Below are 245,289 nucleotides of genomic sequence, written 5' to 3' on the forward strand. Positions count from 1 at the left end.
TTGGAAACCCTATTGACTCTTCATGACACTGGTGACCCAGACACTTGTTCATGTTTTGATACTTATCAAAGATTTGGAGAGGAAAATTCCATATCTGCTTGCTGAGTTTTTTTGAGGAGGCGTCATCAGCTTGCCTTTCTTATGATGCCCTGTGTGTTTCTTTGGGTGTTGACTTGTTCTAGCAATGAGTGCTGCTCTTGGTTCTTAGTACACATAACGGCCAAGGCAGTTTACAGTTCTCCACCTCACCCATAAGTATGTCTTGGCACATGTGACAATATATATCATCAGTGTTTAACCCTTTGATTGTAAGCATGATAGGGTGTTTAATATGTGTTCTTTTGTATCCAGCATTGCGGTCAAATCAGTTTACATCAGCAGGCATATGAGAAGTAATTATTAGTACAGAAATTGGTGATAGGAGATTACTAAAATGCTAACCCATTTAAGGGATCTTTAATGTATGCATCTTAGGGTCAATTAAAAAATAATTGTGCCCCCACATGATATTTGGAGTTGTCACTTTGCTTTGCCTGATTACTGTGGCTTGAAAAAGTGCTGTTGCCACTGTGGAAGTCTTGGAGGCAGTGCATATGGCACTCAAATGGATGAGTCTGTTCACATAAACAAATGGCCTCAGTAGCCACCCCACACATCACAAAATGGGGGGTACTCATAAAGATTGGTTATGGTATTTATAATTATTGTAAATAGAGCATTGATTTACCTTTTTTTCTACACATATTCTTTCATCTTAAGGCTCCAAACCCTTGTTATCTACAAACCCTTCTCTCTGCAGTATGGCCTGCCCAGTTGCCATATGTGTGATACAATAAACTTATTTGTTTACATGAAACTGCCTTATACTGAATGATACCCTTGGTGCATCAATGTCAATACTGTTTACTCAGACTGGCAGAGGCACCTCTCCAGGTTCTTAGGCAGTCTTTCACATCAACTACTGCCAGATCCTTTTAACTGGAGATGCTGGGGATTGAACTTGGGACCTTCTGTATGCCAAGCAGATGTTCTACCAGTGAGCAACAGCTCCATTTTATTTACCTCGTTTTATTTACTTTATTAATACCCCACCATTCCCCCCAGTGGGGAACTCAAGCAGCGTACATCACTCTCCTAAATAATTTGGTGTCATCTGCAAACTTGGCCACCCCCAACTCCAGGTCATTGATGAACAGATTGAAAAGCACCGGTCCCAACACAGATCCCTGAGGGAGCCCACTATTCACATCCCTCCATTGGGAGAACTGACCATTGATTCCTACTCTCTGCTTCCTATTTTTCAGCCAGCTCTCAATCCATAAGAGGACTTTCCTCTTATCCCATGACTATGAAGTTTGCTTAGTAGTCTTTGGTGGAGGACTTTGTCAAAAGCCTTTTGGAAATCCAAATACACAATGTCCACAGGCTCATTCCTGTCCACATGCTTATTGATACTTTCAAAAAGCTCTAATAGTTTAGTGAGACAAGATCTACCTTTACAGAAACCATGTTGGGTTTTGCTCAGAGGCCTTGCCCTTCTATATGCTTGACAATTCTATCTTTAATAATGCTTTCTATCAATTTACTTGGAATAGACATTAAGCTAACTGGCCTGTAATTTCCTGGGTCCCCCAGATCTTAGTTCAGCTCTCTAACCACTATATGTCTTTTAGGTGCCACAGGATACTTTGCTGTTGTAACTGTATAAATTATATATTATTATGTAATGTCTAAAAGGCATAATTTATATAGAAGTGCCCTATGGGTTGTAAAATGAGCTGGCTTAGGAGTATTGCTTCTGAATTTTGTTACTGCATCTGATGTTAATATCAGTTGTTATGATAAAGTGTGAGTGTATTCTGTACTTGCTTTGGGCTGTTTTGAGACAAGGAAGAAAGGGGGAGAAATTTACAGAATTACTGCAACTCATTTACTGGTTTTACATCAATTTAACAAAATCAAATTGCCTGAAAATGAACTGCCCGAGAACTGGTTTTCAGAGGATGAATAACCCCATCTATTTAAACTCTAACTAGATCTGGCTTTATAACATCCATACTTTGATAGTAGATGGTAATTACTATGAAAACTGATCTAATTGTAGATAGGAAACTCTATTCATGTACAATTTATTTATTTAGAATATTTCTCTGCCAGTTGTTCAGAGTGCTGCTTGAGGTAGCTTATAATTAAAAACCGTAGTATAAAACACACACACAAAAATCAATAAAATAGAGCCTATATAAAAGCTGATATGATAAACCTGTAATTAAAAGCCTGGGTGAAACAAGTTGTAGCCATGGCAGCACAGAGAGGCCAGCATGAGTGGCCGAACACCAGCGTCCGTGCCACTCTGCGTGCCTCCTGAGGACTTCCACCCTTCCAGCTCAGGAGTGGGCTGTAAGTGTTGTATCCTGCTGCCATTTTGCATGCAGAAGTGGATATTTCCCTATCTTTTCCTTCCCCAGCAGCCTCCTGTAAACCCCACCCCCCCCAAAAAAAGGAAGGGAAAATTTTACAGATTAAAAAATCACACAAGTTACGGATCTACAGTGCAGAGTGAAATCAAATGAGACTGAGAGAATGGTTGTAGGATAAAGACCCTAGTATTAATATTATTTTTGTTGTTCATAACTGCCATCTCAGTTATTTTCTGATTAGAATTGTGTATGAAGCTAGGGTTCACCAGGCAAACATGCTGTGTTTGACAGTTGTGATTGTCCATGAGCGGATCTTCAAATCTGTTTGTCTGTCCACCATAGGTTTCAAACAACTGCTGAACATCTCTGTGACTGTGTAGTAGTTGTGGAGATTGAGTTTCATTTCATTCTGCCTCAACAAAATTCTGGGGTAGCTTTGTCCCAAACAGAATGCACAGGGCTGTTATGCACTGTTCTGGCTGGAATAAGTAGAACACTCAGTTTTCCCATGCTGGTTCTATGCTACAGTAATGGCTCCATTCTAGGTCATGTTATTTGAGAGAAAGCTTGGACCACATGCTCTCTCCCCTTCTCTGGCAATGCAGTGTGGTCTGTCAATACACTGCATACTTTGAACATGCAACAGATAGAAAACGGCATATTGGAACTAATGAGCAGCTGCTTTAAAATACAAACATCTGGCCTCCTCACTGTTGATCTTCAGGAGGCAGTTGAAGACAGTTTTATTTAGGACTGTGTTTGACTAATGTAGTTTTTATTTATTGGTAGTCCTGATTGGAGTTTTTAAATTGTGATATTTTATGTGTTTTTATCATTGTTATTTTATTCATCGTGTTTTATTGTGTTTTTATAGTTGTTTTATTTTCTATTGTAAGTCATGTTGAGTTCCACAAGGGAGAAATACAGATAATAAATATTTTAAATAAATAAATAAAATCTGTTTATTCTCCTGACACTTTTTATTGGTCTCAAGTTGCAGCTGACTTATGGTGACCCTGCAGAATTTTCAAGACAAGACACATTCAGAGGTGGTTTGCCATTGCCTGCATCTGCTCAGTGACCCTAGTATTCCTCAATGTTCTTCCATTAAAATACTGACCAGGGCTGACCCTGCTTAGCTTCTGAGATCTGTCAAGATTGGGCTAGCCTGCGCTATCCTGATCAAGTTCTCCTGAGTTAGTCCAATTTAAATAATTAGTATTAGTTTTTATTTGGACTCATGACAAAATTAACCACTAAACAGATTTTGATGGATAAGGCATGGAGGTATTCAGAGCATGAAAGGTTGCATTGTGCTTGAGTGTAAATCTTGCTGAAACATTTGTATGGGTTTTAATAGTGGTTTTGGCTACCTGTTTAATAAGAGGATAGAAAAAGAATATAGTACTGGTTTGATGATAATGTAGAAACAGTAAGCTCACTAATTGTATATAATTCTTAAATTTACTGGATGAAGAATAAATAATATGATTCGTTTCACAAATTGATGATGTTCTGCTTTCTATTATATGGTGATTTTTTAAAACCCCCACAACATCTAGATATTTGCATATTTGTTTTTGAATAAGAAGCATTTTTTCTTTGCTATGAGAAGCCTCCAATTCAGAATGTGAATGGATTTTAAGCTATTAAGATGTAATGATATACCTGGAGTATTTAACTATAAATTTGAAAAATCTCCATGAGCAATCTCAAAAGAATACTTAGAATGCACTGCTTGTAAACTGACTCATTTTCTTGTAATTTGCCAGAAGTGCTGATAGGAGTGCAGCCATAATGTGGAAAGTACATTAATCCCTGGAGTTACATTGTATGTATTAAATTATTGCTCTTGGGATATAAAATACGTGAAGTCATTTTGCTTTCAAATCGTGCCTGTTATTCGTATCATTACAATTATCATTGCCATTTTGAGGCAAGAAATTAGACATGATCTATTTTGTTTCCTGAAAATGAGATAAGCAATAGTATTTTTAAATTCTGCATAATATTTCTGACATCTTGGTAGGATTGCTAGTAGTAGAACAGTGTTGATATGTTGTAGTGTGCAGGCTTCTTTGCCCAAAATCCAGAAATCTGTTCCTCTAGATTGGTTCCCTAGTTGTTATATAGATTAGTTTTCATTTTAAATTTTCTTTCCAGTATTCACTCTACAACAGTGTGCCTGCTTGGAACTTAGTAGATGAATGACAAATCCCAGAGCTGATCTTTGAGTATTTATTATTGAAAAGTTGCTTCCATGTGGTCTGCTTTGAGCCCTTGTTTAAATTGGCACCTGACTGTTGATGGCATTCTTCTTTACAGGGTCAGAGATGAGTGAGACAGTTCAGCTTGCTATAAGAAAATCCATTGTTATACGGAGCAGCTCTATATGACAGCTGGGAAGCTTATCCTATTGGCTGTTATTGGCAAGAGAATATAAAAAATAACGAAGACTTAACAGAAGAAAAAAATAAGAGGTTGCGTGGACAATTAACATACAAATATGGAGCTAGACTTCACCAAAGATGATCTGCCCTTGATGGCCAATACTAGCCACATGCTTGTAAGGCATTATGTGTTAGACGTGGATGTGGACTTTAGAAGCCGGGTTATTGGGGGCACCATAGTTCTGTTCTTTGAAACTGGCGGGAGATGCAGGAAAGGAAGCAATGAACAGTTGGAAGGAGTCTGTCATTCTCAGCTGGATGAAACCTGTCATAATCAGGTAGATCAAACCTGCTGCCTTCCTGTGCCAAATGCAAGTGCCTGCTCAACTAAAAGTGGATGTAATGATTTTCCTGTCTGTGGTAAAGGTGAAAATGATACTTCTGATAAAAACGGTAGCCATGGTAACAGGGAACAGGCTTCTGGGATTTCTAGTTCAAAGAACTGCTGTGACATTGAGATTCATGGGAGTGAAGATTTTTTGCTGGTCCTGGACTGCTGTGATTTATCCGTGTTAAAGGTTGAGGAGGTAGATGTTGCTGTGGTTCCAGGCATTGATAAATTTATAACCTCTGAAAAGTTAATGGATGCTTCTGAGGATCCAGGAGATCTTAGGAATCAAATTGTGCATGAACTTGTGACATTACCTGCAGATCACTGGAGGGAACAGCTCTACTACTACAGATGTTGCAGCCAAGCACCTGCTTGTGGAGAGCTTCTATTTGTTACTGGCCCCTGGAGCTTGGAGATCAGGAAAGCAGGTGTTCAACTGCCAAAGGACTTTCCTCAAGCCATAAGGATTTGTTACAAAACAAAGCCAGAAGGAAGATCTCTTAGCTGGACTGCAGACCAAAGTGACAGGTATGCAACAGTTCTAGCCATTCTGCTGTCAGTGTTATGTGCCAGATAGGGCAGAGTCAAATTGTCAATAATGATCTCCTTTTGAGTTTGAATTTAGATGCATTGGTAGCAAGCAGGCAAAGTTCAGGAGCTCATAATAGCTTATGTTTATATCACTGTAAGTCTGGATCAAACGAATGCATTTTATAAGCCTCTGTACTGAAGATGGAACAAGTGATAGCTGTGTACATTGAAAGGCTTCAAGGCAGGCATCTTTTAAGGGGGAGAGGGATTTGGGACTTGCTATTTTTATCTTTGGTTTTAGCTGGGGATGTTTAAACTATTATTGTAACCTGCCTTGAACCAAGAGGAAAGGTGGGATATAAATGTTTTCATAAATAAACAAATTGAAAGTAATGGGAAGCAAAAATACTCTGCAAAACACTTCCACTGTAAAGCAGCTCCATCTTTTTATTTATATTTATATTTTCCTCTGTTTTCTTGTTTACAAAATGTTTTGTAATGACTGAAAAAACAGGTATTTGTGGTACTATGATAAAATGGTTGTTCTGTTGAATAAGTTGTTACATGCTTTAAAAAAAAATCAGCTAATATCTGAAGATAGCTTGACGTTATCCAACAGATAAGCATGTAGTGCATATGCTATATATAATTTACTACCATGATATTAAACAAACACAAAAAACACTTGAAATCTTTAAGGTATTGTAATTGTTTCCAGAATCATGCCTCCTCTACGATCATCCTGGTTACTCATTTGTCTAGCTGGACCATTTTCACATTGTTGTCTTGTCATCTGGTATAAATCACAAGATGCCTGGTCAGGAACAAATTTATTTATTCTCTTGAGCAGCTAACTCCTGGGCATGTAAATAAATGTTTAATACCATTGCACTACCATGCCTGTTGATTGTAACTCCATACCTGGCTCCTTTCATGTCAGCAGGAGTCAAAACCTTTGTACTTGTCCCAACAGCCAGACCACCACTGAGACAACTTTATTCCCTTCTCACTTTCCCTCTCACTGTTGAGGGAAAAGACAACATACCCAGTGCAGAAATGTCATCTCCTGCCCCAGTGCTACTGTGTGTGTGTAAAGTGCCTTCAAGTCGCAGCCGACTTATGGCGACCCCTTTTGGAGTTTTCATGGCAAGAGACTAACAGAGGTGGTTTGCCAGTGCCTTCCTCTGCACAGCAACCCTGGTATTCCTTGGTGGTCTCCCATCCAAATACTAACCAGGGCTGACCCTGCTTAGCTTCTGAGATTTGACGAGATCAGGCAAGTCAGGGCTAGTAGTACCAGTGCTACTAGTACATTCTTTTGCCCTCTTACCAGCAGTGAGTTGCTGTTGCAGATGCAGCAGGATGTGTATAAGAGATGTGTTTAGAGATGGGAATACATAGACTCAATAACTCTTTGCTGTTTGTGAACAGTGGGATTGTTTTTCGGCCTCTGCATGTTTATAGCTTAAGGTTTAATATCCTTTGTTCAAGAAACTGTTCTGTGATGAATTAAAAATATGTATGGTACTAGAAAATTAAGATGAAAGTGGGATATTAGACAACAGTTCTCTCATATACATGGCTGTAGCATTTGACAATAAAGCTTTCACTAGAGTTCCACTACAGTAACCAAGTTATTCATTCTGTAGAAATTCATTGACTGAAATGAATAATTTAAAATATGATGTAGGTATATTTGTCAAGCTGCATGTAAACAAAAGGCAAAGTAGCTGTGTACAATCTATCACTCCCCCCACCCCAGTGGTAGCCATAGAATTAATCTGGGAAGACCTACTGTTAGTTTGGTACTTTTAGGACTTTATAATCTTAGGCTAGGAAAAATGGAAAGTAGAGTTGTACTGTATGTACAGTGAGGTGAATCCAACCATTCTCCAAGGAACTTTCCTCCAGCTTAAAAGAGTCTTCCTCCAACGGAAGCATCACTTAATTGGACGAAGGCTCTTTAGGCTGGAAGAAGGCTTCAGACTTTGCTCAGTGGAGTGCTAGGATAGGCTCCACCTTAGTATTACTTTATATATCTAACTTTAAAAAAAAATCCTGAAATTAAGACTTGTCTGTGATATAGTAAATGTGTAGGCAGTGCCATTTCAAACTGGTGTTGGGGGCTTATAGAATGCTCCTCCAGACAATTACACACAAAACAGACATATCAGAGAAGAATGGCTTTTTCAGATTATTTTAAAATATGGAATAGCATTTATTCATATGAACTTTTTCCACCTTCAGTTTGAAGTGGCACAACCCAAAATACAAATTTACCACTTTTATTTATTTACATTATTTATTTACATTATTTACATTTATTTATTTTATTTATTTACTTTATTGTGTCTCACTGAGACACAAGGTCGATTACACAGTTATTTATACTGGCCAGGATCCACCACATGCCATGTCCAAACAACATTTGAAACTTCCCTCGGTTTAAAACAACACATTGTTATTTAGCACAAGATGCTACAATTTGAGCCCAAAGCCCCCCTGAGCACATGGAATTGTTGCTATAGCATTTTTATTTGGAATATACTTTAAACTTGTAGTTAAACGTCCCAACCACCTTATGAGGTATCTCATAAATACTGATTCTCTTTTTTGTTGTCTAGGTTTGGGGGAGATCAGGAAGATGTGTGGCAAAGTCATAAAGTGTCCAAACAGTGTACATGTTAGTATGAGAGCTTGCCTTGAAGTCTAGGCTAGCAAGTGTTTATTCGTTGGCTGTGTGGCTTGTATAGCATGAAAGGAATGGAAAGAACTATCATCTCATTTTTTGTAGAAGGCTAATACTTGAGCAGGCCTGCAGGTGGCTAAAAGCTGGTTCTTTGTTTGTCATTGCTGCATTATTATTTTTCCATATAGCTATTTCAGGTTTGCCTGTGATCTATTTGAACTTGAAAGAAATACAACAGTGCATAGGGTTGGAGGGATTTTGGAAGCTGCAGGAAGTCTAAAAATGGCGCCAATTACAATCACAGCAGTCCCATTTCACAAAAAGCAGCATTTCTTCCTTGAGATCATGTGCCTGTGAGAGCCCTAGGATGAGCATTAGAGAGTTTGATATAATAATGTAAGAGGTTTTACCATATTGAATATAGACCTATCCTATATGTTAAATAATGACAGTGGCTGAAATCCAGCAATTCTCTATGCATGTGTCAAGAGTCTCTCTATGCATGTGTTAAGAGTCTCTTTATGAGCAACTGGGATTATTCTCCTTTGTTTTGCTCCAGCATCTCCCCATACCGAACAGAGAAGCCTGTGGGGAAGCTTGGAATGTATCTTGTCTCTCTGGTGGTGTAGAAGGCTGTGGTCTGCTGAAGTAAAGTTGAGAAGAATTTTGATATTTTAATATCTGATAATGAATTAGCAGTTCATTCAGTACAGCCTAATTCAGTGTGTTGTGATAGATGGTCTCCCCCACCCCCATTTGTGAGAGAAGGGATTAGAGAAGAAGAAGGTGATTGTCAGTTTCATTTCCGATATTCTTAAGGATATTTTTAGCCTTAGTATTAAACTTTCTGTGTGGGAGGATAACAGCATATGTCAGGTAACAGGTAGTCTGGTTGTACTTCCTGTTCCCTCAGTAAATATCATGATAAAAGAATAGGATTACTGATGGATAGGTTACAAGGTTACCACAGTAAAAATCTACCTGGCTTTGTGGCTTTCTAATAAATGCTTAATATTTTGTTTTGAATGTGCAAAACTAGTAATCAAGGATTTGATAATATAATAATCTGCATTTCTGAAAACTAATGTGATCAGTTAAGACAGTCAGTGGTTGTATAAAAAAACAAAACTCATACACCTACACACACAAGAACCACTTCTTGGGCCTCAATTATGGCCAGAATTAAGCATGATGCAGACAAAGCAAAAGAACTTTCCCATGTGACTTTGTATCTTGTTTAAGTTGTGCTGTTACCCATGCAAAACTCACAATTTGTTTGCAAACTAGAGATCTCTACCAGTGTAGATATTTTGCTGGCATGCTAATGTAACAAACATAAGTACTTTGCATGTACTTTGCAGTGCAGTTTAAATAAGATGTTGAGCTTTATTTAATTATTTAACTTTATCTTGCATTTCTCCCCAACAAGGACCCAAAGTGGCTTATAATACAATACCCTCCCAAGATCTAGTGTTGTGTAGTGGTTAGTGCTTCAGACTAGTATCTGGGAGAACCAGGTTTGAATCCCAGCTCTACTTTTGAAGTTTGCTGAGTGACCTTGGCTTAACCTACCTCACAGGGTTGCTGTGAAGATAAAATGGTGGCTAGAACAATGTAATTGCTTTGGGTCCCCATTGGCATATAAATGAAGTAAACAAAACAGAAATCAACAGTAAGAGTGGGGAAGGACTCTCAAATACAGAGTAGATTTAAAAAAAAAGATATTTTATTAACATTTTCAAAAAAATATAACAAACAAACATATACATACACTTCCATCCACACAGTTTACACTTACTTCTGGGGTCAACATATATCAGTGATGGCGAACCTTTTAGAGACCGAGTGCCCAAACTGCAACCGAAAACCCACTTATTTATTGCCGAGTGCCAATGCGGCAATTTAACCTGAATACCACCCCCAGAGGGGACCCAGAGGGAGAGGCTAGGGTTGCCAAGTTCCTCTTCGCCATGAGTGGGAGGGTTTTGGGGTGGCACCTGAGGAGGGCGGGGTTTGGGGAAGGACTTCAGTGCCACAGTGGCAATTTTTTCCACGGGAACTGATCTCTATTGGTTGGAGATCACTTGTAATAGCAGGAGATCTCCAGCTAGTACCTCGAGATTGGCAACTAGTGTTTTCTCTCTACATATCAAGACAAATGGAAAGTTGTTTGGAGGATGGCTTGTGGGCCCTTCAAAGGTGGAACAGGACTGCATGCCCCTCCGCCCGCATAGACCCAGAGGGCGCCGGAGAAGCCGCTGGAGGGAAAGAAGGAAGGAAGGAAGGAAGGAAAGAAGGGAAGGGAGGGGAAAAGGAAAGGAAGAGAGGGAGAGAAAGAAAGAAAGAAAAAGAGAGAGAAAGAAATGGAGCGAGGGAGAGAAAGAAAAGTAGGGAAAGAAAAGGACAGAGGGAGACAGAGAAAGAAAGAGGCCATTTATGCATGGGAGGTTTTGCCTTGGATTTGCCACTTTCCAGATGCACATTTTCCCCATCCGGATTCTCAAAACTCTGCATGGGGGCTTATTGTTGAGTTCTGAGAATTTGCATTAGGAAAAATGTGCATCCAAGGCAAAACCTCCCATGCATGAATGGCCAGAGACAGGAAAGCCTTCCCGCTTCTCTCTCTCTCTCTCTCACACACACACACACACGCCCCCCTCCTCCCTCAGCCCGCAGTAGAGAAGGGGCGCGCGCGCGCGGAACAGCCTGCAGCGCACGGGCGCCGGGAGACCCTTCCCTTCCCTCGGAGGCTCGGCATCCTGCCCTGCTGACAGCTGCCCCCGCCCAGTCGGGCCCGCCGCCAGCAAGGGAGGGGAAGGAGGCCCCCAGAGCCTCCACCTGACCTCCCGCCCCACGGCTCGCCAGCCACCAGCCCTGCCACCATGCCCTTCGCCTGTGCACGTGGCTGGGCCCCCCCGACCGCCTCCCACGTGCCCGGGGTGAGCAGCAGCAGGAGGAGGATCCTCCGCCCGGCCGGTCCTCGCCGCCACTGCCTCCACCCACCCCTTTCAGAGTGGAGCTCCGGCGGAAAGGAGGCCCGTCTGGCGCAGAGGGAAGGAAGGAGGGAGGGAGCCCAGCCTAGCTCAGCGCCCCTCTCTGCCTGCCTGCCTTGCCCAGGCCCCTAAGCCCCCCGCCCAGAGGGGATCTCCCGGCCGGCCTGCCGCAAGGGGGGGATGCGGCGAGAGGCGAGCAAAGTAGGGCAGAGGGCGCCTCCTTCGCGCCCACCGGCCAGCCTCGCCCCTCCGCCCGCACAGGCCCAGAGGGCGCCGGAGAAGCTGCCGGCCATGCCGAGTGTGGGCGCCCGGCTTGTTTCCCGCTCTCCCACCCGCCTGGCCGGCCGCGCACGCTCCCTCCAGCGGCGGCTTCTGTGGGAGAGTCCGGGGGCCACCGCCAGTGACGTTGGAGTTTCCCCACCCCTGGGCTACAGCCTCCCCCATCCGGGGAGGGGCAGAGCCGGAAAGGCCAGCGGCTTGGAGGAACCGCGCGTGCCGGCAGAGAGGGCTACGCGTGCCAGAAGTGGCACGTGTGCCAACACGGACATATATCTTAAACATTACTCCATTATTATTATTATGTTCCCTTAATACTCTCAATCTATAATAATTAACCAATATTCTACTTCAAATTAATAGTTGTTGCTTTTATCTATGTTTATATTCTAAGTTTCTTAATCTATATCTTATTCCAAGCATCATATTCTATCTCTGTTATAAATCAATCTAAATTTTCCAGTTAGCATATTCAAAGTAATTTTCCCACTTCTTCTGTATATCTTCCATCAGTCTTCCTTTCAACATATTAGTCTGTCCATCACCGCAAATTCCTCCATTTTTTGTTGCCACTTTTCTAATTCTGGAATAGTATCTTGCTTCCATGATGTTGCCAACACTATTCTTGCTGCGGTTGTCAAATAACCGAATAGTTCTCTGAGAGTAGATTTTTGTCTTTGTGATGTGTGTGTGTGTGTGTGTGTGTAAAGTGCCGTTAAGTCGCAGCCGACTTATGGCGATGTCAGATAGGATTTCTGGCAACACGGGCTAGACAATATGATCCTTCCGTGCACTCCCCCCCTCCCTCCTGTTTTGCACACGAACCACTAGCTCTGGTCAGAGATCTACACTTGTATGGAGACCCGCCCGTGTAAATCTTCCATCAGATACCGGGTCTCGCTCACAATGCCAGGAACTCCACCAGCCTCACCTCTGATTGCCCTTAAGTACCCGGTACTTGACCCACTGAAGTCGTTACCAGGAGAAAGAAATCTATTGTTTCCCTTATATTGCTGTAACCATTGTGTCCGTTCTATAAATGTAGCAAATTCCCAATGATCTGCATTCTAACCTTCTTCGTCTTGCTGAAACCACTGACTTCCAGAATAAAATCTTTGAATCACTGCTCTGTCTGGATTCAAGCTTCTATTGCCTCTGACGCCGTGGGTTTACTGAAACCCTGACAGGCGACCCCTTTTGGGGTTTTCATGGTAAGAGACTAACAGAGGTGGCTTGCCAGTGCCTTCCTCTGCATAACAACTCTGGTATTCCTTGGTGGTCTCCCATCAAAATACTAACCAGAGCCAAGGACTCTCAACTTATTTAGTTGACGCACAACTATCCAAACTTTCATCAGATGAACAAGAGATAGTTAATCAGAAGATAACAACCCAAGAAATTGTAGATGCCATCAACAATTTAAAATTAGACAAGGCACCTGGACCGGATGGTCTAACACCTCAATACTACAAACTGCTAGAACATCAACTAACCCCGGTTTTACTCTCTCTTTACAATGACGTATTAGAACACGGTAAGATTCCTCTGTCATGGCAAGAAGCACATATCTCACTAATCCCAAAAGAAGCTGCAGACCAATGCCTTCCTCAAGCCTATAGGCCAATATCATTATTGAATATTGACTATAAGATTTTTGTCTCTATAATTACTAAAAGATTTCAAAAACACATCGGAAACTTGGTACACCCAGACCAAACAGGTTTCATTCCTAAAAGACTCATGAGAGATAATGTGAGACTGGTTCTTAGTGCAATAAAATATGCAAAGTCAAAATCATTAAAAACAGCAATGATATTTTTGGATGCAGAAAAAGCTTTTGATAATGTTTCCTGGCACTTTATTAGTAAAACACTACAACAAATGGACTGTGGAGAAACTTTACTTAAAGTTTTCAATACGATATATTCGGTACAAAAAGCTCGTCTTCTGATTAACGGTCAGTTGTCCACAGAATTGAACATCACAAAAGGTACCAGACAAGGCTGTCCTCTTTCTCCATTCTTATTCGACTTATCAATGGAGGTCCTTTCAAACTACATAAGAAATGACCCAAAAATCAAAGGTCTAACAATAGGAAACGAAGAACACAAAATCAAAAGTTATGCAGATGACGTCGTCTTAATTTGTCAAAACCCCGAGCAAACACTACCATATGTTTACAATCATCTTATCGAATATGCGAAATACTCTGGATATAAACTTAACAAAACAAAGACGAAAATAATGACTTTTAATTTAACAGCAGATGAAGACAAGCTCATTGAAGATATTACAGGTTGCCGAATTGCCAAAGAATCAGTGAAATATCTGGGTGTCAACATATTCTCCCAAAACAATACACTTCTAAGATCAAACTACCTGAAAACCTGGGGAAAAATAGAAAAAGATCTGAGCTTATGGTCAAAGATGAATATTTCATGGCTAGGAAGGATATCGACGATAAAGATGAACGTTCTTCCTCGACTAAATTTTTTATTTCAATTTTTGCCGATTGACATCCCTGAAAGGACATTAGATAATTGGCAAAAACAAATCAACCGATTTGTCTGGAACGGAAAAAAACCGAGAGTAAGATTCAAAGTCCTTCAAGATGAAAAGAAAAGAGGAGGGCTGGCAATGCCCAATATCAAACTATACTATCACGCAGCCTGCCTATCTTGGACAACCGAATGGATAAAACAACCCAAAAGTCGGCAAGTTATTTTAGAACGGGCGGATTTGGGACAGGGTTTTCATAAAGTTTTGTGGGACCCCAAATCAAAAGTTCCAAAAGATAAAGTACAAGAAGACTGTGATGTTAAAACAGCGTTATTGAAAGTCTGGAAAAGATACAAAAAGAGAATAAGTCCTTCTCCACCATCTATAATGTCACCAACTGAAGCTTATCATGATAATGTAAAATTAAAACCGGGTGTTCATTTTACCTACAATGATATGATAGAGCCTACGGGAGAAATTAAGGATATGACTAAACTTCAAGAAAAATTTCAAAAGTTGAACTGGCTAACTTTTTTACAACTGAGATCCAATTTACAAAAAGACTGCTTATATCCACAACCATTTCGTGAACTAACCGAATTCGAGCAGTTAATATCTAAAAATGATTCACACATATTAGGAAAAATATATAAACTTCTCTTGAAATACGACACAGAAGAAGAACAAGTGAAAATAAACATGATAAAGTGGATGCAAAATTTCGGAGAAATGATCAATATGGACTCATGGGAAAAACTTTGCTCCTCCGAATTGAAATACACAGTTTCCCAAGAAGTGAAAGAAAATTGGTACAAGACTTTCTACAGATGGTACCTGACTCCCAATATGCTTTCCCAAATGACAACCCCAGGGAAAAAAGGTGCATGTTGGAAATGTCAAGAAACAGACGGTTCTTATTTTCATGTTTGGTGGACGTGTCCAAAACTACAACTATACTGGAAAAGAGTTCATCGTGAACTACAATTGATGTTAGATATGAAGTTTACATTCGATCCAAAATTTTATTTACTCAGTATAGTACCGTCAAATTTACCTCAAAAACTGTATGACGTCTTTAAATATGCCACAACAGCTGCCAGAACAATCCTAGCAAGAACATGGAAACAAACCCACACACCTGAAATTGATGATTGGAAAGAAAAACTTCTGGAATATGCAGCAAGGGCTAAAATGACTGATGAATTAAATCCCAATTTTAGTGACTCCACTGAGCAATTTCAGGAAAAGTGGGCATCTTTTTATACATATATGAAATGCAACTAACATAAACAATCCATGCTAAGATATTATAATATTTTGTTTACTTTTTATGTCAAATAACTGTCAGACAAGAATAAGAATTTTTAGAATATAAAAGATTATTATGATGTAAGAATAACAAACCAAAGACATTTTGTAATTTTATTTTATTTAGAAATCATATTACAATACCGTATTGTTTTTATAATGTTAACATTCACCCCTTTCCCTTTTTCCTTTCCTGTACCCCTCAAAGATAAAAAGAAAAAAAAAATACTAACCAGAGCCAACCCTGCTTAACTTCTGAGCTTTGCCACTTATCGCATGCAAAAAAGCCAGATCCTGCATGTGGTTGTGCTTACATACAACTACCTTGCCACAATGTTATTGGCATATTCACAACAATAATGTGAGGTAATTTAAGCTGAGCAAGTGTGGCTGGCCTAAAGCCCCCCTGTGAGCTTCTACTGCAGAATGGAGATTCAAATTTGGGTCTTCTACATCCTACACTGACTTCTGTCGGATGCCTGCTAGTTAAAGTAGCAAGCAGCCAGGCTTGAGTGAAACATGCAAGTCACATGGTAGCAAGTTTCCCTGTGATTACCACTGAGTCTGATCCCAAGGAGTTCTCTCTCAAAGGCCAGAACAGCTCTGGAAAGAGCCCTGACTCCTCCGTCTTCCTTTTACTAACAGAAACCAAGGCTTGAATGCTGGCAATACTGTTGTGTTTGCCTAGCAATGGCAACTGGGGACATTTGTTTCTTAAAGCTACAGGTGCAGATTCTGTTATTTTGGGAGTTTTAACCACCTAGTGTATTTTCAGATTTCAGATTTTGTACATACTTTGTGCTTTTCTTAGGTTTGTAGAAAGATCTGTCTTTTCTACGCATGGCTCTAGTCTCTGGATTTAAGTATCCACAGATTTGGCCATGCTGATTATTAGAAATATTGATGATGATAGGTGGTCAATTTATGGATGTTTCCACCATGACATGATTCCTTGTAATGAAGGAGTGATACTGCTTTTCAGATAAGTGTGAAGACAGGTAGAAATATATGTTGTTGTTTTTCTGCTTTGCCTCTTGATTGTGAAGAAATAGAAGAGCAACTCAGAAATGATGTGTTTTGCATTTATGGATTCATCTCCAACACTCTCAAGTTAGATGAAGAACATATGAACTAGGGTACTGATAACTGGAATTTTTGTTTCTATTAAGAACTTGGTATTTCCTGTAATAACTTGTACAATGCACATTACTTCATTTGTATCTTTCTTTCTCTCTATAGGCCATGTGTTTATACAATAGGATCTCCAATAAACAACAGGGCCCTTTTTCCATGCCAAGAACCGCCTGTTGCCATGTCAACATGGCAAGCTACAGTCCAAGCAGATGCATGCTTTGTTGTTTTAATGAGTGGTGAAAATGCTGCAGAACCAACTGAATCTGAGAAAGGTACAGTGTGTATCTTAATATACGGCTCAAAATGTCATCTGAAAGAAGTGTTAACACTGGGATAGTACATCTGATAAATCGCTAACACTCCAAGCTCTTCTTCTACCTTTTTTGATTTCACCTTTCTCTGCTCTCATTCCAGTTTTCTGACTTTCATGTTTTTCATTCCTCAAGTAGTCACCACTTAATTCCTCATCAACCCCTTGTGTCTCCTTGCAAAGTCTAGGATTTTCTGATTAATAATTTGTAAATTGCATGAAAATGCAAGTAACATGAAGTTTTCCTGCATTCTTCTCCATTTCTGGAGACCCTTCTGATGTGGAACCTCCTTGGAGAAATAGCCACATGATCTGGAGGGAGGGGAGCTGGACTGAGGAGGGATGGGGGTGAAATTACTGCTCTCCCTTCTTCCGCAGGCACAGCTCTTCTGAGGGAAAGGAACAGTTTCACCCACATTCCACTTCACTCCAGTCCCCTGAATAATGTGGGTCTGAAGCCTCTGAAATGATTTTTGGGGATTGGAAAGAGTTGCAGTAATGGAGAGCAGTGCAGGAAAATGCTATGTGCTCTCCATGCACAGGTGTTTGACCCAAGCCATTGTTTTAGAGTTGCCCATAACAATGGGATCCTGTCTGTAATAGCTCTTAATAGACTGATCTCCTGAGTTTTGCAGATGTAGCTAAATATGCTAAATGATGTATGATGTTCATATAGCATGTGTGCAGTATGTGATGCTATTTTAATACAGAAATCACTGTGGCCTACAATGTGTTAAGGCATTTATTTGTTGGTTCACTGTCTTGTGATTGATTTGTAAAGCATCTTGGAGGAAACTTTCTTCTAGTGATTTTGATGCAGAGATCTGTGAAGCATACTCCGTCTGTTTTAAGCACTTTGCTTGATTTCATCTTAACCGCAGTGAACAAATTAACTAGATTCTGGGAGCCCTGATCTTCCTAGATAGTCACACATAATGTTGCTAGGGTAGTAGCATCATATCTGTTGTAGTCAAGCATTGTGTGTGTGTGTGTGTGTGTGTGTGTGTGTGTGTGTGTGTAAGTAATGCCAGGGGGGCCAGAGGGAATCTTCCTCTGGGAGCTCATGGTGGCTCTTGGAAAGACAGGCTGAGAGGCCAATGGAGTTAACAAAAGCTAGTTTCTATTTCAGTCTCATGAAGTGCCATCTTATATACACATTTACTTGGAAATGAGTCCAATGTGTCCAGTTCAGCTGACTCCCAGGTAAGTGTGCGGCACACCTCTGTAGCCTTAGTCATACTTTAGAGCAGGGCTGAACTCAGAGCAGGGCTGTACAGACAAAGAATAATTTGTCTCTCAGTATTTTGTATTCAGGTGTATCTACCAAAGTACAAATAGTTGTGTGAGAAGCTTCTGTGAGGAGGTAGGGAGTGTGTTAATTACCATGGGCTTATGACTTGTAAGTGGCTTATGACTTGGGGGTGGGTGGGGAAGAATTGTTTCAGAAACAAGGGCAAAAAAACCCTTTTAGATTTCAGTTGGGGAGGGTAGAAGGTATATTAGTGTTGATGAGAACATAGTTAAATACATTTTGAAACTGCAGTCTCATCTGTTTTCCGTCTGCAGTATTTGGGTCCTTAAGCATCTTATTGTTTACAATAAAGCATATAGCGCTTTACAGTTCTTGTGTACAGTCTGATTATATGCCTGTGTGTACTTGGGGCATAGTCCCAAGTGAGTGTGCACCTGAAAACTCTCCTCAAGTTCTTTAATAAGGAAATGAGGAGACAATATTTGCAGAAGATTTCTGCGATTGGAATTCTATATATGGAGTTCTTAGCAGTTCAACAAATTCTGGCATTCTTACTAATAATTTCTTATTATAGTTTTGATGACATGAGATTTTAAATAAACAATTTTGAGTTTAATTTTGTTCAGTATATGCAGTCATTTTTGAGTGTGAAAAAGAATGCTTTGTAACTTGAGAAGTTTAATGATGGAAATTTTTTTAAACATGCTGTTCATTAGTGTGTTCCGACTGATGTCAGTATTTCACAGGGTTTTTTTTTACTGATTACACTCTGAGTTAGCAGTCCAAAGTTGTGTCCTCTAATGCTGTAGAGCAGAAAAGACACTTGTTTTATTTCCCCCCCAGTATTTTCAGAGTCATTTTTTCCTTTGGTAAATGTAAGCCAGTTTATGCATCTTTCTCAAAGATGTAATGCAATGTTTTTTTCCTTATTTAAAATTAAAGGGATTGTAAAACGGACCAATTATTAGAATTAACTTAAGTGTGGGTATGTGTTCATTTGTTTTGACTGTGGGAAACTATTGTGACTGCTTTGTTGCAAGGGATAGAGATGGCTTCTCACTACAAGTCTCTATTGTGAAGAACTCACCACTGTGTTCATATTTAACCATTGCTGCTCCCCCATCATGCAGTTAATGCTTTCAGTTCATTGTAGTCACTATAAGTATGGAATCAATTAAACAAAACACAAAGTCACACGCATCTTTCCTCCAACGTATTTTTTTAAATGTGAAGAAGCTTTAGCAAGCTATGACTTCAAGCATAGGCAAGATGGGTGCTGAAAAGAATTGAGTAACCCTTTGCCTTCTTCCTAGTGGTATTCTTTTCTGGGAGGGGAAAAATGCTTTGAGGGGTGATCTCGAAGAAAGAAATGGCTACATGACTTCTTCCGCCACTATATTGCCTCTTGTATCTGATTTTGGTTTAAAAAAACTGGAGTAGGGTAAGGCCACTTGTAACTTTGTTATATTTTGTGGACAAGTGTAGAAGTGTATACAAAGCCTCTCGCTTCACCCCCAGTTTTGTCAGCAAGACCATGGAATTTTCTTTGTTCTCATGTACACTGGTACTTTAATCCATTTGGGGTTCACATTGTGTTTGCTACTGTCCAGGATCCCAACCTAGGCTATTATTTCTCATAAGTGTTCATAAGTTCCTGTTCCTGGCTGTTTCTGAAATCAGATTGTCAGCTGCAGACTAGTTGGTGAGTCACCCAAGAAATTCTTTGTGTTTGATTCTTCAGCAGTGCTGCGTATACTAGAAAATGCTGCCTCTTCCCTTCCAGTTGCAATGGAGTATTTGGCCTAACCTGGCTACAAGGCTTTAGTGCCTGAGCTGGTGACTCAAGCAGCTTCTTGGATGCCAAGCCAGCAGCACTGGAAGAGGAGCTCTCTCAGCCCCACCTACCTCACAGGGTGTCTGTGGTGGGGAGGGGAAGGGAAGGTGATTGTAAGCTGGTTTGATTCTTAAGTGGTAGAGAAAGTTGGCATACAAAAACCAACTCTTCTTCTCCTCCTCCTCCTCTTCCTGTCTTGCAAATTGTGCTGCAAAGGAAGACATTTTTTGTGCAGCCTGGCTTGGATGCTTCTGGGGCAGCATCAGTATAGCCACCACTTCAGATCCATCCTAACCAGGCTGCATAGGATCTTGCTGGGTGCACGGGGGGAGGGGGGGAGCTGGCTGTATTTTTTTAGAGTGATTGTTTGTATGCCCCACCCCGTGGGCAGTTTGCTTTGCCGGAAATTACTGTGGATATGTAGAGGTGTAATGAAATTCCATAGCTCAAGTTTTCCCAAGAGCATTGTTTAATCTCTAAACTTGAATTTTACTGGTGAGTGGAATTGGTTCTCCTGGTTGTTGTCTCTTGTCTACCCACACACAAAGGCTCAGATTCTGAACACTTTCCTGGGCTTTGTATGAGTTGCACTCTTGTGTTTGGTGTGTTTTACTGTCCAGGAGTACAGGGAACATCTTTTCCCTTGCTAAAAGATACTTAAATGGGTTTTTGTCAGTTGCTGCAGATTGTTAGCTTGTCTGTTCTATTTAAGCGATCTGATTTCATCACATAATGTCCTGGTAGAACCATCCGTTTGATTATGTTCAACAGATTTTTAATTAAAATAGAGGTTTGACTCTCTACAAGAATATGTTGGCATTGCAGCATTATGTTCCAAACTGATGTTTTACATAGTGTTTTCATGGCTGAATTTTAAAAACAAATTCCTGTTTAAAACATGCACACAGTTGTGACATTATAATAACAACAATATTCATTGGCCAATTTTTTAAAAAAGCAACAACCAAAATAACTCCTTGGTGGCAAGGGAAAAATGGCTGTCACAGGTTTTTGACCTCCCATACTTCAGCCATCCAGGCTCTGATTTTTCTCAAAACTTTCAGAAAAGCAGGTTTGGGATAGATTGGAGAAAAGCCAGGAAACCCCCTAATGCACCACAATGCTGTGGGGAAGCAGGAAAAAAATCACTTCCCAAAAGCATTGATCCCAGGGTATATAGCTCATGTAGAAAAGGTCTTAGAGAACAGATCTGGGTTAAAATCTTTCTTCTTCTGAGAATTCCTAAGGCTGATTGAGAAAGTAACATCTTGCCTCCATTTCTCTTCAGCTTTTTGGCTTGTGTACTAAGTGAACTGCAATACAATTGCTGGGTTTCCTTTTTTCCCATTTAACAGTGCAGTCCTAAACAGAGTTACACCCTTTTAAGCCTATTGACTTCAATGAACTTAGAAGAATGTGGCTCTGCTTCGGATGGCATTGTAAATTTCATAGCTGGATAAATTAATAATATTGTCTGTATTTTAGTCCACCTTTCAATATACCAATTATTAACAGAATTTATTTTTGTAGAGAACAAAAGTTAAAACCCAATTACAATTGAAATATCGACAGCACTGTTTCATGGAGACCCTCCAATATAGCTACCAATAAATAGACAACATCTATATTTTCAGTCAGAATATATGATTAAAATATTTTCTAAGATCACTGAAAATGGAATAATTAACATCAGACACCATTATCACATCTAGCACTATTGTTTGAGATATAGAAATAAAAATTGTTTCAGAGGGTAGCCATGTTGGTCTATAGTACAAGAGCTTGATTCAAGTCCAGCAGCTCCTTAGAGACCAACAAGATTTTTGGGGTATAAGCTTTCGAGAGTCCAAGCTTTGACTCTTGAAAGCTTATATCCTGAAAATCTTTTAGGTCTGTAAGGTGTTACTGGACTCAAATCTAGAAATAAAAATGTTTCTAGGTTTGTTGGTTGGTTTTGTAGTCAATATGTTGCTGCAATCGTTGTTGTAATCAATATGTTGAAATCTTGCCAGTTTCTCACACATTTTAATGTAATACTGGATAAGGAAGTTGATTATAATAAGAGTTACTGGTACAGAGTATGAAAGGGAAGGAGTTAACTTTTGTATTTTCTACAGGAAACACTAATTACAATCTAAGCCTCGCTGCTGTTTTTGCCTGTCTGTTGGACCATTTCAGTACCATGAGGAAATGTGAATTATGTCCATGATTTTGTTTGTTTCCACTCTAGGTGGTGCTGTGTCCAAGGGAGCCACACAAGGGCAGACTATTGACTATAGACAGCAACACAAATGCAAGAGGAAGATGAGGATATAATCATGTGGGTAGAAAGGCACAGAGCAAACAGACAAGTCATAAGGCAATCACATTCTTGGAAATATTAAGCAGAAGGAACAATAAATGCCCCAAATGACTAGATATTGATGAGAATACAGAGAAAAATAGGTGAATAATTTTATCTGTTGGAGTTTCTGGAAATGTCTTTTACAATGGCATAACCACTCAGGTTTGTGCATATAGTTTGGAAGTTTTTAGTAATGGTGGAGAATACAGTGTAGTCACTTACCTGCCTCTGTACAGAACCTTCGTAAAAGGTTGTTGACTCCTAATTTATGTGGAGCCTTAGAGTATTCAAACTACTTCACATGGATTATTGTGGTAATTATGACAGTTCTGTAAAATATGTGATTATTACAGTGCAATCCTAAACATTGTAACATCCTTCTAAGTCCATTGATTTGAACGAACGTACAAGGGTAAACTCTGCTTAGGATGGCACTGCTATTAACCCATAATTGCAGATGAATAGATGTGTCTGGGAGATAGGCCTAAAAACTAAATTAGGCTGGACAAGGGTGGTCATGTTTGTTTTGTCATGCTCTGCCTTATTAGGGGTGTACTTTTTATAAGGGAAGGCGTGCATGAGTGACAGGACCTTAATCTTTTCCTGCCTTCTGTACTTCCCCTCATCCAGGCTCACTTCTCATATTAAATTTGGTTTCGGAATAGAAGTGTAACATTTCCAGTGTTTTTTGAAGCCAGGGGGGAAATATTTCTAGAAAATTTCCAGAAATAAATATCGTTCTTACTTTCTTATCAAACCTAAATTATTTTTAACAACATATACAATTGTATTGTCAAAACTTTGCTGTAATCTATGAAATACAAGCTGATTTTGTTCTAAAATTTTCTCGTGTGCTCCAGTAACCAACGTAAATTTGCAATATGATCTCTAGCACCTCTTCCTTTTCTGAATCCCACTTGAATATCTGGCATTTCTTGTTCAGTATGGTAATAGTCTTTGTTATAAAAATTTGAACTTTACTCACATGATAAATTAATGTGATGGTCTGATAGCTGCTGCAGACTTTGACGTCTAGTTTTTTGGGAATTGGAATGTAAATTTATTGTTTCCAGTCTGTGGGCCATTGTTTTGTTTTCCATATTTGTTGGCATATTCTTGTCAAAATTTTGATGGACTCTGTTTCTGTGGCCTGAAATAGCTCTATTGATATCCCATCTGCTCCTGGTGATTTGTTTCTCCCGGTTGCTCTCTGTTCACTTCACCTTCTTAAACAGTAGGTTCTTCATCAAAAGCTTTTTCTTGGAAGCAATGTCATCCTTTCATCTCTTTTGTATTGTTTCCACCTTTTCTTTATTTTGTTCTGTATTTCCATGTTGATCTTTCAGCATGCCTAACTATACTTTACATTTCTCCTTGATTTCTTGGATCTTGTGGCACAGATCTCGTGTTCTTTCTTTTTTGTTCTTTATTTCTTTACACTGGTTATTATAATAGTTCTCTTGATCTGTATGTACGAGTTTGTGGAACCCTGCATTTAGGCTTTTTATTCTGTTTCTGTCACCGTTTACTTTTGCTTCTCGTCTGTCTTCATCTTCCAGCACTATATGTCTCAACATAGGATTTTCAAGGTAAGGGTTGGTAAGAAGTGGTTTACCATTGCCGCCTTCTACATAGTACTAACCAGTGGCACTGCCATTGTCTACGAAAGAATCTCTGCCAGTGTCACCTTCCACTACTGCTGCTGCTCAGTAGCTAGCCTTCAAGGATTCCTCCCCTACCACCATTGGAACTGCCTGTTCTCTTCTGCTCGTGTGGACTTTGACCCCTGAAGGGGGTGGATGCATCTTAGTCTGGTGTCACAGCTGAGACCATTCCACCTTGAGTGACTCTGCTAGGAGTTTAGCCTCTTGATAGAGACTAGGCCCTTTATGGTATTACCCTCAGCTGTGTTGACACACACACAAACCCCCTCACCACGGGCAGGTGTGCATGCAAAAGGGGGAGAACCATGATACCTCTAATATTTTCATAAAATCAGAATTCTTAGCACTTCCTTGTTGCTATATTGGTTTGTGGTTTAGTCATAAAGTATGATAATATAAAATCAATATGGCAGAATTTGAAGGGGAAAAAACCCTCAGGCTTCTTGGGCAGCTGACAGGGAAGCACTTGCTAGGTTTAGCAGGACAAGTGGGTATGCAGTAGATAACTGATGCTTTTTTTTCATAGGCATATTCAGTTGGTTTTATTATGTGACCATGCCGATGCCAGCATCTACCTTCACTATTGCTGTTGGATGCTGGTCAGAAGTTAAACAGGAAACTTGTGGAACTGATGCTCAAAGGAATGAGGAACGCTTTCCACTGCACTCAAAGGCGGATGTCAGGTTGGTGATTACAGCTTAAAAATATGTACTTTACAGAGTATTCCATTTCTTGTGTTATATAAGAAAATGAGTCATCAAAGTCAAGGAACAATAGCAGAACATGTTTAATCAAAGCAGAGGGAAACCATGTAAGAAAAATTAGTTCAGTGGGCAAGGATGGGCAAGGGTGTGTTGCGTTTTTAGAAAACAAATCTGTTTGTTGAGTAATGGTTTCTACATGGATTCACTTTAACTGAAGTGTGTGGAGAATGAACATCTTAGCTATGCAAGGCTTTCCCCCTCAGTTATTATTGTATTTGCTTTTTAAGTCACTGCAACTGTTTTTGTTCCTGACACTGTAATTATCTTCTGGATGTTTGCAGATCTACATCTTTGGTTACATTGCTGGGACAGAATATAGGGGTTTTCAAGTTCAAACTCTTGTTTTGTTTTTGTTTTTAAATTTCAGTTATGAACCCTAGTTGAAGTTTTTTAAGGACCACTTTAATAAGAATAGTGAGAGATAATGCTTTGTTTTAATTTACAAAGAGCTTACGCTTTTAAATTTTAGAAAGTGTTTGACTTATTCTCTTCCCACTTTCATATGTCTATGATAGTCTACTTTTTTAGACTCCAAACTTGAAAACATTCTCCTTAGTACTATGATCTAATCATGTTTCTATATTTTTTTACTTTTTCCAATCCAGCGATATTTGAAACACCTTGCATTTGATAGTTTCCTTTTGTTCATATTTTTGCAATCTAATAGTTCCACAGTAAAGCATGTTATAGTTGTGATATGGTTTGCATTTAAAGTTTTCGGGTCTGCAACAGGTCATCAATTGTTTTTTGGTAAGGATCATGTTCAAAGGAATTTGATATACGATGTTGTTAATACATTCTTATCTCAAGACTGTAAACATCCTTCAGAATATCCCCATGTATTAAGAATTTATTGGCCTGATTCTACAGATGATAAACAGATCTGTGCTTGGTGCAGATGTAAATGCTGATCTCTTAACCATTGTTAGCCATAGTTAAGAGATTAGGAGCTAACTACACACTCCATTGTCCTCCCCTTCTACCGTGGCACCCTCTTTCTACCCTCGTTGGCTTTAACTATGCCTTAGTACTGACCAATTTTAACCAGGCTTTATTGCAGTAATCAGTGCTGTTGTCTCTTAATGAGGATTTGAAGCAGGGTTATAAATCCTAGTTAAGAGAAAGCCTAGTTAATATTAACTTGCTTATTATTTCAGGGAGTAGCTGTGTTGGTCTGCAGTAGAATTGCTAGATTTGAGTCCAGTAGCACCTTAGAGACCTTACGAAGGGAGCTTTGATTCTCAAAAAGCTTATACCCCCCAAATTGTGGTACTTATTATTGGTGCAGATGCAATACTAAACTGTGATGTTAACAAGGGATGAGAGGGAGCAATCGATGGAGGAGAGGAGGAAGGGGAGCTTGTGAGTTTCCAGCGTGTTATTAGCATTGTTACATTCATATTGGATTATAGTTGAAACAACAGGAGGAGGTCTTGGCCTCCTTCCCTATTCTAGGCATTCCAGAGGCATCTTGGTTGGCTGCTGGTCTAGATGGACTGTTGGTTTGATCCAGCATGTCATCTCTTATGTTCTTAACTCCAGAGCCATGGACCATCTCTGCTGGAATCTTTTTAAAAGCTTCAGAGAATGGAGGAAATAATCAAAGGCAGTATCTTCCAACAAGTGCTTTTATATTGATTTGGGTGCTAGTAAAGATATAAATCTAGGAGGGGAAAATACACAAATTGGTTTCTGTTGTCCTAGGCAGAAGAAGTCATATTTGCAGAATTTCTTCCTTTACTGCTGGTCACAAAAAGACAGAGATAATCTGTCAGTTTAAAGATCGCCTTCCAAAGGCAATAGGTACAGCAGCAATAAATCTGGATTACCCTTCAGTAGAAACTTTTTGAGTGGAAATGGGAATAGGACATTAACCTGAGATAAACCATGAATGAACTAGCATGGTAGACAAAGCTCAGTTAGAACATCAGATCACATAATTGTCAGTTTCACTATCAGGATCTTATACTCAGTTGGATAAAATACATTTCAAATATTTTTCTTGTGATTTCTTTTTCTTTTCTTGTTTTCCACACAAATCCAACATTTTTACTTGTAAAATTATTTTTCCTTGTTCATGCTTAACTGTGAGAATGAATGGGGCCATAAGATAGTACATTAATTTAATGACTTCATGATGGTTTAGCCATGAATTCCTTAAATGCCAATTTCACCTTTCAGTGTTTTATTGTTCATCCCAGCAAGGAATATTGTCAATGCTCCCCTTGTCTAAAACATGTTCTGAGACTCAAAAAAGCTCAGGCTTTTTCTGTTTATGGAACAGCTTCCAACAAAAGGTCAGGGGCTTTTCTGAGACTGTAAAACATTATTATTCTGGAAAGCTTTAGGGGCATTCTGAGCCTGGGCAAAGGGTTGTCTATGTAAGTGCTGTCAAGTTGCTTCTGATTTATGGCAACCCTATGAATTAATGACCTCCAAAACGTCCTATCATTAACAGCCTTGCTCACGACTTGCAAACTGAGGTCCATGGATTCCTTGATTGAGTCAATCTATCTCATGTTGAGTCTTCCTTCCTCTTTTCCTAGCTTTATTGTCTTTTCCAATTACTCTTGTCTTCTCATGTGACCAAAATACAATAACCTCAGTTTGGTCATTTTAGCTTCTAGGGAGAGTTCAGGCTTGATTTGGTCTAGAACCCACTTATTTGCCTTTTTGGCAGTCCACGTTATCTGTAAATCTCTCCTCTAACACTGCCTGTCAGCTTTATTCATTTTCCAGCTATCACACCCATACATAGGAATGGGGAATACTATGGCATGAATTATCTTGAGCTTGGTCTCTAGTGACACATCCTTATATTTAAGAATCTTTTCTTACTCCTTTATGGCTGCCCTTCGTAATCTTAATCTCCTGATTTCTTGGTTGCATTCTCCCTTTTGGTTGATATTGGAGCCCAGAAATAGAAAATCTTGAACAATGTCAAATTCTTCATCATCAACTTTATAATTGTGTAATTTCCCAGTAGTAATTAGCATAAAGTTTTATTAGACTGCATTAATGTAGGTTTAATATATTGTGTATTTTTTGTTTTAATATTTAATTGTTTTTATCTTTGTGATTGTACACAATTTTATGTCTTTTATATTATTGTTACCCACCTTGGGTCCTGGATTGCTCATAAGAAAGGCAGGTATATAAATATTTTGAGTAAATAAATAAACTGTTCCCCTGCCTAAATTTTGAATCTGTTTTCTTTTAAGTAATTATGTTAAAAATTTCAAGTGGCAGGGATGCAAATTGTGGCCATCAGAAAGATGTCTGCAAGTTAATAGACTTGATACTCAAGCAAGTCAGCCAAGCCATATGTCAGTAAACCAGTGTACTGACGGAAAATACAGCCCCAGATGAAATATGTCAATTAGAACCTGAATGTCAGCATACTTCAGTGTCACTACATGTCAGCATATATATTGAATCTTCCAAATAAAAAAGTACCTATATGAAGGGGTGAAGGTAACTTAAATTTCTTGCCAATTCTGTCCCCAGCCCTGCCACTTGCTTGGGCTTTACTTTCCAGGATGTATCCTATGGCTGCTCCTGACCATGTCCTCCACTGCTGCGCTATGAGGTGCCTTTGAACAAGCTGCTCATATGCTATCTGAACTTCCAACCATCCCTTACACCCTCCCTCCTCATCCTGGTCAGCAAAGCCTGGCATAGGAGTGGGATCTGGGCTGCTCACTGAGGGACAAGAGAGGAAGCAGAATGGGGAAGCACTTGTTGAAGCAACGATGGCAGTAGCAGCACTTTGTCCCTCAGATTCTAAAGATTATGCTGCAATGTGTATCTATAGAAATGAACAGGGTGGCCCTCCTGGGCTTCTCAGAGGCAGCTGTTTCCCATCTGGCTATACGCTCTTCCACCTCTGCTCCCAGGAGGGCTTTGAGTCAGCATCTCCCCCTCCCCTGTGAACCCCCCTTTGTTTTGCTTCCAAGTAGGGCTGTTGGAAAAAAAAACGGTAAAATTCGGATTTGGCAAAATTCGGCCCGTTTTTATTCAGGAAATGCCGAAGTCCGAACTCCCCCGCTTCGGGTCCGTGCAATTCAGCATGAGATCCGGAGTTTGGGGAAAAATTCGGCCGAATAAAGCCATTAAAAACACAATCGCGCCTTTCTGTGGCTCTGGGGAGGCATTTTTTGGGGTAGAGGTCCCAAACTTTCACCGTAGCTTGAGGGGACCCTTCTTGCAAGAACCCCCAAGTTTTGTAAAGATTGGGTCAGGAGGGGCTGAGATATGGGCCCTAAAAGGGGTCCCCCCTCCTTAATGTGCATCTCTGACAACGGGGGTTTGCAATTAGCAGAGCTTGCCGCCCACGCCCAAAGCTCCCAGCCCCGACAAACAGCTGAGCTGTGGGGAGCAAGGGCGGGGCAGGTGCGAAGAAGTTTGCAAACCATGCAAAGCAACACATTTGCAGCCATGCAAACCATGCAAAGCAACACCTGACACCTGGGAGTTTGCAAACCATGCAAAGGGACAGAGGCAGCTAGCTATGCATAAGGAGCAGGAGGGGGTGGAATTTCCCCTTTTGCATCGGACTCAGGACCAGGCAAATGCATTCTTTAAGTCACAATTTGAAAACCAATTTTGTGCAAGCATCAAAATAGACCTAACCGATCTTATGAATGAGGGAAAACCTGAGGACACACAGGTCCTCAACCCCCCCTCAAACCAGGGAGAGAGAGACTCAGGGGGCATCCCCCCGCAGAACAGGCGAAAGCCCCCTTTGGCTTCCCCCCCACAGAAAATGCTCCCTCCCCCCCACACACAGACTCTGCTTCCCCCCCACACACACATACACGGGAGAAAAATTATAGAGAAAAGCCCCAAAATGGGTCTTACTGTGGATGTCTTCTGTTCCATCTTCTTTGCACCTGCCCCGCCCTTGCTCCCCGCAGCTCAGCTGTTTGTCGGGGCTGGGAGCTTTGGGTGTGGGCGGCAATCTCTGCTAATTGCAAACCCCCATTGTCAGTGATGCACATTAAGGGTGGGGAAGAAGACCCAGCTTGGCCACAGGAGAATGCTGCTTACTAACTGACGGTTATGCAGCTGCGCCGAACCCCGAATTTGCCTAATTTATTTGACGAACACCCTGAACTCGCTGAATTCGGCTCTGCGTTTTCCCGCTTTTTTTTAGTTCGGTTCCATCCGAACGAAAAACCGCCGAATCAGGGGAAATTCGGCTGTTTTTCGGTTTGGGACGAACTGAATCGACAGCCCTACTTCCAAGCAGTGGGAGAAGTAGCCTTGCCAAACTATGGACCCCTCCTATAGCAGCTTCCAGACAGGAACAAGGAAATGCCCACTCCCAGATATCAAGCCTCCTCATGGCTGGTGTTTTGGCCACTTTTTTAACAGCTACCCTATACTAGCCAGTACTGGCTTACTTTCACTTCTGATCCATGCCACTCAATATATTTATTTTAGTTATTTATTATTTATTTACTTTGTGTGTACATCATCTCTCCCCAATGGAAACCTAAAGTCACTGTCCTCCATTTTACCCACACAATAACCCTTTCAGGTAGCTTAGGCTGATTGTGTGTGACTTGCCCAAGGTCATCCAGAGATTCAAACCTAGGTCTCCCAGTCCCTCATCTGACACTCTGACCACTACACCACTTTGGCTGTCTTGTCTGACAGAGATTGTCACTATGACAGTCAATCTCTTATACCACAAATGAAAGGGGAGACATAGTCTTTCTGATCGAAAGGGTTTGTTGCTGAAGTGCCTTACTAAAACCCCATGGCACTTCACAGCTGCATTGTCTTAGTTTGCTTGGAAGTTGTTATTTAACTGTGCTTATTAGAAATGCCAAATTAAACCATTCTATTATTTGTTATTCTCAGGATGTTTGAACAGGCTTGTGGTCACTCACCCTATCCTTGCCGTTTTCAAGATCCTGTGGCTGCTGCTCAGGTGGTCATTCCTCATCGGCTCTTTGCTCCTGGGTGTCTTAAGGAATCTTGTGAGAAAGTTCTCCTACAGCTGATTCCTCAGTGCCTCTCAGCAGCTTATGCTCTGCTTGGTACCCATCCCTTTTCCAGACTTGATGTCTTGATTGTCCCATCCAACTTTTCCAGTCTTGGAATGGCAAGGTAAGGCTGTTTTCTAGGTTTATTTTTCCCCTTGCCAGTTTACTTCTCTGTTGAACTACTTTTAATGGGTCTGAGCAGGTGGTGATGTCTCAGCTCTAGGATTTTTGGAGGAAATTCATTCTCTGGATCCTTTTCAGTTTGGCTTCCGCCCTGGTTTTGATATAAAAATTGACTTGATCAACTAAATAGATGACCTCTGCCAGGAGATAGACAGGCAGGTGCTTCCATGTTAATTCTCCTAGGTTCAAATTTTGAGATCTGGCTTTGGCCAACTTTATGTTTCTATGAAAAATTTCTTTAGTCTATGCTCATTTAATTCAGTGGACTCAGACTGGAGTCTCTGGGTGGGATGGAACAGTAAGTCTAAAGTATAATGATGTTACTGTTTTCTGCTTGATTGTGCCAGATATTCCTGTTGATCCAACTGTAACAATTGAATGGCTTTAGTTCAACTACAGCCCTGTGTTCCAGAACTGCTTTACTACTTCATGTATTACCCTGATGCAGAAAGGGTGCTGTGCTATGTATTTATTTAATCATTTGGCTTATCTGCAGTAGTATAAACATAACACAGCATGCTGGCACAAAAGGGTTGCTGTTCTGGGAATTCTAATTGTACTCCCGTCTGCCTGGGAAGGAAATAGCCATAAATTTTCAGTCGTCATCTTTAGAATTGGGATATTGTGTGTGTGTATTTGTGTGGCCATGTATACTGGGAAGTCTGTTTCTCATTAGCTTTCTAGCTACTTCATTTTTAATACACCAGTGTACCATCTCTTATTTGAAAGGGATGGCTATTCCGCATTTCAGAATAGGAAGAAATGATGCTGCTTCTTTTGCAGAACAGCATAATTAGAGGCTTGAGGTTATTTTTTTCCAGCAGTCACTGCTGCAGATTCAGCAGCATATTCTTTCAAGATCTACCGACTCACTTTTAGGAAAACTCTTCCTTTGAAATATTACTTATATGTCTTGTATGTATCATCCCTTATGGTTTAAATTTATCATGAACTTGTTTATGGAAAAAGAATCCTGATTACTTATTAAAAAGTAATCAAAGGCAAGCACTCCTGTTTCCCGATCTTCAGTAAAAAGTCAAAGGCTTTGATTGTGACTATACTTAGGTTAGTGTTGGCGTCATCTAATGACTTCATTGGTTCTACTCCAGTAAGTAGAGTGGTGGGTTATAACTCTGCAGTTGTGGTTTCTATCAATGGTTCTGTTTTCCTGCTCTACTTCAGACTTCTTATTTTCAAAGACTTGCCAAAAATTGGAAGCAGGAATAGTTCTGTGTTTATTTGTTGGGAATGGGGGATACTGAACTATAGACCAATTTAACATTTGTAAGTTGGACCCCCTGCAATCTAGTTAAAAACATTGCTTGTGACAGAAACAGATATAGTTTTAAAACTAAGTTAACAACTCAAAATTCTGTGTAAGGCACAAAATTACCATTGTTTGAATTGTTTATTTTTTGCGCAAGTGTCCTTTATTAAGAAGGTGTTATAGCATAGTGGGACATAACATTTCTGGCTCTCAGAAACAAGCTAGAAACAATGATTAACTCTTGCTATGCACAGTTAGCTTTTGACATCTTATAATAGATATATAGCTGCCTACGTTATCCAGTGTGTGGACTAATTTATGTAACATTTCTTTTCACTATCTTGAATAGCAAAGTATGGATATCTGTGAACATCACCAAATCTGTCCAGTGGGGCAAGCCACTGCTGTGGTGTAGTGTTCTGAAAATCTGGAGGAGCTTCCAGGTTTGCAGAAAAATCTAAAATTATTCTCCCCAAAATTGGCAGCTGCCCCCACAACCCATACCTATGACATCTGTGCATGAACAGATATTGCAAAAGGCAAGTAACTGGTGGTCTAATGGCAATTTTGGTTGTTGAAGGAGGAAGTTGGAGAAAGCCAGAGCTATGAAATTTCCCCTTCCTTGCAGCTTCTCCTCTTGCATAATTTATTTGTAAACATAGCATTTGACTTGGATATTGTAACAAAAAAAACATACAAAACAAGGGTGGTAAAAACCAACCGTCAACAGGGAAAAGTTCATACTTAATGCTGCTTGTTTCTTTCCTTATCTCATAATATGTATATTTTTTGAACAGGAAAAAGTACTGCTAATATCCCTGCTTTCCCTCTTCTATCTTAATTCTTTTTCTTACTTTGGAAATGATACTATTTATTTCATTTCCAAGAAGCTATATGAACTTCTGAGACATAATAGTATCTCAAATAACAAAGATTCAGTAGCTCACTGGAATGTTAACCCATTTGTATCAGATATATTGTCATCTTTGTGCTCCGTGAAAGTCTGTGTGTCCTATTGTTCCTAAGCCCAGATAATCCTTTTATATATTTACCTCCTATATATGGGGTTGTGCTAGTGCAGCTGGAAATTTTAACTATAATTTCAGAACTACAACACTCCTTCTCTCCTCTGCTTCCTGTTGTGAGAAGATTTCTAAATGCCTGGAATATTAAACGGTTTTTAGAATAAGGACTGCAGTTCAGAAATGATAGTTCTAAAGCATCCTTTTGTGCTTTTTGGGCCCAGGCTGTAATGTTTAATTTTTGTATTGCTGTACAAACATGGCAATATTGTTTTTATCTCTAGGTTATCGCCATTTGGCTGATGTCTTGAACAGTAACCATTGGCCAAAGTAGACTGCTCAGGTTGCCCCTACCCTATTGCCCATGTTGCTTTCTCCAAATCGAAAACAGTAGTGCAGCACCAGGGCAGTGATGTGTGCACTATTATCGTATTAAGGAATACTGTTCCTTGAAAAAGGGAGTGGGGGGAGAGAGAAAATGAGAAATGTGCTTCAGTTCACCAGAGTTTTGTTATCTGAAAAGAACAACACAGGGCTATGTAGTTGTGAGCCTCCTATTTTCAAGGGACATCAACAGTACTTTGGTGGTAGAAGGATGGGTTGATAACAGAAGGAGGAGAAGGAGGAGAAGCAGTGTTTGCAAGAGGAGAACATGCTAAGGTTTGCACAGCCTTGCATTTATAGGACTGGATCCCTAAACCGTTGCATGCCAAAATGGAGCTAGCAGGGATCTTTGCTGCTTTCACCATTGGTTCTGCAGTCCCCAGTGCCCTTCCCCTTCTTCTGTAGGTTATAGGAAGGGCCTTAAGAACTGTTTGGGATGCAGCAAGGAGGGCTGCAGTGAGAAGAGGGAAATCACTTCCCCTCTCTTGCATAAATTTGTGTTCAACCTGTGCAAGAACAGGATGTGTGTATTTGTGTATTATTTCTGCTGATCTCTTCTTCCTGCTGCACCCTCCCTCCCCCCTCCAGTGCTAAATCCCATTCCATTCCTGAGGGTCCCTGACACTAAGGAGTGGCTTTGTGGTGTGTATACACAGCAGCAGCCTAATATAGGGATAGGCAATAAATACTTTTCCATAAGCATTCATTATGAATATAGAACAAAACATAGGTCCTTTGTTGTATTAATCATATAGAAAATCCAGCCAGTAACTAGTTAGGACTTATTAGCTCCAGTACAATCCAGATGCCGGCTGAGATTTTCAAAAGGCATGCCTAGAGGCAGGCTTTAAAAATCTTATTTTGGCTCTGTAATATGTGGTTGTTCTTCAAACACACAACACCCGGTAACTTCTATTAAAACCGGTGGGCTATTGCTGAGTGAACTATTTAATACTCAGCACATTCTTCACTATTCATTCAACTGAGGGTAGTTTTGGATGTTACAGAAAAGTGATGATAGTGGGATACATGGATGACTCATGAACCAACTTTTCTTGCTTTCTGGGTGAGATACAAATTGGGACTGTGTACATGGACCACCTGATGAAATGTGTGAGTAGCGTCTGCATGAAGAGTAGAGGGTATTTGACAGGAGGATTAAGGTTTTTCAAGAGGGGAGATATACTTTCATGTGAGAGAGATGATGAAAAGGTGACATGTTTGGGGTGGAGCTTTAGAGTACATTTAGTATTGGGAATTTGGGGTGGAATTTTGGGGATGGGGAAAAATTTCACTAGGGCAGTACCACAGTGAGAGTGGGGAAACATGAGCTTCAGTGGAAGCTGGGTGGGGTGTGAGGAGAAATCTCTGGATGGGAAGTGCATGGATAGAAGATGTAATTTTTTTTTCCAAATGAGCTCTCTACCTCGGAGGCTCAGGGCAGGTAACAAAAGCATCCTTCCTCAGCAAAATGGAATCAGATTCTGTCATGTTAAAGTTATCATTAGAGTCCCTCTGGGTCTAGGTTCACACTGTGCACACTTAGATGTCAAAAAGTAGGTTTGCAATGCTTTTGAAGAGGCTCAGATTTGAAGGAAGTAAATTTACTACATTTTTACTTCGCCTTTCTCCCTGAGTGGGAACCCAAAGTGACAACATTCTACCCTTCTCCATTTTATTCTCACAAGAACCCTGTGAGGTAAGTTAGGCTGAGAGGATGTGACTGGCTCAAGGTCACCCAGAGAGCTTCAGTGGCAGAATAAGGATTCAAACTTGGGTCTCCCAGATCCTAGTCCAGCATTCTAACCACTACATCACACATTTCATAATTCGCAGGAGTACAGGCAGCCACTGAAAGTGCATCTAGACTCTTTTGCATTGAAGAGAACCTAATGCACAGATAATTTGATTGATTGATTACCCTTGGTTGATTTGAGGGACTATAATAGAAGAAGTGTGTGTGTTTGTGTGTGTGTGGTGGGGGGCAATCTTTGTATCAGACCTAAGCAATTTTATGTTAAAGCTAACAACTTGAATTGTGCCTGGAAGAGAAGAGATTGTGACTGGGCAGGCAACATCAGGGGAAAGCCTTGATGTTTTTGTCCTGATTGTTGCTACTTCCAGGACACCTGGTTAGCTGCTGGGTAAAACAGAATGATGGACCACTGGTCTGATCCAGCAGGGTTCTTCTTAAGTTCTTATGCAAATGTTAGAGCACTGGTGAATTATGCTCCACCAGCTTGCCCTATGAGAGGTGAGCAGTTGTATTCTTATACTGTACCCTGCGATCAACATTCAGCATTGGATACAATCAACATGGATCACAGAAGTGTTTTCTTCTCTTTTTTTATTCTGTTTTTTTATATATATATAGTACCTCTAACATCTGCTTAAGCAACCTCTCTCCAGTGAAGTGATTGGCCTGGGTCTTCAGTTGTCTTACATTTCCCATCTGCACCCTGCCAGCCTAACTTATTATCTTTCTCTGCTTACTTCAGGTTCTGTTCCTGAAAGTTTTTCTGCCTTAGGAATTTCAATTCCTTTTCCAGCAGTTTAGGACTTAGTGATTTTTTAAAAATATGAGACTTTTGGAGGCTAGTTTAAATTATAAAGACCTGCGCACTATTTTTTTTTCTGGTTGCATAGTTGTCTACTTTTATTTTAGGTTTGTATACTATATAATTGACACTTTGCTGGTCCAGTTTAGGATTTATGGGGCCAATTTTTATAGTGTGTGAATCAATTTAGAATGGGATCAAGATGGCATTTGGGTATAAAGTAGCTGGTTGGTTGCTCCTACTACCCAGTCACTAGCGCAACTTAGCTTTAAAATGCAAGAAGTCCAGAAACTCTGTTTTTGGGTTGGCCAAAACAGTGTGGAAATGCACTTTGAGTTTCATAGACCAATGCGACAACATGATTTAAGGGCATTCAATATTTATAGTGTGAACGGTGATGAATAATGATAATTTGAGGGATGCCTATTCATGCAATCTTTAGGGACATAGCAGTTCTTTGAGGAAAGCCTGAAGTCAAATTTGCTACCTCTGTTGTAATGGCCCTCCACTCAGTTGTCAATTGGGGATCAAAACAATATTTGGAGTACATCAAACACACAATATTTCCTTACTAGCATACTGAACCACTTAGTCCATAAATGCTTAACAGATGTGTTTGAACCTGTCTATCATAGGGTGGAACACACAGTAATTACCTTCTGGTAAAACTAAAAGGAAGATGTAATAAAATTGAGACTGCAGTGATTGAATTCAATCGTGAGATCATAGCAGTGATGCTTCTACATGGATTTAAATTTATCGAAATATTTCCAATGCATCATACTTTTTTAATTTAAAAAAGGGCAGCAAAGTATATGTTCAGAAACACATTTTTACTCAAACTCCATAATGGATGGAACAGGCAGAATTTCCCAAAATGTTCTTGTTTCCTAGCTGACTATAAAGTCAGGAACTGTGTTTAAATGTAACCTCTTTTGAGCACATCCACTTTATCTGTGAACTACTGAAACCTGTGCAAATAATTAATTATTATCTTCTGGACGATAGAGAATAAGGCCATAATACTTTTAAACAAAATGACAAAATGGAAAAGGTCAGTTATTTTGTGAGTGATTTGTGATGGCTCCCAAATAATGGCTGAAGCAAATTTTTTAATTGGTAAAAATTGTGTGTGCTGGATAGTCATTGCTTACAATGTTACAGTGGATAGTGAAGTAAAATGCCTGCTAAATGTGGGATGCATTCATTTTCACATTCCTTTGATATTCATTGGCCTTTAATGCATGACTGTTTCCCATCGCTGGTCACTCCCCCCCCCCCCGCTACTTTGGGGCTTTGCTTTGATTACGCATGCATTTTCTGACCATAAGAGGTCACCTTGCTCTCCCCATGCATTTCGGCAGCATTTTCTGGATGCTGGCTAAACAAATTACAGTTGGAATGAGAGGAGTAAAAATGCACAAACCATAGATTCCTTTTAGGTACACTGAGGGTCTTACTTTTGTCCCGTGGGACTTCTGACTCCCCCCCCCCCTTGAAATAGCAGACTCTCATACCATATTAGGAATTGCTTTTGAGAGTCGCTTGAGTAAGGGATTGGTGCTGGAAAAATGCAAACCTAAAGCCCTGCTGGGTCTGTAGAGCTACTTGCTTAGATCTCTGGATTTTTTTGTGCAGTTTGGATTAAGACTGCTATTTTGTGCATGCTTTTTTGGGAGGAAGCACACTTCTGCATAAATGTGTTCAGGACTAGGTTGTAAGGATATGGTACTGTCATCAAGCAATCTGTATGTTATTACTCACAGTGTAGATTATATTCGTCCTAAGCTGTTTCTTTCCCATGTTTTCCTTGTCCTTATCCCTTTTTTCAAGAGTTGGTTTGCTACAATTTATTTGGTATCAAGTGCCCTGACCTGGATGGCCCAGGCTAGCCCGATCTTGTCAGATCTTGGAAGGTAAGCAGGGTCAGCTCTGGTTAGTACATGGATGGAAGACCACGAAGGAAGTCCGTAGAGGCAGGCAATGGTCATTGTATTGGCCTGTTTGTTTCATTTGGCACTTCCTTGCTGATTCTCCTTCCTGTTCAGGCTTGTGATTGTTTAATATATATGTATTATTTTTAAAGATTATTTTAATCTCTGGGAGACCCAAGTTTGAATCCTTATTCTGTCACTGAAGCTCTCTGGGTGATCTTGAGCCAGTCACATCCTCTCAGCCTAATTTACCTCACAGGGTTCCATTCTGTTTGACTGTTTGCCAAATGAAAGGGAAAGGTGAGATTTAAAAGTGCGATAAAAATGTTTTAAATAAATTCCAAAGGTGAAAAGTTAACATTATAGCTTCATGGTGGGCTTCTATACCTTGACACTCTGAAGTTCTCATTTGGAACATTCGTTAGAGCACAGATTCTCATGGGTCTATACTAGCCCATCAGAAGCTATATTCCCAGCACTTTCTCAGTTGTGTAAAAATCTGGATGCCTTGCCTGGAATTCTGTCCCTCTGTCTGGCAGCCTCGTCTGGAAAACCACTTACCTGTGGCAGGTTCTTCCATTAAGAATTTAATTGATGTTTTCAGAATATACCATGATGTTTTCAGAGATATATCGCACAGAATAGTTCTTCACTCATACTTTGTCTTTTTTCCCCTGTGAGTGATGCTGTTTTTAGCCTGTTTCATTTGGCAGTTACCACTGCAGTTAAGCTATGTAAGCATAGTGCTGCTGCTTTTCTTTAACTGCTGTTCTTGTCCCAGTCAAAAAGGAGGGCAAATTTAAAATGAGTAGAACACTATTGGAGCACAGGAATTTTGTGGGCATGAATAAAGCATAGTGCTGCCACATCCTGTTATTCCCCACAAGATATGCTTTGGAAGAATGGGGGAAATTATGCACATGTACCGTACGTTGGTGTGTCAAAAATTGTGAGATTTAAAACATTTTCTGTAATGAAATGGTCTTTATTGTTGCAGTAGCTGAATTAAGATATTAATTGAACCACTTTCAAAATTGCCTGTATAACTACAGCAAAGAAAATACCTGTCCTGTCCTTTTCTTCATGGTTCCCAGTACAGTTTAGTTCTAAACAGAATTAAACCCTTCTGAGTCCATTGAAATCAGTGGGCTTAGAGATGTGTAACTCTGCTGAGAATTGCAGTGATAGGTGCATAGCTAACAAGCCTGGCCCTTTTGTGAGAAAGCCTTTGACATCGGTGTAAAGTTCTGGGGACTGAGCTGGTAGCACTCCAGAGTAATGGAGGCTATCTGTATGTTGACATACCTATTGAAGGATTTCCTACCAAATAGCCAACCTGCCTAGCTACCTATGTATGATTGTGTGGTTCTACAGAGTTATAGCTAAGCAACTATGTTGCTTCTGTGCTAAAGTCCTCTTTCTGTTTAACAATTTGATTTGGGTAAGGCTAATATCCATGTGTGTGTGTTTGATGTGAATTGTGCCAACAACATCCAGAGTAGTAGTCACGCTGGTTTATTGCTATAAAATCAGCAAAAGGTTGGTTCAGGAGTAACACCAAACTGCAGTTTTATATGCTACTGAATGCTCCTTCTCCCCCTCCACTCATGCATTTACAGTGCATTCCTGATCTTTAAGGGCGAAAGCCCTTAGGTGGCCAAGAAGTCGCTGTGCTGGCATTGGGGCCCTCCATGCCGGCATCTGGGCTTCTTACACCACCGTAAGTGGCCCTAACACCGGCGGGGAGGGCTGGATGCCGGACTCCGTTGCGGCAACACCGCCCCAGGATGCCGGCGGGGCCTTCCATGTCCCACCAGTGTAAAGGCCCATGCCGGTGTCCTGGGGGCATTCCAGTGTCCTGGGAGGCGCTCCTGGAGCATTCTGGGGGGGGGGGAGGAGCTGCCGTTAGGCAGCCTCCTGTCCCCATTCGCCCCGGGTACACCGGCGGTGAGAGAAGCGAGACCGCACCAGCTTTTTGCTGGCACAGCCTCGCTTTTCTCAATGGGGCGAAAAAGGCCGTTTGACCAAAAAAAAAAAAAAAAAAAGCCCCTAAAAGGCTTTTTTAAATCTTTCGGCAGCTGTGGAACGGCTTAGGAGGCGGTGGTGCAACACCTCCTCCCCACCATCTCTGGCTGCCGCCAGCTCAGGAATGGGCTGTTAGTCAATTAGTTCTAATTTATCACAAACCATAGATATTATTACATCGAAAGCGGAAGCCAGTTTGTGTACACATTACTTTGCATCCTGCAATCTATGTCATGTCAGACTCGAAATGGGGATAAACTAGCTCTAAAAGGCCTAAATTTTTGTGCATGTACAGAAATATATAGAGAGACTCTGCTAGATCATACTAACTTGGTCCTGGTTTGGGTTAAGTTACACTGGTGAAGATATAGGTCAAGTCAGTGGAATTGCTCTTGATTTATATCTCTAGGAAATGGAAATGGTCTGCAGCCAAAAATTTCTTTGCTGAATTGTTTAGATTGGATGATTTTAAGTTTCAAAAATGTTTACATATTGATGTATGTTTATATTGATTAAACTCATTTGGTCCTATCTAGGCTTCAGTGTGTACAATGTTAATGCATATTTTCAGGAGTAAGTAAACATTTGACATCCATTAAAATGATGCTAACAGTTGTAACAGTATGTCTTTATCAAGAAACAATTTATAAAACACACAGGAAATGGAGATGTGTTAACTTTGTATGGTAGATATATCTCTGTGCATGAGTGTTTCTGTTAATATAAATACATTCTGCTTGGTTAAGTTTTATTTCTTTCACAGTGGTATTATTTATTGTAGAACATTTTACTTTTTCCCCTTTCCTACTACTGCTGTTGGCAGATGCCCAGTTCACTCCTAACAAGTTACAGCCTTCTATTGAAGTCAATGGGCTAAAAAGAGCGTAACTCTGCTTAGGATTGCACTAGAAATGTATATATGCTCAGTAAAATAAAAATAAATTCTCTTTTACCATACTAGCCCTATAGCACCTTGATTAGCAGTCAGCAACCAGTTCTTTATTATCTTACTTTCTCTGGTACCAACGTAAAAGGAAAAGCTGGGCTATTTTTGACCTCTCTCTTTGCTTCCAAGGCTCTTGAAATACCTTGGGAAATGGGTCAAGGGGGACCTTGTTTAAAAAGCTAGGAAAGGAAGAGACATGATAAGGATGCCTTCCCCCCCCCTGTTTTCCACACTTCAGACAGTTGCATCTCCTCGTTGATATACACGCTGTGCAACTGTGTTCTTTGACTTGAGCCATTGCTCTCCACTTCCTCCTCAGACCGGCCTTCTGGCAAAATGTATTTCCAACCAGGGTCATTTAGCTTAGGTTGGATGTAAAGTCTGCTCATTTGCAGGGGTACTAGTTTTCACTGGCTAAAAGGAAATAGGAGAAACAGCGACAGGTATTTAATAACTCTTGTACATGCGTGTTTATCTTAAGAACGTCAGATAATTTAGTGTTTCACAAAAGCGGGGTATTTTAGTTAAGGAACCTGTAAAAAGCTTTCGTTAGAAATTGGTTCAAAGACATTTCTGGCTGTTGAATTTGACAGTTAACTTCTCTATGTGTTTTCTGAAATACAAATGGAAATTTCTTTTCAGAGATATGGGGGGGGAACCCCTTTTAACGTGAGACAGCTGCATTTGTTTATAGGCTTCTGTCTGTAAAGTCTTGATGTAATTTGACCCAGAATGGACAGCTGTTTGAACTCCCATATAAAACTATGCTCCACACAGTTTGTCTACTACTTGTCAAGAATGCCAAACATGTCAGAGCAAACTTTTTTCCTCAGCTATCATTGCCTTGATAGCAGAAAGTAGGCTTGTTGTTGCTGTAGGGGATGTTTTAGATGTTGTTGTTTCTTGTTTGTTAAATTTAAATTATGTCACATTAACTCTCAGATAACTTTTTATTTTTGCAGAGGAGGGGGACTTTCCTCTACCTTAAGGAGTCTCAAAGCAGCTTACAATCGCCTTCCCCTCCTCACAACAGGCACCTCGTGAGTTAGGTGGGGCTTGGCAAGTTCAAAGAAATGTGACTGGCCCAAGGTCTCCCAGCAGGCTTCATATGGAGGAGTGGGAAAACAAACCCAGTTCACCAGATTAGAGTCTGCCACTCATGTGGAGGAGTGGGGAATCAAACCCAGTCCTCCAGATTAGAGTCTGCCGCTTTTAACCAATACACCATGCTGGTAAAAGGAATGCAATAATTAAAATAACAAATACGATTTATCAATATTAAAACAAGCCATAAAAATTGCTCCCAGGCTAGAAGCAAACCATGAAAACCTTAAAAAAGATGGAACACTTCAATTAAAAGCCTAGGTAAATGTAAGCAAGAAAATGAACGGTATTTATTTAAAAAGGCATCCTGTTAAGCCAAGCTTCTGCCTGAAATGTTAAAGAGTTGGTATTATACAAGTGGCCCTGACCTGGATGGCCCAGGCTAGCCTGATCTCGTCAGATCTCAGAAGCTAAGCAGGGTCAGCCCTGGTTAGTATTTGGATGGGAGACCACCAAGGAATACCAGGGTTGCTGTGCAGAGGAAGGCACTGGCAAATCACCTCTGTTAGTCTCTTTCCTTGAAAACCCCATAAGGGGTCGCCATAAGTCGGCTGCGACTTGACGGCACTTTACACACACACATTATACAAGTGAGGAACTCATCTCTGTCATCTGCACAGCAGTTGTAATTTTGGGTGATCTCCAGCCCCCACCTGGCAATTGGCAGCCCTAGTTCTTCTGGAGGAAGTGGCTGCTTTGAAGGGTAAAGTATATGATTTTATACCCTTCTGAGGTCCCTTCCCTCCTCAAATCCCACTCTCCTCAGGCTCCATCCCCAAAATCTCTAGGAATTTCCTAACCTGGAGTTGGCAACCCTATCTCCTTCCCACCCAATAGCCCATTTAACTATCCTCTACCTAGGAAAACTATGGTTCAGTTGTATGGTGCCTGCCACTGGGCCAGACCTCCTTCCATGATAGGGAACCCATAAGGACTTGTGGGGTGGGGCATCTCCATTTCCTCTGTATTTCACTCTCCACACTATGTCCTCTTTCCCTCCTCCTGGCAACCCCCATATCCTCTCTCTTTTCCCTGCATCATTCCCAATTGTTTATTTCCTCGCTCATTAAAAGGATATTCTTCTTATTCAATAGATGCTAAAAAAAAGAACAGGTTCCAATGGCCAGCATAGTGGGGGTTTGATTAGTCTGTTTGTTGAAAATACTCTATTAAAATCCGTCCACTGATTACAAATGATGTGGTGGCTCAAGCAGGTTAACTTTCAATACATTCGCTGAAATTAACAGGTATAAATGTTTACTTATGCTCCAGCCCCTCTAATTTAGAAACAGCTTCCCAATGGCAGAAATTGACTGAGCTATGTCTACAAATACAGTCGATTTGCCCAGATATTCCCTGGATAGTCTGTGGTGATATGAATACTTCTATAGGCAACTCCACTGAATGTTTGATAAAACCTTCCTTTTGGCATTGGGATCCCTCAATTATCAATGTAATACTTGGCCAACTCAAAGCTAAAGATTATTAAGTTAATTTTGGTGGCCAATGTTTGATACATTTTGCTGTGCAGTTCGGACTTACGGTTATTAACAGGAACCAAAATTTTGATAGCAAAGGAGATTTCACTTATATTTCAGATAGATGTTGCAGTATTATTGATTTTATTTTAGTATCTTCTAATTTCCTTTTCTAATTTTCTTGTAGTATCCTGATTTCCTCACCCACCCCACACATGTGTTCCTTTAGACCCACAGCTTCTCTTTTCAATTTACATGGCATTTTGTGTTAAGGCAAGAGTTTAACATAGTTTCCATGTTTTTTTGAGCATAAATAATTTTTCTAACTCATATCTTAAACTGTGTTTTGATCCTAGAATATTACTACTGGTTTGAAAAAGTTATATGCAACATTCATATCCAGATATTATTTAGATTCATTATTTATATATAGCAAAGCTTCATGCCTTTCTGGATCTTGAAATAATGCATAAAGAGGTTGGATAACTTGTCCTTATTCCTGTATCTATGTGAATATATGTCTCACTGATTATCCAACTCCAAATGGAATATTGTTGTGCTGTAATCTTGTTGTAAAGTTAATGATGTAATATCACATTAGAAGAATGGTCATTAGATTATGGGGCTTTTTTTAGTCTGCTAGTAGGTTTCTCTTTCTTATAATTAGGTTTTGCATCAGACATTCAGATATGAAGTAATAAATCCATTCTGTTCTTTAAAATATATTTAGATGTTCTTCGATATTTAATTGGTAAAAAGATCATATGCTTTAAAAATCACATTGAACTATGTTCTCAAAGTGTATTAACTTTTTGATAATTTCTGTCTTGTGCCATACAGACTTAAAATTTACAGCTTTCCCCTTAAAAGTGAGAAAGATCAGATGGTAGGTTCATAATGTTTGAATGAAGTATTATTTTATGTCTCATAGTGTTGGTGAATTGATGGTTAATCCTGAAATGTAAACACTTGATACTCCTGTAAGTGTCTCCTCCTGTACAATATATCATGACAAAAAGCAGGTAGGCATAGTAATAAAAGAACTACTAGCCACAGTTTTGAGGAGTTGCAGTGGTGGATGGGAAACCCAGTGTGGACTGCCCACAATGTATGGGGGAAATTAGGAGTGATGCTAGTAGGCCTAAATCCTGTTCAGCCCAACATTCTTGGGAGAGACAGAACATCAGTGGGAAAAGTTATCTTTTGCTAATCACATTAATTGCTTTAATGGTGAAGAATTTGGAATCTGTATTATAGGCCACCCCACTAGTAACTTTTGACTAATGCAGTCTGTAAGCCACGTATTTCCATTCATAATGATTTAACCAATTTGTGGATTATGATGTGATGATTCTGGGTTGTTTGACATAGCTATTACCATAAAATCCTCAAACTCCATTTTGGATTCATAAAACTAGCGTGCCTGCTTAGATTGTTCCCTGAGTCTGCCATATAGGCAACATCTGGAGGGAACTTCAGGACTTCCCTGAAGAGGTGTGAGGCAGAAATCTTCCCTTTTTAATTAATTGTTCCTGCTAAAGAGTACCAGATTTACATCAGCCATCAGATAAGCAGGAAGGATGTAAGCCTCACCTTAAAATTAGTTTATCTGATTAGATTTTCACAAGCGCTCCTTGTTTCCGTCACAAGGTTTTCTTTGGTTCACATCACAAGGTTTTCTTTGATGACCGTACATCTGGAGCCATACTGGGCACTTTTGCATCACATATTGACAGACATGGTTTGTTGCTACAGGGATAAGGAGCAGACCCTGGGATTGATGGTCCATTAATCAAAGACTTGCAGATTTTGTGACAAACTATAGTTTGTAAGTACATCTGAATTGTACTCTTTCCTACAAAGTAAGATTCTGAACTTTCTTTGAGTCCTGGTTTGTAGGAGAGATCACGAACCAATAGTCTATGATTTAGCTGTAATAACAACCCATTCTGTAATTCTTCTCTGATGGTCCATATGATGGCCATTGCTTTTCATGTAACCTCATCCCCACCCCAAACATACACCTCTATTCTTTTTCAGCTAGGACTCTGAGTCTTTGTCTCCCCTTGCCCTGCTCAGTTAGCCCCAAATGCCACATGATTTTCTTTGAGGGAAAATTTGCTTTTACTGCTTCACCCTGCAATACATGTTAGGACTGATCTGTGAGAGACCATTGGGAGGGGATAGAAAGGAGTAGACAGAAAGGGGACAGGGTGCTCTTGGCCTTTTGCGCAGCTTTCAAAGGGCTTGCTCAGTGGCTTCATCCCCTTAATACCAGAAAGGTAAGTCAGGATGTCAGGGCAGGCTGTTGGACATGCATGTGATTAAGTATGGCCCATAGAAGGGGCCATACACCAGGCTGGGAAGAGGCTCCAGGTCTTCTCCAGGCTGCTGAACAGAGGAGGAGAAACAAGGTAATGTTAACCTCCTCCCCTCTCTGCATATAACTAATTCAGACATAGTTTTCGGGGCATATCTGCCATAAACTACTCTGAATGTACACTTTTAGTTACCTTCAACAAGACTTGACAAGATATATACCTAGTCAATTATTCCTGGTAACATAACCTTTTATAAGCAGGTACTTTTGATTGTTGTTATAACTTTGAGGACAATTGTGCTCCTTTCTGTGTTGAAATGCTTCTTCTCATAGAAAACAATTAACTTTTTCAAAATGTTTACCAATCAATTATGAAAGCCTCAAGTCATCTGTGAAGGTGTGTGTGTCTGTAAAGTGCCATCAAGTCACAGCCAACCTATGGTGACCCTGTAGGGTTTTCAAGGCAAAAGGTGTAGATGGTTTACCATTGCCTTCCTCTGCATAGTGACCCTGGAATTCCTCGGTGATCTCCCATCCAAATACTAACCAGGGCTGACCCTGCTTAGCTTCTGAGATCTGATGAGATTGGGCTGGCCTGGGCCATCTAGTTTTAACAATGTGACAATGTGACCCGTTCTTGCGATTCCACTGTAATTACTATAAAGTTTATTTATTATGAGATAAATTCTGCTATTTAATGTTAGTAGGAACTAATCCATTGTCATCAGTGGGGTGCAGAATCTATTTCTATGAAAGTCTTTGTTTTCAACTCATCTTTTATTTATCATCCATATAGAAGCCACTCTGTTGATCACATAATTTTCAGGCTTTTGACACTGAATGTAATGCATACATACAGTTCTTAAAAGTGGGTGATTTTAATCTTCACATTGACAATAAATCTGCCAGGTACTTTAAGCAATGGCATATACTTCTTGATATTTTGATTGCAGTGATTCCTTGATTTAAGCATGTAAATTTAACATCCATTGTTGTAGCTGATGTTTAGATATCAAATTCGTGTTCCAGAAGACTGCTGTTTTCTTTCAGATATTCTCTCTATCATTTGCTTGTTTAGATTATTAAATAATGTGGATAATACGGGCTTTTGAAATTATTTTTACCTTGTCAGTAGCTACGAGAACTGGAGAGTGGAGTGGCTCAGTTGAAAGAGAATTATTAACATAGTTTAATGGATAGGTTTTACACTAATTAAATAAGAAGCTCATTATTTCCAGTCATTGCCCCCAAATATGCCCCCCCAAATTGTATCAGGATTTTTTTGCTGTGTAGAAGAAATTTGTGCCTCTTCCTGGATTCATCTCCAACATTTTACAGATGTATGACAAGCTGCAGCATTCTCTGTCTTTGTCAATATCTGTGTTAGCATGATGTAGAAGCAGTTCAGATGGCATTCATGAAGCTAACGCTCACAATAACTGCTCACGCAAGTCATCTATTCATATGAACATTGTCATGTCAGTGGAAGGGTCCTACTTGAGATCACATCTTCTCTGTGATTAGAAAAGCCATAGTGCATTTAATTAAAAGGTTTGGTAACAGGCATAATGTGTCCCCTCCCCCCCCGATTTGGACATCAGCCTGAAGTTAAACTTCCTGGACTGTGCGTGATGTGGCCTCTGAACCGACCCATAGGATGGCTACATGCTTCAGCTAGAATAATTGGGAGTTGTATATTTTAGTAAAAGATCCAAATATCTTTGGAATCAGTAGAAAATCACACTGGTAATAGGAATAATTCCAGTTTAATACATGATGGGAATATAATAATAGAGTCTATAAAGGCTTTGTGCAATATAATGGGGTTTCACCTACATTGGAACGTGCCTGAGACATTAAAGGAGCCTGAACACAGTTCATACCAAACAGATGTGTGGAGCAAATTTATTATGAACAAGTTGGGGCCTACTAAATTAGCGGGGAGGGAATGCTATCTCCCCCTTAGGGGGGGAATCCCCCAGCCAGGCCCAGCTCTCTGTGGCAGGGACACCACCATAGAGAGCTGGGCCCGGCCGTCCCTGGATCAGCCCAAAGCTTCCCCCCTCGTGGACGCTTTCTCTGCATGTGCAGACAACACTCTTTCAAAAATCGGGGGGATTTAAACCACCTGTTAGAGTTTTTTAATTTCAGATTTTTCTGCAAAAAAAACCTGTTGGGGGGAAAGTGTGCCCCCTGTCTACAGATTTAAGTATTTACAGGCAGAGGACACATTTGGGAATTAGATATAAGAACATAAGAAAGGCCCTGCTGGATCAGACCAAGGCCCATCAAGTCCAGCAGTTTGTTCACACAGTGGCCAACCAGGTGCCTCTAGGAAGCCACTAACAAGACAAGTGCAGCAGGACAATCCTGCCTGTGTTCCACTGCACCCAAAATAATAGGCATGCTCCTCTGATACTAGAGAGAATAGGTATGCAGCATGACTAATATCCATTCTAACTAACTGCCATGAATACCCCTCTCCTCCATGAATATGTCCACTTCCCTCGATGCCTATTTTCATACCAGCCCATAGAATTTAAAGCTGCTTCTCAATTTGAAATTTTGAGAAAAGCTTTGTAGCATTGATTCTTAACCTTTACTACTATCCACCAAAATATGCAACATTATTATTGAATGCCCTGAAACCCAAGTAATATAGATTAGGACATAAAAACAGCACTCTAGACCAGTGTTTCCTAATCTGCGGGTCCCAACCCCAAAGTGGGTCATGAAGCCATGTACACGTGGGACACCATACTGAGATGGTTGGGATCCACTGCTCTGGACAAGGCAACTTTGTTTATATAGGTATATTTATGATACATGCATGTGATACGCAGATCTCAGGTACACATTCAATGAGACCCTTGAGCCAAATGGCTTTCAGCCAACTCCCTGATGTTAGGGTTGATTCCTTTTTTGCTGTGTGACATTTTTAAGGGCCCCAAGAAATCTGTGTTTCCCCCCCTTACAATAGAATGAGCAGTATTTTGCCCAGCTCTCCTCCACTTTTTATTAGAAGCCATTGTAAGTGGGGAGATGGAGCAACCTAAATTACTGAAGGCCCTCCATTTTCTCCTGAAAGTTCTGAGTACCCCCAGGATTTGTAGATAGTCTTTTAGGGGGGGTATGATCTCCGTAACGAATCGTCGAGCTGTGTGAAATTCTCAGTAGAGGCAGTTGAAGATAGGAAATAGCTATACAAGCTTTGTAGAGTACATACAGTATAGAAGGCAAAAATTGCATATTTTATTTGTAGCAATAAATACATTCTTCTCTATATACTAGGGTTGCTAGCTCAGGGTTGGGAAATATCTGGAGATTTTGGGGTGGAGCCTGGGGAGAGCAGGGTTTGGGGAGGGGTGAGACCTCAATGTGGTATAATGCCATTGAATTTACTTTCCAAAGCTGCCATTTTCTCCAGGTGAACTGATCTCTGTTGCCTAGAGATCAGTTGTAATCCCAGGAAATCTCCACCCAGCTCCTGGAGGTTGGCAACCCTTCTATACACACAGACAAATAAAATCAGAAGTGATCCTTGTAAGAAATTATTACTTAAAAGTATACAATTTGGCACTTGCTGTTACCTACTCTGCCACCAGAAATATTACTGGTTAAACCTATTTTCATAGTATAATTGATTGGTTAATTTCATTTTTATTATTTAACCATATGTTCCCACTAGATTGTATGCTTTCTGAAAAGTGACAAGTGGATAGCAGAGTGGAGTTGTTTTTGATTTGGTGAGGTCATTAAACCTCCTTAATTTGGTTTAGGAAACAGATATGGTTTTCCAACTTCAGTTTTGCTACAGTTCTGTTTAGTATTGCATAATCTGTTGGTTGCCATAAAGTTGTTACAAATTGGAGGGCTGATATAATATTAAATGAGGCACCTCGCCTGAATGTTGCTTTTGTTCCCTCTTTAACAAATTAGCATGTTGACATTTGTCACTGATGGATTTAATTATTTGCTGAAAGCGCTTTAGGAGAGTTTGACAGCATGAATGGGTTGTCCTACAGACTCTGAGAATTGATAAAGGCATCTTTGTTCTTTGTGCAAAACACACAACAGATATCTTATTGACTGACATGTATAAAAAGGAAGGCTTGTATAGCTGTTGCACAAAATAAGCTAAGAAAATAATTTTAAACCCATTGCTTATTCTGTGTTCCCTCTTCCTATGTGTCTTTCTTTTTGTTAACATGTATCTCATTAATCAAAATTACAAGAATTGGTACATCCTCATTCAGTAAATTGAAAGCGTTCTATTTAATACCCTGAACAGTTTGCATATGATTTGCGGAAGCTGATATAAAAAAAGAATAATGAATACAAGTAAAAATGGCTTATTCTAAAATTATCTTGAGCAATAGTCATCTAAGATAGATGTTATAAAACTTGTTGAATGTGTAGTTGAGGGCATAACTGACTGTGAATTGAGTGTATTTTTGTATCGCAAAATGGATGTAGACAGCGTAAGAATCATACTACTTGGTCATTTTCTGCAGAGGAGACAAGCTAGCCTGATTATTATTAGTTCCTGATTTCTTCATTGCCTGAAATGGTGTGGAAGACGAAGCGAGACTGTGTAGCCAAATTAGATGATGCAGAGGGAGGAATCCCTATAATTTCTTGATAATAAAAAATACTGTCGGCTTTTCAAGACATAATGAATAAAGTTAATGAAGTTAGGCACAGATAATTCTTTATTTAATGTTCCTTTTTCTTTTGGAACAATTTTAGTTTGCCACAAATTTGGATATTTTCGGATTGCTCAAAATGTAAGAGGCAGTTCTTACCCCTTGGTCTACCTGCTGAGGGTGTTAAGTCTGCTGCGACTCAGTACAAAACTAGGATTTGTCCGTGGACACGGAATAAAGAGAGCCAACACCAGAGTTGGGATAATCAAAGGGCCAACTTTATTTTTATTGCTCAAAAAGGATCTGCATTGTACACAAGCAAAAAACCTCCAGAGCTACTTGCAATGTTGGCAATTGTTGGAATGCAGAAGAGTCAGGCCTTCTCTTTTTTGTGCATCCCAGTTCTTAGGGCAAGACCACCCTGGCTCGGAGCAGTCACATGATTATGGCTCATGTTCCTCCTTGACAAGCTTTCTATAGTGCTCAAGGGAGGTGTGCCACATCCAATCCCCAAAGCTGCAAGGTCTGTAGATCCAGGATAGTGGCACCCATCAAGGAGTTCCTGACCCAGGTCACTCCAAGGCACTGAGGCCTCGGGCTTCTGGTCTGAGGGTTACTCCTTCATCTTCCAAACTGATGCCTCAGGGTGCTCACTGGAGGGGTTGTGACTCAGTGGTAGAGCATCTGCTTGGCATGCAGAAAGTCCCAGGTTCAATCCCCAGCATCTCCAGTTAAAGCCCCTAGGCAACTAGGTGATGTGAAAGACCTCTGCCGGAGACCTGGAGAGTCACTGCCGGTCTGAGCAGACAGTACTGACTTTGATGAACCAAGGGTCTGATTCAGTATAAGACACTTCATGTGTTCATGTGTGTGTTCATGTGTACCATGTCACTAAGTCCCTTATCACTTGTTGGCAAGGAAGCTGTAGTTAGAAATCTTGAGCTGCTCTTAATCAGTGAGCCACACCTGTCTTCTCATCGACTATTTGGGAAGCTTCCTTCCTTTCCTCACAAAGCTGAGAACAACCTTCTGTGGCCAATTTCAGTGCTCCCTACCCCCACAAACTCAAACACACCCTACCAAGAGTACTGTCCAGTGCCGGATTTACGTATAAGCTAAACAAGCTATAGCTTAGGGCCCCACTCTCTTGGGCCCCCCCAAAAAAATTAAAGGAAAAAAATATGATGTACATTTCCAAAATATAAGATAAAAAACAAATAAAATAAAACCTACATACAGCAACAGTGTTTGCATTATTAAGTTTGTTATGAATAAAAAATCATTTTAAGTTAGAGCTTAATAATTATTTCACTATTAATGTACTTCTTAATTGTATTTCAGCTCAACAATTACTTTGATGAAATACATATTTTGTTATGTGCAAATGGGTTTAGATACCTATTAGGTCCATAAATTACCATATAGCATATATTCAACAAAAAAAACAGCGACAATTTGTTGCTGACAAAGGACAGCTGGACATATAAAGGGCCCCATTACCTTCAATAGCTTAGGGCCTCATCAAACCTAAATCCTGCCCTGGTACTGTCTTTACATTTTGTTCTGTCCTGCGACCGGCCCTGGCCTGGGGGTCACAGGCCTTTCCCCTGGGTTCCCACTCACCTGGCCACGTGGCGAGTCAGAGGACGGCCGGGGAGTGGAAGCCAGGGTTGTGCGGGCGATCAGCCCGTCATTCTAGGCAGGCAGACGGTCTGTCATGAGTCAGCCTGCAGAGACCTCCTCTGACGAAGAGGGACATCCTCAGGCAGAAGTCCCACAGGAACAACCACAGGGCCTACAGTCTGCCGGAGGGGAGGATCAGCGAAGGTCAGGGGATGACTCACCATGTCTGCAGCCAGCCAGCTCAAGGACTCCAGTTGGACCTGACACCTTGCAACATGCAGTGTCTCCAGAGGCCTCGCCAGGGCCACTGGAGCAGAGGAGAAAACAGGTCCGTCTGGCAATGCAGCAGAGACGGCAAAGTGCTAGGCTGAAGGCTTTACAGAGGAACCTCCCCAGTGGCAGTGATGAGGAAGAGCAGGGCTGAAGCACCACCTGTGAACTCAGCCTCATCAGCATCAGCTGGCTGCTACAGCAGCAGGGGAAGGGATTTAAGCCATCAGTTAGGCTTGGCTGTTGTGCAAGCAACTTGTCACCAACCTCCTTGAGTACCTGCCTTGTTTACCTGCCTTGTTTCCCTGCTATCCATTGGATTCCTGGTATCCTGACTTCTTGGACTGGCTCTGACTACCGCTTTGGACTTCCCTTGCCTGTATTGATATCTCGGACTCTGCCTTCACTGTGAATGACCTTGGACTGTTCCCCAGACTACGCTTACAGCCCTCGCTCCTCGCCTATACCATGACACGGTCGGAGCCAAGAGGGCGGGGGGGGGGAGGTGATGCAGCGTCTGGCCGCCAGCAGGTGGGCCGACGCTACACCCCCTCATGTGTCCCTCCTCTCTCTCCCGCAGGCAAGCAGCCAGAGCTGGGAGCGGACGGAGAGCTCGGGGAGCGACGCCGTGCCGAAGTCCCTGGATCTCGGGAAGGGGGCACGGCGAGAGCCAGCAACGGAAACCACGCCCGACTGCCAGCTGAGACGCGGCCGGGCGAGAGTCGGGCGGGGGCGGGGCCGAGGATGGGGCCTGGCAACCCGATTGGCCCCAGAGGCGAGGGGAGAAACGGAGCCTTATAGGCTCAGGAGGGGTGGAGCCAGAGGGGGAAGCCCTTAAATGGCTGGTGGGGTGGAGCCTGAGGAGGATAGCCAGGACGGGCTGGTTGTGAGGAGCCCACAATCCTGGCGGACTCAGACGGGAAGAGAGTTCTGATTCCCGGCTGAGTGGTCTGAGGCCGAGGAAACTCCGCTGCCTCAGGGCGGGGCTTCGGGGTCGACCTAGGACAGTGATGGCGAACCTTTTAGAGACCGAGTGCCCAAACTGCAACCCAAAACCCACTTATTTATTGCCAAGTGCCAATACGGCAATTTAACCTGAATACTGAGGTTTTAGTTTAGAAAAAACAACTCATACATTCACATATTTTGCGTTAAAAGAAAAACACAATAACAGAGCTTTCAATGATACAAACAACTTTTTATTGAAAGGTAATGGTTTGCATTTGGCATGCATTTCAGACCACAAGCCATGATATAATTCACCATTTTTGTGACATCTTTGAGGACATCGTCAATTTAAAAAAAAATTTTTTTTTGGAAGCAGGGAAATAAGAAAGGAGGAACAGGAAGGATCCATAAAAGAACAGGGGCTTTTTGTTCCATTGCAGCCTTGTCTCCTCTTTCCTGCGAACTACAATTCCCAAAAACTATCTTAAGGCTTGATTCTTCACAGTTCTCGTGAATGAGTAACAACAGCAGTATTTTTACTTGGAGCTTTCAGCAGCAATATATTTCTTATATCTTTATTATGTATTGCTTATTATTATTAGCAAACCCCTGTGTTTGCAACTAAATTGTAATTGGCTTCCTGAACACAAGACAGCATTAGGAAGAGCCCCTTTGCTATTCTGCATAAATCATTCCATTTTTAATCAGGCTGTCTCCAGAGCAATGGGTGGAAACAGAATTTGTTAAAGACACAAACAAAATGTAAATAGAACTGTCGGTGGCTTGGAAGGGATATCTTATTGGGAATGCAACCACTACTTTGGTAGCTTTTCAAACAGAAAGTGGGGGAAGAGGAAGAGGAAATGATAAAGGCTGTACAATTTCCCATGAAATCCCATCACCACATGGGTCCCAACAATATACTATGGAAGACAAAAGTTTTGGCTGTTCTCAGGAATTGGTGGGGGGGGGGAGGGAAGAGAAAGGAAAAGAAATCCTCTCCAGTAACTGTAGTTTCCGAGGCGCCCCTCCCGCTCCCTCACATACGAGAGTATCCCCCCCGCCTCCCCCCCCCAATTCCAGCCTAGGGCCACGACCAAGAGGAAAGAGGGGGAAGGCATCTGAAACCCGCCCAGTCCACCTCCCCTGCCCCCGTCTTCGCACAGCCCAAGTGGACTGCGGGGCTCATGCTCCAGCAGGGCCTGCGCGCGCCTCCTCCTCCTCGCACCCCCCCAGGCTCATTCATTAAGCCGGCGAGGAGAGCAGCCCGCCCCTTCCCCACTGCGGTGGGGGGGCGGCGGCAGTAGCCCTCCCGTACCTATTGTCTGCAAGCTCCGGGGGCGAGCCCGAGCGCAGCTCCTGAGGAGCCAGCAAGGGCGGGTGGCAAAGCGGGCAGCGGCTGAGGCGGGCAGGCTCCGTCCGTCCGCCGGCTTCGCGGGCAGCTTGGAAAGAAAGAAGCGGGGAAGGGCTCTCGTGCTCTGCCTACCCTGTGCCTGTTGCGGTGGGCTGCTGCGTGCGTTAGCAGCATCTCCTCAAAGGCCTCAACACTCTCTGCGGGGAGCACTCAGCTGAGAGAGAGGGAGGGGCTTGCCCCGGGTGCAAGGAGAGGGAGGGCACCAGTGCAGGCTCGGCGTGCCCACAGAAAGGGCTCGGCGTGTTGGCAGCGGCACGCGTGCCATAGGTTCGCCAACACGGACCTAGGAGGAAAGACCGAGGGTCTCAGACCCCACATGTTCTTTACTGAGTTTGTAATTCCTTGATTTACTTTTAGAATCTGTATTTGCAATCTGTCAGAAGTAGGTTTTAAAGGGTCAAACGAAACTTGCCTAGTTATAATTGGCTGTATGGTGCCTCTATGTATGTTGGGCAAAGAGCAACTATAAGGGTGAGGATGGGATTCACATCAGGAAGAGGGTGCAAGGGAAAGGGGAAGAGTTAAAATTGGCTGCAATTTGAAGTCCCTTTTCCACACATCAAGTCTGTTACCTGTAGCAGGTAGCACCTTTAACCAATTTTAGTTGGTGCATCAGCTGCACCTGGAAAAGCAGTTTTAAAATCTTCCAGGAAGATCATGGGATGAAGTGTGTGTAGTTCTATCCTGAGACAGACTGTAATCTCCCAGTGAGTTCCTGGCTAAAATGAGTTTAAACGAGAGAGAATTCTGTCTTTTAGTCTTTTGCTCCTGACCACTACACCATCCCAGCTGTTGCAAGCCAGAGACAGTCTTGCTTTAGATTCTAGGAGTATCTCACCACACAAGCCTGATTTGTACTTGGACAATTATAAAACTTGTTTCTGCATTATAAATGTTAGTCATGGGTTTGACTTGTGGGGACAGTGCTGTGAACAAAAACTGCAGGATGTAGAATGACTCTTTGTACTGCTAGAATCTGTCTTTATGGTTTGTCTCCTTTCCCTCTTGGGCAAGGCTCCTGACTATAATTTAAGATGTTAGAAAGTCCCAAGGTGTAAAAGGCAGTCCAGCACTTCCAGTAATGGCTATGATGGAAAGTTGTGAATCACAAAATCCATCTGGAAGGAAATAATAGTATTAATCAGTGACAAATGTGACAAATTTCAGACTGAAATAGCAAGCCCTGTTAGGGACTATTTATCATGTTTATCAATTTAGTAAACGTTCTTGGAGGCTTACAAGGCAATGTACATTTCTATTAAAATACATGAGCTTGTGGTTTTTGTTCATAATGGGTCATACCATAAGTAGGAGCAATGTCAGGTGTAGACAGCTTTGCTTTTGCAAAAAGATCATAAAAGCCAAGGTCGTTTTGTTAAGAGACATCAAAATAGCTAACCAAAAATACCTTTGCTAGTTTTCTCTTATTAAAATATTAGTAACATTTTCTTAAAATGTTAAACTGAAGTAACTCTTTCATGCAAATCATCCATTGCAATAAATGGACATGGCACAGCAGAAGTGCTTTGAGTATTGGACTGAGAAATAGATCATTGTGTAAATCTGGTACAAACAATTATGATATTAAATAGAACAGGTTGCCACTCTAATAACCACTGCTGGCATTTAAATAATTCATTTGTTTGTACCCTGCCCAATGGGGATGAAGAGTGGTTTACATTATTCTCCTCTTCCTCTGTTTTATCCTCACAACAAACCTGTAAGGTAGGTTAGGGTGAGAGAGAGTGATTGGCCAAAGGTGACCCAGTGAACTTCCATGGCATGAGTGGAGATTTGAACATGGGTCTCCCAGATACTAATCCAGCACTCTTAACCACTACACCACACAGGTAGAAAGGTAGAGCAACTTTTCTGTCAGCATTCATAGAGCATAATGACCAGTGGTGGCTTTCAGTTTAATACTAGAAAGTTCAAAAAGCCTAAAGTTTGTAATTTCTATTTTTGGAATTTACTGGCCTATGTTTTTATCTTAATGACTGCATATTTTATGAACCTTTGTAACAATTGTAATATTACTTATGCCATTAAAGGTTTTTCAAGTTCAAGTACTAGAAATTCATGTTGCATTTGAGGTGCTCTTTAGAATCTTTACATCACAATGCAGAAAAGATTTAGAGTGATTGTGTCAACTGCTCAGTTCATCTCCACATTTCAGGTATCCATCTGAGCATCAACAGGAGCACCATTCTTGAGGGCTGAGGTATTCTAGGACAGCTCCATGATTGTCATGGCAGTCATGAAATCCTTATCTGCACTAGGAGGCTTTAGCATGGATAATGAAATCCCCAATGACTGAAAACTTTGAGGGGAAGGGGTATCTACAGTTCAGAAACTTTGTTAGGCATTTGGTACAACACTAAACAAAAAGGGTACACCATGACTGATATTACCTCAAGCATCTCAGGCAGGGAGACTGGTAAGCAGCAGCATAATACACCAAAAAAATCCCCAATTAATCCTGTGTTCCCTCTGAGGAGCTCCGACATGGGTGGTAGATCATTTAAATGACCCAGTTACTAAGTTTTAAAGATCTTTCCCTCAGAATCTATACAGGATCAAGCCTGTGCCGTGTGTTTGGGTCATTCAGCTGTTCTCCCATCAGCATAGGATCAGCTCATGCTACTTAGAGAAGTCTAAAGTGCAGCTAATTCTAGTCTTATCCTATCAATGCTATGACCATATTACTGTCTTCGTGGAATTTTTGGAATAAACTACTTCCTTGTTGAACTTGCGTATAGGACTGTACAAATAAGTTGACTTGGTGCTTAATCATACCGTTCGGTTAATTGGAAGGACAGTAACCATGCAAAAAGTGTGTGCATTCTTGCCTCTAAGACAGTTCTAGCTAGTCAGCCATCACACATTCATTTAAGCACATCTAGGCTGCATCCACACACCAGTGGATGTTGTGCTGAAATTCTTCATCTCCTCAATTTTTCTGTCTGGACAGGAAAATCCAGGAGGTAAACTATCACAGCAATATCCAATGATGTGTTGGCCAGGTTGCAGTCTGCTGAAAAGTAATTCCTGACTGGGAGCAACTCCTTGCCTGCTTAGCCCTGGGAAGCTAGCTGTGGCCACCACTCGTCATCCCCGCCAGCCTTTTTGGACTGGTGGAATTGAATACAGGCTGCAGCATTACATGCATGGACTATGAAGATCAGATATGCTGGAATAGATAAGTGATAAACTGGTACTAGCCCTGACCTGGATGGCCCAGGCTAGCCTGATCTCGTCAGTTCTCAGAAGCTAAGCAGGGTCAGCCCTTAGGTTAGTATTTGGATGGGAGACCACCAAGGAATACCAGGGTTGCTGTGCAGAGGAAGGCACTGGCAAACCACCTCTGTTAGTCTCTTGCCATGAAAACCCCAAAAGGAGTCGCCATAGGTTGGCTGCGACTTGTAGGCACTTTACACACGCAAGCTGGTACTAAACTGACAAATGATGAGAGGAAAATTGTTATCTGAATTCCTAAGGGAGAGAATTGTAGTGTTTTGCGCAGTGGGTACTGATTTAGAAACAAAAATAGGTTTGTGTCTTGCTGGTTGGAATAGAAGCCTGGTTTTTAAAAGGCTTTGAGCTACAGTTTCAAAGACATCTGTGGCATTTACCCACATGACTTCCTTTAACTTTGAAGTGAGTCATAAGTCTCAAATCAGGGCTTTGTGAATTTAATTTTTATGTGGTGCACTGAATTACCCTTTTTTGTTTAGGAAACATTCAAGTCAAGGAAGCTAGACAGACTGAACAGAACATTTTAGTTATGTCCTTCATATGGTTTAGAAATGGTTTAGAAATCTTAATATCCATCCAAACATTCAGTTTACCATGGAAAAGGAAATTGAGGGTAAACTCCCATTTCTTGATACCCTTGTCATCCGTAAAACAAATTTTCAGTTAGGTCACAAGGTCTACCGGAAACCAACTCACACAGATCGCTACTTACACAAAAACTCCAACCACCACCCCCGACAGAAAAGAGGAATAATCAAAACATCAATGGACCGTGCAAGACGGATCTGTGAACCACAGTTTCTCAAGAAAGAAACTAATCATCTAAATCACGCACTGCTAGCAAACGGCTATTCCAAGAATGAAATCAGAAGGGCCATTAAACCAAACAAAAATCAGAAAACTCAGGAAAAACAGTCTCCCATAGGAAAGGTATTCTTGCCATTTATTAAAGGAGTCACTGATAGGATGGAGAAACTTTTGAAAAAACATAACCTACAAACGGTGTTTAAACCCACCAAGAAAATACAACAAATGCTACGATCAGCAAAAGACAAAAGAGACCCCCTCACCTCTGCAGGAGTATATCGTATACCTTGCAGCTGTGGACAAGTTTACATCGGGACCACAAAACGCAGCATGCAAACAAGGATAAAAGAACATGAAAGATACTGCAGACTTGGCCAACCTGAGAAATCAGCAGTGGCTGAACATGGACTGACACAAACAGGACACAGGGTCTTATTCCAAGGCACTGAAAGACTGGACAATTCTACCAACTATTTTGTCAGATTGCACAGAGAAGCCATTGAAATTCATAAACATCAGCACAACTTTAACAGAAAAGAAGAGAGTTTAAGAATGAATAAGGCTTGGCTTCCTGTCCTGAAAACCTCCAGACTAACAAAGACTACAGTCAACAATAGCCATGCAGATTAGCTTTGGATTTCACTCATTAACAGATCACTTCAGGATACAATGGTTCTATATTAACATACCACACCCTCATTAGCACATTATCTTGATACTTACAGGACAATGATTAGCACATTATCTTTGATACTTTTTGCAGGACAATGATTCAGCTCAACACAACCCCTTTCTGAGTATATATTACTCTTCCTACACACTTGACACTGAGAGACACTGTCCTTCAGTGTTACTCCTCTGAAGATGCCTGCCACAGCTGCTGGCGAAACGTCAGGAAAGAAAATACCAAGACCACGGTCACACAGCCCTGATAACCTACAAGAACCAGTAATTGTGTATATTCTTCATGACTGTATTTTTAGTCTGATGTCCTCAGATGTCCTAAAATTTACTGCTGTGCATTTTAGCTTCAAAAACCTGTGTCCAGAATATTAGAAAAGGACTTTGGTCCTTTGTGCAGTGCATGTTTTTTGTTAGCCCCTTGTTTAATTAGAGTAAGCATAAATAACACACTAAATTGAACTCGTGTCTATGATGTTTTTGTTGGCTAAGTAGTACATGGGAATAATCCAATATTCCCCCCACCTTGTGGTTAATTTTTTTAATTGGTACCTTTTTTATTCTCATTAGTCTTGAAGCAAAACTGTTTTGAGTAGCTTACAGGCAGCTGGCTTTCATGCAGGGTAATCCATGGTGTGATTTTTAGTTACCTTTTAATCATTTAATGAAGAAATCTAAGTAATTGAATTTCTTTGTCTTAAATGAGAAATGTCTCAGTCTTAATGTAAGGAAGTTAATATGTATATTTACATGAGTTGGGGAGAGTACTTCCTAAATGTTCTCTGATTCCTTCCCCTCATGAATTTACATTAATGGATGTTAGTGCAGCAGCCACTCATCTCTTTTTGTTTTTTTGGAGTTTTTTTTTCTTTCAGAAAATCATCCTGAGAACCTTATCTCAGAATTTTCATGGTCTGTTGGGTGTGGTACCATAAGACTTCTTTTATGAGCAAGTGCTGCAAAAAATAAACTTGAGATTTTGTTTGAAAAGTGTACCTGGGTATTCACATGAAGAAAACAAGTTATGGATTTGCTTTCTATAGAGGTATTGGGAAGAACGCCAGTTTTCTGGGAAGGATTGCTAATTTTTTTTTGTTAACTGGGTGAGGTTTTCAGTCCTTTTTACTCCACCCATAAACCTGTTCAAGCCTGCTTCTGAAGTTGCCTTCAACTTGGATTCATACTGTGTTGTAAATTGAAAGCAAAGCACCCTGAGGCTCACCATCATTTAGGGAGATTTGGTCAAATCTGAATCTAATTTTGTTTTTACTTCAGCTAGAGAAGCCAGTAAATTCCCTTAACTGATACTCATTACATTCCCAACTTCAGTGTTAAAAAGAAGTTTCAGTTACATTCCTGAAAGAATGTTGGGAGTGGCCAGCCCTCAGAACTTCTTTTGTGTGTGTGTGGTGTATAAAGTGACGTCAAGTAATAACCAACATATGGCGACCCCAGTAAGGGGCTTTCAAGGCAAGTGAGAAGCAGAGGTGGTTTGCCATTGCCTTTCTCTGCAGAGCCTTCCTTGGTGGTCTCCCTTCCAAGTACTGACCCTGCTTAGTTTCTGAGATCTGATGAGGTTAGATTATACCATGCTGCCTTCCCTCTTCTTTCATGTACAACGCCACATTTTCTCCATGCATTATCCCAACAAATATCTTCCATGGTATGCATAAATGATAGAGAATAAAAACTATGAGAGTACTCTAAGGTGGCGTACAGCATCCTGAGTATCAGGTTGAGACTATAGAGTATTGCTTTTTGAATTTGTTAAAAAAAACTGTGACAGAGACCAAATTAGGTGTGTGCCAGTTTATCAGGCATAGTAATAAATATTTTCGTAGCTGAAGAATTTTTAGAGTTTAGTTGCATTAGTTTTCCACTATTAGAAACTGCATTAATCTTCAACTGCTAGAATAAACCACACCCCTAGCACAACTGTGTATGTAAGATGTATAGTTTCTCCACCACTGCTTTTGCCATCCATGTGGACTTAGATATCACTCAAGGTAGATAACAGCTTTGCTTCTCTCACAAGTTTTTTTCTCCATTCATCCATGATTGGATTCAGAACCATTGGATTTTCGGGATACCACATGAATGGCAAATTTAATTTTCAAAGCTTGTAATCTATATCAAGACAAGGTGGGTGTACATTGAAGAGAGCATTCCACAAAAAAACATTAACATTGCCAGTATAGTCTTCTTGGGCACAGATCATCCTCCTACAAATACCCATAATGTACCCTAAGTTGCTGTGGACAATACAGGACACCACGGTAAAAGGACATGGATATAAGCATTTGTGTAAACTTTGTAAAACCTTCTTCTCCCCCTCTAGGGTTTCTCTACAGTCTTGGGGACTTGATTTTTTCTCTCCCGCTTTCCTTAGCTGAGAATTGGTATATGCATACATCAGAGTAAGATAGAATTCTGAAGCTGTATTATGGCCCTGTATCACTTCAGACTATGGGATGGTGGAATCACATTTAATGCTGTCTTAGGTTAAAAAAATTCCCTCCAAGCTAAAATTTAGTATATAAGGAAGGTTCTGTCTTGGCACTTTCCTCCAAGTAGGTGGAGTGTATGGGTAATTCAGTTTTCTGCTTTTATCATCTGCGTGTGGGCAGGTACTTTACTTTCAGACACAGTGATGTCTAGCTCTAGAAAAAATATGTTAAAGTATACAATTACTTTCTACCTTCTTGAGGCAACATGTTATTCAGAAATGCCTTTGATACCCTGCAGGAAGATACTTGGGTTATAGAGACAACCTACACTACTTTTTTGAGAAAAATAAAATGGACCTTTGAGGTATTTTTGTGATCTGCTTGTACAGGAATAAAGCCCAAAATAAACCTTTCCAAACCTCAAAGGAAGTATTTTAAAATGAAAGTCTGTTCCTGCTGACCCAGTTGCAGTGGAGTTCACATATATTTACACATATACACATATGCCATCTCATTTCTTTGTCTGTGCTTAAGAGGCATAATTTCAGTATGTGAATTTTTGATTGCCCAAGTACATTAAACAACAAAGGTACTTGGAAATAATTTCTGTCTCATTTCTTCATATAAATATGACAGTTGATTAAAATGCAAACCCCTTCTGAGTGTCTATTTATAAAACTTGAAGTTAACTTTTGTTTTGTTTCAGCCAAATGGCCAAAAGGCTGCCAGCAGTATGTCTGGAATGTTATTTACTTGGTACATTTCTGGGCTATTTCTTTGTAGCACTGCATATACCACAGTTAGGGGTCATTTACTTAAAAATTACCAAAGCAGTACCCCAAGTTGCAGTTATTCTTCTCAACAGGAGCTTTGTAATAAAAGGGAGTGTCCCATTATGCACTGTAGCTTCTGTGCCTTTTTCTCCTTGGTGCCTTTTTAGTTCTTCATAATTTGAATTGGTTTGGGTGGAGGTTTGGGGAGCTGCTGTTTATTCTTGCTCTTTGTTCTCAGTGACTTTGTTCCTTTGCTAGGGCTTCAGAGTCTTCTGGTGTCTTTTGTGATACTAGCTGATTTAACTCCATTTGACCGGCTTTCCTGCATTTACCGTATTTTTCGCTCTATAAGACGCACCTGACCATAAGACGCACCTAGTTTTTAAAGGAGGAAAAAGAAGAAAAAAAATATATATTCTAAAAACCCGCTGCGTCTTTAAGAAAATATATTTATCTTCTTTTTCCTCCTTTTTCCTTCTCTTTCCCCACCGCCCCCCTTCCCGGGACTCCTGGGAAGGGGGGCGGTGGTGGTTTAAACTGCTCAGCGCAGAGCAGTTTAACATCCGCACACACACACACCGCGCTTCCCGACCAACCGCTGAGAGGTTATTATGGCCAGGGCTGGGTGGAGGGATTACTGCACTCCACTTCCAGTTTCCTAGTCCTGCTCTGTGGAGCGTGCGCACAGCAGGGCTAGGAGGAAGGCTCCAGCCTCCCTTTCCAGGCTGTAAGCCCGATTGGGACCAGTCAGGCTTGCAGCGTGGAAAGGGAGGCTGAAGCCTTCAAAGCCCCACTGTGTGCACGCGCTGAGAGATCAGAGCGTGCGCACCGCGGGGCTTGGGGGAAGTCTCCAGTCTCCCTTTCCAGATTGCAAGCCGGATTGGGACCAGTCAGGCTTGCAGCGTGGAAAGGGAGGCTGAAGCCTTCAAAGCCCCACTGTGTGCACGCGCTGAGAGATCAGAGCGTGCGCACAGCGGGGCTTGGGGGAAGTCTCCAGTCTCCCTTTCCAGATTGCAAGCCAGATTGGGACCAGTCAGGCTTGCAGCGTGGAAAGGGAGGCTGAAGCCTTCAAAGCCCCACTGTGTGCACGCGCTGAGAGATCAGAGCGTGCGCACAGCGGGGCTTGGGGGAAGTCTCCAGTCTCCCTTTCCAGATTGCAAGCCAGATTGGGACCAGTCAGGCTTGCAGCGTGGAAAGGGAGGCTGAAGCCTTCAAAGCCCCACTGTGTGCACGCGCTGAGAGATCAGAGCGTGCGCACGGCGGGGCTTGGGGGAAGTCTCCAGTCTCCCTTTCCAGATTGCAAGCCAGATTGGGACCAGTCAGGCTTGCAGCGTGGAAAGGGAGGCTGAAGCCTTCAAAGCCCCACTGTGTGCACGCGCTGAGAGATCAGAGCGTGCGCACAGCGGGGCTTGGGGGAACTCTCCAGTCTCCCTTTCCAGATTGCAAGCCGGATTGGGACCAGTCAGGCTTGCAGCGTGGAAAGGGAGGCTGAAGCCTTCAAAGCCCCACTGTGTGCACGCGCTGAGAGATCAGAGCGTGCGCACAGCGGGGCTTGGGGGAACTCTCCAGTCTCCCTTTCCAGATTGCAAGCCGGATTGGGACCAGTCAGGCTTGCAGCCTGGAAAGGGAGGCTGAAGCCTTCAAAGCCCCACTGTGTGCACGCGCTGAGAGATCAGAGCGTGCGCACAGCGGGGCTTGGGGGAACTCTCCAGTCTCCCTTTCCAGACTGCAAGCCGGATTGGGACCAGTCAGGCTTGCAGCCTTGAAAGGGAAGCTGAAGCCTTCAAAGCCCCACTGTGTGCACGCGCTGAGAGATCAGAGCGTGCGCACAGCGGGACTTGGGGAACTCTCCAGTCTCCCTTTCCAGACTGCAAGCCGGATTGGGACCAGTCAGGCTTGCAGCCTGGAAAGGGAGGCTGAAGCCTTCAAAGCCCCACTGTGTGCACGCGCTGAGAGATCAGAGCGTGCGCACAGCGGGGCTTGGGGGAACTCTCCAGTCTCCCTTTCCAGACTGCAAGCCGGATTGGGACCAGTCAGGCTTGCAGCCTTGAAAGGGAAGCTGAAGCCTTCAAAGCCCCACTGTGTGCACGCGCTGAGAGATCAGAGCGTGCGCACAGCGGGGCTTGGGGAACTCTCCAGTCTCCCTTTCCAGACTGCAAGCCGGATTGGGACCAGTCAGGCTTGCAGCCTGGAAAGGGAGGCTGAAGCCTTCAAAGCCCCACTGTGTGCACGCGCTGAGAGATCAGAGCGTGCGCACAGTGGGGCTTGGGGGAACTCTCTAGTCTCCCTTTCCAGATTGCAAGCCGGATTGGGACCAGTCAGGCTTGCAGCCTGGAAAGGGAGGCTGAAGCCTTCAAAGCCCCACTGTGTGCACGCGCTGAGAGATCAGAGCGTGCGCACAGCGGGGCTTGGGGAACTCTCCAGTCTCCCTTTCCAGATTGCAAGCCGGATTGGGACCAGTCAGGCTTGCAGCCTTGAAAGGGAAGCTGAAGCCTTCAAAGCCCCACTGTGTGCACGCGCTGAGAGATCAGAGCGTGCGCACAGCGGGGCTTGGGGAACTCTCCAGTCTCCCTTTCCAGACTGCAAGCCGGATTGGGACCAGTCAGGCTTGCAGCCTGGAAAGGGAGGCTGAAGCCTTCAAAGCCCCACTGTGTGCACGCGCTGAGAGATCAGAGCGTGCGCACAGCGGGGCTTGGGGGAACTCTCCAGTCTCCCTTTCCAGATTGCAAGCCGGATTGGGACCAGTCAGGCTTGCAGCCTGGAAAGGGAGGCTGAAGCCTTCAAAGCCCCACTGTGTGCACGCGCTGAGAGAAGAGCGTGCGCACAGCAGGGCTTGGGGAAACTCTCCAGTCTCCCTTTCCAGATTGCAAGCCGGATTGGGACCAGTCAGGCTTGCAGCGTGGAAAGGGAGGCTGAAGCCTTCAAAGCCCCACTGTGTGCACGCGCTGAGAGATCAGAGCGTGCGCACAGCGGGGCTTGGGGAACTCTCCAGTCTCCCTTTCCAGACTGCAAGCCGGATTGGGACCAGTCAGGCTTGCAGCCTGGAAAGGGAGGCTGAAGCCTTCAAAGCCCCACTGTGTGCACGCGCTGAGAGATCAGAGCGTGCGCACAGCAGGGCTTGGGGAAACTCTCCAGTCTCCCTTTCCAGATTGCAAGCCGGATTGGGACCAGTCAGGCTTGCAGCATGGAAAGGGAGGCTGAAGCCTTCAAAGCCCCACTGTGTGCACGCGCTGAGAGATCAGAGCGTGCGCACAGCGGGGCTTGGGGAACTCTCCAGTCTCCCTTTCCAGACTGCAAGCCGGATTGGGACCAGTCAGGCTTGCAGCCTGGAAAGGGAGGCTGAAGCCTTCAAAGCCCCACTGTGTGCACGCGCTGAGAGATCAGAGCGTGCGCACAGCGGGGCTTGGGGAAACTCTCCAGCCTCCCTTTCCAGGCTGCAAGCCCGATCGGGACCAGTCAGGCAAGCCCGATCAGGAGGGGCGGTGGGTCTTTAAACTGCTCCTCCGCACCCCCCCCCTCGCTTCCCGGTCCCGAGGCTCAGCTGAGCCTCGGACCAGGAAGCAGGGGAGGTTAAACTGCTCTGCGCTGCTTGGGCAGGCAGCACAGAGCAGTTTAAAGACACCCCCCCCCCCGCGCTTCCCGTTCCGAGGATCCGCCCAGCAGCTGAGCCTCGGGACCGGGAAGCGGGGGGGGGGAGGTTAAACTTCTCTGCCCTGTGCTGGGTGGCTGGGAGGGGCCTTCCAGCTGCAGCTGGCGTTGTCCCAGCCGGCTCCCGGGGCAGCCGGCGCTGCATTCGCACCATAAGACGCACTGACATTTCCCCTCCCTTTTGAGGAGGAAAAAAGTGCGTCTTATAGTGCGAAAAATACGGTAATTTTTCAGATGGTTGCTAATGTGTGTGTTTTCCAATAGAAACCACAATTTTAAAAACACAACTCTGCAGGCAGATCCAGACAGATAAACTTGTTCCAAGAGAAGTGTGGGTGTTCATACATTTTTGAGAAAAGGGTTGGGCTTAATAATAGAGTTTCGTGGGAACATGGATTAGTAGATCTTGGAAATATCTTAAGGCCATCTTTATGAACACCATAAAGCTTTGCTTCCATAGATTTGTAGCATTCAAGCTCTAGACCTCAATATGCCAAGTCCCTTCTAGTTATATGCTTATTGAGAAAACATATGACCTGTGGATTATGTTATGTCTGTGAGGCTAGTGGAGAAAAACACAATAGCACAATACCTCAGGTGGAAATTGTGGTGCAGATTCTATGTAAAATATAGCATCTCCTCATCTAAGTGATCACCAGACTGTCCCCATCTAAGTAATAATTCAAAATCACAGGCTATATGGCTTGACTATACTGTGAATGCTCGGCTGGAGAGCATTAATGACTTGTTTCATTCAGCTGTATTTATGAAGGTTAATATCATGCTGTTTGCCCTTTTTTGGAACTTGTTATAGTAAGAAAATACAAACAAGAAGTCAATAAATTTTGGGGCAGGAACCAAAGTTGTAGAAAACCAGATGGTATATATAGGCCTGCATAATTTTAACCTCAAAGTTACCTTGTGAGGTAAGGTAAAATAAGATACCGGTAGTAACTTGCACCAGTGGCTTCCCATTGATCTTAATTGCTATACGGGGATTTGAAGCCAAAGTTCCATAGTCTAAGTCCAGACTTCTCCATATTTCCAAACCTATCTATTTGAAAAGCTAAGACAGCTTCTAAGACAATAACATTCCTCAATAAAACAAAAGGTAAATGATCACCACATCAAAATGAATAAAAAGCCCTTATTTCAACATGTCAGAGTAGCAATGAAACTAGATAAGCATCCTTCATAATCCCTTGTTTACTTCTCAAAACCAAACAAAAATATAGAGCTGCCACTGCCCCCCCCCCCCCCCGGTTCACAAAGATGTGCACTTGCATAACAAACACTGGGAAAGCAATCCAGAATTTTGGGCCACTTCTCAGAAGAGCCTCCCCTTTGTCCTATCTTTTCTGACAAGACATGAACCAGGCCAAGGTCTAGGCTCACATTCTAAAATAATTTGTGTCAATGTAATGGTGAATTGAAGAATTACAACCTTGTACTATTCTTGATTTTGTATTCTTTCACTGAGAGCACTGCTTTGAGTGTTCAATCGAGAAACAGAGCAAAGGGAACCCAAACCATGGAAGGGGAGATGTGGACAGTGCATGCGGTAGCAGGTGCCCTCTACTTACTGGCAGCCATGCCATACAGCTGGTCACCCACACTGCCGAGGGCGCCCCCGTGCTAACCCCATGCCACCCTTGCTGGTGGGGTGAGGCAGATGGTGGGGTGGGGATGGTGGGGTGAGGCAAATAGTGGGAGCTGTAGGGACAACAGAGCTGAGAGAACCAAACTCCACCTAACAAGAGGTATGTGTCACCTCTGCGGAAATGGATGTAACTCTCCCAGGCCGGCTTCCAAATGGGGCAGGGGAGTAAGAGGGGCATTCAGTTGCACACAATTAATGCCTTCCAAGGGCCGACTAGTTCTGCAGCCAGGACTTAGTGTGGCATGGGAGGTCAGTGGTTGGAGCTGGTGCTCTCCCTGTTGGATTTCCACCTGCAGAATAGAAAAACACGGACACATGCATCTGCAACAAAGAGCAAAAACTCCTTGGTGGGCGCTGGCAGGTCCCTCAGGGTTCACCAAAGAGTCCACTCTGCAGCCCTTGAGGTGGGACTTTGCGCTGCCTCCCCCCCCCCCAGCAAAAGGCTCATGCCTTCGAAAACAACCTCACCTATCTGGAGCTCATGTCCATACCAACAGTGCATAAGGGGTCCTCCTTAGCATCTGCTCTACAGCAGGTTACTCCTGTGTGGTGTAGTGTTTGGGAGCAGTGGACTCCAGTCTAGAGAACCGAGTTTGATTCCCCACTCCTCCACATGAGTGGCAGACTCTAATCTGGTGAACTGGGTTAGTTTCCCCACTCCTACACATGAAGCCAGCTGGGTGACCTTGGGCTAGTCACAGCTCTCTTAGAGCTCTTTCAGCCCCACCCCCCTCACAGGGTATTGGATGTCGGGAGGGGAAGGCATTGTAAGCTGGTTTGATTCTCCTTAAAAGGTAGAGAAAATTGGCATATAAAACCAACTCTTCTTCTCCTCCTCCTCTCTCCTGCTGCTGTTACTGCAAGGGAATGAGTCCTGGATTCTGAAAGCACTACAATAAGAGCATGTAGAGTGTGCTCACCTCTATACCTAGGTCTAAACTTGCCGCAAACTCTCCCAGTGTATTTTGATTTTCTGAAAATCCCACAATACAGACGAATATTTATGTTGGCTAGACTGAATGCCATCCCATCAGGGGAGTTAACAGGTCGTTTAAATAAGGTACCATACTGTGATAGAGTATGTCATTGTGGTTCTGGCCAAATAGCATTCCTTGTTTAGCTGCGACTTGCTCAGCGAGGCTGGAGACAGATGGATAAAGCCTTTTATCCGGGAATCTGAGGGTTCTTTTAGCAGGGGTGGATTTTAATACTACCTTGGCAGTTGCCAAATTTCTTTCCCAGTCAATCAAGATTTAAAAAAATACTAATTTTCTTATGGGCTGTTTAGATAGTTCCTTTCTTTTTCTTTATTGTGATCTCAGTGTGACATTGTTCACGGCCAAATTGGCCAAATGAACAGTATCATTAACAGTATCTGAAGAAGTGAGCTGTGGCTCACGAAAGCTCATACCCTACCAGAAAATATTTTTGTTAGTCTTTAAGGTGCTACTGGACTCTTGCCCTTTTCTACTACTGCAGACAGACTAACACGGCTACCCACTGTGAATTAGTATCATTAAAGTAAAGCAAGGGAATTAGTCCAGGGATTGTGTGGTTACCTACTCCACTTAGCATGATGGGGCTCTGCACCCCCTTGCCCCCTTGCACTTCCCTTGCCCCCTGGCCAAGGAGGAGCCTGGCAACTGCCTGAGCTGCCAGTCCAGTCACTGTAAGTCCGCACAGCAGAAAGCTGTCGACAGCATTCTGTGCTGCACACCCGACCTCATGACTTGTGGGGCGTCCTGGCTGGTGTTTTTGTATGGTGGGGAGGCACAATTGGATTGGGCAGGAGCAAGATCCCCCCTCCCATTTGACATCACTGAGGGCAGTTAAGTCAGACCTCTTTGAAATGCAAAGGCTACAGTGAGGGGAAAAAGTATTTGATCCCCTGCTAAATTTACCCGTTTGCCCTCTGACGAAGAAATGACCAGTCCATAATTTTAATGGTAGGTTTATTGTAGCTGTGAGAGACAGAATAACAACAGGAAAAACCCCAGAAACCCAGAAGACAAAAGTCAGAGACTGATGTGCATTATAATGAGTGAAATAAGTATTTGATCCCCTATCAACCAGCCAGATTAGGGTTAGGGTTAGGGTTCAGCTGTCGACAGAAGCAATCAATCCATCAGATTCCAAACTAGCCACCATGACCAAGACCAAAGAGCTGTCCAAGGATGTCAGGGACAAGATTGTAGACCTGCACAAGGCTGGACTGGGCTACAAGACTATTGCCAAGCAGCTTGGTGAGAAGGTGACAACCCTAATCCTAACCCTAACTGTCAACCTCCCTCAGTCTGGGGCTCCATGCAAGATCTCATCTCGTGGAGTTGCAATGATCATGAGAATGGTGATGAAGCAGCCCAGAACTACATGGGGGGAACTTGTCAATGATCTCAGGGCAGCTGGGACCATAGTCACCATTAAAACAGTTGGTAACACACTACGCCGTGACGGACTGAGATCTTGCAGAGTCCGCAAGGTCCCCTTGCTCAAGACTGCACATGTACAGGCCCGTCTGCAGTTTGCCAATGCACATCTGAATGACCCAGAGGAGAACTGGGTGAAAGTGTTGTGGTCAGATGAGACCAAAATTGAGCTCTTTGGCATCAACTCAACTCGCCGTGTTTGGAGGAGGAGGAATGCTGCCTACGACCCCAAGAACACCATCCCCACCGTCAAACATGGAGGGGGACATATTATGCTTTGGGGGTGTTTTTCTGCTAAGGGGACAGGACACCTTCACCGCATCGAAGGGACGGTGGATGGGACCATGTACCGTCAAATCTTGGGTGAGCACCTCCTTCCTTCAGCCAGGGCATTGAAAATGGGTCGAGGATGGGTATTCCAGCATGACAATGACCCAAAACACACAGCCAAGGCAACAAAGGAGTGTTGGAAATTATCTATCGTGGTGATATTTCCAGTATTTAGCAGAATGCATTAAGCTTAGCTCACAGCAGAAGCCTACACATGCGTGCGTGTGTGAAATAAAAGGAGCATCAGTCGTTTGCTGGACCTCACCATTGGCATCACGTTTGATTTTAAAGACCCACTTGCACCCTTCCTGTCAGAAGGCAACTCAACTAAAGTCCATGTTTTGTTCTTGTGTAGAGAGTTGATCTCCTCTCTTGCAGCTTGCTTCCACTGCTGCCTTTGTTCTGGAGGCAGTTTGGAAACATCACTCTAGGAGGTTGGCTCGAGTTCGTCCGCTGCTCTAGCAAGGTAGGACCATCTCAGCGGTGGTACACCTCGGTTTGTGCGTTGTGACCTCCTCACTGCACACTCCATGGCCTTTTCTGGTTTGTCAGGCTCCTCTGGTTCAACAGCCCCCTCTGGTTGGAGATCTGTGGCCTCTTCCCCTTCCGGGTTCGCCATAGGTCTCTCAGTCTCCTCAGCTTCTTCCCCTTTAGGGCTGAAGTCACAAGGGTTCTTGAGTTCACTGTCCACTTCTGCCTTTACCCCCTCTGAAGCTGGTGGTGTTTGGCTTTCATCAAAGTGAACTGCTCGACTAACAGAGATTCTCTTAGTGACTGGGTCTAAGATTCTGTAACCCTTGCTCCTGGCTGAATAGCCGACAAAAATTCCCTCATGTGTTGTGTCATCCAGCTTACTGCGCTTTTCCTTTGGAACATAGGCATATGCCTTGCTTCCGAAAACGCACAGATGCTGCATGGGAGGCTTGTGGCCGTGCCAAAGCTCAAAAGGTGTCTTCCCTGTAGCTTTTGTGGGCAGTCTGTTTTGTGTGTATGTAGCTGTCATGATTGCTTCGCCCCAAAAACTGTTTGGAAGTTGTGCGTCATTAAGCATGCATCTCACCATTTCAATCAGTGTCCTGTTGCATCTCTCTGCCACACCATTCTGGGATGGATTGTATGGCACTGTCAGTTGATGCTGTATGCCTTCATCTTTCAAGAACTGCTCCATCACCCTGGATGTGTACTCTCCTGCACCATCAGAGCGAAGAATCTGTACTTTCCGTCCAAACTTGTTATGCACAAGAGCTGCATACTCCTTCAGCTTGTCAAGGACCTGGGATTTCTCAGAGAGCAAATACAAGACAGTATATCTTGAGAAATCATCAATTAATGTAAGAAAATATCAAAAATTACCCAGTGTTGTTGGTAGAGGTCCACAAATATTGCTATGAATTATCTGGATCTGTTCTGTTGTTCTCCTTTTGCTCTTCTTTGGAAAGGGTCTGTTCACACCTTTGGACTTAATGCAGCAAACACAGTTAATATCATAGTCACAGTCTGAAAAATAAAAATCTTGGGTTAGATTCCCTTTCACCATTTTCTCAATTGCTTGGTAATTGACATGGCCGAGTCTTCTGTGCCATAAATTGACACATTCCGCTTTCCCACAGCACTTTGTCACATTAATTTCTTGTTTGGGAACATCAGCACACAGTTCATGCAAGCCATCATCCTGCTCCTCTTGGACAACTGGCAAACCATTGCGGTGTTCTGTGATCATGCAAATGTTTCCATTCAGTGCAATAGTACATTTACTGCCCTTTGCTGCACTCTCATATCCCTCTTGAGCCAATTTACTCCAAGAAATGAGGTTACTTGTGAATTCAGGGATATACAAAACATCTTTCAAGGGGAATTCACATACTTCGCCACCTTCTAGTTGGCAGTGTAGGATTCCAGTCCCTCTCTGGTGGGCCACTAGCCTAGTTCCATTGCCCATCAATACTTCCTGAGGGAAAATCCTTTCTAATTCAATGAAAAAGTCTTTTCTATTTGAGACATGTACAGTTGATCCCGTGTCTAGCAGAAAATATGGTGTTTCATAAGGCTTTTCTGCAATTGAATAGTTAAAATGTCTATTTGTGTCACCATATTGCCTCCTTTCTGATCCTCTTTGTCTCTCCTGTTCACGCTGCTTATAAGGACAGTGTGACACCTTGTGGCCAACCTCTGAACAACCGAAGCATACTACTGTAGTGGGATTTCTTGATCTCATCTGGGGGGAGGGGCTCTTTGCTCACGCGCCAAAACTGTTCCCTTTGAATTGGCCGTTTGTCTCCCCCTTCGGCCCCTCCCTTCTTCCCTCGTGGCTGATCCCTTTGTTTCGAAATTTGGGAGATGGGGCCCTCTTGGAAACATGGCGGTCTTTCACAGTTAGTTTATGCGCCATTTCTTCTGGCAAAGAGCGGCTATCTGCTTTCAGAACGCCTCTCCTTAAAATTTCCATCGTAACCTGATGGCAAGCATCTTTAAAGGTCAAATCAAGTCTGCGTTCGAGTTCCCCAATCATTGGGATATATTTTTCTGGGAGACTCATAAATAAGGAGCAAAGTTTTTCTGTTGGAGAGACAGGCATTCCAGCCATTTCAATCTGTGCTAGCAACTCTTTAAGTTGGTAAATATGCTCTCTAATATTCTCTCCATCCTTGTACACCAGGGAGGCCAATCTTCTTCTCAAGGCAAGAAAATTGGGCCAACCTTTCTTGGTAAACATCTCAGTAATTATTTTCATCATCTCCTTGGCCATCTCAGCCTCGCGTAACTCAGAAAGAACAGAATTACTCACGTTACTTAAGATAAGATCTTGTGCACGCCCATCTGCTCTGATCCATTCATTGCTGAGCGGGGTCGGAGGTTCATCATGAAGGCATTTCTTAAGACCTTCAGACTGCATCGCAACCACAATTCTAGTTTTCCAAGCATTAAAGTTGTCATCATCCAGAAGCATTATTCTGTGACGATCATCCCTCTGACACACCATGGTAAAGGCCTTTCAGTCAGACACACTGTCAGCCCTTGGCCCACAGAACCAGAAATCACCACAAAGTCATATAGAGTCCAAACAGATGGCTTTTACTGATCAAATAGGCATACAGTGCAAACGAATAAAATGACAGCTATGAAAGGCTCACTAGCTGGGAGATATTATAAGGCAGGAAAGGCGGGAGATTACACGCAGGAATACAGTTTCCCAGGAGCTGAGTTTTCCCAGGCTTAGGCATGCGACCTTGGGGGGCAGACAATACAGCACAGAGACAGAGGCAATAACGAAACCGAGATAGCAGCCTGACATTCTGCTCCCCTCAAGGCCCCCTCCCAGTTCGCAAGGGGGCTGGCCTGTCCGGGTAAGCAATGTGAAAGGCGTCGACGAGGTCGGGGGCGGAGACATCCCGTGCGCGCACCCATTCGTCATAGGCAGGGGGGAAATGTTTCCAACGAACTAGATATTGGAGAGTGCCATGGTGAATACGGGAGTCAAGGATCTTGGAGACTTCGAAGTGTTCTTCCCCCCCCACCATGATGGGTTGCGCAGGCGGTGGGTCCGGATGCCACCGTGGAGAAGCAACATGGGGTTTGAGGAGGCTTATGTGGAAAACAGGATGCACACGCCTCAAGGATTTGGGGAGAGCCAGTTCCACTGTGACAGGGTTTATGACCCGAGTAATGGGGAAAGGGCCAATGAATTTGGCGCTGAGTTTATGGCACGGTTGGGTGGAACGGAGGTTTTTGGTGGAAAGGTAAACCAAAGCACCCACTTGCAGATCACCCCCGGGGGAGCGATGTTTGTCAGCTTGCGCTTTGTATTTACGTTTGGCCCGGTCGAGGTTGCTAACGAGCCAGGGCCAAGTGGTACGGAGGGCGTGTGCCCAGGAGGCAATGTCGGGGTTCCCCTCCCCCTCTACATCATCTGTAGGAACGATGGGACTGAAATCTTGTCCATACACAGCAAAAAACGGGCTAAAACCTGTGGATTGATGCATGGCATTATTGTAGGCATATTCTGCTAAAGGTAACAGTTCCACCCAGTTATCCTGGTGGTAGTTAACATAACAACGCAAATAACATTCAAGTACAGCATTGACACGTTCAGTTTGACCATCAGTTTGAGGATGGTATGCGCTAGACAATCCCTGTTCCACCCCCACCAACTTGAGGAAAGCTTTCCAAAACTTAGAAACGAAACCACTTCCGCGGTCACAAATTATTTTACGCGGAAACGAATGTAAACGAAATATATGCGTCACGAAGAGGCGGGCCAGTTTCTGCGCAGAAGGGATCCCTGCACATGGAATCAAATGTATTTGCTTAGAAAACAAATCAGTAACAACCCACAACACAGTTTTACCCCCACTGAGAGGGAGATCAGTCATGAAGTCCATAGCAATCACTTCCCAAGGTCTGCTGGGCGTTTCAAGAGGTTGTAGCAGTCCCGGGGGTTTGCCCTGCGATCGTTTCGCAGCGGCACAAACGGGACAGCTGCGGATGAAGGAGTCAATGTCGGAACGCATTCCCCCCCACCAGAACTGTCTGCGCAATAAGTGAAGGGTCTTCAGAAACCCAAAGTGCCCAGCTGTTTTGGCTCCATGAGCTAAATGTAAAACGTCCTTCCGGAGAGCTTTGGGTACATACAATTTTGAGTCTTTGTACCAGGACCCCCCTTGTTCCAAAACACCAGGAGGTAGGGTATGAGCGGAACGTTCTAAAAGGCACTGGTCCCGAAGGACAGTTAAAAAGGATTCGGAGATGGGGATTTTGGAGGGAGCCCCCCCGTCGGTCCTGGAGATCTGAGAAACAGTTATAGGGTTAGTGCTTACGTGCGGCGGCGCGCAGACTGCAGGCGGCTGAGCGGTCGGAGGGGTAGGAGGGGCGGGAACTCCGGTCTGTTGCGGTGGCGGCTGGGCAGCCGGTTGGGCTGGCGGAGCTTGCGAGTTAGGGAAGGTGTGTTGATGCTGGGATCGGGTTTGCACAGCCAGCATAGGTAGGGCCCCACGTTGCATAGGGGTGAACAGAGAGTTGGTAGGTTTTTCGAGTTTTACCGGATATTGTGGTAAACGGGAGAGGGCATCCGCGAGAACGTTCTGCTTCCCAGGGACGTGCTTCAGGGTGAAACGGAACTGAGCAAAGAACTCCGCCCACCGTTGTTGTTTCGCCGATAGCTTATGGGACCCCGTGAGGGCAGCTAGATTTTTGTGATCGGTCCAAACTTCAAAGGGTACTTTAGACCCTTCCAAGAATTGCCGCCATAAAGTCAGTGCATGATGAACTGCAGAGGCCTCTTTCTCCCAGATGGGCCAGTTTAATTGAGCGTGCGCAAATTTTTTTGAAAAGTAAGCGCAAGGGTGAAGAAGACCGTCCGGTCCTTGTTGGAGGAGAGCCCCTCCCATGGCTACATCGGAAGCATCGACTTGCACAATGAACATTTGATTTGGGTCTGGGTGCCGTAGCACCGGCTCCGAAGTGAAAAGGCGTTTGAGGGCCAGAAAGGCGGCTTGGCATTGCTCAGTCCATAGGATTTTTGCGGAGGGCAAGGCAGCCGAGCTTACTTTCCCCTTAGTTTTCAGCAGGTCCGTAATGGGTAGAGCCACTTGGGCGAAGTTAGGGATGAATCCCCGATAGAAGTTTGCAAATCCCAGAAATTGCTGTACTTGCTTGCGGTTGGTGGGGGGAGTCCAATCGAGGACGGCTTGGACTTTGGCGGGGTCCATGCGAAGACCTTGGTGGGAGATGATGTATCCCAAAAACGTGAGTTTGCTTTGGTGAAATTCACACTTAGCTAGTTTAGCGAACAGTTGATGGTTACGCAGGCGTTGTAGAACTTCCCTGACCAGAGTCACATGCTCGTCCATAGTTTTCGAATAAATGAGAATGTCATCTAAGTAGACCACCACCCCACGATATAGAAGGTCATGTAGGATTTCATTGATGAGTTGCATGAAGACCCCCGGGGCCCCTTTTAATCCGAACGGCATTACAAGGAATTCATACATTCCGAAACAGCTAGAGAAGGCAGTGAGGTGCTCATCTCCTTCGCGGATACGGACTCGGTAGTAGGCTTCCACCAAGTCTAATTTAGAGAACACACGGCCTTCCTGTAATTGTCCCAAAATATCCGATATTAATGGGATAGGATAGGCGTTGGTCTGGGTAACCGCATTGAGCTTTCTGAAGTCAATGCACAGGCGAAGGTCGCCCTCTTTTTTCCGGACGAAAAACGCGGGGGCCGAGTTTGGGGCATTCGAAGGGCGAATGAACCCTCTGGCGAGGTTTTTGTCCAAAAAGTCCCGGAGGACAGTGCGCTCGGAAGCGCTCATAGGGTAAATCTTACTTTTGGTTAATGTGCAGTCCTTTACTACTTCAATCGCACAGTCTGAGGCCCGGTGGGGGGGTAAGGCATCACATTCCCTAAGGTCGAAGACATCTTCAAAGTCCCGGTACACAGCGGGTAGAGCCGGTGGTACTGGGGCAGTAGAGGTTAATGCTGGAACGGGCGGAAATGGCAGAGCAAAGTTTTGCCGATGCTGGTCGCAGGTGGGACTAGCGAAAGAGATAGTGTTTGTTTCCCAATCAATACTGGGACTATGTCCTTTAATCCAGTTAATTCCCAAGACCACTTCAAATCGGATAGGGGCTATAGTGAAGTCTATTTGTTCCCAGTGGGAACCAATTCCCATTGCCACCCCTATGGTGCGATGATCAACTGGACCCCCCTGGAATTGGCTCCCGTCCATTTGAGCAAATTGGACGGGGGCGGGTAAAGCCTCTGAGTCGGCTCTGAGTGCAGCAAACGTGGCTTCGCTTATGAGAGTGCGACAGCAACCGGAGTCAATTAGTGCTTTGACGGGGATTTGAGGACCTCCGTTAAGTTGTTGTAAAACTGCATCTACGTAGACGGTGGAGTCCACTTCTTTGATTTTGGTAGGAGCATTCGGTTTGATAGGAAGATCCTGAGAGGTCTGTGGAGATGCTCCATTCACCACAGACCGGAGCCGTTTTTTGACAAGTCGAGGGGAGATTCCAGGTTTAAGGCTGGAGAAATCCAAGGGTTTTCCTCATCCGAAGAGGGAAAGCTGTCCCCCAATGGGGCACTTGTAATCCGAGACCCGGCGGGGTCGTTGGAAGCAGGCAGGGAGGCTGGGTCCCCGGCATGGAGTGCAGAGGGTGTGGGCCTTCCCGGAGCTGCGCTGCGGGTGGCCGCGGTGCCTCTGCGTGGTGGACGACCTCGGGCGCGGGTTGTCGTGCTGGGACGAAATAATTCCTGGCGGCGTGGACAGACGGCTGCAAAGTGGCCCATTTCTCCGCATGTAAGACAGGCACCCCTCTGAAATCGGGCTTCACGTTCCTGGAGCGGACGTGGGGGATTTCGTGGGACGAGCAGTGGTGCCTTGGGTTGAGGCTTTGGGGTGCCCTTCTCCTTGTGCTTTTGACGGACGAGAGAAATAAAACGGCGGCGGCTTTCCACTTCCTCGGCTAATAGGATCCAGCCTTCGAGGGTATCGGGATCGCCCCGCATGTAAGACCAGTTCAGAATGTCAGGATGCAAGGCTTCCCTGAAATGATGGATTAGGGTGGTCTCGGGCCAACCTACAATTTTACTTGCCAGTCGCTGAAATTCATCGGCAAATTCCCGAACTGTAGCAGAGCCTTGTTTTAATTGTAAGAGTTCCGTTTTGGCTCTTTCTCCCAGGAAGGGGTCCTCAAACCTCCTTCTCAGGGCAGTCATGAAGTTGTTGAGGGAACGAATCGCACGAGAGCGGGTGTCAAACTGGAGGACCATCCAGTCAGCCGCTTTGCCTGTCAGGAGGGAAGCTACGTACCGCACCCGGCTATCTTCCGTGGGGAAAAGTTGACCTTGTTCTCGCATATAACTGTCCACTTGATGCAAGAAACAAGGCAAAGTCTCAAGAGATCCGTCATACGTAGTCCTCAATTTGAGTTGCTTCCAAGGGCCGGGCGCGGGCTGACCCGGTTGCACGGGTGGTCCGGGCGGAGGAGCAACAGGAGCTCCAGGAGGCAAGGGTGGAGCAGGCACATTAGCAGGTGGTTGCACAGGTGGTCCGGGCGGAGGAGCAACAGGAGCTCCAGGAGGTAAGGGTGGAGCAGGCACATTAGCGGGTGGTTGTACGGGTACCCCCTGACCCGGTATCGGAACGGGCTGTCTCTGAGCTATCAGGGTTTGTTGTAATTGCCTGTTCTCGTGAAGCATAAGTTCCATTACTTCTTGGAGTTGATCAACACGGTCGGAGAGCTCCCGATTCTGGGCTCGTAAAAGATGAACCTCCTCACTTGGGCCACCAGTAAGATGAGGCTTACTGGTTCGGAAGCTCGTGGCCCATTGAGAGCTATCCCCATATAAATCCTCGTCTTCAGACTCATCTGAGTCTCGACGTCGGTCAGCCAAACGGCGTGCGCGTTGGGTCGCACGCGACGGGACAAACGCCGGGGAAAAAGTTAGACCTGATAGTCCCAGTACATAGTCCTTGGGGCGCGTGTCCACGTTCGCCTGATTCCTTGCTGCAGCCGCCCTGGCTGCTTCCGCCGCCTCTCTCTCTCTTGCGACCCTAGCCGCTTCGGCGGCTTGCTGATCCGCAAGAACTTTGACGTTCTCAAGTCTTAGGGCAGCCTCTGCCGTAATGCGCGGCAAAAGTTCTGTCTCGAGGAGCAAGAGTATGGGGTCAGGTTCCCCGCCCAGCAGAGGTTGTACTCGAACCGCCAGTGCGGATGCCTCGGCTCCAAACGTCGGGGTCAAAACTTGAGCCAAGGTGGCTACCGGGGTGTCCTTTGTACATTCCACAAGGAGAAGAGCGGTGCTAATAGCGACTCGCTTGGCCTCAGCCTGGCAGCTGGCCGCATCCGGGATCAGGGAAAAACCCTCCGGCGGGGCTCCCGCCATGGTAGAAAGAGTTTGTCGAGAAATAAGAGTATCCAAAAGTCCAGTTAATATTTGTAAATCCTCAGTCGCCAATCGGGCATCGTCCAGTAATTGATCCAAGTCCTGAAGATCTAAACGAGCATCAGTATCCTCCGATGTTAACATCCAGAGACGTCCTGTAAGAGATTGCCACTGCGCGTGTACCAGTCCCCTCAAGCGGCAAACCTCTCGGTTCGTCCGGAAAAGTTCAGCGATTAAGTCCTGTAACAGAGTAGGGTCCTCTGAGAAGGGCTCCAGGGTAGTAGATCACCTGGAGAGCTGCACAGCTCCCATCCAAGTGGCAGGCGAACCCCCCTGGGCTCCAGCCTGGCTAGGAGAACGGTGAAGATGTGAGATAGCTGTCATAATGTCAGCCCTTGGCCCACAGAACCAGAAATCACCACAAAGTCATATAGAGTCCAAACAGATGGCTTTTACTGATCAAATAGGCATACAGTGCAAACGAATAAAATGACAGCTATGAAAGGCTCACTAGCTGGGAGATATTATAAGGCAGGAAAGGCGGGAGATTACACGCAGGAATACAGTTTCCCAGGAGCTGAGTTTTTCCAGGCTTAGGCATGCGACCTTGGGGGGCAGACAATACAGCACAGAGACAGAGGCAATAACGAAACCGAGATAGCAGCCTGACACACACACACAGTCAGAGCACGCCCCATGGGATTTTGGGCTCACCTTCCTTTTTCAAAGAGATGCTCTTCCTTCTTTGGCGCCTTCAGGCAACGATCATCTCCTCCAAGCCTTTATTCGTCTGGGTTGGCAGGAACAGATCTGTTAACTCTTCGAGGCTCAGGAAGCAGCTTCAAATGGGTTCCACGCAGGAACAAAATCCAGGCAAACAAAATCCAGGCAAACAAAACCCAGGCAAACAAAATCCAGGCAAACAAAATCTGGGCACCATGACCTGTTGGAAATTATCTATCGTGGTGATATTTCCAGTATTTAGCAGAGTGCATTAAGCTTAGCTCACAGCAGAAGCCTACACATGCGTGTGTGTGTGAAATAAAAGGAACATCAGTCGTTTGCTCTAATCAAACTAAAGTACATTTATTGTTGAAATACACTTTGGATAGGAAAGGACAAACAAGGGTCCCCTATCCCAATCTACCTTGCTAATTCTCTAGGTATAAAAAGGTATCTGCCTTCCACTCCATCTTAGGGTGGGAAGGCCTGGACGCGCGGAGCGCCCCACTCTAGGTCTTCCTTGGATGAAGGGCAAAGGGGAAGAGAGAGGGGGAAGTTTCCCTGACAATATATCTCTAAACATCATAGGGGACAGGAAATGAGGGTGAGGTGCAACTAGAGATAACCTTCCCATGTCCTGTCTATCTATCTGACTCTCTGGTCAGTCCCCCCCTCTAAATGTGCAGGCAAGTGACACCATCTAGAAGGGCATATTTTCCAACACATGTATCGTCAAATCTTGGGTGAGCACCTCCTTCCGTCAGCCAGGGCATTGAAAATGGGTCGAGGATGGGTATTCCAGCATGACAATGACCCAAAACACACAGCCAAGGCAACAAAGGAGTGGCTCAAGAAGAAGCACATTAAATTCCTGGAGTGGCCTAGCAGATCTCCAGACCTTAATCCGATCGAAAATCTGTGGAGGGAGCTGAAGGTTCGAGTAGCTACACATCAGCTTCGAAATCTTACTGACTTGGAGAGGATCTGCAAAGAGGAGTGGGACAAAATACCTCCTGAGATGTGTGCAAACCTGGTGGCCACCTACAAGAAACGTCTGACCTCTGTATTTGCCAACAAGGGTTTTGCCACCAAGTACTAAGTCATCTTTTGCAAAGGGATCAAATACTTATTTCACTCATTATAATGCACATCAGTCTCTGACTTTTGTCTTCTGGGTTTCTGGGGTTTTTCCTTATTATTCTGTCTCTCACGGCTACAATAGACCTACCATTAAAATTATGGACTGGTCATTTCTTCATCAGAGGGCAAACGGGAAAATTCAGCAGGGGATCAAATACTTTTTTCGCTCACTGTAGATCTCAAACTTTTTGTCTTCATCCTGGGAACAGCGGAAGGAAGAGTTTGTAGTGGTTGATATGGAACTTTCCTGGTGTTATTTATTGCTTTAAATTTATGACATGGCCAAACACTGATGTTTAAACTGTCAGGTTGATTCATACAGAGGTGTCAATCTCTCTTGACAATGAACATGTAGTAGTTCCATCTACAGTTGTATAATCTTTTTTTGTAGTGTTGTACTTGCATCTGCCCCCTCTCCTCTTAGCATGGCTTCTACATAAGTTGAGCAAAACATCTATATGCATATACATAGAGGCCTGCAAGAGAGCTCCTTGCAATGTAATGTTACATTAATTTAACGACACAAATGTGTTTTTTAAACTACATGCATGGCTTTAACATCACAGCCTTTTAAAAAATTCATCATGAGTTTCGTTTTCCTATCTTTCTGTACTGATAGTTTTCAGTTTCTAACTTTTATAATGTTCTTTTTTGAATAGTCATTTAAAACTTTTTAAAAAAAAAATCATTTTGTTTTCCTTGGTTGCTTTGATCATTTAGTTGAAAATATCTACAGTCTTATATTCACACCTGCCCTTCTTTTATTATCTTGGCTTAAGCACAAATGCTTCAACTGAAATAAATCAGCCTTGTAATTTGAAAAATATAAAACTTTAGTTTAAGTTACTTATTACAGGTAATATCTGTTTGATGGCTGATGTGAAACAAATGCTTGGCAGAATATTTAGCTTGAATCTCTGCCAGAAAACAATAAAGTGCAACCTAATTCCTAAAAATGTCTGAGCTATAAACTAACTGTCATGACATAGCATGCATACAGTAATAACAGGCTGACAAGGCTAATAAACTCTACGTATTACTACAGCCAGGCAGTACATGCTGGAACAAGGTCTATAATGTATTTTGTCCTTCATTCATATTGTGCAGCCCACACATCATCTTCCTGTCACAGAGTACATTACCTGGAGGGAACCATCTCTGTGGAACACGCCTGTGCCATGAAATTGCTCATGCCTGGTTTGGCTTGGCCATTGGAGCACGTGACTGGACTGAAGAATGGCTAAGTGAAGGATTTGCCACTCACTTAGAAGATGCCTTTTGGTCAGTAGCCCAGCAGGTATGGTTAGAATTCTCTTTTTTACTGATGGAGATATAAGGATAACCTTCAGTGTATGCATCATATATGAAATAAGACCAAATAAACTATAAACCCTTAATTAGGATCATAGGATGTATCCTGTAGTACTGTTTCTCTAATGGTGATGCCTTTTTCTAGTACAAAGTGCCTTCTGCCAACACATCAGTGGAATGCTCCTTGCACTGAGGGAAAGTGACAGTGTTAGTGAAGTAGATCTCTAGAATCTAACACATAATAATTGTCATACTGTGTTGGAACAAGGATTTATCTAGTCCAGCACTGTTGTCTCTGGCAATGACTGGCCAGATGCCCTGGAATCTCATTTGTAGGTAGCCATCTGTTTCTCACTTCAGAATATGGCCAATTCAAACTAGAACAGGGCCACCTCAAGCACTGATCTCCAATGCAACCCCCCAGCAGAACCCCCTCCTTTGATGAATGTCCAGTGGCAGCAACACAAGAGGAAGTATGTGCCTCCTTTTGTATTGCTGCTACTCTGGGGGACTCAAACGTTGCTTCATTCACACACTGCCACTATTTATTTATATCCTGAAATATATATAGGCTGAAATCTTCACTTGTGTGTGTGTATGCTTCTTTCCCTGAGACAGCCAGCCTACAGAGTTAAACAAATCAGGAATTAACTTTTATTTATGGTTTGAACATAACACTGAAGAAAATATTTTATTGTCTATACATGGCCTATGGAGCCACATTTCACAGGGTCTGATTCTATAGGACCATAACCTACATTTGAATCTCATTAGACTTTGCACTGTACTTTGCACTGTGGAGAGCAGGAAATTTTCTTATTGATATCTTCTGGACAGAGGCTTATTGACCAGAAGTGAGAAGAGTCCTGGAAAAACTATCAGAGGGTTCATAGAAATAGACCAGTTTGATCTATCGGCAAGATCTAAAGATCTGTTCAAATATGCCACAACGGCAGCAAGAGTGGTTCTGGCAAAAAGATGGAAACAAACAACGATACCAGATGTAGTTGAATGGAAAGACAAGATGTTAGAATATGCAAATATGGCTAAATTGACTTCTATGATGAATCTAGCAGACAACGAGTCTGTGGAATTGCTCCACGAGCAATGGCAACCATTCTATACTTATATATCAACCAATATATAGACGAAGCCTTCTTTTTTTCCCTTTTTTTCTCTATTTAGTAATAGCTTTTTAATAAGTTCAGTACAAGAAACTAGATTGTACAAATAACTATATGAGTAATGGCAGCCATCTTATAATTACATATTAATCAAACTATAGATCAAGTCTTTTTCCCTCCCAGTAATAATTTCCTAGTAAGTTTAATATAAGAAATTAGATTACATAATTACCTATATGAAACTGTAAAATGCTTTTGAAATGTACATTAATGACCAAAGAAGACGCTCATTTATTGCAGACGGATTGTTTCCCTCCCTGTTTCCTTTCCTGTACCCTATATCCATAATAAAACTTTGGAAAATTAAAAAAAGAAAAGAAATAGATCAGTTTGATACAAAACCTGAACTCTGGTATTCAGTTGAACATTATTGTTGGTTATTATGAATTTGGACTCAAAAGTGACATCACTCTTTCATGACGGGGAAGTAGCATGAAAACCAGTGCAACTTAAATACCACATGCAACTGTGATGACTGCACTAGGACTGTAGTTGCTTTGTGCCATTCTACTGGTCAGTGTTGCCAAGCTATTGGTTCCCAGCAGCCAGTCGGCATGTTTGTCTGGCTAGTGATCTAATGTGATCTGGAAGCTAGATGAATGCAAGTGGTGGTGGCAGCTCTATGAGCTCTCATCTTTTGGAAGATGTATAAGGTGATTCTTTCCCTTTTCCTTGAGATGGAGTGTCCCTACCTCATTTCCATCCTAGACATCTCAATTTTTATATTAGCTGGATGGGACTAGAAGGGCTTGCCTTCTCTCCTTACTTAGACTGGGTCCCTGACTGCAGTTTAAGAAATGTTAATCTAGAACACTGGTGAAATATTTTCCTGTCTTTACATATTTTCCCTCCTAATTAACTTCTGCATTATCTGCATGCTTTGTGATTAAACAGCACCCTTGTGCTTTGATTTGCCTCCACTTGTGGTGGATGCTTCCTCTAAAAATTTGTACAAGTGATGTCCAACCAGCCTTCTAGGACGTTCTCAACATAATTCCCTTGCAGCCCCATCCATTCAGAGCTCCTCCTGCCCACTTGACTACTGCTCTGCCTATTTTTTTACTTTGTTTTTACCAGCGAGATGGCAACTCAGTCCATTGTGTCATGTTAGAAGTGTCAGTGTTTATCTCTCAAACAAACTTCAAGCCTTCTTCTCTTACTGAGAAGAATGTTGCTAATCTACAGAGAATAAGACTACTGTAGGATGCTGTGTCTGAAAAGGACACTCTTTCTGTGTATTTCTGTAGAAACTGTACTTCACAAAACCATCTGCACTTCCCCTTTAATGCATGTTTTCCTGGGATTCTGTGAACTATTTAGGAATGTTTGACTTTTATCTAAATCAGATGAACTGAGGAGAACTTTAAATGGGACATCTGCCATCGAATTAACTTGAAATAAAACAGGGTGCACAAAAACAATGTGGTAGTTCCAAAGATGTTTTATTTTTAAAAAATAAATAAATAAAAACAATAGTTTTAACTTATTTATTGTTAATGCAAGCTACAGTTTTGTGATACTGTATACAAGCTAGGAAAACAATTTTGTAATCTGTGCCTAGAATGAACCTGACAAGATCATTGACGTGTTTGAATGGTTTTAAGGGCTTTATTCATTTACTTATTACTTTTGGATTCTGCCCTTCCTCTAAGAATGCTCAAAAAGGGGCTGTCAGCATAGCACCAATCTGTATGAAATATTTGTTATGTAATTAGTAGTAGTGGTAGTAGTTGCACATATGCAGAATGACTGAGTGGAAGAAAGTGCCATCCTCACTGCTCTTGTTTTTCTTAAAAGGAGCCACAAACAGTGTTTTATTTTCATTAAAAAGGTATTGAGAAATTGGAATCAACAACTAACAATGAACTGCATGTTTTTGTATGAAGCTGCCGGTTGGTGAAGCAAAAGAGCAACAGCACCTGAAAGCTTTGCTCCGTTGGCAGCGGCTTAGGGATGAAGTACAGAACTCTGAAGAAGATCTGCAAGTGTTAAGGTATGCCAGAGGCTGACAAGAATCAGCCTGATCTCAAATTAGGAGCAGAATATTGTGGGAAATTAACTACAAGAGGCAATTTGCATCTTTAAAAGGCACAAAGGCATTCTCTTAAATCTTGATCTCAATAAAGACAGGATGTTCCTTTCCTTTTAAATGTTCATTCTTACAAGCTGTTTTGATTCAATTAATCTTACCCTATCTATTGCATCTCTAAACTGTGCTTGACTATAGAATTCTCTATTTACTGCTTAGTAAATTTGCCACATCACGTTTATTTTGTACATTTAGAGCAAATATTGGAGAACACTTAGCGTGCAGCCCTAAACTCAAAGAAATAAAACCAACAAGGGAACTTCCTTTCTAACATGTTTGAGGATTGCACTGTAAAGCATGGGAGATTGATTTAAGGCACATGTTCGCAAGGAAATTCCCTTGTTGGTTTTATTTCTTTGAATTTCTTCTTTAAATACGAGTTTCATTAATTGGTTGGTTCTATCATGTGTCTATTTCATTAATTAACAGCTAAATAGAGCCTTTAAAATAGATTTGATACTGTGTAATCTATCCTTGTTAACAGACAAAGGATTAAGTATAATTGCCAGTGTATGAAGTTATGTAGCAGAATGTTCATTGTTAACTTTTCTTGTTTTTTATTTTCCCATGAAATGAATCCAGCACTCCAATCTGGTACATAGTTACATATTGAATTCAATAAAACTTCCATATAATCCTGTCCATGAATTTATGTGCAAGCTTGTGTATAGGATTGCAGCCTCAGTCTGTAATCCAAGGAATTGTATGGAATAAACTATCTGGGGAGCAGAGCTTTTTGTTTAATTCTGAACAGTATACCCCTAACACTGAATTGCATAGTGCTTTTAAAAATATCCTACTTTGAAAATATCAGCTTGCAATAGCAGCAGGGAAACTGCTGTTTATCACAACATCTAACCTCAAGCAGTAACCTAGATACCAGCTTTGAGGAGGAGGAGGAGGAGAAAACTTGTGGAAACTGTGTGGATACCATGTAGATGGATTAATTTTATCTTTATTTTTATTTCATTTATACTCTACCTTTCTCCCCAAAGCAGCTTACATTGTTGTCCTTTCTTCCATTTTATCCTCACAGAAACCCTGTGAGGTAGGTTAGGCTGAGGGTATATCACTGGTCCTAGGTCACCCAGCAGGCTTCCATGGCAGAGCAGGGATTTGAACCTGGGTCTCCTCAATCGTAATACAACACTCTAACCCCTACACTATGCTGGGTCTCATCACTTTTCCCACAAAGCTCAAGCAGTTCCATCCATAGAGGGGTTAGGTACTGATCCTAAAGAGATCCCTTTGGCCAAGCCAAGACTAAGTTGCCCCTAAGTCTTGACTGCCTGCATGCCCTGAGCTGGAAACACTCATGAAACAGTCACGCTTAATAGCCAAAACTTCATAATCCCTTGTCATACCTCATCTAAGTATCTGTTAGACCCATTAAGAAATTACTAAAGACATTGTGCCAGACCACATGCAAGGATTCGTATTCCTGAGAAAACAGGCAGAGCCTGCAACAGCCAATAGGGCCAGATGGAAAGATTCAGGTTGTGAAACTGACTACAGCATGTTGTCTGCTATCTGGGAGTTGTCAGTGGTTTCTGGGTCCTAAAATAACCTTTTGTCTGCGCCTGTTTCCAGGTCTTACTTCAGTGCCCAGCCCAAGGGTCCCCAACCTTTTTGAGCCTGCAGGTACCTTTGGAATTCTTACACAAGGTGCTGGGTGCAACCACCAAATGGCTGCCCCAGGAGGTGGAGCCAACCTCAAAATATCAAGGAGTGAGGTTATGCATAACTCATAATAGTAACTCTTCAGCATTTCAGGTAGAAGAATACTATTTAAAAGTGGTTTCTTACTTACACACAGCTTATCTCCAGTCAAATGAAGGAAATGAAGGTGAAGGTCCTTGTGTAGTTGTGGCAGCTGCTGCAAAAGATTTTTTTAAAAAATATGCTTAGCCAATCAGAAGCTTTTCGGGGCAAAAGCCCCACCTCACCCCACCCACTTTCTAAAAACCCTTGACAGGTGCCAGGAAAGTTTTTGGTGGGCACCATGGTGCCTATGAGCAGCATGTTGGGGACCTCCTGGTCTAGCCTCTCATAGAATATTTCCCTGATTGTTGGGTAGACTGTACTTGCATACAGAACTTTCCCTCTGTCTCCTGGCCATGTGTTGTGTGAACTCTGCAAACCTTTTTCCAGGGGTACCAACTAGGGTTGCCAACCTCCAGGTACTAGCTGGAGATCTCCTGCTATTACAACTGATCTCCAGCCGATAGAGATCAGTTCACCTTTGGAAAATGGCTGCTTTGGCAATTGGACTCTATGGCATTGAAGTTCCTCCCCTCCCCAAAGCCCATTCTCCTCAGGCTCCTCCCCAAAAATCTCCCGCCGGTGGCAAAGAGGGACCTAGCAACCCTAGTACCAACCCTCTACTTGGAAGGCAGTGTAAAAGCTGATGCTTGCCTAACCATACAAAGAAACCTGCAGCTTAAATAATGACTTGTGGGCGGAACTTATTTAACTATGGAGAATTCTTATGTTGTTATAACATATTGTTTTTACTTTGTAAGCTGCACAGGAAAGTAGAGTGAAAACCAGTTCAATTTTATACCATATGCAGCTGTGATTACTGCATTAGGGCTGTAGCTTCTTTGTGACACTCAGCCAATTAGTGTTGCTGATCTGTTGGTTCCAAGCAACCAACCAGCACATTTTCTAACTAGTGTGCAAAGGTGCTCTGGAAACTAGATGACTACAAGTCATGACTCTATGAGCGCTCACCCTTTGATTTCTTCCCTTTTCTCTGAGAGGGGGAGTCCCTACTGCCCTTTCTCAAATAGGTCTCTGGCATAAACTTCCTTGAATTCATAACCATTTTAACTCATGTTCTCATTTCAAGAGACTTTTTCTTTAAAGTTGATCCTAATCAAAAGCTCGATTTCTACTCACCCTCCTTTGAAGTTTTGGTATATGTTTCTAATATGGATGGACGTTTTCCAGTTTTGGACTAACACACTGGGCAAAATGGTCACCTATGGAAGCTCCTGCTTTGAGCCATCCATTGTGGCCCAGCCATTGTCCATCCTACATCAAGGATGGACGATGACTGTCTACATCAAGCCTACACATAGCTATAGTCTTCTTTTAAGCTTCTTTCAATTAAGGTTTATTCATATTATTGTATAGACAAGGTCATACAAGTTACAAATTTGCCAGTGTGTAGCATAACAATAGGTACAGACAGAAAAGGCAGCCTTACCACTAGGAAAATGCTACTTTTACCTTTTGATTAGGCCAGACAGTTTGAGTTTAGCTTCTGAGCAATCACAGAGTGCAAATTCCACGTTCACATAGCAAAATGGACAATTTTTACACAACTATCTAGGATCAAATGTTACTTTATACAGCCTCCATGTATGCTAAGAAAAAGAACTATTGTGAACCCTCCTTTAACTGTCTTCTCTGTGGAAAAGTTCCTCTTGGGTAAAAAAAGAATAAGGTTGCAAAATCTATACTCATTTTTTCCATCTGAGGTTTAAACCAAAAGCTCCTGACTTCTGGCAGGGATTTGGTAACTGGACCTGTTGATGAAGAATTCACATAGTTTGGATTTGTTGTGGATATTGCTTGGGTGAGAATCCTGAAGGCGGAGTATATCAGGCTTTGATTTCCAAAATTCTGGCTTTTTTCGCCTCTAATATGCATGGAAATTGCAGACAAAAGGAAAAGAAGAAAAGCTGAAATCTGTTTTCAGCATTTGGATGCATAGATGAAAGAGCCTTTTCATCCTTGCAGGTGTAGTCTTGTGAGCTGCTAAGCCCACACTCAGGTAAAAGCAGCCCAAATATGTAGCTGGATGTGATGAATTCAATATCCTTCCTTCCCATTTCCCTCAACCTAGAGTGACTCAGTCTCATCTCATTTCCCTTTGTGCCTGATATGACTCTCCTGCCTATGTAGCATGTCTTAGCAGAATGCCATGTAATATGATGTCATGTCTGGGAGAAGAGTTAAGTAGCTTCACACCAGCTTAGACTTGGCTTCTAGCTTAACTTCAACTGCTGTGCAATAATACATGCAGTTACATTAGAGAAAATGCATTTCTGTTCTCTTCTTATGGACTGAATTACCTGAATCAAGTGTGTGTGTATGTGTGTGTTAAGTGCTGTCATGCTGCTTCTGACTTATATGAAACATAGTATTATAGGATACTGTTACGCAGTGTCTGAATTAAAAAATATCTAACAAACCCCAAAAGTAATCAGGTATTTTGATAATGAGATTTGGTAAAGTATCAGTGTATTTGTTAACCCAGTTCCTGAATATACCCTTATAGGCCCAACAAAGAGAACACTGGCAAAGTTAGTGAGTCTGGAGCATCTGTAATCAAACATGGCCTTAATGCTGGAAAGACATTCCTGCAGGTTCACTACTTGAAGGTGAGAAATGAATGCTAAAGCTGATGTTCTCAGTACTGTAAATAAGTAAACAATATAACTAACGCCTTGTTGGCTTCTTCCAGGGTTATTTCCTTCTGCAGTCTTTTGTGAGAAAAGCTGGAGAAGCTGCATATTTTGCCTTTTTAAGAAAATTTGTGCAGGACTTTCATGGACAACTGATACTCTCACAGGTACTTGAGTTTGTCTCCCATTTTGTTGCATAATAACCATTTCCCTTTATCTGAAGAAGCGAGCTGTGGCTCATGAAAGCTCATACCCTGCCAGAAATTTTGTTAGTCTTTAAGATGTTACTGGACTCTTGCTCTTTTCTACTGCTACAGACAGTCTAATACAGCTATCCATCGTGACCCATTTCCCTTTATGACAAGTTAAATCAGAAACTTTCAAATACTTGTAAATCTGCTTGTAGAATGTCATTATCAAGGGGATGAAGTGCCTTCCCTAAGAAGGCAGGGTAAAGTATTCAGGGCTATACAGTTTAGGAGCAAAAAAAGAGAGGAGAAAGTGAATAGAAGATTTTTTTTCTTTATCTCTTGTAACACTAGAACTCATTGTCACACAAATTGAAGAGTAGTAGATTCAGGACAAACAAAAGGATGTAGGTTTTCACAGAATACCTAGTTAAGTTATGGAATCTGTTGCTGCAAGATGTCCTGATAGCCATTTGTTTAAAAAGAGAATTAGACTAATTCATGTATGATACATTTATCAACAGCTCTAAACTGTGCAACCTAAATGAAGCCCTCATGTACCAGTGGGGGGAAGGACTGCTGCTTTTATGCACTGCGTGTGGACTTCCCAGACAGTTTTGTCATTGTTGGAAAAAGTATGCTGCAAATTTTGTTGTTGCTTTAACTTCATAAGAATTTTAAGGATACTGCATGCATAAAAATATACTCATAAGATCACATATATTCACTAGAATTGCTTCCTGACTATAAATCCTTCAAATCTACAAGAGGGCACAGAACGCATGCTGTCTTTCTCTGAATGACTTTCTTACATCCAGAAAGCATCTTGAATGTCTCAATTTGCAAACTTGACTGTGTTTTTTATTGCCATCTTTGCACAAAGATTAGTGTGCATTGGTTCTTGTAGGTTATCCGGGCTGTGTAACCGTGGTCTTGGAATTTTCTTTCCTGACGTTTCGCCAGCAACTGTGGCAGGCATCTTCAGAGTAGTAACACTGAAGGACAGTGTCTCTCAGTGTCAAGGGTGTAGGAAGAGTAATATATAGTCAGAAAGGGGTTGGGTTTGAGCTGAGTATTGTCCTGCAAAAGTATTGTCCTGTAAGTATCAAGATAATGTGCTAATGAGGGTATGGTATGTTAATATGGAACCATTGTATCCTGAAGTGATCTGTTAATGTGTGTAATCCAAAACTAATCTGTATGGCTATTGTTGAATGTTGTCTTTGTCTGGAGGTTTTTCAGGGCAGGAAGCCAAGCCTTATTCATTCTTAAACTCTCCTCTTTTCTGTTAAAGTTGTGCTGATGTTTATGAATTTCAATGGCTTCTCTGTGCAATCTGACAAAATAGTTGGTAGAATTGTCCAGTCTTTCAGTGTCTTGGAATAAGACCCTGTGTCTTGTTTGTGTCAGTCCATGTTCAGCCACTGCTGATTTCTCAGGTTGGCCAAGTCTGCAGTATCTTTCATGTTCTTTTATCCTTGTTTGTATGCTGCGTTTTGTGGTCCTGATGTAAACTTCTCCACAGCTGCAAGGTATACGATATACTCCTGCAGAGGTGAGGGGGTCTCTTTTGTCTTTTGCTGATCGTAGCATTTGTTGTATTTTCTTGGTGGGTTTAAACACTGTTTAAACGTCAGGAAAGAAAATTCCAAGACCACGGTTACACAGCCCGGATAACCTACAAGAACCAATGAACTCTGACCGTGAAAGCCTTCGACAATATTAGTGTGCATATTGACACTTTTATTTCTGAAGTTTAACTCCAGTACCAGGAGGAGAACTAAAATAATTCTGTTTAGAAATATATACCCACATACAAAAAATCTCCATTCTTTGGTCTAAATAAAAATATGCACTACTGATGGTCTGTGTCTCGTGACAAACGAAGTAGTCTTATAACAGAGCACAGTTGTTTGCAAAATGTAATGTGCTATATCAAGATTTTATCTTTTATCTTTCATTGCTATCTTGTGAAGAGAGAAGCTTTTCACATGCCTATCTTTGACTCCTTTAACTTTTCCAGAAGTTACTCCTTTCCACTCAGAAAACAACGCTGGACTGAAAACTTTCTCTTAAGAATTTCACAAATAATTTAAGAAAGACCCAGACATTTAGATCTTTTTTTGGAAAAAGAACAGGCAGGCAAAAAGAAACAGCTGCTTTGCTGCTGCTATTTCCTTCTGTGAGTTGGATTTGGATTTTTGAACTATTTGATAATGATCCTGGTGATAGAATTAAGATAGATTCAGCAGAGATGGGTTGAGAGAAGTTGGGAACAAGTTGCCTTGTTGGATCAGACCAAGGTTAGTCTGATCCAGCATTGTTGGTCAGCCTTGGAGTTTACAAGAAGGATGTGAAAAAATCTGGTTCCACAGATATACTGCTTATGAACAAGGAGGTTCCATTAAGCTCTTCTGGTGAATAGCCTTTGACAGTTCTATTCTGTGCTAGACCTGTAGAAGTGCAATAGAAATCTTTAGAAACACAATTTTACAGCACAATAAAGTGGGAAGAAAAGGAAGGAATATAATAAACAAGAGGCCTTATGTGTGCACACATAAATTCCACAGCTTGGTGGTTAGGAATATTATTTGAAACTTCAAGGATAGAGTAGTACAAGTGAAGACCTGCAAGAAAATCACAGGAGCGGTTATCTCATTACCCCCACCTTTGCTTCCTCCCCTCTCCCCCTATTTCTCTCAGTCTCTCACTCTTTCTCCCTTCTGCCGCCCCTTTTCTTACACTCTCCTCTATGCCTATCACTTTCTTTTTCTGCCCCCACCCCATCATTTTCTTTCCGCCCCATCCCATCACTTTCTCTCTGTTTTTGCCCCCACCCCATCACTGTCTCTTTCTGCACTCACATTACTTTCCCACCACCCAAGGCAGCAGCAGTGACTCTCCCTGCTGCCTGCTTGCTGGCAGCTTCTTTTCCTCATGGCAATGGCAGCAGCAGCAGTTCTCCTGAGGACTCACCTGGCAATGGAGGTGGCTCTGTCGGTAACCTGCCTGTTCTCTCCCCACCCCAGCAATGGCAGCAGCTCTCCCAGCCACCCTCCCAGTTCCCCTTCACAGCAGCGGTGATAGCTCTCCTGATCATTTGCCCACTCCCCCACACCAACAGTGGCTCTCCCTGCTACTCGCACGCTTCCCCCCCATAGCAACAGTAGCGGCAGCTCTCCCAGCCACCTGCCTTCTTCCGCCACATAGCAGTGGTGGCAATGGCTCTCCTGGCCTGCCCACCCCCATAGCAACAGTGGTGTTGGCTCTGCCAGCCACCTGCTGTAAAGGCCCAACTGAAAACCTGAGTCTGCTGAGGAGAGGCAATAGTGTTTGTGCAGAGCTGCTGTTTTTTTTGTAAGTTTTGGTAAGTTCTTAGCTTTTTCTGCAAATCTGGGGGGTCCCCTGAGTTTGTAGAAAAACCTCCGTATTCTTCACCTGGCTCCAACCTGTGGATTTAAGTATCCTCATATCAGGGCAGAGTTGGCTATTAGATATATAGATGGATGGGAAATGGGTGGGGGGTGAAATTGATCCTCCATCTCCCTGTCTCCATTTTTCTTCATACAAAGCTTGTCAGGCATCTTTAGTAGGTGAGATAATATGTAGGATGTGTAGAACCGCATTACTTCCCCACTCAACCCCCAGATTCCTGAACAGCAGGCACTGCTAAACTGGCACTAAATTTGTAATGAGTACTCATGCAGTGCTACTGAATGAAGGGGGGGATGAGAGCAAAGTGGATGAGGGCCTGGTGATACACAGGTCTCCCCCGTGCCCCCAGCCTATTGTGGCTCAATGACATTTTCCCTCATACTGACATAAATATCTGGTTATGAAAGGATTGCAAGTAACAAAGTTTGTAGTGGTAGCAATATTTAAACTTTCTTGCATATATACTTATCTGTAAGTTTCACTGAGTTCAGTGGGGTTTACTTCTTATTAAGCATGGTTTGGATTGGATTGTTAGAAAACCATAGCAAGTTGTAAATGGTTCAAAAGCAAGCCTGCAAAAATGCAATGTTTCAGTTACATGAAAATTCTGGACAGGGTAGAAGAGTTCAGTTTGTTTCAGTTAGATCTGTTAGCCTGACATAAAATCAGTTTGTTTGCAAATTGCATAAATATTGCAAAATGTTGGAAGATTTGTGCTCATAATGCCATTAGTCACCATAGTAAGATCATATTACAATGGAGTTGTTAATCTACCAGTCATTCTCCCTTGTGCCTGCTGTGAAATGTGGGTTTATAAACTATCCAGCTGTTCTCTGACCAGATGAAACATTTCATTCTTGTCCCTATCCCAGAGGCAAATGTTTACATATCAAGATTTAAAAACTGATCTACTTTTAAAAAAAAAATCAATATAGGGGAAGAAAAGCTACTTCTATTCAACATTTCTCTTTAATGGAAATTGTAACTGAATCTGATCCTGCAGACCCGGGTCCTTACCATTGTCATGATGTGTATCAGAATACGATAAAGGGAACATGAGGAAGATGGATACTCTTTTGTGGTTATGCCTCCCCATCCAGTTGTTTTGCAGTGGGTTGCATTTTTAAGTTTCAGCTGTTGGTGTTCTGGAATACCGTATATACCCATGTATAAGCCGACCCGCGTATAAGCCGAGGTGCCTAATTTCTCCCCAAAAATGGGGAAAAATTAGGCACCCGCGTATAAGCCGAGGGTCGGCTTATAACCCCTCCCCCCCCGCAGGCTTACCTTGAGGCCTGGCAAAGGCTGTGGTGGTTGCGGCGGCCCCCCCGCAGGAGGCTTCCCCTGCCCTTCCAGGGCGGGGGGAGCCGGGCGCGCCCAGTGGCGGTGGCGGCCGCGCGGCCTTGCAGCGGCCACAACAGGCTTCCCTCCAGGGCGGGAGGAGCCGGGCATGCCTGGCGGCGGCGGCCGCACAGCCTTCCTGGGGCCGCAACAGGCTTCCCCCGGCCCTTCCAGGTCGGGGGGAGCCGGGTGCGCCCGGCGGCCGCGCGGCCTTCCAGTGGCCGCAGGAGGCCCTCACAGGGCGCTCCTGGCCAGGGGAAGCCGCATGGGCCTGGCAGCGGTGGCGGCTGCGATGGCGGCGGAGGTAAGTTGCCCCCTCCCCCTCCCCCTCTCCCCTCCCTCCTCCCCCCCTCCCCTACCCTACCGTATTGACCCGCGTATAAGCCGAGGCCGGCTTTTTCAGCCCTTTTTTTGGGCTGAAAAACTCGGCTTATACGCGAGTATATACGGTAGTAGGGCATCAGCAATGTTAATTATGTAAGCATGCAAGTATTGTGTCCTTTGGACAGAGAGCCAGCTTTCTTTAAGTGTTACTGGGATGTGGTTTAGGTTGCTGCAGCAAGATAAGATTGGAACTCAAGGGAATACAGGCTAACAAGGTATGAGGAGATTCTGTCATGGTTAAAAATGGAATCACAGACAGGAGGGAAAGCACGGGGGGTCTAGGAAGGAGAAAACTGTCAGGGTCATAAAGAGACAAAAGCAAATAAAAAGAGAGAGAAGTCTGGGAAAACAGACTCCAAGAAAAGGGGCTGGGAAGAAGTAATAATATGTTCTACATCTTTGACCTATTTTATCCAGTAAGGTTTGATTTTAAAAATCTATTTTTCATCTGTACACATAAATTAAGAAAAAAACCCTACATTGACCGTAATGGAAGTTGAATTAAAAAACAACCACTACTCCTCCACTTTGTCAGGCTCATTAACAACATTACCACCAGAACAAAATTCATGTCCAGAAGCACCTTAAAGACCAACAAAATTTTCCAGAGTTTCGTGAGTCAAAGCTCACTTCATCAGATATGAAGATCCATCAGCCCTTATATCTAGGTTAGAAGGTGGAAGGGGTATTACAAAGAAGAGCCAGTTGGGGTCAGCACGTATAGGTACAGTGCAAAATGGAATCAGAACTGGGAGATACGCACAGAGTGGGAAAATGCAGAAAAGGAGCATCTGTAATAAGATAAGAACCTTATGCCCTGTTCATACCTGGGTGTGTGGGGGGGTCCATTTTCCTAAACTTGTTGATGACTTCATTTTTCAGCAATCTTGCATTGTAATTTCCCTTTGAATCTTTTCTGTAGGAAGTCAGCAATTGAATGTTCTAGAAGATTAAAATGTTTCTGAGTATTGTGGTTTTTAATGTCAGATGTATGTTCATTTATTCTTTTGCCTGTTTATCCAATGTAGAGGGGGAAGGGCATTGTTGAAACTTGATATGGTGTATACAAGATTGGAAGATGAGCTAGTGAAGGAATCTGAAATGATAGGGTTGAACCTGAATTCATCAAGAAGTTCAGGACAATGGTATAGTGTGTGCAGTTCTGGTCACTGTGTCTCAAAAAGGACAATGCAGAGCTGGAACAAGTACAGAAGAGGGCAACCAAGGTGATTCCAGAAGGTGGACAGGGAAACAAGGGGGTCTTCTATCTTAGACTTGATTCTCACCAACAGGGAAGAACTGGTCGATGAGTTTAAAGTAGTAGGCACCCTGGGTAGTAGTGACCACGTACTCTTGGAATTTACAATCTTGGGGAGAGGAAAACCTGTACGTAGTCAGACATGTAGGTTGGACTTCAAAAGGGCAAATTTTAACAAACTTATGCTAGGTAGAATCCCATGGTCAGAAATACTTAAGGAGAAGGGAGTTCAAGAAGGGTGGGGGTTTCTTAAAAATGAAATACTGAAGGCGCAATCCCAAACCATTCCTATGAGAAGGAAAAATGGGAGGAGCCTAAAGAGGCCAGGGTGGCTCCATAAACAGCTTTTTAAAGAGTTGAGAAATAAAAAAGACTCATTTAGGAAGTGGAAGGAGGGCCTTATAACCAAAGAGGAATATAAGCAAATAACTAGTGCTTGTAGGGAGAGTGTTAGGAAAGCTAAAGCTCAGTATGAACTTAGGCTAGCGAGAGATGCTAAACGCAACAAAAAAGGGTTCTTTTCCTATGTACAGAGTAAGATCGAGGACAAGAGAAGCCCATTGCGTGGACCGGAAAGTGAAATTGTAACAGGAGATGAAGTGAGGGCAGAACTCCTCAAATCCTACTTTTCCTCAGTTTTTCCTTGTGAGGGAAGGGGTGCTCAACATGGCATAAACAGAACGTGATGAGGAAAGGGATTTGCAGCCTAGAATTGGCATTGGGGTAGTGCACAAACACCTGGTTTCTTTAAATGAAACAAAATCCTCTGGGCCAGATGAATTGCACCCAAGGGTACTCAAAGAACTTGCAGATGTAATTTCTGAACCTCTGTCCATTATTTTTGAAAAGTCTTGGCAAACAGGTGAGGTACCAGAAGATTGGAGGCGGGCAAATGTTGTCCCCATCTTCAAGAAGGGGAAAAAGGAGGATCCGGGTAACTACCGACCCATCAGCTTGACGTCTATACCAGGAAAACAAATCATCAAACAGTCCGTCCTTGAGCATTTAGAAAGGATGGAACTGATCACTAAGAGCCAGCACGGATTTCTCAAGAATAAGTCATGTCAGACTAATCTTATCTCCTTTTTTGAGATCTTGCTGGATCAGGGGAATTCTGTAGATAAATCTAGTTTATCTAGATTTCAGTAAGGCTTTTGATAAGGTTCCACATAGTGTTCTAGTTGACAAATTGGGAAAATGTGGTTTAGGTCCTATTATTGTTAGATGGATCTGCAACTGATTGACAGATCGTACCCAAAGAGTGCTGGTTAATGGTTCCTCGTCCACTTGGAGAGAAGTGACTAGTGGAGTTCCTCGGGGATCTGTGCTGGGCCCTGTGTTGTTCAACATCTTTATAAATGATTTGGATGAAGGAATAGAGGGGATGCTTATTAAATTTGCAGATGATACTAAATTGGGAGGGGTAGCAAATACGGTAGAAGACAGAGCCAAATGCAGGATGATCTTTTTTTTATTATTATTAATATTTTGAGGGGTACAAAAAGGAAAAAAGGGAAAAGGTAAATCATTCAATATATAAAAACAACATTACAATTTCCATTAGAAAATAAGCTCAGTCGTATACAACCAAAATATCAGTCAAGTACCATACTGTTTATCTAAATAGAAAATAATTATGAAAGTAAAAATATCATTCATTTGTCTAACTATTATCCTTTTAAGAATAGTATTGCCTGTTCTATATTTTAGACTAGTCAGTACTTCATCCATTCACTTAACTAGAAATCATATAAGTATAAAATGACTCCCACTTTTCGTCAAATTGTTCTATAGATTCATTAAGCTTTGGATTTAAAGCAAAAGTCATTTTAGCCATACTGGCGTACTCTAAAAAGTTTTTCTTTCCATTCTTCAATTTCGGGAATGTGTGTTTGTTTCCAAGTTCTTGCCAGAACCGTTCTGGCTGCTGTTGTGGCATACTTAAAAACATCATGAAATTTCAAAGGCAAGTTTGGTGGCACCATACTAAGTAAGTAATATTTGGGATCTCGTGTTATCTTCGTTTTTAATATCATCTGAAGTTCTCGGTGAATCTGTTTCCAGAACAATTGTAATTTGGGACATGTCCACCAAACATGGAAGTAAGAACCGTCTGTATCTTGACATTTCCAACATATGACTTTTTTTCCCGGAGATGTCATATGAGAAAGCATATTTGGAGTCAAATACCATCTATAAAATGTTTTGTACCAGTTTTCTTTGACTTCTTGGCACACAGTATACTTTAATTCAGAGGTACAAAGTTTTTCCCAAGATTCCATATTGATCATTTCGCCAAAGTTTTGCATCCATTTAATCATATTCGTTTTCACCTGTTATTCTTCTGTGTCATATTTCAGGAGAAGTTTGTAGATTTTTCCTAATAGATGGGAATCATTCTTAGATATTATCGATTCAAACTCTGTCAGTTCTCGAAATTGCCGGGGATATGAACAGTCTTTCTGTAAATTAGATCTCAATTGAAGATAAGTTAGCCAGTTTAATTTTTGAAATTTATTTTGGAGTTCAGTTAAACTTTTAATTTCACCTGTTGGCTCTATCATATCGTTATAGGTAAAATGAACAGCTGGTTTCAATTTAACGTTGTCATGATATGCTTCCGTCGGGGACATTATGGATGGTGGAGTTGGACTTATTCTTTTTTTGTACTTTTTCCATACTTTTAATATCGCCATCTTAATATCGCAATCTTCTGGTGCTTTATCCTTTTGGGTTGTTGCTGTAGAGTCCCACAGAGTTTTATGAAATCCTTGTCCAAGATCTGCTCGTTCTAAAATGACATGTCTATTTTTTGGATGTTTTATCCATTCTGCTATCCAGGTTAAGCAGGCTGCATGATAATATAATTTAAGATTGGGTAAAGCCAAGCCTCCTCTTTTTTTTTCGTCTTGTAAAACTTTAAATCTGATTCTCGGCTTTTTCGCAGCCCATACAAACCGATTAATTTGTTTTTGCCAGTTTTCTATTATTCTATCTGGTATGTTAATCGGAAGAAATTGAAATAAAAAGATGCAGGATGATCTTGACAGGCTGGAGAAATGGGCTAGAACTAATAAAACGCACTTCAACAAAGACAAATGTAAAGTTTTGCATTTAGGTAGGAAAAATCAAATGCATAATTATAGGATGGGGGAGACTTTTTTGAGCAGTAGTGTGTGTGAAAAGGATCTTGGGGTCTTAATAGACCAAACACTGTGATGTTGTAAATAAAAAGGCAAATGCAGTCTTGGGCTGCATCAACAGAAGTATAGTGTCCCGATCACGCGAAGTGATGGTATCGCTTTGCTCTGGTTAGACCTCAACTAGAGTACTGTGTTCAGTTCTGGGCACCACAATTTTAGAAAGATGTAGACAAGCTGGAACGTGTCCAGAGAAGGGCAACAAAGATGGTGAGGGGTCTGGAGACCAAGTCCTATGAGGAAAGGTTGGAGGAGCTGGGTATGTTAAGCCTGAAGAGGAGAAGACTGAGAGGGGATATGATAACCATGTTCAAGTACTTGAAAGGCTGTCATATAGAGGAGGGTGCCGAGTTGTTTTCTGTTGCTCAGGAAGGTCGGACCAGAACCAACGGGTTGAAATTAAATCAAAAGAGTTTCCGTCTAGACATTAGGAAGAATTTTCTAACAGTTAGAGCGGTTCCTCAGTGGAACAGGCTTCCTCAGAAGGTGGTAAGCTCTCCTTCCCTGGAGGTTTTTAAGAAGAGGTTAGATGGCTTCTGTCAGCAATGCTGATTCTGTGACCTTAGGCAGATGATGAGAGGGAGGGCATCTTGGCCATCTTCTGGTCACTAGAGGTGTGGAGCGGGGAGGTAGTTATGAATTTCCTGCATTGTGCAGGGGGTTGGACTTGATGGCTCTGGTGGTCCCTTCCAACTCTATGATTCTATGTGATCGAGGGGTTGGAACACCTTTTCTATGAGGAAAAGCTGAAGAGTCTGGGACTCAGTTTAGAAAAATGACAACTAAGGGGGTATGATAGAGGTTTTTCTAATTATGGACGGGGTAGAAAGAGCGGACAGAGAACTTTTTCTCCCTCTCCCAAATGCTAGAACTTGAGGGCATCCAATGAAGATGATGGGCAGTAGAATCAAGGCAGACAAAAGGAAATTGACTGATTATTCAGACGTGGAATTCACTGCCAGAGGATGCAGTGATGGCCACAGGCATAGACAGTTTTAAAAGTGGATTGGACAGATTCATTGGTGACTACTAGCCATGATGACTAAAAGGAACCTCCACATTTAGAGGCAGTAAACTTGTGAATCCCAGTGCCAGGAGGAAACATCAGAGGAAGGCCTTGCCCCTTTGTTGGCCCTCCAGATTAACTGGTTGGCCACAGTGTGAGACAGGATGCTGGACTAGATGGACCATTGGTCTGCTACAGAAGGGCTGCTCTTATGACACCCCACCCCCCGGAGCTGAATAGGGACATCGGATTCTTATCATTACAAATGCTAATTTTCTGCATTTCCCACCTCTTTGCTTTGTACCTACACTTGCTGATCACAACTGGCCCTTCTTTGTAATACCCCTCCCACTTTCTGTCCTGGATATAAGGGCTGATAAATTTTCATTCCCATTTATATCTGACAAAGTGGGCTTTGACTCATAAAAGCTTATACCCGAGGAAATTTTGTTGGTCCTTAAAGTGATACTAGACTTGAATTTTGTTCTACTACTACCAACTAACATGGCTACCCACCTAATATTATCACAAATTTCTAGACCAGAAGGTGCCCTATGTGTTTCTTTTGAAAGCTGTTTTGTCTGAGGCACATCCTGGCAGATTGTTAGAACTCTTCTTTCTAATTCAATCTGTATTGAGGTTTACATACTCACTGTGTCATGACATGAACTGGAAGCCACTGAAGCCAGTTAAAAGTTTTTGTCTCGACCATCTCAAGTAAGAATCTGTTACTGGAAAATACAATTTAGCCAAATCCAGTTTTTGCTTGCTGTAGATATGTGGCATTACATTTGAATATTCTTGTGCCAATTTATGATATGAGATTTTTTCTGGTGCACACTTACAGTTAATTATTATTGGGGGGAAATTCCTAGAACTTAATGTAGGTTTAATTTGATTATTTGACCTATGTATGTAATAGTCACACACCTAAACAAACTTTACTGCAAATGCAGGTTTTTATGTATTTCCTCACGTAAGGATCCTTAAGTGACTATAAGATGTAGAATAAATAAAAAATATTAACAGGTTTTAAAACTGAGTATTCTTCCACATTGTAAAAAATAATGGGATGGATTCCCAGCATTAAAAAGTATGAAGAAGAGAGTATAACATCTAAAGTTTAAACGATCGCTTGCATTCTGAATACTAGCCTTGTTTCCAGTGGCATTTGTAGTATTTTTTCTAGATCTGAGCCACAGGTGCAAGGAAATGACTTCACATGTGAAACATTAATCAGTTGGCTTCCCCCCTCCTTCATTTTGACTGCATGCTTGGTATGTTTTTAATAGTAGTTTTTGTTTATTTTAGTTGAAGTAGCAAGAAAGTCTGGAGTCTTAGGGTAGGATTTTTTTTAATCCATTCTGGTTTCTGTGAGAGAATTCATTGAATAACACCTTTTGATTAAATTTGTGTAATGAATGTAGTGTTGGTAACTATAAATAAATAGAAATGAGTAAAAGTCACTGATCCACTAGTGCAGTTAAAGTTTTTTTGTTTTGTTATATAAAGCGAATATTTAGAATTAAATTGCTTGCAGACTTTAATTTTAGCTTTATGACATCTGCTTGAACAAGTAAAAAGCTAAAAAATGTTTAAATATATCTAATTATGGTGTTTGGGAATATGCTAAGTATTTTCCAATGGTGACATTTAATGAATGTGTTAAAATGGATAACTAAATAAGAAAACGATACAATATATTATACGTATTTGTTCAATAGACGTATGGTAAGTGAAGGTCTAACTCCATTCTTCCTGGACTAGCAGGATTGATAGACATTTTTCAGGGACTCAGACATTTTTTGATGCAGTAAAGTTTGCTCAGCTGGGTATTACTTTTTCCACTTTATGATGACACTTTGGGATTTTTTTTATTTAGGTCAGTTTTGATTCCAGTGTTCAGGTTCTCCATGAGACTTCTAATAGAAGGCATAGTGTAGTGGTATATTTTGATTATGGAGAAATCAACCAAAAGTATTGAATTCAGTTTTATCCAGCTTTCAAATAGAAAAAGTAGCAGCTTTATGTCATTAGGAATGATCGTATCTGATTCACAGAGAAAATACTGGTGTTACGGATTGTATCCTAATGTGAAGTCACTCCCTTTTAAATTCAGTAATCAAAATTACAATGCAATTCAAAAATCTACTTATACTAGCAAGGAATTGTGTTGGGGCAGAGAGAGAGATGGGCTGTGACTTGACGGCACTTTCTACCACCACCAGTTTAAATCACCCCATCCTAGGTTCTGAAAATTCTTCAAGACTGAAGAGGCCAAATCCCTCATTTGCCTTATTTTAATTTCTTGAAATAATTTTATAATTTGGTACACAATAAGTATGTTGGTCCTTTTGTGATTGGGCTGAAATGTGGCTTTTTAGCTTTCAAACTTCATTGTGGCTAATGGTCAATATTTGACAAATATATACAATAGTGGTATAGTGAGAGCCAGCATGGTGTAGTGGTTAAAGTGTCAGACTAGGATCTGGAAAACTCAGGTTCAAATCCCCACTCTGCCTTGGAAATTTACTGGGTGACCATGGGCCAGTCACACACTCTCAGCTTTGACCCTGACAATTATTTTGGATGGGAGACCTCCAAGGAATACCAGGGGTGTGACATGGAGGCAGGCAATGGCAAACCACCTCTGAATGTCTCTTGCCTCGAAAACACTATGAGGTCGCCATAAGTCAGCTGTGACTTGATGGCAAAAAATATATAGTGGTATAAGAAGAATAAACTTGTTCTGCTAGCAGAAAATTGAGAAGTGGTGGTTTTTGCCAGTTCCATCTCTTTACTGCAGCCCTTCATGCTAAGGTATATTTTTATTATGAGGGGTCCTTTGACCTTCAGCAAAAAGGTTTTTGGGGTGTACAGAGGGCTGCTGTGGAAAGGGGAATGCAGGGAAGGTCTTCTTGCTTCTGCTTATGCAACTATAGGATCCAATGCCATTGAACTCCTTAAAGGAGCATTTGGATACAAACCTAATTAAAAAAAATTAAAATATTAATGTACTCATGTTTTCCATGAATGTATTATATGTGACATGATTATTGCATTTAATCTTGTAACTCCCATAGTAGTTATTGTTTGTGTCTTGATATGGTTATTCGTCTTTCTGAAGTTTAGGATAAGAGGTTATACAGGTATAGCAAATAGCAGTTTGTTTTATATCTGGGAAAGGGTGGCTGGTGGCTAGGATTCTATTTTATTTTTGTCATATCTATGTTTGTAACTTCACTGTTTGTAAGTCGAGGAATTTCTCCAGCATGTTTACTTGGTTACTTTCTATGAAAAGCTGAATAAACAAACAGTTATAATATATTGTCAACGTTTTTTTTTTTTAAGTTGAATTGTGTTTTTCTTTTCCAGGACTTCCTTCACTTGTTACTGAAGGACATCCCACAGTTAACACGGTAGGTGAGAGTCAAGTTGAACAAGAGTATAGGATGAGTAATATATTAAAAAATTATTTTTCACTGAATAATATCTGTACAGATTTTTTAAATCTAGTATTTAAGATGTTAAAATGTATATGGAATTCTTGTATATAACTTGCACAGATACAAAATAAAAAAGGTAAAGGTCCCCTGTGCAAGCACCGGGTCATTCCTGACCCATGGGGTGACGTCACATCCCAACGTTTCCAAGGCAGACTTTGTTTACGGGGTGGTTTGCCAGTGCCTTCCCCAGTCATCTTCCCTTTACCCCCAGCAAGCTGGGTACTCATTTCACCGACCTCGGAAGGATGGAAGGCTGAGTCGACCTTGAGCCAGCTACCTGAAACCAACTTCCGTTGGGATGGAACTCAGGTCATGAGCAGAGCTTGGACTGCAGTACTGCAGCTTACCACTCTGCACCATGGGGCTCTTCTCCGTGATACAGATACAAAATACCACCACATAAAAAGAATAGGGTACAATAGTAATAAGCAGCACCTTTCATTTGCAAAACTTTTCCTTATTCATACCAACACAGGTGATGTTTTGTCATTTGGTTTTGTATTCTGCTGTATTATTCTCCTTACACACTGCCTTGGAGCCACTGGATAAACAATAGAAAATCCATTAAATACATAATATACTAAGTTAATGCAGTTAAAACTTGCAAGTATTGCCTTCTAAATAACATTAGTGCAATCAAAGTGTTCAGCCGATATAATCTATTTTACCTTACAAATGCCGTTTATTGTAGATAATAAACTAAATCTATTATCTACAATAATTAAAATAAATTAATTTTTCTCATATCACAATATTGGAGAATGGAATAAAAAGCCTGTTATATGCTTGGTAATAATACAAAAATTGAATAATATTTACTTTCTCACTATGTATATGTTAAAAGCAACACAGAAGTTCCTTAAGTTGTTATTGTGTGTTAATGTTTCTCATTGCCCTTTGATGGATAATAGAAACGTCAGATTTTGGATTCTGGCTTTTGGTGGCTGAGCTCCAGGAAGCTTCTCTCAGCTAGGCTAAAGGGGCTGTGGTTACCTGAGGAATGTTTGCCTTTTTTGTGTGTGAATAGCGGACGCCCAAGTGACTTAACTCAAACTACTTTTTTCTATTCTTTCAGTTTCATAAATCCTTTGTTATGCAGCATTAGAGACCACTGATCTGTGCACTTAAGAGCACATGGAACTAGTTGGATGGATCTTTGGATCCTATTTAATATCTGCTATTTGAAAAAAAAATCTTGGAATTTCTGTACTCTAGTTAAGGCATACACAAGACATGCATGCTAGATCCTGCCTCACAAGGATTTCATCTAAATCTGTCTGTCTATCTTCTACTGGGATGCTTGATTCCGTGTCATGGAAGGCAACAGTGTTAAGTCTTTGCTTTTTTGAATAAAGGTTTTATTTGTTTTGCTAGTGTTAATTAAGATTTTTCGATCAACTTTACTCTCTATTTGTTAGGTTTTTATGCGTTAAGATTTGAACAAGGCCAGTTTTGGTCCAAATATCTGCCAATAATATTTTAATTTTCAGAAAGAACATTGTAAAGGCTCTGTATTTTAGCTGCCCCTTTAGAAAGTATGGACAAGTTTTTAGTTTTAGGACAATTTACTTTATGGCCAGGTATATGGTATACTGCCAGAATTATGTATGGTAAGAAGATAAAATGTGCTGCCCATTATAACAGACTGCCATGTTGTACAAAGCATGCTTTCATCCACTTGGATGCTTATGGCAACCATATTTTCCCATTACTGCACAAATTCAGTATTGAAAAAATACAGTTGCATCGTAACAAGGAAGGAAATTGTGTTGCACTTCTAAAATGAAGCATATCTCAAATTGGTTTATAGTGACCAAGGACTGTAATTAGATTATAATTACTGGAGTTTAGAGCCCCATCTTAAGTCCGAGCCTGAAAAGGCTTAGCATGGTGACTAAACCCTACACGGTTGTATCTCGGAGATATGGTAGCATAGACTAATGATACACTAGTGCATACAGAGATACACTGATGGTAAGCCCTTCCAGAACCATGCTAGCGTAACTTACTCTGCCGTGGAGCTGGCCAGCGTCAGGGTAGTGACATGAGTGGAATGGGATGTTTTTATATTCCAAAGACCTTCCAGACCTGGATGTGATGTTGATGCTGGTGCAGTGTTATGCCTCTGAAAACCCTGACATAGCTCTGGTAAATCCCATAGAGGTCCATGCAAGAGAATAAAAAGCTGCTCCTTCAACCCACTCCCAAGCATTGGCACAGTTTAGAATGACAGCTAAGCAGCTATCACATCCCTTCATAGCAGGGAGTTTAAAACCTGGGAGATGTAAAAGCAGTTTGTGATGACATGGGGATCTGTTAATCAAAGAAAAAAGTTTTTAAAATCCTCTGGTCTAGTTCATATTCTTTGCATTAAAAAAAGCAGTTTTTGAAATCCCTGCCAGAACGTTTACGTAGTTATTTCAAATACAGAAGGTAGGAAATATAGTTTTCTTGAAAAACACAAAATCAGTTTCCCACTTTCTTTCTTGTTTGACAGGCATTTTATGATAATTTTGAAACTCTTTCATAGTAGATTGTGAACCTTTTTGTTGATTGCATCAGTTGAACATTATTGTGATCAGCAGAAGTGACCTTTAATTTGGTCCAAATGAGGGAAATGTGGAGCCCGTTTAATATTATTACCATAAAATTGCCTGTTTGAAAGCAACTTGTCATGGGTCAGCCTGCTGGGGCTTCCTCAGATGATGAAGACCTTGAAGCTGAAGGCTATGAAAGAGAGGAGCAGCAGCAGGCTGAACAGCCACGGGCAGAGGAGCCTTGGGCAGACTGGTCCTCCCCATGTCTACAACCACCAGCACAAGAGATTCAGCTGTGTCAGAGGTCCAGCCACTGGCAGTGCCACCAGAGCGCCCCCTAGAGCCACTGGACCAGAGGCGCAGGAGACTTGGCACAGCTACATGAGCGAAGAAGGAGTGCTAGACTGTAGGCCCAGCGAGGAGCAATTCCTGCTGACAATGATAAGATTAATGAGCTTCACCAGGCATGGAAGACTGAGACGGGATAACAAGCAACGGCTGGTCCCCCCAGGCCTACTTAAGCCATCAAGTAGGCTTGGCTGTTGTGCAAGCAACTCGTCACCAACCTCCCTGTGTATCGGCCTTGTCTCCTGGCTGTACTTTGGACTCCTGGTATCCTGACTTCTAGGACTGACCCTGACTCATGCCTTGAACTGCCCTTGTCTTCATGGGTATCTTGGACTCTGCCTGAACCTTGAATGACCTTGGACTGCTTCCAAGACTATGCTTCAAACCTTCAGCCCTCGCTCTCTGCCTGTAGCACGACAGTTTGCTTGTACCCCACACACATGCAGCTTCCAGATGGAGACAGATGAGGTTACAGCCAGCCTGGCATTAAAGGAACAAGTTATTCAGTTGGTAAAAGCCCTGACTCAGCTTCTACAGCAGCAACAGCTCCACCTGTGCCTCTATTGCCTGGGAAGTGCCCAATGAGTCTGCCCAAAAAGTGTGGAGGGAATGTGGAGGAGTTTCCTTTTTCAATGCCAGTTGTACATTGAGCTATGAGCCTAGGATTTCCCTGATGATACAACAAAATTATATTTTATTTTAAGTCTCTTAAAGGGGCAGGCAGTGAAATGGGCCTCATCCCAAGTCAGCTGGGGCCATGCTACTCGGGGTATGTGGCAAAACCTGGTGGCCCCGATGCTCCTGGAGCAGGACAGTTTTTGGTCCCTGTGAAGCTATTCCTGCCAGGTGGTCACTGTGTCAAGGCCAATGCCATGGCGGACTCAGGAGCTTTGCATTGCTTCATAGACAGTACCTTTGTCACCTTGTACCAGATTCAATTGCAGCCCAAGGATGCTCCCTCCCTGATGGAGGCTATTGATGGTCGTCTTCTGTTGTCAGGCCCAATGACCCATGAGACGCAGGCGCTTATCCTCTAGGTGCAGCACCACCTAGAATTGATCCACTTTGATGTGGTCCACATACCCTGGTTTCCTGTTGTGCTGGGCATGTCCTGGTTGGCCCTTCATGACCTAGTCATTCGGTGGACATGCCAAGAGCTTTGGTTCCGGGTGCCCTGTCCCCATCAGGTTTTGCCAGCAGTCCTTGGGGCAGCGCCTCACCCACAATCATCCCTCCTGCCAGCCCCATATGCTGACTTCACCAATGTGTTTGAGGAGAAGGGGGCCAGCCGACTACCTCCCACGTCAGCCGTATGATTGTGCCATAGACCTGATCCCTGGGGCCCCATTGCCAGCAGGGTGCCTGTACTCCCTATCAGAATCCGAGCAGGCTGCACTTCGGGACTCCTTTGACAAGAACCTGCACCGGGGGTTCATCCAGTCATCTAACTCACCCACCTCAGCCTCTCTCCTCTTTGTGAAGAAAAAGTGTGGGAAACTGTGGCTGTGCAACTATTATAGAGCCCTGAACAAGATAATAGTAAGGGACCGGTATTAGCTGCCTCTGATCCCTGAACTCCTGGAACGGGTGCGTGGGGCCACCAGGTACACCAAGCTGGAACTGTGGGGGAGGGTGGCTTATAACTTGGTGCTTATCCAGAGCGGGGATGAATGGAAAACTGTGCTCAGCATGAGGTATGGCCAATAAGAGTACCTGGTCATGCTACTAAATTATGCAATGTGCTGGCAGTATTCCAGAGGTTCATGAATGACATCTTTCAGGACCTCCTGGATCAATTCGTCATCATCTACCTGGATGACATCCTCATCTTCATCTGTGATCCTGCCACACACCCAGAACAGGTACATACTGTACTGCACTGCTTCAGACAGCACGGGTTCTACGTCAAGTTGGAAAAATGCATGTTTGACCTGACCTCCATGGAATTCCTGGGCCATATCATATCACCACAAGGCATCCAGATGGACTCCAGAAAAGCGGACACAGTTCTTGCCTGGCAGGCCCCGCAGTACAGGAAAGATGTGCAGCATTTTCTGGGCTTTGCAAACTATTATTGGCGATTAATCCCTGGTTTTGCATCCATAGCCATGCCCCAGACCAGACTGCTGGGCCATTTTGGTGATCAGGTATACTGTTACCAAAATGGTTTTTAAAAAATGACCATTACCAAAATGGTTTAAAAAATCTAGCCAATGGAAAGAGCCTCTGTGGATAAACAATCGCAAACTACAGGCCAAGTATTATTAGGACATATATTACTGATTGTCTTTAGATTATAACATGATTATTTTTCAAGGCATAACATCTCCTATATTAATGCTTGATAACGACCCTCAACTGGCTGAACATTATTAGGTTGTCATAAGTTATAGCCTTTAACATACCACATGAAGTCCAAATTATCCACAGTCAAATGACTTATTTCCATAATACAGGAAGGGGATTTTGACCTAGTAGGCATTTCTGAAACTTGGTGGGATGTCACTCATGATTGGAATATTAAGATTGAGGGGTACAACTTGTTTAAATGGGATAAACAGATAAGGAAGGGGGGAGGAGTAGCACTGTATGTCAAAGATGTGTACACTTGTGAAGAAGTATATGAATCTGAGCATGGTAGTGCAGTTGAGACTCTATGGGTAAACATAAAAGGAATAAGAAATAATCGTGATATTCTGGTGGGGGTCTGCTATCGACCGCCAAACCAGGCAGAGGACTTGGATGGGACGCTCCTAGACCAGATCACAAAGTTCTCAAAGAGAAGGGACATGGTGGTCATGGTAGATTTTAATTGCCCGGATATCTGTTGGAAGTCCATCGCTGCTAAAAACGCAAGATCCAATAAATTCCTGACTTGTCTTGCTGACAACTTCCTATTCCAGAAGGTGGACAGGGAAACAAGGGGGTCTGCTATCTTAGACTTGATTCTCACCAACAGGGAAGAACTGGTCGATGAGTTTAAAGTAGTAGGCACCCTGGGTAGTAGTGACCACGTACTCTTGGAATTTACAATCTTGGGAAAAGGAAAACCTGTACATAGTCAGACATATAGGTTGGACTTTAAAAGAGCAAATTTTAACAAACTTAACCTTATGCTAGGTAGAATCCCATGGTCGGAAATACTTAAGGAGAAGGGAGTTCAAGAATGGTGGGCGTTTCTTAAAAATGAAATACTGAAGGCACAATCCCAAACTATTCCTATGAGAAAGAAAAATGGAAGGAGCCTAAAGAGGCCAGGGTGGCTCCATAAACAGCTTTTTAAAGAGTTGAGAAATAAAAAAGACTCATTTAGGAAGTGGAAGGAGGGCCTTATAACCAAAGAGGAATATAAGCAAATAACTAGTGCTTGTAGGGAGAGTGTTAGGAAAGCTAAAGCTCAGTATGAACTTAGGCTAGCGAGAGATGATAAACGCAACAAAAAAGGGTTCTTTTCCTATGTACACAGTAGGAGTAAGAACAAGGACAAGAGAAGCCCATTGTGTGGACCGGAAAATGAAATTGTAACAGGAGATGAAGAGAGGGCAGAACTCCTCAAATCCTACTTTTCCTCAGTCTTTTCTCGTGAGGGAAGGGGTGCTCAACATGGCATAAACAGAACATGTGATGAGGAAAGGGATTTGCAGCCTAGAATTGGCATTGGGGTAGTGCACAAACACCTGGTTTCTTTAAATGAAACAAAATCCTCTGGGCCAGATGAATTGTACCCAAGGGTACTCAAAGAACTTGCAGATGTAATTTCTGAACCTCTGTCCATTATTTTTGAAAAGTCTTGGCAAACAGGTGAGGTACCAGAAGATTGGAGGCGGGCAAATGTTGTCCCCATCTTCAAGAAGGGGAAAAAAGAGGATCCAGGTAACTACCGACCCATCAGCTTGACGTCTATACCAGGAAAAGTGTTCGAACAAATCATCAAACAGTCCGTCCTTGAGCATTTAGAAAGGATGGATCTGATCACTAAGAGCCAGCACGGATTTCTCAAGAATAAGTCATGTCAGACTAATCTTATCTCCTTTTTTGAGATCTTGCTGGATCAGGGGAATGCTGTAGATAAATCTAGTTTATCTAGATTTCAGTAAGGCTTTTGATAAGGTTCCACATAGTATTGTAGTTGACAAATTGGGAAAATGTGGTTTAGGTCCTATTATTGTTAGATGGATCTGCAACTGGTTGACAGATCGTACCCAAAGAGTGCTAGTTAATGGTTCCTCGTCCACTTGGAGAGAAGTGACTAGTGGAGTTCCTCGGGGATCTGTGCTGGGCCCTGTGTTGTTCAACATCTTTATAAATGATTTGAATGAAGGAATAGAGGGGATGCTTATTAAATTTGCAGATGATACTAAATTGGGAGGGGTAGCAAATACGGTAGAAGACAGAGCCAAGATGCAGAATGATCTTGACAGGCTGGAGAAATGGGCTAGAACTAATAAAATGCACTTCAACAAAGACAAATGTAAAGTTTTGCATTTAGGTATGAAAAATCAAATGCATAATTATAGGATGGGGAGACTTGTCTGAGCAGTAGTGTGTGTGAAAAGGATCTTGGGGTCTTAGTAGACCAAACACTGCATATGAGTCAGCAGTGTGATGCGGTAGCTAAAAAGGCAAATGCAGTCTTGGGCTGCATCAACAGACGTATAGTGTCCCGATCACGCGAAGTGATGGTATCGCTTTACTCTGCTTTGGTTAGACCTCAACTAGAGTACTGTGTTCAGTTTTGGGCACCACAATTTTAAAAAGATGTAGACAAGCTGGAACATGTCCAGAGGAGGGAAACAAAGATGGTGAGGGGTCTGGAGACCAAGTCCTGTGAGGAAAGGTTGAAGGAGCTGGGTATGTTTAGCCTGAAGAGGAGAAGACTGAGAGAAGATATGATAACCATGTTCAAGTACTTGAGGGGCTGTCATATTGAGGATGGTGCCGAGCTGTTTTCTGTTGCCCAAGAAGGTCGGACCAGAACCAATGGGTTGAAATTAAATCAAAAGAGTTTCCGTCTAGACATTAGGAAGAATTTTCTAACAGAGCGGTTCCTCAGTGGAACAGGCTTCCTCGGGAGTTGGTAAGCTCTCCTTCCCTGGAAGTTTTTAAGAAGACGTTAGATGGCTTCTGTCAGCAATGCTGATTCTGTGACCTTAGGCAGATGATGAGAGGGAGGGCATCTTGGCCATCTTCTGGTCACTAGGGGTGTGGAGGGGGGAGGTAGGTGTGAATTTCCTGCATTGTGCAGGGGGTTGGACTTGATGGCCCTGGTGGTCCCTTCCAACTCTATGATTCTATGACTTTGTAGATGGGATTAGGACTGTCAAATACTGCTAGCCACTGATTCAGAGTTAGATCAATACTAGAAAATGCTGATTTTTGGAGTCTTTTACCTTTGACACATTGAAAATCTCCAGTTTTAATTTTGCTCTACATGAAATTGAGAATTTGGTTTCCAAATTTAGTGTATAAGAAGAAAAGGGTTTGGATTCCTATAAGAGATGGGACAAAGAGAAACAAAAATTTTGTCGTGACAGAGGGAGTGCAGCAACTGGAAGCCTAAAGGGTATGCATGAAAGGACACACTGGTGACAGGAGGCAAGTAGAGATGTTGCTCCACGTTCAGATTAAGTGATAGCCTTTGATGGTTGTATTTTGTGAAGTAATGGGGGAGTCTCAGAAAGGCACCTGGGTTCAGCCATGACATTGGAGAGTCTCAGGGACAAGGAAGGGTGTTGCTGGATCTCTTCAAAAACTGAAGCCCTTGGATTTAAGGTTGTGTACTCCCTCTTACAAACTTTCCAATTTTTTCACTTCTCCCTCTAATAAGGTGTGCCCTCTTGTTGGTGTGTGAATTCTCAGGTGCTTAGTGTACATTCTTTATATTTTCATTTTTATTTTATTTTATATATAGAATAACGTTATTTGTGTGTGTTTACAATCACGTTCTCTCACTTTCCTCGTCATTTTAGTATGGAATATCATTACTGAGGTCCATCCTGGTATACACAGACTACAAGATCCTGCATTATTCCTTTCAGGAACCCTGTAATAAGCTGATTTTCCCGTGTCTGGGTCCAGTTGGGTAACAACTCCCAGAAAAGTGTTAGGATTGTACTGCAAAGCTGTAGTCACCATAATATAAATCCCCTTTTTGTATTTGCTGATTAATAGTAGCTGGTGGTGGAACACTCCAATCTGAGGGATATCTGCATTTTTAACCTCTGGTTGGTTGGTTAATTATTTAGAACATTTATATGCTGCCTGCTGCTTCCCAACTCAGACATGATTTAGACCTGCTGTTTCATGTGTAGTATTTTTCCTACATGAAGACAAAGACATGAATATTCATTTAACCTTGGTTCTTCAACTTGTATACTCATGGCAAAATAAACACTAATGTTCTTCAAGCTTGTCAGCTGCACAGGTTTTTCTCTTCCTATACTGAGATTATCAGTTATTTCTTTCTCCTTAAAGAGGAAAAATTATGTTATTTCAAGCTTTACTATTTCTGTATTATTACAGCTTTTCTGAACAGCCGAGCTTCAGTGAAATGAGTAATGTGTTCATTTTGGGTACAAATTCTGGAGTGGTCTAATATCTGCTTTGGATAAAGATGATATACAAGTCTAGGGTGCATCAAAGCATCAGTTTTTGAATTGTTATTATTCTGTATTGATTTTAAATTTGGTCACCATATTAACATTATTACAACATTTCTGAAAAGCAGAAAACAAGTTCTGAAATTGTCTGATATATCTGCTCCGGGTAAAGATGGCAACATAATTTACATAGCATTTAAAAATCAAAGTCTTTTCAGCTTGTGCATCAATAAATGCTGCCTCTGAAATGTTGGAGGAAGTAAAAAAAACCCATCTGGCAATCTTTTAAAGTTTTACTGGCAGCACATGTTAAATTTTTGAAAACATAGTATGTATTTTTTTTTCTTTAAGGCTGGCTGTGGGTGTGGGAGGTCTTTTGCAAAATGCCATCTGGATCCTTCTACTAAGTGTACCACTGTGTCCTCCCTTTCCTTTTCCTTTCCTTTCCTTTCCCCATATACTTAGCAAAAATCAGCCATTATATTCAGTGCCCACTGATACCAACTGCTAGCTTTCCCATGAGTCCCTCAGCACCCACCTCCTTGTCACCATGTGCTGCCCACCACCACCACCAATCTATACACCTTCTGTGGAAGGGATGAGCACCTGCAGTGGTTTCCAGGATCTGTTGGGTAGAGGGGAGAGGCCAGGAGAATTGCTGCTGATTCTACCACCTACCACTCACCTACTTGGGAAGGCAACTGAGCAGCTGGCAACAGCAAGAAGCAGCAGCTGTGTCCACTTGGACAGTGGACAGTGAGGTGAAACCGTCACTTAGGAAACAAGAGTATGTCTGCCACTGGTAGAGGCAAAGAACAGTGCCTGTCCTCTTCCCCCGTGAATGAGGAGGAGAAGCTACTGGTAGAAACCTGTGAGGCCAGTCCTCAGGCTGCCTAAAGGGAGACACAGGGCAAGGGATGAGGCAACTGGTTAGGGATCAGTAGCAAATGTTGGGCTTTTCCACATGGTTTTTTTCCCTGTTGGTTCTGGCCCTGTACTGCTTTGGTTTATTCCCTGATTTCTGCATGCATTTTTGTGCTTTTAATTTTCACGTTGATTCTTTTGTTTCCCCCCTAGAGTCCCCCCCCCCCCAGCTTTTTTTAGGCCACTTTTACCCTGATGTTTTTTTCTAGAAGCCGATTTTGAGTCAGTTTTTTCCTAGTGCATAATATTTCTTTCAGTTTTCTTTGTCCCACCCACCTCCAGCCCACTTTTCAATAATTGGACTGTCATCATTGTTAAACCACTCCCTCTCCCCACAGATCAGTGATTTCCATTTTTAAAGCCCCTAAAATAGCAATATAATGCTCCAGTGTTGCAATGATAGTTTACGTAGGTTCTCTGAATTCCCAACTTTCATTTTTTTGAAAATGTGTCTAGCTTTTTCCCTCACAGAGACATAAGGGGAAAGGCATATCTTCTCAAGGAAAGGAGCTAGAGACTTACTTTAAAAAAATCAAACTGGGAGTTCAGAGAACCAGCTTGAACTATCACTGTAACACTGCAGCATTATATTGCTATTTTAGGCCCATTTTTAAAATAATGGGGTGTGTGCTCTGACACCACTAATAACTACGCTGGTGACAGTATCCTCCCTTGAAAATCCCCATTATTTAAGCCATGTGCAGAAGAAAATAAACTGACTCCACAACTGTGAAAATGCACAGGGAGGCAAACATGCGGAAGAACCCTGCCCAAACCAATCCGAATGCTTGTGGTTCAAATTAGGGGTGTGCAAAATTTTGGGGGGGGGGGTAAAATTTGGATTCGGGTCTAATGAACCGGATTTTTTTTTTTATATAATCCCAGATGGTCCCAAACCTTCCTAATAGGATTATCTGGATTCCTGAAAAAAAATGGGTCTATTAGACCCGAATGCAAATTTTACTGCCCCTTCCCATTTCCCCTTCCCTCCACTTACCTTTACTCCAGGTATGCAGCGGCGGTGGTGGTGGGCGCAAGAGCTACCTCCGAGCTCCAAATGGCGGTGGCTGCCTGGGCGGAGCTGCCAGCCAAGCTGGGCTGAGCTGAGTCTGGCTCGCAGCTCTGCATTGGCTGCTGCTGCCTACGTATTCCATGTAGAGCCTGGAGGCAGTGGCAACTGCCTGGGCGGAGCTACAATCTGGGCTTTGCCGAGCCGAGCCTGGCTTGCAACTTGGCACAGGCCACCACCTCCAGGCTCCATGTGGGGCTTGGAGGTGGCTGACTGTGCAGACCTGCCATTCAGACTCAGCCAAGCTGAGCCCGGCTCACAGCTCTGTGCAGGCCACCACCGCCTCCACATAGAGCCTGGAGGTGGTGGCGACTGCCTGGGTAGAACTAGGAGCTGGGCTGGGGTGAGCCAAGCCTAGATTGCAGCTCTGTGTTGGCTGCCACCGCCTGCAGGCTTTACATGGTGCCTGGAGGTAGCAGCAGCTGCTGGAGCAGAGCTGCCATCCGGGCTTGGCCAAGCGGAGCCTGGCTTGTAACTCGGCACAGGCCGCCGTCTATAGACTACATGTGGGGCTTGGAGGTGGTGGACTGCACTAAGCTGTGCAGGCCAACACCGCCTCCACATACAGCCCGGAGGTGGTGTCGGCTGCCTGGGGAGAGCTATGAGAGCTATGCATAACCCTAGATCAAATTTCAAGAAAAACCAGAAGCAATTACAATGTGCGGAAAAGGTCTCAGAGAATCTGCTGAAACTATCAACACTGTGGTGCTATATCAATATTTATGGGCCCCTTTTTAAAAAAAAGTAAGGGGTTCTCTGACACCACCAATAATGACATCGATTACAACAGCACCCTATTGAAAATACTCATTATATAAGCCACATTGGAAGAACATAACCTGACTCCTCAACTATAAAAATACATAGGGGGCAGACGTGCAGAAGAACCCTGCCCAAACCAATTCCAGTGCTTGTGGATTGACTCCCAAGAAAATCAGGAGTAACTCCAATGTTTAGAAAAGGTCGTTCTCAGGGCATTGAGCCCTCAGCAGCTGGCAAAGTATATACATTACTAATTCTGGCCCAGTTTATCTTCTACTGAAGGTAAATGTGTAGCATGTGGATATTACAAGAGAAAACTCCTGTGTGAAGGGGATAATACTGGGAAATGTTTCACAAATTAATTGAGGGCAGGTGATGATTCCATAATTTTTTTTTACAAATACATATTTATATGTGTGCACTGGTTAGTCTGATCTTGTTTTAGGACAGCTGTTTATTAATTGATTCTTTGAGATGTTGGGTATCGAGCGGCTTGATTTCTTAAATGTTTGATCACAAAAGTATGCCGACGGTTCTTTGTGTGTGTGTAAAGTGCCATCAAGTCACAGCCATGCATAATTTTAAACTTCTTTCATGTTCCCTTAGTTTTTTTTCCAAAACCAAAAAGCCCTAGCTTGTTTAGTCTTTCCTCATAGGAAAGGTGCTCCAACCCTTTAGCATCTTGCTTATCCTGTTCTTCACTTTTTCCAGCTCTGCAATACCAGAGTTGTGTGCAGTATTTCAAATGAGGCCATACCGTAAATCTATAAATGGACATTACACTATTGCCATTTTATTTTCAATCCCTTTCCTAATAATCCCCAGCATGTAGTTTGCGTTTTTCACTGTTGCTGCTGCTCGCTAAATCCACACTTTCGTGGAACTTTCCACTAAAAAGCCAAGCTATGTCTTCCTCTTAGTCTCTTCCACTTCAGACCTCATCACCATGTACTTAAAGTTAGAGGGTTTTTTGCTTCAACGTGCATTACCTTATACTTGTCTACACTGAATTTCATTTGCTATGTTCACTCACTCACCTTGTGGAGCTCTCCACCTTGGTTTTTGGCATCCCATTGCACTGCTCATGCTTATTAACCTTCATTACCTTAACTTTCTTTCATTACCTTCATGAAGGTTTGTATAGTATACCAGTATTGCATTCAGGGTCTTCTAAACTGGAATATGACAGCTGTGGTTATTAACAAGTTAAAGTGCTAGTTAATGTTGAACATGGTTATAAATGTTGGATCGAGTAATCCATCAGCAGATCATGGTAGTGTGTGCAGATGTTCATCACCTCCCCCTTCCTCCAGGAGTTGCTTCTGAACTCCATAAACGTGATTCCTGAGGCTATGGGAGCCACACAGGTGGGGGGGGGTGCAGTATGATGGGGTTAAATTGACCTTTTCCTTACATCAACAGAGCTGCCCTTGTGGAAAATTGATGAAGTGAGTGATTTTGTCCCTTCTCCCTCTCATTGCAGCTTCCAAACCTTCTTGGCAGTTTGTTTACTAGAGTACCATGACCCTAGGATTAGGAAGGGACTGCTGGGCGAAGGGAGTATAGTGAAAATCTGTCTCCTTCTGCCAACAGATTGCTAGATCTAACTCAATATTTTTTCCAGCTCAGAAAGAATTGTGATGATCCAGTGCATATGCATTTCATGGAAACACTTCATGTGCGCATGTGTAAAGTGCTGTCAAGTCACAGCTGACTTATGGCAACCCAGTTGGGTTTTCAAGGCAAGCGACTAACAGAGGTGGTTTGCCATTGCCTTCCTTCACATAGCAACCCTGGTATTCCTTGGTGGTCTCTTGGCCAAGTACAAGCCAAGACCAACCCTGTTTAGCTTCTGAGATCTAATGAGATCAGGCTAGCTTGGGCCATCCTGGTCAGGGCAAACACTTCATACAGCCAACAATTCTTTAATAATGATCTGTGGAAGTCCACAGAGACATTGCATGCATCCATATGTTCTTGAATGTTGTGCTATCATTGCAGTATAGCAATCATTTCAAAATTGATTGTCATGTTCACATAGGAGAACCCAGTTGTGAATTATTGCTATTGTCCATGATACTGCAATATCCAGTGATGTGTGGATGCAGCCACTGATTTTTTAAATTGCCCCAACCACAGCATCAATGTGTTCACACCATCCCTTCATCTATAAATAAATTATATTAAGCCACAAATAAATGTTTTGCATCTGGCATAGGCTGCCGTCTTCATTGTGGAAAGAGATTTTTTAAGATGAAGCCAGTAGTATTCTGCTTCAGTATGGTGCCAGAGTGTTTCAGCTGCAGTTAATTCACCTTACTAAATACTATTAATCCATCCCGGCCTTAGATGTTTTGGACCATTAAGTTCTTTGTTTGTGCCTGTGTATTTTATTTAGTAATATGTATTTATAGAACTTTATCCCAAATGTCAAAGGAACTAATTCCTGTTCTCCCCTATTGCCTTCAAATTATTGGTTGAAAATGTTGACAAACAGTGAACGTGAAACATAAATTAATGTTTGCTAACATGTCTAATCTATTCCATATTCCTAGCCCCTGTTCAAGATGAAAAAGCATGCCATGATATTCTAATATCTATATAATTTTCCTAGGCCTTTTTCAAGATGAAAAGCATGCCATGATATTCTAATAGCTATATAATTTTTCTGCTGACAGTAGGACCTAGATTGGCACTAGTCTATTTGCATTTATTTACCCAACAACTTAAAATGAACTGCTAATTGGTCAGCCAATATCCAAAAATGTTAAGTTTTTAGTGTTTAGACTGTGGTGGTGTCAGTCCTTCAAACTGTGTAGTTAGTGGCATGGAACAATTCTATAAGATCCTCACATTTTTTGTTTGATTCAGAAAGAAGTCACAGCCAGCATGCTTGGGCATCTGGTTTGGAATATAATATGCACAATGAACAATGGTCTTCTGGGTCACGTTATCGTAGGCTGTTACCACACCAGGTATTCCCAGCGATGTATCAAGAGTTTGGAAATGTTATAAAAAACATTGCTTTAAAAGGGTTTTTGGATGCCACAGCTAAAAAATGGTTAGAAGACGTCTTCACAGCTAAAGGGGCCAAACAAAGTGCGAACAGTATTTTTTATAACAGTTTCAAACTCTTAATACTTCGGTGGGAATACATAGAAAGTGTGAACAGTATTTTTTATAACATTTCCAAACTCTTGATACATTGCTGGGAATACCTAAGTGTGCTAACAGCCATTGTCTTCCACTGTTCATTTAAGCCTGTGCCTTAAACTGCAAACATTAAAACAGATTGTCAACATTATTAACATAATACTGCTCTGATGACGTCGCTCTGGAAGGGATAAACTAATATCTACATGCTGTTTATAGCATGCACTTTTAGTCTTGTACTCACTTTAAGGAGTACAGCTCAGCCTCCTTGTTTACAGTCATAACTTTATAAGGAACAATCCAATTTGGACTTACCATGCATCAAATTACAGGAAATGAGTTGGCTTTCAGATATGTAATATGCTTGAAATAACTGAGTGGTATGATTAGAAAGGTTCTGCAGTCTAGAGCCATATTTTTTGTTATTGTTGTTGCTCAAGCCCTTAAAGCAATTCAGCTGGCAAAAGTAAACTCCATTTCTGTGACATGTTTGGAAGCACAGAAGCTTCCCTTTATTTTGATGTACAGTATTTTCAATTTGATTCATTAATTTCAGAGCCAGAACAATTTCCCCAAAGTAGTCTAACTCACATCAAACAATGATATGGGCCTTCAAAATAGCCTTCAGGGACATCTTTGAGGGGGCATCCACCCATATGCTCTTTGTGCAATTGATCTCATTGCCTGCTTTTAATGTGAACTAATGAGTAAAAACTGACATTGTGGCTGGCTTACTATGCCATGTCATAGTCCAAGGAATCCTAGCAATTACACTTTTGTAATGGTTGTTAAAAGTGTTAGCCTTCTTCACAGGACTGTAATTCCAAGGGTTCCATACAACCACAGCAACTACAGATTGGTTTTTTGCTTGTTTGTTTGTGGTGTAAATACAACCTTTATTACATTTCCTCTCCTTAAGGAATTATGGCCCTGCACCTTTTAAATTCTGATGCTACAATCTAGTTCATTTTTAATGTTGGAAATACATTTCCTGTGAGTGAGGTTAAAGCTGTATGTGACATGATCCATGTCTTTCCTAATATTTTTAAAATTCCAAAGTCGAATACTGTAATGAGGAAGGGGTGTCAGGAGAGTGTCAGGAAAGCCAATTTCATATAGTGGTTAGACAGGACTGAGGAGGACTGGATTTAGATCCCCACTTAGCCACAAAGTTAACTTGGCCGGTCGGACTCTCTAGTTCCAACTACCTCATAGGGCTGTTGTAAGAATAAATAGAGGAGGAGGAAGCATGTATGTTGTCATGTGCTCTTTGGAGGAAGAGCAGGATAATCATGTGATTGATGGGCAGATTAATAACCCAGGTGGGAGGAAACACAGGCACCTGTTTGTATATTTCTGTATGTATGGGAAAAGTAGTTTGGGGGAGAAAATCACTGGGGAGAAGGGCATGTGGAAAAGAGTTTCGTCCCTCAATACTTTGCTACCTCCCACTTTGAACTGAAAGATCCCAAACAAACAAGAACGATCTGAATCATGTATATTTTAATTTGCCCCCAAATTACTAGGGGTCCCTCGTGTTGGTGAACAATTACTGTCTTTGTAGTTAATGATTATCTTTTGTCCAAAACTATTGCCTTTCATACCAATTGCTGTGGAAGAAAGATAGCATTCAGTGGGAATATCTCCTGAGGATGTGGCCTGGCTTTTATAAAAGGCACAAAAGATGTTTTAATGCCAGAGCCTTGTAAAGAAACACATTCTGTACTTAAAATCTTTATCTCAAACTGTGTTCCTCCTATTGCATAGAGCTAATGGAGAATCTAAGTGTCTGGGAAAGTGCTGAGTTTGTAAACAAATGGTACAGCGCAGCTCTTTTGACGTTCCAGGAAATGCTTTTTACTTTTAGCTTGCCTTATCTAAATATTTATGAAGAGGCAAGGTATTTTATGTGCTGTAAAGTCTTTAGAGAAGAGATACAGAATTCAATTGCCTTCACAACTGTGTTCAGAACTTTCCCCCTTTGACTTGATCCAAATTCTCTCTCATACGTATTTCCACGCACTTACACTTTTGAACAGGGCTTCTTCATACATTAATTTTTTTTAGAGGTATCCACCTAAGATAGTGTTCAGTCCATACATTAAAATGTAAAGTGTGAATGCAACGAACTGTGTTTGAGAACATGGATCATATGTACATTTGAAGGAAGAGAGCTGGGGTTGGCTGCAACTTTTCACTGATGGCATTATGTCCAGGGGCTAGTGGAGTAGAAATTAATGTGTCATAAATGCAAACATCTGTTGCTGATCTCTGTTCATCCAGCCTCTTTTCCCCAGCTGCAGGAGGCATGGATTTGGGAACCCTAGCAGCAGGAAGGGAATGCAGGGGGGAGTAATGGAATAAGCAACCCGCCCCTAACCATTGCATCTCTTCCAAAATGTATCCTCCTCTACGTCTTTTTGAGATGTTCAACATAGAGCCAAGTTCCTAGACCTGATTCTGCCCCCAAATTTCTGTTTGAGCCCCAATATCTCTTTCTTGTTTTCCTCATTGCAGTCGATTCTCTTAGCCCCTCTGAAGTCAATGATCCTGCACTGAGCAGGGGGTTAGTTGGACTAGATGGCCTGTATGGCCCCTTCCAGCTCTGTGATTCTATGGTCCTATTCTGGATTTCAGTAAAGCTTTTGACAGGGCTCCCCATGATGTTCTGATGGGTAAACTTGAGCACTGCAGACTAGGATAGTTAGGTGGATAGGGAACTGGTTGGAGAACTGCATCTAAAGAGTGGTTGTCAATGCCATTTCATCTAATTGGAGGGAGATGTCCAGTGTGGTGCCACAGGGCTCGGTTCTGGGCCCAGTATTTTTCAATATTTTTATAAATTATTTGGATGAGGGGTTGGAGGGACTACTCATTAAATTTTCAGATAACACCAAATTGGGAGGAGTAATGAACACCTGGAAGATAGAGATAGAATCCAACGAGATATGAACACACTGGAAAAGTGGGTGGATATGATACGAGATGTAATTCAACTAGGATAGGTGCAGACTTCTACATCTGGATAACAAAAAATGAGAGGCATGCATACTGGTTGGGGATACACTTCTGGGTAACACTGTGTGTGAACAAGATCTTGGGATATGGGTGGACTGTAAGTGGAATATGAGCAATCAGTGTAATGCAGCAGCAAAAAAAGGCTAATGCAGTTTTGGGGTGTATCAACAAGGGCATAACATCCAAATCGTGAGATGTCATAGCCCACTGTACATGGCATTGGTCAGGCTGCACCTGAAGTACTGTGTGCAGTTCTGGAGGCCTCACTTCAAAAAGGATGTGGACAGAATGGAGTGAGTGCAGAGGAGAGCAATGAGGATGATCAAGGGCCCGGAGACAAAGCCCTATGAGAAAAAGCTGGGGAAATTGGGAATGTTTAGTCTGGAAAAGAGGAGGCTGAGGGGGAAACATGATTGCTCTCTTTAAGTATTTGAAAGGCTGTCACTTAGTGGAGGGCAGTGGGCTGTTTATGTTGGCAGCAGAGGATAGGACTCGCAATAATGGGTATAAATTATGGGCAGAAAGTTACTGGCTGGACATTAGGAATTTTTTTTAATAGTGAGTAGTTCAGCAGTGGAATTGGCTGCCTAAGGAAGCAGTGGCTGGACAAACACTTGTCAGGGATGCTTGTGGCTGATCCTGCATTGAGCAGGGGGTTGGGCTAGATGGCCTACATGACCCCTTCCAACTCTGTGATTCTAGGTGATGAAATAGAGTAGATCAGATACACAGCTAGTCTACTCAGTTCCACTTCTAAATGGAAATTTGCAACTTCCCCCCTTGTATCATTTCAGATATTAAAATAAGATTTAGTTAAAAATGACTTTAAAAACTATTCAGTCATAAAGAAGGGAGCCATCTCATCATGGCCGTTATCAAACTTGTGTCCTTGATGTGTTCAAAGCTTGTTACAGCTGTTTTGTGACATGGCCAGAAGTGCTATGAAAATCTGAGAAAATCATTTGATCAGAGTTTCTGCTGGAGGATGCAGATATAAATATGTGGGCAGTGACAGCTCTGCAACAGAGTCTGCAGGGTTCTGTAAAGCCTTGTCCTCTGAACACAATTCTTGCCCTACTGAATGCAGACCCAGCAGTCTTTCCCATGTCTGCTGTAGTCCAAGAGTGTGTTGTGATTTTTCTGTAAATAACTGCTAAAAATCTAGAGACTCAGTACATCAAAGTTCTTTTAAACATTTCCATAATTTCCTTCTGTCGCTATTTGGTAGACTCATTCAGTGGCAAAAGCCTACATGTGACTGACAGTTTTTCTTTCCTCATCTCCCCCTCACAATTTGAAAGTTCAGCTACTTAGGGGAAACTTTAAAAATAACTATGGATTGTGCCAGTTCTCAGCTAGTTAAGTAAATTAAGAAAAGCCAACTTGAAAATCCATTGAAAGAGCATGTAGGAATTTATCAGTGCGTTACATTAATTTCTATTTCAGACAGTTTCAGCTGTCTATTTCTGTTTTCTATGTTTAGTGCCTGATTCCCGACTCCTCCTCTAGCAAACTGAAGAGGAAGAGTAGCACAAAAAGAGCTGCCGAACACCTGTTCATTCTTTACATCTGTCTCATCAGTGTATTTGAGCTTCTTAAACATACCTTGTCAGCTTTCATAAGCACTGAATTCATCACTAGTTTTCTAACATGCAGAGTCCAATCTGCCTTTAATTTTCAGGTGTCATCATCTCAGATGTTATTAATTAAAAAGGACCACGGCAGAATGCAGTCACTGACAAATCACTACTGAAGTTACAAACCTGGTTTCTGCTTGTGTGTCTCTCCCCCCCCCCAATACTTGATACATGTTCCATAAATAAGGTTAATCTTTAATTTTCTTGAAAGGCACGGCCTATCGGTTGAAAACGTCTTCCAGAAGTGGCTTGACTGCTCAGGAATCCCCAAGGTAAATGCAAAAGACTTGAATAGATTCCAGATTTATGGATTTCTTAAGCACATTGTTCCAATTACTGTCTACACTGTAACAAGTATGATATAAAGTAAAATCCTGGTTTTGACAAAATCCACACTTTGCCTTTATAATATGGGAATCAATCTTTATCAGTTGCAGGTTTCATTTTTTGTTTTCATCAAAGAGATGCTGCCAAAGGGAAAATCTCTTAAACCTCATTTTATTGCTAAACGGGCTATTCACTGGAAACTATTAAGGTTCTGAAGTGACATTTCACATATTGTTAAAAAAAATGAATACATCCGTTTTGTGAATTATTTTGGCTTCAGGGGAAAACTTAATGATGTTTATTTTTTAAATTGACTATGTATATTGATAGATGTTCAGAAAAGTTGCATGACTGTACTAGGCATAGACCACAAAATAAAAAAAAAAGGTTTTATTCTTAAGTACTCTGATATACATCACAGTGAAGGTGGGATTATAGATTATCTTCTCCGGAGCCTGTCTCTGGGTGGCCAGTGCGTGTGAAAAAGCAGGTTTCTGCACATCTGTTGGATCACACATGACAGTGGGTGCTGCAACTATGGTTTTCTGATTTGGCTGCTGCATCCCCCTTTGAATTTATTGCACATGGTTCCCATTGTCGGATTGGGAATTCCATGCACAACCCTGATCAGATATCTGATATTGTTGGCTTTGACAACACAAATCACATGTTTGGGGATGGGGGAAATGAACTGACTTCACTGAATAAGTGACTGGCATGGTCATATGATTGTTGGTTGGGTGCCTGAAGATACATCGTCCACTGCTTTGCACATAAGAGCCAGTTTGGCGTAGTGGTTTGAGTGTTGGACTAGGATCTGTGAGGCCCAGGTTCAAATCCTCACTCTGCCATGGAAGCTTGCTGTGTGACCTTGGACCAGTCACATACTCTCAGCCTACCCTACCTCATAGGCTTGTTGCGAGGATAAAATGGAGGAGAGGAGAACGATGCAAGTCCCCACTGGGCAGAAAAGCGGGATATAAATAAAATTTAAAAACCTATCTTTGGATCGGTGCCATTATTTATAATGGGGTTTTAAACAATTCTAGCAGTGTAATTATTTGGACCTGCTATAGTGGGGATGCATGCAAACACGCAGCTGTGTGTAGAGGTGTTGACAGAGAAGAGCGCTGTTGAACAACCTGCCTCTGCACTTGAGAGCCAGGATGGTGTAGTGGTTAGATTGTCACACTTGGGCTTAGAACATCCAGGTTTGTATTGCTGGTGTGCCACAGAATCTTGCTAGGCGACGTTGGGCCTGTCACAGTCTCTCAGCATATTCTGCCTCGGATGTTTATTGCTATGGCTATAAGGTGGAGGAGGGAATGTGATGTTGCTTTGGGTCCCAATTAAGGAGAAAAGCAGTATGTAAATAAAAAATAAAATAAGTACTAGGTACTGCCACTTTGGGAGCTTTGTTGTTGCATCAAATCTTTCCCTGGCATGTCATCTGACGAGGAGGCCCCTTCAGAAATGGTGCAGCCTGTGTTGCAGGGATGTACATTCAGATTAATCTGAAGTTGAAGGGGGGGGGGAAATGCTCAGTTTGCAGATGTAATTTTGGAACCTCTGTCCATTATTTTTAAAAAGTCTTGGCAAACAGATGAGTTACCAAAAGATTGGAGGCGGGCAAATGTTGTCTCCATCTTCAAGAAGGGAAAAAAGGAGGATCCAGGTAACTACCAACCCATCAGCTTGACTTCTATACCAGGAAAAGTGTTCGAACAAATCATCAAACAGTCAGTCCTTGAGCATTTAGAAAGGATGGATCTGATCACTAAGAGCCAGCATGGGTTTCTCAGGAATAAGTCATGTCAGACTAATCTTATCTCCTTTTTGAGAAAGTTACTATCTTGCTTGATCAGTGGAATGCTGTAGACATAGTTTATCTAGATTTCAGTAAGGCTTTTGATAAGGTTCCACATAGTATTCTAGTTGCCAAATTGGGAAAATGTGGGTTAGATCCTATTATTGTTAGATGGATCTGCAACTGGTTGACAGATCGTACCCAAAGAGTGCTAGTTAATGGTTCCTTGTCCACTTGGAGAGAAGTGAATAGTGGAGTTCCTCGGGGATCTGTGCTGGGCCCTGTGTTGTTCAACATCTTTATAAATGATTTGGATGAAGGAATAGAGGGGATGCTTATTAAATTTGCAGATGATACTAAATTGGGAGGGGTAGCAAAAACGGTAGAAGATAGAGCCAAGATGCAGGATGATCTTGACAGGCTGGAGAAATGGGCTAGAACTAATAAAATGCACTTCAACAAAGACAAATGTAAAGTTCTGCATTTAGGTAGGAAAAATCAAATGCATAATTATAGGATGGGGGAGACTTGTTTGAGCAGTAGTGTGTGTGAAAAGGATCTTGGGGTCTTAGTAGACCAAACACTGAATATGAGTCAGCAGTGTGATGCTGTAACTAAAAAGGCAAATGCAGTCTTGGGCTGCATCAACAGAAGTATAGTGTCCAGATCACGCGAAGTGATGGTATCGCTTTACTCTGCTCTGGTTAGACCTCAACTAGAGTACTGTGTTCAGTTTTGGGCACCACAATTTTAAAAAGATGTAGACAAGCTGAAACGTGTCCAGAGAAGGGCAACAAAGATGGTGAGGGGTCTGGAGACCAAGTCCTGTGGGGAAAGGTTGGAGGAGCTGGGTATGTTTAGCCTGAAGAGGAGAAGACTGAGAGGGGATATGATAACCATGTTCAAGTACTTGAAAGGCTGTCATATAGAGGAGGGTGCCAAGTTGTTTTCTGTTGCTCAGGAAGGTCGGACCAGAACCAATGGGTTGAAATTAAATCAAAAGAGTTTCCATCTAGACATTAGGAAGAATTTTCTAATAGTTAGAGCGGTTCTTTAGTGGAACAGGCTTCCTTGGGAGGTGGTAAGCTCTCCTTCCCTGGAGGTTTTTAAGAAGAGGTTAGATGGCCATCTGTCAGCAATGCTGATTCTGTGACCTTAGGCAGATGATGAGAGGGAGGGCATCTTGGGCATCTTCTGGTCACTAGGGGTGTGGAGGGGGGAGGTAGTTGTGAATTTCCTGCATTGTGCAGTGGGTTGGACTTGATGGCCCTGGTGGTCCCTTCCAACTCTATGATTCTAAGTCTAAACTGAAAAAATTAACAACAGCTACATTAATACATATTTGGAAATATTTAATCTGATTGTTGTTCCGGCATTGTTTTCTGGTTTAGAGTTCAAGAAAGATATGGGGGGGAGTGTGATTAAGCAGACAGTAAGAGAAAAGTTTCAGCAGTTACCAACAGATCTTGCTTACAAGAGGATTGGAGCAAAAGGTCTATATTTAGAAAAACTTTACACTGGTATCAGTGCGGTTTTGCACATGCAATTACTGGTGTGGCAAGGGCAGGGACTTCATTTCGTAAGCAGTTGTGGTCCCTTCATTTGGTAAGCAGTTGTGGTCCCTGTTTTCTTGCTGCTCTGTTCTTTCTGGTGCTGGGCCTGCAAGGCATTGGGGCAAACCTTTTGCTGCATCCAGGTAGGTGTGACTGCAGATGGGCCGGTAGCAGCTGGCAAATGCCACATTTGCCCCACTTCAGTGACAGGCAATGTCTACCTTTCCATCTTAATATGTGTGCATTGCAGGCAGTACACAACACACCCACACACAGGCAAACCAGACCATCGCTGCCCATTGCGGCCACAGGGCAGCAGCTCCAGTCCAGAAATGGAGCTAGCAACCAGGCACGTGTTTTCCTGGCTGCTTCCACTCCGTCGGCCTCATGGCCAGGCCATCATTGCGCTGCATCCGGGGTGCAGACTATGGCTGCGGCGAGAGGCTGGCTGCTGTTGGGGGCCGGGGGCAGGGAGTGATGACGCAGGTACACTGGCATCACCCCTCCCCTTTTGCTTATTTAAGGTCCCCTCGCCTGACTTCCTGGCCTTGTTTGCCAGTGACAGTGGATGTGTTTGATGGTTTGTTTTGTTGTTTTTTCATCACAGCTTAGGCAATTTTGGCATTGGGCTAATTTGGGGAAGATGCACCTTTGTGTCTGCCTTCCTCCTTTTGGGGACGCCCAAAAGTCCTACCATGGATGCCAAGCTCGGGGGCTGTCTTGTGACTCCACTCCCAGGTAGCGAAGGGACCACTTAGAGCTCTATGTCAAAGTGCAATCACTGATTTGCCACTCCGGTTTGGCCCCCAACACTCCGGTTAGGATTGTTCTGTCAGCCGACAGGATGGTCACCTGATGTCTGGATCCATGCCTTATGCTTTGCCAGTGCCCCATCTGCTGTATCAATAAAGCTGTGGCATTTGTTAACCCAATTTCTGGTGTAGTTGTTTTTGTTGTCCTCCCCCATTTTTGTTTCGGAGCTGCTCCTGCCCTTTGGACTGCAAAAGGAGAGCTTAGTGATCATTTGACATCTTCTGATTTTAAAGTAGCAGGAGGGGGGAGATGCAGTTTAGATGAGGATGTGGTCTGGGGAACCCTTTTCCCTTTCCACCATTTCCTGGAGAGAAGTCATCCTTCAGCAGCCTGGGAAAAAGAAAGTCAACCTCCTATACTAGGTATAGGAGCATTCTTACTATTTTGTGTTTACTTGACATTTGCTTTAAGAGAGCACCATCCAAACCCACATTAGGTTGGATCAGCACGCTCTCTGTGGCCTTTTAGCTGATCTCCTCGATTTAGGTCTGCCTATCTTGTATGCCCAACTTGTATGCCCCTTTTGGATGCACACCTTAACATGGTGAGGGGGTTTGTGTGTGTCAGCAGAGAACAATACCATGAGGAGATTAGACTCTGTCAAGAGGCTAAACTCCTAGCTAAGTCTCTCCAGGCGGAATGGTCACAGCTGAGACACTGGACTACGATGCATCCACTCCCTTCAGGAGTCAACAGCCACATCAGAAAAAGAGAATGGACAGCTCCAGTGGTGATGGGGGCAGAGGAATCCTTGAAGTCTAGCCACTGGGCAGCAGCAGTAGTGGAAGGTGACACTGGCGGAGGATCTTTCGTAGACAACGGCAGTGCCACTACAGCTAACCCTGGTTAGTTCTGCGCAGAAGAAGGCAATGGTAAACCACTTCTGACCAATCCTTACCTCAAAAACCCTATGATGAGACAATCCAAAATGAAGAAAGATATAGTGCTGGAAGATGGCACTCAATCAGCTACTGGGGAAAAGTGGAGGACAAGTACAAGTAGCACTATTCTTAATAATGTGACTGGACTAAAGCCAAAAGGATGTTCAGTTGTTGATGTGAATGGATGCAAAAGGAAAGTCCAAAGCTGTTTGGCACATATAACATGAAAAGCATGAATCAAGGTAAGTTCAAAATTGTAAAATGAGAAATGGAACGTTTAAACATTTCAATCCTGGGAGAAATTAACTAAACTGGACTAGATCAGGACATTTTCAGTCAGAAAATTTCGAAGTGTTTAATTCTGGAAATGACAAACACTGAAGAAATGGAGTTGCTCTAATAGTGAGGCGAGATGCAGCACAAGCAATCAGGGGCTATAATGCAAAGTCTGACCATATAATATCAATCAGACTTCAGAGGAAGCCTATCAACATAACCATTATTCAATTTTACGCCTCAACTACAGATGCTGATGAGGAAGAAACTGAAAGCTTTTATGCAAATGTACAGGAAGAAAATGATCACACATCTAAACAGGATACGTGACCTAAACAATAATAGGTGACTGGAGCGCAAAAGTAGGAAACCAAGCAAAATCAAATATTGTTGGAAGATTTGGGCCAGGAGCATGAAATTAAGCAATAAAGCAATTCACAAAATTCTGTGAAGACAACAATTTTTGTTGTTGCAAGCACGTGTTTCAGGCAACCAAACAGACAATTGTATATGTGGACATCATCAGATGGACAATATAGAAATAAAATAGATTAGGTAATTGAAAGCAAAAGATGGAGAAGCTCTATTCTGTCTGCTAAAAGAAGCCCTGGAGCTGATTGTGGTACAGACGTTGAATTGTTAATATCAAAATTAGAATCAAGGTGAAGAAAACCACCAAAACATTCAGTGTCAAAATACAATCTAAGCAACATTCCTGAAGAGTTTAAACACTGTGTAAAGTTCAGATTTTCATACTAAGTTAAAGCAAACGTGAACCAGAACTATGGATTGAAACCAAAGATATTATCAAGGAGAAATGTGCAAAGACTATTCCTGTAGCCAAAAAAATATGAAAAGCCTTGATGGATGACTGAGGAAACTCTTAAAAATGCTAAAGATAGACAAGAAGCAAAAGTGAAAGGTGACAAAAACAGAATCGAAAGTGTAAATGAAGCGCCTGCCATGTATAAACAAAGAGAACTATTACAATAACCAGTTTAAAGAAATAGAACAAAAAAGGAAGAACAAGAGATCTGTTCCACAAGATCCAAGATATTTAAAGCACGGTTAGGCATGCTGAAAGATCAACATGGAAATACATTAACTGAATGGGACAAAATAAAGAAAAGATGGCAACAAAACACTGAAGAACTATACAAAAAAAGATGATATATTCCTTCCAAGAATAATATTTTGAAGAAGAACCTGCAGTTTTAGAAAGTGAAGTTAAAGCTGCACAGAGATCAGTTGGGAGAAACAAATCACCAGGAGTAGATGGGATATCAGTAGTTATTTTAAACCACAGAAATGGAGTCCATCAAAATCTTGACAAGAATATGCCCACAAACAGAAAACAAAACAATGGCCTTCAGACTGGAAACACTGAATCTACATTCTAATTCTCAAAAAAGGAGACCATAACAACTATTGGACAATCACGTTAATTTCTCACATGAGTAAAGTGATACTCAAAATCTTACAACAGAGACGGTTAGTTATCATATATGAAACAAGAAAGGCCAGATGTTCAAGTTGGATTCAGAAAAGGAAGAGACGCTAGAGATCAAATCGCAAATTTATGTTGGTTACTGGAGCATATGAGAGAATTTCAGAAGAAAATCAGCTTGTGCTTCATAGATTACAGCAAAGCTTTTGACTGTGTGGATCATGAAGAGCTATGGTGAGTTTTAAAGGAAACTGGTGTGTCACACCATCTGATTGTTTGGATGTGCAACCTATACTCTGGACAAGAGGCTACTGTTAGGACAGAATATGGAGAAACAGAGTAGTTTCCATTTGGCAAAGGTGTCAGTCGGGGATGTGTTTTATCTCCCTATCTGTTCAATTTATATGCAGAACACATCATAAGGAAAGCTGCATTCAATATAGATGGTGGAGTGACAATTGGTGGAAGGAGTATTTACCATTTGAGATTTGCAGATAACTCCACATTACTGGCAGAAAATAATGAAAACTTGAAATGACTACTGTTGAAGGTTAAAACAGAAAGTGTCAGAACAGGATTATAGTTGAACATCAAGAAGACAAAAGTAATGACTACTGGGGAATTACACAACTTTAACATTGACAGTGAAGAATTTGAAATTGTTAAAGATTTCCTATAGGCTTCATCATCAACCAGAAGGAAGGCTGCAACCAAGAAATCAGAAGGAGATTGAGAGTGAGGAGGGCAGCCATGAAGGAGCTAAGAAAGATCCTTATGTGTCAGGATGTGTTGCTGGCGACCAAGATCAACATAATTCATAATTCCCCTTCCTATGTATGGATGTGAAAGTTGGGCAATGAAGAAATCTGACTGGAAGCAAGTTGATTCCTTAGCAATGTAGTGTTAGAGGAGTGTGTTATATGTACTGTGGACTGCCAAAAAGACAAACAAGTGGGTTGTAGATCTCCCTAGAAGCAAAAATTACAAAACGGAGGCTATTGTACTTTGGTCACATTATGAGAAGACAAGACTCACTAGGAAAGACAATAATGTCTGGAAAAGTTAAATGTAGCAAGAAAAGAAGAAGACCCAACCTGAGATGGATTAACTCAATCAAGGAAGCCACTGCCTTCAGTTTGCAAGACCAAAGCAAGGCTGCTAACGATAGAACGTTTTGGAGGACATTAATTCATAGCATTCCATTAGCACTTAACACACACACACATTTTGTATGCCTCATTGTAATCCAGCCTTCTTCCATGGGCAGCTCTTCTGGTTCACAGCCCTGTCTCCTTTGCTGCCATCAAAGGCTCAATGAGGAATGAAGCCAGTCCTAGGGTCCAGCTGAATGTATAGGCTGCAGAGTGCCATCAGCTTGAAGGTGGAGTCTAGGCAAGGAGGGCCTGTCTGTGTCCCATAGTGCAGCAGTTATATTATCTTGCAGAGCCAGGTACCCATCTCACAACCAACATGGCAGTGATCCCTCACTTGAGTGCAGGGGCCATTCTAACTTTTAAACTACTTTATTAAACGTATTATCTCATATTTGGTGGTGTACATCTATAATATTTCTGTGCAATAACAGGATTTGCTGTCATTAAATGTGTTTGTGTGGGGGGGGTGGGGAAAGAGTACCTTGGTATATCTCTCAATTTGCTTAAGAAGTCTTCTTTTGCTACATGGAAGAATGCCACCCACAGCAGAAAGTCTGTCTTCTAACTGGATCACAGTAAGGCTTTTCCTGTGCACAAAATGATGTGCATGTGCAGAAAAGTAAACGTTTATGTCAGACACAGAAGATGTCAGGAGGGTATTTTCCTGAAACCTGCTGTGGCTGGGTTAAATGAGGTCAATTGCATTGTGTTGTTGAATTTGCTGTTTATCAGATCAGGATGTACTGCAGCCTCAGAGGTGACTCACCACGGGACTGGAGCAGCTTTCCATCCTCCACTAGGCTAATAGTGACTTCTTGCCAGCAACTCCAGTTTGTAAGTTTAAATGACATGGAGCAGATTCTGTAACAGCTGATTTTAGAGCTGGAAAGCACCTATTAAGTAATGGTGGGGTCGTGCCCTCTCAACACTTCTGGAACATAGAATGCCAGCATCTCCCCCCACATACACATACTCGCTTGCTGTTAAACATCTCAAGAGTGCTTTAATTGAAGCTCTGTGCTTTAATTGAATCACAGTTTCATGAGCTTTAGTCGATGAACAAAATTTGTTCCCTTTCAGCATAAATTTTTGCCTTATATCATCTGTTTACTGCTCTAACACCCAAAGTAAGGGATGATGTCAAACTATGCACAAATGATTGCCATGACCACTTGAGGCATCTCTGAGTTATTTAAACAAGCCACAACCCAACCCAGTCACAACCAACCCAGCAACCATTCAGTTTATTGACTTCTCCTGCTCTGTGATTGATTCTGTCACCCTTGCTCTGAAGTAATCTCTGCTAATGAGACTATTGCTATCTGTGAGATTACTATTATCCCTACTTAATGTGAGTGTGATTAGCAGTAAAAGAACAATTACAGAGGGAAAAATCAGAATAGGTAATTAGCCCTTTTAAATCTTTGTTTTATCTTTCCAGTGTTGGTTTTATTTCTTAGATGAAAATGTGTTTCGCAGTTTATCATATCACATAAATCTGTATGCAAAATGTGCAGTTGTTCAGTTGCATGTTCTGTAGCCAGGTTTGAATTGATGAAATATAGGTAGATGGCATTCCTCCAGATAGCGGACCTAAAACCACTTCTACTAAACGAGAGTAATTTATCCATGATCTTTATATTTCTTCTTAATGGGAATCTATAATCAAGCTGTAGTTGGTTACAAATCTTTTCAGCTAATGTCTGGTTTTGTTTTTGGCTGTCTTTTGGACATTTTCATGTGAGCAGAAAAATGAATTAAGGTTGAGCTGTAATTGACCATTATTTTCCAATTATGACCATTTGGAGTCTGAACTCCAGACTTCAGAGAATACATTAATCAATCAAGGAAAATTCTTATTTTTAAAAATGGCTAGTCATCACAATTGGCATATTTTTGTTGTTTTCAGTTTATTAGATATATATTTACTGTCTCTTTTAATTCCCAATGAGGTAGGAGTCTTGTTCCTAGCACTAATTATAAATGTTCGCTGTTTCTTATTCTGTGAGGGTATTTGATGGATGGACTGTAACAGAATGGGTTACAAAGTGGTGGTTATATGCAATTACTAACAAACTGCTCAACCCAATTGTCTGTTGACAAGAGTGCTTTTGTTACACCTCTAGATGACAGTTATCTTTCAATGTTTTTTAGTCTATATGGTGAGAGGCAGTCATCAGAGAAGTAAAAGTCCTTCTGGGTCAGCGCTCTCACTGAAATGTAGTGTTAGGTATTTCCTCTCAGTCTGTCTTATGCTTTATCTCAAAGACTTGACTTTGAAAATGATATATCTGCAGCAGATGAGGAAAATGAAATCGAAGTGCCTACCTGAAAACCTCCCTATTTGTGCAGACCAAGTACATATTCTAGACAATGGCAATACACCCCTTCCGCCTTGTAAGCATATCTTAATATTATACCATATAACATCCTTTCCACTGAGGCTTCATGCTATTCTGCTCAGTTCCTCTCATTTCTGGTGTTGATCACTGGTCAGGAGAAATATCTGCTATTCTCTTTATTCTGAAACTTGAGACATAACTCACCTTAAACTAATTTCGACTTTTTCAGAATACAGATCCATGAATTAACCTCTGTCATTGCACTGCTCACTGGTAAACTATCATTTGCCACTGAGTAAATGAGTCTAGGGGATGCTCGAGCTTGTGCAATCTCTTCTTGTTGTCCCCCAACTAACTAGAGATTTCTGCTGTCACAAACGGACAAATGATGATTTGTGCTTTTCCCACAAAGCAGGATACCAAACTACGATTGTATGTGGGTCAAGTTCCATCAAGTCACTTCCGACTCATGGCGACCCTATGAATCAATATCCTCCAAAATGTCCTATCTTTGACAGCCTTGCTCAGATCTTGCAAACTGAGGGCTGTGGCTTCCTTTATTGAGTCAATCCATCTCTTGTTGGGTCTTTAAACTACAATTAAAACACAATTAAAATAATGGTTTTCAAGATTTGAACAGCTTGCCACAAAAATAGAAATCTTGAATTAACTGGCTGCACACAAAGGACAAGAGGAAGAACAGGAGCTATATGAACACAAGAAACCCCTGGTCATTCCTGTGATTGGCAAACCATGACGTTGTCCAGTCTGAACCAAGCCACTGAATTTAGCATATTACAGCTAAAAATCTAATTATGAAAACACGTTCCCCTTCCTAATAAGTCTACATACTGGATCCTTAAGGTGTTGTTTATGGTAGCTTTTATTAAAGCTTAAATATTCGTTGTGGTTTTCCATTTTACTGTTAATCATACTCCTGAACACAAAAGCTGTGTTATGTGCAGAATAGCTGAGTTTATCCCTAGTAGAAAGGAAGTATGTTTGGTATCTGCAGAACAATAAGAGTTTGCTGCCTGGCTGGTCAATGCTGGATCAAGTTCACATTCCCAAGCTCCCACTCTCCCACCTACATATGCAAGGAGTGGAAGCATAGTAGAGAGAGGGAGGAAGGGTCCTTCCTTGCACAGGGAAGTGAGCTAACACTTTACTGATATGGGCACAGCTGAACCTGCATAATATTAAATGCCTATTTTAATCTTTGCCTAGTGTACACACACACAAAAAAAGAACTTAAGAAAAGCAAAGAGATTATCTACCAATTAACTCTCACTCTGTTTTCCTTGGCTATCCAAATTAAATAAAACAAGAAGAGAAATATGTTGTCCCAAAATGCTTCTTTTAGAATGTTATTTTCCCCAGTATACTGAATTCCTAACACAGATATTTCAACTTATTCAGTCAGTTTTTTTTTTAAATATACAACAACTTTTCACAGTTGAACAACAAATGGTGCAGGAAAAGTAAATTCCAGCCACATAGCAGTTGACATGCTGACCACTAAGGTAACTTTAGAAGTCAGGATGGTGATGAGTAGTCATCCCAGGCTCCTAGCACCTGTTCTCACTGTCCTAAGAAGCCACAAGAAAGATCCATTTGGAATATCAGACTCCCAGAACTCAAGCAGCAGAGGTCCACTGGGCAATGTCTCTGCATTTCAGAGAAACTCTTCAGATGCCCATTTACAGTAAGTATCTGTACTCCACCCTTTTCCATCTCTTTGCCAACATTTTCAGTCTCAGGAGACTCTTGGTATGCCAATAAGAGAGGGCAGCTGAGTTCATGTCAGACAGCGTGACCTTCTTAGTGTATCAGTGCTGAATGTTTTCAGCATTGAAGATTCTTGATGGATCGAAGCTGGAGCCAGTGTGGTTACAATAGGTATACAGAGGTGCCTGCCAATGATGGTCTTCTATTGATTCAGGAGATGTCATTAGCTAGCAAGCATAGCTTAAGGCTTTCAAAGCAGATTAGCTCATCTTCCTTTAAAATTTATAAGTGCCTCTGCAGTTGTAATGCACATCTGTTAAAAAGAAGATAGCTGGATCTTTATGCTTGAGATAGGTCTAGCTGAAGCACTAAGGCAGGACATATGGCCATATGTGAATGAACACTATGCTAAATCCAGTGGTTTTACTAACATTCTTATTTATAAGCATGACTGCAGTGAAAGTTGGCAGAAGATTGCGGCAAATATGGATGCAGTATTTTCCTCTACAGCATCCATGATAAAAGGTTTAATATTATAATATTTTGTTTATATCAGTTTTATCCTTCCTTTTACCCAGAGAGCAGTCAAAGCAGCTTACAACTGGTATAAATAGAAAAGGTCATTTAATACTGTAATAGTGAATGGCATGTGTGTGTTCATTTCTTTGGACAGCAATCCTAAACAGAGTTGTTGTTTTTGCTGTCAAGTCACAGCCCACTTGTGGCAACTGCATAGACTTTTCAAGGCAAGTGATGTTCAGAGGTAGGTTGCCATTGCCTGCCTCTGCCTAGTGACCCTGGAATTCATTGGTGGTCTTCCATCCAAATACAAACCAGGGCCGACAACACTGCTTAGCTTCCCAGTTCTGATAAGGTGGGGCTCGCCTGGGCTTTCCAGGTCAGGGCTAAACAGAGTTACATTCTTCTAAGTCCATTGAAAGGATTTAAACAGAGTTACATCCTAAACAGAGTTACTACACTACATCTAATAACTTTAGAGAGATTAATCTTTAAGGGGGGGAAAGATGCCCCTGCCTTAAGTCTCACAGTCTAACTATAGTTGAGACATATGAAAGAAGGTGGCTGGGAAGGAAGGTGACAGAAAGGGAGACTATGCTTGGTAAAGGTATAATATATCTTGGCAGTCGAGTCCTCTGAAGGGGAGAGGCAGAAGGTGCTAGAGGCAGAGTCAGGCTGGCTGATGCCAGATGCCATTCAGATGAATCTTTCAGTTGATATGGAGATTCATGTACAATCAATCTCTCCATACATATACTGTAAACATAAAAGTTCAGTGGCTAAATAATCATATGTGTTACCACAATAAAGGCAAAATCCATACAAATGTTGCAGGGAAGATCGGAGTTCAAGAAAAGGCTTGAAAATAGACTGCTGCTCACAGTAGATCTCCCCTGCATAATGTATGTGGTTCTGAAGTTCTTGTTTTGGGCAGTTTCATATTTCTTTTTTTCTCCCATGACCTTCTGTTATCACCTGGTGAAGTTACAGGTAATTTCAGATTGAAAGGAGAACCAATGGGAGTGGTAATTTATTCTTCTCTTCCAAGGTAAAAGCCAACCCCTCAAGATTATTTTTGCTTAGGCAAAAAAGGAGCTGGGTGGGGCATGATTTGGAGTAGGTAAAGTTTGGGAAGGAAAAGGTTAAAGAGCTCACTCTCTCTCTCTCTCTCTCTCTCTCTCTCCTCTCAGTCTGAAGCCACCACAGCTGCTTTACCTGCCCTTGGGGAAAAGAATCGTGGAACTACACATAATGTGTATTTCCGCCCTGAAAATGGCCCCTTGTCTGCTCTTGCATATATGTCAGAGAACTCCATTAAAGATCTGTGAGAGAATTTCACATTGTGCTACTATGACAGGGGCTTCTAAAGTGAAAAGCTCAGATTTCATTTAAATAACCAAGACATTTTAACTGCCATGGTTGTGGATGAAAGCTTTTTACTATTTTAACTGACATATGCCATAACTTTTCTGAAGACCATCTGTCTGGCTGTCCAGCAGAAGAGCTTATAAAGCCTGACAAGGACTATTGTAGTGGACAGTAAGATATCATTTTGTATGAACTGTGTACAATTCCTAACTATCTTTACTTCAGTGCTTGAAAAGAGGAAACTTTACGTACCACAGACTCCAGGCTACAAGAGAAAATATGTACTCTGTCAGTCTTTGTTGGTGTTTGTTGATACAGTTTAGGATTGTACAGAAACTATCAATATTTTCTTTTCACCTTTTAGTTTAACAGTTACTAAGAATATGAAAATACATTGATTTGCTGTTTTTCACCATTTTGGGATTCCTGCAAATCTTTGTGAGACAGATACTGGCCAGCGTGGTGTAGTGGTTAAGAGTGGCAGACTCTAATCTGGAAAACCAAGTTTGATTCCCCATTCCTCCACATGAAGCCTTCTGGGTGACCTTGGGCTAGTCAGTTCTTTCAGAACTCTCTCAGCTACTGTTGCCTGTTGTGAGGGGTGAAAGGCAGGCGATTGTAAGCCGTTTTGAGACTCCTTACGGTAGAGAAAAGTGGGGTACAAAAACCAACTCTTCTTCTTCTAAGTTTCAGAGGTGGAGTATCTTCCTTGTTTTATATGATGACACATCCACTGGTACTCTTCAGTCTAAGCTTGTGATCTTACCAGAGATATCTGGCTGGCTGTTTTTGGAAGCAGCATGCTGGTTGCCCTGCTCTAGCTGGACATTTTTACCTGGGCTCTTGAGCACAGATCTTTTTTTTTTGTAAAGCGACATGAAGGCTTTTCCATGTTGCAATTTTTCTTGTTGCAGTAGTTCATGCACACATCTAGTCTGCACGCTGATCACACCAGTATTGGAGGATCAGAGCTGGAGTTGTGAGACAGTTGCTCTGGGAAAAAAGTGGCTTTGGGGATTTTTTTCACGGAGGTTTGCTGCGGTTTCACTTTTGTTTTGGTCCGGTTCAAATTTTTGATTTCTCATGACTGATCCGAATTGAAGAATAAAAACCGCTTCATGCCCGCGTTAAGTCAAACCTGTTTTGCTCCGTTCTTTACTGTTGCTGCGCGGTTTTTGGTTCAGATCTCCATGAAAAAAAATGACTTTGTTCCTTGGTTCGGATCAATTGTCTCTGCCCATGCCGGCTAATTTCTCCTCCCCCAAGAACGGCGATTGGCTGGGGGAGTTTCGCGCTCGGAAAAGAATACCGCCCCTTTTGCTGCCTTCCTGCCTGCCTAGAGTCCTGGCACTTCTCTCCCTCCGTCCCGGAGGCTGGTGGGCGGGCAGGGGGCACGCCTTCCCCGCCCCTCGCCCGGGATGGGCCTTGGAGCTGGGCCCACACCTCCAAGCCCAGGCGGAGACCGGCGGGGCCACGCCATGTGCGCTTCGCGCGCTGGGGGTGGTGGCGGCGGCAGCTTGGTCTAGGGCAGCTGGACCTGCAGGGGGCATGTTCAAGGGAAGGGGCTGTTGGCCCCCCTACCCCAGCGGGGAGGAGGGATTTTTGAGAATTCGGATGGGAAAAATGTGCATCCTGAGAGCGGAAAACCCAAGGCAAAACTCCCTCCCATCACTCTTCTGAAGAGGGGCGGCCAGTCTGCTCTGGGTCTCCCTCCTCTCTCTAGATGCACTGGGGCTGGATCAGGGCTGGTGCGCAAGCCAGGGGCCTTCTTTCCTCTCCCCCCCCCCCCGCCATGCACACTGGCTGGATTGGGACTGGCACGCTAGCCAGGAGCCCTCCTCTCTCTCACGATGCACTGGGGCCGGATCAGGGCCGGCGCGCAAGCCAGGGGCCTTCTTTCCTCTCCCCCCCCCATGCACACTGGCTGGATCAGGACCGGCACGCCAGCCAGGAGCCCTCCTCTCTCACAATGCACTGGGGCCGGATCGGGGCCGACGCGCAAGCCAGGAGCCTTCTTTCCTCTCCCCCCCACCACCATGCACACTGGCTGGATTGGGATTGGCACGCCAGCCAGGAGCCCTTTTCTCTCTCGTGATGCACTGGGGCCAGATCAGGGCCAGCGAGCAAGCCAGGGGCCTTCTGGGGGGGAGACATCCTCTGGGAAATTGCTTTAATGCAAGAGGTTTACAGTGGCCATTTATGCACGAGAGGTTTTTCCTTGGATTTGCCGCTCTATAGATGCACCTTTTTCCCATCCAAATTCTCAAAACTCAACAATCAGCCCCCAAGAAGAGTTTTGAGAATTAGTATGGGGAAAATGTGCATCTAGAGAGCAGCAAATCCAAGGCACTCCTCTTGAATCGGCACAGGTTGGAGCTGCTCCATTCCCACTTTCAGCTAAACACTTCTCTGGGCACATGGATGCAATTCCTGCCCCCCCCCCCCAAATCCTGTCTGTCATTAAAGGGCAATGGGTTCCACACGTATAGAAAATAGAGGGAAGCTTTGAGAAAAGCGCTGCCTTGCCCCCCCCCCCATTCGGAATCTGACTGTTCTAAAAGCAGAACAGAGCGAGGGTGGAAGAAAAATGTAGGAGACCAGAGGGACTGGTGCTTGTTTTTTGCGCTGGGGCTGTGCCCACAGAGGTGAACTGCACAAGGTAATCTGCTGGGCGGAGTTGGGGCGGAGTTGGGGGGCGGGCATAAACAATGAGCTTGTTGGAAGGGGAGGCCTTCTGCAAAAGGGACAGACCAAACCGTTGTCAAATACAGCATGCTTTGTTCCCATGAAAAACCAAAACTACATTGAGATTGACGGGGATAAATCGGGGCCATGAAAAAAACATTTAAATCGGGGGGTTTTTTGTCCGTGGCAAGAGAGCATCAAAAACTTCTGTGAAAAGTGGGCCTGTCTGTTTTAAACCTCAGGGTCAAGTAGGGAGATCATAATGTACTGGCTGAGGGTCACGTCAGGTTTACTCTTTGACCAGTGCAGTCATAAACTGCATTACTCCCTTCTAAATCCATTGCCTTCAGTGGACTTAGAAGAGTGTAACTCTCTTAGGATTGCACTGTATAATAAAGTTAACACTAGAATGTGTCTATATTATTGTTTCCATAGCACTCTTTCTTCCATAGCGCTCTGTATTATTGTTTCCATAACACTCTGCAAATTGTTTCACACAGCATGATTGGTGGTACAGTCAGGAGGGCCTCTCCTTGTAATTCCTGGGCAGGAATGTCTGGGTGTAAACAGTCCTTCAGATACTGTAGGACAAAACCAACACCTTTAACTGGGCTTGGGAACAGATAGGTAGCTGGTGTAATTGCTGTTGTATTGAAGTCACATGCTCTGAGTGATGGAACCTGAGAACTTCTGTATGCAAAATAGAGGCTGTCCAACTGAGCCCCAATCCCTGCTCATCCAATAAACTCAATTGGTAACTTTGGGCAAGTTGCTCTGGTTCTAATTGCCCAACCTGCTTGAAACCATGTTCCATTAAGAACCCCCACATAGCTGACATTTAAATACCCCCCCAAAATGCAGAGCCCGATCACCTGAGCCTTGACCATGGAATTTATAATCCTGGCGCTCATGCAGTGATGGATGGATTTTTAAAAACTGTGCCACAGCCTTGCCGGAGCTTCTCACAGAAAATCAGTTCTCCAGTGACTTGAGGGGCATCACACCTCCTTTACAGCCCAGCACCACTCAATGGGGCATTCTTCACGGAGATTTGCTGCTGTTTCGATGCTGATTTGCGTCGGAGTCAAATTTTGGTTATTCACTGCAGATCCGTGTTTCCCCCCCCCTGAGCAAAATAAGCCGGGTTAAAAGAGAGGCAATCCAAACCACTTTTGAGACGATCTTTCCTGTGGAAGTGTGTTTTGTTGCACGGATGCCCATGAAAAAATGTTTGCTTCGCTCCCCGGGACGTCTCCTTTCTCCTCCCCCAAGAACGGTGATTGGCTGGGGGAGTTTTGCGCTCGGACAAGAATACCGCCCCTTTGGCTGCCTGGCTGCCTGCCTAGAATCCTGGCACTTCTCTCCCTCCGTCCCCGCACGCCTTCCCCGCCCCTCGCCCGGGATGGGCCTTGGAGCTGGGCAGCTCAGTCTAGGGCAGCTGGACCCGTGGGGGGGGATGTTCAAGGGAAGGGGCTGTTGGCCCCTCTGCCCCAGAGGGGAGGGGGCATTTTTGAGAAATCGGATGGGAAAAATGTCCATCCTGAGAGCGGAAAACCCAAGGCAAAACTCCCTCCCATCACTCTTCTGAAGAGGGGCGGCCAGTCTTCTTATCTCCCTCCTCTCTCTCGATGCACTGTGGCCGGATCATGGCCGGCGCGCAATCCAGGGGCCTTCTTTCCTCTCCCCCCCCCCGCCATGCACACTGGCTGGATCGGGGCTGGCACGCAAGCTAGGAGCCCTCCTGTCTCTCTTGATAAAATGTGGCTGGATCATGGCCAGTGCGAAATCCAGGGGCCTTCTTTCCTCCTCCCCCCCCCGCCATGCACACTGGCTGGATCGGGGCTGGTGCGCAAGCTAGGAGCCCTCCTGTCTCTCACGATGCAATGTGGCCGGATCATGGCCAGCGGGCAATCCAGGGGCCTTCTTTCCTCTCCCCCCCCATTCCCACTTTCAGCTAAACACTTCTCTGGGCACATGGATTCCCTGCCCCCCCCCCAATCCTGTCTATCATTAAAGGGGAATGGGTTCCACACCTATAGAAAATAGAGGGACGCTTTGAGGAAACCGCTGCCTTGCCCCCCCCCCCCCCAATTTGGAATCTGACTGTTCCAAAAGCAGAACAGAGCGAGGGTGGAAGAAAAATGGAGGAGACCAGAGGGACTGGTGCTTGTTTTTTGCGCTGGGGCTGGTGAACCGCATGAGGTAATCTGCTGGGCGGAGTTGGGGCGGAGCTGGGGGCAGGCATAAACAATGAGCCTGTGGAAGGGGAGGCCTTCTGCAAAAGGGACAGACCAAACCGTTGTCAAATACAGCGTGCTTTGTTTCCATGAAAAACCAAAACTACAGATAATTGACGGGGATAAATCGCGGCCATGAAAAAAACATTTAAATCGTGTGTTTTTTTAGTCCGTGGCAAAACAGAAGCAAAATCTACCGTGAAAAATGCCCCAATGAGTAGTGGCTCAGAAGCAGATTTAAGCCTAGGTCTTCATCATGAAACTCACTGTGTAGCAGAAATATAAATTAGTGGGGCTCAGCTCATCATGTGCCCAATGTTGTCCTTGGTGCCAAAAACATTTCCTAATCCCTGTCTAATCTGTAAACAGAATAAAGTTTAGTTGACTATTGATATTAGTTGAGGGTGGTCTTTGGATGATAATTTTTTAATCCGTTATTTTTTAAAAAATTGAATCACCAAGAGGTGAAATTCACACAAACTAGTAGCCAGTGGATATATGCATATATGTAATTTTGATTTCTTGTCACTTTTTCAACAATTTGAAAGTGTATAGTGTATAGAGCCCCGTGGCACAGAGTGGTAAGCTGCAGTACTGCAGTCCAAGCTCTGCTCATGACCTGAGTTTGAACCCAATGGAAGTCGGGTTTCAGGTAGCCGGCTCAAGATTGACTAAGCCTTTCATCTTTCCGAGGTTGGTAAAATGAGTACCCAGCTTGCTGGGGGGTAAAGGGAAGGTGACTGGGGAAGGCACTGGCAAACCACCCCACAAACAAAGTCTGCCTAGGAAACTTCGGGATGTGATGTCACCCCATGGGTCAGGAATGACCCGGTGCTTGCACAAGGGACCTTTACCTTTACACTTGAGGGTACAGCTGCCTCCACTGGAAAGTATTGGACTGGAAACGATGGGAGGTGATATGAAAGTTCTGTCTGTGATGGTTGGTCTGTGATAATTCTCACATGCACGTGGTGATGCCACAGTCATCAGGGTGAACTCGAATGTGCAAACTGACACACAACAGAGTCAGGGTGCTATAGCTGAACACAGACTGGGACTGATTCCTGAATTCAAATCCCTGCTCAGCCATGACTGGCTTGGGTCAGTCACATTCCTTCCCATACTAATCTACTTCACAGCGTTGTAAGATTAAAAGGAGAGGAATATACATTGCTGGGAGGAAAAGCTAGGTAAAAATGGATCTGTCCTATCTCACATGAAAATGTGAGGGTATCTCATATCTGAAAAATCTTTTTGAAAAGGAGTTTACTCAAAGTATTTTGGCTACAAAATCAAATGGCTGTCATGTCCCAACAAATGCCCTCATGACAATTGGGGGAAAAGTCACTCTTTGGTGTAAAGCTTGGTCATCCCTCTACACCCAGGCACCTAACAATCCCCTTTCCTTTCTCTCAGCTAGCTTTTGCCTGTTGAAGGACATAATGGTTAACAAGTAGCAGCTTTCACAGTTACTACATGAATGTAAAATAAATGTAAAATAAAAGACTGGAATAAGATTTTCTACTATGATATCTCTATTAAGATGACTTCTTTGTGTAATACTTCATGGCAGTGTTGCGTCTATTTAAAGCAAGGAGTTTGATCCTGGCTTTGATGTAAAGCGTTTGATCTTGAAATAAGGTTATTGTGGTAATAAAGAAAAGGGCAGGCCACTGTCTTTTTTGAAAATAAAAGCAGTAAACTTTAAGAGTGGTTCAAGATTTAGTGAGCACTCATTTGACACACATTTATGTTGTGACATCTGTTTGTAGATCCCTCTACTGCAGTGTGGAGGAAGCTTTGATACTTTTGTCTTTTTACTTTTCAGAAACAATTTTTTTTTGACCTTTCAGAAAATTCATAAATACATCAATGAAGTTTTTCTAATAGCAGGCATGGACATTTACGCACATGCATACTTACCCCAAATATCAGAAAACATTTAAGTGTGCCAACTGCAATTATTCTGGAGCGATACTTGTTTTGGAGAACAATTAGAAGCTATTGCCCTAAATGCCAACTTTAAAATGTTCTGCCCTTGTCTTGCCTGTGAATTTCTATTATTGAAAGTTGGCTTTGAAGTCATCAGCATATGCTTGCCCCCTTAAATTTTCATACAGGCTCCTTGATTATTAAGCATTGTACTTCACATAAGTTTCATTGGGTTTAGTGAGACTGACTCCTGTGTGCACAGGATTTTGCAGCTTTAAAGTGTAGCACAATCTTTGCGGAACTGAAGTCTGATGGAGGAGTCAGCTGTGATATGCCCATGACTAATAGAAATGGCAGGATTCCAGTTGCAAAAAGCAAACTTAATGCTTGCTTTTAAGATGCACTTCAGAGTCTCCATGGGAATTCATCTGATACAATTTTGGATTCCACAGAGTTCAAGGAGCCTTGCGGGGGGTGGGGGGGGAGTTTTAAATTCTTATTTGTGTTGTAATATATTTTCAGCAATAATTCCATTAGGAGTTTTGCTTTAAAATACTGCTTGTGGGAATAGTGACATAGGCCTTTATGATATGTGAGCGATGGCGGGGGGGTGGGGAATGCAGGTCAGTATTTTCTAACTGGCTATGTAATGAAGAGTTGGGTTTTTATATGCCGACTTTCTCTACCACTTAAGGGAGACTCAAACTGGCTTACAACCACCTTCCCTTCCCCACAACAGACACCCTGTGAGGTAGGTGGGGCTGAGAGCGTGTGATTAGTCCGAGGTCACCCAGCCAGCTTCGTGTGTTGGAGTGGGGAACAAATCCAGTTCGCCAGGTTAGCCTCCGCCGCTCATGTGGAGGAGTGGGGAATCAAACTCCAGGTCAGACTCCACCGCTCCAAACCACCGCTCTTAACCACTACACCACGCTGGCTTCGTAATGGAATACGCAGTAGCCGTGGTGGTTCTCCGCCACCTCCCCTCTTCTCCTGTTCTTGATTCCCAGCGTTTCTGTGCACGGTCCGAACCACCCATTGCCATGTCGAATCCTCCGAGGCCGCAGAAACACGAGGGTTTGGGCACCGCCCCATTCAAGTTGCAGAGACTCTGCGCTGGCCCGCTGCAGCTGGGGGACGGAGATGGGAGGGTCGGGCCGGGTCGGGCGAACCGGCGAAGGCGGGCTCGGCCAGGGACCGAGCTGGGTTTCTGCGCGGGTCCGGGGCGTCACGCGCTGCTCCCCGGGGCCCTTTGCAGCCCCCCCTCCCGCGCGCGCGCGCCAGACCAGGCAGCCTCCGGTTGGGACGCGCGGTTGGAGGGAAACCTCGGGGGCGGCGAGCGGGGCCGGCGGCGAGCGGTTTCCAACCGGGACCTTCCAGCCGAGGGCGGGGGGGGGGGTGGACAGACGCCGCGCTGTTGGAATCACGACGTTCGCCGTGGCCGCCCAGCGAGCGGGCCAAGAGCAGCCCTCCCTGTACTTTTGGGCGACGGGCGAACAAAGCCGACCGGTCTGTAGCCCCTTAAGGCAAAGCTCCTCCTCCCCTCCGACCTGGGAGGCTGGAGGGCGGGGCGGGGCGGGGCGGGGGCGTCCCTCTCTCGCTCTTAGGTGTTGCGTTTCCTTCGGAGGTCGCTCGTGCTGCGCGGCGGCGCTCCCGCTCTCCGGCCGGCGGACGCCTCCAGCAAGGGCGTCAGCATCGCTCCTGCAGCAACAAGGCGCCTCAGCCGGCGCTGCGCGCGTTGCCGCGGCCAGTGCAAACGCAGATCCCGACCGCGTGTACACTAGAGGGGGGGGGAGTCGCTCGCGGGACCGAGGACCTTTCCCGGCTGCAGACTCTGAACTAGCGTTTGCTTGCATCCCCTCGTCTCTCGTTCCCTCTCCCTTGCGTTGAAAAGAAAGAAAACCCGAAACGGGCTGGGGCTTTTGTCAAGAGGCTCGCCGAGAGAGGCTCCTGGTCCGGGGTTCGTCGCGCAGAGGGGACCGAAGAAGCGGAGAGGTGGGAGTTTTGCATCAGAGCTCGGGAAGAGTTCTCCGGGAGTCTTGAGCGTCCGATTTCCGAGGCCGGGGCCGGGAGAAAGCGCGTCTCATCGCCCGCTCTTCACCCTCAGTAAACTTGCACTTTGTTTGTCTTCCCCATCTAGCCTTTGCTGGAAGCAAGTCGGGCTTGGCAAGAGTGTCGGCTGGCCCAGCAAGTCAACGAGGAGGTAATGCTTTCTCTTGTCGCTGCTAATTGCAGAGATGCGTTATTTTGCTGCTCTTTCCTTGTCAGTGCTGCAACTGTGGGCCCTTCAAAGTTCACTTTAAATAATAATAATGTTGCTAAAAGATAAATGCTGGTGTCCAGTGAGATCTGTTGTTCGTTACGTTTGATTAATTGTGAGCACCAAAGTTTATATTAACTCTGATGAATAAAGCTGGCACTTGAAATTAAAAGCAGGAAGAACAGGCAGTAAAAACTTCTGCATAAAATTGTTGCACCTTCATCAGGAGACACTGCTTGGCAGAAAGTCCTGCTAAAAGTCTCAGTCGTGTCTTTTAGAATGGTGTGGGTACAAAACAGCACTTTGCAAACTCTTAGTATTTCCAAGACCCCCTTTGTGTTTCATAACTTGCACTGTGGTCTAGGTTTGCTTTACGAATGGGCAACCAAAAATGTTATTATGCAAGATGAAAGGAACATCATTCCTCTTTTGACCATGCGGAAATAGCGAAAGATTGCCCAAGAATACCGTGTGATAGACTGGAAAAGTATATCCCCTCCCCCTATTTTCTTTTCCTTTTCCGATGAAGCAGTGGAAAAATGTGTTGTGAGTCTGTTTATAGTTTCTTACTCATGCTGAGTAGTTGCACTCAGGTTGCGTCTTCTTTAAAAAAGCCCTGTGGTTTTGACCTGTAGGTCGCAAAATGGATTCAAGTAAATCAGAGAGCCAGAAAAAGAAGCAGAAGGAAAAGGCAATGTGAGGAAGCTGCTTTCCAAAAGGTATGGGCTTCTGGTGGGCATCTATAAAATTGCAAAAAGTTGAAAGAAATTATTTTAAATTATGTGGAATCACGATCACAACGTACGATTAAGCTATTTCTTTTTGAAGCAACATCTTGTCTAGCAGGACTCTGTTGGCTAAACAGCATTTCTATTTATTGTTTGCAACTTGGAAAATGGAGAATTTGAGAGAGATTTTGTAGAAACAGGCTAGCTTTTTAACAGCCGTTTATGATTGTCTGTTCATTTATCCTGTTAAAAACTTTCTGGATTACAAGCCTGGCTGTTATTGTTGGTTTTTTAAAGCCCCCCCCCCCCAAAAGTAGAAAATGTAGCAAAAGGTTATGTTCCAATTTGCATGATGAACAGATTTTTTTATGGGTGTGTGCATAGCTTCAAGGAATTCTGCAGTTATGGGACAATCCATTGCTACTTCTGTGCAACTTCTATAAAAATAATGAACGGGTATTGAATGAAATCAGTAGTTGGTAGATTGCTCACCTATAATGGAGAAGGGTTTCATCCAAGCATCCGTGCATTGTTCTACTAAGATATATTTTTATGGTTTTGCAAAATTTCTTGTTCCAAAGAATAATATTGGTAGATGTGTTGAATTGTGTTGTACACCTCTCTTGACATTAACCATGGATGACCTTGCCCATGAATAGTTGGAAATACTTGGATTTAAGGTGGTTTAATGCCATTTAGGTTGGTGCTACTAGTATTAATCACTAGAAATAATTGATTTCAATGGAACTTCCTTCCAAGTAAGTATACTTACTGGAAATCAGTTTAAACCCAAGGGGTTTAAGTGTCTTGTGAATTGGTCTGTTGTTATGTACTGGTAAAGTAACTGTCTTGGTTTGTGTGCTCAATAGCTACAGAGAAAATGCTTCTCAAGCCATGTAACAGTAAATAATTGATACAGAAATATCAGAGCTACTGTAATTTTTAGTTTTAGGGAAAGATTTTTAGGAAGAAGAAAAACTTTATTCCTTTGGAAGGATTAAATAGGCAGTATGTTATTTTGCAGCTTTAACATTGCTTCTAGAAAGTCTGATGAATCACTCTTGGTTGTGTAGCCAAATTCTTGCTAATAGTATGACTGCCAACTTCTGGGTTGTGTTGCCTTAGTATGGGCATTACTTTATTTTACAGAAATCTGCAGCTAGTGTAGCTCGGTGTGGTGATGGTGGTAATGGCGGAGGGAGATGGACAATTAATGGCATAATTTTAATCAATTGGGGGATGTCTAATTTTAGTTTAGTGTTAGTATTGTGATAAAACACACATGTGTTATTCATGGTCAATTTGCTAACATTAAAGTGTAGTCAATTGGAATATAAGCTATTTACCATGTGTGCTAAATGGAATTTTGTTTCCAGGGTGGGGTTCAATTTCATCAGCTGAAACAGTGTTACCTTAGTGTGCATCATAACAAACTAGTTCGTGTCTTAAAGTGTCACTGCATTTTTTGAAAACCCCATGAAACGGCTCCATTCAGTTTCACGGGGCGATGCCTTCCTTTTTGCAGGTGCAAGTTTGCACTGACAAAAGGGCTCAGGGAGCTGGCTAAAGTCAGCCCGGCCTCCGGGAATGCCCCCTGTGGTGCCAGCGCGAGACCTCGCACTAGAGAAATGCTGCGGCGGCGCCCATGCATGGTGCAGCCGTGTGGCTCCCCAGCAGAAGTGGCCCTGTGCTGGTGTTCATGCCAATTTAGCCGGTGCAAGTGGCACTAACGCCAGTGCAGGAGTATCACCTGCTCCACACCCTTTTCAGCCCCCTCCTTAAGGATTGCTCCATTTATGTTTTTAATAAAATAGTATAATTGATTTAGCAAATACTAATTGGAAGTAACCAGTGTTCCATCAAATTCTGCTGTCAATAGAAGTTGCACGTGATATTTCAGTATACTGTTGCCTTCTATCTCTTCCTTGTCTCAGCGAGAAAATGAACTGGAAATGTTCAATTGATTCAGTGACAACAATTTTGCTTGCTAGTTGGAATTTACATCAGCTGCTGTTTAGAGTTCACAATTTTTAATTGCAGTTTAATTACAGTGGTCATGACATCTACGTTAATAGACCAGAAAGTAGGGAGAAGCATTTGGTTCACTGATCCAGGAACAACTTTGCATAGGCATCTTATGTATGTATTGGTGTGAAGACCGCATTATTTGCCCTTTTGTAACCCGAAAGCTTTAAATAGAAGGGATTTCAAGAATGGAAATGGGCACTTAGATTGAGTAGTTTCTTTCCAAACAAATTTCCAGTATTTAATGGTCAGACTACTTTAAAAAGTTATAAACTGAACTTATAAATCTGCAGATAACATATAAATCTGCTGTAAAGAGGGGGAGGAGCTTGCCTTGGGGCAGGGGTCTGCAAACTGCGGCTCCCGAGCTGCATGCGGCTCTTTGGCCTGTTGAGTGCGGCTCTCTGAACTTGGTTCGGAGCGCCTGCTCTCGCCGGCAGCCGGGCTGCGGAGCTGGCGCGCCTGAGAGAGCGAGCGAGAGAGAGCAGGCAAGCGGGCGTGCTGTCTCTCCCCCCCCCCCCCCCGCCGTGGAGAATGGCCAGGTCCCCCTTTCCCTTGCCCTCAATGGTTGGGAGGCTAAAGCCTCCCCTCTAGCCGCGCAATTGCTGGGCGGGCGGCTCGGCAGTTCCTGCCCCCCCGCCCGCCTATCAGCTGTTGGGCGGGGCGGGCTTCCTTTGGTAGACCTGGCCTCCGGCTGAGTCCCATTGGGAGGCCATGTCTACCCACTGGCTTTCTTGGCGGTAGACCTGGACTCCGAGGAGGGGAAAAAGTCCCCCTTCAGAGGCCAGGTCTACCAATTGGCTTCTATGGGCCTCAGGAGGCCAGGTCTACTGCCAAGAAAGTCAATGGGTAGACCTGGCCTCCCAGTGGGACTCAGCCGGAGGCCAGGTCTACCAATAGGCTTTTATGGCGGTAGACGAGGACTCCAGATGGGGAGGGGGAAATGGCAGGGACTTACAATTTAATTTTTATCAATAAATAAGATCACTATTAAGTACGATATCAGGTTTTATTCAATGTACCTATAGTTTAATTAAGACTTAAAACTTTAATGACAGTTTATTAAGTTAATAAACAGTGTACCTACCTAAATAGTTTAAGTTTAAGAAATTTGGCTCTCAAAAGAAATCTCAATCGTTGTACTGTTGATATTTGGCTCTTTTGACTAATGAGTTTGCCGACCCCTGCCTTGGGGTATGTGTAGGTAAACAAGCTGGGATGGTAAGAAAGGAGATGGAAAAATAGGCACTGGAGTAATAAACAACATATAGCAGTGGTTAATGATGACTGAACCCATTACAGATGTAGCTAAAATTATTTTGTGCGTTTAATCAGTTGAAAGATGAGCTCCTTAGTCACAAAACTGGCCTTTTGTCTTTAGAGAGGCACTACTGAACACTTGAAGTAACTTTTAAGAGTCCTTTTCTGTGCTCCCTGGCTTAACTCTTCCATCATGCACAGTGTCTTTATAATTATGACAAGATAATCGCATAACGTCTACTGGATGACTGATTTTTGCCATTACTAACCTGTGTGAGACACCATGAAATCAAGGCATCCACTGATGCGTTTGAGTGTGAAGCCGTCCCCCCCTTCCAGTTATCATACTTTTAAAAATGCCCTTGAAGAGATCATTGAGTACGAACTGGCGGGGAAGCCTGAGGAGACTGTTGCCTTCTGTTATCTGGAGAACCTGAGGGAGTGAAAAAACGTAATGAAATGCTATAGATGAGAGACTGGCCTTGGATAAGTTATTATAGGTATCAACCTGTCTGCTAATTGTACTTCATTTTGGTCATTTTTCTTCCTGTACTCAAATGTTTGTTTGTTTTTATTTTTCCTTCCTCTCAAGTGATATGAAAAAACAATCATTTAAACCTTGAGTTTATTTAAATGCTCCTGTCCAGTCTCTCTCAGTATCTGATTCCTTAGTATTAATTTCTTTTTCAACCTTTTTTAAAACTTTCATTTTCTTTCTTCCCTTCCTTCGTCTATTTTCATATATTTCTGACTTCTTCTTCCCTTTCCCCATAGGTTGCCTTTGTGTATGTGTGTGCTTCATTCATAGTGCTAGATCTGGTAGTTGTAAGAAATGAGGTTTGGCAGCAGTACGCAGCACATAGCCTGACATTTCTTCCTCTTCATCATTTTTGGTCTTTCTCGCCTTTAATTCTTCTCATTAACTTAATGGAAATAAGGTGGTAGATTAACAATACAGGTCTTAACCAGTGTAACAAAGCATAGGTCTCTGAGGTGGAGAGGAGTCTTTACTAAGTGGATAAATAAAAGTGTCACATGACCATTGTTAAAATGGGGCAGGAAGAATTAAAATCAACTATAAAGGTTTGGAAAATGATATTTATGGAGTGCTTTCCATGATAAAACGAAGTATATGGGAAAATTTTATTTTAATAATACGTAGCACATGAAAAGATGGCTCATGGAGACTGACAATCCTTGGAAGAAAGTTGTTTGAAATGGGGAATTTGTACTTTTAGGTTATTCTCTGACTTCATTATCAATCAAACATATTATCAGCTATGATGCTAATGAGGTTCATAAAACAAAGCTGTTCTGAGTGAAGGTTTTGTAATTTTATGGTCCATCCAGGATGGGGCAAGAATTAATATGTAGTCAGTTTAGTAGAAACTCTACCTTGCACAGTCTGTAGTGTCCACAATAGACTCACGTGATGCTGCTGTTTGTTTTTGACCAGAAAAGATAATAGGCATTAAAGTCTTCAGATACCAAATATGATATTAAGATAATAACATTAGAGTAGTATTTTCCTTTTTGATGAACAACATAATTACTCTTCATCTACATGTATTAGTGGCTAGTTAAACAAGATACTATTTAATGTCTTTTGTCTTTAATAAGAAACGATTATGGGATTCTTATTTTAAAGCATTAAAAGCTTTTTAGAAGTGTTTGAATTGTGTGCGCTTGTGTGAAGTGTTTAATAGTAGACTGGCAATAAGGAATGAATCTCTTGAACTTGTAATACATTCTGTTTCTGAATTCATTTGAGTATGCTTTTAAATGTCTCAGTTCAGACAGAAGTCCAGCGGCACTTTAATGGCTAACACATTTATTCTGGCATGAGCTTTTGTGAGCTTTTGTAACTGAAGAAGTGAGCTCTGTCTCACAAAAGCTCATGCCAGAATAAATGTGTTAGTCTTTCAGGTGCCACCGGACTTCTGTTTTGTTTTGCTACAATAGACTATCGCTGCTACCCCGCTGGAATTATCAGAGCAGACAACATATCAAACCCATGGTTTGTGCTTCCAAACATATAACAAGCAAACCAAGATTTAGATGCTTACTTGATGACATTTTTGTGTCTCAGAATTCAGCTTACAATGTTCATTCCTATCTTCAAGTTACAGCAACCTATGAAGGCAGAGCAATGACCATACCCATGGTTTGTCTCTTCACGAATCATGCCCAATTATAATTAGCACAAACTGTAGCTTGCAAATTAATTTTTAAACCATGTAATTCAGTTTGCTGGGCAGTTGCCATCTATGGTCATTTCAGACATCACACCAAACCTTAGGTAATCTCTCTTAACCATGATTTTAGCATAATGTCTGAATATAGCCACTGTATCAGTTTATATCTTGCTTTCAAAGTACTTCCAAGTGTTTCCATCCAAACATTACTCTTTGTCAAGCTCTGTAGTCAGATTGTGCACATATATTATTAATAGCATAATCAGCAGGATATTTTGTTTACTATGATGGCATCTGGACACCTTTTGCGGGGGGGACTACTGAAAAATATTTCATGACATTTATGTCTAGTTCTTCACACAAATCTGAGGTGGCCATTTCTAAATTAGGAAAATACGCAGCAGCATGGCCATGTGTTAGAAGTAGCTTAAGGTTTACATAGAATTACATCATTTAATTGGTGTGCTTCATTGCCAGCAGCCATTTCCCTCCTGCACAGTGAAAGATTAAGGCCACCTTAATTTAAAACATGTTTGCAAAGGAGAGAAAGACAGCAGACATGTTGTGCCTTTTGTTTGAAGGAAAAATTAGCTACATTGCTGCAGTTGAAATTATATCTGGTGGTTCTTCTCCTTGAAGGTCATTTTAACAGGTAATATGCCATGCAAAACTGCTAATAATACTGTTGTGCCTTAATATTATATATTGGGGTGCTTGGTTTTTCAGGTATGGAAATAGCTGGTTTAGTAGAGCTATTTGTCAAGGGTGAAAAATCTTGAGTGTGTTAGCACTGTATTCCATTCTAGTTGCGTATGTTCTACCCTTGCACTGGGGATTCCCCCGCCTGAGACCGTGCCCTCTTATGTGAGCTTGCTGACAATCCCAGGCCATAGACGTGCCTTTGTGCTCGCTAGACTAAATGCTTATCCAACTGCAGAGATGTTAGGTCGTTTTGCGAAAATTCCCTACTCAGATCGAGTTTGTGAATGTAAATCTGGAGATATTGGGACTCTACACCATCTCTTATTGTTTTGTCAGCACTGGTCAGCTCCTCGGTTGCGTTGGATCACCCCAATATTGTCTAAATACAAACTTCCCTTGGAGTCCTGGGTGATATCCCGCATAATGGGAGATATTCACCCTGATATCACTAGTTCTGTTGCAAGATTTTTGGCGGAGGTGATGTCGCTCAAACGTCAAAACAAAACAAGCATGTAAGCTGTGAGTTGAATGTTGAAACAAATTTTGTGATTTCAATGAGGCTGGTTCAGGGGGAATATATTGTTATGGTATTAGTGATGCTATGTTTAGTAATTGTTTTCTACTGTGTTTTAACCTTAAGTATACTTTGGGTGCTGTAAATTGATTATTTGGTGTTGTATTATGTATTATTGTTATGGTTAAGCTCAAGACCTTTGGTCAAAGGAGCTAGTAAATAAATGGAAATGGAGTAGCGCTATTCTAGGATGTGTCCTTCAATTCTAGATGTGTGTGGTATCTTTAAAATAAAATTTAGAGGATGTTGTTGCCCCTTAGGCTGGCATAGTTTCCAGTAGGTGCCAGAAATAGGTGAGATACGGGGGGGCGGGGCGGGAGAGACTCGGACTCTGAAGAGGCTTTTAATTGGTCTTGTAGACTGCAGAAGGCCTTGAGACTGTGCAGCTAGCGATAGAAATTGGTCCGTGATGATTTCCAGCCTCCAAGTGGCTCCTGGAGATCTCCTGGAATTACAACTGACCTCCAGATGACAGAGATCAGTTTTCCTGGAGAAAATGGCTGCTTTGGGGGGTGGACTCTGTGGCATTGTACCCCACTGAGGTCCCTGTCCTTGCAGGCTCCACCCCCAAATCACCAGAACTTTCCCAGTCCAGAACTGACAATCCTAATAATGGTTGACTGTGGGTAGGCCATTGCAGGCCCTTTTGCAGATCATCATTCCAGAGTTAAATTACTTGTAGAAATTTAGGTCAGTTTTCTTGTCTCATCTAACTCACAACTGGTTCAAGTTAAAATTGAGGATTAAGTGATAATAATTCTTTCTCAGTCTTACTTATTAAAATGGCCTGTCTTGATGGATTGAAGAAGAATCTCAAGCAGGTCTGTTCCAAAGTCCCATGTTGTTCAATATGACTTAGTCTTAGGCAGGTGCCCTTAGAATGGCATCCTTCAACAAGATTTCTGTAGCATTAAGTTGTTTGTGGATTATAGTCTAATGTGCCCATCAAAGCAATACTTAGGTGTGGTCAGCTGTGTTTTTGACTACTATATTAGAAGAGCTAGATTCAAGTCCAGTAGCACCTTAGAGACAAACAAGATTCTTTCGAGAATCTAAGTTCCCTTCATCAGAATATAGCTGTTCTACTACAGACCAATATGGCTACCTTCTGAAACTAAGATGGGCACTCACACCTTTTCAGTGTTTTGTGTAGCTATGTTCTATTGTAACCACTTGGTATTTCAAGTGGAGTGATGAGAATAAATATCTGAATCTAGATATAAAACTCAAGATATGGAACAAGTATAGCATCCCCTCACAAGTTCTTCAAAGACTAGTACTTCAAATTCTGATTTACGTCAGTAGAAATGTTAGAGTTTAAACCCTTAAGAGTTCTGTTGAATCAAATTCAGGAGAGTTGACTACAGCGGAAAGTTATGGATTGCACCTAAGTAATGTATATATGTTGGCAAATCGTTGAGGAAGGACATTTTAAAAAATGAGACCTTAACATTGGGGATTAAAAAAAAATCTTACAGCCTTTTAGCATCAAGTATCCCTGAAAGCTAGTGTGCTGTTTCTGTTAGGTATCCTTGCTAGTCAGCTGGAATTAAAACCAGTTTTAGTTGGCCTAGGAGCATAACCTCCCACCTAGGACTCAAGAGGTCCAGTCTTATTTGATTGAATACTACTATGTGACAGGGACATTCTGAAGTACTCTTCATGCATACTCCCTAGCAGTTGCTGTGTGGAGGCAATTCCTTCACATTGTAGTGGGCAGGGAAATGGGTTCAAATTGCATGGAAGTTCTCCCTACCTTCCAGAGGTCTTAGCCTGTGCTCAGGAAGCAAGGTCTAGTATTTTTATGGCATTGCTTTCAAAACAGAAGATAAACCTGTTTTATTGTCCCCTTGTCCAATGGCTTACAGCTGTGGAAATGCATCCCTCATCCCAAATGGTTTATTTGGTGGGTTCAGTTAAAACCATTAAACTGTCCTACATAGTGTTTTCTTTGGGAGCAGTAGGAAGGGAGGATCAGTCAACACATTTTTGGACTTCCAAGTTGTGTTTCATATCTTCGCCTTATTTTCAATCAGTTACAGCCTACAAATGTACCATGGTCTCTAAAAATGGAAGGTTGTGCAATCCTAGTGACCTAGATGGAGTGTATTTTCAGTTGTTTTCTCTTCACCACACGTCAGGAATCTTCCTTAGAATTTTTTAGATTTTTTAAAAGTCAGGCTTGATTTCCTCATGTTTCTGTAAGTTGAAAAACATTTAACTGAATATCTCTTAGGATGGTTTTTTTATTTTATATAATTTTATATAAAGTAAATAGGGTTTTTTTTGTCTCACAATTAATTACTATCTGGGCTGTTTTATTCATGCCTGTTCTACTTGGGTATGGAAGATTGCAAATAGTTCCTTCTCTATTTGTTTACATCAGATTATTGATCAGTCCTGGATTTGTGTGATGCTCCCTCCCCCCCCCCCATTTCAATCCGGTGGACTTGATTAATTATTCAGATTTCTGTGTAAGCATTCTCTGTACCACAAAGGCTTCTTTCCTAAAGATAAAAATGGTTTATAAATAAAGGCCCAAAGCAAGGACTGGCAAATTCTGTTTCAACTGAAGAGCCTTAGGTAGAGGGAATTCTGTGGGGAAGAGTTAAACATATTTGATAAGATTGTGGAGCTGTAACTAAACATTTCTTTGTCGGGTCAAGACCAAGACATGTTAATGTTTGAGGAAGAAAATCAAAGCAGTGCCTCTCTGTGGTAAAAGTATAATAATAAATTCAGCACTTTGCTATTTGCTGCTCTTTAACGGATCCCATAATATGCTGCTTGAAGTGGTTTACTCAGTCTTCCTAATAGTAGGAATGGCCTTGGAATGTTGCCTTTGGGGGAAAAACCTTATAGATCTCACAGGTTAGTACATTCTAGAGAGCCATTTAAAATTGCAGGGGGGGAAACGTGATATCATCTTTTCTGAACTGTATCATTTTGGTTGCCAGTTAGGAAACTGTGTGCCTGAATACACTAGGGATGTGGAAACATTAGGGACATGAGGTATCTGTTTCTATCAATGTATCTTTAAAATAAGGAAGAAGAGGAGATTTTTCTACTTCTCAATGCCTATTCTAGCTGGGAAAGTTTCCCCTCTAATATCCAACTGGGACCCTTGATCTGCTACTCAAACGTTTGCACTGTGATGGTTATGTGACTTGGATGTAAGAAAGCCATCGCGCCATATACATAGCTTTCAAGTTTATATATCATTGGGCATTACTTTAAAATAAAAGTGTCCAGTGAAGGTGATTCACCCGTGCATCTGAATAATCAGTTACTTGAGTATAAGGCAACTGAATAAGAATTGTGAGGTTTTAGTAGCTGTGAGTATTTATGAAACTGAGGATTTAAACTATTTGGAGACAAAATATAATTATCATATCATTAATGCTAGGAGATGGGGCTAGAAAGATTAGCAGCCACAGGGAAGCATATCTGGCTGATTATTGGCATACCAGTTTTGGAATAACACAAGCAAATGGTGAAATAGAAAGCAATACCTATTAGAAACAAATGTTAATTAGAGCTGGGTTTTTGGGGGGGGGGCTGTAAAAGACAGACTGTGAGGTGGGGGAAGAAAAAGCACAGCTTTGGTTTGTTCATCATATGTCTTTGTATACCTTGGTTTTAAAAGTGCTCTGTTGTTGGCTTCCTGCAGTAGGACGGGAAAGTCATGTGGCTTCAAGTTACAGGTAAGCATTGGTAGCTTTATTATTTTGTACTGCTTGTTGCTAATGCTGAGATGTGAAAAAGCAGAGTGAAATAGAGGATATGTATAATGCTAAAAATGCCCTTACAAGGCTATCCCTGATAGCCTGGAAACTAGTATAGTGAGTGAGACTTTTTTCCAGTTCGTTGAATTTATTACCATTTTGGTTTAGCTGGATCAGTGGGAGTGGACTGGGATGAGGTTTTTCACCCCGCACTGTCTCTTTTTGAAAGTATTGGCAAAGACTGTACAGTAATCCTGCCAAGTATCTTGAGGGGTCTGAGAAGGTATTCTGATTTTCATATTAAATTAGGCACGGTTATGAGGCAAGAATTATTTGAAGGTTTTGCTCAGCTTGTGACTGACGAAGGAAGCAACTGGGATTCAGAACATTAACATGTGTTTTTGTGGGGGTGTGGTAGCAGACGGGTATCCAAAGCATAGTCAGATTATTAAAAGTTTGTGGAATGTGTTCAAGGAGTTTTGCCAAAAAATTGTTTTATAATATCATTTAAAACATTTTTTTTAATTCTGTATGATAATTGGAAATTAACACCATGTCCAGGCCCTGACCTGGATGGCCCAGGCTAGCCTGATCTCGTCAGATCTCGGAAGCTAAGCAGGGTCAGCCCTGGTTAGTATTTGGATGGGAGACCACCAAGGAATACCAGGGTTGCTGTGCAGAGGAAGACACTGGCAAACCACCTCTGTTAGTCTCTTGCCATGAAAACCCCCCAAAAGGGTCGTCATAAGTCGACTGCGACTTGAGGGCACTTTACACACACACACACCATCCAGTAGGGTTGCCAGGTCCACCAGGTTCTTCGGAGTGCTGATCGCACGTGCAGCCATGTGCAGGGCGATTATGTCACTTCTGGGTTTATCCCCAGAAATGCTGGATTGCAATGGCATGCTTTAGCACTCAAACTCCCAAAACGTAGCGTTTGGGGGGGTTGAGTACTCAAGTGTCCTGTTGCGATGTGGGTCTTCCAGGGTAGGCCCGGAAGTGATGTAATTGCATCACACGTGGCCATGCATACGGGATCGCCGCCCCATCCCCATCCCGAAAACCTCCTGCTGGTGGAGAGGGGGGACCTGGCAACCGTATAACCCAAACCTGCCAGTACCATTTGAGCAATTTCTTCTTAAATTATTTGGTCATAAAGTGTAGGGCTGCATGAGGATAAAAGGGAGGGAGGAATGGTTAATAGTTGTGGCTCAACCTTACAGGTTGAAGAGCCCCGTGGCGCAGAGTGGTAAGCTGCAGTACTGCAGTCCCAATCTCTGCTCACGACCTGAGTTCGATCCCAACGGAAGTTGGTTTCAGGTAGCCGGCTCAAGGTTGACTCAGCCTTCCATCCTTCCGAGGTTGGTAAAATGAGTACCCATCTTGCTGGGGTAAAGAGAAGATGACTGGGGAAGGCGCTGGCAAACCACCCCGTAAACAAAGTCTGCCTAGAAAATGTCAGGATGTGACATCACCCCATGGGTCAAGAATGACCTGGTGCTTGCACAGGGGACCTTTACCTTTACTTACCAACCTTACAGTAGCAAGTCTATTTGAGATTATCAGGTTTACTTTGTAGGGTTTTTTTAATTTGCTTTGAGTACTATTGGGTAGTTCATTGTGTTTATGAGGGGCTTCAGTCCCCAAATACTCATGCTAGAGTTATCCCAGGGCAATTAGTGCATAGTTAACTCTGTATTTAGTTTTTAAAGATAAGATCCTTTTGGATTTGTAGACCCCATGGTGTGTTATTTTGCTGAATTGGTACACACATAACAATAATAGAAAATCCTACTCTTATAACTTCACAGCAAATTTAAAAAAGTACTTTTAGGCTTTTATAAATATCTCAAAAATCTCAATTTCTTTCTCAAAAATATCGGACAGAAGGACTTTTTTCCAGTGGTATTCTTTTGGCATAAATGCTTGTAAGGGAGCAATGACACCTCCTTGTCCATCGAGTTTCTGAAATGGAAGATAACATTATTCTTTCCAGCCATGTTGGCCAAGTCAGTATTTCCTGCATCTACTTCAGAATTGTCTTGTAAACTGTTCTATCAATAAGTTGTTGGCATAGGTGAGATAAATAGGTTAGTCACTGGACCATGTTAGGCCCCTTTGTTCAGATTAACACTTCTCCAAAAAAATTTACCTTAACTTTTATAAAAGTTAAAAAATCTTGAAATATGGAATCCTAAGTATGAGTGGGCATATTCAATGTAAATGGAGGCCAGCGTATGGTATGGTAGATTTATTGGCTGCCAACAGGTGTGTTGTTCCTGTATAATGAATGTCTTAATCAGAGATGGCGTTATCGCATGTAACTGACCCACATGTTAGCTGTTAACAGCAGTTTCATTTGGTAGGGTCATGTGAGTAATATTTTGTTTGCCTTTTGGCTATTCAAAATTGATTTATTACATTTCAGTCTTCAAATTTTACAGGAACATTTCTGAGGTGGTTAAGTCCTCAGATGGCTTTACCATCTCAGCACCTCTTTTTGGAGATGCATGAAATTTATCCACATGTGAAAAATCATATACCTCTTAAGGTCGTTCAAAGTTAAACTGATGTTTGAAGGATTAATTTAATTTTTTTAATTTATTTCATTTATACCCCACTTTTCTTCCTAATAAGACCCAAAGTGACTTACAACATTTTCCCTTTTTTCATTTTATCCTCACAACAACTCCATAAGGTAGGTTAGGCTGAGAGTGTGTGACTGGCTTATGGATGCTCATAATAGCCAATAATGATAATCTAAACTATATATCCTAAATGAATGTTGGTTCCACAGATAATAATGTAAAGGCATTTCTTTATTGTACTTTCCCCCCGCCTAGATTGGTTAAGAATAGCCCTTCTTGGAGTCTCAAGCAAAGCAGACGTGCCTGCAGCCTTAAGGCTGGGACCAACTGTACTGACATTTCAGCATAAAGAACAGTTTGTGTTCATGATCTTTGCCTATTGTGTGACTGCAGATGAGACAGACTGACTGACTCCAGGAAGATTGGTGGGGGTGCAGAGCACTGTTCAGTGCCACATGCAGTTCGCTTTTGGGGAAATTTGGCTTGTTTCTCGTAAAATAATTCCAGTTGAAATCAATGTGCTAAGATATTTTGATAGTCTGTGTCTGAATGTATGTGTGTTCTTCATTTGCTATAGTTTCCACCTCTGAGTGATGAATGCAGCAACATCTTTCTCTCTTAATTATTGAGACAAGATGCTACAAACAGGAGCCAAACATTAATAAAATGTTTTTTAAAACATTATTAAAAGGTTTTGAAAATTTACACTATATTTTGCCATTTTTTTAACTCCTCTTGACATTGTTACAAAGAGTAAAAAGAGGCTAGAAGATTTTTTAATTATGATGCATTTGTGCATCCAATAATATTATCCTCCTAGTTGCATAACAGCAAGACTAATCTTTCACAATTATTGTGGAGAGGTTTTTTGTCCATTAACATTTCCCCCTAATATTCAGCAGACTTTCCTTGCAGCAATCCATTATGCATTACTAACAATCTTTTCTCTAGAAAACTTCAATCAGTCAGAAGGCTTGTGCAGTTATTGCCTATCAGTATTTTAAAAAATATTTCCATACAAGTGTACTTAGGTGAGTCAAGGATAATAGAAACATAGAGCTGGAATCATTCTGAAGCTCCATAATACATACATACATGTATACATGCATACATACATGGGACTTATTTCTAAACAAATTTCACGTCGCTCTTCTGTGTAGAACTAGGTTGTATTCTTTAGTACTTACAGACTTATTTCTAAACAAATTTCACGTCGCCCTTCTATGTAGAACTAAGTTGTATTCTTTAGTACTTAGTAATGACCTAGGATTCAACCACAAAACATTTTCTTGGGGTTTGCTTTACTTTGAAAAGGTTCAGAGACTGCTGTACAGACAATTTATACATGAGTAAGAGTTTCCTAGTGTTCTAGCCATACTTCCTTGCTGTACCTTAGGAAGTTACAGGTCACTGCCTCTGTAGGAATATGTCCACCAGAAACAGCACGCCTTTTAGGGCTTACTTTACCACTTAAAGTGAAGTAACTCTTAGTAGTGTCAGGAGTTGTGTCAGGAGCTGTCTTTCACTCTCTTCAGTGTCTGATTCACCCACTGAATGCGCAAACAAATCATACATTGCAGTGAATGCAGGCATTTTTATACCAGGAGGTCATGAATACATGCCTCTTAGAAGACAGGCTGACTATACAAGCAGAACTAGGCAGCCATCTAGGGTAGGGAGTGGGGGTGTCGGTTTGGCAAAGCCGAACCCCCCAAACTGGCAGTGATTTAAAGGGAGCAAAAAAGCGGATTGTGAATAATGCTGGATTCTCTGTGCTGCAGCCTCTGAGACACACGTGGAGTTTGGAGGTGACGTGGAATTCTTCATGTTCGGGTTTAATAGATCTGAAATTTTTCAGGGAAAGCCGGGAAAAAACCCATGCTGGTATGGGGATTCAGTTTTTTAATCCCTCCCCCCACCTAATTTTCAGGTCTACTGAACCCAAACCTGAAAAATAACAAAAAAATTGGTGCATACTCCTAATGTCGAGTATTTTCAGTTCCTTTGGGGGCTATTTTTTCCCCACCTAGAGCAACAATAAAATAAAAAAGTTCTGCTTTAGAATTAGATGAGGAATTGATTATAGCTTTTGCTCCATTGCCAGTTTAAAATTGCTGTGAAAGTTTCTGGAGATATTTAAAAGATATGGAAAAATAGAGGCCTGAACAAAAAGTGGGCTGAACTAAAAGTCAAACTCTAAATTGAAGAGGCAGGCCTGTTCTTCTGTCTACATACTCTTAATTGGAGGACTGGTTTTAGCATGAAACCAGTCCGTGCTGGAGAAATAATAGTGTGCAGTGATTTTACTTGTAAAGGTTAGATGTGACTAATAGAACTACTGGAAAACATTACTATTGTCATTGCATCAGCTAGCTTGTGACTGTCCCAGTTGTTTAAAGTATTTCAACATTTCTTGACTCCTAAATCTGAGCCTTTATTGTTTCAGGAACAGACAATTAGCTGTGATACCTTTGCAAAACATTGCTGATAAAATAACAATTACGGTCTGATCTGGATGCTGCCTGTAATATAGGCCAGGTAGAAGACACGCCTAATACTTTACCTAGTCTGCTATCAACCATTTTGACCCAGTTCCTATGATGCAAGTTGACAGGATCCTGGGATCTGTGAAGGCCACCACTACTGCACCTGACCCGTGCCCATGTTATTCAACCTCTATATAAATCCTTTAGAAGAAATCATTCATAGCTTTGAAATTGAATGCCATTAATACATTGATGACACCTATCTCCCTATAAAAATCCCCTGGTGATGTGGTAGAGGACTTAAGCCAATGCCTGCTGTGATTAAATGGCTGAAAGCGAACAAACTGAAACCAAACAAATGGAAGTGATGCTGGTTGTAAAAGCAGAGGTCTTGAAGGACATTTTGTTTCCCACTTTTGATAGGGTTCAGCTGACCTTGCTGACTTGGTTAAGAGCCATGGGGTTATACTGGACCCAGCATTGCTGGGAGAAACAAGTTAGTGCAGCTGCAAAAATAACCTTTCCTTCCAACTCAGTCTAGCCCAGAAGATGGCTCCCTACTTTGAGTTGGCTGATCTGGTCACCTGGATCCATGCAACAGTAACATTGAGACTAGACTAGTAACAAACTCTATACAGGTCTCCCCTTCAAGTCAACCTGGAAACTCCAGTTGGTGCGGAACACAGCAGCTTGGTTATTATCAAGAGCTAGGTGGAACATTCATGTTACTCCAATTCGGCAATCTGACTATCACAAACAAAGGCCTTAATAGCCTTGGTCCTTCCTATCTGCTGGACCGCGTCTTCCCCCATGCTCTGCCATGCTAGCTTCGACCACGGATCAGGTGCCACCCTGCAAATGGGGGGAAAAATCACCAACTGCCTGTACCTGTGCATTCTCTGTTGAGGCGTCCACCTTATGAAACGGCCTTCCTGTTGAGGTCAGGAATGCTCACACCCTCCTGGCTTTCCACCAGCTATGCAAAACTTAATTATTCAGGAGAGCTTTTTTTACACAGGAAATTACAAGCTGTACTTTAATGAAAGGTTTCAGAATGATGCTTTTGTGAAAGGATAGGGATTGTGGACTACACTGTTGTGTATATTATGTACTATCTGTTGATATAAGTATGATCCTGCAACATTTAGCATGCCATGTTAATGTTTATTCTTTGTTTCAGCTCCATTTTCAGATTTCTACAATCCAGACCTTACTGCTTTGTTTATTAGATGTCCCGTCCTGTTGATTGTGTTTGACCTATACTGTGTAATCTGCCTTAAGTCTCAGTAATAAAGATGGACTATAAATAACATAAATAAGGACAGATTGTGGTTCAGAAATCTTTTAAAGTGGCATTTTGTAACTAAAATAACTGCAGCTTTGCAAATGGCTCTTAAATTAGTTCAGTGAAAAGTATTGGGCACTCAATGAAGGGATCAAATTTTAATTGTTATTGGTGTCATCCGCATAATTATCAATATATTTACTTCTTTTGTAATCCACCTTTCTTGCTGAGACCCAATACAGACTACAAAACTTCAAACCATGTAATATGAGCAGCATAAGACATAAAGTTAGAAAATAATGCAATGAAAGCAGTGTAAGACATGATCCTTAAGAAAATGCAAAAAGTGGATTACAGAAATTAGAAAACAGTGCAGTAAGAAAAAGATAATACAATAAACAGCACAGCTCCATAAGCTATAGACCTTGTCCCTTTGTAAAAGCTTCCTTCTGAATAATTCTGCTTTACTACATTCCTATTTATTTTATAATAATGCCTTCCTGAACAATTCCATTTTACACATTCTGTGGAGTGATAAATATGGGGCCTTCCTGCCCTCCTTAGGCAGGCTGTTCCACATAGTGGGAGCCATAACAGAGAATGCTCTGGTATAAGTTCATTGCAAACTTGTTAAATTAGTGATTATGTCTACATTGGGGGGGGCACAATTTATTTTTTCCTTATCAAGCTCACCATTGGTCATTCACCACCTCATGGGGTGCAAATCATCTTGGTGACTCAAGGTACCATTTCCCTCTCCTGACGTCTGTAGATTGAAAATCCTCTGTGCAATAAAGAGCACTGCACCAATCAAAGCCTAATAGATGTGAGTCATGGTTGAGCTGGTTGACAGTAGAAATATATTTGATTTCTACAAAATGGAAGCCTGTGCATAATTTGGCTATACCATATTCTAACCGTTCATATAGTAAGGCCTGATCCAGTAAGTCAGGGGGCTTCATAAAATAGAGACTCAGTGTGGTATAGTGATTAGAGTATAAGATAGGACTGGAAAACCTCGTTTCAAATCCTTACTTTGATGTGAAATCACTGGGTGACCTTGAACCAGGTGCTCTGTGCCAGCCTCACCTACCTCGCATGGTTCTGTAAGGGTAAAATGGAGTAGGGAACAACCATATACAGCCCTGAGCTCCTTGGAGGGAAGGATTAGACAAAAATCTAATTAAAACTGCATCTGTAATTAAAGATGGCCATTACTAATTTTCCTTGGTGATAACGTATTTTCATAAAAACTGCTCATTAAAATAAATGCTGTCACTTCTTCAGAATGAAACATCTGTGTGCCAGATACACATACGTTTTATGTTCACTACTACTGGTTGGCCTTTTCATGATGCCACATTCTTTCAATGAGATTCAACAGGTGATCTGTTGGAGAGGGTGATATGTTAATTAAGGGAAAGTATTTCCTTAAAGCAGTGTATTGTTTCCTTGTTTCTGCTGCTGGGCGCTTTTGTGATTTTCCACAGTTCTGTGTAAGGAATAGGCAACCAAGCATTCTAGTGAACAGTCCTTTATCATGCAATGTAAGAAAATTAATCCAGGTTGGTTCTTGTAGGTTATCCGGGCTGTGTAACCGTGGTCTTGGTATTTTCTTTCCTGACGTTTCGCCAGCAGCTGTGGCAGGCATCTTCAGAGGAGTAACACTGAAGGACAGTGTCTCTCAGTGTCAAGTGTGTAGGAAGAGTAATATATAGTCAGAAATATAGTCACTCTTCCTACACACTTGACACTGAGAGACACTGTCCTTCAGTGTTACTCCTCTGAAGATGCCTGCCACAGCTGCTGCCGAAACGTCAGGAAAGAAAATACCAAGACCACGGTTACACAGCCCGGATAACCTACAAGAACCAATGAACTCTTGACCGTGAAAGCCTTCGACAATATTTTAATCCAGGTTGTCTCTTTGGAAATGAAAGGATTTTAATGATAGTAAGATTCTGCTGTTCACAGTGTACTGTGGAGTTTGGACCTCTATTACCAATGTTGTGTGATCATCCATGGTTTATATGTCAATAAGATTCAATAAGGCATTAGTTTTTCTTTCATGGATCAATATTATTTTTTTCTCTGTAAGGTCTTCTTTTCACTGAGGTGGAAATCTGTCTTGTGCTAGTGGAAAGTGGAATCAAATGGCAGCCAGCTTATGCTGACCTTGTAGGGCTTTTAAGGCAAGAGATGTTCAGAGGTGGATTGCCATTGCCTGCCTCTTCATAGTGACCCTGGATTTCCTTGGTGGTCTCCTATTTAAATGCTAATCAGGACTGACCCTGCTAGCTATATGGAGGATTGCATACGTAAATGTTCCTCTTTTCCCTTCACATAAAATTTCAAATGTTCTAGCCTAGCCTTCTTGCTTATGTGCTAGCTTTCTATATGCAGGGGACAGAGCATTCTACATCAAATGCATCCCCGCTTGTAACCTTTGACTGTGAGAACAATACAGCAAATCCCTTCTCATAATGTAGCCTTGAAAGAATAAAAGCCTTTTCACACATTGCTTTCTTCTGCTTAGATTGCCATGTTTGACTCTTGTGGTTTGAGGGAAGAATACATGATGTAGCTAACAGTTCTGAAAAATTATACCCATAATAACTTGAACCACAATCCAGAGATGTACTTTGTTATGCACCAAGAGCTTGGGCATGTTTAATGGGACTTTGGCTCCCCACCCCTTTTGAACAGCAGACGTCCATATCCTGTTACAAATTGCTTGGAGTTCTCATGAGTTAGAAAACCATGGGAGACTACTGTTCACATTAGTAGAATTCAAGATATAAATAACCCAAAGGGGCACATTATATTAGTCCCTCTTTGCATGTTGGTGCCAGGGTGGTGTCTTATATACGGAAAGCCATTTATCAGGTTTTTTCCCCAAGAAAAGCAGGGTATGAATCACTTTCCCAAAGCAGCTTATGTAGATAAAAAACCAAGCTTTGCTGCATATTTACAGTCTAAAATGACATGATACACAAAAGATAGGGAGTGGAAGGAAAAGGTGGGAGATAGAGATCAGTTTGACGGTTAGGATTTATATATGGTTGGGCCAGGCTTATCTCATGCTGATCTTGCTTTGATTAAAATTGTGGAACTGTCCCACGACCCTTACTCATCTAGTTGGTGACAGAGGCAAAATTGTCTTACCGGTATTTGCAGTCTGGGCAACTGAGAACTTTGAATGAAGCATCTCCCAGGTGGTTTAGGTCAATTTTAACCATGCTACTAACTTCTCATTTAGGGGAGGGGAGGCATGCTTGCTAAGGCATTCCTCAGAAAAGATCCTTAAGGATGCAATAGCATTACTTTCTGCAGTTTGTTCTCAGTAGGAAAGGAGCAATTGGGTCCACTGAGCTGTAAATGAAAGGAGTTCATGGAACAGATCTGTCCCCCTTGAGTATTCTGTGCCTCTTGAAAAACTGCTTCTGAGGATTAGGAAGACCCTGTGAACAGCATTGCATGTAGCAGAAGAGGCTGCAGCAAGAAGAGGGAGTCAACAGAAACCACCGCAAGCACATAGCTCTTGTCCGAACTCTTGATCCATTTGTGAAAAAATGTATGAAGAAGGGAGGAGAGTAATTTATGCTAAGGTGCAGCTCTTTGCACTGTATCCCACTTTGTTCCTGAGAGTTCTTGAACTCTCAGGAACATCTTTTTGGCAAGCTCTGGGAGGGGGGCGGAAGCTTAGCAAAAATTGGAGGTGACTTTAGCAAGTTTTTTTCCAGCCTTGGCTGTGATTATTGTGCTTTAAAATGAACTTTTTGGTAGCTAAAGTTACGTTTTGGTGGTTTAGTCATAAATGTTTGTTTGCATGTACCTCGTGGCACAGAGTAGTAAGCTGCAGTGCTGCAGTCAAAGCTCTGCTCACGACCCGAGTTCGATCTCGATGGAAGTTGGTTTCAGGTAGCCGGCTCAAGGCTAACTCAGCCTCCTATCCTTCCGAGGCTGGTAAAATGAGTACCCAGCATGCTGAGAGTAAAGTGTAGATGACTCGGGAAGGCAATGACAAACCACCCCGTAAACAAAGTCTGCCTAATAAACATCATAATGTGACATCATCCCATGGATCAGCAACAACCCGGTGCTTGCACTGAAGACTACCTTTTACCTCTTTGTTTAGGTTTTATTTTTTTCTGTTTTAAGCTTGCTGTTTTTATCACATTATAGTGCTGCTGTTCAGTGAGGTTTAGTGTTGTTTTTACTTGTTTTAAGCTGCTTCCGAATTTCTTTTGGGTATATAAATTTTTGAAAACAGACTCTTGAACCAGAGAACTGGTAAGTATAAAAAGGAGGAAATGAAGTGCTTTGACACTTCCCCCGTAGCATATGTCCCTGTACTACATCCTTTAAAATTCTCATATTTAAAACTTCCTTTTTAACTGTATATGAATAGTGTTCAGTATTATGCTGTAATTTTACCCTGTGAACAAAGTGATGTCGACATTTAAGTGTTGCCAGGGTATTTGAAGAAAAAACACTGATCCAGACACGTGTCATGTAAATCTACCATTGTCGAGGTTACCGTATAAGAGAGGGGGAAAGCTAGAGACTTGCAGTTGACATTGATGTTTACAGGAGCTAAGGGTTTTCACTGTCTCAGGATTCAAGCAGCTAATTTAAGGGATCAACATTTTGGTCTCTGCAAGTTGGCCAAGGCAGTGGAAGAATGTGTCAGAGTAGGGATTAGCCCCCTGATGAGTTCTTTAAAGGTGGTTCTTCATTTCATGCTGCTGTTCCTCTTTTTATCTGGAGTCCTTGCTGGCTACTCAGTGGAGTGGCTGGCTCTATTACAGTCTCTGTGGTAGGAAACATGCAGAAGCCACTATGGTGTCATCAGATGCTTGGGAGGTATTGCCCTCTGCAGTTGTCAACTAATTTGGAATTTTACCAAAGGTTAAGCCCCTCTGTAATTGTGTACATTTTAAATCTTTGGCTACTATTACAAGAATCTAACTAGCTGTATACTAGAAAATGTAGTTGCTGGCTTGAATGTAGTGATCTATTTGTAGTCTTTGGCATCTTTTCAACCAGAAACTTTTCTTTATAAAGCCTGTCCCCTGGTATCTATAAAGCCCAGGCCCCTAGCCAGAAAAAAATTGGTGGTGGTGCATGAAAATGAGTACAGTGGTGGTCAGCCCATCATTATTTACTTTATTATTTATTTGCCAATTTTCTACATGAGACTCAAGGTGGATTACACTGTATAAAATGATGTAATCAAATAGCATGAGAGATCTAATAAGCAATGCAACAGGACTAGGATGACAAAAATTAGAAAAGTACAAAAAAGTATCAGACATGTTATGTGAAGCAAAGCAGAAAATAGAATTACAATAGAATTAAAAAAATGAAAACAATGCTATGAGATTGGTTCTCGTAGGTTATCCGGGCTGTGTAACCTTGGTCTTGGTATTTTCTTTCCTGACGTTTCTCCAGCAGCTGTGGCCAGCATCTTCAGAGGAGTAACACTGAAGGACAGTGTCTCTCAGTGTCAAGTGTGTAGGAAGAGTAATATATAGTCAGAAAGGGGTTAGGTTTGAGCTGAATCATTGTCCTGCAAAAAGTAATGAAATTCATAAACATCAGCACAACTTTAACAGAAAAGAAGAGAGTTTAAGAATGAATAAGGCTTGGCTTCCTGTCTTGAAAACCTCCAGACTAACAAAGACTACAGTCAACAATAGCCATGCAGATTAGCTTTGGATTTCACACATTAACAGATCACTTCAGGATACAATGGTTCCATATTAACATACCACACCCTCATTGGCACATTATCTTGATACTTACAGGACAATGGTTAGTACATTACCTTTGTTACTTTTTGCAGGACAATGATTCAGCTCAAACCCAACCCCTTTCTGACTATATATTACTCTTCCTACACACTTGACACTGAGAGACACTGTCCTTCAGTGTTACTCCTCTGAAGATGCTGGCCACAGCTGCTGGCGAAACGTCAGGAAAGAAAATACCAAGACCACGGTTACACAGCCCGGATAACCTACAAGAACCAATGAACTCTGACTGTGAAAGCCTTCGACAATGCTATGAGACCATGATAAAACATACAACAAATAATATATAGTGTACACTGTGGTACAGATTCTGTATTGTGTGTGTAAAGTGCCGTCAAGTCGCAGGCGACTTATGGCGACCCCTTTTGGGGTTTTCATGGCAAGAGACTAACAGAGGTGGTTTGCCAGTGCCTTCCTCTGCACAGCAACCCTGGCCTTCCTTGGTGGTCTCCCATCCAAATACTAACCAGGGCTGATCCTGCTAACTTCTGAGATCTGACGAGATCAGGCTAGCCTGGGCCATCCAGGTCAGGGTTACAGATTCAGTATTAGCTTTATTAAAATGTTCTCCCAAACAACTGTTTGACATAGGTTGCAGAATTAAAGAAGTGTGAGATCCTTTTTCCCAGTTATTGAAACCTAGCCACATTAGGTCAGTTTTGGAGACTACCAGATGTCTGGAGAGAGGGGTGGGGGACAGGAATCATAAACCACTTGTGCTTTCTAATCTTTGCATTTTTTTTTTGTAATGACTGAAACAGTGGCAGTATTAACTAACACCATTTCTCGATGTAAGCACCTTTTAACCATATTATAAAGGGCATCTTTTAATATTTCCATTCCTTTTGTAACCTTTTGAATTGTGTTTTTATGCCAATAAAGGAATGATGATGATGACTGAAACAGAACTCATGCAGTTTGCCTGGTCCCTCTAGTACGGTAGCAGCTCCCGCAATGGTGGAACATGCACAAGTCTCATCTTTGGATGTAGCAGTGAAGTGCAAACAACATCATTCCCCAGTCATTTGTACTTCTGTCTTTTAATGTGAAAAACTGCTTAATGTTGGTTTGAAGCCTGGCCTTATTACTCAGTATATGAGAAAATGAATATTAAGGATGAGGCAAATGTCCTCTTACAGCTTCACAAGCACACTGGTGTTGGAAGGATGGTACTCTGGCATTTCAAACTGGTGAAATATACATGGATTGGGACATGAGAGTACAATTTATTTCAAACGAAAGTAGATTGCCCACTGACTGGCATAAATGTGCTTGGCAGCTATGAATTGCTTATCAGAAATCTGTAAATAATCGATGAGAACTTGCCCTGTTTATTTTCCTTCACCGATTGCATTATTATCATGGTTTGCTTCTGGCATTTGGTTAGGTATCCAAAACGTATTCCTTACCTGACTATTATTATTTTAAATTGTATTATTTTTAAATTGTATCCCACCTTTCTTCCATCATGGAATTTAAGGTGGCACAGTATAACTTCTGCCTACGTGTAGGTCTATGTACTCTAGAAGTTAGTCTGCAAGAACCTGTGGTTATAGAAAGTCTTACTTCAACGTCAGATTGCAGGCAAAAGCAACATATGACTACTGTAGCTAAAAAGGCAAATGTGATCTTGGGCTGTATTATGTCCAGATCACGCGAAGTGATGGTATCGCTTTACTCTGGTTAGACCTCACCTAGAGTGCTGTGTTCAGTTTTGGGCACCACAATTTAAGAAGGATGTAGACAAGCTGGAACGTGTCCAGAGGAGGGCAACAAAGATGGTGAGGGGTCTGGAGACCAAGTCCTATGAGGAAAGGTTGAAGGAGCTGGGTATGTTTAGCCTAAAGAGGAGATGACTGAGAGGAGATATGATAACCATCTGCAAGTACTTAAAGGGCTGTCATATATAGAGGATGGTGCCGAGTTGTTTTCTGTTGCCCCAGAAGGTCAGACCAGAACCAACAGGTTGAAATTAAATCAAAAGACATTAAATTAAATCTAGACATTAGGAAGAATTTTCTAACTGTTAGAGTGGTTCCTCAGTGGAACAGGATTCCTCGGGAGGTGGTAAACTCTCCATCCCTGGAGGTTTTTAAGCAGAGGCTAGATGTTTTTAAGTATGCAACAACAGCAGCCAGAACGGTCTTGGCAAGAACCTGGAAACAAACTATTACACCCGAAATAGAAGACTGGAAAGAAAAACTCTTGGAATACGCTACTATGGCTAAAATGACTTTCGAGTTAAATTTAACATTTAGTGAATCTACTGAGCAATTTGATGAGAAGTGGGCGCTTTTTTATATCTACATGAATTCTAGTTAATTTGAACATATTATAACATATATAACTAGTCATATATCATTTTTTATATTTCAACAATTGTTAACCTAAATTTTGAATATAAGATAACAGAATATTAGTTTGACATAAGTAAAACGAATGAATGCTATTTTGTAACCATGTTTTACATAGATAATATTTTACAATAATGTATTGTTCTTATAAATACAACACATATCCCCCCTTCTTTTTCCTGTACCCTTCTAACTATATAAATAAAAACCTATTAAAATTAAAAAAAAAAAAAAGCAGAGGCTAGATGGCCAGCTGTCAGCAATGCTGATTCTATGACCTTAGGCAGATCATGAGAGGGAGGGCATCTTGGCCATCTTCTAGGCATGGAGTAGGGGTCACTAGGGGTGTGTGGGGGAGGTAGTTGTGAATTTCCTCCATTGTGCAGGGGTTGGACTAGATGACCCTAGTGGTCCCAACTCTATGATTCTCCTTCCTCTCACAAGGAACATTCTGCATTCTTTAGTTGATAGGTGTTAACAATATTGCTATTGTGTAAAACGTTTTAGAGATTGGGCTTCTGATTAGCTTTGTCATCTTCCAGGGCTATAATCTTTTGATGAGAAAGATCCATAAACTAGCTTTCTTGTGGTTTGTATAGTTGGAGAAAAAGAGGTGTTGAACTTAACGCTGGGTGAACAGGCTTTAAAGTCAGGCAATCACAGTTTGATATGGCAAGTATTTATGAATAAGCTAGTCTGTTGGAGGTATGGAAAGGTTTTATGGGGGAAATTTAGTATGGAAAAGGTTTCTATACTCATACTGCTATAAAGTATGCAGGCTTCCAGATTACAACTATAAAGGACAATTCAGTAGGCCTTAGATACAGAGACCAAAGTTGGCTACAAAAAACTTTTTTCATCACTTCGTGTAGATAATAGCTCAATCACCTTTTATGTATGATAAAAGCTTATGATACATTACTATGGGATATATGTATGAACAAGAAGGAACCTGCAAGCACTTGTGGAGGGTATCTCATTTCCCCTCCCTCACTATTTCCTTTTTCCCTTCCCTGAGAACCTCCATAGTCTTTCCCTTTTTCTTGCCTCCTTCTCTCCACCCACCAGCCAACCTACCTTAATCTGCCCCCCCTTCAGTTTTCTATCCTTCCCTATACCTGATAGCCTCTACCTGGGAAAACTATGGCCCGTTTACATGGTGCTGATTGCCAGGTTGGGCCTGGTTGTACAGTGGGGAATATGCAAGAACTTGCAAGGGGCACCTCATTTCCTCCTGTATCACCTTCCCCACAGTATTTCCTCTTTCCATCTCCCTGGCAACCCTAATATCTTCACCTTTCTTTGCTTCCTTCTCTCCTTCTCATCCACCAACTATCCTACCTTTTATCTGCCCCCTCATCTGCTGCTATATTTATTATTTACTTCATTTATATCCAGCTTTTCTCTGCAGTGGGAACCCAAAGGAACTTACATCATTCTCCTTGCCTCCATTTTATTATCACAACAACCCTGTGAGGTAGTTTAGGCTGTGTGTATGACTGGCTCAGTCATCCAGTGAGCTTCCACAGCAGAGTGGGGATTCATACCTGGGTATTCCAGATCCTAGTCTGAAACTAACCACTGTACCACCCTGGCTTTTGTGGATTGGCTGCTGTTGAACATTAGCAAGCAGCTGGGTCTGGGTGAGTTATGGAACTCGCATCATATCAAGTTGCCTGGACCTGATGAGTCCTTTTTCAAAGGCCAAAACAGCCATGGAAAGAGCCCTGCCCCCTCCCTATTACTGCCTTGAATGCTGGCCAAACTGCTGTAGTTCCCTGGCAGTGGACGCTGACGGTATCTGTTTCTTAAAGCTACAGGTGCTCATTTTATCATTTTGGGGTTTTTAACTCCCTCCCCCCATGTATTTTTTTAGATTTCAGATTTTGGGTTGTTTAATTCCCACCCCCCCGTGCTTCCAGCCACTCTTGGGGTCCCTCTGGTGGTCTCTTCCTGCTTGGTAACTCACTAATTCCCCTGCTCTAACGTACCATGTTCATTAGCAGCCAGTGTTCAGGTCAGTTTCCTAAACAGTCACACAGCCAGCCTATTAAAAAGGGAAAAAAAGAATCTTTAATAGATAGGCATACCATTCTACTGTGAGACAAGCTCCTCCCCAATAAAACTTAATTTATGGTTGTTTGCTACAGCAATATTTCACAAAAATGGGCACTCCCATGGAAAACAGCAACAGCCCAGGGGGTTAAAAAAGGAGGCAGCTAGGAAGTGGATCATGGATTTCATTGGATGCAGGCAGCACCTTTAAAAATGAAGCGGACTATGCAGAGTCCATAAAAACAGTTTCAAGTGTGTTCCTTCCAGAAACTTTGGCACGGAAGTGGTCTGAGAAAACACAGGGAAGAGTTGGGAGGAAATTGGCAGAGCAATGAATGACAAACTATACTGTGCACAAGGCTGGGCAAAATCCAAAGTAACTAAGAAGCCAAGCTGCAGCAAAAACTCTGTGCAGAAAGCCCTTTGTTGTCCTCCTGATCTTCATCTTTCTTAGTTTGTCTCAGTTTGCTTAGATTTTTTGGCTATGCCATCATAGTAGTTCTTTGAAAATTCAAGATTACCCATGTCTACCAGCCATTTTTTAAATGCATTTCTTATTCACTCTGGGCCACTTACCAGTGTTTTGCATGACTTTACTCCACTGTCCCTTTAGTTATAGGCACCATATTGTTCTCCTGTTAATACAAGCAGCTATGCACTGTCTGAATTCTGCTGCAGTCTATCTTCACTTCTTAAAAACACACTAACATCTCCATTTGAGCCATTGCATTTCAGCTGTTCCTGTTCAACAGTTTGCATCTTCCTAAAAGATCAGCATTTGCTTCTACTGGCATAGCTTAATGCCATTCATATTACAGTTTACTTTTCAAGTGCACCAGTATATTTCCTTCACTCAACATCCCAGAAGTTTTTATTCACAAGAGGCATGTCTCCATTCCAGTGTCTCTTTGTCCTCTGACACTAAATACTTTGCTAGGCTGTTTTTGCATTTGAGTACTTACTAACATCAAAATAATCGCACATGCTAATATTTTCTTTCCTGCATATCACATCACTTCCTTTATTAGTAAAGTGGTATGCTATATACATATATAATAGGAGACAAAATGGGGAAGGGGAGAAAAACAAGTGGGCTAGAGCTGGAACTACAGATAGGCTGAAGAGGGGATGGGTCTTGGACAATCCAAAAGAGAAAGAAAAAATAGGGCTACACCAAGCAACATGCCAGCAAACCAAAAAAGGAAAAAGGATGCCAGGTGACCAGTAATGGCTTTATTGTCATGTAAAGCCCCTAGAGAGCCAGCGTGGTGTAGTGGTTAAGGTGTCGAACTAGGACCTGGGAAAACCAGGTTCAAATCCCCACTCACACCATGGAAATTTGCTGAGTGACCTTGGACCAGTCACAAACTCTCAGCCGTGACTCTGGCAAGTGTTTGGATGGGAGACATTCAAGGAATACCAGGGGTGTGACTTGGGTGGCGAACCACCTCCAAAAGTCTTTTGCCTTGAAAACTTTATGGGGGTCACATTAAGTCAGCTGTGACTTGAGGATTGCACTACAAGCAGTAGCACTTATTTGAAGACTTAAGTACCAAGGTCTGGTAGCTACTAAGTAGAACAGCGTTTATCCATTATTTGGAAAGTAAATATCCACGCCGTTTGATCAGAAGTCTAAATATTCATTGTTTGCACAATAATGTATACAGTATGCATGACCTGTTATGTGATATTTAAAAAATGTGACCATGTTAAGCATTTTTGTCCTTGTTTTTTTAACATAGAAAAGTAGGCTTCAGTATTTTATAGAGGATCATAAAGTGATAATAAGGGTATATACTTTTAAATGTTTGCATTAAATTTAGATTGCATATTAAATGAGACTGATTTTAAGGGTTCTTCAATGCAACTGAATTTATTTGAAAATGAAATCCAATTTTAATTGTGTGTGCTTTTTAAAATCACCATTTTTCTTTTAAGCATAATTTGAAAGATTCCGGTGACTGTCAGCAGGTTTCTTATAGCCATAATTATTCAATAGTTATATGTTGCACAGCATCTGGTACATTTAAAAGGTAAAGGTAGTCCCCTGTGCAAGCACTAGGTCATTACTGACCCATAGGGTGACGTCACATCACGTTTACTAGGCAGACTTTTGTTTTACAGGGTGGTTTGCCATTGCCTTCCTCAGTCATCTACACTTTACCCCCAGCAAGCTGGGTACTCATTTTACTGACCTCAGAAGGATGTAAGGCTGAGTCAACCTTGAGCCAGCTACCTGAAACCAACTTCCATCAGGAATGGATTGAACTCAGGTCGTGAGCAGAGCTTTGGCTGCAGTTCTGCAGCTTACCACTCTGCGCCACGGGGCTCCCTGGTACATTTAGGCCCTCTTAAAAACAGAACATGGTGGTAATGAAACTATGTAATGAGTGTAAGGTTCATTCTTCACTAAAGCCTTCCAGACTCTCCTTTTGCTTTTGTCAAGTAAAATGTGTATTTTATAAGTACAGTAAGATACTCTAGAATACATTTCTAAATGTTCACAACTTGGTTTACAAAATGGTTCTTGGAGGGGAAACCTGTTTGTTCGAATTACTTCTGTCTGCTGAATAAGAACAGTTGCCAAGAAAGCAATAGGGTAATGAATTTCATGGTTATAGCTGTCTACTAGAACTGTCTTTTTATAGTTCCTTTGATCTTGCTGTGTGCTTTTGCTCTGGTTACCAACAATAATCCCTGGCTGCTTCTATGTGGACATTTTTTTCCATCTTCTAAGCTAGAGCCCTATTTTTGGAACATCTACACAATCTTCTACCACCTTCTTCTAACACCACTTTCCAGGTTTTCTCATCCTCAATACATTATTTGGTGCAATCTTTTTGGAAAGAATGTCATCCAAGTACATTGGCACACAATCTGGAGGAGAACGTGCTTGTTTTGGAAAGTCCTGGCCACCTCAGTGCCCTTTCCCTTCCATCAGCCCCATTCAACCACCATTATCTCTGCTGTACCACTAGAAGTTTCTTTGAGGGCTTTTAAAAAATGGTAGTTGCTACTGATTTTTTTAAGCCCTTTGGTAGTGTGGTAGGAAAAATGGTGACTGAGATAGGAAACCACACAGAAAACGCCCTGTTGCCCATGCAAATACTTCCGCAGTCACACAGACAATGAATGCAAAACTGAGACTCTGCAGTGTGGATTCAACCGCTGTACGAATTATCATAAGGATGGTATTTTTGTCATAGGATTAAATAGCATATGTTGTGATGAGAAGTGTAGGAGTTCTTAGTACAGGAAAGAGGTTTTCAGAATGTATCTGAAAGTACATCACATGAACAAATTTGGATTTAATAAAGATATTAAAATGTCAGTGAGCAATGTTAGAAGTTGTGTCATGCCTTATAAGTCAGGTTTTTTCTAGGTAAGTGTAGTTGGATTATTCACCTGCAAAACAACATTTATCGAATTTGGCTACATTTATTTTTTAAAGTGCAGTGATGGAAAATGGCTACAAATTCTATTTACTACAAAAAACCCATCTAGAATGTGATTCTGATTTATCTAACAGTAATAGTATTTTCCATGAATGAACTCGTTCTGTGAGTTTTCAGACATTAGGTAATACAACCTTTTCCTGTTATTTTTCAGGGTGTGATTTATGTATAAGTTTAGCATTTACTATATTTTTTTCCTTAGGAATGCAGCCAGTTTTCACCACACAATATTTTCTTACCTCCAGTCCTGTCTTAGTTTAATAGTAAAACTGTAAAATGTTCTTTACTTTTACCTTGAAGCTTGCAATGAATTTTTTAATAAATAAGTTTTATATGTTTATTGTGAAATCACCAGGGAACCAAATTACGTCTATTAAAATAATATTTAATGAGATATATTGGCTATCTGTTCTTTTACAATAGAATAGTTATTTAGGTCTTTATAAATTACAAGGTTGTTAGTGAACCATAGTGTTCCATTGCACATGAGATTGTATTTATGTTGTCTAACTATTGTATTTTTTCATGTTTTTAATTATTATATTTTATACTTGTCAATATGTGATTCCCTCCCTCCTGTTATCCATTCATTACTACTGAAGTTCCTATGTGAAGTGGGTTGGCATGAGTGACATGAATACCTGTGACATGAACACCTTGGGGCATCGTTTTTTAACGCAGCAAGCATTCTAATTGCTATATTGTTCATTTTTGTTTAAAGGAAAGAACGTGTTGATGTTTACACTTAGCTGCATGCTGCTAAGAAGTCAAAGCTAACATTTCATCAAAATCCTTCTAGGTGTCATTTTAGTGGGGTTATTTTCTAGGTGAGCTGGAATTGTTAAAAGCCATGTGATATCAGCCCTCAATACCACCAATATCCCATGCATCTCATTGTGTGCTGCTTTGGAGGGCCACCATTCTCCAAATGGGCTTTTTAGGAGATACAGAGAAATCTGAAAGGCCTCCATCTGCACAAGGAACATGGAAGATGATGTCTTGGAGCCTGACATTATTCTATTGCACTTTAAAAAAAATTATTGTGAAAGGGAGAGGTTGCTGCCATTTAACAGCCACAAGAAAAACTGCCTTTTATGGTACGTGCCAGTTCAGTACACTTCCTGTAGTTCCCTGCAGAAGTAATTATTTTTGCTTTTGCTTTGTTCTAATTATACTGAAAGGTGTGACCATTTCTTGAGAGCCAGCATGGTGCAGTGGTTAAGAGTAGCAGACTCTAATCTGGGGAACTGGGTTTGATTCCCCACTCCTCTGCATGAAGCCTGCTGGGTGACCTTGGGCTAGTCTCAAAACTCTCTCAGCCTCACCTACCTCACAAGGTGCCTGTTATAGGGTGGGGGAAGGCGATTGTAAGCCACTTTGAGACTCCTTAAGGCAGAGAAAAGCAGGGTATAAAAACCAACTCTTCTTAATATTTTTGTTCATCCTTAAAAAATAGTCCATAATTTTTAATTAGCTCACTTGTCCTAAGGGAAATAGAGGAGGTGGAAGAGGAGGACCAGCACCACCACCACATATATTCCTGGTTATAGGCGTTCTCTTGCTAGGTCACCTTACTTGCCAGTAGAGTAAGCCAGTAGCTATGTCAAACATATCTTTGTGGTTGGCACGCAGTTACAGCCACAAAGGATACCTATGAAAAACAGATGCTGTTGCCATGATCTAATTAGTATTTCTGCAGGAACATCCTCAAAGCTTTCTGGAACTTTCTAGCAGTAGTGAAGATGGTTTCATACTGCAGGAAAAGTCTGCAGAACATGAAAGTAACATTTTGTTGTAATTTAAAATACACAAAAGTTTAGATTCTTTAATTTGGATCAATTTCAAATTGTAATGTTATGGATAATAGCATAATGATATCAATTCCTCATGTAACAGTAGATAAAGCAAGAAATTGTTCAACATAATCAGGCTTTGTAATAAATATGGCTGCTAAAGTTGAAATAATGAGCAGCTCCATGTTCATGTTTCTGTTCACCATTCAGGAACAGTTAAACTAATTTAAGCTTCCTGAGTGGAAACAAGATCATGTCCAAATCAGATTAGGGGAAGCCTGCATTGAAACTTCTTGTGCACATGTTCTAGACATCTTTACTGATTTTTTAAAAAAAGAGATTTGTTCAAATCTGTGGTCGAACATTACTATATTATGTGTGCTGGGGTTGGGTGTCACTTCTGTACAAAACAGATCAAAGGCAGAAGTCCAGCAAGAATCTTCCTTTACTGTCTGAGGGAGACCACCTATAAGGTCAAGGGTGTAATTCAATTTCCATGCCAATTCAATCCTCATAGCCAACAAGCCTAACTGTGATTGCACTCCCTTTCATATATAGAATTTATTACTAGGAATTTGACTTGGACAAAGAGCATTCACTTATTTTATTTAGCCGGATTTTTCTCTCTCTCTCCCTAAATATACCATTCATCTACAAATAAAGAACTTACTTAGTGGAAATAAAGTAATATGTGCATTCTCTTGCATATATTAACTCCATTTTTCTCCATTCGACATCTCTTATTTGCACAGAAATATGTGCTCCAAATACACCCCAGTCTTTTGGATGATTTTGATTTTTGTTAGAACCTTTTACATAATTATTATGCAATTACTGTGTGCCATTTGGCTCAAGCTGGAAGATACATTGGTTAAACAAACCCTCCTTCAGTGGACTGAAAACATGCATTTTGATAACTTTCAGGATTTTTTGCACTTGCATTTAGCTGATAGAAATCTTCACTGTAGAAATTCCTAGGACTTTTTTCAAATTTTCAAAGTTGAAATTGATGCTTGATTGACGCTCACATCCCATTAAGATAAAATGTGTGTATATACTCCTTTTCATGTAATTGATTTTTTTCAGCAGCTGCTGTCACAGAGTAAGGCCTTAGTAGCATTCCTCAGGTTTTAACTAAAATTCAGTCCTATCTAGGAGATTATAGTGTATTTATTGAGAGTCATAACTATCCATTTAAAGGATTAGACTCTAAAAGTTGCTATCTTGCTTATAGTAGGGCTTAAGTGTAATGGTGTTCCTCTTTGTCAGCAGTGATGTGCCATCATGTTCCTACACGTTAAATAAATGGTACTGCATGTATTCATGTGTTGCCAAAATATATTATTTTTATACTGTGAACCTCATATAACGTGATGACCCAAGGGCACATCTGTAGCCTGTAATACATCTTGGATCACACAGTACAATCCAGTTTTCTGTTGATTTTCCACGTTTATCTTTCCTAATGGTATGTGGCCAGATTTTTTGCTGTGACAATTATATGCTTTACATCCTCGCTGTTTTTTTTCTGGTAGCTCTGCAAATCAATAGCATGTGGTGCAGTCCATCCTAGACTGTATCCTGGCAAGTGTTTGAATGATCCCACACATTTATAAGAAATACACACAACTTTGTACGTTTAGATATTTAGCCTGTGAGAAAAATCTGGTGGCAATTCTTTGCATAAGTTGGATTTTCAGTTACTAAACTTCTGTTTGTGAGCTGAACCTTAGATATGTAATGTAATTCTTTATGGAATTTCATGAAGCTAGTAATAATTCCATATTCATGCAGGCTCTTGTGTTGTTTAGAGTACCAGATGATAAATGTTGTCTGTCTATGCGTTTAGTATGGTAAGATTTGAAATTAGGCATTTTGTGTTAAGGTATTTGAGAAAAAAATAAGACTGAACATTTGTAGATTTACAAAACTCTTTAAGGACTGGATTTTACACAGACACACACACACAGCTGTAGTAATGATGTCCTGGGTCTACTCTACAGTAAATGGGATGTGAACAAAATATTAGGACTTCCCAGTTCATCCAATAGCCATCCAATGTTTTAACTATTTGGTGACTTCAGAATAAAAACAGAATAAAAATCTGAGATTGTGCCACTCAAACTTTAGGCAAAGCAAAAAAGAAAAGAAAAAGAAAATGTTTGTAAGAAGAATAAAAGTTTTATTGTATAGCCATAGGCTGTCACAATATTCAATACAAAACAATAAAATGATAAAACACAGATAACTTTCACCTTTAAGAAATAAAATATAAAACATTGAAACATCAATATCAGTAAAACGGACTAAAACATTAATCCATGGAGGCTCTAAATATTTGCTCTCTGTAAAACCTCTTTAAACCTGATTTTCTTTGCTGCAAGTGCAAACTGTGCAACCCGATAGGAAATATGTGTGTCACAGCCCGACAGCAAAAATTTAATTTTTTCAATATCTGACAAAGTACTCATCCCAGCCATAAAGGCTGCAAGAAATCTACTCCTGGGATGAGCATACAGCGAGCAAGTAAGGATATAGTGTGGTAAATCCTCCAAAACAGGGGCACCACATATACAGATCCGCTGATCTAGAGGTGTTTGAGAATAGTGCCCCAGAAGCACTGCTGTTGTCATTGTTTGAAAATGTAGGGAAGTGAAATTTGCTCTAAGATTTTGATTGGTAATATTGGCTAAGTAAGGGCTTCTGCTGTGGTTGGACTTAATAAATTTGAACCAAGGTGCTGTTTTAGACTTAAGAATTAGAGAGTGATCTATTAATGCGTCCATTTTATATCTCCAGTCTCGAAGATGACAATTATCCACCGCTGACCCTAACAGGTCATCTGGTATAAAATAACATGTAAGTATGCTGTTATAGAAGGCGAGACGTCTGACATCCTTAGACAGAATGATATTAAATGACTGCTGTCTAAATGAGTTTGAACAGTCAAATTTATTCTTTTTCCAGTATTTTAGGATGGCTAAATGTGCTCTTGCTTTGAGAGAAGGCAGACCTGTTTCAGATTGTGCCACTCAAACTTTAGGCAAAGCAAAAAAGAAAACAAAAAGAAAATGTTGTAGTTTCTCTGCTCATCTCTTCCTCTTCCCTTGTTCCTTTGCATTGCTGCTAATATTTAATCTGCTTGGCTGTTTTCTTGAATGTTTTTCTCCATTCCATTACCCTAAATTCTTAAACTATTACTGCCACTGGAAAGGCATAAATAAACAAAAAACTGAGATCAGAGCCAAAATTAAGACTTCTTTTTTTAATAGAGTTTGCAAACAATAGCTTCCGTTTTGGTTTCTGCTGTGCCTCTCGAGGATAGCCTTAATTTACTCATGAAAAAATACAATTTTAATAACTGTTGCTAAAGGAAGTCTATACAATAGGCATAAATAATCCTTACACATAAATAAATGTTTTTAGGATTTGAATATTATTACTCCTTTAAAAAAAAAAAAAACGCAACACATTCAGACAAAGTCTATGTTTTCCAGGACCAAGATTCCTACATTAAGCCGTTTTGTATGTGTACAAGAGAAGGGGAAGGAAAAAAGGAAAGACCTTGTGTTGTACAATTTAAAAACATAACTTTTCTGCCTTTTTTTCTCCAGTACCTTTTTTTGTCCTGTTGAATTTCACAGCAGACTTAACATATAGACAGTTGTACAGAATTTGCATAGCAATAGTCTCTAACCTGTTTGCTTTGTGCTTTGTTGTAACAACTGAAGTATTTTCAGAGGATCTGAAAAAGTCAGATGTAATGGTATCTGAATATGAAATATGCTATTGAACACCTCCCAGTCTACTGTTTGCCTCACATTTGACAGTTGCTTTCTGTGAATAAAACCAAATACAGGTTTACAAACAACTAGCTAAAATTCAAGCCAAATCTCTGTACAGAGAACCGATAAATTCAATTTCTATGTGTACTTGACTCACAGGACCTTGTGAATTCAATCTGCATGTTCTGGTAACACAATATGATTGCCATCTCTCAGTTCTCTAGAGAAATTCACCAGTGGATGAAATGAACAAGAAATTGATCTCCGTTGCTTAACTACGTATTAGGAAACTGTAAAACAGTGTAATTAGGCTTTATTTTATTTAAACTACATTATTTTTGTCCATCAAGTTTAATGTGAAGTTGAAACATTAGAAGTAGAAGATCGGTTTATCCATATGGATTGTGTTAATAGCAGATTTAAAGTTCAATGCGTTCTTCACTTATTCTGCCAAGTAAAGTACCTTGGTTTCTTCAAATAAAATGCAGCCCACTAATGCCAGGGTTTAATATGAGCACAGATTTGTTGGCTTCTGATTATTCAGATAAGAACTACTTCAAAGTATAATATGTTGGTTTACCATGTTTGTTGTCTTCTGCCTTCATTGTGTACATAATGTGTTTCAAAGAAGTTTTGGATTTTATGTGATATACTTTAGAAATTCCAGCCATGTGTTAGTAAACATTATATACAAGGAACTATATGGTGTACAACTATGCTGCTGTAAGTGAATCTTTTTTTTTTTTTAACTCTGGGATTATAGTGCTATAGTTTCTAATACAAAAGCCAACCTATTTTTAAATTCACATGTAATTTAGCATTTGATTATAGGAACAAGCTGCATGAAAAAATCCTCTTTAATTCTTAGAGCTATTAGATTTTTGTTTAGATCCTAAAATTAACTTATCTAATTAATGTAATTACTGAATTGTGTAGTAAGCACTGAAAAGTAATGGAGGAAGAGAAAAAAGAACCTAATGTAAATCAACACTCTGTAATTTTACGGGTGGGGCAATAGTAAGTTTGGCTTTGGAATTAAAAGGAAGACACCCCCCCCCCCCCCACGAACATTATCAAGGTTGATGCACCTGGCACAGTTAACTACTTCTGTACCAGCCAATTATTTGAAAGGGAAGCAATTAGAAAGTAAAGCATTTGTTAAAAAGTGTTTATGGGGTACAGATTACTGCTAATAGTAATCCTTGTGTTTGTGTATCATTCCTTGACCTGTTTACTCTTCTCTTCCGATCAGTATACTTTAGAAGATAAAAAGCATTGGTTAGCTGTGTTAATTTCTTTTCAATTGCATTGCTTTTGTTTCCTGTACTCCTCCTCTTTTTGGAGGACTTTCATTCATAAGGTCGCCGTGAGTCCGAGTTGACGGCACTTAACACACACACACTCTTCCAGCACTAATCCTAAAAGCAGAATAGATGCATCCTTATGTTCATGTCTCCAGGACAATTGTTTCTAGATGTTAAGGGACAGTAAGGTTAGCTTTTAAATGATGTATGCAGCAACATTATCAGTACACTTTACCGAAGTTTTGATCTTAAAGCTCATTTTAACAAAAAGCTCCAAAATAATGGTACATTTGCATACCATTCCTCTGAGCACTTCTTTGGGGGGAGCGATCTAAGATAGCTTTGTTAATCCTCTTCTTTCTGTTGGTACAGTCCTTCAGAACCATCTCTTGGGCAAGCCCTGTTGAAACTAACAAACATGGCACAATTAAGTGTCCTGTTGTCCAGTCTGTTTTAATGCTAATTAGGGATTGCACACAAGACATTTCTTGAGCTGGTGCCCACTATCTTCTGTTTACAGTCAGTTGTTTTTTGTAATGTGATCTTTAAAGTGGTAGTTATAGTACACAAGCAGGTGATCATAATCAAATGCTGGAAGTATAAATACTTGAATTCACTAATCTGAAGTTTATTTATAGACTCATGCAATTAAAAATTATTTAGCACATTTTGAAGAGCATTAAAAAACCAGCACTTCACAGTTTGAATTAAACCTACCATTGTTGTGACCCCAATTGTCATAGAGTCCAATGAAGACAATGAGGAGGAGGTTGGGAAAACTACCGTTCTTTTTATTTTGGCCAAAGCAATAGAACCGGGTGCAAAGACTCCGAACCAAACAGAGTCGGGACACTGCCACTCACGAGCAAAGGAGAAACAGTACTTCTTATACCATGAAGGCGGTTACATTCCATTAAAAGATACATTTGACCATACAGTCTCTAGTAGCATCATTGCATATTAAAGATACAAAGTTGGCACTTTTATTTGCGCAGGTGCGCCTAATCGGTCTTTCGCTATATTGAAGGAACAGAGCAATCTATATGGGATCAGAGAGTTATTTCGTGTGCACGCATGGGAAAGGAGGGGGGGTGTCTGTCCTTGGGTAAAAGACAGTTTAATCGGATGTTGTGTGTGTGTGTCTGCAGCATCTGCACTTTCAAACAATGGAGTGTGTGTGACTGTGTGCCTGTATGTGCTGTTTGTGCTTTCAGGCAACGGAGTGTGTGTGTGCGTACGTGTGTGTGACCTGTATGATTTTCACGGACACAACACCATGTTAAATAATATATTGCATATAAACTAATATCAAATGAATAATAATAAAGATAATTACAAAAAAGATTTGTTCCTTAATCCATATGGCACAAAGCTGTTTTCTCTGTGTTAAATTTCTGACTGCGTTAAATTTGATTTATCAAGATACATTTATGTGGTGTTGGACTGTAGATCTATTTGATGTTGCAGGATGCAGCAGAAATATGGACAATGCAAAAGTAATGTTAGAGGGCTATAGAAAATGTTCTATAAACATTTGTAACTCCTATAGTAGTAGTATAATGAAGTCTTACCAGTTAAATAAAACATTTTCTCAATAATAATTTTATAATTGTGTTAATTTAGCAAAATAGGCACATGAAGCAATATGTAAAAAACTGAATGTTTCCATAATAATTTTATCCCAGTTGTTTTATTTGTTAATTGTGCATACAACATGTAAACATTTGATCCATGTTCTGTATTAATACAAATTAAGGAAGTAATCAATCACTGCAGACAAATGAGATTCATGCCTGGAGAATAGGTGTAAATTAAATTGAGGTATAGATGTCATCCATCCTTATTATATTGCTTCCAATGGGAAATGTCTGTGGTCCATCCCATTCAATGTGATGTAACTACCACAAAAGTAGAGGAGTATATAGGCAAATTTCTGTCAGTGATGAGCAGAGCAATCCTTGGAACACTTGCTCCGCCATGGCTGGTCATAGCTTAACTGTGGCACTGCTAGTCTACTCTCTAAAGGGTTTGGTTATGTGGCAACTGGAAGAAAAAAAGTCAGTAGCTGGGTTTCAGTGGTTGCAACCGTATCCGCATTCCCAGCAGCCACGCTGTAGCATCCCATACAGATGTTGTGGTGAGAGGGCAGGGCCATGACTGACAAGGCAGGCAGAACTAATCAGGGGAGCCTGGTACAGGATAAGCAAAGCCCCCTTGTGCTTACATTGCTCCCTGGGGAACCCCACCAACCTGCAGCACCATTCCTTTTTCCCACTAGCATTCCCAACCCTATGCAGCAGCCAAGATGAAAGGTACCAGTCCCCAGATGTAGGGAGGACTGTTTCATGGGCTCCTTCGCTGTTAATGAGTACTCAGCTTGGCACCCACACAGCCTCGTTTCAGGTGCCTCTCCGAGGTGTGTGCAGGAAGGAAGCCTTGAGTTGTGTCACTGACTCCTGCGGCCATATGCAATTGCGCAAGTGTATGCCCCCCTCAGCCAGGCAACACGGGAACACAGGGTGGCAGTTGGCAACCATAGAGATGGTGAGAGGGGCTTTCCAAGATGCCCTCCAGGGTTTTGTGTTCTGCCTTTCGCTATGGTTTTGTTCCCCTGAAAAGGGGATGGGGCAACAATGTCTTCAGAGCTAGGAATTCGCACATTGCGTGAGCAGCAAATATTCTGCTTCATCAGTTTGTTAGTTTCTTTCTGCTGGCAAATAACATCTACAGAAGCAGAATTCTTTCTGAACGTATGGCCACTTCTGGATGTGGAAGGAACTGCCCACCCATACAGATGGCTGATACCTCTATCGGGCTATCCTAGCATCCACATCATTGAAGGGTGGGTGTTTCTTGCTCTGAGGGCACTGGCCCTCGGGATGAGAAGGAGGCTGCTGGAACCTGGTACACCGTCTGTGCCAACTGCATTTTTTGTTATGGTTGTCATTTTCAGCAAGAGTGCCAGCCGGAACCCTGAGGCACACAATGGCCACAGCGCTAATCCTTTTTGCTAACGGCCCCGTACAAAGGCTGGACGCTGTGACGTTCTCTCATTCTGTCCCTTCATTAGCATACCTGAATTGGGCTGCTGGGATTCTCTCAGCCCTTCCAGGCCTTCTTAGTGCTAGACCCTCCCCAAAATTTTGTTGGCGCAACTTTGTGCCCCTCTCCCCTGAGGATTGGACTGTAAGTATTTTTTCACATTAAGCCTTTAGATATACTAAATTCCATACTGGAGCAACATAACAAACTTGTATTTGAGGGATTATACCCAGCAGTTATAGGCAAACTAGTATCAGTTTTTAGGGCTGGGATTTGTATGGGTTTTTTGGGGGGGGGGGTTGGTTTTTTTATGGCTATTCTTTTGCTTTTGTGAAGGGGATAATTTTTTAAAAAAATGTTGTTGAAGAATGTCAAATTGTTGCCAGTTCTCAGCTTGAGGATTTTTGTGCCAGGTATCTTCACGTGGCAAATGGTAAGAGAGTTTGTAACTAAATTTTAGAAATTACGATTTATAGTGGAAACTAGTCTGCTTAGCCATAGCAATGAACGTATAATTGAATATGAAGCCTAAAGCCTGCTTTCTGTTCTTTCTAATTAGTGGGAAATAACGTGAAAGAAAGGTAGGTCCAGGGAAAGATTCTGATCACTTCAAACTTGTTAATGTTAAGGCCATGTTTCAGATACAGGACTTCTGGTGGATTTAATGTGAGCAATGCTGTCGACTGCAAAAAAGAAAGATGGCATTTTGTGCCATTAAAATATCTGTATTTTTCTTGCTGGTGCTTACAGTTTCTTCTTAAACCTAATGTTAGAATTATCAGTACTTAGATAACTTTTTAAAAAAACCTTTAAAACATGGAAGTTAGTTTTGCCATTATTGCATAAACAGTGATCTTATGTTTCAAAAGTTTGTGTTTATTTTTAAGTAAATATGTAAACTATTTAATTCCCTCATAAATGAATTCCATCTTTAACTTCAAAAGGAATTTTTAACTCGTGCAAGTATGTTAAGTGATGACCACCAGCAGCAATATAAATGAATGAGGTAGTGAAGAGGGACAGTTAGAAAGTGGTTAAAAGGGGGGCAATGTGTTAAGGGAACCTTCAGAAGATACGTACAAAGATAAAATCAAATACAGCTTCTTACAAGACGACAGAATTCTGTGCAGTTAATTGGTATTGCTTGCTTGCTGTTTTCTATGAATTTAGAAGGTAGTATCTGGTATTTCAGTGCTTTACCCTATTTCATATAAAAATGTTCTGAGCTAATCCAGGATGGAAAATAACTGAAATGATATCCAAAAATACACTGAATGGGAGTGGATTATAAATCTCTGGAAGTTTCTTACATAATAAATCATTCTAGAGAATGGAAAATCAGAAGGAATTGAAGTTTGTTTAACTGAGTCACCTCAGTGGCTCAAAAATGTTTTTTTTTTGGCTGGTTGTTGCCGGTTGCAGTGTGACCTAGGTTCTGTCATAACCTGATGTTTAAAGTGAGATTTCAAATTAATCCTAACGAGATTTGGGTAAAAGTATTAAGAAAGGCTGCATAGAATTACCATGGTGATATCAATGATATTTCAACAAAATAATATTTAAAATGCAGGAAGTGTTTAAATGTCAAAGCCTGGGAAAGAAGGTGTTAAATACACAGAGGAGTGCATTAAATTGGGCTTCCTTCATTTTAGTTTAACTGCACACTGATAGTTTTACATTAAGCATCTAATAAAAAAATTGTACCAGGCTAAATAATTTCTTTTAACACAAGATTCTTCTGATTTGACTAAGAGCTGTTGAAGTGAAAAATAAAATGTGCTGCCTATATAGTAATTAAACATGACTTACACAGTTTACTCTCTGTGTCTTTATTAACTTTGTTTTCAAAATATGAAAAAGTATACCTTACCAGTTTTGTTGCTCATCTGTTAATATGTGTGTTCCCCAGTGGCACTCATTTTTACAGTTTTTTGTATTTCAATGTATTTTTAACTTTTATTTTAAATATGTAAAGAGACAAGCTTTTTTGTGTGAGAAAGAACTTAGATTATGTTCATAAAATATTCCATACAATGCAATTATTTAAAACAACAACCAAGCCACATCACTATTCAGCCAACTTCTTGTCTAGTAAATTTCACCCTGGATTAAATGTTTACGGATGAATTACTAAACCACAAAAACATGGATTTATAGCAAGAATTTCTGCCAGATCCTAGGAGTAGCTATGGCAACACTAGCTGTCCCCTCTTATTAAATGATAATATTATTACAGAAATTCAGTTAAATGTCATCAGATCCACTAAAATGGACTGCTAAGAAGTTCTGTTCCTTATAACAATTTTAAATAAAACTCTTTCATATCCTTTTAAAAATCTGCTTTAAAATAAAAGTAATGCTGACTCAGAAAGCTTGTGGTATACAGGGTAATCAACAAACCCTCTTTGTATAGAACAGACATTAAAGGTTTAAGATAGAGTGTATCATCTCTAAAATAGAATTATGCTCAAGGGTAAAGTTACGATGAAATATTTCTTTGTGAATGTTAGGGCTGGGGGAAAATGCCATATAACCTGACCAAACCTGCTTAGAAGCCACCTGGTTTCCATTTTGCTGGCTCAATACTTCATTAAATCTTAAAAGTTTAATCATTTATGACACTTCAATGCACTTAGATTGTATTGTGGATTTTAAAGTTCTTCTTAAGAGGATCTTCTTTCCATTAGTTGAATTACTGAAAATGTACTTTGCATATAGCTGAAAACTTCTATTGAAGTCTATCTGGGTAGTTTAGCCACTAGACTTAACCTTAACCAACGTTTGCTGAGTATAGGTCTAGCTGACTTTATTCTACTAACCTTGACATTAGGGAAACACTTCCCTTGTAAGTAGTAATCAGGTTTTAGGCTTCAAGAAGTTTTAGGCTTTAGGCAAACTAATATACTGGCTTCTTCAAAGGAATCATGGTAGAATTTTCCTATGTGCATATTTAAATTATCATGGGACCTCTATAGAACTACGATACCCCGGTTACCTTGGATAGGAAGTAGTGATATGTTTGTTAAGCAAAGTCATACTTTCAGTCACAGTTCAGTTATTTCTGTGATGTGCAACAGAAGATGGGACTTCTATATTGGTTTTTATATGCCAATTTTCTCTACCTCTTAAGGAAGAATCAAACCGGCTTACAATCTCCTTCTCCACAATGACACCCTGTGAGAGAGGTGGGGCTGAGAGAGCTCTAAGAGAGCTGTGATTATCCCAAGGCCACCCAGCTGGCTTCATGTGGAGGAGTGGGGAATCAAACCCGGTTCTCCAAATTATAGTTCACGGCTCCAAACCACTGCTCTTAACCACTATACCATGTAGGCAGTTTGAGAAGTACCAACCACAACATTAATTCTTCTACACAACTAATTAAGGCATAGGAGCCCTGTTGACAATCTCAGTGTTGTTTTCCTATGTGTCAATCTGGAACAATAATAACTTAACCTCTCAAAGAGTCTTATGAAAATACATAAGGTTAAAATTACTGGTGTTAGCTGGCATTACTGGTCTGGCAAAAGGTGGATTCAGGTGATAAACAGATATTTGCTGACTGTTTTGAACTGGACTTTACAACATCTGTACCACTTGGAAAGCAGATATCTCTGGTAAGTCACTCTAAGTAATGCCTACTTCCATGTAGGTTTTTGGCATAATGTTAAAGACTTCAAGTCCTACACAGTATGCCACTACATACAATTTGTGTCCCATGTAGACGGTTTTAAAATGACTCCATGCCTTTAGCATTTTCTTTCGAAGCCTTCCATTTTATTTCAGCTCCTCTTCTAATGTTTTCTTTCTGCGGATCGGACCAGCGGTCTGTCTAGGCCAGCATTCTGACTCCCATAGTGACTGACTACAGAAGACTCACAGAAAGGCATGGAGTCCAAAACCTCTTCCTGCTTCTGCCCCACAACAGCTTGCATTCAGAGACTGGTTCTACCCAGAGAGGTCCCACTGAACCATTATGGCTAAACCTCAATAGGGGAGTGTATTTTCAGAGATTGATAGTCTTATTGCTAATCTAAGTTAACTCCCCCAAAAATCCCCTTTGCTATCAATCAAAAATTGCTTTTCCATGTGAGACTTAAAGTGGCTGTTTCCTCAGTTGTGTTGGAATGCAGATATAGAGCCTGTACTGTCCAGAATGCTCATTCACATTACAAATGTCTCTCCTCCATATTCTCTTGTGCATGAACAGATATTAAGATAAATAGTGTGAGAGAAGCTCAGAGGTGATTTAAACTTATGTGAAAATGCTTCTTTACAGTTGTTGGAAAGATAACATAAGATAATCCAGTGAATGCTGATTTGTACTCCTTGGAATGGGTGGGCCAACATTGTTATGGTTAAACCAGTTTAGCATTCTTGGCTTCATTAACACTAAATCCACTGACGGTCAAGCATTCTGCTTCAGACTTCTGTATATGGCTCTGCATACCAACTCCAAATTTGTATTTCCAGTGTTTGAACCCCTTAACTACAGAATATCAATATGTTTGTTACAAGCAGTTTTTGTGGATACTTTTTATTAAATTCACATGTTGCCTGCAATGTGAATATGTTTGTCCCTGAAGGAGAAATGCATTTGTTTGAAAGAAAAGAGAGCATACACGAAAACAGCCATGTTCAAGAATATCATTGGAAATATACCAGGACAAGGTCTTTCTAAATGTGTTTGCTGTTAAATAAGAAACATTTCCTTGAATTCTTACTATTATTTCTTTTCCTTTTTGACCTTGTGAGAGGAAAGGATTTTTTTAAAGAATGTTTTTGTTTAATTGCAGCCAGCAGAAACCAACCCTGACGGCAAATTGACAATGCAGAGTTTATGACTTGAGATTCTTAACAGTTCCCCTTCTCTGATTTTTATTCTTTTCGGTTTGGCTCTGTGAGAGATACACTGAACCTATAAACCTAGTTTCTTGGACCAGTAGTATTGCTTTCTTATCTGTATTTAATGAGGAAGCTCTGTCTAAAGGGAGCCATTCACTGTCAAAGCTGTGGGTTAGCTTTTTCCTTTCATTCCTTTTAAGAGATGAGGCGGGCGGCATTCTGTTTTACTTTGGGAAATCTTGTAAAAAATTTACTGAGATAGCATTTTCTACAAGTGTTCCTTCAAGCAGGAAAAAAGTGCTTGATTCTGTTGTGTCTCTGAAACTAGAAGGCTTCTCTTTGTAATATTCAAAGGTCAAATTCTTCAGTTCTGTTTTGGGACTTGTTTGTGTTCAGTTTTAGCCAGCATTCTTCGGTATACAGTAGTGATTTTTTTTAATCCTTCTCTCTCCACACCCAAATGCTGTTTTCAGTCAGTATAAACAGTTCCTTGCCATAATGACATAGACAAATATAGCAGAGAACCCATTTCTGGGAGAATAGATTCCCCATGCATTTCTTAACCATTTTTGGGAAGAATTGACCTATCTGTATAGGCAGAAGAGGGAGGCAGTAGCTGTAAAATGAAGTGACATCATATATATTACTCCCATTGATCCACTTTTAGACTACAGCAAGGATAAAAGGAAATGGCATCAGGGAGGAAGTATGCTCATTTAGGCACAGATCCCAGTGTGATAATGGAGTAATAATAGAAATCACGCCACCGTCAATTGGTTGCTGCATTAGTCCTGGGCACATTTCCCCTCTAAGGAGACTTTCAATGACTTCATTCAAGTGCAGGCTACAGCAAATGGGATATTCGGCATACCAGCTGTACTCCTTTAGTGATTTGTGTTCTGGCTTAGGGGCTCAGCACAAGCAGTCATGCTGTTGGATGCTCAAGTGCATATATCTGTGTCACATTTTATGGCTCTGGAAGGTCAGTAGTCAAATGTTTCAATGACATTTTTCTAGTATAAATTGTGGACCTGGCATTTACTGCATTATGCTAATATAGGCCTTGACAAATAGACTCTTTTAGGGTGGGTGGTCTTCTGAGAGGAGAGGCCAATGACCTAGAAAGAAGTAAGGGATCATTAGAAGAGGCATGATTGGTTTTCACTGTGCTTTTTACAAGTTAGGGGGAACACAGGAGGTGTTGAGACTGTTCAGAAAATCCATGTTTTTATTGTGTGCTGCTTTGTTGAAACTCTCAAAACAGTTGAAAGTTTGGAACTGTATTTGCTGTGTTAAGAGCAATACTTCAGGCACTTCTAAGTATTACCTCCTTAGAGATAAATTTCAAAGAAATGCATCTCACTCCCTATCCAGTAGTTTAATAAAACTTGGAAGCTGACTTTGGAGAACCTGAGAGCATGCATCACCTGCTATTTGTGCTTATTCTAGTGGAGTAAAATTGGATTGATCTTTCTATTTTGGTTATTTTACTTTGCAACTCAAGTTTGCTTTGTTGTGATATGTCTGAATAGTTTTTGAAAGCTAAAGGCTCAGTAGTTAAACTTCAAAGAGCAGTGTGTGTGATGCCATAGACAAGCAAAGCACAATTCAGCATATGTCCTAGGAGGAGTGATTTAGGATTTTACTAGTAACAGTTATAGGATTATTGAACTTCAAAGATTTTAAAAATCTAGTAAGCGTCACAATTTTAGGGGAAATCGTTTTCCTGCTGGCATATGGTGTTATTTCTTGGAACGTTATGAGACAGTTCAGTGTGCTCAATCACAATAATAATTTATTTCCTCTTTCTACTATTCTTACTTGATAGAACATTTGGCAGAAATAATCATGGGAAAATAACTATATTTTATGGGATAAAGATGGGGTAGACTTCGAAGTATCTGCTTCACATAGTAGATCAGTATAAAGCACGTTTAATACCAGCGGGGGATGCTGCATTTTTACAGTGCAGTCCTAAACAGTTACACCCTTCTAAGCCCATTGATTTCAAATGAATTAGAAGGGTTCGACACTGTTTAGGATTGCACTGTTAATCCACCCAGATGTATTCTCTCTTAACTTGAAGTTTATTAAATGTATAGACTTTTCTGAGCCAAAGTTCCCCAAAGCTTCCTGCCCATCCCAAGGTTTCTTTAGTCATACCAATATTTTGCACACATGGTTCTCCCAAGGACTTCATATTGGGTTTAATATCAGGGGCAGTTTAGTCATTGAGGGATTTCCAAGTATGAGAAGTCAATGGGGAAGTCCTCCCAGTTCAGTGGTGTGAATTGGAGCCACCGGCTGTTAGTAGAGTTACCAGCCCTGGCTTGGAAAATTTCTGGACATTTGGAGTCAGAGCCTGAGGAAAGCGGAATTTGGGGAGGGGAGGGAGCACAGTGTGGATAGTCTATCCATAGAGTCTTCCCCCAAAGCTGCCATTTCCTCCAGGGAAAATGTTCTCTGTTGCCTAGAGATCATTTGTATTTCCAGGAGATCTCCAGCTACCATCTGGAGGTTGGCAACCCTAGCTGTAAATCTCATATCTTCTATAATAAACAGCTTGGAGAAAATTATTTCCATTTTTTTTTGCCCAAATGACACTTTAATAGTGATCTTGCTTGAAGAATGGTTGACATTTGAAAAATATTTATTTATTAACTTCATTTATACCCCACCTTTCTTCCCAGTGGGGACTCAAGGTGGCTTTCATAATTCACTTCTCCTGCATTTTATCCTCACAACAACAACCCTCTAAGTCTGACAGTGTGTAACTGGCCCAAGGTCACCCTGCAAGTTTCCATTTCTTGGGGGTTTGAACCTGGTTCTCCCAGATCCTAGTCTAACCCTTGAACCACTATACCATGGCTGGCTCTCAAACAGCAAATACAAGCAAGCAATTCAGAATAATGTATGTTGGTTATGGGGAAGCAGTAGGATTATAGCAAATTATCATTTCCAAGGGATAACTGTAAATATTGCAGGATTGTTTTGGGTTTTTCAAACTGCCAGTGCAGCTCAAATATCATGGGTGGAATTGAGCAAAGCAGTGCCAGAGGTGGTTTATAAAAATCATAGGACATAACAATCATTAGATGAACTTATAGTTTAAGAATACTGTCTTAATATGAACCTTAATTTGGTTTCTGCTTTAATCAGTCTATAATGAAACTATAAGGTTGGCAGTGGTTAGAATTTATTTTTAACTTCTCTTCTAGATGCTGTCCTGCATTAACAATATTCATACGTAGCTTTGCTAGCATGAGTGCATCTTGAGAATGTCACAAATGCGGATTTTCGTTTCTTGGGCTGGAACACTCCATGTTAATTTGTAATTGAATGTTTGAAATAATTAGTAGCATAACAGAAAGAATTGTCTTTTTAATTATGGAGTTGGTGTCCTGCATGCCACATATACATTGTCATGTACTTCATGTATATAATTTTGAAAGGGAATATTAACTTTAATACCAACATTTTGTAATTACTTTTTCAGTGAGTTTTGATTGTTTGATACAAGTTGGGTCTTGCAGCAGGTATACAAGCCCAGAGACAAAATATCTTTAAGCACTTGCATTAGCATTTTTTCCTTTTTAAAATTAATGTTATTAGCTGTGCTATGCCAGCATTACTCTGAATATGAGATTCAGAATCGGGATGTCAGCATAAGGAAAGTATGAAAGTGAATTGTTATTACTCTGTTCTCCACTGACTTTCCTCAATTGTGTATATTCAGAAGGCCTCCACTGCATAATGCAGAACTATATGAGGTTCTGTGAGGTAAATCAAGGACATGTGGTTACTTTGCCGCTATATTTTTCTGACTTCCTTGGCCAAAATTAGATCTTTAAAGCACTTTTAAACAATAGCTCCTTGTATGTGGATCGTAAAAACTCCATGCCAAAGATACAGTTCAAATGAAACCTCGACCACCCTTCAGTTTCTGACACTTTGGTGCTGTTTCCTTTAGAAAGCCAGACTTTCTGAAGGGAAAGTTACTTTTATTGGATGGTGTTATTCAGCACTTGAAGTACGATCAGAATCAACTCCTTTATCAATGGCAGCAACTTTCCATAAGTCTCTCCTGTTTATAGCTGACTTCCCTATGTCCCCCCCCCACACACCCAAAAAACCCCTGCTGTTCTTGAGCAGTCTACAGAAATGTTTGGAACCTTTGGAATTCAATATCTGTGAATCTCTGCTTAATATATTTGGATGTATAAGTTTCTTCTGCCATGGGTAGGTTGTCAAGGGAGATTCCGATTTGATTTATTCTATGTCTGATTAATGCATCCCAGGACGAGTTGTGTAATTCATTTTTTACTTTGCTTAGTAGGGAGCCAGGTAAATCACTGAACTAAAGCTTGAGTCAGTATCTAATCGCTAAGGTCCAGGCTTTAGTCTCGATCAGACTTTGACCTGTTTCAAGACAGATCGTAAAATAAGACACACATTTAGGGATTCCCATAGTCTGTCTAAGAAACGATGCCTGAAGGGTTTCTACTTCTTGATTAAAAGAGGAACACCATATGGGAACGCTAAAAAGTACTTGGGGTAGTATTTTAAGATTAAAAATTCTAATTGCCGCCGGAATATACTGGCTTCCTTTGTTAAAATAAAATGGTCTAAGTTGCATCAAAGAAATCTTTGCTGATTTTATGGTTTTACTTCTGTGCACCGACCAACTGAGGTTATAGTTAAATAACACACCCAAGTATTTATAGCTTCTCACTTGCTCAATATTGGTATTCCCAATTCACCATCTATAAGAAGTCTGTTTCTCAGAAAATACAAGAACTTTTGATTTGAGATAGTTTATAGAAAGATGGTTCCATTGACAGTAATTGTTAAAGGAGTCCAAATACCTTTGAAGACCCACTTTGCTAAAAGATGAGATAGTGGTATCTCCGCATAGAGAAGAAGAGGGACTGGAAGGCCCCCTAATTTAGGAGGGTGACCATCAGCTGGTTCTAAAAATTGAGCTAGATCAACTAGGAAAAGATTTAAAAGGATGGGAGCAAGGATGCAGCCTTGTTTTACACCTTTTTGAACTGGGCTCTTATTAGTTAATCTGCCATTTTGAGAGTATCTGATTTGGCATGTTGTGGACATAGGCAATTTGTTCAACAGAAATAAGAGACATAAATCTATGCCTAATTTTGATAATCTGGTCCACAGGATCTTTCTAGATATTGAATCAAATGCGCTCTTTAAATCAATAAAGGCAGCAAAATGTTTTTTTGTACCTATTTTTGTGTATTTTTTAGCAATCACTGATAAGGTGAGGCAATGGTCTACCATTGACTTATTTTTAGAAAAGCCAGTTTGTTCAGGGCCAATAATAGAGTTGGAGCTAACCCATTTTAAAATATGGCTTTCAAGATGTTTTGCCTATAGTTTGCCTAGAATTGACAGCAGACAAATTGGGCGGAAATTTTCCGGTAAATTTGGATCACCTTTTTTATAGATTGGAATTATGATTGAATTTAACCATGAATCAGGGAGAATGCCAGATTGGTCAATGAGTGTGAATAGATTGGCTAGAGGTGGAGCCTACCAAGTTGCAAATTTTAAAAAAAGGTCGGCTGGGTTGATTGACTTTTGAATTGAACATAACTTAATTACCTTAAATAGTCTACCCCAATTTCCTAAATCTACATACTTCACTTTTATCTCAGCCCAAGGTCAAAGTGTTGTCGATTATGGCATTTGCTCCCCTAATTCTCTACCTTTTATAAAGTCAATACATATTGAATCCCGCACAGACAGTGACCATCTCCCTCTGTCTTTCTTTCTAACATTTCCATGTATCCAGTCCCTGGACCCTAGGCTTGAGCAAAGTAATGATTCAATCCTAAAACGACTTAAATGGACAAAAAGGAATGTTCACTCTTTTACATACGGAAGCTACAACTAATCTGAGAGCAGCTATATCTAACTCTTCCATCCATATAGATGTATTATCAGCTTTCAACCAAATTATTAAACAATGTAGTTCATTGGCCAAAGCTACGTGTAAATCTTTGCCCAAATTATCAACCTGGTTGGATCAAGAATGTTTAGAAATCAAACAAGAACTAAGGTCTAGTCTTAGGGCTGCTCGTCAGTTAGGGAGCTCCAGTGACTGGGAGCAATACTTCACACATAAAAAAACAGTTCAGGATTTAACTCTAAAAAAAGTTGATTCCATTTGTTCTGAAAATAATTTTCTTTTTCTTTAATCTATCAAATCACATGATAGTAGGCTCTTCTGGCAGGCAATCACAGGGATGTTAAATAATAAATCCTCCCCTAGTCCTAACATTTATCTTCAAATATGAGTTGACCACTTTTCAAAGATATTTAATTCTAATCAGGGTTCATCCATCAACCCAGACGATGTTATTCCGCTGAGTATCCCTAGTTGGCCTCAAGTCAGTACAGAAATACAATTGAATAATAACTGACTGCCCCTGTGGTTCTTTAATTTGGGGGCGCCTGAATCACACTTCTTCCTGTTGATTCCCCTGGCAGTGCCTCCTTTATTGTGAGGAGAGGGTTGCTTGGATGAATGAGCAAGTCTGAGATATTAAACACCCCAGCAGAGTTTGTTTGTTTGTTTGTTTGTTGGACTTTTATGCTGCCCTTTCCTGACCAGTCACATCCAAAGAACAGCAGTATAGATTGTATGTGCCAGTGAACAATGTTATACAAGTAACGAGTAAACTGTGCTGGATACATAAATCTCTGCATTTTTTGTTTATCAAAAATAGAGTTTAATACAACGACAAGTGCATAACAATTCTGTAATACTAGCAAGTTCATTCAAAACAACTTGTAACACTAGCAAATTTATTCCAAATATGTTACAACCCAATCAACAATGCTTGTGAAATTGTCCAACGTAGGCATACAATCCAAATCACACCAGTTTCCTCTCCTGGGATGAATATAGTCAATAAGTCACAATTACCCCGGAGTCGTATGGTCTTATTGCTGGACTTTCATTCGTGGTGCAGTAAGTCTCCACCAAGGAACATGGTTCCTATGAAACCTTCAAACAGGGATCCGGTATTCACCTGTTTCGATAGGTTCTTCATCAGGATTCACTATAAAATACAAATATCCATGCCATGTATACAATACCATGTACAGTACAAAGTATATAATATTATTAATGCACATATACACAAAGAGACCTGTGTGAATGGCTCACTTACAGAAGGACTGCACCCTAGCAAGTTCACCTGTTGAGTGGAACGCAAAAGTTCTCCTGATACCAATGCGTCCCTTCCAAAATAATATAGCTTCCTTAATTATCTACACCTGTGTGTTAGCACAATTGTTAGGTGACAGGAATGACAAAGCATTTTTCACATTAAACGAACCTATAATTTTAACTATGATTTTGAATATAGCATGCAAGATCAAATGAGGTGTTGAGACCATGTGGTTGGATGGTGTTAAACATGTAGATGAATTTCGCTTCCTGTTGTAAAAGTAATTTATCAAAATCTGCATAATGGAATCTCTGCTTCTCCATTCTCCAAATTACAAAAAATACCATATCGTTCTCACTATGGCCTTTTTCGATATAATGCTGGACCATGGGTGCTTCTGTGTTTTTATTTCTTATACGGGAGCGATGCTCCCCTATCCTATATTTAATGGGTCTACTTTTTGCCAATATACCAACGATGGCATGGACAACGGATGACATAAATAACATGCCTGGATTCACAATTATTAAAAGTTTTTATGTTGAACTTGAAACCAGTGGAAGGATAGGTGAACTCCTTAACACGTTAATTAAAAACACAAAAAGAGCACCTTCCATATTTAAAATTACCATTTGGGAGGCGAGACTCCCGTGCCTCTCTTATATCTGTATGGACTAAATGATCCTCCTGTAACCTACACGAGGTGGATTTGCACAACCAGGTAAGGTATTAGTAATGTGCTCACAACAGTTTCAACACAATTAAAACCAACCACAGTTTACAATTAAAAGTAAAATTTACAATTTAAAACTTTTATTAAAAGCTTGCATTCAAAACAATAAGGCATGTAAAAGAAAAGTAGTTGAAAAGGGATAGAAAGTTTGTATAAAAAGCTCAGGGCAAAGCCCTTGGGGCTTACCCAAAAGTTAGTGCAAGGCAGGTAGGTACTTCTGTGACAAAGCAGAGTGCAGAACGATTGGTTGGCTTGCACAGAAAGATCAACAACTGCTGGGTTGGAATTTAAAACGTGCGCTCTCAGCAAAAGAAAAATAGTGGGCTGGCTGAGCCAAAACAGGTAAAAGGGCCAGCAAGGTGAAGGAAAACCTGGAATTCTCTCACAGTTTGCTAATTTCCCTAGTATGAACTTATGTGCGTCTCAATAATCCTGGCTGTCAAGTTTCATATTTCCCTGCATGATGGCACATATTCCATAGCCAGCAGCCATTGCTGTGGGCAACTTCAAGAACTGCAATTGAGCTTCTGGGGTGGAGAGCTGTATAGGCTGGTGTCCTTTCCTTTTGTCAGCCCTTGAAGTCTTCCTTCCCACCAAAGGCTGCTGGGGGCAAATCCTGTTTAACGGACTCAGCCAGAGATGGTGAAGATGGGAGGAGAAGGATTAATATCAGCTCCCCAAAATCTCCATTAACCACATGGCTGTTTGGCCATGAGTCAGAAGACAAAGGAAGATTCTCTGGGGGGCTTGCTCCACGATGAGGAAGGTGTAGTAAGTAAGTGTGGGGGGGGGGGCTCATTAAAAAGACAAAATCATAATGAATCCCTGTGACCAGGAGATTAATTACAGATGCTTATTTGTTATGTGTGACAGACTTATAATTAAATGAAAACAAACTGGTTTGGAATGGCAGGTGTTCACAGCTGTTGAGAACTCTTGTCAAATCAAAAAAGAAAATGTTATGGAATGCATTCCATAATATTGTTGTTTCCAGGAAACTTAATCCATATTGCTTGGCACATAAATCACCATAAATGTCTGAATTACACGGCTTGTTGCTTTTTGTTCCTTTAAGGGCTCTCAAAAGTCACTCCGAAGATGAAAATCATAATGTTTGGTTTTTACCATTGTTTGTGATGTGGACAGCATTTCAGTAAATGAGGAACTCTTTGCAGGATATTCAGGTCCTGCAGTTCCAAATCAGATACTTTCTGGCATTGTGAGACAGGCAGTTATCTTGGTTTTTTCTGAATTATTTATTTGGAATAAAGGCAGAATAAATGAAGCACTTAAGCACTCATTGCAGCAGCTCTCCAGTTGACCTGCCCTTCAAATTACCTGTAATTAAATTCCTAAGAATATAATAGCTGTGCTGGATCCAGACCAATGGTCCATCTAGTCCTGCATCCTGTTTCCCACAGTGCCCAAGCAGATGCCTCTAGAATGCCTACAAGTAGGGTATGGAAGCCAAAGCCTCCCCCTGCTTCTACTACAAAGACACTAAAAGAAGGAGATGCTTATATGCACATGATTCAGATTTTCTGTTAGGGTTTCATTTTCCAAACATAAACTTAGCATAGCTTTAATATAATGTTATCTATCACAGTATGTTTTCAATTTGTTACTTAGTTTGTTCATGATCTTCAGATATATAGATAAATAATTTATCCCATCATTTGATTTGGCTTTATTGTCGTTCAGCAGTTTTATGTGTGGCTGGAACTCCAGGACCTGTTGCAATATAACTTTGTGTTCTTGTTTTTGTCTTTAAATAGAACTGCTTGTCATATGTATTCCATAAAGCATGGAGGCCAATAAAATTTAATAATATTTCATTAAGATAAATATGGTTCTGATCTAATATACATATTCAATGAGAAGGTATGGCAAATTACTCTAGGTGGGGATAGAATCTTTCAGGATATAGACAGTGCAAACTCAAAGCCTTTTCAGAAATGCACTAAGATGTTGTTTCTGTATTTCAAACCCTGTATAATTATCTTAGGTCTTTTTCTGTGTAATTACGCACCATGCAGAAAACACCCCCCCCTTACGAGCTATTAATTTTCTTCTAGCTTCTCCCAGACCAGCTGGTCTTAGTTCTGGAGCGTCTCTTGGAGAAGAAGACATTATGTTCAAAAACGTTGGAGTGCTTACAGAAAATTTACCACCTCCGTGAGCAGGATGCCGAGGTAATCCAATAACATTCATAGTGAGCTCATAAGCTAGGGAAATAAGCTAATGACTGGAAATATCAACATTCTGATAATCAGCAGTGAAACAAGTCTAAATCTGTTCTGAAGGCAATACAGGTAGAGTACTGCTTGCATTTACTGCTTTTGGCTGTATCGCTGTCTTTAATAAACTTTTTAAAAATACAGCGTGTGTGTACATGTGTGCTGCATAGTTTTTGTTTGGTTAGTGTAGCTATCACATCTGGCCACTGTTTCTGCTTGTGAAGTACACACATCTGGAAACATTGAAAGTGACAATGTACCACTTTTAGGGTTCATGATTCACGTGCTACCTGCCCCTATTTTTTCTCTGCCAAAATGCTTATTTCTTGTGCTCAGTCATAGTTTAGATTTTTCAGTTCCCAAATATTAGATTGAATTTTTATTTTTTAAAGTACTTTTTGAGTTAATGATATGGGTTCAGTAATTGTATTTGATTCTTTTCAATTATAACAGACATTATACAAATAGAGGCCGTTGTTAATGGCAGCCTGAACTAAACTCTGTGGGGTTTGCTATCTAGATAAAACAGGAGTTGATTGATAGTGTAGAATAGTCAGTGAGGCTGAAGATCAAAGATTTACCCAACTGCTGGCTAATGGTACTATGTAACTAGTGTAGGACAATAGGAATACCTGAACAGAGTGCAACCTGCACACAGGTACAGTATCAAATATCCTGTAAAATAATGGTGAGTCATTGCTCAGAGACTTGCAGTGCAGTCCTAAGTGTGCATACTCAGAAGTAATCTATACTGAACTCAATGGCATGTAGTCTACAGTAAGTGTGCTTAGGTTGCAGCCTTAGGCAGAAAACTGGAAAAAGTGGCACTGTTTCAGCTTCTTATTAACTTAGTGCAATCAGCCTGAGTCGATAAAGCCCGGCCATCTATTCAGTACTGTTGCAGAGAAGAGAGACTCTACCTTTATATTAAGAAGGTCCAGTAGATATACTGTACCATGCTACACAGAAGAAGCTGACATATACCAAGTCAAACCATTGGCTCATCTAGCTCAGTAGTGTTTCCTCTGATTGGCAGTGGCTATGTAGGGTCTTGAGTCTTTCTCAACACATGTTATCAGCAATTCTCTAACTGTAGATGCCAGGGATTTAACTGGAGGTCTTTCTGCAAAGCATATGTTCTGTTACTGAGCTATTGCTCCTCCCCAGTTGAGTAGCAGCAGCTAACAAGATTTTTGCACTATACCATCTGAGCAGCAGCAGTTCAGTTGAGCGACAAGATCCTGGAATTTCAACAGCAGTACCCTTGAAGGTCCCAAACTATCCCTGCTGCAGGTTCCTGTGGGAAATATGGAGAATTAGAAACCTGCTCTGTGGAAACTAGAATGAAATTAAATAATTCATACTTTTAATATTACCACTTTATGTGCCTAACCAGTGTGTATTTTCTAATACTACTATGTATGTAGAGTCATTACCAAATTTCTACTAATAAGCCACAGATTCAGCCAGACATGCCAATATTTGCATATCTGAATGTGTCCAGTAGACCTTTCTCTACAGATTGATGGAACCATCACATATGGAAGCTGGTTCTCTAGCTGAAGTCATTTTGGGTGGGGATCAGGTTCTTGTGAGAACAGAAAGTACAGCCAAAAGGACATACCCATGCAAAGTAGTATTCTTGCAGAGATATGAAATGGCAAACCACGATATGAGTTTTGGTCCTAAAGGGAAAGCTGACCACTGAACATTATATAAATGCTGTTACATTCCTGTAATGGCTGGTAGATATATTAAGGTAGATGCAATAAATAGCTTTGAGTGTTTTTTGGATTGTCAAGCCTCTCTGAGGATGTAATTCTTGGAACTTGTTGTGTACCCTGACATAGATTTTAAAACTTCTTCCGACTGTTCCATATTGAAAAGACTAGAGAAAATGTCTATGCAAGGATCCTCTTAATCAGGATTAGTATGTAGTTAAAATTGCAGACAGGAGAAACACTACCTCTGTGTTAAGAAGGTCCAGTAGAGACTGCCATGCTACTCAGAGGTTCTGTGGATCAGGGGTACAAAATTTAAAAATCCATTATTCAGAAATGTCTGCTTCCTCCAAGAAAATGCTCAGGATAATATGGCCATAGCAACAGTTTATTTCAGCTTTTATTTATTTGTTGTTTATATGGTGTTCCAAATGCCAGTTTTATTTTTAATAGGTCTTGAAACACACTTTGCTATTTATAGGAATTAAGCTATATTTAGGGTATATTTTAATCGTGTATGAATACCAAAGAAATGTCAGGACTTCTATATCTGGAAGAGAAATAACTGAGGAGGTAGGATCAAAGCCATAGCCCTTGTGTTGTAGTTCACGTCCCAAAAACTAGAGATACTAATCTCATAAGTGGTTTCTTTCCTTTTATAGACATTATATTTTCTTTTTTAAATGTGCTGAATGAATTTGTACATATTTTTTATCTTTGAGACAAAATTCTAAACTCTGTGAAAGAAATGTTACCACAGCATTATCTTACAAGGTGAAATCAAGGGCTTAGCAGCCCCTTTAAGGAAGACAACCAAGATAACATTACCATTAGCAATTCTGCAGCCACTGGATTGCAGGCGCCTGCATCCCTCAAAAGGGAATGCGAGTTTACATACTGACGCCTGTCTAAGGAAGCAACTCTCCATATCTCCAAAGAAAGTAAGTGCCACACAGAGGGGTTTTCCCCCTCTTGTAATGGTGGCAAATTCTAGGATCTGATCTATGGTTTGGTTTTAATAAAGAGTTCAGCTGAGCTTAACTACCCTTTACGTCTATATAACAAAAAAGTGGTGTTCATACAAATTTCTAAAACAGTTGTTTTAGTAAATCCTCCATATTTGAACAGGGATAGAGTACAGATTGTAAAATAATGCTCAAACTGTTAGTGATGCAGTATATATTTTGTACAATTAATTTCCACCTAACCAAGATATGTTACATTTTATAATTGTTGAAATTATTTGCAACTGTTAATTAAGTTATTATGTTATGTTCAACCTGGTGCATCTGTTGAGGTACATGTTCAGCATTATGGGATAATATATTGTTGGTTGCATAGATGTTTTCACTTGAACTGCCCAGAGATTGTATTTAGCAGAAACAAGTAAGACCTATATGCTTTGGAATACTGAATCTTGAGAAAGTATGAAAAAGATGCAATTGTATTTTTATAAATGACTCCAAAACTATTTTTAGAATTTAAGTTGCAATTTTTAGTAAATTGATGCTCTACTTGGTTAGTAGTACGTGATATTAATCAAAACATCAAACAAATTCATATGCAGCATTTTTAGATACTTCATGCAAGCATGTTTTCAAAGAGAGATCAGATATTTTGATTTTAAAAGTGCTACACTAATATTTCTGTTTGGACTGTTGTGAACCCAATAAAGAACATACTGTATATATTTTATTTCTTGATTAGTATGGAAAGTCATTGCAGAGATGTAAACCTATCTTTCTCAAAGTAATTTTCCACATACTTTCCCATATACTGTTGGAGATTTACCACTGGAAAGCTGAGAGGGAGGGAAAGGGTTGAGATTAGAGAACCTGTGTCCTTTTGTCCAGGAAGAAATCCTCTCCAGTGCAGTGAAGTCTTATCCTGGTGTAGTCTAAGTCCATTGAGATCAACAAACTTAAACTGAAGTAACTCCATAGAGACTGAACCATACATGCCCCACCCCCATCAATGAGATAAATCACAGGAGGAATGTGCAGGCTTAAAGCCTTTGTGACATCATATAATCTAGTAGACTGATCATTTCCCTTTATCCATACCTGTTAAAAACCTCAGGCTCAGAATGGCAAACAGATGGTAGGCAGCAGTTCATCTTGCACTAAGGGACTTGTGTGTATGCAGCCTGAACCAAGGGTAAAGGCCTAGTGTAACAGGCAAATACAAACAAAAAGAGGTAAAACACAATCAGCAAAGCTGCTATTTTGACACACAACTGTATAGGAACATGTTCTTGGAGGCTTGGACAAAGCAACAGAAAAACGGACTTTTGTTATGCAAGAACTGACCTTCTGTCCCTATGCGTATTAAGTAAATACAAGCGGAGGATCCATAAGGACTTCTTCGTTTTGTCTTCCCAAAAACCGTTAGTTGGTAGACTAGGCTGAGAGTTTGTGACTGACAAAAGGTCACTCAGTAAGTTTCCAGGGCAGAATGGTGATTCAAAACTGGGTCCTAATCTGGAACGTAACCACTATGCCACATTGGATTTTGTGAGGTGGCTGCTACTGAACAGTAGTAAGCAGCCAGTCCTGGGTCAGTCACATAAGTCACATGGTATCAAATTGCCCAGTGGTTTCTGGCAGTCCTGGAGAAAGTGGACAGGGAGAAGCTTTTCTCCCTCTCATAATATTCAGACATGGGGTCATCTGCTGAAGCTGGAAGATTCAAAACAGATATTAGTATCTCTCCACACAACGCATAGTTAAATTGTGGAACTCCCTGCCCCAGGATGTGGTGATGGCTGCCAACTTGGAAGGCTTTAAGAGGGGAATAGACATGTTCGTGGAGGAAAGGGGTATTCATGGCTATTAGTTAAAATGGATACTAGTCATGCTGCATACCTATTCTCTCCAGGATCAGAGGAGCATGCCTATTATATTAGGTGCTTTGGAACACAGGCAGGATAATGCTGCTGCAGTCGTCTTATTTGTGGGCTTCCTAGAGGCACCTGGTTGGCCTCTGTGTGAACAGACTGCTGGACTTGATGGGCCTTGGTCTGATCCAGCATGGCTTTTCTTATGTTTTTATGTTCTCCCTGAAAGGACATAATAGCCCTGGAAAGCACCCGGCCTCCTCTTGCGGCCTTTCATTAACAGAAACCAAAGCTAAAAGACTGACAAAACTTTTGTGGTTGCCTAGCAATGGCCACTGAGGGCATTCATTTCTTAAAGCTACAGGCACTTCAATTGTTTTTGTTGTTGTTGTTGCAAACCTGGAGTTTTTCTTAGGTTTGTAGAATGATCTGTCTTGTAGGTCCATTGTCCCAACCTCTGGATTTAAGTACTCACAGATTTGGCCATGATGAGAATTAGATATACGGATAGTCCTGGGGATGGGCTGTAGCTGCAGAAAGGACAAGGAAGCAAAGGGGCAGAGATGGCAGTGGGCAGATATGAGGACACACCTGAGGGAAGGAGGAATAGAAACAGCAAGTGACCTACACGTAGCAAACTAGCATGTTAGGGGGAAGCCTGAACTAGAATTATTCTGCTTGAATGCTTATTATATTCATTCAGGGGAAAATTAAGATAGCAGGAGCACTCAATTATCTAGTCTTCAACTTGCCTCCTGAAGTTGTACACTTGCAGTTGTACCATGTGATTATGTTGTAAAGGCAGGGAATGCTGCCCATTGAAAGGAGGACCTGGCTTGAGAGTATATATGTGCATGCTTTGTAGGGATGCATCCATATATACGTAGCACAAATGTTGTGCCTCAGTGCTCATTACTGCATGTTAGATGGTATATAAAAGCCTATGTAGATGGTTGTCTGTGGGATAAGGATAATACCGTATATACCCGTGTATAAGCTGACCCGTGTATAAGCCGAGGTGCCTAATTTAGTAGTATATTAGTAATAGGAAACCAACTAGGGAAGTGGTTGGACCATTGGATGACAATGGGAGTAAAGGAACTCTAAGGGAGGATAAAGCGATTGCTGAAAAATTAAAGGAATTCTTCTCATCTGTCTTCACTGTTGAAGATACTGGGCAGATTCCTTCTCCTGAACAGAGATTTTGGAGAGGGGAAAATGAGGAACTGAGGCAAATCGTGGTAACAAGGCAGGATGTCCTAGAACGTCTAGGCAAACTGCAAACTAACAAATCACAGGGACCACACGGTATTCATCCTAGAGTTCTTCAAGAACTCAAATGGGAAATTGCTGAACTTCTAACAAAGATATGTAATATGTCCCTTCGATCAGCCTCTGTACCAGAGGACTGGAGAATGGCCAATGTAACACCCATTTATAAAAAAGGTTCCAGGGGGGGACCAGGAAATTACAGGCCAATTAGCTTAACGTATGTTCCGGGTAAATTGGTGGAAAGCATTATTAAAGATAGAATTGTCAAGCATATAGAAGGGCAAGGACTGCTGGGCAAAACCCAACATGGCTTCTGTAAGGGTAGGTCCTGTCTCACTAACCTATTAGAGTTTTTTGAAAGCGTCAATAAGCATGTGGACAGGAATGAGCCTGTGGATATTGTGTATTTGGATTTCTAAAAAGCTTTTGACAAAGTCCCCCACCAAAGACTGCTAAGCAAACTTCATAGTCATGGGATAAGAGGACAAGTCCTCTTATGGATTGAGAGCTGGCTGAAAAATAGGAAGCAGAAAGTAGGAATCAATGGTCAGTTCTCACAATGGCGGGATGTGAGCAGTGGGGTGTCTCAGGGATCTGTGTTGGGACCGGTGCTTTTCAACCTGTTCATCAATGACCTGGAGTTGGGGTTAAACAGTGAAGTAGCCAAGTTTGCAGAGGACACCAAATTAGGGTGGTTAAAACAAAATGAAGAGCTCCAGAAGGATCTCTGCATACTGGAAGAATGGGCATTAAAATGGCAAATGAGATTCAATGTGAGTACGTGTAAAGTGATGCATATTGGGGCAAAAAAACCCAACTTTACATATACACTGATGGTATCTGTGCTGGCAGCGACAGACCAAGGAAGGGATCTTGGGGTGGTAGTGGATAGCTCAATGAAGATGTCAACCCAGTGTGAGGCTGCTGTAAAAAAGGCAAATTCCATGCTGGCCATAATTCGACGTGGAACAGAATAAAACTGCTGATATCATACTGCCTTTGTACAAATCTATGGTGAGACCACACTTGGAATACTGTGTACAGTTCTGGTCACCACACCTAAAAAAGGATATTACAGAGCTTGAGAAGGCGCAGAAAAGAGCAACCAAAATGATTAGGCGACTAGAGCAACTGTCCTATGGGGAGCTGTTAAGACGCTTAGGGCTGTTCTTGGAAAGAAGGCAGCTAAGGGGAGACATGATAGAGGTCTATAAAATTATGCATGGTTTGGAGAGAGTGGACAGGGAGAGGTTTTTCTCCCTCTCCCATAATACCAGAACACGGGGTCATCTGCTAAAGCTGGAGGGTGAGAGATTCAAAACAGATAAAAGGAAGTATTTTTTCACACAACGCATAGTTAAATTGTGGAACTCCCTGCCCCAGGATGTGGTGATGGCTGCCAGCTTGGAGGGCTTTAAGAGGGGAGTGGACATATTCATGGAGGAGAGGGGTATTCATGGCTGTTAGTTAGAATGGATATTAGTCATGCTGCATACCTATTCTCTCTAGTATCAGAGGAGCATGCCTATTATTTTGGGTGCTGTGGAACACAGGCAGGATGGTGCTGCAGTCATCTTGTTTGTGGCTTCCTAGAGGCACCTGGTTGGCCACTATGTGAACAGACTGCTGGACTTGATGGGCCTTGGTCTGATCCAGCAGGGCCTTTCTTTTGTTCTTATGTTATCTTACAGCAGTGCATTTGACATGGTTGACCATGAGTTGTTGACCAACTCCTTCCCCTTCCGCCTTCCTCCTCTCTGCTGCTCCCCCTCCCCTTTTCTTATCCATTTTCTGGTCCATATCCTTCCTCCTGAAATAGGACACCTAACAAGTTGCTTGTGTGACATCTGCTGGAACAGCATTACTCCTTATGGGAATGAATGTGGCTCCTGTGGATAGATTAGATTGATTTACTGTTCTACTCAGCGTTAATTTAAATTTGGTGGTTTTAAAAGTGTTGTGTATTATGTTATTGTTGTATATGCTTATCTATGTATTATATGTTTGCTGCCCTGAGCCTGGCTCATGTCAGGGAAGGGCAGGATATAAATAAAGTTTATTATTGTTGTTGCTGTTGTTAATATTAAATACCAAGAGACAAATAGTTATGATTCAAACCAAAAATTAGGAAAGTGCTTCTCCACAGAGCTAATTTGCAGTTATATCAAATATAGTACTGATCATAATGCAGTTATCTTGTATAAATATTTGCCCTCAAAAAGCTGGAATCATGCATCTTTTTGAAACACTGAAGGAATGAATGTCTAACAGGAGGAAATATCACACAGAGTAAAAAGGCTAATAGGCATTAGTAATGTTTAATGTTGAACAAATGTGCTGTTAAAGCTCATAATCAGTGGCTATTTGTAAGAAGATCACTGAGGAGGGAATGTGCAGTGATGGCAACTGCTCTGACAGAATCTGACATATTATTGGGAAGGGCAGGAGATCAAAGAAGAGGGAATGTGGAACATTAGGTTTCAGATAACAGGCTACTCCTCCCAGCAAACTTGTACAGAAAATCAACAACATGGTTTCACCATGCGATTCATAAAACAAACATAGCTCAGATAAACAAACCACCCATGCAGTGATGCCATGATTTGGGGGTGGGGGGAGAGCCTGTACGTTTCTTGGGAAATCAGACGCTTTCTCTGAAATAAAAAAAAGCATATTGAAGAGATGGATTATGTTAGCACATTGTTTCATGCTCGTCGTGTTTGATTGTCTCAGTTCTTTGGAATTCCTCCCCATGTTGCTTGCCTGCTTATACCTATTTCTTGACAACTCCTCGTTTCTTAAGAGCTTTTTCTCTTGCTAGATTGAATGCTAACCCTTCTATGGTTATGCAAGGTAGAGACATGAATCTACCATATTTGGAAAGGACCTGCCCATGTTCTTCTAGTTCTATTGATTCTCTAGCACACGTGTTCCTAGAATGTAATTTTTATGAGGATCTAAGATCAAGTTATATTATTCCTCTTCTAACACATTGGACTAGTACCTCTGTGTCTGAGTTAATACCCGAAGTGTCAGCGATCCTAAAGTTACATTTGCAGTGGTAATCTCTGTAATAAAAATGATTTGTACAAGTAGCACTCTGTATATAGCATTTATTGCTTTATTAATTCACAAGTCTCAGAACTCTTAACAGTGGAGGTTATACCTACTCTTAAGGCTGAGATTTTTCTCATCACCTATTGCCTGATCCCTTTAACTGGAGACGCTTGGGATTGAACCCGGGACCTCCTGCATATCAAGCAGATGCGAGACCACTGAGCCAGAGCCTCTCCCCAAATGATGATGTGTGTAGTATAAATGTTTGGAATAGGATAGTAAACATAGCTGTGCCCCAAAAGCCCCCTCATCACATTGCATGTTGCAGGGTATGTGTGTCCCTGTGTTTACAGAGTAAGAAACAAGTTGCATTTTGCTTTTTTTAAAATCTACATTAAATATGCCCTAGAAGCTAAAATGACTAAACTGCGGCTATCGTATTTTGGTCACATCATGAGACGACAAGAATCACTGGAAAAGGCAGTCATGCTAGGAAAAGTTGAGGGCAGCAGGAAAAAAGGAAGACCCAACAAGAGATGGACTGACTCAATAAAGGAAGCCACAGCCGTCAATTTGTAAGATCTGAGCAAGGCTGTCAAAGATAGGACATTTTGGAGGACATTGATTCATAGAGTCGCCATGAGTCGGAAGTAGGGCTGTCGATTCGGTTTGGCCCAAACTGAAAAACAGCCGAATTTCCCCCGATTTGGCGGTTTTTAGTTCGGATGGAACCGAACTCAAAAAAGGCTGGAAACCGGGGAGCCGAATTCGGCAAGTTTGGGGTGTTCGGCGAATAAATTCAGCAAATTTCGGCACAGCAGCATAACCGTCAGTTAGTAAGCAGCATTCTCCCGCAGCCAATTGGTGGCCAAGCAGGGTCTTCTGGCCAATCAGTCGCGATTGAGCACATGAGCCCAGCTGATGCGTGGCCCGGGGAGAGAAAGAGAGAGTATCTGTTTGTGTGAGAGAGAAATCCCCGTGGGGGGGTGCGTGTGCACATTCGCTCCTTTCCGTGGCTGCAGGGGGCGCATTTTTGGGGATGCAGCCCCCAAACTTTCAGCGTAGCTTCAGATGAGGCTTCTTGGAAGAACCCCCAAGTTTTGTAAAGATGGGATCAGGGGGTCCAGAGATATGGGTCCCACCTTTTCCCTATTGGGATGAATGGGATCAGCCGATCCTATGCATCTAGAGAGCGGCAAATCCAAGGCAAAACCTCCCGTGCTTAAATGGAATCGTATTGGTTACCCAGTCCCTCCTGATGAACCAGAAGACATCCACAGTAAGACCCCTTTTGGGGCTTTAATCTATAATTTTTTCCCGTGTGTATGTGGGGGGGGGGAAGCAGAGTGTGGGGGGGCAGTTTCTGTGTGGGGGGGAAGCCAAAGGAGGCTTTCACCCATTCTGCCGAGGGGTGTGTGAACGCTCACCTCTGTGGGGGTGTGTGTACTGCTTTTAAAGTTAAGTTTAAAGTTGAGTCTGTGCGGCAGCTAGCGAGTCTCTCTCCATTTGGCACCCTTGGTGTCGAGCCTCCTCCTTGGTGTTTTTCACTGTTTTTGCCTCTAGCCTGGGGTTGAGTGCAACGGGGCAGCTTGCGTGAGATCCCCTGCGTCTTAAATTTTTTCCCCGTTTGGGGGGTGTACCGCAGAGCCGTATTGGTTGGAGAGGGGGGTGGTGCTAGTGAGACTTGCTTGAGTTTGGTGGGGTCGTTTGCATAAGGGAGGAGCGTCCCTCCACCATGAGAAGAAGGAGCAGGGCAGAAAATGCAAACACTGGGTTTTTTTTTGCACGGTCTGTTTTGCTGCTCACTCAAAAATGTTTTTGCAAAATCTGACTTTCACAATACATTTTCATGGTCCAAGTCACCTTCTCCTTTTTTCCTTTTTGCTATAGCTAGCCTAGTGCGCCTCTGTTCCTTTCCATGGTCGCTCGCGTGTTGCTTTGCATTGCAATGGTTAGCACGGGAGGTTTTGCCTTGGATTTGCTGCTCTCTAGATGCATAGGATCGGCTGATCCCATTCATCCCAATAGGGAAAAGGGGGGGAACCCATATCTCTGGACCCCCTGATCCCATCTTTACAAAACTTGGGGGTTCTTCCAAGAAGCCTCATCTGAAGCTACGCTGAAAGTTTGGGGGCTGCACCCCAAAAAATGTGTCCCCCCCCCGGAGCCGTGGAAAAGCGCCAACGTGCTTTAAGTGGCTTTATTCCTGTCACTGTGGGCGATTTTTTGGGGGGGGCAACCTTCCGGGCCCCATATCTCGGGACCCCCTGACCCAATCTTTATAAAACTTGGGGGTTCTTGCAAGAAGCGTCCCCTCAAGCTACCCTGAATGTTTGAGACCTCTACCCCAAAAATGCCCCCCTGGAGCCGCAGAAAGGTGCGAGTGCATTTTTAATGACTTTATTCGGCCGAATTTTCCCTCGAACTAGGCGCTGAATTCCATGGATCCGAATCGGGGGAGTTCGGACTTCAGCATATCCCAAATCGAGAGGGGTCGAATTCTGCCGAATCCGAACTATACCGAATTTTTTTTTCAACAGCCCTAGTCGGAAGCAACTTGACGGCACTTAACACACACACACACACACACATTAAATATGGGTTGTCCTAGATGTCTAAAATCAGCAGGCCTTGGGACATCCCTGGATAAAGTGCCTCTAACTTCAGTAAGTGAGAACAACATAAGTGGGAAAAACAGCAGTAACAGAAGGGTAACTAACTTTCCCCTTTCCAAATAGTTTGAAAGCCACTGTCTTTGTTTATGGAGAGCAGGCTCTGTTTGTTCTTCTTTCCCTCACAGTTAATCCTTATTTATAGGCCCATATTTCTTTATCTGTTTACAGTGAACAATAATTAAAACTGTACTTAATGTATTCTCTAGTCTAGTAATCAAAATGTTTTAGAATTCCACTGTTGTTTTAAAATACTCTAGATTGCACTTTCCTTACAAAGTTAAAACTAAAATTTAAAAAAAAACTCACGTTTCTTCATTATGAAATAGAAAAAAAGTATTAAATTTTTCATTTTATAATGTGTTTTGGCTTTGTACCATTTTCCAGAAAAATGAAGGTAGGTTCCCAGGACCAGATCTTTTGTCATACATGCCAGAACAAGGGACCTCTACTCTTGCCCTTCGGCAGCAATCCCCATCTGAAGAATTCAATCCTTTATGTGATGAAGGAGGTTCACATAAAGAACTGCCTTCCCTTTTTTATGAGTTTTAAGTTTTAAGAAAGGTCATATAATGAATAGGGTGGCCAACATGAAAGTAAATTAAAGGAAACAAATAACGGAAGGAAAGGAAGAAATGGTTAAAAGAAACATTTCTTAGTAGGATACAGGCTGCTGCAGCCAAGTTTAAATTTACTGTTTTGCTGTTATAACCCATCAAGTGCTGTTCCTGTGAAGATTTTGTAAGAAATTGCTGTCACCTTTGATACTGTGCCAGAAGTTCCTAACAGCATCATCTTTGGAGCTACGAATAGTAACTGTGATACTTGCTTCTTGTAAGTGGCAAATCACAACAGCCATAGGAAGTGATAGGATTGAACTCCCCTAACTGGTTTAGCCTCACTGAAGTCAAAGGGGCTAGGCTGGCTGAATGGTATAATTGGCTTGCATAAAAGAGTCAGCTTCTCTGTCTTTGAAAGACAGAACAAATATCCTGCTCAAGATGTTTTTCTATGTGTATGTTTCTGTCTGTGGGTGAATTGGGAGTTTCTGGTAGTTCATAAGGCTTTGGTATCTGCTTTCTTGCTGTGGCATGCTATAGGAGGAAATGGCCGAGTTTCTGATCTTTCCACAGAGACCTGAATAAACAACTGATATACAGCAGGTGATCGTCAGATTTTATCACTGGTGTAAATCCAGAATTTCTTTTTCAAGTTCTGCTAATGTCTTGAGTGTGAATGCATTATTAGGCAAAGTATGTACTACAGCTGGTCTCGTTGCAGTTGTTCAGCAGTGATAGGAGATTTTTTTGACTGTCAGTACCACAACTTTCACCAGCATTCAGTTGACAGTGATGTACAATACTAAGACAAACTGGAATTAGCAGATTTTCTCACTAATACATTTGTTTAAAACATTGTTAAGCCACCTTTCCACACACAAGGCAGAGTCCACAAGGCAGGGAACATTAAAAACGTAAACTAGTAAAATACAGTTAAATTTTACAATAATTGAATTTTTTGCCAGGTTTTGCCTGGGAACTGTCGTAGGAGTAATAGATAAATAAACAAACATTTGTGCAAGCAAACACTATTTCCTGAGGCTAAGGAATAGCAGCACTGTAATAAATATGTTGCCTCTCTGTATACCCAGAGAATCTAATTACTCATGGACAGATCATTGATAGATTACTGATATTTCTTTGAAAGGAAGAGTGAAAATTGAAAATATACTTGACACCTGCTAGTAGCCACCTCCTTGACTGAAGTGTTCCTGTATCAATGGAAATAGACCATAGCATCCAACCCATAGTATTCTTCATCTCAGGATACTTACCAAAAATTATATTGGAATACAGTTTTCATTATTGTTGTTACAGACTTGTATAATACTCAGTGCTGTGCTCCATTGAGAGGCCTGCTGACTGACCCCCCCCCCCAACATTGACAACGAAAATCTGTGATTATGGTCAGAAGCTCTTCAAACCTTCAGGGGGTGCAAGATGACCCTGTCCTCAAGCCCAAGGGAGGGAGGAAAGGACTGGGGGGCTTGGGATAAGGGAAACGGCAGAGACCTGCCTGGGCTGTTTAAGCACCAGAAACCCCTAGCCAAGGAAGAGTCAGTTGGGACTGCTCTGCTGGATTTCCTCAGAGAGACGAGAGAAGTCAGGGAGCATCCCAACAGGAGGAGGAGAATCCAGGTGGCTTAACCCCACTGCCTTCCATATCTGAGGCCTTAAAGGGGTGGAAGTGTCTGCGCCTTCGGCCCCTCCCAATGTGGGAGACGTATTGGCTGACACCCTGACAATTTCAGGGCTTGATTTGGGGTGAGCCGCCAGACTCCTCATATGTGGCACCCAGAATGGGGCTTGATCCAGCCCTCCCTCCTATGCCTGCTGCCATAGTATCCTTGCCTGTAGATTTACCATGCTTTGGGTAATGGCTCATGGAGCACCAAATACAACTGATGACTAAACTGTGGCCCAGAAGCAATACGAGGCCCAGGCAGAGCTGGATAAGGAATCATGCAAGAACATCACTACTAGCCAACCAGTGCCTTTGGTGCAAAAACCCCAGGACCCACATGCCCCATATCATCTGGCCGAGCTGACCACTCAGCATGATATGGAAGCCAACTTGAATGTATTTTAAAAGACACTGGATGCTACCACGTGGACCTAGCAAAAGTGGGTCTTGATCCTGGCCCCTTTTTTCTACAGCCCTGCTTGGGGTTTTCTGGGCCATGCTGACAGCAGACCTCCAGGATTACAACAAACTGAAAGAAGCCATTCTAGGCCACTACAGTATCACTGAAGAATCTTATTGACACCAAATACATAGTATGCTGTTCAAGAAAGGGGTTTGGCCATGGGCCAGGACTAACAAATTGTGAGATCTGGCATTCAAATGGTTGACGCCTACCACAGAGGGGAAGATTGTCATGGCTGAGAAGGTTGTGGTGGAACAGCTGATGCATATAGCCCCACCGGCAGTGATGGCTTGGATAATGCACAGCTGACCTGAAACTGTGGTTTCATCTGTCCAGTTGATGTAAAATTACTTGATAGTAGACTCCGTGCCGATAAGTCTTGACCTGGGCTGGGAAACCAGGGTCAGTTTTGCTGGCTGAGGACACGGATGCACGGACAGAGCTGAGCCTGGCTGAGCCCAGTTCTGCCCTGTTTCCCTTCTCCCGAGGCCCCCAGTCTTTTCCTCCCTCCCTTGGGCTTGAGGGCAGGGTCATCTTGCACCCCTGGAGGTTTGAAGAGCCTCCAACCCCAAATGCCTAGGTAGCAGCCAGAGAATGACCCAGTTCCAGTTATGGACAACCCAACAACCCCCAAGGACTGGGACCCTCTCCAAAAGAGTTCATCAAAAGGGGGCCAGTGGGGGCATTTCCCGTAGGAATGCCCCTACATGGAATACGAAATGGGGTGGACCCCACCCTACAAGAGCCACACATGATGGCTGGCCTTTACCATTACTGCCCAACTGGAAGATAGCCTAGAAATAGATTCCATACTAGATTCAGGGAGTGGTGTTCCCATGATTTGGGCATCCCTGATGCTTCCAGGAAGCCAAGGTGCCAGGCCACAAATACTTCAATGATTCTCATGATTATGGAAGTACTTTTAGCCTCCACACTCATGTAAACTGTATCTGAGGAAGACCAGCTCATGCAGTATGCTTTCCCACACACTCCCTGTACAAGGATAGTCAGGAAAGATCCTTTTCATATGAAGAGATCCTTTTCATATGAACCAGCATATCACTGGGAGTGGAAAACTATTCCAATTAAAACAACGTCATGAAGCGGTCTCTTAAAAGCCTGCATGTTCTTAATGAATGCATTTTATTGGAATGTACAATTTAAAATTCTTTAGAATTTAGAATTGTTGTCTCCTGGCGCCTTTCAAATTAAATCCAGCTATTAGCAATGTTTACTTACTTCTCCCTGAAGCTAGGCTCCTTTCTAAAGACCAAAGACATTGTTTTTGTTTTTAATAAAGCACATGTTTTGAATTACATGCCCTGGTAGATAATGTTTGCAAGTCTCCGAGGTAGACCATTTTCTTTTTAAACTTTTTTTTAATGTATATATATGGAGAGCCTTAGTTCCCTCAGACCCCAAGATTCAATCTATACATGGTATGTGTTCGCGTATTATTAACCATTTTAGTGGGAGTAGTTATTCTAAGGAGAAATTATCTAATTATACACAGATTTTGCTTTTGTAGTTGTTTCATTAAAATGGGTGTTGGAAGGAGTATTTTCCTGCCTCTCAAAACACCCCATGCCATTTGGGTGCTAAAGACTAATTTTCAATCTAAAACATCTTCTAAGACTCATTGATTGCAGTGGAACTTACGTCCAAACAGTTATGCTTAGGCATATAGTTGTGGGTATGCAGATGTCAGATCAAGCATTTGAAGACGCTGGCAGTGCAATCTAAATAGACTAACATCTCTCAGCCCACTGATTTCAATGAATTTAGAAGGTATAATTCTGTTTAGAATAAATAGACAGTTCTGTGCTTTAACACCATAAACTTTAACATAAGGTTGAAATCCTGCACATCAGCTGTTGAATTTCCATTAATTTTGAAAGGGTTAAGGTAACCAAGCTATTCACTGATCTGTGCATAAGGTCACAGTCCTGTAAAGCTAATTTGGGCCATAAATCCAACTGAACAGTGGGACTTAACCTCTGATCACACATTTGTAGGATTGTACTCTGAGAAAATAGTACCTCAGTGGTAAATATGTATGCCATTGTCACATGAAGCACTGAATTTACTGTATTTTTTCAAAAGAATAATGACCCTGAATGTAAGATTATGCAAAAATTTTAAAAATTATTTTGGTCATAACTATAACTTGTATGCAAATTTAAGACTACCCACTCTTTTTATGGTATACCTGGATAAAAATCTACTTTTGCATTTTAGTAAATACTGTAATCATGTTTTGTGATTTGTTGATGTAGCAGTTATTATATTATCCAGGGGGGATCCTGGAAATTACAGGCCAGTTAGCTTAATGTCTGTTTCAGGAAAGCATTATTAAAGCATTATTAAAGATAGAATTGTCAAGCATATAGAAGGGCAAGCCCTGCTGAGCAAAACCCAACATGGCTTCTGTAAAGGTGGGTCCTGTCTCACTAACCTTTTAGAGTTTTTTTGAAAGTGTCAATAAGCATGTGGACAGGAATGCGCCTGTGGACATTGTATATTTTGATTTCCAAAAGGCTTTTGACAAAGCCCCCCTCCAAAGACTTCTAAGCAGACTTCATAGTCATGGGATAAGAGGACAAGTCCTCTTATGGATTGAGAGCAGGCTGAAAAATAGGAAGCACAGAGTAGGAATCAATGGTCAGTTCTCCCAATGGTGGGATGTGAGCAGTGGGGTCCCTCGGGTCTGTGTTGGGACTGGTGCTTTTCAACCTGTTCATCAGCGACCTGGAGTTGGGGGTGAACAGCGAGGTGGCCAAGTTTGCAGATGACACCAAATTATTTAGGGTGGTTAAAACAAAATTGGACTGTGAAGAGCTCCAAAAGGATCTCTTCAAACTGGAGGAATAGGCATTAAAATAGCAAATAAGATTCACTATGAGCAAGTATAAAGTGATGCATATTGGGGCAAAAAATCCCAACTTCACATGTACACTGATGGAATCTGCCCTTGTACAAATCTATGGTGAGACCACATTTGGAATACTGTGTACAGTTCTGGTCACCACACCTAAAAAAGGATATTGCAGAGTTTGAGAAGGTGCAGAAAAGAGCAACCAAAATGATCAGGAGATTAGAGCAACTATGAGGAGCAGTTAAAACACTTAGGGCTGTTTAGCTTGGAAAGAAGGTGGTTAAGGGGAGGCATGATAAAAGTCTATAAAATTATGCATGGTATGGAGAGAGTGGACAGGGAGACATTCCCCCCCCTCATAATACTAGAATGCGGAGTCATCTGCTGAAGCTGGAGGGTGAGAGATTCAAAACAGATAAAAGGAAGTATTTTTTCACACAACGCATAGTTAAATTGTGGAACTCCCTGCCCCAGGATGTGATGGCTGCCAACTTGGAAGGCTTTAAGAGGGGAGTGGACATGTTCATGGAAGGCTATTCATGGCAACTAGTAAAAATAGATACTGGTCATGATGCGTACCTATTCTCTCCAGGATTAGAAGAGTGTGCCTTTTATATTAGGTGCTGTGGAACACAGGCAGGATAATGCTGCTGCAGTCGTCTTGTTTATGGGCTTCCTAGAGGCACCTGGTTGGCCTCTGTGTGAACAGATTGCTGGACTTGATGGACCTTAGTCTGATCCAGCATGGTTTTTCTTATGTTTTTATGTTCTCCCTGAAAGGACATAATAGCCCTGGAAAGCACCCGGCCTCCTCTTGCGGCCTTTCATTAACAGAAACCAAAGCTAAAAGACCTAATGCTGCTGCAGTCGTCTTGTTTGTGGGCTTCCTAGAGGCACTTGGTTGGCCTCTGTGTAAACAGACTGCAGGACTTGGTGGGCCTTGATCTGATCCAGCATGGCCTAACTTATGTTCTTATACTTAAATCTTTATTTGAATCAGCATGTCTTACAACTGTGCCTTGGTTTTGTTGCCTTTTGTGAGCTCTCTCCCTCACATACATCATCTGCTTTCAGCTACAGCTACCACTATGTTTTTTATGTCTTTGTTCTACATATAGTTTAATATGGCCAACTTTGTAAGGGTGACACATTGTTTCTGATTTATCTTTATTATGAGCCCACTCTGATCAGGTAATGGGCTATTAAGCCTATGTGAAAGGAAGTTATATCCATTTCATGAGGTAAAAAGTGGCAATTGCTCTGCCTGTTGAAGAGTTGTTTATATTGGGTTTTATGTTTGGTTAATATAGCAGAGTTTGCCCAGTCATGGAAGCAAGATACTGAGTACAATAAATTTAGTCTTCCCAAGAAGTAAATTGCAAAATAGTAGAACTTACATTTATTCAGGTTTAGTTTGTTAACATTCTTGTTGCAGTTGATAAAAGATAGAAAGCCTCATCTAAAGAATACATTTCCCTATACAAGTGGCTAGCTAATCCAGCATCATGTGAGTGCAGGTATGATTGTATGGGTTATGCAGGAGACCTGTAGAAACGTCTGCCTCCTTTGTAGACCATGTGGAAAGAGAGAGACAAAATGGTTACTGAGAAAGGAGGAGGAGTTAGAGGGCAGCCCCCAAGTTCAGCCAAACAGCAACATCTCATTAAAGAAATAGCAACTACAAACTTAGAGTAAAATAGCACCCCCCAATGTCAAGGCATGCTGAGTCGCTCTCACTCCAACAGTTTACTACTTCAGCACAATCACAATATAATGAAGCAATAGGAAGGAGTTACTTCAGACAAAAGGTTCTTTGGTCTCCAAGCTATAACTCTGTGTAGCATTAAAAAATCTTCTAGAATGGATGGCCAAAGGTGCCATTTAGAAAGCTGCAGAAGAAAGTGTTTTCAACATCAGAATGGGTTCATGAAAGATTTGAGCTGAGGTTAGATCTGCAGACACATATCCCCCTTCCCCCAGTAATTCTCCTCTATAGTTCTTAATATCAGAGAATCAGAAGGCCAACTTTAAATCCAGCTCTGAGGCTGAAACAACAGTGTTTTCTGTTTGGAGCATGGTGTCTGCAACTGCCAATGAATCGTGACGGTTCTGAATTATTTCAGAGCCAGAACAGATAAATACTATGAGGTAATCTAACAGTCTGACCAGAAGCACAGAAAAGTAGTGTGGGATATTGCTCATAAAGTTCAATTTGTGTCACTGGTCAAATGATAGATTTCCATTTTTCCTGCAGTTTCTTACATTATGCCTGTGTTTAGCTAAAAATGAACAGGGAAGTATATGCACAAAATTTAATCCATTTCCCTTTTTCTAGCTGTTTGTTAAGAAATAAAACATGACATGTTCATAATTGCCGTGGGCCTAATTTTCCTGTTCTTTCCACAGACACTGTGGAAATGCTTTTTTTTTGGTATAAGTTAATAACTTTAAACAAAAAATCAGTATGAAGACACTGTTGTTTTCTGTTTGTTCCATCTGGTTTTGCTAAGGTTTATTTCTCCTGTACATTTTTGCTTAAGAAAGTAGTTATTCCTGACATACAGGATACTATGACAGTAAACTTTCAGTTTGTAAGCAATAATGATGTCGCCTATATTTTAGTGTTAGCCAGATTTGCTGATTCTTACTCTGGTGTTGGTACAATTGCACATATGGAATTTCCCCAAGCAGCTCACAGTGCAGAGCTTTCTAGAAATTTAACAGAAACTCCCTTCTTAGGCACTCCTTACTGAAGAATTTTGACATGTAGATGGTAGGAGTTAGCATTAGCACCTCACTGCTATGGTTTAAGGTAGCGCTGCACCTTCAGTTGAGAGTCATCAAGTTAGCGGTCTTCTTTTGTTTTTGTTATCATTTCTGAATCAGTGCGGACTGTGAGCTCCACTTTAGTTCCTCTTGAAGATTTTTCACCCACTACTGCACAACTCTCTGCACAACTCTCTCTGTCTGCACACACCCCCACTCTTCCCTGTGATGCTGTTGGTGTAGTAGACTGTTCGCAAAGTGCATAGGTTAGAAGAAAGGGCTCATCCATATATAGCCCACTACTCTTGTCTGAGGAGTCTGGGAAATGGCCATCATAGCAACACTTGCCTCTTCACAAAACAGGCCAGAATATATTGACTCCCCATCCCACATGCCCCATCACCAACATGGGAGTTGCTTCAATCTATCAGTCTTGTGCTAGCCCACACATCTATTGTGAAGGCAGGAACAACATGGTTGGTTATAACAACCCAGGAGAGGGAATCCACTGGGTAGGAAAGACGCGTCTGGATTGGTCCCATCCCATCTCGTTCCTGCATTATACATTCTATTGGCAATGAGTTGTGCCATGGAGAAGCAGCTTCCACACTGGGCCATTGTTCTTGGGCCAGATCTGCAGCTAGGAATCAAGACCCACTGTAAAATTCTGACTGCCGGTATTCACAGTTATTTTGTGGAAGCGCTCCGCAGTCAGATAGGTTCACCACTGGCAGCCTGGCAAGTTTTTCGCTTTTTTTTTTTTTTTTTGTACACCAAGGCTTATTTTATTTTACTGTTCCTCTTTTAACTTCTTGGGTTTATGTTGTACTGTTAGTACTGGATGTTTTCTTCATCTTTAGATTGTAGCTGGCTATTTTTTTTTTATCATACACACCTTTTGAAATTTCCATTGAAAAAGCAGTTAAGAAATACTATAACTAAATTGATCACATTGAAATTAAATTAAATCAAGCCATTGATTGATGCTGGCCAGCAGGGTGATTTCCATGCCATCCACTGTACTCTCTGAGGCTGTGGGCTGCTGGGAAAATGACAACCAGACTTCCAGTGCCTCTGGGCATAAGATGACTATATTTGAGACCCAGGTGCTGTGGATGTGACAACGAACGAGATTGAAATAGTTCCGATTCATACTGGGCCAAGAAAATCCATCCACACTATAAAACATTTCACAGTATTTGTCTGGTTTGAAGAGTAAAGTGGCACCACAAGATCTTAATTTTGTTGTTGTTAAATGTTCCAGCATTTACTGATAATTATTTTTGCCTCATTTATTATAAACTATTAGCATCTGAATTTGTTGGATAGCATAGACATATGGTATTGTAACAGTCCTATGGATCTATGTTTTATGTGTTTTGATTTATTATTTTTAATTACACAAGATGTGTGTTTATTTTTAGTATGCCTGGTTAGTATTAATGATGGTGAAATGAAATGTATTGGCCAAGTGCTGAAAACCACAACTGCTGTTAAAAATAGAAATGTGCTGATAGTATTTTTGGGGGGGGATATTTGTAATCAAGATCAAGGCCCTTTAAAAATTAAATGATAAATACTTCCAGCTAAAGGATTTTAATGTCATTCAGCAGCCTTTAAATCTGTGTTTATTTAGCTTGCTAGTTTTTACAGTAAATGCTCTTTTGCTTGTTTTCCCAAAGGTTCGACATCGATGGTGTGAACTTGTTATTAAACACAAATATATAGCAGGATATGGCAATGTTGAGAAATTCCTCAAGGAAGACCAGGTCAGTACTAATATTTGTCGTAGTCAGATCAATATATAGGTATTGGCATTGCTCATTAGCATTTTGCCAACATGAATCTCATTAAATTTGTTGTAATGTGTTGGGAGCATTATTTAAATATTTTTAAATAAGTGCTACTAGAGGGCAGAAGCTGAATATTAGATTGGTTAATTCAAACCAGCCTTTCTTATCTTTGCCAATTTTTGCCATGTGCACATCTCTTCCTATCCCCCCCCCCTCCAGTTATCTTTCCTTTCTGTTCTTGTCATTTTCAATTCACTGCTCTGGAGTCTGATTCAGTTCCTCAACTCCATTTCTTGTTTCTTTATTTAATTTATTTTTTTACTTTTCTCATTCAGTGGTGACCTAAAGAAGCTCACAGCATCCTTCTCACCTGTTTTAGCCAACAACAACCACCTGTGAGGTAGTTAGGCTGTCCCAAGGTCACTCAGCAAGCTTCTATGACAGAGTGGGGATTTAAACCCGCGTCTCCTAAATCCTAGTCCAACACTCTAAGCCCTCTACCACACTGGTATACCATTCTTCCTTTTCTCCTGCTCCTATTTCACTGCTCTCTTTCCTTGCAACTTCTGCTTACCCTTTTCTACAATTGCAGCAGTTCACCCATTGATAACTTAGTCAGATGACCCTTAAGAACAGTATAGATCACTCACTGACATCAGAGGCACTCCCAATAGCCCACCTCTTGCGAAAGGCAGCTAAGCCAATTGTACCACAAAAGACCTATATTATTAAAGCTATATTATTAAATATGTTCAAAGGCTTTAAATTTCCAGATGCCTAAATCTGTTTGTGAGTTTGGAAAACATTGTTTTTATTGGCTGGCAGTTCAGAAAAACCGGTTGTGCTGTTCTCCATCTAACCTTATTTTCATAGGAGAAGTCATATGTAATTGTATGAAACAAACTGACTATTGGTTCAAGCGGCCTAGTATTGTCGACTCTTAAGTAGCAGTGATCCTCTAGGATCACAGGTAGAAAAGTTCTTTCCCATACTTCTATCTGAAATCTTTTAACTGCCGATGCCAGGGATTGAATCGAAGACCCCACATGGAAAACATGTACCCTGTTACTAAGCCATGGTTATTTGCACATCTGTTCGGCCAGGCAGTTCATTGAAATCTCTAATGAGAGCACTATTTCTTTATTGTAAACAAGAAGTAAAACCCAGAACAGAAGCACTAGGTAAAGAAAAATCTAGGCAGGAGTCTGGTCATGGGAAAGTGAGCCATCTACCCATGGAAAGGATACATCTGACGTATGGAGCTTTGGCTCTCAAAAGCTTACACCCCAAAAAATGTTGTTGGTCTCTAAAGTGCTAGTAGACCAGAATCTAGCTGTTCTACTGCAGACCAACATGGCTACCCTCTGGCACTCTTAATGCTGTTATTGTTTTTCATAGTACATTCTGTGATATATAAGCACAGTACATAGAAAATCCTTTAAAAGATAATGTGGTTAAAGTCATCATGTTCATTGAAAAGGAATGATTGAATCCATTATAATAATTATTTAAGGCAGAATAGTGCAGCTCAAAAAACACCGGGTCCATTAAAAACCAAAGTGACATCCTTCAGCACGTTCTCTTGGCTTGAGCACTGGATTGGTCAGTTTTCTCCTGTCTCTACATTTAAAGGACAATTTGTCAATGTTTTAGCCTAGAATGGTGGTCATTTCTAGTACTTATAAGATGCTTTATCCACCCAGTACAAAAATACCAGGGATTTATATAAGAAATGTTGCTGACATTTTCCCCCAAAGATGTTCCTTTTTTTTCTATGTACAAATTGCCAGCTAAAATGATCTCCCATGTGCTCCCACTTTAGAGATTAATTTATATATGGAAAAACCATTGTTTACAAAACATAACATCAGCAACTCAGAAGGGGCGCGCAAGTATGTAACTTGCACATACAGCTGGCTATGGGGGCTAGCTGCCTGCAGTAGCGTCTGTGCCAATTCTAAGTCCCTCTCTGTCAATGCTAAGTCAAGTTGAAAAGCATCAGATTTAGGAAAGGGTTTGTAATATACAGAATTATACATTTACACTTCTTGAGGAAAGAATTTGTGATACCAACACTGCAGATAACTTTTAGACTTTCTTCTAATCATCTTCAAATATGTGTGCAATTTGTGAAATGATAATGTGAGAAATCAAAGCAGCCCCTTGTGCTTTGCAGTCTTAAAAGTCAACTTGGTTTTTCAGAAGTCTGAAGAAAATGCAAATGTGACCAGTTAACATTGAGGATTACAGAACCACTACTGTTTACTGAATTTGGATGTTTGCATTTTAGAGAAATGATCATGAAATACTCCCATCAGAATCAGAATTTTCAATTATGATCCTTATTTTCCATTTTGGCAGTAGGTTGCAGAAAACTTACCTTTGGAAAATAGTAATTTGTTATATTTTAATCCCACTCATGCAATTTGCAGAATAATAGCTATTGTACTTGTAACTAGTGCAGTTTGCAGACGAAGAACTCAACTCTTGCCTTGTTTGATCAAACCAGAGGTCCAGGCAGTAATGGGTTTCCCTGCAGTGGTGAGCCAAATACATACACTGCAATCAATTACAAAGCTAATAACCCTGTTCTCGCTCTGAGAGACAAAGGCCATCTTCAGCTCGGGTTCTTGTGCTTGCTTATCTGGGAGGCAGGAAACAAAAACTGCGGCCCTTCCTGTAACCGGGAGGAAGTAGCCCCTCCCCTCTCCTATTAGTCCAGTTTTGTTTCCTGCCTTTGACGGGAGAGCAGTGTTCCTTAGTCGCTCCTATCAAAGATAAGATTTAGATCCAAAATTTCACTGTTGCTTGTTTACTCCTTGTGTGTTTTGGTGTTCCTTGTTCCCTCAGTTCGTCTTGTTTTTTCTGCCTTGTGCAGAATCCCCTTGGCTGCAAGCTTCGGCTAGGCCTTGCGGATTCCCGCCAAAACAAAATGGCGGAGGCCCGTGGAGACGACTACATCTCATCCCAGGATTTAGTGCCGGGCTTACTTACTGCGGCTCACGATGATCTGGCCGAGCCATCTTGCAGTTACGTTTCGGATTCCTCCTCAGGAAAGAAACGTAAGCCCTCAACTAATTTAAATAAGGGCTCTAAAAAGCACAAGGGCACCACAAGCGCAGGTTCTACCGCAGCGCTGAGGAAAAAGAAGAAGGATCCGAGCGAGGCTGCTAGCCTGACGCACGGAAAGGAAAAAGGCGCGGCTCCTAGCCTCTCTGTCATAGCGCCCCGGGCTACTACATCGGCTTCGGCCGATATGCCCCCCCCGCTCCGCCCAGAAGCTTCCCAGGACGTCGCGCTTTCTGCGGCGGCGGTTTCGCTCCAGGCCGCGTCCGCTGGGCGCGGAGCACCTCCGGCAGCCGCAACAGCTCACAGGGGTGAACTCGCGGCGGCCCCTCTCTCACCGCAGCAAGCACCAACCAGGGCTTTAGCGGCCGGAGTGAGGGAAACCTCGACAGCCGGAGAGGCGGAGACGGCGCCCGGTAATGTTCAGAACCGCGCGACGGGCGGGGGAGAAGGGGGACTGTTAGCTCTTAGGGCAGAGCTCGTTCAGTTAGTGCGCAGCGTGTTTGTAGAAGGGCTGCAGGCTCTGCAGGTCTCCCCGGCCCCTTCCCTGCAAGGGGATGGGCCTACTCGAGAGGAAGGTGCTCCTTCCAATCTCCAGCGCAATGTCACCAAAGGGGAGGAGGGAACTCCCTGGCCAACCAAAGCGGCCAGAAAAGCCCCTCCACCTTCCAATACTAATGTATCCATGTCTCCAGATTCTTCTGACGAAGAATTAGAGGAGGGCGAGTTCTCCTCAGGGGAAGAGACTCCCCCAGTAGAGGAGAAACAACTTAGACTTTTTCCCCAAGATGAATTTCCTTATCTTCTTTCTAAAACTTTAGCAGCCCTTGATCTGGCTGAGGTGTCTGAGACCCAAGATCCAGACAAACTTAGAGGGGCGAAGGAGTTTTTCCACAGACACAATGTTCCCTCTCAGACCATACCAGTCCCAGATTACTTCTCTACGCTTATTAAAGCTGAATGGGAAAAGCCTCTGGCCTCAAAACAGGTGGCTGCGGTTTCAAAAAAGCTTTACTCACTATCAAAACCATCTGCGCAAATGCTTCAGATCCCACTAGTGGAGGCCCCTGTTGTGGCGCTTCACTCAAACGACGTGGTGGCCAGAGACAGTATGGGGCCTATTAAAGATCCCCTGGACAGAAAAGCGGAACTGGCGATTAAAAGAGCCCATGAGGCCTCCACACTGGCAGTTAGTGCTTCAATTACCTCTGCTCTTATTTCAAGAGCTGCCATAGTCTGGACACGGAAACTTAACCAGCTGATTCCTGAGGACAACAGGAAGGCGCTGGAAGGTGTGTCCCGTGTACTCAAGGCTGTCACCTTCCTTGCTGACTCTACCTTGGACACCCTGTCCTTTTCGGCTAGGGCTATTGCCACGCAGGCAGCCGCTAGGAGGGCTCTTTGGCTCCGCCCCTGGCAGGCGGACACCCATTCTAAAGCAGAACTAATGGGTTTCCCCTACCAGGGAGGAAAACTTTTCGGAGACCAACTTGATCCCATCCTCGTAGAGACGAGGGATAAAAAGAAGGCCCTGCCCAAGACCTTCCGCAGGGACAACAGGGGTTCCTCTGGGCCATTCAGATCGTCTCACACACTCCAGCGTTTTCGAAATGACCAAAGAAGAGGCCAGTGGTCGCAGCCCAGGGGTTCCTTTCGGAAGGGGGGCCGTTTCTCACGGCCCAGATTTTCACAGCCCAGCTCCGACAGACAAAATTTCAACTCCCGCCAGGGAGCAAAACAATGACGCCAACACTCTTCCAGTGGGAGGGCGCCTCGCCCACTTTGTTACTCCTTGGTCAGACGTCCAGTCGGACGCTTGGGTGACACAAGTCATATCCCAGGGGTATCAAATAGAGTTTGCACGTCACCCTCCAAACCGCACAGTATCTTTCCGTCGACCTCTGTCCAAAACAAAGCGCCTACGCACTGCGGAGGCGGTAAACCACCTATTAAACATTCGGGCCATCGAAACCGTAGAGCCATTAGAACGCTCTTGCGGAATTTACTCGTTCTTCTTCACAGTCCCCAAGAGGAACGGGGACTGGAGGGCCATCCTGGACCTCAAGTTCCTCAACAGGTATGTCATCAAGAGGCGGTTCAGGATGGAGACCCTGAAATCCATCAGAGAGGCCCTACGTCCCCACGCTTATCTTACCTCGATAGACCTCACCGAGGCCTATCTGCACATCCTAGTGCATCCCATGCATCGCAAGTTCTTGAGGTTCTCCTTCCAGGACCGCCATTACCAATTTCGGGCCATGCCCTTCGGGCTTTCCTCAGCCCCGAGGGTATTCACCAAGGTCCTGGTAGCCTTGATAGCGTTAGTGCGAGCCCAGGGGGTCCAGGTACACCCGTACCTGGATGACATTCTTATTTGTGCTCCATCAAAAGAACTGAGCATAGCACATACATCCTTGGTTCTGAAGCTTCTGTCAAACCACGGCTTTCTGATCAATCAGAAAAAGAGTCACCTGGAGCCTACTCAGACTCTGTTACATCTGGGGGTGTTGATAGACACCACTCAGAATGCTCTTTTTCTTCCCTTGGACAAGGCTCTCAAGATCGCAGCCTTGACCAGGAAGGCCATCAGGTCGCCTTCGTCCAAACTCATGTCTCTTGCAAAACTGCAGGGGCATATGATTTCCTGCATCCCTGCAGTGCCCTGGGCGCGCTTCCATGCCAGGCCGCTTCAGTGGTTCCTCCTGCAGTTCCAACAAGACATTATGATGAAAAGAGACAGGAATGTTATTCTTCCCAAGGCAACACGCCTGTCTCTATCATGGTGGACAATCACAAAAAACCTGTGCAAGGGTCTTCCATACATTCACGATCTTCCAGAACAACTCTTTACAGACGCCAGTCTGTCAGGGTGGGGGGCCACCTTCAGGGCCCAACCAGCTCAGGGGCTCTGGAGTCAATCAGAGAGAGGTCAAAGTATCAATATTCTCGAGATGAAAGCAGTCTGGATGGCATTACAACATTTTGCCCCACAGATAGAGAACAAGCATCTTCTAATAAGGACGGACAATGTGACCACAAAAGCCCATCTAAACAAGCAGGGCGGGTCACGGTCGTCCGTACTGCACAAACAAGCCTCGAGGATTCTCCATTGGGCGGAACATCATCTCCAGTCTTTGACAGCCGAGCATATAAGGGGTGTTTTGAACGTACAGGCCGACTGGCTCAGTCGCCAACTATTGGACGAAGGGGAGTGGGAGCTCAATCCAGTAGTGTTCCATCAGTTGACCCAAAAGTTCGGGACCCCGGTACTGGATCTATTTGCATCCAATGCCAATCACCAGCTTCCACGTTTTTTCACCCGCTACAAGCATCCGGCCGCGGAGGCGACGGATGCCTTGATGTCCCCTTGGCCGGCCGGTCTCCTTTACGCCTTCCCACCCCTGCCCTTAATTCCAAGGGTCATTCGCCGCGTCCGGCTTCTGAAGGCCACAGTTCTACTGGTAGCTCCGGATTGGCCAAGGCGCCCCTGGTATCCGGCCCTTCGCGAGATGTCCTTCAGGGAGCCTTGGCGTCTCCCCGTGAGTCACGACCTGCTTCTGCAGGGTCCAGTTTGCCACCCGGACCCTCAGTGGTTCAAGATGACCGTTTGGCCGTTGAAAGGAAAAGGCTTCTGAACTTGGGCTACACGCCAGATATCATAAACACTATCTTAGCTTCACGTCGACCATCTACCATCCGCATTTATAATGCCACTTGGAAGGTCTTCGACTCCTGGTGCAGAAACAGATCAGTAGATCCCCTTAAACCTAGGGTTTCGGATATCTTAACCTTTCTCCAAGAAGGCCATAAACTGGGCCTTCGGTGCGCCACCATGCGGAGGCAACTAGCAGCTATTGCTACGCTGGTACCCCGGGTATCCGGATACCCGATCTTAAACCATCCTCACGTTAAAGCATTCCTTCGAGGGGTCAAAACAACATCTCCTCCAGTGTCGCACCGATTCCCGACCTGGAGAATACACACAGTTCTTACCGCCCTTACTAAGCCTCCGTTCGAGCCACTTAGAACAGTAGAATTGAAGTGGCTCAGATTAAAAGTCCTATTCCTAACAGCCATAACTTCGGCCAGACGGGTTTCTGAATTGGGGGCACTGTCGGTAGCTCCCCACCTTTGTATATTTCATAAAAATAGAGTAGTACTGCGACCAGATCCGTCTTTTATACCGAAGGTGAACACGAGATTTCATAGGGAACAGGACATAGTCCTCCCAACCTTTCACCCAGATCCTTCCTCTCCGAGAGAGAGGTCTTGGCATTCTCTAGATCTCAGAAGAGCATTAAAAATATATATAAAGCGTACTCAACACCTTAGACTTTCCGACTCACTGTTTGTCACTTTGACAGCTCCAAACAAGGGTATGGCGATGTCCAGGGCGGCCATCAGCTACAACATCAAAAGCTGTATTGTTCAGGCATATAAAGCCTCCGGCCTACCAGTGCCCACTAATATCACAGCGCATTCTCTTAGAAGCGCAGCTACCTCGGCTGCCTTGGCCAGAAGGGTTTCGGTAGAGGAAATTTGCAGGGCAGCCACGTGGTCGTCTTCCTCTACATTTATTCGGCATTACAAGCTAGACTTACTGTCTTCTGCGGACACTACCTTTGGGAAAAAGGTACTGCAGTGTGTCAAGGAGGTTTAATTGTACCCACCCGGATTCATAAGCTCTTGCAAATCCCGAGCTGAAGATGGCCTTTGTCTCTCAGAGCGAGAACGAGCCTTGGTTACTTACCAGTGAAGGCTCCTTCTGCTCTGGGAGACGAAGGCCATCTTCCCCTCCCAATCAGGAACTCTAATACCTCCTACACTTAAAATGGATACTTCATGATTTAGTACCTTCCTCAGCAAACACACACAACACAGAAATCATAGTCCTTGATTTTTTATTATGTTGTTAAATGAGCATCTTGCCGTTGTTTGTTTTTGCGTTCCGTTATACGTTATCCAATGTTGTTGTTTACAGTCCGGTCTTCCTGTTAAAAAATAAATAAATAAATAAAATTAAAAATTAGGGTTATCAAAGTCAGAGCTCTAGAAATACTGGACTAATAGGAGAGGGGAGGGGCTACTTCCTCCCGGTTACAGGAAGGGCCGCAGTTTTTGTTTCCTGCCTCCCAGATAAGCAAGCACAAGAACCCGAGCTGAAGATGGCCTTCGTCTCCCAGAGCAGAAGGAGCCTTCACTGGTAAGTAACCAAGGCTCGTTTTGTCTCTCCTTTGTATCTTGCAATCACAGATGCATTGTTTCTGTGCATGGAGTTTTCATTGGCAGCTCTAACAGCCATTAGACCTATCACCCATGCTTTGTTCTCATAATTATTAAAAGTCATCTACAGTAGTGTCACCACTGAATTTCTTAAGCTCGGTGTGCATTTTATACACGTTTTGCTAATCATTTTTACTGGCTGACTTCAAATTACACTATTTTGAGAAACAGTTTGTCTCTCTTCCCGTACAGGTTGTGATTGTAAGTATCTATCATAAACTCTAATAAGATTTTTTTTCTAAACTACAAAAAACCTTCAGCTTCTTAAGCCTGTCTTTAAAAGGGAAATATTGCATCTTCCTTGATATTTTAGTTTTTTCTTTATCTTTTTCCATCCTCCATGAAGGCAAAGAGACTAGCACTGTCCGTAGTATTTTAAAGGTGGACATACCATCAGTTCATTTTTGAATATCACTAGCTTTGTTTCAGTTACATAGTGATGGTACAATCCTGTATAGAGTTATTCCGTTGAAATAAATGGACATAGATTGCAGTAACTCTGCATATGATTGCACTGTTCCGAAGAACACTTACCTGCGACTGAGCCCCACTGAATAAAATGGAACTGAATAAACGGGCATAGAATCATAGAGTTGGAAGGGACCACCAGGGTCCTCTAGTCCAACCCCCTGCACAATGCAGGAAATTCACCACTACCTCCCACACACACACCCCAGTGACCCCTACTCCATGCCCAGAAGATGGCCAAGATGCCCTCCCTCTCATGATCTGCCTAAGGTCATAGAATCAGCATTACTGACAGATGGCCATCTAGCCCCTGCTTAAAAACCTCCAGGGAAGGAGCACTTACCACCTCCCGAGGAAGCCTGTTCCACTGAGGAACTGCTCTGTTAGAAAATTCTTCCTAATGTCTAGATGGAAACTCTTTTGATTTAATTTCAACTTGTTGGTTCTGGTCCAACCTTCTGGGGCAACAGAAAACAACTCGGCACCATCCTCTATATGACAGCCCTTCAAGTACTTGAAGATGGTTATCATATCCCCTCTCAGTCTTCTCCTCTTCAGGCTAAACATACTCAGGGTTGCACTTTTAAACTCTTACACTATGTACACATAATAAGGCCCAATTAATTTAGTGGAACTTACTTCTGATTAAACATACATAGGAATGGTCTGTCTGATTGAAACCAATGTAATAAGTTCTCACGGTACATTACTTTTGACAGGAGAAGCACCTGTGATACTTTGGGCCCTTTCTTCATAATTTCTAACATTGATCTGATGTTTTCAAACAACTCTAAGACTTGAAGATTTGATTTCCAGTGTGGTTCTAGCCAGTTATGCCATCTGTATGTGTATTGTGCTAGAGTTTTTATTCTCATATGGTATTTTGTTGCTGAATGGCAAATGAGAGTCAGTATTTGGAACTCTTCACAATTTGCTTGGGATTTGGCCTTACATTCAAACTTGCCTGCCTCTCCATCAACCCCAGATTTCAGGTCACTTGTGAATAAGCCAAGTAACACATGGATCTTTTGAGGACCCCACTGTTCACATCTCTTCATTGCAAAAAGCAATTTATAGACATCCTCTACTTCCTGTTTTTTAACCAGTCTGGACCTAGCTAGAATAGTGAAGAAGAACTGCATTCCCATAGTCTACATTAAAAAAATAAACATGTATTTCCATGAAATCTCTTTGGCTACCCAGATGATCCCTGTCCTTGGACAAGGTTGAAGGTGCAAAATATGGTATATTTTTTTATAAAAAAAACTCTTCCTGGTGCTATCAGTGAGTCCTACAAATTCTAAGGTTGATGTCTTATATGGTGGATTTCATAGGTGAGCTTCAGAGCTATACCATTTTTAAGAGAGATAGCAGTCTGAGTTGTAGAGAACTGTTTCAGTAGAGGAAGTCTATTTTATTTTAGTGTAAAATGTTGTCACTTGGCAACAAAGATTTTAATTTTAATCCTGTGAAATATAAGATTGCACTCAGACCCTTTTTCCTTGCATAATGTATTGATGTTTTTTCTAAGAGATGCCTATTGCATTGATTCTGCTAATGTATTTTAAAGACCTACAAAGAATCACAATACATTTTAAGCCCTTGTACTCTTAAATGATTTACTGTTTTTTAAGCTAACAAAATTAGACACAATTATTATTGTCCTGAGACCACCAAGCTAGAATTGATTGTGTTATAGTATGATCACTTTGTTCCTCTTGCAGGCAATGGGTGTCTACTTATATGGAGAATTAATGGTGAATGAGGATGAAAAACAACAAGAACTTGCATATAAGAGTTTTGCCACAGTCCGTGACCAAATGGATGTATCCTCAGCTAAAATAGTGACAGAAATGTTATTTTGATAAGGTGATTTTTTTTCCGGATAGTTAAACCCACAGGGTGTGTTTGAGGAAGCAATATACTGATTTTGTATGTGAATGAATAAATAAATAAGTTTGCCAAGACCAAAGTCATATTAAAATTGTCATCAATACACAGTAATAAGATCATAAAATTAATCACCATATTTCAGGACAAATTGATGATTTATTTATTATTTTCAATTTCTATCCCGCCCTCACCAGCCAAAGCCAGGCTCAGAGCGGGTAACAACATTAAATCAGCCTCCAAGCATTATAATAATACATATTCATTAAAACAATAAAATCAATCATAAATAATCATATTAAAACAACAGATGACGCCAAGAAAAGTAGTTACTGCTGAAAAGCTTTGCAGCCCGACATTCCCCCATAGATCATAAGCTTAACTAAAATAAAATGGGGGAAGGTAGGGAGGCCAGCACAGATGACATCCGCAGCTGTCCTCTGTGGTAAACTTGGTGGAACAAATCTGTTTTACAAGCCCTGCAGAACATTTTATGGTCCCTCGGAGCTCTGATGTTATTAGGGAGTTCCACCAGGCTGGAGCCAGCACTAAAAAGGCCCTGGCTCTTGTAGAGGACAGCCACACACTCTTAGGGCCGGGGACCACCCATAAGTTATTATCAGTAGAACATAATGTTCTTTTGGGGGTGTACCAGAAGAGGCGGTCCTGAATATACGAGGGTACCAGACTGTGTAAGGCTTTAAAGGTCAAAACCAGCACCTTGAACCTGATCCCATATTCCAGCTGGAGCCAGTGCAATTGACAAAACACTGGCTATATATCTTCCCGCAGCGAGGTCCCCATAAGGAGTCTCGCTGTGACATTCTGTACCAGCTGGAGTGTCTGGATCAGTCTCGAGGGCAGCCCTATGTAGCGCGAGTTATACAGTAATCCAGCCTAGAGATGACCGTCGCATGGATCACTGTGGCTAAATCGGCAGGAGAGGTAAGGCACCAACTGCCGGGCCTGGTGGAGATGGAAAAAGGCTGCCTTCACCACGGCTATGAGCTGGGCCTCCATTGACGGAGACATCCAGGATCACACCCAGACTCCTGACGTCGGGCATTTAACATCAGTCGGCTTTTCTTCAACCACTCAGTCATGGCATCCAAGCACCTGGCCAGTGTGGCTGGGGCAGATTCCGGATGACCATCCATCAACAGATAAAGCAGGGTGTCATCAGCGTACAGATGACAACTCAGCCCCAAATGCCTAACCAGCTGTGTGAGGGGGAGGCATAAAGATGTTTAACAACATAGGGGAGTGGATGGCACCTTGTGGCACCCCACACACCAAAGGGTGCTGCTGCAATACCATCTCCCCAAGCACCAACCTTTGTCCCTGACCTTGAAGAAAGGAACACAGCCATTGAAGGGCTGTTCCCCATATTCCCACGTCGGCAAGGTGGTGGTCTAAAAGATCATGATGCATCCTTACTGCATAGTTGACAGAGTAAACAGCTTTTTTGACATTACCCTTATTTCTGTAGTAAACAAAAATAAAATATGTTGTCAAATTTACCAGTGGCTTTTTCCAAAAAGATACTCTAAATGCTTAACTCTTAATACTTTATAGTTCAGTAATGCAGATCTTGTGGATTAAGCCTGTATTTGGATCTGGATATTTTTGTTTGCACATTCTCTATGTAGTCATTCTATGAATGTGCAGGATAACACTTTAGGACATGCGAAAGAGGTGGGTCCTCTAACACAGGAACAAAGACTAGTTGAGAAGGGTAGTTCATTTAAAAGAATATAGACCAATCCTGCATATCAAAATTGGGCATTTGTAGTTCTAGGATAATCCAAGAATATTTATAAGAGAAAGCTTACATGGTTTGACCTCCATAGCTTCCAGGTCCTATAATACCATTCCCAGCAAAATAAAAATTATACATTTGAATCAAATGTGTATTTATATGTCCCTATGGTAAATATAGCATACATAATGTCTGTTTTGCTTGTTTGTACTTGATAGAATATGAAATGTCTTTTAGCAGGTACACTTTAGAGCAGGGCTTATCACTGGTCCTCAGTTTTTTCAGGTTAGCTTACAGTGCAAAGTAGCCAGATGTTGCCATATAAAATGGGTTTCAGGGATCCCTGAACAGAAATACAGACCGCTTGCCAGAATATTAGGGAAAACGTATGAAATTGCTCCAATTATAAATGTTTGCAAGATGAAATATTAGCCCTACTTCATTTTATAGATCTGGAATCTAATGGTATAATATTTGTACAAAATTATTAAGATTTAGTATAAGTATACATGCCGGATCAGCATTCCTGAGGTTTTTGCTTAATGATAGCAGCCCTTTTTGAGACCTTCAGATTGTTCACATACTTTGCACTTGAGATAGCATAAGAGGCCTACCAAGAAACACCATCTTGTTTTACTGGCAGCTTAGTGATTAGGATGAGATACACCAGTCCCTATACAAGTGTAAAATACAAAACCCTATTATGCTCATTTGCAGGCAGAAACACTACTACTACAGGGTGACTACAGACGGCCATTTACCAAGTGATAAGCTACGTCGGGATGTGACGTCACCCCATGGGTCAGGAATGACCCAGTGCTTGCACAGGGGACCTTTACCTTTAAGCTAAACATGGTGTATACTACTTGGTAAAACTGCATATATTACATGGTGTAGACTGCTTGACAATCTGTATTTCCCTTCCAAGTGGTGAGGAAATTCTCGATATTTCTACTTACCAGATCAGATGCAGAAATATAGTAAGATTTTCCTCACCACGTGCCGGGACAGGACAGATTAGTTTAACAAGCAGCTTTGTGCATCCTGTGGCAAATGTCCCCTGGAAATTATCATATGTGTTGACTCATAAATGTATGACCAGGGTTCCTATTCAATTAAAAAAGCATTCTTTATAGCAGGAGTAATGATTTTTATTTTCATTAGAACCTATGCATGTAGATAGCTTGTGTTGGATTCGCATCATTCTAATATATGTGGAACATGAATACAGTATGAAATTGGTTCTTGTTGGTTATCCGGGCTGTGTGACCATGGATAACCAACAAGAACCAATGAACTCTGACTGTGAAAGCCTTCGACAATATACTGTATGAAATTGTTTATGCAGGTAAATAAAATGTTAACGTTAATTCTGTAATAGCTTACGACAACTTTACAAACACGTTCATAATGATTTTAGAGCTGATGTATGTGACTTGTTTGAATATTAGATTATCCAAAGAAGAATGTTTACCATGTAAATGAAATGAGAGAAAAAATATGAGTTTGTAAAGATTTTCAAGTTATCAAGATGATGGGATTACTACAGTTTTCAGAGTTTGGAGAGGCGGTCCAGATTTCCTTCCTGTTTTGGTTGTTTGGGTTCCTGGCATGCTGATTTGTGATTTAAGATTAAAATCACATTGCCAGGGATTACCACACCACCATGACATTGGCTTCTTTGACTGAATCATTGACAGTCTCCTGTTCATATTGTTGGAACCCCATGAATCTACCGTGCACAAACAAGTCATTGAAGGACTTCTGCTGCTAATTAACTATACTCAGACGAAGACCTCTCTAGAGAGGTGCAGAGCTTAGCTGATTGGTGAACAGTGATTTATTTCCTCTTTGTTCACAGTGGCTAAGTTCTGCACCTGAAGAGGTGAGATGGAAAACCAAAGTCAGTTTGCTGCTGCAGTTTTATAACGCATGTTTGCATTGCAGTCTGGTTTACAGATGACAACCAATGATGAATCCTTAAGAGTCATTAGACACTTTCTCCCACCAAGAATGAAACCACGCGGGAAACATCCTGTTTTACTTATAGAGTAGATGTAATTAGTAATTATCAAAAAGTATACCTTTTGATTTTCATGGCATTTAGAGGTAACTATGTTAAATGCAATGTATTTAGAAAATAGGTGTCAACTGAAAGCTGCCCTGCTGAGTCTGCTGCAACTTAGTGGTATGTACTGTTTGCAGGGAGTGGCTGTTTCTAACTTGAGCTGCCCCTTGCAACGGCTGCTGTTCCAGGCTCTTGATGGACCCGTCCTCCGGTGCCTACTGAGCTGATATCAGTTCTGACTTTACACACTGGCTCAGTTCAGCAGGAACAGGAGTCGAGCCCTAAAGCAAAAAAGATTCTTTTCTAAGTGCACAGACGTCCATGAAAACCTAACTCTTACTTCATGCCTGAAACCAGAGATAGAAAAGGCCGGTGCTTTCATGTGGATACAACAGTCCTGCAAAAGCAACTAGTGTAGCTTTGCCGGTGTGTAGGTGAGGTATGTGTAGGCATGGTCAAGGTATGATTGCTCAAGCAGGAAATGTAATTCTGTAGCATCCTGAGGCTTCATTTTAGTCTTCGACCTACTAGTCACTATTTTCAGAAATAGTGTTAAATTGCAAAGGAGGGTCATGCTGTGTGTTTGTGTGTGTGTATACACACATACACACTTTCCAGTCAAGTATATTTTTAAAAGGAGCTGCTCAGGTAGTCCTGGACTGTAAATACCCTTTCATGTCACTCTGGTGTATCTTCTATATTGCGGAAAACTTGGCCCTTCTGCCTTCTCAGATTATTTTTTCTTATGATGGAGCATGTGACATTCACATGAAAATCTAGTGTTACTCTAGTACATCTGTTGTGATTGATTGTTTCCCCCTAAATGCATTACAGAAAATCAGACTGACTGAGAAAGCCCTTTTTTGAGGAGGACAGTAAAGGATAGTCATCGCCAAGCTTACTTTTTTTTGTTTTTAACAAGCATTCCTTGCTGTAATATAGTACTAAGTTTTACCACTTCTTCCCTTGCAGGAAAGATCAGAGACTTTTAATATATCTTCTACCCAACCCTGGTGGTTCTAGGATTTCACTGACTGTGGACATCAAAGTAAAGATTATGTAACAACTAAAGCAATCAGCTGACAAATATTTTACCTCTCAGTATTTCTCCTCCCAGAGGGCTGTGACAATCAAGTGTGTGTGTAAAGTGCCGTCAAGTCGCAGCCGACTTATGGCGACTGCTTTTTGGGGTTTTCATGGCAAGAGACTAACAGAGGTGGTTTGCCAGTGCCTTCCTCTGCACAGCAACCCTGGTATTCCTTGGTGGTCTCCCATCCAAATACTAACCAGGGCTGACCCTGCTTAGCTTCTGAGACCTGATGAGATCAGGCTAGCCTGGGCCATCCAGGTCAGGGCGACAATCAAGTAGAAAAGGGGAATAAAACTTCAACTTCTACTTTCTCATCCCACAAGCATCTGCTGAGCACAAGCCCCTTGGTGACATCAGTTAGTTAAATTATTGTGTGAGAGTAAGCCATTTACATACCAAGCCAGGCCAAATAGTGCACCAAAAAGAACTGAAGCCTCCATTCAAATATACTTTTTTGTGCTTGTTTAAGTAGTACCAACTATTGCAAGATTTAAACAATGTAAGTTATTTAAACATAATTTGGTGAAGAATTGTTTACTAGTCTTAAATCCTTAAGTATGTCATTTAATTTAGGCATGGGAAAAAATAAGTAGAGGTAAAATTAACCTGTGGCTGGTTTTCAATGATACAAGGAATACCCTGCAGTGCCAATTACATCTTTTTTCAGGCTCCTTTAGCGCAACCACTTATTGTCCTAAGGTAATATGAGCACAATCTAAGCAGTAGCTGCACCATATTGCTGTAAATGAAACTAGTCCAGTTAATCCTAATAACTGGGCCCTTTCTTTTTAAAACAGTAATGATTTTTTACAAATAAACTATTTTTGTAACCAGAATATGCAGGTTGCTTTTATATATTAGTACTGAACTATACTAATATAAAGCTTAATTCTTCTCCTTTGTGATTGGTTTGATGGTATAAATTGATTTGTTAATGAGTGCAAAAGTATACCATTCAAAGCCACTGTCCTGTTCCAACAGTAATCTCTAAAGAGCACTCACCCAGTCTGTGGCTGCATACACAGACAAGCGTGGGTTTTTTTTTTTTTATGTGCTTCCCAGATCCACAACGCTTCTCCTAAATTTTAATTACCTGAGTTGAGTTGTGCTCTGTCAGCAGTCTTGGATTCAGTCTTCCCACTTCAGGAGGACTCTGGAGCTCATAAGGGCACCATACTGAGCTTTTGCGGTGGCTGTTAGTGTAGAGCTTTTGATGTGTTTAAGAAAGGATCCTATTCATGAAGAAAACCATGCTCTATTTCACAGGGTTTTGCAGAAGTAGAAAAGGAAATTATTCTTTTGCTGTTCCATTGTGGAAGATACAAAAAATAAAATGAAGCTAGCTCTGAAATTTTCCTCAAAAACCAAGCTTAGTGGTTTATCCATGAGTGGATTTTGATTTGTGCAATGTCTGAGTAAGTCAAGCCTCTATTTTAACACACACCCATACCCTTTTCACCAAAACTCCATGCCTCACCAGTCCTAGGGAGAATAAATGAATACAAGGACAGTATCACTGCTGCGATTTTTCTGTATGCTCCTATTTAGTTCCTCTTAGGGCCTAACTGCCCTGACCTGGATGGCCCAGGCTAGCCTGATCTCATCAGATCTCAGAAGCTAAGCAGGGTCAACCCTGGTTAATACTGGGATGGGAGACCAGCAGGGAATTCCAGGGTCTCTAGGCAGAGGAAGGCAATAATAAACCACCTCTGAACATCTCTTGCCTTGAAAACCCTGGGTCACCAGTAGCTGTGACTTGATGGCACTTAACACACACAGAGGGCCTAACTTGCTCCTACACATAAGATCCATAATTGAAACTGCCACCCTTTAGCACAGCCATAATTATCCAGTGTTCTTTGATAATTATTCTGAAAGTAAGCTTGAAACATCCATTTTGAATTCCTGTGCTAAAAATTCAATTGCCTCCTTTTATTCACCTTTTCTTAATAGCATGATTTCTCTTCAGGACAAGAACATATAATGTAGGCTACTATTTTGGCAGAAGTTAAAAAAATTAAGATGTAAAAGCAAGCACTCTAGACAAAGCAACTTTCCACATGGGGACAAGCTTGTGTGTTTCCCCACTGCTTCTGCGCCTGCCACTGAAGTGCAGCAGCAATGCACCCACGTGGGAGGATTCCCTGCCCATCCCCCAGCAGCAGCCGTCCCCCTTTCAGTTTTAGTTTTTTTTTTTTAAAAAAATCCGCAACTAAATATGATTGTAATATTATAATCTTTGTATCAGATTCTCTGAATTCCTGTCTTCCATTTCTTACTAGTTTTTTAAACTAGTTTTACTTCTTGTATATTCTGCCTTTCTCACTGAGATTCAAGGTAGATTATAGCATATAAAATAAACCACAGAGAACTCCAATTAACAGTACAGTAGGGTTAGGATTACAAAACTCAGCAATGCAAGAGCTTTTTTTAAAGAAAAGAAAGCTGAAAATTCAGAAATCCTGGTATGCAGATCATTAATGCAATATAATAATATTCAATGGCAGATTAAAAAAAATCAATGGCAGAGGGAGGAAATGGCCACTGCAGGGAAATTATAAGGGAAAATGGCTGCCATATGGGTAAGAAAATAAGGCCTTACTGTGTGTTCTTTCCCAAACCGTCACAATCAAATATGTTTGAGAAAGATAAAAATGAACAAAACCTTAGGAGGTGCATGAATGCAATACAGTGTTGAGGGGAAGCAACCAAAAAAACCCACTCCAAAAGAATAGAACCTGGGGCAAGTAACTCATGTGGAAATGGTCCTGTTGTAAAGTGCCATCAAGTCACAGCTGACTTATGGTGACCCCTGTAGGGTATTCAAGACAGGAGACTTACAGAGGTGGTTTGCCATTGCCTTCTTCTGCATAGCAACCCTGGAATTCCTTGGTCTCCTATCGAAATACTTACCAGGGCGGGACCCTACTTAGCTTCCGAGATCTGATGAGATCTGGCTAGCCTGGGTCATCCAGGTCAGGGTGGAAATGGCCCTAGATACGTATATTTATGATACAAGAATACAAAGTACAGCATTCCCTGAGACCTTTAATACTAATGGCCATCAGCCAAGTACTCAACATTAGGTTTGATTCCTATTTTTAAGGGTCTCTGAGAAATCTAGGCACTCAGATTTTACCCTTAGGACACTATAAATTGAAATATAGCTGTTGTGCTAAAAATAGGCTCTTTATTAAATTTTCTGAAGTTCAACTGTTGATGGTTTCAGATTGGTTTTACAGGATGTAGCCTGATTGGAAAGCTTGCCGCTTCCATCCACAGGTAACTTACAAGCACAACTGACTAAGGCCCTGTGCTTTCTGTACTTCAGATATACTAGAGCAGGGAAAGTACTCTATCACTGCTTTCCTGATAAAACACATCACAGAGCAGTGG

The 245,289-nt window shown here is 41.8% G+C and overlaps 1 protein-coding gene across 2 annotated transcripts; it reads left to right on the forward strand.

The window, feature by feature from the left end:
- Positions 1 to 4,919: 4,919 nt before the first annotated feature.
- AOPEP (aminopeptidase O (putative)) lies at positions 4,920 to 241,933 on the forward strand. 2 transcript variants are annotated; one of them, XM_056848223.1, is made up of 16 exons: positions 4,920 to 5,729; positions 16,737 to 16,903; positions 24,562 to 24,718; positions 30,668 to 30,916; positions 82,802 to 82,991; positions 86,076 to 86,182; positions 90,567 to 90,669; positions 90,753 to 90,860; positions 104,881 to 104,924; positions 125,270 to 125,330; positions 148,265 to 148,327; positions 149,020 to 149,103; positions 204,409 to 204,525; positions 226,159 to 226,245; positions 236,811 to 236,955; positions 241,776 to 241,933. In XM_056848223.1, exons 1-15 carry the CDS (start codon positions 4,927 to 4,929, stop codon positions 236,949 to 236,951), a joined length of 2,481 nt encoding a protein of 826 aa, XP_056704201.1. In that variant the 5' UTR covers positions 4,920 to 4,926; the 3' UTR covers positions 236,952 to 236,955; positions 241,776 to 241,933. The 2 variants fall into 2 exon arrangements, with proteins under 2 accessions (XP_056704201.1, XP_056704200.1); XM_056848222.1 differs by lacking the exon at positions 241,776 to 241,933 and having other exon boundaries at positions 236,811 to 237,007.
- Positions 241,934 to 245,289: the final 3,356 nt, after the last annotated feature.

This window comes from Euleptes europaea, chromosome 4 (genome assembly GCF_029931775.1).
Source record: "Euleptes europaea isolate rEulEur1 chromosome 4, rEulEur1.hap1, whole genome shotgun sequence".
Lineage (NCBI taxonomy): Eukaryota > Metazoa > Chordata > Lepidosauria > Squamata > Sphaerodactylidae > Euleptes > Euleptes europaea.

Coding starts and splice junctions, on each gene's coding strand:
- AOPEP (XM_056848223.1), top strand. CDS start 4,927: ATGGAGCTAGACTTCACCAAAGATGATCTGCCCTTGATGGCCAATACT. Junction 30,917..82,801: donor TCCAGTCTTGGAATGGCAAG/GTAAGGCTGTTT, acceptor CATATTGTGCAG/CCCACACATCATCTTCCTGT. Junction 148,328..149,019: donor CCCAGCAAGTCAACGAGGAG/GTAATGCTTTCT, acceptor TTTGACCTGTAG/GTCGCAAAATGGATTCAAGT.